The sequence below is a fragment of the Sminthopsis crassicaudata genome, chromosome 3, assembly GCF_048593235.1.
Source record: "Sminthopsis crassicaudata isolate SCR6 chromosome 3, ASM4859323v1, whole genome shotgun sequence".
In the NCBI taxonomy this organism is placed as follows: Eukaryota; Metazoa; Chordata; class Mammalia; order Dasyuromorphia; family Dasyuridae; genus Sminthopsis; species Sminthopsis crassicaudata.
This window is the reverse complement of record NC_133619.1, coordinates 588,081,464-588,369,821: the sequence shown is the minus strand read 5'-3', so window position 1 is coordinate 588,369,821 and position 288,358 is coordinate 588,081,464. Positions and strand designations below refer to the sequence as shown.

At 40.0% G+C, this 288,358-nt stretch overlaps 4 protein-coding genes across 7 annotated transcripts; 2 read left to right on the top strand and 2 right to left on the bottom strand.

The window, feature by feature from the left end:
* The first annotated feature begins 91,129 nt into the window (after positions 1-91,129).
* Positions 91,130-127,448, top strand: PSMB2 (proteasome 20S subunit beta 2). The gene is made up of 7 exons (XM_074305105.1): positions 91,130-91,670; positions 92,170-92,583; positions 97,510-97,632; positions 102,375-102,445; positions 123,246-123,408; positions 125,241-125,290; positions 127,209-127,448. The coding sequence occupies exons 2-7, from the start codon at positions 92,493-92,495 to the stop codon at positions 127,314-127,316; spliced, it is 606 nt and encodes a 201-aa protein (XP_074161206.1). The 5' UTR covers positions 91,130-91,670; positions 92,170-92,492; the 3' UTR covers positions 127,317-127,448.
* Positions 127,449-140,225: 12,777 nt separating this feature from the next.
* Positions 140,226-175,873, bottom strand: TFAP2E (transcription factor AP-2 epsilon). Its single transcript, XM_074305104.1, has 7 exons — positions 175,473-175,873; positions 174,139-174,615; positions 172,495-172,546; positions 150,423-150,654; positions 147,491-147,609; positions 145,721-145,862; positions 140,226-140,907 (listed from the first exon to the last, which is right to left on the bottom strand). Exons 1-7 carry the CDS (start codon positions 175,497-175,499, stop codon positions 140,619-140,621), a joined length of 1,338 nt encoding a protein of 445 aa, XP_074161205.1. The 5' UTR covers positions 175,500-175,873; the 3' UTR covers positions 140,226-140,618.
* Positions 175,874-181,574: 5,701 nt separating this feature from the next.
* NCDN (neurochondrin) lies at positions 181,575-191,688 on the bottom strand. 4 transcript variants are annotated; one of them, XM_074305100.1, is made up of 8 exons: positions 191,496-191,590; positions 191,132-191,201; positions 190,061-190,201; positions 187,974-188,942; positions 185,727-185,968; positions 185,234-185,458; positions 184,647-184,789; positions 181,575-183,001 (listed from the first exon to the last, which is right to left on the bottom strand). In XM_074305100.1, exons 3-8 carry the CDS (start codon positions 190,181-190,183, stop codon positions 182,565-182,567), a joined length of 2,139 nt encoding a protein of 712 aa, XP_074161201.1. In that variant the 5' UTR covers positions 190,184-190,201; positions 191,132-191,201; positions 191,496-191,590; the 3' UTR covers positions 181,575-182,564. The 4 variants fall into 4 exon arrangements, with proteins under 4 accessions (XP_074161201.1, XP_074161203.1, XP_074161204.1 ...); XM_074305102.1 differs by having other exon boundaries at positions 191,132-191,163; positions 191,496-191,555; XM_074305103.1 differs by lacking the exon at positions 191,132-191,201 and having other exon boundaries at positions 190,061-190,219; positions 191,496-191,688.
* Positions 191,689-191,956: 268 nt separating this feature from the next.
* On the top strand, positions 191,957-280,090 carry KIAA0319L (KIAA0319 like). The gene is made up of 21 exons (XM_074305097.1): positions 191,957-192,302; positions 194,766-194,935; positions 227,804-228,459; positions 232,255-232,549; positions 234,200-234,301; positions 237,139-237,236; positions 239,131-239,218; positions 241,541-241,633; positions 242,579-242,711; positions 251,804-252,032; positions 253,096-253,219; positions 260,485-260,617; positions 262,392-262,540; positions 266,043-266,194; positions 266,543-266,681; positions 269,013-269,172; positions 269,674-269,816; positions 271,073-271,195; positions 271,848-271,938; positions 272,677-272,768; positions 278,391-280,090. The coding sequence occupies exons 2-21, from the start codon at positions 194,794-194,796 to the stop codon at positions 278,576-278,578; spliced, it is 3,330 nt and encodes a 1,109-aa protein (XP_074161198.1). The 5' UTR covers positions 191,957-192,302; positions 194,766-194,793; the 3' UTR covers positions 278,579-280,090.
* Positions 280,091-288,358: the final 8,268 nt, after the last annotated feature.

Genomic DNA, 288,358 nt, shown 5'->3' with positions numbered 1-288,358 from the left:
ACAAAAGAAGAGAACAATAAAACAGATGGTTTCAGATATCTATACACAAATGGACAAAGTACAGAAAACAAAGTGAATTAGAGATTCTATTCTAAGAGGGGAAATTGGACAGCATGAGTGTCACTGATACATGGTGAATTAATTCACATAATTGGAATGTGCCCCTGGAAGAGGACACTTTATTCAAAAGGAAAAGAATAGGTTGTTTTTAAAGTTGGAATAGAGGCTGAGTAGCACCATATAAGAAGTAAATTCAGGAACCATATGAAAGAACAGTTCACACACACACACCGTTTGTCTTTATTGTTGCCCTTCCCCTAACTTTTCTTGAGCATTCTCAGTCATCATTCTTGGTGACCAAATAGTCCTGATGACTGCTTGGAAATCTGAGCAAATGTAGATATTTTTCACTAGCTATGTATGCTTCCTGGCTGAATTGAACCCTCCTATATTGGATGACTCAACTCCATGGAAATGTATATCATATACATATATTATATCTCTATCTCCCTATATATATCATGTATATGTGTGTATACATATATATATATATACACACAGTCATAAAGTCATTTATATATATATATATATACATATATATATATATACACATACATATATAGGAGAGAAAGAGAATGCACATAATTGCCAAACTAATACTTCTTGATGATACTTAACTATTTTTACTCCCCACCCCTGATAAAGATTAACCTAGTAACTTTGAGCTTCTAAATACTGTTTAAATCATTCTCTTAATGCACACACTGTTTCTATTATGTTTATCTTTAGTTTTCTGTATAGAAATAAAACGACCTGCCTATATTTAATTTATATTTAATTGGGTGCCTTTAATTTATTTTAATTTTTTTAATTAAAACTTTTTATTTTCAAAACATATGCATGGATAATTTTTCAACATTGACCCTTGCAAAATCTTCTGTTTCAAAATTTCCCCTCCTTCTCCTCAGCCCCTCTCCTAGATTGCAAGTAATCCAATATATATGTGTGTGTGTGTGTGTGTGTGTGTGTGTGTATTTATACAATTGTCTTGCTACAAAAGAAAAATCATATCAAAAGGGGGAAAATGAGAAAGAAAACAAAATTCGAGCGAACATAACAAAAAGTGTTATGTTGTGATCTATATTTAGTTTCCACAGTTGCCACACTCAGTTTCCACAGTCCTCTCTCTGGATGTAGATGGCTCTCTTCATCACAAGAGCATTGGAACTGGACTCAGTCATCTCATTGTTGGAAAGAGCCACGCCCATCAGAATTGATCATCATATAGTCTTGCTGTTATCATATATAGTGATCTCCTGATTCTGCTCATTTCACTCAGCATCAGTTCATGTAAGTCTCTCTAGGCCTCTCTGAAATCATCCTGCTGATCATTTTCTTATAGAATAATAATATTCCATAACATTCATATACCATAACTTATTCAACCATTCTCCAACTGATGGGCATTCACTCAGTTTCCAGTTTCTTGCCAGTACAAAAAGGGCTGCCACAAACATTTTTGGTGCCTTTAATTTTAAACTCTTACCCCATCTTTGGAGAAACTTTAGATGAAAACCAAAAGCAACATTATTGTAATGGATGATTTTCCTTTGGAAGCTGAGGTGGGGATGAGGAGCCAACAAATGTGGTTGAGTTACCTGGTTCTCATATTGAAAGATTGGTAAAACCAAAAGCAATGAGCCCTGGCAAACTATGAAAATGGGTAAGGGACAAGAATTGACACAAGTCTCCAGCTCCTCTGGTCTCAGCCAAGAAATTCCCAGCTGTTGACTGTGGTAATGATCAACAGAAGCAGAAGCAATATTATCATATTTTATTGGAAATTGGGCATATCTGGAAATGACCATGATATAAAAACAAATTGTCAGTAAAATTTCAAAACAAAACCTGTTTAGAGCATAAATACAAGGGAAGTTAATGTAGAACAAGTGCAAAATTATGGTAGATCTCTGTAATAATAGTGTCAGTGGTGCTAAAACTCAGAATGATCTGAAGTTAGTAAGAAATCTAAAAACAAGAAACATGATTTTTAAACTATATTCAGGGGTGAAGGAGGAGAGACAAGAAACAATGTGGCATAATAGCTAAAGAGTACACTATAGAACTAGGATGATCTGCCTCTGATACATATTATGTGTCCCTGAATCAGTCATTTGCTAGTACTCTTAGACAGTTGCTCAAAATATTTCTCTAAGAATATAAGTTAAAAAGAAGATGCCCGTATGTATTGGTATTTTTCTCCCTCCCTTTCTCCCATCTTCCTCCTCTAGACATCAAGTAATCCAATATAGGTTAAACATGTTCATTTCTATTCTATACATACTTCCACAATTATGCTGAACACACACCAAAAAAAAAAAAATCAGATCAAAAAGGAAAAAATTAGGGGAAAAGCAAGCAAACGTGAAAATACTCAGTTCCCACAGTTCTCTCTGGATGCAGATGACTCTCTTCATCACATTGGAACTGGCCTGAATCATTTCATTGTTGAAGAGAGTCATGTCCAGCAGAATTGATCATCATATAATTTTCTTGTTGCAGTGTACAATGTTCTTTTGGTTCCACTCAGTTCACTTAGCATTAGTTCATATAAGTCTCTCCAGGCCTTTCTGAAATCATCCTGCTGATTGTGAGAAAAAAAACTTTAAAGCACTTAACACAGTGCCTAGACCAGTGGTCCTCAAACTTTTTAAATAGGGGCCAGTTCACTGTCTCTCAGACTGTGGGAGGGCTGGACTATAGTCTCCGCCCCTCAGCCCATTTGCCATAACCCCGGGGGCTGCATAACCGTCCTCAGTGAGCCTCATCTTGCCTGAAGACTGAGAACCCCGGCCTAGACACATAGCAGGTGCTATATAAATGCTTTTCTTTTCTCTTTCCCCTACTACATTCCAAATAGTGGTAATCCCTAGGGGTAGAAAAACAAAATAGAACAACAAATAACAGTTTCCATCTTTAAGGAATCTATATCCTTCTGGAATGATACAATATATAAAAAAGACAGTATATATAAGAGAAGTTTAGGAGGGAAAGGGCAATACAACTAGAGGAATCAAGAAGGAATTTATTTTCTGTCTTTCTCTGTCTCTTTCTTGGTCTCTCTGTTTCTCTCTCTGTGTATCTGTTTCTCTCTTTCTCTCCAGAGCTCCTACATCATGGTTTCAATAAGGTATCCTGACATATTTTCTGCTTTCTCAGAGCTCCTGGTCTAGGAGGAAGGACATGTTCACAGATAACTACGATACTAGGAGGAACATGATAAATTTAGTGAGAGAAGTGCCAAAAAATTGCTTTTGGAATTTGGAGAATGGAGTGATTATTTCTAACTGGTGGAGATGAGAAAGTCTCACCAAAGAGAAGGCATTTGACTTGGATCTTAAAGAAACTGATAGGAATGAAGAAGGTGGACCTGGGAGTAGAGGGGAATTCCAGATGGAAAGAATAAGTTGAAAAGGCTCAGAGAGACACCAAAAAATCATCATAAAAAGCTATTATGGTGATAGGGATATCTAAGAAACAAATTCAGAAGAGAAAAATTCCAAAACAGCTATAAACAAAGCCTCAAAGGAAAACACAGCCTAAGCATAAATTCAAGTAGAATTCTTTTAAAAAGATAAAATAAGTTTTTTTTTTAATTCAAAATTTCAAAAGTTTTTATCCATGAAATGAAATCTCTAGAAAAAAAAAATTGAAAAAGAAATGAGAGTATGGAAGAAAAAAATTGGAAAGGAAATTAATAGCTTAAAACAGACCAAATATATGTCAATGACTTCATCAGACAACAATATTTAAAACAAAGTCAAGTCTGAAAAAAGAAGAAAATATAGGGTATTCATAGCTAAAAGAAGTAACTTGGAAAACCAATTGAGAAGAAACAATTTAAGAATCTTTAATTTAAAAAAAGAGCCTTTACCTAAAGTACTTTAAAAAACCCAAAAACCTTAGAATAAAACTTTCCAGATCTCTTAGAACCAGAGGCAAAGTGGAATTAGAAAGAATCCATCGATTATCTCCTGAAAGAAAGCGCAAAATGAAAACATTTTAGGCAAAAATTAGAACTTCCACATCAAAGAAGAAAATAGTGCAAGCATCCAGAAAGATTGAATTCAAGTAATCTACAGTGAAGCTTTATGTATTTGTTTGTTCATTTTTCATCTGACACATTTAACAAATATTGGTGGGGATTAGTGTATTGGATTTAAAATAAAGTTATTCTCTCTAATAACAGAAAATAAAACTGCTGACTGAAGCAGATGTTGCCAGCTGATTTTGTATATTTGTAGATTTTAAATATATGGATTTATGTTTTCTTTTTTTTAAAAAAAACCAATAATTTAGTTTAAACCTTAAAAATTTTTTGAGTTCAGAATTCTTTTCCTACTACCTGTCCCCCTCACTTAGAAGGCAAGAAATGTACTGTCTTTTATACATGTGAAATTATGCATAACATTTCCATATTTGCTTTTTTCAATAAAACAAGAAAAATAAAGTGAAAAATTATGCTTCATTTTGCATTTAGACTCCATCAGTTCTTTCTCTAGAGAATGACAGCATTTTTCATTATGGATTCTTTGAAATTATCTTGAGTCATTGCATTGATCAGAGTAGCTGTCACTTAAAATTGATTATTATATTAAATTATCATTACTATGTACACTGTTCTTACACTGTTCTCTTGATTCTGCCAACTTCACTTTGCCATGAGTTCATGTAAGTCTTCCCATGTCTTTCTAAAACTATCCTGCTCAGCATTTGTTATAGCAAAGTAGTATTGTTTAGCCAGTCTCCAATTGATGGACATCCCCTCAATTTTCAATTCTTTGTACCACAAAAAAGAGTTGCTATAGCTCTTTGTTCATATATGTTCACATATGAACATTTTTGTCCATATAGATGCCTTTTCTTTTTCTTTGCTCTCTTTGGGATACAGACCAAAAAGTGATATTGCTAGGTTAAAGGCAATGCAAGTTTCACAGCCCTTTGAGCATAGCTTCAAATTGTTCTCCGTAATGGCTGGATCAGTTTACAATTTCACCAAGAGCGCATTGAACATACATCATTTCTTACAGCATGGTAATATTCCATTAGTTCCTTTTTTTTTCATTAAAGCTTTTTATTTTCAAAACATAAGCATGAATAATTTTCAACATTCACCTTTGCAGAACCTTGTGTCCCAATGTTTTTCCTCCCTTTCCCTCATATCCTCCCCTAGATATCAAGTAATTCAATATATATTAAATGTGTAATTCTTCTATACATATTTCCACAATTATCATGCTACACAAAAAAATTAGATCAAAAAAAAAAAGGAAAAGAAAAAAATGAGAAAGAAAACAAAATGCAAGCAAACAACATCAAAAAGAGTGAAAATACTGTGTAGTGATCTACAGTCAGTTCCCACAATCCTTTCTCTGGGTACAAATGGTTCTCTTCATCACAAGACTATTGGAACTGTCCTGACTCATCTCATGGTTGTAAAGAGCCACGTCCATCAGAATTGATCATCGTATAATCTTCTTGTTGTCATGTACAATGATCTCCTGGTTCTGCTCATTTCATTTAGCATCAATTCATATAAGTCTCTCCAGGCCTCTCTGAAATCATCTTGTTGATCATTTCTTACAGAACAATAATATTCCATAACATTCATATATCATCACTTACTCAGCCATTCCCCAATTGATGGGCATCTACTCACTTTCCAATCTCTTGCCACTACAAAAAGGCTGCCACAAATCTTTTTTTGCACATGTGGGTCCCTTTCCCTCCTTTATGATCTCTTTGGGATACAAGCTTAGTAGAAATGCTGATGGATCAAAGTAGAGATGAAATAAATGGGCATAGTTCCAAATTGCTATCCAGAATAACTGGATCAATTCACAATTCCACCAACAATGTATTAGTATCCCAGTTTTCCCACATCACCTTCAACATTCGTCATTATCTTTTCCTGTCATCTAAGCCAATCTGAGAGATGTGTACCTCAGAGTTGTCTTAATTTGCATTTCTCTGAACAATAGTGATTTAAAGCATTTTTTTCATATTGATTAGAAATGGTTTCAATTTCTTCATCAACAAATTGTTTGTTCATATCCTTTGACCATTTATCAATTGGAGAATGGTTTCTATTCTTATAAATTTGAGTCAATTCTCTATATATTTTAGAAATGAGGCCTTTATCAGAACCCTTGAATGTAAAAAAAATTTTTTCCCAGTTTATTGCTTCCCTTCTAATCTTGTCTGCATTAATTTTGTTCATACAAAAATCTATTAGTTTCATATGCCACAGTTTGTTGAGCCATTCTCCACTTAATGGGCAGCTACTGTTTCCAAATCTTAGCTATTACAATAGACCTTCTACAAATATTTTTGTACACATAGGCCTTTTTCCTTTTTCTCTGATCTCTTATAGACACAGTTGTGGTATTCCTAGGTCCAAGGATATGCACCGTTTTATAGTCCTTTGAGCATAGCCCTAAAGCGTTCCCCAGAATGGTTGGACCAGTTCACAGAACACCAACCAACAGAACATCAGTGTCACAATTTTTCTACCCTCTCCCTCTCCCCCAGAACTTCTTATTTTCCTTTCCTGTAATGTTAGCCAAATTAATAGGTATGAGATGGTAGTTCAAAATTGTTTTGATTTGCATTTCTCTAATCAATAATAATTTAGAATATTTTTCTCATGTAATTATAGATAATTTTTATTTCTTCTCAAAACTGCCTATTTATGTCCTTTAACTGTCATTTGGGGAATGACTCACATTCTTAAAAAATTGACTCAATTCCCTACATATTAATTATACATAGTTTAACAGTCATCATGATAAAGTAGTGGAGAGTTTGAAATATGACATTTCAAAAAAGTGAAAGATATGGGCTTATAGCCAATAATAACTTGCCCAGTAAAACTGAAAATAATTCTACAGAGACTTTTAATGAAATAGAGGATTGCCAAGTATTCTGGATGATGAAAAACTAGAGGGTGTAAAGAAACTTTGAAGCTTAAACCCAAGAGTTAAGAGAAACACAATAAGGGACTAAAGAAGAATTAACTACTTATGTTCAAATAGAGGAGATGGTACTTGTATCTCCTCCCAACCTTATCATCATCAGAGGCCATAGAGGAAGTCTAATTTGATAGAAGATCTGAATGTTTCTCTGTTATCTTGATGATCTTAGGAGAACAATGCAAAGAGAAGCCAAGAGGTCTATACAGAATGCTGGAAGGGAAAGGCAAGGTAGGGAATATTATCTTACATAATCCGGACAAGTAAGTAGATATCTATACAAACCAGGAGGAAGGAGTAGAGCTGTCACTCAAATCTCATAATCATCAGAACTGCTCCAAGAAGTGAAGAGTACATACATATATACAGAAGTGAGCAGAACAAGAACAATGTATATAATTCCAATAATATTGTACAGACAAATAACTTTGAAAGAATTAGAATGCTGATCAATGTAACGATCAACAATGATTCTAGAGGACAAATGTTGAAACATATTACCCATTTTCTTAAAGAAAAGTGAAGGACTAAGAGTGCAGAATGAAATGTATTTTTTTGGACACAATGTTGAAATATGTTTTTCTTGTTTGTAACAGAGATTTTGTTTCATTCATTCTCAGTTGCAGGGAGGAGGGGAGGTTAGAATAGGTGAGAGAAAAGTCAGATTTAAAAGTTTATTTAAAAAAATAAAAGAAAAGGAGCAAATGTGAGGAATCACAGGGACTGTTTAGACAATACCACATTCTCCAGTTCAAATGGAACATAGAATGCATGAATGGGAGTGGGGAGGTTGTTGTTTATCTTTTGTTCTCAAAGAAGACCCATGAAATCACAAGAGGTATGTCTTGACTTGAACATGAATTGTATTTAAGTGAGGCAGAGTTGTAAAAATTCATCATTCTCTTTGTTAGAAACAAGCAAATTGGGAGGAGGTAGTTATGCTGAAAAGATAAGAGCTTCAACTTTAGACACACTGAAGTCCTGGGATTTCGAGGTAAAATATGCTTCACCCAGGAGGAAATTCAGGTCTGGAGTTTGTGAGAGAGGTCAGAACTGGAAATATAAATTTCTTTCCTTTTTTTTTTTTTTTTTAAATTTTATAATTATAACATTTTTTTGACAGTACATATGCATAGGTAATTTTTTTTTTTTTTTTACAACATTATCCCTTGTACTCCCTTCTGTTCTGAATTTTTCCCCTCCTTCCCTCCACCCCCTCCCCTAGATGGCAGGCATTCCCATACATATTAAATATCTTATAGTATATCCTAGGTACAATATATATGTGCAGAACCGAATTTTGTTGTTGTTGTTGCAAAGGAAGAATTGCTTTCAGAAGGTAAAAGTAACAGGGGAAGAAAAACAAAAATGCAAATAGTTTACACTCATTTCCCAGTGTTCTTTCTCTGGATGTAGCTGATTCTGTCCATCATTGATCAATTGGAACTGAATTAGATCTTCTCTTTGTTGAAGATATCCACTTCCATCAGAATACATCCTCATACAGTATCATTGTTGAGGTGTATAATGATCTCCTAGTTCTGCTCATTTCACTCAGCATCAGTTGATGTAAATCTCTCCAAGCCTCTCTGTATTCATCCTGCTGGTCATTTCTTACAGAACAATAATATTCTATAACATTCATATACCATAATTTACCCAACCATTCTCCAATTGATGGACATCCATTCATTTTCCAGTTTCTAGCCACTACAAAAAGGGATGCCACAAACATTTTGGCACATACAGGTCCCTTTCCCTTCTTTAGTATTTCTTTGGGATATAAGCCCAGTAGTAGCACTGCTGGGTCAAAGGGTATGCACAGTTTGATAACTTTTTGGGCATAATTCCAGATTGCTCTCCAGAATGGTTGGATTCTTTCACAACTCCACCAACAATGCATCAGTGTCCCAGTTTTCCCACAGCCCCTCCAACATTCATCATTATTTGTTCCTGTCATCTTAGCCAATCTGACAGGTGTGTAGTGGTATCTCAGAGTTGTCTTCATTTGCATTTCTCTGATCAATAGTGATTTGAACACTTTCATATGAGTGAAAATAGTTTTAATTTCATCATCTGAAAATTATCTGCTCATATCCTTTGACCATTTATCAATTGGAGAATGGCTTGATTTCCTATAAATTAAAGTCAATTCTCTATATATTTTGGAGATGAGGCCTTTATCAGAACCTTTAACTGTAAAAAATGTTTTCCCAATTTGTTACTTCCGGAAGTATAGGTTTCAAAGTCGTCTTCCCAGATCCCTGAGAGAGGGAGTATAAAGAGAAAAGGAAAGAGGATAGAATTTTGGGAGGATGTTTATATTTAGGTAATTGGAGGAAAAAAAGGAGAAGAGTGATTAGAAAGTAAAATAGGAAAGTCTTAGAATTTGAAGGAGAAGAATATCCAAAATTAAATATTAACACTATTAAATAACACAGAAAGGGCAAAAGAAGATGACAACTGGGAAGAGGAGATGGGATATAGTAACTAGAAAGTAATTGATTGGTGACCCTTGAAAGAAATATTTCAAAGATGAGACTGGAGATAATAATAATTGCTAGCATTTATAGAGTACATTGAGAGTTTGCAAAGCACTTTACAAATATTATTTTATTTTATTTTTGTAACAATCCTGGGAGTTAGATGCTAGATTATCCCCATTTTACAATTTTGGAAACTGAGGCTTATAGAGGTTAATTGATTTGCTTAGGATCCTACAGTTAATAAATGTCTGAGGTTAAATTTGAATTCAGAAGTTCTTCTTGACACCAGGGCCAGCATTCTACCTACTATGCTATCTAATTGCCAGATTTTAGAGTGGATTGTTGGGCAGTAAATTTAAGTGGTAGATTAGAGCTGGGAAGTTCCTTAGAATTAGGGGCATAGACATAAAGAATGAGGGGTGAAAGAGAGGATAGCTTCTGGATATAGCAGGATCTTCTCAGTAAAATATGAGATGGGTCACTTTTTAGGGTAAAATAGCTAGACTCTGGGAGGTTGAAGAGGAAGGTTTAAAACATCCATTATGTTGAGCAATGTCTTACCTCTTAACTTCTTTTATCCCAAATCCAAGATCTATTGCTCAACAATGAGGGGACTTATGTGCTTATGGACACATATATAAAGAGTTGGGGTTCCTAAAGAATTCCTATGAATAATAGAGAATGAATTGGAGAACATGGGATAACAACTAGAACTATTTTTAAAATTAACCTCCTTGATTCAGACCATTTCCAATGATCTTGTGATAGAGAGAGCCATCTGCACTCAAAGAGAAGACTATGGGGACTGAGTGCAGATTACAGCATAGTATTTTCACTTTTTTGTTGTTGTTTGAGATTTTGATCTGATCTTTCTTGTGCATCATGATAACTGTGGAAATATATATAGAACTGCACATATTTAACATATATTGGATTCTTGCTATCTAGGAGAGGGGATGGGGGAAAGGGAGGAAGGAAAAAAAATTGGAACACAAGGTTTTGCAAGGATGAATGTTGAAAACTATCTATGTCATAAATAGACTAGAGGAACAGAGGATAGTCTACCTCTCAGACCTGTGGAGGAGGAAGGAATTTATGACCAAAGGAGAACTAGAGATCATTATTTATCACAAAATAGAAGATTTTGATTACATCAAACTAAAAAGCTTTTGTACAAACAAAACTAATGCAAACAAGATTAGAAGGGAAGTAACAAATTGGGAAAATATTTTTACAGTTAAGGGTTCTGATAAAGGCCCTCCATTTCCAAAATATATAGAGAATTGACTCTAATTTATAAGAAATCAAACCATTCTCCAATTGATAAATGGTCAAAGGATATGAACAGACAATTTTCAGATGATGAAATTGAAACTATATCCACTCATATGAAAGTGTTCCTAATCACTATTAATCAGAGAAATGCAAATTAAGACAACTCTGAGATACCATTACACACCTGTCAGATTGGCTAAGATGACAGGAACAAATAATGATGAATGTTGGAGGGACTGTGGAAAAACTGGGGACACTGATGCATTGTTGGTGGAGTTGTGAAAGAATCAAGCCATTCTGGAGAGCAATTTGGAACCATGCCCAAGGGGTTATCAAACTGTGCATGCCTTTTGATCCAGCAGTGCTACTACTGGGCCTATATCCCAAAGAAATACTAGGGAAGGGAAAGGGACCTGTATGTGCCAAAATGTTTGTGGCAGCTCTTTTTGTAGTGGCTAGAAACTGGAAAATGAATGGATGTCCATCAATTGGAGAATGGTTGGATAAATTATGGTATATGAATGTTATAGAATATTATTGCTCTGTAAGAAATGATGAATGCAGAGAAGTTTGGAGAGACTTGAATGAACTGATGTATTCTGATGGAAGTGGATATCTTCAACAAAGAGAAGATCTAATTCAGTTCCAATTGATCAATGATGGACAGAATCAGCTACATCCAGAGAAAGAACACTGGGAAATGAGTGTAAACTGTTTGCATTTTTGTTTTTCTTCCCAGGTTACTTTTACCTTCGGAATCCAATTCTTACCGTGAAACAAGAAAATTGGATTTACACACATATATTGTATCTAGGTTATACTGTAGCACATTTAATTTGTATGGGATTGCCTGTCATCTAGGGAAGGGAATAGAGGGAAGGAGGGGAAAATTTGGAAAAATGAATACAAGGGATAATGTTGTAAAAAAAAAATTTTTACTCATGCATATATACTGTCCAAAAAAACTATAATTATAAAATTAATTAAAAACTATCTATGCATATAAAAATAAAAAGCTTTATAAAAAATAAAAACAAAAATAAAAATAACCTCTTATTTATAGATGCAAAAATTCTCCATGCCTTTTTATGTATCCAGAAAAACTCTCTTCACTTAAGCAGATTAGCAACTCCTCAGTAATTTATCACCCTCAGTAACTTGTCAACTTATCACCTTAGCGAACTGTATGAGACTCTGAGAAGTTATGTGATTTGTGTGGGGTAACACAACCAGTACATTTTCTTTTTTTTTTTTTTTATTAATTTTATAATTATAACTTTTTTTTTTTGATAGCACATATGCATGGGTAATTTTTTACAACACCATCCCTTGTACTCACTTCTCTTCCGAATTTTCCCCTCCTTCCCTCCATCCCCTCCCCTAGATGACAGGGAGTCCCATACACATTAAATATGTTATAGTATATCCTAGATACAATATATGTGTGCAGAACTGAATTTCTTGTTGCACAGGAAGAACTGGATTCAGAAGGTAAAAGTAACCTGGGAAGAAAAACAAAAATGCAAACAGTTTACACTCATTTCCCAGTGTTCCTTCTCTGGATGTAGTTGATTCTGTCCATCATTGATCAACTGGAACTGAATTAGATCTTCTTTTTGTTGAAGATAATCTACTTCCATCAGAATACATCCTCAGTATTGTTGTTGAAGTGTACAGTGATCTCTCGGTTCTGCTCATTTCACTCAGCATCATTTCATGTAAGTCTCTCCAAGCCTTCTGTATTCATCCTGCTAGTCATTTCTTACAGAACAATAATATTCCATAGCCTTCAAATACCATAATTTACCAAACCATTCTCCAATTGATGGACATCCATTCATTTTCCAGTTTCTAGTCACTACGAAAAGAGCTGCCACAAACATTTTGGCACATACAGGTCCCTTTCCCTTTCTTTAGTATTTCTTTGGCATAGAAGCCCAGTAGTAGCACTGCTGGATCAAAGGGTATGCACAGTTTGATAACTTTTTGGGAGTAATTCCAGATTGCTCTCCAGAATGACAACCAGTACATTTTAGAGGCAGGGCTTAAACCCAGGTCTTGGCTCCCTGATCAGCCTTCTTTCCATTCACTATGTTGTGGAAGATTATCACTTCTATTAGTTTTGTTGTGATAGATGAGAGGCAGTAAGGAATATAGTTTGAGCATAGGTGTGTTTTAGCAGTGGAGGGACCCTAAAGTACCATCCCCTAAAGTCCAGCCCATACTCCCAAAGTGGTTAAGGATCAGGGTACCTAACCTCAACAGAGAGGTGATTAAGGTACCATGGGGGTGACAGCTTTTGTAATGAGGGAAAAAGAGGAAGTCTAGAACCAAGGTGAGAGGTAGTATGCAGAAGAGAAAAAACTCCCATATTCTCCAATCCCTGATAATTACCAATTTATAGTCAAAGTATAGAAGCCCCATTTTCTAGACTGCAGCACCAGTCTAGCATTTCTATTCATGTGGCAATTCCCTAATTTAGGTTTCCTTCACTTTGACTATTACAGTTAGCCTCTCCTCAACTCTCTCCTCACTCCAATCCATTGCTCCATTCAGGTGATTTTTTTTGAAGTGTAGATTTGACTATGTTACCTTCCTCTTCAATAAACTCCAGAAACTCCCTAATTAATTTCAGTATCAAATATAAACTTCTCCAACTGGCATTTAAAATTCTCAATCTGGCTTTTCTCTAGTTGTCCAGTCTTATTTTTAAAAAATAGTATTTTATAGTTCTAAATACATACAAAGAGAGTTTTCAACATTCACCTCTACAAAATCTTGTGTTTCAAATTTTTCTCCCTCCTTTCCTCCCCCCTCCCCCTATTCTTCAAGACAGTTAGTAATCAGATTTGGTTAAACATGTGCTTCTAAACATATTTCCATATTCATCATACTGTGTAAGAAAATCAGATCAAAAGCAAAAAAAAAAAAAAAATGTATAAGAAGGGGGGAAAGCAAACACCAACAAAATAAAGGTGAAAATGTTATGCTTTGATCCACATTCAGTCTCCATAGTTCTCTCTCCTTTTCCAGTCTTAAATTTTACTGCCTTATGTGCATCCTATGATCAAGCCATGTTGACCTATTTACTGTTCCTTACACAGAATCCTGCCTCCCACCTTTGGACCTTTGCACTGGCTGTCCCTCATTCCTGGAATGCTTTCTAGTCTTACATTCCCCTCTTTGCTTCCCAGGCTTCTTTTAGGAATCATCTCTAATCCTACCTCCTTTCCCAGTCTCTCACTCCCACACACCCCATTTGCTAGTGCCTTGTCCTTTGAGATCTCTTTTCATTTATACTATATCTATCTTAAGTTTACTTAGTCACCATACCTGTTATCTCCCCCATTATTATATGCGCTCCCTGAGGGCAAGAACAGTATTCCTCTGTACTTTAAGTGTTCAGCACAGTGCCTTGCATGTGGTGTTTAATAGATGCTTGCTGACTGACCTTTCAGGGACCTAATTGGGCATGTCCAGTCAAGCTCTGGTGTGTCCTAGATCAGTGTTGAAATACTTGCACTTCTGAATGTTGGAGCAATCCCTTATTATTCCCCATGTCCAAGGGCTGTGTCAAAGATGATTGGTGACTGAGCCAAGAAGAGCAATAGGCTATAAAAGAAAGGGAAAGATCTTGCTGCTTATGAATGTGTTGATTGGGATTGAGACAGCCTCTTCCTTAGGTTTCCAGAAGAAGGGAAAAGGGGGTAGAAATATACTGATTCAAAGATTTAGCTTTTCCCATAACAATGTATCAAGAAGGTGACCATCAGTACAATCCAGGGAGAGATGACTTTTTCTCACTGGCTGAGTTTTGGACATGATTTAAAAATCTACTCCATGATATAATCCTTGGATGCTGGAATATGGGTAAGGTACCAACCCAGCATTGAGGCTGCAGTGAAGGGTACTAGACCTTTGTGTGCCTGCCTTGGTCAGACTATATATGAAGTACTACGCTAAATTCGGGGAGCTACATTTAAGGAAGGCCATTGATAAACTGGGAATCAGCTAGAAAAGAGAAATGATAAGTTATAAGGAAGAGTTGATGGAACTGGAGATATTTAACCTGAACAGTCAATTAATGAACATTTATTAACCACCTACTAGGTTCGGGTTGCTGTGCTAAACCATTGGAGATACAGAGAAATGCTCTCAAGGAGCTCCCACTTTAATGGGGGATAGAACATGTAAACTGTTATGTACAAACAAAATATATACAGTATAAATGGGAAACAATGAAGGGAGAAAAGACACTAGAATAAGGAGGCTAAGTAAGGATCCAGAGGAGATATTTTAGATAATGAGACTTGAAGGAAGCTAGGAAAGCCAGGAAGTAGAGATAAGGGAGAACATTTTGAGTAGTCAAAGAAAATGTCTGGAATCAGGGAGATTGCTACACTAATACATTGTTGATAGAACTGTGAAATGGTACAACAATTTTGGAAAGGAATTTGGAATTATGCAACAACAATAAACTAAGATGTCCATATCATTTGAACTTGAGACTCCATTAGTAGGTTTATATATACTAAATAAGCCACAGATTAGAGAAAGATACCACTAGAGGCAGCTAGGTGGTGCAGTGGATAGAGCACCAACCCTGAAGTCAGGAGGACCTGAGTTCACATCTGATCTCAGACACTTAACACTTCCTGGCTGTGTGACCCTGGGCAAGTCCCTTAACCCCAATTGCCTCAGCAAAAACAAAAAAGAAAGAAAAAGATATCTCTATATTCCAAAATATTTATAGCAGCACTTCATGTGATAGCTAAGAATTGGGGGTGGGGGAGTAGATGCTCACCAACTGAGGAATGCCAACAAATTGTGGCATATGAGAGTAATTGAATATTCCTGTGCTAAAAATTATCTATGTATATGACTTGAAAATAAAAAACTTTAATAAAAAATAAGATAAATAATAAATAAATAAAAAGCAAAACATATGCATAGATTTTCAACATTCATCCTTACAAAACCTTGTGTACTAAATTTTTTTTCTTCCTCCTTTCCCCCCAATCCCATTTCCAAGATGGAAAGTAATACAATATATGTTAAACATGTGCAATTATTTTATACATATTTCCACAGTTATCATGCTTCACAAAAAAAATTGGATCAAAAAGAAAAAGTGAGTAGAAAACAAAATTATACATATTTTGAAAATAAAAAAGTTTTAATTCACCTGCAGAGAAAGAACTGGTGAAATCTGAATGCAGATTGAAGCAAAAATTTTTTCACTTTCTTTTTCTTTTTGCAACATGACTAATTTGGAAATGTATTTTTCATGATTTCACATATCTAATTGATATCATATTGTTTGCTTTCTCAATCAGTAGGGAGAAAGAAGAGGGAAAGAGAGAATTTGGAACTTAACATTTTAAAAAAAGAAATGTTAAAAATGAATAAATAATAAATTGTTTAGTGCAAAAAAAAGAAATGATGCATGTGATAAATACAAAGAAGCATGGAAAAATCTATTTGAACCGATACAAAGTGAAGTAATTAGAGTTAATAAGACAATGTAAAAATAACTATAACAATATAAATAAAAAGAGCAATACTCCCTCCCAAATCAAAAGTAAGTGTGACAGAATTATAAAGATTAAGTGGAGCTCAAATGAAGAGAAAGAGAAGACACCTCTAATCTACCCCATCCTAGAAATTGGTTTTTTTTTTTAACTTTTTTTAAATGTATTGATTGTATTTTTCTTTTCCTTCTCTAAAAAAATACTATGTGTCCTAAGTGGTAGCTCTTGGACAGGGGATAGGGAAGGGAAGGTATAAAAAAAAAAAAGAAAATGTCTGGAGTCAGGAGATAGAATGTTTTGTTTGAGGAACAGCTTGGAAACTAGTGTTTGGTGTAAGGTGTAAGAAGATTGGAACAGAGAAGACTTGGGAGTACATGATAATATTTGAAGAGCTTTATGTGAAAGAGTTTAGACTTGTTCTGGTTGGCCCCAGAGGGAAGAACAAAGAACAGCAGATGGAAGTAACCAAGAAGCAGATTTCAGGTACATAGAGGATGGGGGGAGGGAAGGGAGAGCTTTTGAAAGGATGGGTGAAGTGGGGATGGGAGGAAAAGAGAAAGTAATAGATATGGGGCAAAAAGGGAAACTGAAAAAGAAAATAGTAAAAATAAGATGGAAGGAAATTCACAAATAGCAATTATAACTTTGAATGTGAATGAGATGTTTATAGCAACTCTCTTGGTGGTAGAAAAGTTTGGATCATCATTTCAAAGCTGGAATAGACTTCAGAGGTCATCAAGTACAGGGCTTCTTAAACTTTTTGTACTCATGGCCCCTTTTCACCCAAGAAATTTTTACCCTGGGTATATAAATATATAAAATAGGTATATAAATCAAACATTTAGTGATAATAAATCACAAATAAATTTATTTTAAAATAATTCTTTGATATGCGTACAAATTTACCATTTATTAAAGATGAAAGCAAATTTGCATACTAATGAGATATGTGTGCTGTTTATTTTTACACAAAGAATTAAATCTTGGGGGAATATTTGATACCTTTGCCAATTTTTTATGACCTCCCACATTCAATTACATGACTCCATAGTTGAGTTGAGACCCACAGTTTAAAAAGCTGGGGTCCAGTACAATCCTTTCATTTTATCAGTATCAGCAGTGGATAGAAAGCTGGAGGACCCAGGTTCTCACATTGGCTGTATGACTTTGGGCCAGTCACTACCTCTAAGTGGACTCTCTGAGACCAAAATAGATGGTGCTAGTCTGCATTGGTAGATGGAGGTTCTTCACCTAGGAAGAACCTTTATGAAATCAAAGGTCCAATCCCTAACTATAGACCAGAAGCATTATTATGACCTGTCCTTCCAAATACTAAGCTTATGCTTATCATCTTGGGCAGCAGCTAAGTGAGGAGAGGGTGGCTTTTTCTTTGTCCTGATTGGGTCAGAGAGGCTTGCAGAAGGACCTGATTTTGGGGAGAAGCCAGTATGCAATACCCATTAGGCAAGAAGAACTGAGGGAGACTGGAGGCATTTGTATTTTAGAGGAATTTGCCAATGAAGACTGAGTGCTCAGAATCTACACGGTGCACCCTGTCTCATGTCAACACACATGGCATCCTGGTGGGCCTGCTTCGGGTGGAGGTAGTACAGAGGCCCATCTCTCCATGTTAGAGAATTTGCTGGCATCTTTTGACTATTTCCTGTCAATTTACTGTGTGGTGATGAAATGCCTTTTAATTGGCAACTGAACTGTGCATACAAAAGGTTTGAGTGGGTGGTCTCTCTCTCCTCTGGCAGCTTTCAAGTGAGGAGGAAGAACTGTTGTGAGCCTCCTGTTGGGAGGGTGGCATTGGGCCCTGGCTCCCACCCATATGGCTGGGAACACATGGTATCTATTTCTTTGTCTCCTGTTTTGTCTTTCCTACATCTTAGGTAACTCAGTATCTGGAGATGGAACAGACCAGGTTACAGCTATGTGAGCTTTAAAGGGTTGGAAAAGCCATCAGAGGCCTAGTATCTGGACTTGGTTCCCTGGAGACAGCCATTAGCCAAGGCAGTCAAGTCCAGTAAGGAATCCCAATGAGGAAACCTCCAAAGAGCAGAATGACCTACTTGACCCAGCTAGTTTAGCAGTGGAGTAATTTGCTCACAAGCTATTCCACACTGAGAAGTGATCTTGTTGGCGTTTCCTGAAGGCACCAAGAAATCCGGGGTCCAAGATGTAGACCCCCCAGGAAGATTGTGTGTAGCAGTCACTTTTAGTGTGTCTATAATCCTAGACAGCTAAATGGGTGAGTAAAAGGAGAATGGACCTCCTGGTTTGAAGGAAATTTTGTTGATCCTTATCCTTGCTCTATACACTTTTATTTTATTTTATATTTTTTAAATGAGTTATTATTATATTCTGGCAATTTGAGGTTAAGTGACTTGTTCAGGGTCACACAACTAGGAAGTGTTAAGTGTTTGAAATCACATTTGAACTCAGATCCTCCTGAGATTGGTGCTCTATTTACTGTGCTACCTAGCTGCCCCATTTTTTCTTTTTTTAAAAATTTTTCTTGCTCTACACTCTTAATAAATGTCCTTTCATGAAAGCTAATTAATGGATAGCAGTGGATAGAGTACAGGGCCTGGAGTCAAGAAGACTCATCTTTGTGAGTTTCAAATTAGACCTCAGACACTAGCTGTGTGACTCTGAACAAGTCATTTAACCATGTCTGACTCAGTTCCTTATCTGCAAAATGGGCTGGAGAAGGAAATTGCAAACTACTCCACTATCTTTACTAAAAAAACTCCAAATGGAGTCCCGAAGAATCAAACATGACTAAAAACAACTGAACAACCACAACAATTGATGTTAATTTTTACTGGGGAGATGTCATCTGATTAAATGTTATTGGGGAACACACAAGTAGAAGCTATAACCTCAAAGTATAATTCTTAGATGTAGTAATTGCCCTCTGGGAGAGTAAACTCAGAGCTTATGCTATATATGGACAATAACTTTGTGCCAAACACAGGTTTATGTGTGTGTCTGTGTGTATGAGTATATATATGTGTGCATAACTGTGCTAGCCATGTACTAGCTCTCCTTTGCCCTGCTTTTTCTCCCCTTCACCCCATGGGTAAAAACAGAACAAGAAATTTTCTCCCAAATATATCAACTGGTTTTTGCATTCTGCTTTCCTAGAGCCCAAAGTCCCAGAGATTGCTTTCTCAGAGCCAGTCTTTGATAGTGATAGAGGCAGGGGAGAATAAGCTTCCCAGAGCTGGCAGAGGTATCCCTAAGATACGTGACCCCAGAGTCAAGCATTAAGGAGATCATGACCCTCGTACTCCCTCTCTTCCTATAAAGCAGGGATTTTTAACTGGCTGGTCCATGGAAAATTTTCAAAGGTTGATGAACTTGGATGAGGAAAAAAAAATCACATCTTTATTTTCACTAATCTTTGGTTTCTTTTTTAATCCTATGTATTTTATTTTGTGCATTTAAAAACTTTATTATAAGAAGGGATTCAAGGCATTCACCAGACTGCCAAAGGGTCTATGAGACCAAAAAAAAAAAAAAATAATTTAAGATTCCTGATATAAATGGGGAAGGGAAGGAAAAAGGAAACAAAAAACAAAAAACAAAAAAACCCAACAACACACAGGCTGTGTTCTCACCCTTGATGACCTGGATCATTGGGATTTTTTTGTGTGTGTGGGAGGTTGTAGTAGAAGTGGGGGAAGAGTTGCATAGCAGTGCTTCCCTTCTCTTTTTCTTATCCCTCCCCCAGAACTAGTAGGTTGGAGCTGTGGGGGAGACGAGCCATAGTCTTTATTAAAAGTGCTTCCTCCTGATGCTGGAAAAAGCAGAGCAGATAAACATCAGCTTTCAGTGGGATGTGGTTCTGATTAGGACAGAACAAGATATCCATGGGAAATGGTTATGAAGGGCCAGCCTGGGGCAAGCAGGCCCCACAGTCCCTGCCCGGGCGAGAGTCCTCTTGGAAAGAATGTAAGAGCTGGGGTTTCTGGGAAGGTCTGTCTATATTTGCATAGTTATTTGCATATCACTCATTCAAACCGTGTTCCTTCCCTCCTCTCTTCCAACTTCCCCCTTTAGCCTCTTCAGTGGTCCAGAAAAGGGGATTGGATTGTGTCAGGTCTCACCATGATCTTTGGGTGATCAGCAGAGGGCTGATAGGTGGTTTGGTGGGATTTATAGTAGAAATAGCCTGCACTTAGGATCAAAAGTCTGGATTTGAATCTAGTTCCTAGCTACTTAGTACATATCTGACAAACTTGGCTAAGTAACTTGACCTCTCCAAGCCAAAGCTTCCTCCTCTAGAAAATGAGGGTTTGGACTAAGGGCTTCTTTCCTGCTCTAAATCTTGTGGCTCTCAGAGGAGTTGGAGATATTCCCAAGAGAAGAGGATCTTTATTTGGATATCTAATCAACAAACAACCTAGGGCTGTCACTTACCTAAATCTCATTCATTTCCCTCCAGGCTCTCCCTCCTCCTGGTGTCTCCTGGGAGGCTTTAGGAGCCTAACTTCTCTCCTTCCCTAACCCAGAAGACTCAGACCAAGCAGAGAAAGGAGCAGGGGGGAAGAAAACTGAAAGAGACCAGAGAGGCAGCTTCTGGCCCTTTAACAGCCTCCCATCTCCTCCCCTCTTTCAGAGAGAAGGAGGAGGGAGGGTTGGTCTGAAAAATGAGTATGTCCCTTTTTCCAATTTCTCCACAGCTCCTTCCTTCCAGCCCCACTCATCTGTTCAGGTGAACCTCAGGCTTGTCATTAAGTTTCTTTCTTTGACACCTCAGCTGCTTCCATGCCTGAGGCACTGCTCCTTTTCTCTCTCTCCCTTCTCAGAGTCCCTCCTCCCTCTCTCCCTCCCTTCCTTCTTAAGCTTGCCAGAGCAACCAGCAGTAAGGAGGAGGGAGTGGGGGAGCAGCCAGCATGAAATGGCAGTGCAGAACTTTAATTTGAACTCCTTTCTGCTCCCTGACTCCTTCCATCCAGGGGAATAGAGTGAGGATTGAGATCAAATCTAACAGACTGAGACTTCCAAGAAAACTTGGGACAGGGTTCGAACTTTTTCTTTGGGAGATGCCAAGACTGTCATTCTTTACTTGGGACTTTCCGCAGGGCAGAAGAACAGGTGAGATAGTTGGGAAGAGAAGCCTGAGCTGGGGAGAAGAAAAGAATCTGTATGTAAGCTCTTGGAGAACAGGGACAGGATTTTGTTTTTTAAATTTGTTTTGTTTTGGGTTTTTATTGTTGTCGTTTTGTTTTTTGTATTTGGGAGACTTTTTTATTAATTTTTTTTTTGGCCTTTCTTTGCACCCTTAGCACAATGCTTGGCACATAGTAGGTGTTTAATTAAATCTAGTTGAATCACTTAAAGTCTATATGCCTAACACAATATTTCACAATAATACTGTTGTCCACTGATCATCTAACTGTTTTTCACATAGTAGATGTTTAATTAAATCTAGTTGAAGCACTGAAGGTCTATATGCCTAACACAATATTTCACAATAATACTGTTGTTCACTGATCAACTAACTAATTTAGATTCCTTTCTACTTAAAAAGAATAGCTCTCATTCCTAAATCACTTAAATATTTATAGGTTACTTTCCTTACAAAAATCCTGGGCAATATTATTGTATTCATTTTGCAGAGGTGGAAACTGAGGCTCAAGATGTGATGTGATTTGCCTAAAATCACACTACTAAGCATTGGTGCCAGAATCTACATATATATATATATATATATATATCTTATTTAATTCAATAAATATTATGTGCCTACTATGTATCAGGCTTAGGGTAGATACAAAGGTAATAAGAAATAAGATATTTCTAGTAGAAGAGATAAGACAGATCAGACCATGTAGGTTTAATTAGCATCTTTAGGCTGATTACTCTCAGATCTATCTCTCTATCTCTATTTCTATCCTTATCTATATCTGTAATTATATCTATCCAGCTCTAGTTTTTTTTCCCTAAGATCCAGCCACAAATCATTTTGTGACTACCTATGGGACATTTCAGACTGAATGTCTTGTTTCCAGTTCATCTTCTGTCCTCCCTAATTTCCAAACCACCCTTCTTCTGAGCTGTTGAGGATACTGCCATTTTTTTTTTTTTTTTTAGTCACCTTGGCTTGCCTCCTCAATATCATGCTTGATTCCTTTCTTCCATTCTGTTCCTTGTAGGCATATTGCCTTGTCTTGCAGTTTCTAACTCTATAGCATCTCTTATATTTATCGTCTCTTGGTTCCCACAGGCATCATCCTACATTAGGCCTCCATTGCCTCTTGTTTGATTGATAAACTGTAATAGAAAATGGAACTTTACAAGTACAGTGAAATAATGGAAAACTGGAAAGGTGGGTTTGATCCAGATCACAGAGGGGCTTGAAGGTTCTTGGACAAAGGAGTAACCAGGAGAAGCAATTAGGAATCTTTTGGGAGAGTAGTAGTAAACATAAAAAAGAAGGAATCAGAAGCCAGAGATATTGTGGAGAGAAAATGAAGAGGATTGGCTGAGTGTAGGAATAAGAGAGAAGGAAGGAGGAAGAAGGAAATGATTCTCAAATTGACAGCCTGGATGACTGAGTCCTTCCTCTCTTTTTCTCATCACCTCCTATCTCTTATTTGCATTTCTCTTCTTCTTCACCTTCTTCACTCCTCATTTTCCCTGGTTTCTTGCTGGAAGAACCAATAAGAAATAGTATTGATCATTTTGCCAGAGAAAGATAGTAAATCTGGGCAGAGTCTGACATGAACCCTAAATATTGTAGAGCAGATAGGTAGAACTACATGAAGTAAAATGTTTCTGGAGAAATTATCCCAGAGAAGATGGGAGATGCTCAAAAATGAAATTATGAAGGCAGGAATGGAACCAATTCCAATAAAGAGGAAAGTGGATTTGTCTAAAGAAACTGATGTGGATGCACAGGGAATTCTTTTTTTTTTTTCCCCTGAGGCTGGGGTTAAGTGACTTGCCCAGGGTCACACAGCTAGGAAGTGTTAAGTTTCTGAGACCAGATTTGAATTCCTGTCCTCCTGAATTCAAGGCTGGTGCTCTATCCACTGCGCCACCTAACTGCCCCTCACAGGGAGCTCACTAAACAAATTAGATTAAAAAAAAAAAAAAATGTATCAGCCATGGAAACACAGGTAATGGATGATGAATATTCAAGAGTGGAACAGCACTATAAAAACTATATCAGGAATGTTAAAGCTCAAAATGAGCTGAGGATGGTAGGGGAACTAAGGATAAAAACATACTTTTTTTTGTTTTGTTTTTAAACAAGCCATAGTATAAGAAAAAAGGATCAGAAAAAGTCTAGAGATTTCAATTAAAATTATTGGAATGATGATATATAACAACAGAAAGATGGTAGAGTTGATCAATTCTTTTCTCCCCCTGTTTTCTTTACAAAGGCCATTCATGAAAACTATGGACTATGGTCAATTGCCATTTCTGTTAACTAGAAGATGGTGAATGGCCCCTCTGGCAAGTTGTAGTGTGATAGATGGAGCACTATTCAAAGCATTATCTCTGCTTCCATTGCTACTTCTAAGGCTGTAGGCAAGGTCATAGTTGAGCTGAATGGAAAATTCACAGCCATGGCCTTCTGCATTCCTACTCCTAATCTAAACTATGGAGTATTTTATCTGCTGCCTGGGAAAACCTGCCAAATATGATGACATCAAGAAAGCGATGCAAGCATCAGGACTCTTGAAAAGCAACTTGGTCTACACAGAGGACAAAGTTGTATCTTGTGATTTCAACAGTGACATTCACTCTTTACCTTTAATGCTGGCACTAGTATTGCTCTCAATGAATATTTTGCAAGCTCATTTCTTAGTATGTCAATAATTATTGTGATAGACACTGTGTAGTAGGCTTTATGGTCTACATGGCCTCCAAGAAGTAAAATAGACAACCATGGATCTTCATTCCCAACCTCTAGGAAGCCTACATTTCTCTGATATTCCATTCATAGTCCTTGCCCCAAAGTATCCTTGTAGTAGGGAGGAAGGAGAGAAGTCTTATGTAATATACCATTAATAAAGTCACCATATTCAGTGCAAAAAGAGATTGTGTCAAAATAAATTTATCTTTTCCACTTTTTATAGTCCTAATAAATTATAGATGAAGAGAATATCAAGGATATAGTTTACTTAGATTTTTGCATATATTTTGATAAAGTTTCTTTTATTATTCCTGTGAAGGAGATATAGGGAGACTTGGATTAGGCAATGATACAATCAGAGGAATTCAGAACTGGTAGGATGGGTGAACTCAAAGAATAGTTGTTGATGGCTTAGTATCAACAAGGCAGGAGATCTCTTGTATAAAGCTCTAATGAACTGTGGCCTTGTGTTATTTAATATTGTGTGTGCTTAATCAAAATCTGATTGGTTAACTTGGACAAATGCATAGAAGCATGCTCATTAAATTTGGAAATGACATAAAGTTAGGAAGGGGTGAGGATGGTAGAGATTAACACACTGGATGCCATGGTCTGGATCCAAATTATCTTGATAGATTAGAGAATTTGAATCTATCCAGATGAAATCCAATGGAAATAAATATAATAAAGTCTTACATTTGAGTATGAAAAATCAGTATCACAAAAGTAAGATGGAAGAAACATGGATAGAGAGCTCTTGTCCTAAATAAATAAAATTGAGGATGGGGGGGGAGTGGATTTCAAATTCAATATATGTCAGAAGTCTGATGTAGTAACCAAAAAAAGCTAATGAAGTCTTGTATTATATTAAATAGGGATATGATAGTCCCACAGTGTTCTGCCCTTGTCAGACATCATCTGCGATTTATTTTCTATTTATGGGTATCACACTTTAGGAAAGACATTGGTAAGATGGAAAATGTCCAGAGGGAGGTAACCAGGATAGTGAAGGGCATGGATTCCATGCAAATGTGAGAATTGGTTGAAGGATCTGGGCATGTTTAGCTTAGAGAAAGGCAAGCACAATTAGGGTGTAATAGTTGTCTTCAGGTATTTAACAGATTGTCTTTGGAAGGAGGAATAGTTTTATTCTGCTTATTTGCCCTCTGAAGGAAATACTAGGAGCAACTAGTAGAAGTTTCCAAGAGGCAAATTAAATCTCTACATTAAGAAAAATGCCCTAATCATTAGAACTGCTCAAAAGGAGAATGGACTATCTGAGAGGTGGTGTTACCTCACATACACACACATATACATTTCAAGCAGAGCTCACTTGTTAGGAATATTCTAGTGAGATTCCTTTCACTTATGGTATCCACTAAGGTTACTTCCAACCCTTAAATTCTGTAATTTTGTGGTTCTATGATTCTGTCTGTCCTTTAACAACAACCATTAATCTAGTCAGCAATCTGGTAAGCTCTGAAGATAAAGGACAAAATTTAAAATTTTCCCTTCTCTTGAGGAGCTAACACCCAAAGAAGAGACACAATAGTTAGGTAGATGAGAATGAACATGATTACTTGAAGATAAGAAAAGATGCATCAACAACAAGGAGGATCAGGAAAGACTTCTTGTAGGAAAGAGCCATGAACCGAACCTTGAAGAATGCTAGAGATTTTAATAGGCAGATTGAGAAGGGCATGTATTCCAGATATGGGGGAAGGTTTATGCTAAGTCATGGAAGCAAGAGGTAGATTGTCACATTTTGGGAGTAGTAAATAGGCCAAAGTCACTGGAATGATGGCAGTGTATAATAAGTCCAGAAAGATAGGATGGAGCGGAGCCAAAGGCTTTAAATGTCAAGCAAGAATTTGTTGTTGTTGTGATAGGGTTGGTAGTTTTCATTTTTATTGCTGTTTGATCATTTTTATCCTACAGGGAATAAATAGCTATTGAAATTACTTAAGCAAGAGAGTGTCATGATCAGATCTGTTCTTTAGGAAGATCACTTTTGATAGCTATGATAGAATGGATCAGAAAGGAGAAAGAATGAAAGCAAGGAGTCCATTCTGAGATTATTACAAGGAATCAAGGTGAAAAGTGTTGAAGATCTAGATGAAGGCTGTGGAAATGGAGACAAGAGGATAGATATAAGCTATGGAAATTGAAGTTAAGTCATTAAGCATTTATTAAATTTCTACTATTTGCTGAGTTCTGTAGAACAAATAGTACTTGACAATTGATTGGGGATGAGCAAGAATGAAAAGTCAGAGATTCCAAGATTGTGACCCTGAGTGACTAGAAAGATTAGTGGTGCCCTCAACTGAGATAGAGAAGTTTTGAGGTAAGGTATGTTTAATGGGAAAGATAATGACTTCTCTTCTGGAAGGAAGAAAAGGAGGAAGGAAACATTTATCAAGGATCTACAAATATTTTCTAATTCAATCCTCACAATAATCCTGGGAGCAAGATACTAATATTGTCCTTATTTTACAATTGAAGAAACTGAGGCAAACAGAGGTTAAATGACTTGCCCAGGATCATATAGGTAGTATCTGAGGCTGGATTTGAACTCCATTACATCACCTAAATGCCTCCAACTAAGAAGATGTGTTGAGTAGTAAAGGCATTAAATTGCTTATATCTAATCAGTATTTGGTGATTCAGGACTACAGTTTAGGAAAGAGGCTAGATTTGGATACAGGGATATGGGAGTTATAGGCTTAGAAATAATTTCAAATTCACAAGTCCCAGGATGAATCCTTAGGATTCTCCTGTCATTAAGAAGAGGGACACATGATGCTACAGCAAAGACTGGGGAGCAGACACATAGGTAGTAGGTGAATGAAGAGAGAATGGTATTACAAAAGCAGAGTCAAAAGATCTTTGGGTAAAAATGGAGGGAAGTGGGGAAAGGCAGTTCATTTTGGGTAAAACATGAAATAGGTAAAGGGGAATTATATGAGGTAAGGTTGGTCAAATAACCTGGATCCAGACTGTGGAGGGCTTTGAATGCCAGGATTAGGATTCTGTTCTTTGCAGGAAATATAGTCTTTCCCAACAGAAATTAGGCTTTCTGACAGCTGGGACTGTTTAATTTTGTATCCCTAGTGCCTAGAACATAATAGGTACTTTGTAACTGTTTGTTAAGTGAATGATTGCTAACAAAGAGTCTGAAGAATTTTGAGTAGTGATTCAGATCAGAGTGGAACATTAGAAGAGTTCTCTCATCATATGTCATACAACTCTGCTTTAAATGAACTCTATAGAGTTACATACATGATTCTGTCTTTCCCATTTCCTGTTATTTTAGTTCTCAAGTCTCTCTAAGCAAACCAATTACCTTACACATTTAGAAGCTGTCTTGGTAGCTTTGCAATATGAGTTGTTCAAGACCAGAAGTGACTTCTTTCTCCAGTACTTCTGTCATTACCCCCGTGTTGTCAGGAATGATGGTTTATAGAGTCAGAAAATCAGGCTTACAGGTAGTGTGTTGTACTAGACAGGGGGACAGTCATGGGATCATAAAGATCTAATTCCAATCCTACCTCAGACACATAATGGCTGTGTGAACCTGGGCATAAGATTGTTACAAAGCAGATGCCCAATTGCATTGGTAGAGGGAGTTGTCTTGTAGGATATTTTTTGTATTAATGAAATCACAGAAAGAGGAGAAATAAAAGGAAGAAAAGGAGGAGAGAGAAAAGAAGATGATAATAATGATAAATCAGAGATTATTAGAGCTGGAAGGGACTTTGGATAATGTGTAGTTCAATATGTTGATTTCATAATTGAGATGGCAGAGGCCCAGAGAAGGAAAAAATAAGGCAGGGCAAAGCGAGACATCAAGCATTTATTAAGTGTTTACTATGTGCCAGGCACTGATCTAATTTGGGGGGATACAAATACAAGCAAAAAGAAACATATTCTTCTTTGGTAATCAAATTGTATTCTTTGATGAGCACTAATCTACTCCACTTTGCCCCTCCCCAGAAAGCAAGACAAATGAAACTCTAGTTACAAATATGTATAGTTAAGCAAAATAAATTCCCTCACTATCCATTTTTAAAAAGTGTCAAAATACATTTTTTAAATCCATCACTTCTGTACTAGAAATGGACAACATGTTTAATCATAAGTGTTCTGGAATTATGGGTAGTCATAGTGCTATACTATCAGAATACCCAAGTCTTTCAAAATTGTTTGTTTGTTTCCTATATGGCTGTTATATAATTCATTCTCCTGGTTCTGTTTATTCACTCTGCATCTCTTTCCAGGTTTCTCTTATTGTGCCTCAGTTAAACAAAAGAAACAAGGGCAATAATTGTCCTCTATCATTTATTAGAGCAAAATAGTATTCCTTCACACACACACACACACACACACACACACACACACACACACACACACACACACACACAAACACACATTCAGCAATTAATGCTCTTCCCTTATTTTCCAGTTTTTGCTCCAACAGAAAGAGCTATTATAAATATTTTTGTACAATAGAGTCCTTTTCTCTTTTCTTTTCTGTGGAAGCATAAACCTAGTAGTGGTGTTACTAGGCCAAAAAGTATGCACAGTTTAATAATTTTGGAGGCATAGTTCCCAATTACTTTCCAGAATTACTGGATTATATAGCTATAAATTTATAGCTCTACCAACAATGCATGAATGTACCTATTTTCCCATAGAACTTTCAGCATTTGTCATTTTCCTTTTTTGCCAGTTTTGCCAATATGATAGATCTGAGGTGTGATCAGAGTTGTTTTAATTTGCATTTCTCTAATTTATTAGTATGTGCCAATGAATAGAATGCTGGACCAGGAATCAGCAAGACTCATCTTCATGAGTTCAAACCTGGCCTCAGACACATAGTAGCTATGTGATTCTGGGAAAGTCACTTAACCCTATTTGCCTCATTCCTTATTTGTAAAATGAGATGGAAAAGGAAATGGCAAACCACTTTGCTAAGTTTTATCTTTGCCAAGAAAACCCAAAATAGGATCACGAAGAATTGGAAACTACTGAAATGACTAAACAAGAAAAACAAGTTAGAGTATTTTCTAATCTAGCTATTGATAGCTTGGATTTATTCCTTCTAAAAACTACTGATTTACATTTTTTTATTATTTATTGAGATATTACAAAGAACATACATTCCATTGATTGAAGATAACACACAAAAGGAAGATAAAAAGGGGGTGAGGGGAGGAAGATGCTAAAGTGGGGGATAAAGGGATAACATTGGAATCTGGAGAGTCATAAACAAAGCCAGAAGCAGAACCCCTTACCAACAAGGAAGCCCTAGAAGAATCTCAGCAATGGAAGAAGGGAGCCAGTATGGCAGAAGAATATTCCAGGATGAGAAGGTAATTGAGTCATGGAGACCAAGTCCAAAAAATCCAGACTAAATCAGAAGTATATCCAGGAGGGAAAAAGAATCTGCCAAAATTCCATGTTTCGAGTTAATCATCCTGGTTATTATTTTTGGGGGAATCAGATTCTCTGATCTGTGGTTAACGGGGCTAAACTGAGGGATGGGCACCTTCTCAAGATCTACACTAGTGGGGGAGGAGGAGGAGGGCAAGAAGGAAGGGAGGAAAATTTGTCCACTTCCCTAAGCAATGGAACTATGGTAGAATTCCCTTCTTGTCTTTAGTTTCAGTTGATGAAATCTTAGGATTTATAGGATTTAAGGCTGGAAGGGATCTTAGACCACACCTAGTTTAATTTCGTCTTATACATTTGAATCTTAATTAGGGTAAATAATTTGTCCAAAGTTGCAAAGGTTAGCACAGTCAAGAACCAAGTCTTTCAATTTCCAATTATTGTTTTTTCTGAAAACTGTTTGTTAGTGCAGATGACAGCAAAATCCACATCTTGTTGTCCAAACCCTAATTTGCACTCAGGAGGAAAAAGAAGTTGTAAAGGCATCATGTCCAGGATAAGGGACCTTTGCCTTGGTAAGAGCATACATGTCATATTGTGTTCTAGGTACCATGTTTTAGGGAAAATATTAATAATACAGAGGTCAAGGAGAATAATCAGGATGCAATAGAGCACTGAGATCATATTTTATAAGTATCATTTGAAGAAACTAGGGATGTTTAACTTAGAGGGAAAAAAAAAGAAAGGACTGGCATTATAGCCTCTTCAAGTATTTGAAATGTCATCATGTGGGAGGAGGATTAAATTTTCATTTTTGTTTTTCTCCTAGGTTCCAGAAGGTAGAACTAGGCTTAGTTAGTAAAAGTAGCAGGGAAACCAAATTAGGCTTGGTGTCAGAAAAACATTCCTATTAGAAATATCTCCATATGGAATGGCCTGCCTCAAGTGGTAGCAAATTTCCACGATGAAACCTCCTTATCTGAAACCTCCTGGTGATGGACCCAAAGTGCAGATTGAGATATATTTTTTTGGACATGACCAATGGGGGAAATTTATTTTGCTTGATTGGGCATATTTGTTACAATGGTTTTCTTTTCTTTTCTTTTTAATGGAGGGCAGTAAAGAGGTAGGAAAAAAGAAAGGGTATATTTTATTATTTGAAAAAAATAAAGTGAGAAATAAGAGAATTAGTGAGAAATCTTTAAAAGATTGCTAGATAACCATTTAATAGAATGTATTATTAAGGTATAGAGGGGGTTACTTAATTGAACACAAGAGATAAGATGATCTAAGAGGAAACTTTTGATGCTATGTTTAAAACAGAAGAGAAAAAAAAAAGTCTCTGTTACTCCTGATCCATTGTCCATTACTTTCATTTAGGGTAAGATAGCTTTCTTACATACAGTTTGCTTTCTAAAGCCTGTGGTTGTTGGGTAATCAGGCTCTATAGACTGATTCTAGAGAGCTACTCTATTTCCCCTTCTGCCTCCTCTCCATTCCGGTCCCTCTCCTATCTCCTGTTCCTATCATTTTCCTGGCCTGGTTATCTCCTCTGCCTAAATGAATAACCTTGAGCTGAACCATAGGTCAATAAAATGATCTGCTAAATGATGCATCCTCAGTGGCACGTGGACCATGAATCAGCTGCAAGAGCCTTAGGCACTGAGAAAGTGAATGAATAATATTGGGAGGCTTCACACGTGCCTGTACTCATACATGTGTCCATGTATACACATATCATTTCATAGGTGCAGGTGTATATTTTGAGTGTGGATGGGCCTTAATATTCATATGTGTTCATGTGTGTCTGTATATAATGGGTATGATGCACATCTGGTGCATATGAGTCCATGTAAGAACGAGAGATAGTATGATTTCCTGGATGGGGAACTATATTTGAAGTTAGGAAGACCAGGGTTTAAATTCCTCTTGGGACACTAGCTAATTGTGTCAATCTGGGCAAGTCACTTAATTCTCTGAGTCCTGGGAATTAGGTGGATATGGGGTGAGAAATGAGAAGGGAGGACAAGGGGAACACATCTTTATTGAGAGCTTACTTAGGGCCTGTCACTGTTAAATACTTTATGGATATTATCTCATTTGATCCTCACCAACAAACCTGGGGATGTAGGTACTATGATCCATATTTCACAATTGAGGAAACTAAGATAGGAAGAGGTTAAATGACATGCCTAAGATCATACAACGAGGAAATAGCTAAGGTTGAATGTGAACTCTGGCTTGCTTTTAAGGAGCTCACATTCCCTTTGTATACCCAACTGTCCATTAGCAATATTCTAACGTATGATTCCCAGTTACCGGAAATCCTTTCCATTCTTTCTAGACTCCTTTAAATTGTTATATGTAGCTCTCTACTGGTCTCCAGGAGTAGTCAGCATCCTCTCTACCATGGGTGGTCAGACCTGTTTCTGAAGCTGTTTCTTCTCTCCAGATGGCTATCTCTATGTATTCATATATCTTTGTGTATTTGTGGTTCTCAGGATCTCTCTTTTGGCTCCTGGTAAGGTTTATTGTATGCTATAGTTCCTTCTCTCTAATGACACGGACTCTCCTCTCCTCTCTTTTCCTCTCCTCTCTTTTTCTCTCTTCTCTTCTCCATTAGATTTCTTTTTCAGAATCTTGACTGAGATTGGAATCTTTAATCCTGAATGTGCTGTTAGATTGGACCCTTCTGTACTGGGAAACTGATGAAATTATTCTGCTATTTAAAGCTATCTAAAGTTGATTAGCTTACTTGGTGAACCTTGTGCTTTTCACCTTATTCGCTCAATTTAAAATGTTCACACATTAAGATGGAGACTTTCTTGTTTATATATTAGATCCACATTGATACAGTGATTCATGCAAAGATGAGCTTTCACGTAATAAAAGTATCAAGGTATAAAGTATCTTGTTAATTGAGAGGAGTGTGTGTGTGTGTGTGTGTGTGTGTGTGTGTGTGTGTGTAGAACTCTTTACATAATGATAAATACTTTGGGTGTATATATCAGTATGCACACTACATAAGAAAGGTATGATAGAAGTTTGTATATTCCATATTATTTATATGTTACCTATATACAAACATACATGTTACATGTTATATATACACACTTTAAATGTTGTAAGTATTTGAAAAGATATGTATGATTTCATATAGTGTACATTTGAATATATACACATATACATAAGTTTTTTTAAACACACTATGTATTATTATATTGTATGTTTATGCAAAGGTATAAATGTGTATATATTCTAGGGTTGTGGTAGGTATACATGCTATATTTATCCTAATAATTATTTTATCATATGATAAAAGTCTAATCTGTTAGATTATGTTAACATCCATCCATATATAGAACTGACAACTTTTCAAAAATTCTTGGACAAGCCTAACTAATGTTGAGATTACTTTGAAACATATATTTAATGATGCTGACCCTCAAACCATAGAGTCCCTGTCCCCTCCTATACACAATACAGATATATTATCTTAAAGTGCTAGCATCAGGATCAAATGAGAAATGACTAAAAGTGCTCTGAAGAAGCATGAAGTAATATAGGAATTTAAAGTTTTATCATTCTATATAAATGTCCACATTTTCAGTTATACACACACATGTATAAACATGCATACATATGTATACTCATATATCACAGGATTACAAATTTAGATCTAGAAGGGACTTAAGGGTCTGAATCCATCCCTCTCATTTTACAGATAAAAAAATTTAGACTGAAATTCAACTTCAGTTTCCTCATCTGTAGTAGTGTCTTAAAAGAAAAGCTCAATTTCACAAGAAAAGAAAAAAAGAAAGCCAGAGTTCACATTCAACCTTAGATATTTCCTATTTGCATGATCTTAGGCATGTCTTTTAACCTCTGCCTACCTTAGTTTCCTCAATTGCGAAATGAGGATCATAGATAGTTTTTCTCATTGTATACTCAGCACCTAGCACAATGCTTGGAACATTGTTTAAGTGGTTAATAAATTTTTCCCATCCATTCATCTATTCATTCACTTATCCCAGTCCTATAAGATGTAGCAACCTTGGTTATACATAGGTCTGGGTCAAGGTAATGAAACTGCCTCAATGTTCTGTCTCTGGTGAGTTCCAGTCATTTTTCAATCAGACTGGTTTAGGCCCATCAAGGTTAGGGATTTGAGAGGGAAGATTAGGAATTGAAGAAGGAGCCTTTCTGAGCAACATATATGAATAATGTGAAAAAGATGCAAAATAACATTCTGGAGATAGGACTACAAGGGGGAAGGATTTCATCCTATGGGAGCATATGTCTATAGATACTGTAACTTAGGAGGCAGAGAGTGTATCTGTACTAAAATATATATATATATATATATATATATATATATATATATATACATATATGTGTGTGTGTGTGTGTGTGTGTGTGTGTGTGTGTGGTGTGTTTTGGACAAGAAGGCACATGTATTTTCATATTAGCAGGCCCTGGGGTGGGGAGGGAACAAGATTTTAAATCTAATGATTTCATCAGTCTTTCCCAAACTCTGGGAATTAACTCTGGAATCATCACAGCTGTGGAAGGATGTTCTATGATCAATCTCCATCATTTCAAGGTTCAGGAGATCACAGTTTGAGAGTCATAAGGGATCTTAAGATTCAAATAGTCCAAATCCCTCATTTTATAGATTAAAATAACCTGAGGCCCATACATGTTAAGTGACTTATTAATGATCATCTGGGTAATGTGGAGATGTGGAGCCTCAGAATCCAAATTCAATGGTCTCTTTATTATACCTTGAAAGAACTCAGAAAATGGCCAAATGTCATGAAATTTTACTCTGGTAGATCAAGGCTCTTAGCTGTTTACTCTCAATTGGCCCTAGCCCTTGCCTTCATCCAGACCAGGCAGTGAAGCGAATTTTAATGCAAAAAGGCGCCTAATTAATGGGATTTCCAAGTTAATTAAGATGATCTTTCTCCTCTTGTTTAAATCTCTCAGCTAGGGCTGAGGGGAGATTGGCCAAGCAGGTCCTGCAGCTGGGGTTTAACCTCCAGCATGCCTTGTGTAGACAGAGAAGAGCATCTTTCCCATGGGACAGTAGCGGAGCCCAATATGGACTCAGGCAAAATGACAACAACCAAAACAAAACCCTTGCTAGTGCTGTTAGAGGCCTGGAAGGTCTAGAGAAGGAATTCTCCTTTCACACAAACTCCCATTCCTCAGCACATCAATGTTGAGAGCCATCATGCCATTAGTATCTGCATCAGGAGATATTGGGTGAATCTTAGGAATTATTTCCTTATAAAGAAAAATTGGAGACATAAATGAATCAAGTGACAGGAAAAAAGGGAGAGGTTTAGAATCAAATTGATTCATATTCATGAAGTTTTACATATTATTTGCATGTAAGAACCATCTTCTAGATTTGGCTCTTCTCCACAATGTAGTGATTCAAGGCAATCCCAATAGACTTCGGAGGGAAAGTGCCAATCCCTTCCAGCACCTACTATATGCCAGGCACTGTGTTGAGCACTGGATTTCATGACTAAGATTTGAACTGGAGTCTTCAGACTTTAAATACACTGGGTATTTGCCTGAATGCAAACTTGAAAATCCATGATTTAAGCATTAGTTTATAGGAAGACAGGTGAGTCCTCTCTGACATCCACTCAGAAGCCATCCATTTAGAACTGACACAAACTGAAATGTGCCTCTTAGGGAGGAAGTGAATTCTCTTTTACTAATGTTCTTCAAGTTCTTCAAGGCTGAATGGGACTGTTTAGTTAGGGAGATTGGAGAGGAGATTCCTGATGGAGTAAACTTGACTAGATATCAACTATGCTCCCTTCTGGCTCTGAGATTTAAGGAAAAGAAGAGAAATAGAACCCAGACAAATTGTAACTTGTTTTCATAACCCCAATATGGCTTCTTTGAAGTCTTCCTAAGATGCCTCATAGTGGCAGGGAGAGGACTCTGAGTTCTCATCTCAAAGAGTGTGTCAGTGTGAGCACAAGCTGTGGCAGGTTGTACCAAACTCTCAGCTGAGATAAAAATAGCACTTACCTCATAGGGTTGTTGTGAGGATCAAATGATTTAACATTTATAAAGTGCTTTGCAAACCTTAAGGGCCTAGGGTCTAGCTAGATGATGAACTGAATCTTTCATCTGAGGACCAGTCTACCCTAAATTCAGAGAGGCTCATCACTAAGTTGCCTGTAGGGAGGATTAAATTTTCAGGTAATGACGTCTGAAGACCACCTACCAAGACATGGAGGGACTGTGATCTGCCTTGGTGGAGGAGTACACATATCACCAAAATCATTCATTCTTGTCTCCTCCTCCAGGAGACCTTTCCAATCTCCTAGTTGTTGGCAATCGAAATTATATTGAAAGTACTTTTCATTTATTCATATTTCCTAAAACTGCTCTCTCTAAGATTGTTAAAAATCTTTTAATTGCCCAATCCAATGATCTTTTTTAAACCCCATCCTTCTTGACCTTTCTACAACATGTGACATTGTTAACCAGCTATCTAAGTGGCACAATGGATAGAGACCTGGAGTCACAAAGACCTGAGTTCAAATCCTACCTCAAACACTAATTAGCAACGTGACCCTGGGTAAGCCACTTAACCCCTTTGTTGTTGTTTAATCATTTTTCTGATTCCTTGTGAGTTTTCTAGACAAAGATACTGGAGTGGTTTGCCATTTCCTTCTCCAGTTCATTTGACAGATGACAAAACTGAAGCAAACAGGATTAAGGGACTTTCTCAGAGCCACACTGCTAGTATCTGAAACTGGATTTGAACTCAAGAAAATGAGTCTTCCTGGCTCTATCCATTGTATCACCTTTCTTTTTTTTTTTTTTTAACTTCATCTATAAAATGGGTGTAATACTAGTACTTACCTAATAGAGTTATTGTGTGCTATGTAATTTGCTAGCTATTATTATTATTAGCTATTGTGACAAACTCTCTTCCTGGATAGTCTCTCCTCCCTGGATTTTCATGGCAATTTTTTTCTTGGTTCTTCTCCTATCTTTGTAATCTCTCCTCAATCTCTTTCACTGAATCATCTTCCAAATGTTGCTCCTTAAGAGGAGATTCATCTTAAGTTTCCATGCCCTGTCCTGGGCCCCCTTTTCCTCTCTCAACACTCTTGTCAAGCTCAGCAAAAAAAAAAAAAAAAAAAAAAAAAAAAAGGTTCAAATTACAACTTCAAAACAGATGACTCCCAGATCTAAAATCCAATCCTATTCTTTCCTCTCAATCACAGTACTTCATTATCAATTATCTACTGGGAATTTCAAAATGAAAGTTCTATAGTATCTCAAACTCAAAATGTCCACAAGTGAACAATTTTCTCTTCCCTCAAATCCACTTTCTTCTGAACTTTCACTTTTCTGTTGAGGGCATCACCATCCTGGATTAAAAACTAAGAAATTATCACTTATAATCAGCACCTCTTACTTATTCTATATATCCAATAAGTTGTCGAATCCTCTTATTTTCTATCTCCACAACATTTCTTGCATAGTTCCCCTTCATTCCACTCTACACAGTTATTACTCTGGTTCAGGGTTTCATCACTTCTCATCTGGATTATTACAATTGTCCCCTAATTGATATCCCTACTTTATGTTTTTCTCCACTCCAATCCATACTTACAGAGTTGCCAAACTAATAACCCTAAAGCACAGGTCTAACTATGTCACTACCCTACTTCAAGAACTCTCTGTTGTCTCCAAGATAAAATAAAGATTCCTTTGTTTGGCGCTCAAAACCCTTCATAATTTTGTTCTAGTCTACATTTCCAGGTTAATAATAATAATAGACTAATTGGTCTCCTTACTTCATACCTCCCTGTAAAAATTTATCAGTTCTCCCAAATTCCACATTGAAAAGTCATCTGAACACATTACCCATTCTCTCTTTCTCTGCTCTACTTTTAAAGAATTAGGTACCTTTTTTGCCAACACCATTCTCTCTCCTTCTCCCCTCCCCAAGACAGCAAGCAATTTGATACAGGTTAGACATGTGCAATTCCTATAAACTATAAGCATTTCCATATTCATCATGCTGAGCAAGAAACATCATGTCAAAAGGGAAAAAAACATGAGAAAGGAAAAAAAAAGCACACAAACAACAGCAACAAAGTGAAAATTCTATGCTTTGATCTACATTTATTCTCCATAATTTTCTCTCTAGATGTGGATGACTCTTTCTATCCCAAGATTATTGGATTTGCCTTAAATCACCACATTGTTGAAAAAAGCCAAGTCTATCACATATGTTGATCATCACATAATCTTGTTTTTACTTTGTATGATATTCTTTTGGTTCTGCTCACTTTACTCAGCATCAGTTCATATAAGTCTTTCCAGGCTTTTATGAAATCAGCCTTCTCATCATTTCTTATAGAACAATAATATTCCATAACATTCATATATCATAATTTATTCAGCCATTATCCAACTGATGGGCATCCATTCAATTTCCAATTCCTTGCCACTACAAAAAAAAGGAAAGAAGGAAGAAAAGAAGAGGATAGGATAGGATGGGAGATGAATGAAGTCATGGCAATGGGAAATGTAATATTCTTTATGAGGAATAAAGAATGGGCCAGTTTGGTTAAAAATGAAGAATGTATGAAGGAAAGCAATGCACTTAGCCCAGTGCCTGGCACATAGCAAGTACTATATATTCTAAAACCACCCTATTCATAATTTCTTACAGCACAATAATGATCTATGGTGGGACCTCTCTTGATCCTCTCTATCCTTCTCTGGTTTTTAGGGTCTTCTCTCACATTACTTTTCATTTACTCTGTGTACACATACTTACTCGTCTGTGAACACATGGTTTCTCATCAGTGAAATGTTTCATTTTTATTTCCCTGGTGCCTAACTTATGCCTTGTCCATAATAAATACTTACTAGGTTCAATTGTAACTCCAGTTTTCACATCCTATTTCCCATGACTTTATATGCCTAAGTATCATTATCTATGTATAAATGCATAGATATATTTAAAATGTACTTCTCTATTTATACATTGTTTCTCCCTGGTAGAAGGTTTTATTTTTATATTTCTAATGCCTAGCATAGTATCATGTTTGTAATAAATGTTTAACAAATACCTATTGCTAATATAAATATATTTATTTTTCCTTATTATTTTTGAGCCCTTTTGAAACTTACAACAGAGAAGAGCACATTTTATGGCCAACAAATGCATTTCTTTTCTTTTCTTTTTTTTTTGCTGAAGCAATTGGGGTTAAGTGACTTGCCCAGGGTCACACAGCTAGGAAGTATTAAGTATCTGAGGTCAGATTTGAACTCAGGTCTTTCTGACTTCAGGGCTGGTACTCTAGCAACTGCATCACCTAGCTGCCCCCCCAAATGCATTTCTAATGCCAGCCAATTCATCTGTACCTTGCTCACCAGAAGAACTGGACTAAGAAATGTGGATTCCTCATTCAGTCCTTTAGAGCTAGGAAACAATTCTGTGGTCCTAGTAGCTGGTCAGGAGCAAAGCTAGCACTGGATATTTTTGTGACCTGGGCAATGTGTCTCCTGCATGTCCCCCCCCCCCTACTATTCAAGAATTCTCCGAACCTTTGATACAGTACAATTTACTCTCAACTAGATTCCTTCAGGACATGGAGAATAAGGTTTTTCTCAGTCACTAAAAATATGTAAATTTATCAAAAGTCATTAAAAACTGTTACTCTTGGAACACTCTCATCCCCTCCCCTGCCACTCCTCTTCCCCTAACCTCTTTCCCTTCCCCTCTCTATTCTCAATGCTGAATCTTAGGGAGCTGCTTGCCTTGCCTTCTAAAGCCCTGTCTGATGGCATATATAGTAGACATAACCTGGTTGCAACACATTATAAACAAGGAATTTCATTGGAAATTTAGTGTAGTATTAATAATAATAGCTGGAGTTTATGTAGCATTTTAAAGTTTTGCAAAACACTTTAAAAATGTAATCTCATTTGATCCTTACAACAATCCTGGGAGATAGGTGCTATTATTATAATCATCCTCATTTTACAAATGAGGAAACTGAGGCATACAGAAATTAAGTGATTTATTCAGGGTTACAATGATAGTGTCAAAGGCTATATTTGAACTCAGGTCTTCCTGACCCTATCTATTGCCTTACCTAGCTGCCTCTTTTAAAAGGATTTCAGATAAAATATAACTGGGGGTGGGGGAATTATGGACCAGTCACTTAAAAAGTAAGGCATTACAAGGGGAATGGAAATAGAATATATATTCATATAATTCCTATGTGTAGGCACTGTGCTAAGTGCTTTTTAAAAAAACTAATATTATTTCATTTAATCTTAACAACAACTTTGCAAGGTAAATGCTGTAATTATCCCCATTTTATTGTTGAGGAAACTGAGACAAACAAGTTAATTGATTTGCTCCAAATCATATAGCTTCTAAGTATCTGAGGCCACATTTGAATTCAAGACTTCCTAATTCCAGGCCTAATGCTCTCTCTGCTGCTCTACCAGCTGCTCTCTGGGGCTATAGACAGTCCAAATGCTCCTCTGTTACTCTCACAATATTAAGATAATGCAACGGTAAAAAAGATAGACTCTTTCTGGGGAAAATATGAGAGGGCATGGACAAGATCATCAGGCATAGAGGAATTGTGATTTCTTTCTTTAGAGAAATCTACTTTGAAGAGATCCCAGAAATGCTGGAGTATCAAAGAAGGAATCAGAGTCAGTACTGCTGTATGATGTGGAATAATGTGAAGGACACTGAATTTAAGCTTCAGAACACCTGGATTCAAGTCATTCACTAGCTGAGTGATCCTGGTGAGCTACTCATCTCTCTGGACTTCAGTTCTCTTATCTGTAAGAGGGGAAAAGTAATATTTCCACCTTTAATGGCTGGGATCTTTGAGGGAAGAGATGGGTTTTTCCATGGGTGGGAGACCAGGTCACCAGCCAGTGTCAAAGAGTCTGGTCACTGCTAATCAAAGTAGATGAAGCAAAAATGTCAGGTCACTTGGTCTCAATGTGTCCAGCATGATCCTCCCCTACTTGATACAGGTGGGATCTCCATATATCTAGATGATGTTAAACCTCAAGCAGTGAGCTTGGTCCAGAAACACTGTGCTCTAATACTCTCTCTGTCTCTCTGTCTCTGTCTCTCTCTGTGTTTCTCTGTTTCTGTCTCTCTGTCTCTCTCTCTGTGTCTCTCTGTCTCTGTGTTTCTGTGTGTTTCTCTGTCTCTTTCTCTGTTTCTGTGTGTGTGTGTGTGTGTGTGTGTGTGTGTGTGTGTGTGTGTGTTTCAATTCCCTTTGCTTAGTCTCAGTTGTGGAGTATTAGAACAGAAGATCTCTAAGATTTTTTCCAGTTTCAAATCTAGAATCCTATCAGGATCATCTAGGCTCTCTGAATAGGTCCTAACACTGAAGAGATGCAGGACTTCAGTAGGGCTTCCTATTGAGCCCCTTTTACCTTCTTTGTTTATCTGGAATCTTTTCCTACAGAAGGAAAGACTGAGGATAGATTCAAAGAAATGCTTGCTGGTACGTACAACAGGAAAACAGGAGGGCCTCCAACCAGGTGAAGTCCCACAGTCATCAGGGTGAGGTGCAACATCCTTTAGGGACAGAGAAGAGAACAAAATACCATCTGGTCTAGCCTTCACACACACACACACACACACACACACACACACACACACACACACACACACACACACACACCATGTTTAATTCTGGAGCAGGGCAGTCAGAGGAAAGGCCCCAAGACTGAAGAAACCAATTCCACCCATCCTTCTTGGTTCTTTCTATCTCTACAAAAGCCCTTCTTGGGAGGCTGTCAAGAGATTGAGATGCAGGCCTCTGTAGAAATAGTTAAAGGGGAAAAAAACCCTGATTCTCTGTCTTCCCTAGGAACAAAAAACAACACACACACACACACACACACACACACACGAATAATAATTAAAAGATGCCTGGAAACTCTCTTGGAAGAGCATCAATTCTGAAGATGAAAGTAAATGATTAAAATAATTAAATACTTCAAGTTGACAAGCTGAAGCCAAATCTTGCCAGCAGACATTCGTCAGTAATTAGTTAATTAATCCTAACACAAATTATAAGCCATAACAAACCAGTCAGGCTGAACATAGCCGGCTGTTCAGAATTAAGTTTTGTTTTTTGGTTGTTTTTTTTTTTTTTTTTAACAGGAGGAAGGTGGAGGAGGAGAAGGAAGGAAAGAAAAAAGAGGATGAAGAAAATGCAGAATTGAGAAAAGAGTTAAGAGTGAAATAAAGGGAGGAGAAAAAAGAGGGAAAGAAGAAGATAGGGGAAAGAAAAGGAAGAGGAAGAAAAGAAAAAGAGAAGGAGAGGTGAGGGATGAAGCACATGAAGAAAGCACTCACATTTGACCAGAAGAAGAGCTGTGGGTCAGTGTTGTATGAGTACAATCATTAATGAGTAAACTCTGAAAGGATCCTTGGACTGTGCCTATGTGAGGGAAGGAAGAATGGGAGTTGTCTTATGGGCCTTTCGTTGGCGTGAGGATGCAGGAGGAGCAGAGATTTCTAGAGCAGAGGTCTGGGCTAGGTCTGAACCTGTATGTGGATGGATGATGAATAAGATGTCACATGAGGTTGCCCTGGAAAGAGTTCTCTAGGCCTTCCTCATTCCAGAGGACACTTGTTCTGAGGTTAGCCTGCTTTGCCAGGGGGTAGAGAGAGGGTCAGGGAGGGAGGATTCTGTGACTGGGAACTCCCACCGCTGTGAATGTACTCAGGTGCATGTATGTGAACTTGCTGTACTTGTGTGTGCCAGAATCTGGGGAAGCGTGATGGCTTTGTGCTTTCCCATGTTGGTGCTGGGCCTCTCTAAATGGCTTTGTATGCCCTGGAGCCATGCTGTGTATCTGTGTGCATGCATGTGTGTATGTGTGTGTGCGTGTTTTGCATTATGCGAGCTCTGACCTTCAGAGCAGAACAGAAGGAATACACCCAGGCCCCCAAGGCTTGAGTTGTCATCCCCATGCATGTGCGTCTGTCCTCGCTCATCATTTCTGGCTGCTGCCACTGCCAGGCAGGCACAGGGCATTTTGCTTTGAACTAACGTCCTATAAACACTGTCAAATGAAATTTGGCTCAGGGAACATTGTTTCTGTCTACTTAGGGTCAGAATTACCAGTATCACAGGCCTAGAGACAGGGTAGTTATGGAAAAGGATTCCTAAGCACCTAGTGTAAGCCTCTCAGTCCTACCAGCAGAAAAAGGATAATGTCTTTGAGATGACACAGATTCTTCAAGTGTTCTCTATTTTTTTAGTTGCTAGTGCTCTACTCATGTAATAGAGATATCTTAGCCCTTTGTTCCTTTTAGGCCATTGCAATATTTGGATTTAACTTCCAGGCTCAGCACTGTATCTGATATATTTCCACGTAAGTTCATTGAGAGAAAACTGTATTCATATTTTTTATCCCTTGCATCTAACCCAGTGCCTTATACATAAGTACTTAATAACACTTAATAAGTCTAAAAAATTGAACTGAACTGAGATCCAGAATAAATTTGCTATGGAGTAGGAATACACAAACAGACATCACAATAGTCAAACCCTGTTCTACATTTTTGTTTCAAGTGATTAAGGAATTTTGAGCTCAAGATTTGATCCAGAAAATACAGTGTTCTTTTCACTATAATAACAAAACTGCCTCAATTCAATTAAACTTTTATTAAGTAGCTTCTACATATAGAGTTCTATGCTAGATTCTTTTCATGTATCATAGTCTTTTTCCTCCTAAATATTATAGTATAGAGGGGCAGCTAGGTGGTGCAGTGGATAGAGCACCAGCCCTGAAGTAGGACCTGAGTTCAAATCTGGCCTCAGATACTTCACACTTCCTGGCTGTGTGACCCTGGGCAAGTAACTTAACCCCAATTGCCTCAGCCAAAAAAAAAAAAAAAAAAAAAAAATTACAGTATAGAGAAGCAGGGATTTATGGTAGAGACAAAGACCAATAATTATTTAAAGGGACCTAACAACTGGTGATAGAACTCAGGAAAGATATGCAAAAATTAAAAAAAAAAATGCACTGAGGGAAGAAACAGAGAAGGAGGAACCAGGAAAAGGAAAAATAATGGCAAACTGTATCCTGTGGAGGCTTAGGGACTATAGGATTTCCTTTTCCTTTTGCTGAGGTCAGATTTTTGATATCAATGTAGCAGCACTAATGCAAGGCCAGGAGGTTCCATTGCTCCTGATGATGCTTGTCTACTGCCCAAGCTCTTCCTGACTCTGGGGAGATCTTATTCCTGCCTTGGAAACAACATTCTGAGTCAAGCAGATCCTGAAGATCCAATGTTCCTGTGATTATAGTAATATGTAAACTGTTACTGCACCTTTAAGTTGACTTTGGGGCTGTGGCCTGGGGCTACCCAAATCACAGAGGCAGGGCTCGTTAGGGCTTACAACTCTCTGGGGTTAGGAAGAAACAAGATGGTTTGTTTGATAATTTGCTTTTGACTTTGCTTGAGAGAATAATAGTTTCTTTATATCACAATGCTTTCCCCTAATCTAATTAAATGGTGTTATTTCATACATACAAAGTTAAAGTGAATATGAATTGGCTGAATCTAACTAGTAGGAGTTTTGAGTGGTTGGAGTTGAGCCATGGATATTAAAAATTTGAATTTAATACATGATTTGGGCATAAAGAATGATACCATAAACAAATTAGTAGAGAAAGGGATAATTTGCCTATCAGATCTTAGGAGAAGGGAGAAATTTATGATTAAAGAAGAACTACAGAACACTATGAAAGGCAAATTTGACAACTTGGGTTACATTAAATTAAAAAGTTTTTTTGCACAAACAAAACCAACAGAAACAAGATTAAAAGGGAAGTACAAATCTGGGGGGAATTTTTTTCAGCCAGAGATCTCATTTCTAAAATATATAAAGAACTGTGTCAAATTTATAAGAATACAAGTCATTCCCCAATTGATAAATGGTCAAAGGATATGAACAGACAATTTTCAGATGATGAAATTAAACCTATCTATAGTCATATGAAAAAATGTTCTAGATCACTATTGATTAGAAGAATGCAAATTAAAACAACTCTGAAGTATCTCTCAGATTGGCTAAGATGACAGGAAAAGATAATGACAGATGTTGGACAGTATATAGGAAAACTGTAATGCTAATATATAGTGGAGTTGTGAAATGATCCAATCATTCTGGAGAGCAATCTAGAACCATGCCCAAAGGGCTATAAAACTGTTCATGCCCTTTGACCCAGCAGTGCCACTACTGAGTCTATATCCTACACACTTTTTCCCCTGAGGCTGGGGTTAAGTGACTTGCCCAGGGTCACACAGCTAGGAAGTGTTAAGTGTCTGAGACCAGATTTGAACTCCAGTCCTCCTGAAGTCAGGACTGGTGCTCTGTCTACTGCGCCACCTAGCTGCCCCTACTGAGTCTATATCCCAAGGAAATCACAAAGGAGAGAAAAGGACCCCTATGTGCAAAAATATTTGTAGTAGCTCTTTGTGTTGTAACAAAGAATTGGAAAATGAGTAGAAGCCCATCGATTGAGGAATGGCTTAATCAGCTATAGTATATAAAGGTAATGGAATATTATTGTTTTATTTAAAAAATTATGAACAAGCTGACTTTAGAAAAGCCTGGAAAGATTTACATGAACTGATACTGAGCAAAATAAGCAGAACCAGGAACACATAACAGCAAGAACGGGCAATAATCAATTTTGCAAAACTTGATTCTTCTCAGTGGTTCAGTGATTAAATGCAATCTCAACAGACTTTGGACAGAAAATGCCATCTGCATCCAGAATAAGAACTATGGAGATTGAATGTAAATTTCCTCTTTTTTTTCCTCTCCCATAGTTTTCCCCTTTTGTTCTGATTTTTCTCTCTCAACATGATTCATAAAACAATGTATGTTAAAAAAATAAATTAATTAATTAACCAAAAAAGAAAAGAAAAAGAAAATTTGAACCTAAATTCTGAATAAACTATTAAGGAGTGTCAGGAAGGTTGTACTGAGGAGACAACACCCACCTTCACACACACAGACATACACCCTAACACTTTGAAAAGTTGGATAGTGAAAGGAAGAAGAAGAATAAATTGTCTGGGAGCTGAAGAACTGCTGAGTTAAGTAAAGAGTGGCCTTTTTTATTTCTTAATTTGTTTTTTAGGAAGGATTTGTTTAAAGACAGAAGGGACAAATCATTGTTTATCGGATCAGATCTTCATTCTCATCTTAGCTTTTAAGGTTCTCCATTGTTTTATTCCATTTTTCCTATCCAACCATATCTCCCAGTCTTGTCCAATCAGTCCCCTGCTCCAAGCAAGCCATTCTTGGAATATATCCTATTCATTTTGTTATAGAATGATAACATGCTGGAACTGAACTAAGGGAAACTTGGGTTCAAAGCCTGTTTCAGATGGTTGCTAGCTATGTGATTTCTTTAAGTCTCAAATTTCCTCATCAGCAAGATGAGTAATAACACTGAGTCCATCAATTCTAGACTAGTTAAGCAAATTGTGGTCCATGAAATTTTGTGCTATAAAAGAAGGACAAATTTGAAGAATTCAGAGAAACATAGAAAACACATGTAAAGTGATATAGAGGGAAGCAAGTATAACCAAGACAATAACTATACAAGAAAAAGAAAACAAATGCTGCATTATCCTAGTGACCAAATTTGGACTCACTGAAGTTTTTTGTTTTTTTTGTTTTTTTGTTTTTTTTTTGTTGTTGTTGTTATTGTTTTGTTTTTCCCTTAATGCACCTTCCTTACATATGCAGAGCATATGGATGTGGAATACTGTCACTGTGCTGACTGTTTTTGCTGACTTGCTTTCCTTTTCTTTCAACTTTTGCTGTAAGGGATAGCTCACAGGGTAGGGGAGCAAAAGGGGATATACATAAGAAAACAAATATGATATTTAAAGCATCAATAAACATTTTTTAAATAGGACTTATCACCTAGTATTGCTATGAAGATCAAAACTTCTGAATGTGATACTACTGCAATTAGTATTGATATTACAAAAAAGAAATCATCATTCTAATCTTATTTCCCCCCCCCCCCCCCCCAGGCTGGGGTTAAGTGACTTGCCCAGGGTCATCCAGCTAGGAAGTGTTAAGTGTCTGAGACCAGATTTGAACTCAGGTCCTCCTGAATTCAAGGCTGGTGCTCTATCCACTGCGCCACCTAGCTGCCCCCATTCCAATTTTGTTTAATGTCATTCAAATAGAAATGTTCTTAGGGCAAATGTTATCCTGCCATTATTTTTTATATAATAATACTAATGATAATAATAATATCTGGGTAGTTAGATGGCACAGCAGACAGAGCATTGGGCTTGGGATCAGAAAGATTCATCTTCCTGAGTTCAAAACTAGCCTCAGACATTTGCTAGATGTATGACCCAGTGCAAGTTATTTAATTCTCTATTCCTCACCTGTAATATAAATTATATTATATGTATGTAATTATATGTAATTATAAAGCACTTGAATATCTCTGCCCATAAACCCCAAATGGGATCACAAAAAGTCAGACACAACTGAAAGGTGAACAGCAAGAGAATAGCTAACATTTACATAGCACTTTAAAGATGGCAATGCACTTAACATTTATCTCTATTCTGATGTAGCTGCTATTATCCCAGTTTTACGGATACAGAAACTGAAGTGAAGAGAGATGAACTAGTTTCCCAGGGTCAAAAAGCTATTTAAGTATCTGAGGCAAATTTCAAGCTCAGGATTTTCTGACTCCCAACATCTAGCATTCCAGTGATGATATTACCTAACTGTATGAAATATTGCATTGGTGGACAAAATAATTACTTTTTATAGTCAAATAAAAGCAAATACACCTTTTGTAAGCTCACTGAAAGCATCCTCTGTGCAACTTCAATAGGAAACAGGATGACAAGAATGATACTGACCTGCCCTTGTTCCCAAGAGGAACAAATATGATTTCTGTTAGGTTCTGTATTTCAGCAGCTTTTCATTCCTTGCATCTTAGAGACTATGAGTACTTAAAGGTCTGACAACATTTCTTAAAACCCTGTTCTTAAGTTCTTATGTTTCAACTAGTGGTTAACAGTTCAATTTGTGATATTTTGCCTGTTCCAATATAATTTATTGATTGAGTTCTCAAATGGACATTTAGTATATAATAATGAATTAAAGACAACACATTTCTGATGTGCACAATTTTAACCTCCAGAACAGGTCTTGCTAGGTATTTAGTATGTGCTAAATGTTTGCACCATGCCGTAGTGTATTTGCAATGCTCCTATAATACACTATCCCCAACTCACACACAAGATGGTTCCCCCAAATGATGGCTACTGAAGGTTTCAGTTGCTCTGTGAATCCACTCCTAAAACTGTGTCTCATGAGTCACCATTGTTTTATTTCCTTTTACTCCACTCATCCAATTGATACAATTAGCTCAAAGCAAAGGCATTTGTTGAAATGGTTTAGCATGAACAGTCATAACAAAACATTCCCCCCATAAACTGGATGCACCTTTCCCACAAACAGCATCAGTGGAAGGAGTAAGCACACTGTAGAATATATTAGCAAAGAGTCACATAGTTGGGGTGTATTTGTGCACAAGACAACTCATGCTCCAATCCTGCAGGGTTCATGTCTTTTTTCTCGCCCATATCCTTTTAATGGCTGTAGTGCCCTAATTCCATTTCCTATTAGGCACAGCACTTCTGCTATATACATTGTTCAGCTGGATTCCATGGACCTATTCCTTGTACAGCTAAATTCCTATCTTCCAGAGCTAACTTTCTCCCAACTCTGAAATGAGATTCCCTGGGTCTGCTCTCTACTAAACACAGTGTCTCCCATTGGGCACAATGTTTCCTATTGGAAGATTTGCACCCAACTCCTTATAAATTGCAAGAGGAACCATTTTCAATGATACATCGTCAGATTTTCATCACACCCTCTGAGATTTAATCCAAGGCTCTTTTTTGCTGAAACCCACGGCTTCCAGAGTCAGGGTATCTGTTGAGACAATTATTATGTGATCCACTGACAGAGATTCAGTCAAACTGGCACTACTGTGGGCAGTTTTAGACCAGCAACCTCTAGGTAAACTAATGCCTCCAATAGCTTCTTTTCTTACTCTCCCAATCTCTCTTGTTCTGAGTCATCTTCTTTTTCTCTTGTCATTCTATATTATTTCACTTTGCGAATTCAGCTCCCATTGATTCAATTATTATCTCCATATTGATGATTTTCAAATCTACCTGCCTAACTGATCTTTCTCTCCAGTCTCACATCACCACCTGTCTATTAGACATACAACTAGATGTTCTTGTAGGCATTTTAAACTTAATATGTTTGAAACTGAACTCATTATCTTTCTCCCTAAACCATCCATCCTTCCAAACTTCCCTATTACTGTTGAGGGCATTAACATTCTCCCAGTTCCCCATGCTCATGGTTCACTCTGGGTTCATTCTTGACTCCCAACTATTTTTTCTACTTCCCTTTACTATATCAAATCTGATGCCGAGACATGATTTCTCCTTTGCAGCAGCTCTCAACTATATCATAGTCTTTCGTCTGATATTGCCATCAACATAGTGTATGCCCTTATCATCTCATGCATGGACTATTACATAGTCGGGTGGTTGGTCTGCTGGTTGGTCTTTCTGCCACAAGACTCTCTCTACTCGTTTATCCTCTAGTTGACAAAGTGATTTTACTAAAGTTTGGGTCAAACCATCCGACCCCCATGCCTAATAAAATCCAGTGGCTCCCTATCACCTTCAGGATAAAATATAAAACCACCTGTTTGGTGTTCAAAGCTTTTCATTACCTGATACCGCTCTCTCTATCTTTCCATTCTTCTTCCACCTTATACCACCTACCTGAGGTGTGTAGGAATTTAAGTAAGACTAATACTTCTGGTGTGAGGGCTGCAGAGCCCTTTACAGAGCTGCTTTCCACTTTTGATGCCTATCTGCCATCCAACTCTCACCTGTAGCTCCAAAGAGTAATGGCACAGGCAATGGCTACACCTAAGTAAACTATTTTGGCAGTCAGAGCTGGAAATACTTTTCTTGGATGGCTGCAATGATGGGAAACATCATGATTTTACAATCAAAACTAATATAGGTGAAAGCTTATATACCTCCCCAAAGGAATGAATGACAGGCACAAGACAATGCAATATCAATTGCAGAAAAGCACCATGCTATCATACGCTCCCACCATGAACCCATGTCAAAGAAAAAATTTATGGAGACCTAGAGACCCTTATTATCAGTGTGCCAAAAGAAAACAATTGAAGAAGGGTCTAACTATGTGTCACAGTGGATAGAGTACCAGCCCAGGAGTCAGGAGGACCTGAGTTCAAATTTGGCCTCAGATACTTAACACTTCCTAGCTGTATGACCTTTGCCTTAGCAAAAAAAAAAAAAAAAAATCAACTTAAGAAGAGGTTTGGATACCTGCTCTACTGTGGCAAAGCCCCTGATGCTGACTCTATTCCAGCTGAAACTTATAAGGCAGGGGGCCCACAATTCACCCAAAAATTTGCTAAAATCTTCTGGCAAGAGAAGGTACTCCTCCAGGAGTTTAAAGATGCCTACATTGTCAACCTCTATAAAGGAAAAAGGAATTGGCTATTCTGTGACAATCACAGAATTTTTTCTCTTAACCATTTATTACCAAGATTCTTCCCAGAGTCCTATTTAATAGGCTTATCCTTCAACTGGATGGTGGTCATCTACCTGAGAAGCAGTGGACTTCAGAAAGGATTGAGAATGGTCGATATATTGTTTGGTGCTCAACAACTCCTGGAGAAATGCCAAGAGAGGAACAGAGGTTTGTACACAATCTTTATTGATCTGACCAAAGCTTTTGATACCGCCAGTCATGAGGAGTTGGTTGCCCAGAGAAGTTCATCAGTATTGTACATCAGTTTCATGACGACAAATTTCCATGGGTTCTGGACAATGTATAATGTTCTCACATTTTCTCAGTTACCAGTGGAATGAAGCAGGACCATGTGCTTATTTTCATGTTTTTAATATGATGTTTTCAGCAATGTTGTTGTCAGAAACCTTCACTGAGAATAAAATGGTATCAGGATTAATTATTGCACTAATGCAAATTACTTGACTTCAAAAGGCTGCAAGACAAGACTAAAATGAAAGAAGAGTTGGTATAGGACTATTTGTTCGCAGATGACTGTGCACTCAGTGCAGCCCCTCAAGTTGAGGTGCAAGGGAATATGGACCAACTTTCTGCTACTTGTACTAATTTTGACCTGACAATTAACACCAAGAAAACAGAGGGTTTTTTTTTTGTTTTGTTTTTTACCACCCAGCATCACACCATCCATACATGAAACTATCAGATACAGTAGATGGAGAAATTTTGAATACTATGGATAAATTTACCTACATTGGCAACATACTTTCTTTTTTTTTCTTTTTTTAAATTAAAGCTTTTTATTTTCAAAATATATTCATGGATAATTTCCAACACTCATTCCTACAAAACCCTGTGTTCTGATTTTTCCCTCTCTTCTCCCCATCAGCAAGTGATCCAATATAGGTTGAACATGTGCAATTCCTCTGTACATATTTCCACAAATATCATGCTGCACAAGAAAAATCAGATCAAAATGGAAAAAATTAGAAAGAAAACCAAATGTAAGCAAACAACAAAAAGAGTGAAAATACTATATTGTAGTCTACATTCAGTTCCCACTGTCCTCTCTGGGTTCAGATGGCTTTCTTCATCACAAGACCATTGAAACTGGAATGAATCATCTCATGGGGTAATATACTTTCAAGGAATGCCCACATAGATGATGCGATTGACAAATGTATTGCCAGAACTAATTCAGCTTTGGGAGGCTCTAAAGTAAAATATGAGAGAGAAGAGGAGAGAGAGAAAGCTTCCTACCAAACTAAAGCTCTACAGAACCATCGTACTGACCTCATTGTTGCATGCCTGTGAAACCTGGATAGGGTACCGGCACCATGCCAGAAAACTGAATTACTTCCATTTAAATTGCCTTAGGAAGATTCTGGACAAGAGCAACAGAAGGTACCAGACCCTGAGGTCCTTTCTTGAACTAAACTAACAATAATTCAACATCTACTACAAAGAATGCAACTCTAATGGGTTGCCCATGTTGTTTGAATTCCAAACACATGATTGGTTAAAAGACTCTTGCAGAGAACTCACAGAAGGCAAACAAACACTTCCATGAAGGTCAGGAAAAGTAATACAAGGACACATTTAAGATTTTTCTAAAGATTTTGGAATTGATTGGGAGACATGAGAGACACTGGCATAGGATGGTCTAGTACGGCATGCTTGCATCAAAGAAAGTGCTATTCTCTATGACTAAGTCAGAATTGTAGTATCTCCAAAGAAAAATGCAGTACACAGATTTAGAGACATCTCCAACCTAAATGTTAAGTGGACCATTTATGTCCAGCCTGTGGTAGAACTTTCTAAGTTTGAATGGTCAAATTATCCACAGTCAGACCCACTGTAGCTTGACTCTGACATATTCCTCTTTGAGTATAAATAGGACAAAAATTGATCTCCCACTTTCTCTTCCAATGGTAATGGATATTCTTGTACAAAATACTCTACTAGTTAGTTCCAGGCATTTTCATTGGCCATCATCCATGGTAGGAATGCTTTTCCTCCTCATCTCCATTTCTAGGCTTCAAGTCCCAAATAAAATCCCATTTTTACAGGAAGTTTTTCTCAATCCCTCTTAATTATATCCTCTGTGAGTTACAATTTATGGTATCTATAGCTTCTTTGCTTCCTCTATTAGGTGAGCTCCTTGACGTTAGGAAATTTTACCTTTCTTGGTATCACTAGTGCTTAGTACAGTCCCTGATACATAGTAGGTGCTTAAACGATGCTTATTGAATAACTTCCCCAAAACAGTGAGACATTAATTTAGCATTTTAAGTTTGGCAAAGCCCCATGTCTTTTGATCCTCATAACAACTCTATAAGATAGGCGCTGTTATTTACATCATACCCCCCATTTTATATATTAGGAATTGAAGCTAAAAGAAATTGATTAAGTGATTTGTCCAGAATCACCCAGTTAATGTCTAAATCAGGATTTGAATTCAGATTTTCCCGACCGAACATCAGCACTTTTATGTATTACCTAGTTGCCTCTAACTTCTAGAGAGGTGATTTTCTAGTATTAGAAATATCAGAATTGGATTGTGATATTCTCACTTCTATCCAAAAGCTGTTTTCATTTCATCACTATTAAATTGTGATATAAATTACAGCTTATAGGTGAGTAAGTTTCAGTCATTGTTCTCTAATTGACAGTAGATAGGCATCCTTGATTCAGGAGGAATGCCATGTCTGAAATTTCACAATCATTTTTGAATATTTTTTTTAAATGAACAATCATTTTTGACTCTTCATCTAGGTTTGGGATTTTTTTAATTGGACATGAAGCCATCCTAATAGTTTTCTTTAATTAGGTCAATTAAATCAAGTTTTTCCTTCAGTATCCCATAGAGGCAGGGAAGCAGAGACCTGAGACCAGCATCATATAGTGAGTATCTCTAAGTTCCACAGACATATTCATGAAGAGAAACAACTTCTTTCCAATTACTCAGGCTCACAATTTCAGAGTTGTGTTTCACTCTCTCTCAGCTTACATATTCAATAAGCTGCCAAATGTTGGTGAGTCTACCCAAATAACACCTTTCTTTCTACCAAACAACATCCCTTTTTCTCCATTTGCATGGCCACCATCTCCTACTTCATACCCTCATCTCCTTTCTCCTGAACTGCTGAAACAGCCCCTTAATTGATCTTCCTGCTTCAAATTTTGTCCCATCCAATCTATCTTCTATATAGCTGTCAAAGTGATATTCCTAAAGCTCATGTCTGTTAATTACTTCTCATCTGTTGACTAAACGCCACTGTCTCCCTATTGCCTCTAAAATGAAATATAAGATTACTCTGTTTGACTCTTAAAGCTATCCAGAATTAGAATCCAACCTATCTTTCCTGAATTATGATAAATTACCTTTACACACATTATAGTACAGTGAAAAATAGTCTTTTTCCTATTCCCATAAGAAATATATAGTTTGGGGTCAGCTAGGTAGCACAATGGATAGAGCACCAGCCCTGAAATCGGGAGGAGTTCAAATGTGGCCTCAGACACTTAACACTTACTGGTTGAGTGACTCTGGGCAAGTAATTTAACCCCAATTGCCTCAGGGGAAAAAAAGAAATACATAGTTTGTATATAGCTTGTTTATAGGTATTTATTTGCATATTGTCTCCCCATTAGATTACAAGTTCTTTGAGGGCAGGGACCTTCTTTTGCTTCTTTTTGTATCTCTAGTGTTTAGCACAAGGATTGGAACATAATAGTTGCTTAGTAAATGTAAATTGAATGGCTGATTTTTATGCTTTGTGTATACATATATGTATCCCCATAGCCTAGCATGGTATCTGGCATGTAGAAAGTGCTTAATGAGTACTTGTGATTATTCCAAGTTCAGTTGTCAACATATTCTAATCTTCCCATTTTTTCCATTTTTCCAGTACATGAGACATGGTGAGACATGTCTCACTAAGGGATTCCATAACAGGGGATTCCAGACAACAAGGAATACAATATATACACCAGTGGTCTTGGAATCTGAAGGCCAGAATTTAAATTCTGTCTCCATCACTTAGTTGCTGTGTGACCTTAGGCAAGCTATCTAACTTCTTTCAGTCTCAGTTTCCTTAACTCTAAAATAGGGAAGATAGTATCCACCTCAAAGTACCAATAAGGTAATACATGGAAACATTTTTCAAACCTTAAATGCTAGAAAAGTACTAACAATTATTTTTTTATAACAGTATCACTGACTAGGACAAATCTTAAACTATGGATCACTACCTCATATGGGATCACATAACTGAATATGGGGAGCCATAAAATTATGTTTTATTATCAGTAAATGTTTGATTTGTAAATCTATTTTATATATTTATGTATCTGGGGTCATGTAAAATTTTATCAGGTGAAAAGGGATCACCTGATCACTTTAAGAAGTCCTGGACTAGGAAGAGCTCTTTCAGTATTTCCTGAGGTCCTCTGGTTCTGACAGAGTAATTTTCTGAGGCAATTGTTTCAAAATTCAAGAATCATTAAAGGTAGATCATATGCTCTACCTGCCTCCAACATCTCATTTATGCATTCAATTCAATTCACTTTAACAAACATTTATATCAATTTCAGGTATCCAAAAATTCTGGCATGGACTCCCATCCCACATTTGTCACTCTCTTGAACTTTAAAAGCTCACAAGATTATAACGTAATCCAATCCATCTCGAACATTCTTTCAGTAATGTCAGAAAAACATAGATAAAATTGGAACAGAAGCAATATCACTGATATGCATTCACAAGACATATTTCTGCCTACATCGGAAGCCTAGTCCTCTTATTTTCTGCTTTAAAGACTTTCACTAAATCTCTCATTTCTCTCTGTTATCTCTGTCTCTGTCTCTTTCTAGTCCTTTTTCCTCCTTTTCTCTCTATCTGTTTCTGTCAATTTCTGTCTCTCTGTGTGTCTCTGCCTCTCTATGTGTTTCTCTCCTTGTCTCTCTCTGGATTTTCATCTCTGTCTGTCTGTCTTGTCACATACACACACACAGAGGCTTATAGAAGTCCTTGCCTTCTAGCTCAAATGCATTCAATGAAGAGAGAGAGAGAGAGAGAGAGAGAGAGAGAGAGAGAGAGAGAGAAAGAGAGAGAGAGAGAGAGAGAGAGAGAGAGAGAGAGAGAGAGAGAGAGAGACAGAGAGACAGAGAGACAGAGAGAGACAGAGAGAGATACACAGAGACAGAGAGAGACAGAGAGAGAGAGAGAGAGAGAGAGAGAGAGAGAGAGAGAGAGAGAGAGAGAGAGAGAGAGAGAGAGAGAGAGAGAGAGAGAGAGAGACAGAGAGACAGAGAGAGACAGAGAGAGATACACAGAGACAGAGAGAGACAGAGAGAGAGAGAGAGAGAGAGAGAGAGAGAGAGAGAGAGAGAGAGAGAGAGAGAGAGAGAGAGAAGAGAGGAGAAAGAGAGAGAGAGAAGAGAGGAGAAAGAGAGAGACAGAGAGACAGAGAGACAGAAAGAGACAGAGACAGAGAGAGAGACAGAGAGAGACACACAGAGACAGAGAGAGAGAGACACAGAGAGAGAGAGAGAAGAGAGGAGAAAGAGAGAGAGAGAGAAGAGAGGAGAAAGAGAGAGAGAGAGAGAGAGAGAGAGAGAGAGAGAGAGAGAGAGAGAGAGAGAGAGAGAGAGTTTTATCTGGTTTGTGTCTTTTAAATGCACATCATTTTGTTTCAGCAGTCAGTCAGAAATTCATTTCTCCCCATGTGTTTATGTTGAAACGGTCTCTAAAGTGGAAAATCAAGGACTCCATTACACCACACCCTTCCAGAATCAGCATCAATAAGCTTCCCAACATGGTTTGATACATAGAGGATACTGCACATGCTCTAAGGACAAGGGTCACATGAAACAGACCCCTATTACATTTGTATCACTCATAGCAACTAGCACAATGTTCTGCCCACAATAGATACTTAATAAGTACAGGTTGGTTAAAAAATCTTAATACTTTTTCAAACCCATAATGCATAAAACTGCACTGAGATCTTTGGGAGACTGTATTTTGTTGAAAATACTGATGATTGAATTAATCAGTGAGGTAACATAGAATGGGAAGCATACTGAACTTTGAGTAAAGAAGATCTGGGTTCAAATTTTCCTATAACTCTGTGTGACCCTCACAAATCACTTCTTGTCTCTGAGATTCAATTTCTCCATCTATAAAATGAGGAAAATACAACACTTGCCTGACAGGTTTGCATGAGGATCAAAGGAGATAATGTATGGAAAACATCTTGAAAACCTGAAAAGAAGACATAAAAGGCATATATTTATATATGTATATATATTATTAGTCATAGATAAAGGATCTTGGATCAGATTAGTCAAGAAGATTTCTTGGAAGGATGAGTTCTAAGCATCCTATTTGAAAGAGGGACATACACAGGATAGTGCAGAGAAGGAAGGGCATTCAAGTTTTACTAACTATGCTCATTAGCTTTCATGTGACCTCATCTGTTTAATTCATAGCATCTCTAGGTTCTCACTGCCCTGGTAGCCACATATGGAAGGAGGATCATTGCGATGTCACCACCCAGACAACTGGGTACAGGCTTCATTTGTCTGGTGTGGGTGGTAACCAAATCCCCCCTAGGCAACTGGGTATGAGTGAGGCTTTATTGATGAAGTTATTCTCTTCAGCCCACCTCCCTTCCTTACTCCATCCCAGGAGGGCTGAGAGCCCTGCTGCTCCCAGAATGATTCTCACCTGCCAATCGATGGCTTGGACACTTGAACAAGTGCTAATCAGCACAGTTGACACAATAGACTGCCCCCTTACAATCCATTTTCACATGGAAACCTGGATCGATTTCTCATTCTTACACTCTCTGACACTACCACCAGCTGTGGACATGTTTTCCTGAGGCTCAGGGATTTGGAGAAGGAAATTGGTTAACTCTATGAACCCCTGGCTTTATGGGAAAGTAGTGGGTTAGGTTTTCCAAATACATTTTCTCCCAAATGTCAGGTTCTAGGACTGCCCACATCAGTCTCAGGCTGAGCTGGTATCCTAGGAACAGGCAAGGTGAACTCAAAAGTTAGCATGCAGAAGGCACCATGAGGAACATATTTTGATATTTCTTTTGGTAACTTCATCTATTTTTACATACCTATGTCTAGGAGCTATAGTTTCCTCAGATTCAAACCTTCTATAATTTAGAATATAAATCTAAGTTGCTTGCAACTCAGATTCATTTGACTTTCCCATAGTCACACAAAAATCAGATGTTCCTTATTCCAAGTCTAACACTCTGTCTCCTGGGCCATGCTCTCTCTAACAAGGAGAGATATATAGTGTGATATAGTTAAAAATATGGGGGTGCAGCTAAGTGACACAATGAATGGATCACTAGCTCTGAAATTAGAAAGACCTGAGTTCAAATCCAGCCTCAGACACTTACTAGTTATGTGACTCTGGACAAGTAACTTAACCCTGTTTGCCACCAAAAGAAAAAAAAAAAGTGTTGGATGTGGAGGCAGGAAAGCCCTGAGTTTGAATTTTAACTCTGTTCTTAACTGTATAACCATGAGAAAATGACCAGTTTCCTCACCTATAAAAAAGGGAACAATAATATCTGCACATACTTAGTACCAGAAGAAACCTATTCTCTAGTGCTCTTCAGGATTTATCTTGTTATTACATATTTAACAACAGCAAATATTTATTTATACTTAAAATACTTTTAACACATTTTCTTTTCTCAGTGAACACCTGTAGAATATCAGTGCTTCAAGGATGAGATCTGTTTCCTTTCTTTCTTTGTATTCCCAGTACCTAACCCAGAGCTGTACATATAGTAAGCACTTTATAAATGTTGAGCTGCTGAACTGAATTGAACAACCAAACAACCTTCCTACAAAGTCTAGTATTAATATTGATCATTGAATTTGACCAGTTTTGTTGACTAATCTTGGTCAACTATTTATACCCCAACAGTCAGGGACAAAACATGAGTTTTGGCAAGGTACTGATCATAGTAAACATTCTTTTTCAACAATTCAAAAGGTAACTCTACAAATATATATTAAATATTGGAATCAGATTTATTATATATTTTGCAATCAAAAATAAAATTCTATATAGTCAGTTAAAACAAGACCTGGAACTGGATGTCACTTAGATCATGAGTTTATTATTAGAAAACTCAGGCTTAAATCGAAGAAAGTAGGGAAAGCCATCAGACCACATAGTTATGACCTAAATAACATCCCTTATGAATATGAAGTAGAAGTGATGAGTAGATTTTTATATTTAGTAGATAGAGTGCCTAAATAAGTATGGGCAAAAGTTTGCAATATTATATAGAAGGCAGCAACCAAAAATATCCCAAAGAAAAAGAATAGCAGGAAAGCAAAGTGTCTATCTGATTAGCCTTACAAATAGCTAAAGAAAGAAGGAAAGCAAAGTGGAAAGAAGGAAAGAAAAATATTTAGCTAACTGATTGCAGAATTCCAGAGGATAACAAGGAGAGAGAAGGTTTTCTTAAAGGAGCAATGCAAAGAAATAGAAGAAAACAATGGAATGGGAAAGAAAAGGCATCTCTAAGAAAATTAGAGATATTAAGGGAACATTCATATTAAAACAAGCAAGATAAAGGATAAGAATGGTTAGTACTTAGCAGAAGAGAAGAGATTAAGAAGAGATGGTAAGAATACACAAAAGAAAATATATCACCACTAACCATGAGGTGTGGTTACTGATCTAGAGTCAGACATCCTGGGAAATGAAATCAAGTGGGACTTAAGAAGCCTTGCTAACTCTAAGGGTAGTGGAGGTGACAGAATTCCAACCGAACTATTTAAAATCCTAAAAGATGATTCTATTCAAGCCACCAAATAAGCCACCAAATTTGGAAAATTCAACAGTGGACACGAGATTAGAAAAGATCAGTTTGTCCCAATCCTAAAGAACAGCAATGCCCAAAGAATATTCAAATTACTAAACAATTATACTCATTTTACTTGCTAGCAAGGATACACTTAAATTCTTCAGGGTATCATATGAAAAATTTGCATTAGAGAAATGCAAATTAAAATAACTCTGAAGTACCCCGACTCTGCATGTATAAGTTTGGCTAATATGACAGGAAAAAAAATCTGAAAAATGTTGGAGATGTAGGAAAATTGAACCACTGAATTCACTGTTGGTGGAGTTGGGAACTGATCAACCATTCTCAAGAGCAATTTGGAACTATACCCAAAGGGTTATAAAACCATACCACTACCATATCCCCCAAATAAGGAGAAAGATCTATAAAAATACTTACAGCAGTTTTTTTTTTTGTAGGAATTTGAGGGGATGCCCATCAATTAGGAAATGGTTAAACAAGTTATAGTATATGATTCTAATGGAATATTATTGTGCTAAAAGAAATGATGAGCTCTCAAAAAACTTAGAAAGACATAAATTGATACAAAATGAAATGAGCAGAACTAGGAGGACAACAGTACTGTACTATGATCAGCTGTGAATGTCTTAACAATGCTCACAATACTGTGATCCAACACAATTCATAAGGGACTTCTGATGAAAAAATGCTACCCATCTCTAAAGACAGCTGATGGAATCTGAATTAAGTCAGATCAAAGCATAGTTTTTAACTTTATTTTTCTTGTGGGTTTTTTTTGTCTGTTTTCTTTCATAACATGACTAATATCAAATATATTTTGTATGACTGCAAATGTATAACATGATAAAATGCTTTTCTTCTCAATGAGAAGAGAGAGAATTTGGAACTCAAAGTTTCAAGAAATGAATGTTAAAAAGTATTTTCACATAATGGTAGGAAATAAAATGTTAAATATTTTTCATTGATTGGTCCTGGATTTGACAAGTCCTTTTTGAATAAAACTGAGTTCACTGGTTTTGGGGAAAAGATTATGTAAGTCAAGCTTTGGCTTGTGAACCAAGAATTACCAGAAGAGTAAGCTGATTTTTTAAAAGGGAGAAAAGCTAGAGCCCAAATTATCAACACTCCCTAGACTATGGGAGCTCTAAAAATATTTACTTCTGCTTCAACTACACTAAAGCCTTAGACTGTGTGGATCACAACAAAACATGGGAAATCCTCAAAGAGATGGGATTACCAGATCATCTTATTGGTTTCCTGAGGAACTTGTATGTGAGTTAAGAAGCAACAGGTAAAACAAAACATGGAACAACTGATTTGTTTAGGATTGGAAAGCTGTATATTATCGTGTTATTTATTTAACTTATACACAGAGTGTATCATGTGAAATACCAGGCTATATGAAGTGAAAATTGAAACTTAGGTTGCCAGGAGAAATATCAACAATCTCAGATATGCAGATGATATCACTCTGATGGCAGAAAGTGAACAGGAGTTAAGAAGTCTCCATGAGGATCAAAGAGGAAAGTATAAAAGCTAGCTTTGAAGCTTAATATTAAAACTACAATAATAACTAAGATCATGGCAACTGGTTCCATCACTTCTTGGCAAATAGAGGAAAAAGAAATGCAATCAGTGTCAAATTTCATATTTTCAAACATCACTGAACATGGTGACTGCAGTCATGAAATTAAAAGATGCTTGCTCTTTAAAAGGAAAGCCATGACAAATCTGGACAGCATACCAAAAAGCACAGACATCACCTGCTGACAAAAGGTCTATATATTTATTTATTGGGGGGATCACACAGCTAGGAAGTGTTAAGTGTCTGAGATCAGATTTGAACTCAGGTCCTCCTGAATTCAAGGCTTGTGCTCTATCCACTGCGCCACCTAGCTTCCCCCAAAAGGTTTTAAAGTTTTTTGTTTTTTTTTTTCTAGTAGCAATATATGGCTGTGAGAATTGGACTATAAGGAGAGCTGAGTGCCACAGAAACAATGCTTTAAATTGTGGTGCTGGAGAAAACTTTTAAAATAAATTAATAATTAAACATTTAATTCAGGCTATTCATTAGAAGATCAAATACTGAAGCTGGAGCTTAAATATGTTGGCCACAATGAAAATATAAGATTCATTGGAAGACTCTGATGCTGGGAAAGAAGGCCAAAGGAAAAGGGGATGAAAGATAATGAGATGAATAGATAGATAATGTCATAGAAGCAATGAACATGATCTTGGACAGACTTCAGGAGATAGTGGAGGTTAGAAGGATCTGTGTAACTATGGGCCATGGGGTCACCTAGAATTGGACATGACTGAACAATTAAACAACAACAAACTTCTTTTTTATTATTAATTTTATAATTATAATTTTTAACAGTACATATGCATGAGTAATTTTTTTACAACATTATCCCTTGTATTCATTTTTCCAAATTTTCCCCTCCCTCCCTCTACTCTCTCCACTAGATGACAGGCAATCCCATACTAATATGTATATGTATGTAATAATGTGTTACAGTATAACCTAAATACAATATATGTGTATAAAACCAAATTTCTTGTTGCACAGTAAGAATTGGATTCCGAAGGTATAAGTAACCTGGGTAGAAAGACAATAGTGCAAACAGTTTACATTAAATTCCCAGTGTTCCTTCTCTGGGTGTAGCTGTTTCTGTCCATCATTGATCAACTGGAAGTGAATTAGATCTTCTCTATGTTGAAGATATCCACTTCCATCAGAATACATCCTCATACAATATTGTTGTTGAAGTGTATAATGATCTCCTGGTTCTGTTCATTTCATTCAGCATCAGTTCATGTAAGTCTCTCCAAGCCTCTCTGTATTCATCCTGCTGGTCATTTCTTACAGAACAATAATATTCCATAACATTCATATACCATAATTTACCCAACCATTCTACAACTGATGGGCATCCATTCATTTTCCAATTTTTAGCCACTACCAAAAGGGCTGCCACAAACATTTTGGCACATACATGTCCCTTTCCCTTCTTTAGTATTTCTTTGGGATATAAGCCCAGTAGTAGCACTGCTGGATCAAAGGGTATGCACAGTTTGATAACTTTTGGGGCATAATTCCAGATTGCTCTCCAGAATGGCTGGATTCTTTCACAATTCCACCAACAATGCATCAATGTCCCAGTTTTCCCACATCTCCTCCAACATTCATCATTATTTGTTCCTGTCATCTTAGCCAATCTGACAGGTGTGTAGTGGTATCTCAGAGTTGTCTTAATTTGCATTTCTCTGATCAGTAGTGATTTGGAACACTTTCATATGAGTGGAAATAATTTCATAATCTGAAAATTGTCTGTTCATATCCTTTGACCATTTATCAATTGGAGAATGGTTTGATTTCTTATAAATTAGAGTCATTTATTAGCCTTTATTAGAACCTTTAACTGTAAAAATATTTTCCCAATTTGTTACTTTCCTTCTAATCTTGTTTGCATTAGTTTTGCTTGTACAAAAGCTTTTAAATTTGATGCAATCAAAATCCTCTATTTTGTGATCAATAATGATCTCTAGTTCTCTTTTGGTCATAAATTCCTTCCTCCTCCACAAGTCTGAGAGGTAAACTATTCTATGTTCTTCTAATCTATTTATGATCTCATTCCTTATGACCAAATCATGGATCCATCATGATCTTATCTTGGTATATGGTGTTAAGTGTGGGTCCATGCCTAATTTCTACCATACTAATTTCCAGTTTTCCCAACAGCTTTTTTCAAATAATGAATTCTTATCCCAAAAATTGGTATCTTTGGGTTTGTCAAACACTAGAACATCAACAAACTTCTGATTCTAGGTCTAGTATTTCTAACTAAAACTAAAAAGTTAAGCTAGAAACACTAAGTGACAACATGTTATATGATAGATGTACCAGAGAGTATAAAGTCCTTCATGGCAGTCTGAAGAGGCAGCTGATCAAAGTGTATCAAGGAAGATTTCCTAGAGAAGGTGACATTTGAGTTGGAATTGAAAAAGAAGGATTTGCTAGGCATGATGACCCATGACTGCAGTCTGCTGCTGTAAAAACTGAGGCTGATGGATCATTTGCTTTTGAGAACTCTGAATTGCAGTAGGTTTAAGGGTGATCAAGTGTCTACACTGCCTGTGGCACCAATATGGTGAACCTCATGAAGTGTGGAGTCACCAGGAACCCTTAAGAAGGTCAGAAATGTTTCTGTGGCCACCAGTTATGGGGTGATTCAGTCGCAAAAAAGGGAGAAGAATGCAATAATTTAAAAAGGAAAGAGGAGAACAAGGTATTCTGGGCAATAGGGAAGAATCTGAGCAAAGGCTGATTGGCAAGAAAGCTCAAAGCAGATTCTAATCATATGGCTCAAGGATTTAAAACTGTCTGGACAAGTAATAAGAGATTCCTGTGAAAAATTTCTGAGGATAAAGATTACTAAATTTTTGTCTTCAAATCTCCAGCACATAGCAGAGTTCCTTGCCTATAATAGGTACATAATAAATATTTAATTGAATTGATAAGGTTAGAAACATCAGACTTTGAATATCAGGCACAAGAGTTTGAGGGAGGAACCAAAGGATTTTGAGCAAGAGAATGACCTAGACAGAATCTATGATTAGCCAAGTCACTTGTATTACAATGAAGCCTAGGGCCTTAAATAGTGGACAGTTTGAGTTGCCCAAGAAAGGAAAAGTTCTTATATGTTGTCCAGGATATGCAGGTGCTTTGACCCACAGCTGCCAACTCCTTCCCCTGGGTCCCAGGTTGGGGCTGGGTGTGGGGCAGCATGACTACTGATGTAGTGCCAGTCTGAGTGGGTAACAGGTGCAGCCAGGAGGCCTCTGGGAACTCCACACAACACAATCTCCCTATTCTCCAGCAGGTTTTGTCCAGGGAAAATAGAGATCATGATGGAAACATAAACTGACACAAATTCTTTTTGTAGACAGTGTTTACCACCTATTTGTCTAAACACAATGCCTCACTAGGGGAGGAAAAAAGGGAAGCAAGGAAAAGTGCAGGAGAGAAGGAAGCTGGGTAGCATCTCTGACAGCTGATGGTTCCCCAGGTGAATTGAATAGATATTTGTCTCTCCACCCCCAGATGCAGGTCTTCACCACTCCCCTCCTTTTCTATCTCTCCCCACTCAAGAATTACCATTTTCTTCCAAGGAAGCAACCCTTCTAGTCAAGTCAAGGACCAGTGAGTATGACGATCTGCAACACTACCTGAACTTTGAAATGAGTTGTCCATGGTGCTGAAATTGCTCTACAAAATAGCCTCCACTATTTTTGCTTCCTTGCTTGAGAAGCTTCAATGGCTCCCTATTTCTTGTAGAATAAAATTCAAACTCTTTAATTTAGTATTTAAAGTCCTTCACAAATTTACTCCAACTTATCTATTTTCCAGATTGGTTTCATATGATTGCCTCTCACTCAACTAACATTCCAGTCAAACTGGAGTACTTAATGATTTTCACAATGTTATTCCATAACCTACTCTCTGGGCCTTTGCACAGCTTATCCATTATGCCTTAAATAAACTTCCTCCTCACTTCTTTCTCGAGATCATTCACTCCCTTCAAAACCCATATTCCTTGGTATTAGTTCTTCTCCCCATTTCTGCCTAATGTATTACTTTATACTCCTTAAAATATAAGATGCTTGTGGTCATCTTACACTTTTTCCTGTTTAATTTGGATTCCCTGCACATTAGTAATGGTGTTCAATACAGAGTAAACACTTAACGAATGTTAACTGTTTGATTTCTATTTTTGTATTAACTTATTTCTGTATCTAGTGTTTTCCCACACAAGTATAATGTTCTCTTCTTGAGAGCAGAGACTGTTTTGTTTTTATATATTCCCAATGTCTAATATATAGTAGGTGCTTAATAAATGTCTGTAAAATTGGAATTATTGTAGAATACATGTCAAGCTTGACCTCTGGTATAAAAACTATGAACTCCTCCTTAACATCCCTTTTGCTGAAGATTTCTCTGATTAGCCTTTCCTCAGGCTCCCAAGTACTACAGCCTTCCTTCTTCTCTACCTCCTTTGTATTGGCTTAGAATTTATTCTGTATATATTTAAACCAATACTTGCTATAAACCCTATTAGAATGTAAGTTCCTTGAGAGTAGAAATTGTCTTCTCCTTAATATTTGTATCCCTAGGGTCTAGCACAGTGCATGGTATATTGTAGGGGCTTAATAAATGTTTGCTGGTTGATTGATTCGTACTCTATCCCCAACCTGGAGAATGTAAAAGATTGTAGGAGAAATAAATCAACAAACACTATGGACTAATTTTAAATCTTCTGATCTCTACATTTTTACCAAAACCCATTTCACTATTTGCCATATTTCTAGAGGTCTTTCAAGTTTAAGAAGCACTTTTCTCACAATACTCTGAGGGAGGTTTTATTCTTATTTTATCCTGCTGCCCTCCAGGCATCAGAAGGCTTTTCCTGATCCACCCAGTGCTTTCCCCTTGAAGCTGACCTTACATCTATTTTATAAGTATCTTGTACATACTTAGGTAACTACATATTGTCTCTCCTGTTGGAATGTAAGCTCCTTGAAGGCACTTATCATTTCATTTTTGTATCACCAGAAATTAGCACAGTTCTTAGCCTATTGTAAGTACTTAAAATTGTTTATTGATTGATTAAGAGATGTGTCAGCTATTATTATTATTATCATTATTATTACCTTGACTAAAAAATGATGAAATATATTATTAAATCACTCAGTCTTTTCTGACTCTTTGTGGCCCCTGGACCATAGCACCACAAGCCTTCTATCCTCCCATATCTCCTGAAGTCTCTCCAAGATCATGTTCATTGTTTCCAAGACACTATTTCTTCATCTCATCTTCTGCCATTCCCTTTTCCTTTTGCCTTCAATCTTTCCTAAACTCAGGGTCTTTTCTATTGAGTTCTGTCTTCTCATTATGTGACCAAAGTATTTAAAATCCAGCTTCAGTATTTGACCTTCCAGTGAATAGCCTGAATTAATTTCTTCCCCCCCCATCTATCTTTAATAGTTTTTTTTGTTTTCATATTGTTATTTTTTCCAGTTACATGAAAAATAATTATTTACATTTTTTTAAACTTTGAATCCAAGATTCTATCCTTTCCTTTCCCCCCTCCACTGAGAAGGCATACATGAAATTATCATGTTGCAAAATAAAACATAGATTTACCCCTCCAAAAAAAGTATGCTTTAGTCCATATTCAGATGCAATATAACATTTTTTATCATAAGAGCTTCATAGTATTGGATCCCCCCAATGCTTTACTTTTTGTTGAATTAATTTCCTTTTTTAATTTTTAAAACTAATTTTTTTAAGTATTAGCTGATTTGGTTTCCTTGCTGTCCAAGGGACTTTTAAAAGTCTTCTCCAGCACCACAACTCAAAAGTATTGATTCTGTGGCACTCTCACAGCCATACATTGCTACTAGGAAAAAGCATAACTTTGAATATACAGACTTTTGGTCAGTGAGGTGATGTCTCTGTTTTTTTAATATGCTGACTGGATTTGTCCTGGCTTTACTTTAAAGGAACAAGCGTCTTTTAATTTCATGATTGTAGTCACCATCTCTAGTGATATTTGAGAATATAAAATTTGACATTCTTTACATTTCTTTCCCCTCTATTTTTCAGGAAGTAATGGAACCAGTTGAGATGATCTTAATTATTTTGTTGTTGTTGTAAAAGCTTCAAGCCAGCTTTTATATCTCTTCTTTGAACCTCATCAAGAGGCTTCTTAATTCCTCTTCACTTTCTGTCATCAGAGTGGTGTCATCTACATAGCTGAGATAATTGATATTTCTACTGACAATTTTAATTCCAAATTTTGATTCATCCAGTCTGTCATTTTGCTTGATATACTCTGTGTATACATAAAGTAAATAAGATAATGATTTATAGCTTTGTCATACTCCTTTTCCAATCTTAAATCAATCAGTTCTTTCATATTCAATTTTAACTATTGCTACTTGATCTACATACAGGTTCTTCAGGAGACATATAAGATGATCAGGTATTCCCATCTCTTTGAGGACTTGCCAGATCTTGTTATGATCCACACAATCAAAGGCTTTTAGTGTAGTTAATAAAGCAGAAGTAGATGTCTTTTTTTTTTTAATTCCCTTGTTTTCTCCATAAACCAATGAATATTGGCAATTTGGTCTCTAGTTCCTCTTCTTCAAAAACCAGCTTCATCTTCTGGTAATTCTCAACTCTTATACTGCTAAAGCCTAACTTGCAGAATATTTAGCATTGCCTTACTTGCATATGAAATAAGCATTAATTTGAATATTTCTGCATTGCCCTTGTTTAGAATTGAGTTGTAGTGGCTGGCACATTGAGGGTAGCACTTTAACAGCATGACTATTAGGATTTTTAATCACTTAGCTGGAATTCTATCACTTTCACTAATCTTATTTTAGCAATGCTTCATTGTAGCAATGCTTCTTAAGGCCCACTTAACTTCATTCACCAGCCTCTAGATTAATAACAATCATCATAGTTGGTGGTGATGTTAAGATTCTTTCTTGTAGAGTTTTTTGGTATATTCTTGCCACATCTTAAACTCTTCTGGTTCCTGTTATATCTCTATCATTTTATCATGCTTATTTTTGGATGAACCATTTAATTGCTATCTTTAATTTCTTGAAGAGACCTCTTGTTTTTCCTATACTATTGTTTTCTTTTATTTCTTTGCATTGCTCATTTAAGAAACCTCTCTCATTGCTGTTCTTTGAAATCCTGCATTCAGTTGGCTATAGTTTCCTTTTTCCTCTACTTCTCAGTTTGCTCCTTTCCTTGACTATCTGTAAAGCCTCAGCAGACAGGCATTTTGCTTTCTTATTCTTCTTTATCATTGAAATGTTTTTTGTTGCTGTCTCCTGTAAATTATTGCAAACTTCTCTCCATTCTTCTTTAGGCACTATCTATCAGATCTAAGTCACTAAATCTATTCATCACTTTCACTTCATATTCATAAAGGATGTTATTTAGATCAAACCTACATGGTCTGGTGAAATGTAGTTCTTTGATATATTTTATTGGATATGCAGGAAGACTTCTTCCCTGGCTGCTTCTCTCCTCCCAGTGCCTTGAGAAGTTGAATAGATTAAGATAGTTAATAATTAATAGATTAATAGTATTAATTTCTTACTATGAGTCAGCCACCATGCTAGGTCCTAGGGATACAAAGAAAAAAAAAACAGTTCCTGACATCAAGGAATTTCCATTTTATCAAGGAAAGAAACAATATGTACTTTAATAAGTATATACAGAATAAGCAAAAGGTAGCTTATTGAGGGAGTGCACCAGCAGCTTGGGAGCTTAGGAAATTCTTCACAGAGAAAGGGAATGTATCAGCAAATAAAATACATTGGAGATAAATCAGAGAAAAGACATAGGAGATGGAGTATTATGTGTAAGGAACTATAAGGCCAGATTGAATAGATTATCAGGTTTAGGAAGAGAATAATATTCAGTTTTATTAGGAAGATGATTTGGAGGCATGAATAGCTTTAAAAACCAGAGGAACCTATATTTGATCCCGAGGGAATAGGAACTATTGCTGTTTATTGAATAGAGAAGTGACATGGACAGATCTGCATTTGAGGAAAATCAGTTTACTAGCAGGTGGAAAACAGATTGATTCTGGAAAAGACTTGAGACAGGGAGACCAATTAGAAGATCATTGTAATAGTAAAGGATTAAAACTAATGTGATAACTATGTGAGTAATGAGGAAATAGATTTGGGAGATCTTATAGAGGTAGAAATATCAACATTTGGTGAATGGTTGGATATATGAGATAAGAGATACTGAAGAACTGAGGATAACACCTAGGAACTTGGAAAAATGGTAAAGACATTTTACCCAAAGACAGGGCATTTGGAATGCTCTCCTTCCTTATTTCAGTCTCTAATTCTTCCTTCAAGCCTCAGCACAGATGCTTCCTCCCTTCCAAAGTATTTCTTGATCTCCTCCTTCCTATTGAAAGTGTTCTATCCTTCCTCAGAAGAATAAAGAGATTTCAGGGGTGAATGGTAGGTAGTAGGATTAGACTCCCTTGCTGGGACCAGTACTGATTCTACTCCCGCTACTCCCCCAACTCTTGAAGTAAACAAGGAAAGATGTAATTGTAAATCCTCCTAGTGACAAAATCAGAACAACAACAAACACTAGTTACCAGTTGTCTTGGATCCTGAATTTAAAGCCTATGATAAGAGTTCTTGATCCAATGTTCTGAGATTTCACAGAACACGTACCTTTGTGGAGTCATGAGTCAAATATCAGTTGCAACTCATCCTTTGCTCACTTAAGCAAAATGAACCATGTATTTCCTGGAACTCCTGGCTTTGGACTATCCTCCTTAAAAGTATTTTTTTTTGCTAAGCATAGTAACACAAAGTAGGTGTTTAATAAATGCAAATTGACTGACAAATTGCTTTATCTCACAAACGCTTCAGCCTTTTATGTATTGTTTATTATCATTGATTCTTTGACAAATAAATTACTGTCTAGAACTAAACATATTTTGTATGTTCCTTATAAGGGAGGTAACTATTATATCAATGTGATATGCGACAATTTCACTAACCAAAGAGCTATGAAATATTGTTGTGTCCTGCTTTCTAGAGCCCCCAAGTTGGGGTAACAAAATGTACCATTGCTTTCTAGAGTACCCCATGCCAGGGTGATTAAAATATCCCTTCCTAGAGGAGAAGTAATGAGGCAGGATTCCTGAGGATGATGGAAAAATGGAGTGCATTTATTTCAAGGACTTTCCCCTTTTTATAATGTAACAAAAACAATACTGTGCACATGGTACTACATAAACAACTTGCTATTGTATGTAGTTTGCCACCTGATATCACTCTTCCACCTGCCATCACTCTGCTTCATTCACAACACAGGTTGTCACTGCCCCCTGACTTCTCAGGAAGGCCAAGAGCCTGTAGAGGAGATGGGGAGCCAAACTAGACATTGACAGCAGGTTCCCTCTGGGTTGAAGGCCCATATATCTCACCCAGAGTTTCCCCACTGACTGTGACCCTCTACAAAATATAACAAGGTCAGTAAAGAGGCAAGGTCTGCAAGAGATAGAAGAATGGAGTTCATTTTTATTTAGAAAATTCAGATGAATCCACCTCCCACTAAATAGTGGATTGGTATGGATACCCAGAGAGAAGCAGAGCTGGAGAATACTGCAAGAATTATAGAGAGGTTAGAACAAAGTAACAATCAGGATATATGGGGAGCTCTCCGATGAAAAATACTTTTTTTTTAACCAAATAAGAGCAGCTTAGTGACTAGCAATGAAATCTGTTGGCTAAATTTGCACCCACAATGTCCAGTATGGTACCTTGTACATAGTAGGTATTTTATAAGTGTTTACAATAATAAAAATCCATATTAACTTGGAAGAGTGTTTTGACAGAATGAGTCATTAGTCATTTATATTTCAACAATTTAGCTTTGGGCAAGAAATCTCCTAAAAATGACAGGTGTCTAGAAGCACCAAATTTTTACTTAAAGCCAAATCACTTATCATTATTATTCGTACAAGCTTATAGGCTCAAGGACCTATTATATATGAGCTTCTATAGAGTTTCTATACAGATATAGTACTCTCAGATTTATTTGTATTTGTATAGCCAACAGAATATTATTTCTTTGAGTTTAAGAGATTATTTTGGTTTTTGTCCTTATATCCTCAGTACTTGTTACAAGAACTGATACCTAGTAGGTGCTTCAAAATGTTTGCTGTATTAAATGGAATTAAATTAAATACAGCCCTGTTCTCTAGTCCTTTATCACTAACTATTTGCTGGATATTTCTAATTACGTGTCCAAGCTATATATTTAATCTGACATGTCCAAAATATGACTTCACACAATGCAACTTTCTCCAAAATTTACTTTTTCCTGTCAAAGGAATCTCCATTCTTCCATACATAGTATGGGGTATTCCCCCTCCCCCATTTCCAGCCTCCTGGTATTCAAACAATTGTCAACATTTTGTCTGATACTACCTTCTAATAATATCTTTTTTTTTTTTTTTTTTTTTTTTTTTTTTTTTTTTTTGCAATTGGGATTAAGTGATTTGCCCAGGATCACACAGCTACTAAGCATCTGAGGTCAGATTTGAACTCAGGAAAATGTGTCATCCAGACTCCAGGTCTAACTCTATGCATTGCACCACCTAACTGTGCTTTCAAATCTAGTGTTCTTTCTATTACTCCATGCTTCTTCTACTTAAGTAAACAAACACATTATTAATCTAGGACTCTTCATAAAAAAAAATCCCAAGTTACTTATTCCTTAGCCCCAGAAACCTGAGGAGACCTGAGAGAGCTCCAAGTCGATCAGAGTCTTCATGACTTGTATTGGTTTCCAATTGTCTGTATTTGCTGCTCATTTCTCCTGGGCTGGGAGATCTAGGGACAATCAGCACCTGCTAACTGAAATCTGATACACTTTCCCTCCCCAACCCAGCACTTCTGGTTCTCATCTCACACTGGAGAGCCCAGCTGGGGCCATAGTGAACAGAGGGCAGAGACTGCTACTGAGGAGGGAAGAAGCACATAAAAACTAAGGATTGAGAGAGAGTTTGTGTGTCAGAAGACCTGAGTTCACATCTACCTCTGACAGGTTATGTTCTGTGTGATCTTGGGCAAATTACTTAACCACCTCCAATCTCAGTTTCCTCATTTGTAAAATGAAGTTGTCAAATGAAATGGATGGCCTCTGAGGTCCCTTCCAAATCTACATATATGTTCACTCTGCCTCATCTATTTCTTATTATTTTATGCAAATCCAAATTTCCCTGTAAGGACTGTGAACCAATATTGTGAACATTAAAAGATGGAAGGAAAATAAAAGGAAGAGATCTAGGATGAAGGGGAGTTTGTTAATAATAGAGACAAATTGGGGATGAGAATTTACTGGAAGAAGGATATTGGATTGCCACTAATCTGTCTCTCCCATTCCAGAAGTTCCACATTGTGATGATCTTCAGGCTAAGATATGGAGGCAATTTTGATACATGGGAAGGCAGCTGGTCGAAGGCACAGTATCCTGGAGGAGAAGAACAAGTTGTCCCTGAGGATGTGTAAGGAAGGAGTAGGAGGCTAGTGGTTGAAATGAGGAAAGTGGAAGTAGGAGAGAAGAAACACATTGCCCCAGTCATTTATGTCAATACCTGGAGCCATCCTCGTCTTATTCCAGCTATGCTTTTGCTCCACCATTGCCATACTATCCAAACTACAAAAGTGATTTAATATATTCATTCAGAACTGATGAAATTCTCAGATGGAGCTGCCCCCCAAACTTCCTAATCTAATCCATAACTAAAATTCCTCCAGCCTAGGCTGAATCCCTTTGTAACAGAATTTCTAGCCCCATTCATGGAGCTCTAACTTCCATCCCTGAATGGAGCTCATTCACTGATTCCACAACTTTGGATTCCCTCCTAGAACACTGGAAACCTGATTGCCAAAGGAAAAAGGGAAGGGGGGAATATGGTTTGTTTGTCCACATTCCTACACAGAATCTTTCTTCTTTTGAAGGAAAGCTAAGAAAATATAAATGAAAAATAAGAAACAGGTTCAGGATCCCCTCATCTCAAAAATTAGGATAGATCAAATGAGTATGAAAGGCACTCCCAGAATTCAAAAAAATCAAAATTAAAGACAATTTTCCTTACAATGAGAGAGTTGTATGAGATTTAGAATTATGTAATCCAGGAGCTTTGATGGCAAGTGGAAGAGAATGGGGAGAGAAAGGGAAGGGATTTTTTTTAAAAACAGGAAATTCTTGAGTCTTTAGCTTCATGAATGAGGATGACCTCATGACATGTCTATGACCGTTGGCACAAGGGATTGACTTTGCTAATTTTCAGTGAGTTGGAGCTATCTTCCATTCCCAACATGGCAAATGTTACAGAAGTGTAAGCTATTATAATTATTAATTTCAAAAATAATGCTAAAACATCACTAGTCTCTACATATCATAACCAGGACTTAAATGATAGTGAGGTATCAGCATTTAAAGAAGCAGAATAGAGGAGGGAGTAATGCATCTATTGCCCCACTCAAAAATGACATAAAGCAATATTTAACAAGTATTCACAATTATGCAGCACTAAAAAGTTTACAAAGATCCTTTATTCACAACAATTCTCTGAGGTTTGTAATGAAAATATTATTATTCCCATTTTTAACATACAGGTAGGAAAATTGAGGAAGTTAGGAAAACTAGGAAATTAGTGGCAAAGCCAAGACTGAAATTGAGGTATTTTGATTCCAAAACTTTGCTTTTTTTTTTTTTTTTAATTGTCATGAAGCAAACCTTTATTTTATGAACTTTACATCACTAAAAAAAAAATCCTATTGTACTTCCTTGTTTTTAGCTTGTCATGATCCTGTTGAGCAAGAGAAAGAGAAAGTATTGTAAAGGAAGTAGAAATCCATGCTTTCCGCACTGGCGTAGGCAGCAACATAGAAACATGGTAAGCTGCAAAAAAGTAGGGTAGAAGACAGTCCCTCTTCCTAGCTGAATTTGTCTTATATGTGAAAGGGGATAAGAGTAGGGGAAAGGAAATGAGCATTTATAGAATGCCTATTATGTGCCAGGTACTGGGCTAACCACTTTAAAAATATTTTATCTTCATAATACCTGGGAAGTAGGATTATGATCCTCATTTTATAATTGAGAAAATCTAGGCAAACAGAGGTTATGTGACTTGTATCTGAAACCATATTTGAACTTAGGTCTATCCTCCAGGCTACTGACTGTGTCACCTACACTTGTATATGTCCCTGATTGCTCTCAGAGAATAAGCAGCTAATTCTTGCACTCTGATTCCTATATTCTCACTGGGTCTTAAAGATCAACACCTCCAGCCCTTGCTTTATTCCAGAGAATGCTGGGTCTCTTATCTAGATCCTGAGCAAATGGTTTTCTAGAAGCTTAATAATAGCTAGCATTAGTTAGAAGCTACCTAATAAAACCTTCAATTTTACAAATGAGGAAACTGAGACTCAATATGGTTCCCTATCCTTTACCATCTCAGGTTGTCCTTTAGTTGCCCCCCTCAGTTCAGGGGATGGTATCCAACAAGATATACAAGATTCCTGTATAGAACCCAGGACCTAGAGTCACAAAGATTTGAATGCAAATCCAGCCTTAATCACTCATTAGTTGGATGACTATGGACAAATTACAATTTCTGCTTACCTCCTTAAATGGAAAGGGGCAAAACAATAGCACCTACTTCTCAGATTGTTGTTGAGGATCAAATGAGATAATATTTGTAAAGCACTTAGCAAAATGCCTGGCACATATTAGCTGCTATATCTATGCTTTGTTATTATTGTTTTTGTTGTTTCCCAGAGGGAGGAAGGAGGGTTGGATGGTGAAGAGAAAGGATCTTAAAATAAAGGATCTTATAAATATGGAAATATGTTTAGAAGAATTGCACATGTTTAACCTATATTGAATTAGAAATTGCTGTCTAGGGCAGGGAGAAGGGGGAAAGAAAGGAAGAAAAAAATTTGGAACACAAGGTTTTGCAAGGATGAATGCTGAAAACTATCTTTAAATGTATTTGAAAAATAAAAAGCTACTATTATTTTTTTTAAAGGATCTTAGAACTGAAAGGAAGAAGGGTGATCACATAATCCACAATGGAAACACTGATGTTTTCCCCACACTTTAGGGTGGGGGTGGGAGAGAGGACTGAAGGACACACAACTCGAAGAAGCCCAATCTTGTCAGCCATCTCCAGTCACAGCCTCAACATTTTAATGACCCCTAAGGCACAATGAAAATCAACCAGAGAGAGAAACAGATAGGGGCTGATAGTTGTAAATGTTCAACTGTTACCCCTCCCCCCTTTTAAGCATTCTTTCTCATGCCACCTCTTCTAGCAGGATGGAAGGAGACGTCTTAAAGGGGAAAAATGATTTTTTTAAAAAGCAAAACTCCCCCTAGGCTTCATATTGGTTGCACACAGGAAGCACCCTCAGCTCCCATTGGCCCCCTGGGGAGAGTATGGTATTTTGTTGTCAGGTAGGTGGAAGCTTTCCCCCTGCTTTGATTTATGCACTCAGCACTTAATTTAGCCAGGGCAGCCACAGGCAATTGGGAGCCAGTCAGAATGGTGGATCTGCTGGGCTGTCCCATTTATAGCTTTCTTGTCGTAGAAATTTTTCTCTCTTTGAACCCTGTCTTTTCTTTATAATGTTTCCCAAGTGCTTAGCAAAGGCTATCCCAGAAGCAATATATTATAGAGCAGTGGTTCTCGAAGTATGATCCTGGGACCCCTGGAGGTTCCTAGGACCCTTTCAGGTCCTTGAAATTATTTTCATTATAATCCTAAAATGTTTTAATTTCCAGGTAGTGCAATGGAGAAAGTGGCAGGCCTGAAGTTGGGAAGACTCATCTTCCCAAGTTCAAATATGACCTCAGATACTTACTGTAATCCTAGGAAAGTAATTTAACCCTGTTTGCCTCAGTTTCTTCATCTGTAAAATGAGCTGAAGAAAAAAATGGCAACTCATTCCAGTATCTTTGTCAAGAAAACCTCAAATAGAGTCACAAAGAATCAGACCCAACTGAACAATAATAAATATCAATAGATACAACTTATATAAACAAAAGCTCTTTGTTGGGATTGTTGTTTTAGTCAGGGGTTCTTAAACTACGGGCTCATGGGCCAGATGCAGCCGGCTGAGGACCTTTATGCAGCCTGCCAGGTTATGACAAATGGGCTGAGAGGTGGAGACAGAATGTGAGTTTTTGTTTTTATTATAATCTGGCCCTCCAACAGGGACAGTGAACTGGCCCCCTATTTAAAAAGTTTGAGAACCACTGTTGTAGATGATAGAACACTCACATTTGAATCAGGAAGACCTGGGTTAAATCCTATTTTATGTCCTAGAAATGTGGCTCTGAGCCACATTTTTAAGATCCCAGTATCAATTTCCCCATCTGTTAACTGGGTATTTTACCCAATAATGCCCATATTGCTTTCAATATGGAATAACAAAGCATTTTGCAAACATCAATGTCAGTGATTATCAGGGATGTACTGATGTTTAACAACAGGCCACTAGTGGAGGAGGGAGAATATACTCATGACACTTTGCTGGGTTGTATTTGCATGATTAACATTCTCTCCGTCACTTTCTTAAATCTACTCAACCAACAAAACAATAAATCAAGCCCTCAATGGTAGATTTGCCAATTTCTGAGGTGTAAAATACTCAGACTGAAAGTTTAGCAATGATTTCTCACTAGTTATTACTAGATACATACCCTGTTATTATCATCTCATTTTAGGATTACAATAATTCCATATGGGCTGAGGCAGATGTTATTATTCCTAGTTTGCAGATAAGAAAAATGAAGTTAAATAATTTGCTCATCATTATGCAGCTAATAAGTTTCATGGACAGGATTTGGACCAAAGATTCAAAATTTTGTGTCAATTTGCCTTTCTAGAAATCAGTGAGGCAGAAGAATTTGTGTCTGTGCCCTGTCTCCACTGCCCAAAGAAGGGTTTTCTGTGGTTTGTCTCTACAAAAGCAGCATTCTTCTGCCTAGTCATCTGAAAACAATTATTAAAAACTATACTATAGAAACTATACTAAACTATATATAGAAACTATACTATGGTGTCAAACAATTCTTTGGTGGGAAGTGGGGATTATAGATAGGAAGTAGATGGGACCTCATTTCAGAGATGAGGAAGTTAATAATAATAGCAACAATTTATAAGAGCTTTTCAGGTTTGCAAAGTGCTTTATAAATATTATCTCATCTTTTCTTCACAATTCTGGAAGGCAGAGGGTATATTGTTATATGCCTGTGAAATCTAGATAGTATACCATGAATCCACTTCCATTTGAATTGTAAGGATTCTGAAAAATCACCTGACAGAATAAGGTTCCTGAAGTCCTTTCTCAAACTAAACTGCCAAGCATTCAAACTGTACAGCATAGAGTACAACTCCAATGTTGTTTGAATGCCAAATGTATGTTTGCCTAAAAGGCTATCTTATGGAGAACTCACACAGGGCAAATGGTCACAAGGTGGTCAGAAAAGCAATACGAGGACTTTTTCAAGGTGAATCTTAAGAACTTTGGAATTGATTGCATAACATGGGAGACACTGGCATATGACTGCCTAGAATGATATGCCCTTGTAAGAGAGGGTGCTGTGCTCTATGAACAAAACAGAATTGCAGTAGCTCACAGCAAAGAATAACATAAAATCACCAGATTTTAGAGTTGGAAAGCATCTAGGTCTAATAAGCAATTCCGTTACACCATACCTGGCAAGTGGTTCATCCAGCATCTGTTTGAAGTCCTCCAAAGAGGGGGGATTTCAATAACTCTCAATAATACTCTGAAACAACTTTAATTATCAGCAAGTCTCTTTTTTCTTCTGATCTCAAATCTAAATTTGTCTCTTTGTATCTTATTTGCTCCTGATTCTGTCCTCTTATTTCAAAAGAAAAGTTTTACATCTCTTCCATATGATATCCTTTAAACATTTGAACATAGTTATCATGTCCTTCTAATTCTTGTCTTCTTTAAACTAAGAATGGCTACTTTTTTATCCTTTCTTTGTCTGATGTGGACTCAAGAACCTTTACTATTCTGGCTCCCTTCCTGTGGATTCTCCACCTCAGTGAGTCCTCCTTAAATAATAGCACGCAAACTAAAGACAGTACTCCAGATGTAGTGTGATCAGTATAGACCAGGTGTTCTTAAACTACAGCCCGAGGGCGCAGAGCCGCATCTGGCCCTCGGGGTTATGGCAAATGGGCTGAGGGGCGAGACAGAGTGTGAGTTTTTGTTTTTACTACAGTCCAGCCCTCCAACAGTCTGAGGGACAGTGAACTGGCCCCTGTTTAAAAAGTTTGAGGACCACTGGGTAGAGTATAAAACAATTATCGCCTCCTTATTCTTAGAAATCTGGTCTCTCAATGCACCTGACACACCAATAACTTGTATTGAACTTGAAATCTGCTAAAGCCTTGAGATTTTCTGCAGATATGCCTCTTTCTAAGCATGTTTTCCCTATATCAGGCTTTTGAAGTTGACTTTTTTAACCCAAGCATAAGATTTTCATTTATCTCTATTAAATTTCATCTTACTATATTCCATATATACCCCAACTTCTCTAATTCTTTTTGGATTCTGACTCTGTCACCTAGTATGTGAGCTATGGAGTTATGGCTAATAAGTATGTCATCCTTTATCCAAATCAACAATGCAAACACCAGATTGCTTAAGACCAAGGTACAGATCTCTGGGGACCTCCACTGAAGACCTCTTACTTCAGACACTTAAAACCATTCATTGGAGTTTGACATCTCAGCTACTTCTGCCTCCATCTAACTATAGAAGGTGTCCCACAAATATTAGTGCAGTGTTAAAACCTTAATAGCTTAACACTGTGCTAAGACTTGTGGGATACCGTGTATTATGTCCTTGTCTAAATCTCTTCATCTTTTCTACATGAATAATATATTTTGTCAAACTTTTGGAAGTTCAAGTATCAATAGTGTTCCCCCTCATCTAGTTAACCAGCCTAAAAAGGAAATAAGCTTTAGACTGGTATGATCTCTGTCAAGATCTTTGTAACTACTACTTTCTTTTCTAAACACTCATTTGTCTTTTCTTTAATAATTCATTCTAGAATTTATTGGTCTATTGTTTGTGAACTCTATTTGCTCCAATCCCTCACCCCTTTAAAAATCAGTACATTTACTCTTCTCCAGGATTGTGATGCCTCTTCTATTTGTGATTCTTCCTCCTCCTATGTATCAGAACCATCGTAGTCATGAAGCTTTGTCTTCCTTGACTTAATGACATTCTTTTGCCAATTTCTTAGTCCTTTCATTCCATTGCTCTTAAATCTAGAGCAGCAGCCTACAAAGTTTTTGATCAATTGCTTCCATCGGTTAAAAAAAAGTTTGAATAATCTACTAATATTTTTATATGTGCTTATTTATAAATTATGTATATATGTATGTATGTATGTATGTATTAGAATACCAATATTTTTCCCCCCACTGAGGCTGGGGTTAAGTGACCTGCCCAGGGTCACACAGCTAGGAAGTGTTTAGTGTCTGAGACCAGATTTGAACTCGGGTCCTCCTGAATTCAAGGCTGGCGCTCTATCCACTGCGCCACCTAGCTGCCCCCAGAATACCAATAATTACATATAAAACACATGCAAATTGACATTAAACAATAAATACTATTTGATCCTAAAGTCATATAATATTACCTATCCTCTAGAATTATTCTGAGGATCAGTCATTGCAAATTATTTAGCACATGAATAAGTTGTAGTATATGAATGTTATAGAATAGTATTGTTCTATAAGAAACTATCAGCAGGATGATTCCAGAGAGGCTTAGAGAGACATGAACTGAAGATAAGGAAAGTGAACAGTAACAAGAGATCATTATACACAACAACAACAAGATTATACAATGAACAATTCTGATGGACATGGCTCTTTTCAATAATGAGATGATTCAGACTAGTTTCAATGATCTTGTAGGCTGCTGCTCTAGATTTAAGAGCAATGGAATGAAAGGATCAAAAAATTGGCAAAAGAATGTCACAAAGTCAAGGAAGACAAAGCTTCATGACTCTGATGGTTCTGATACATAGGAGGAGAAAGAATCACAAATAGAAGAGGCATCACAATCCTGGAGAAGAGTAAATTACTGATTTTCAAAGGGGTGAGGGATTGGAGCAAATAGAGTTCACAAACAATAGGCCAATAAATTCTAGAATGGATTATTAAAGATGGCTGGTGATGACAGCCATCTAAACCCAGAGAGAGGACAGTGGGAACTGAATGTGGTTCACAACATAGCATTTTCTCTTTTTTTATGGTTTGCTTGAATTTTTATTTTTTCATTTTTTCCTTTTTGTGCAGCAAAATAATTGTATAAATATGTATGCCTATATTGGATTTAATATATATTTTTATGTTTAATATATATTGGATTACTTGCTATCTAAGGAGAGGGTTTGGGGAAAAGGGGGAATTGGAATACAAGGTTTTTCAAGGATCAATGTTGAAAAATTATCCTTGCATATGTTTTGAAAATAAAAAAAAACTTCAATAAAAAAAGTGTTTAGCACAATACTTGGTACATTGTTGTTTGTTTTTTTATTTTTGAAAAGGATCAATGACATCACAAGTGATGCCTTCTCTTATGATGAATTGGATTTAAGTGAGACAGAGTTTAAGTGAGGCACAAAGTCATCAGTCTTATTCTTTCAAAGTCTAGCAGTAACACAAATTGATGGTTTGGGTTGCAGTGGATGACCCTGATGTCTTTGATGTCTGACCAAACTCTAAGCACTCCATGGCTCCTGCTTCAGTTGCCTTCATGGCTGGGGGAACAAATTATTGTCATCCACCCATTCCACTGGGTGAAGTCTTCACACTCTCGGGGTATACATTTTCCTCACTCACTGCTGGGTTTGTGGTCTGGGACATAGTATTATATCAGTGTTACCTGGTATTATTATTGTTGTTACAGAGATCCCCTGACATTTAATGAGCAGGAAAGTGAAAAAGCTCTTTCTCCTGATCTTCACATGGTTTGTCCTGGTTTTGCTTCAATGCTGAACTTACCTCTCTTCTCATTCTCTCTGTAGCCATTCAAAATCTTCTCTGATTTTTTTAAATTATAGTTTTTATTTACCAGATATATGCATGGGTAATTTTACAGCATTGACAATTGCCAAACCTTTTGTTCCAATTTTTCCCCTCCTTTTCCCTACCCTCTCCCCCAGATGGCAGGTTGACCAATACATGTTAAATATGTTAAAGTATAAATTAAATACAATATATGTATACATGTCCAAACAGTTATTTTGCTGTACAAAAAAGAATTGGACTTTGAAATAGTGTACAATTAGCCTGTGAAGGAAAACAGAAATGCGGGCGGACAAAAATAGAGGGATTAGGAATTCTATGTAGTGCTTCATAGTCATCTCCCAGAGCTGTTTCGATGGTGTAGCTAGTTCAGTTCATTACTGCTCTATTGGAACTGCTTTGGTTCATCTCATTGTTGAAGATGGCCACATCCATCAGAATTGATCATCATATAGTATTGTTGTTGAATCTTCTCTGATTTCAGCAAGTCTTCATCTCCTCTCCATGATCTCCCAAGAAAGTGAGGCAGGTGACTTTGCACAGCCCTCCTTCACTCAAATCTAAATCACTTCCATGAATGTCATGGTGTCACCTCCCTATGTCATGGTCATCTTCAAGAATGAAATAACAAGGAAAGTGACAGGGTTTTAGAAAAACTATTCTGGTAACTGTGTGGAAGCTGGATTGGAGAAGGAAGAGGCTTAAGTGGAAAGGAATCAGGAAAGGATTACCATAACCTGGAAGTGATGAAGGCCAGAAATAGGTAGTAGCAGTTTAAGAAGAGAGAAGATGATAGATATAAGAGATGTACTGAGAAGAATGGCAAAGTCTATGAACCCATTTGTTGTTGGGACAGTAAAGATTCAAGATTGACACTAAAGCTATGAGCCTGATGTTTGAAAGGATGACAGTGCCCTTGACAGTAAGAGGGAAGTTCAGCTAATAGGGGTATTGGATGGATATTAAAGACTTTTCCACCCTCTCCTCCCCCATCTCCTCGAAGAAGGTTACAATTAAATATGGATAAATGTGTATTTATATTTAGATAGAATATATCATATATATCACATATCACATATCTACATACATATATATTTATATATAAATATGCATATACACATATATCTAAAACAATATTAATGGCTGACATATAAATTTAGTTTTCTCTCTTAATGGAATCTTTTTTAAGTTTGACTTTATCTGAAATCAATAATTACCATCCCTATGTTTTTACTTCCTAATAAATTCTACCCCTGATCATTGTTACTGTGATTATGTATATAACATTTCCTTCATTTGGTATTGCTTAACCTTCCTGCCATAGCATCATGCCCTTTCCCTGGATCCTTCCCTTATCCTCTCCCCAAAACTACTATTTCCCTTCCTCTTTATTCCTTTTTCATTAATCTGTACATCTTATCCCATTCTTACACTTCATTCCTGTAGCATTACTGTTTTTACTTTTTCCTACATGGTTTTGCTTTTAAGAATCACATCATATTCAGGTCTATCCCAATCTTTTTTTTTTGACTACTCAATTACTAATGACAATTTTGAACATATGGTTTACATTTCCATGTATTGAGTCCTTCGAAATTAGTCTTTAATATTGATTCTTATATTTTAAATTTTCTATTGAATTCAGGTTTGAAACAAAATTCTGGAAATCTAAGAGTTTATTGAAAGTCCATTATTTTTCATTCAATATTATGCTTAATTCTGAGAGATATAATATTTTTGGCTGCAACCTAATTCTTTTGATTGTTGATATGTAGTATTCCAGAATTGTAGCTCCAGCATATTTGAATTGGTTTTGTTGTTGTTACTGGTAAAATTTTATCTTTCATTTGGAGATTTTGAAATTTAGCAATGATGTTCCTGTACATTTTCTTTGTAGGATTTTTTAAGGAGGTGATCAGTGGCTTTTTCTCTTTTTATTTTCCTTTCTTGTTCTATCACTTCAGAACAATTTTCTCTAATTATTTCTTATATTACTGTATCAAGGCCCTTTTTTGATGATAATTATTCTTATGTTTTCTGTTCTTGATCATTATTTTTCTTAGGAAATGTCTTACAATCTCTTCTTTTTTCATTTTTTATGTTTTGTTTTATTATTTCTTGGTCTCTTATAATTTAATTGGCTTTCCCTTGCCCAATTCTAATTTTCAAAAAGTCATTTTCTTCTTTAAGACTCTGGAACTCTTTCTAGTTGATTGACTTTCTTTTCATAATCTTCTTGTTTTTCTTGGATCGTTCTTTTTGTTGTTGCTGTTTTGTTTTTAGTTTTTCCTCAGTCTATCTCACCCAATTCTTAAAGTCTTTTTTTTTTTAGTTCTATAAATTCTTTTTGGGTAGGCAAACATATAACATTACTCTTTGGGGTAGGAGGAGCTTTTTTATTTCAATAACCTTCTCTGAAGATAAATCTATCTTCCCTATTCTCATAGTAACTCTCTATTTTTGCCTGCTTTTTTTTTTTTTAAATAAGAGCTTGTAAAGACAATTCCAACAAACTTGTCATGGAAATGCCATCCAAATCCAGACTAAATGTGGATCAAAACATAGTATTTTCATCTTTTTGTTATTGTTGTTTCTTTGTTTTTCTTTCTCATTTTTCCCCTTTTGATCTTATTTTTTTCTTGTACAGCATAATGAATATAGAAATATATTTAGAAGAATTGCATATAGTTACCCTAGATCGGATTGCTTAATATCTTGGGGAGAGTTGTACATGTGTAACCTATGTCAGATTGCTTGCTGTTTGGGGAAGGGGAAGAGAGGGGAGGGAGGGAGGGAATAAAAAAATTGGAACTCAAAATCTTATAGAAAGAAACATTGAAACTATCTTTACAGGAAAAAAAAATACTATTAAGGATTTTTTTTAAAAAGCTTGTTAGTCATAATTACCTCTATTCTTTGGGTAGGGGGATGGCATGCCTTTATCTTCACTTCAGTTGTACCCTCTGACCTGGAACCCAGAACTAAAAACTACATCTTCCTGTAAGTTCCCACAGCCAGCACTGCTTCTGCCTTGCTACATCTGTACTCACTAAGTGTATGCTGGTTCCTTCTCTCCCAGGTCCCTATTTCAGCAGCTCAATTGGGCCTGGTGTTTCTTATCAACAGGGGTTCCCTCAATCTTCCAAGACTCAATCCTGGGATCCTCCATATTGGGAAATGAAAGTCCCTGTGGTTGGGCTGAGGCTACCTCTGAACCCAGCTGAACCCCAGGATTCCCTGCTGACTGTTTCAGTGGAGCTAGCCTGGAGTTATTTATGCTCCACACTAGCCAAAACTTAGTTCTGGGGTCTTTCTTCAGATCTTCTCCATGGACCCCAGGAGGACCTCTCTTCTGTTCTAAGCTTTATTTGTTTTTCCATTAGCATACATTGTCCTGAGGCACAATTTTGTTTTGTTTGTGGGGGGGAATCTGTAAAGCCTGAAATTTTCTGACTTACTCTGCCATCTTCCCATAATCCTCCCCACTTTATTTTCTTTTAAGTCTACAGTAAGTTCATCTTCTAGTTTCCAAAACCACCCTACTTAGCTGTGGTTCTTTCTGACTTTCCTCCTGTTCCCTTCTCTGAAATTTTAAAAAGATGCCTCACTGACTGCCCTATTCCTACCTGCCCTCTTTATCCTTAACAAACCCACCTCAAATTGGAAAATTAAGAAAAAAAAAGTGGTATACCACTGTGTCAAAGAATACATCGTTTAATGACTTTGGGGGTCCTTTTTGCTTTTCAAAATGACTGGATCAATTCAGAGCTCCACCAATATTGTCTTAATATATTTTAATAAACCTGTTCTACTGCCCCACCAGTAATTGGCATTTTCCTATTTTATTATATTTATTCATTTTTTTAATGTAAAAATCACCACAATTTATTTAGCTCATCTAGGAGTTCTCCATATTAAGGAAAACACAGCTCTAGGTCCTATCCCCATTCCTAGTTAATGAATATCTCCTTTGTTTCCAATTCCTTCCTGTCCAAAAAAAAAAAAAAATGCTACAATGAATATCTTAACTCTTTATGGAATTTTTTTCTTCTGTATTGACCTCCTTGGTGTAAATGCCTAGCAATGGGATCTCTGGGTCAAACGGTATGGAAATTTTAGTTACTTTTTTTTTAAAAAAGCATAATTTTAAATTGCTTTCCAGATTATTTAGACCAACATCATAACTCCACCAATAGGATACCTCTCTTCCCAAAGGGATGTCTGTGGCTTTTTCTAAAGTACTAAAGGAGTTTCAATGCCAGAGACTTACTTGAACCTATTCAATCCAGCAGGTCATTGTAGATACATCCTGACTTTTAAAAAGAAAAATTTTCAAATATGCCCCAAATGACAATTGGGAATAAGGATTGCAACATGATTTTTATGGAAATATTTTGTATGAAATGTACCTTCTTACTGGGGATTGGAGCTGGAGATAAGGGAAGGAATCAAGAATTAGAGGTTTTAAAAACAAATATTAAAAATGTTTTAAATATAACTGGAGAAAAATAAAAATATCAAATAATTTTTTTAAAAAGAGAGAGAGAGAGTAAGTGATGGTCTAAGTGTGCCAGTCATTACAAGTTACCCAGTTGTTTGGCAACAGAACCAGTCCTGACATGGCCCAGATCAGATCTCTTGGGGCTACATTAATGCTTTCAAACTCCTCAGAGATAACATTGTGTTTTTGGCTATAAACAGATGTGACCGAGGATCTCTAGTGACCGTGGATCTCTAGGGTTTGGGGAGGAGCAATGAGGAGGTATTTCTTTTCTGAAGCCCTTCAGTTATCTGAATTTGCCATGAAATTTGGCAATAGCTCAAGTCTGAGTTGTGAAGTCCTAAATATTTCATGTATCCTCCCTGGGGAGAAATAGAGATAGTCTTTGCCTTTTTCAGGTGAACAAACTGAAGCATGGCAAGACGTGTTCACCTTCAAAGGTCAAACATTGAAATAAGTGACAAATTTGGGTCTGGAATCTCATGTCTTCTTAATGTAAGCATTCCTTTTATTTCTGATCCCAGCTCCCTTCTCATCTTATGGAAAGGGGGCACTATGACATAGTGGCTGGAGGGCTGAGCCAGGAAACTAATGATTCAAAAGCTACTTTTGACATTTCCTAATTGTGTGACCTTGAATATGTCATTTTACTTTTCTGAACCTCACGTTATTCATCTATAAAATGGAGATAATATCTGTAATTTTCAGCTCATATGGAATAGTATTCATAAAGTACTTTATATGATTCTATATAACTTATAATGCTATATAAATATTATGTATTATCACTGGATGACAGAATCAAAATTCAAAATCATCTAAATGATCAAAGACTTAATAAGCATTTATTAAGTACCATCTTTGTGAGAGGCACTATGCTAAGTGCTGGCTATGTAAAGAAAAATTTAAAACAGTTCCTGCCTTCAAGGAGTTTATTATCTCTTGGAGGAGACAACATGCACAAATATCAACATTCTAGGATTGTGCTGGTAAATATTTAACAACTGATTCCCCACAGAAAATACAGGCATATTTTAAAGTTTAATATATATTATTAACTTTTCCCTTAAGTTTCTTAATTCTAAACAAAGCAATAAATGAATTCTCCTTTTGCTATTTCAAAGAGGGAAATAGAAACACCAAAAATTTAATAATAGGCTTAGTAATTTTGAACGATTTCAGAAAACTTCTATAGAATGTGTGTATATACATATAGGCAGTGGGGATACTTGACCCAATTCCCACATGCACTGGGAAGTAAGTTCAGTTAGCATTTATTTAGTGCCTCCTAAGTACCAGACATTATCCTAAACCCTAGGGATACAAAGAAAAATAAAGGACAGTGAAAACTTTCAAGGAGCTCACAAGACTATAGGGAGGCAACATGCAAACAACTATGTTCAAACAAACTATAGACAAGATAGATTGGAAATAATCTCAGAGAGAAGACATTAAGACTAAGGAAGAATTAGGTCAGTTCAGAAGATCAGGCAGAAATATTTGTAACTTTTTTTCTTATATCTTCACAATAAATATCCCTTTGTAAAAGTTAAAATTAATACTAATTGGTTCAATTAAATTGAGGTATTAGCCACTGGTGTTTAGGTAAGGTGGGGAAAACACAAAAATAGGGGATTTAAGCCAATAGCATTTGAGAATATATAGCTCTGTCTCTTCAGGGATAGTCCCTGGAGCCTGATGGGAAGGTAGAATAGTCTTTGCTCTTAGAGAGTGAGTCTGGAATCTAGCTACACATTGATTATTCTGTTTTAATTAAATATTTTTTCCTTTTCATTTGTCATTTTTCATGATCTGTAAAGTGCTGTATTGATGAGGACTCTTGTTGGGTTTTTTTGAATGGATGATAGCCTAAACAGTACTCTGAACCTGGGTAGCCACAAAAAGAACACTATATAAAAGGGAGAAAACCTTTTTAACAATTAGAGTAGTGCACAATTAAATAGACTACTTCAGGGAGCAGTAGCTTGCTTTTCACTAGACAGATAACTAACTAGAAAGTTAGATAACCTGCTGAAGTATTCTATTCAATCCTGGAAGCCATATTTAGGAGGGACTTTGGCATACCATATGGAAACTAGATGGGTGAGAGATCTTCAAATGCATTCTATGTGCCCTTTTCCAAGTAAAAAGAAAGCAATATCCCAAACTATTGGATAGGCTCAAATTGTATGGCAACTCTTTTTTCTGTTCTTATTCTTAGATTAGTGAACTTTGTTAGGGTAAAAAGAAATCAAGAAATATTATTGATCTCATTTACTACAAATTCTTGGTACTCAGCCATTCTGCCCTACTACCATCAATGCCCTATCTTATTTCCCATAGTCACTGCTCTGAATTTTTTCTTCCTTTTTAAAACTCAGGTATATTCACATCTGTTTCCTAGCAAATGAGCATAGTGTCTACTTTGTGGACAAGATATAGGCCCATTAAGCAAAAATCTCTTAGTTCTGTTCCTCCTTTACTCACTTTTTTTCTATCACTATCATCCACTTCCTTTGGTTAAGAAGAGGAATATCATTTCTAATAATCATAAAATAATAATTTTCTTTGTAATTTTGATTCTATTCTTTCATACCCAGAAGCAGCTTGTGGTACAGTGGATAGTGTGCTGAGCCTAGAGTCAGGAAGACAGTTTAAATTCAGATTCAGATACTTAGTAGTTAACCTCTGTCACAGTTTCCTCTGATGAGGATAATAATAGTATCCACCTTAATAAATTGTGATGATTCAGTGAGATATTTATAAAAGCACTTAGCACAATGTGTGGCACATAGTATGTGTTTTATAAATGCTTATTTCCTCTCTTAAATTCCAAACTCATGTCCAGGAGCTTGCTTCACTGTCATCCCTCTACCTGATGAATCCTCACCTCTTGTTCCTTCCAAACCAACTATAAAAGGCTCAGATATAAACCATCTGTTTTTTTTAAAGTTTTCTTTGAAATTGGTAACTGAGTGGATGCCCATCAGTTGGAGAATGGCTGAGTGAGTTATGGTCTATGAATGTTATGGAATATTATTGTTGTATAAGAAACGACTAACAGGTTGATTTGATTTCAGAGAGGCCTGAAGAGAACTTACATGAACTGATACTTAGTTAACTAAGCAGAACCAGGAGATCATTGTACAATGCCACAAGAAGACTATATAATGACCAATTCTGATAGATATGGTTCTCTTCAACAATGAGATGATTTAGGCCAGTTCCAATGATCTTGTGATGAAGAGAGCCATCCAGAGAGAGGACAGTGGGAACTGAGTGTGGCTCACAACATACATTTTCACTTTTTGTTGTTTGCTTGCATTTTGTTTTCTTTCCTCTTTTTTTTCTTTTTCATCTGATTTTTCTTATACAACATGATATTTATGGAAATATGTATAGAAGAATTGCACATGTTTAACATATATTGGATTATTTGCTGTCTGGAGGAAGGGATGAGGCAAGGGAGGGAAAAAATTTGTAACACAAAGTTTTAAAAGGGTGAATACTAAAAATTATCCATGTATATATTTCTAAAGTAAAAAGTTGTAATTTTAAAAAAGTTCTCTGATCATTTTACTCCTACCATGTAGTTATTTGTCTTATCTTCCCTCCCCTATCTTGAAAAAGTTATATACATATGACACTTCCCACTTCATGATTGTACTCATTAACCCTTAGCAAGCTGGCATTTGCCCCTACCACTCTACCTAAACTTTTCTTTCCAAGGTCATGGATCTGGATCAATCAATTAATCCATAAGCATTTATCAAGCACCTGCTATATGTCAGGCACTGTTCTGGGTACTAGTGATATAAACACAAAGAATGAAACAATTCCTATTTTCAAGTTTATATCCTCATGAGGGAGACAAAAAGCACATATGTAAATATCGATAGAAACATTGTAAAAAAAAATAAAAGATAGTTTGAGAGGCGGGGCCCTAGCAGTTAGACACATTGGAAAATGTTCATATAGAAGATGGTACTTGAAGAAAGAGAGGGATTCTTTGAGTGAAGTGCCTTCTATGCAAGAGACTGCCTGTGCCTTCCTAATCATCAAATTCAATTACTTTCCTTTTTTTTTCATTCCTCATCCTTTTGGCATTGCTTTTGACATTGTTGGTCACTCCTTCTTACTGAATGTTCCTTGGCTTCAAAGAAAGCTCCTGGTACTTTTCCTGTCTCTTTTAATTTCATTTCACAAAAATTTATTAAGTGCATATTATGTGCCAAGTACTGTGCTAGGTCCTGAAGATAGAAAGACAAAAATAAAAATGGTCTTGTCTTCAAGGAGTTTAGGTTTGAGGTTTAACATGTACACAGAAAATTAGGTAAAAATAAATATAAAGTAGTTGGGGAGGGAGGCATAGAGAGGGAAGGAAAAGACAGACAAAAGCAGAGACAGAGATAGAGCTGGGAGTGGGAGAATTGTGGGGGAGAGAAAAATTGGGAAAAGGAGAGGGAGAGAGAAAGAGACAGAGAGACAAAGACAGTGAGACAGAGACAGACAGAGACAGAGGGGTGGAAAAAAGAGAGGAAAGAGGAAGGAGGAGAGAGGACAAATAAAGAGAGAGAGGGAGACAGAGGAGAGAGACAGACAGAGACAGAGAAAGAGAGAGAGAGAGAGAGAGAGAGACAGAGACAGAGACAGAGACAGAAAGAGAGATAGAGACAGAGAGACAAAGACATAGAGAGACAGAGACAGAGACAGAGAGACAGAGACAGACAGAGACAGAGGGATGGAAAAAAGAGAGGAAAGAGGAAGGAGGAGAGAGGACAAATAAAGAGAGAGAGGGAGACAGAGGAGAGAGACAGACAGAGACAGACAGAGAGAGCACACATTAACAATGGAAGGGATGGGGAGAAGTCTCATAAGGTAGTACTTGAGCTGAGAGCCAAAGAGCACCATCCTCCAGGAAGCAGAGAGATGAGGAAACAAAGCCTTTCTGGCCCGGGACACAGCCTGTGTAAATAAAGGCACTGTCTCTTCATTTTTCCCTGACGGCTTACTCTGGGGAACACCCAAGGGGACGTCTTTGGCCCTCTTCCTTTGTCTCCGCTTTTCCTTTTTGTATTCCCAGAGCTTCAACCGCCATCTCCACGCCAGTGACTCCCGCCTGCCTGATCTCAGGCAGCCCCAAAACCTACTACCGGGCAGCAGCATCTCCACTGGAGTGCCCCCTGGCACCACAAACCCTGACCGCCTCCAACCAAGCTTTCTTTCCCCACTCACGCCGCTCTCCCTCTGACTTCTCTGGAAGCGGCTTCTTGCCCCGTCCTTCCCCTGTTCACCCATGCTTAAAATGTTGTGGTCATCTTTGACCCTTCCCTTGCCTTAACCTTTCATGTCTAATCCGTGAAGTCTTGTGGGTCCCATCCCCCCTTCGTGTTTTCTTTCTATCAGGGGACTGACCATGTGATGAAATGACCAGAGGTCCTCAAACTATTTAAATAGGGGCCGGTTCACTGTCCCTCAGACTGTGGGAGGGCCGGACTGTGGTCTCCGCCCCTCGGCCCATTTGCCATAACCCAGAGGGCCGCATTAACGTCCTCAGTGGCCGCATCTGGCCCATGGCCCATAGTTTGAGAACCCTGTTAGACCGACAGGACTGCGGCCATTCTCTGGCTGTTCATTTGAGGGCCACGCACCTGGCCGAGGTGACACAGCACCTTGTGATTGGTTCTCATGTCTCCAGGGCGTTGGGTCAAAGGTAACTGGCAGCTGAGTCAGGGACACCCTGGGTTGTGTATAAGACACGTGGGAAGGACTGGCCCAATCTGCGGCCTGCCATTAGGACTCTCTCCTGGAACAGCAGCCGAGAGGAGGCTTTTCTGTCCCGTCTGCCGCAGGAAGGGCGTCTTACTTCAGAAAAGCCCGGATGATGACGATCGGTCTGTGCCGGCCCATGCGAATCTGAGACCCCACAGCCCCGTGCTCTTTTCCCTGACAAGGGTCAGCAGCCTCAGGAAGCTGGCGTTTCCATTCCCGGGAACTACTACAAGTTCCCGCGGCAAGTGCTAGCCGCTCTGGGGGCCTTCCACAGCCACAGCTTCTTAGGAACCATGACCGCCCCTCAGGCCGGACTACGGGGAGCGGTGTCCTGGCTGGAGAGCCGGCCGTTGTGAGCGCAGGCCTGCAGTGAGAAGTGAAGCAGCATTCATTCCACCATCCCCCAGCGCCGGCTCTGTCCTGGAGGGGACGTGAAGGCCACACGCTCAGCTGGGATTTGCGTCTTGAGCAGTTCCTGTGGTAAAGGCGGCACGCGAGATAAGGCGGATTACCTTTTGTGGTGACTTCTATCACCCGCAGTACCACAGGATGCTAGAGTGGAGGATACCCAAGCCTTATCTTAGAGATTTCCCTGGAATGGGGCCAGAAAGCGCAGGAGGCTCAGGAGATGCTCACACCCGCCCTGCAGCCCCTTTCTGATTACTCTGGGGTCTGTAATCCTGGGGCCTCTCCTCTGGGAGAGACAGGGGGAGCCCCACTCCCATTCCACCCACCTAAAATGGATCCCCCTGACTCTTTCTTTGGACAGTTTTCCAGCTCGATTTCCGGCTTCCGGGCTTGGCCTCCTCTAATTCAGCCTCCACAAACTTTCTTTACTGCGTCCCTAAAGTTCAAATTCCTCCACAGCACATTTTAGCTCCTTTCCTAAGTAGAACAAGGGATAGAATGGAAAAAGAAAAGAGAAAGAGGAGGGTAAGGTTGTGTGTCAATATGATTCAAGTTTCTCCATGTTTTGCAGACAGCAGGCCCTTAAAGAGGTGACTGACCTGGAGAAGGACAGATCGGGAGAGGAGGAGCGCTTAAAAGAGGCGGGACCAAGACAGTTTTAGCCCCGCCCCGTTCTTTCCGCGGGGCGGGCGCGAGCTTTTGCCTAATCTTCCTCTCCCGGGGCCAAGCCGGCGCTGGCTGCGGGCAATTCTCGCGAGGTCTCGTGACGTCATCGGAGTGCGCCGGCGGTGGGTCGACGCCTCCTCCTCTTCAGCCTGCGCGGTGCTGTCTCACCGGTGAGCCGGCGGTGAGGAGGAACTACAGGCTGAGTCCCGTCCGGTCCCGCCGTCCGCCATGGAGTACCTTATCGGCATACAGGGGCCCGACTACATCTTGGTGGCCTCGGACCGCGTGGCCGCCAGCAACATCGTCCAGATGAAGGACGGTGAGTGAGGCCGCGCGCAGGCCGGCCGAAGGGGACGGGGCAGGAGGGAGAGGGCCCGGGCGCGCCCCCGCTGCTACGCTCCCGGGGGCGCCGATCCTGCCGCCCCCTCCCCGTGGGCGCCTAGGCCAGAGAGTGGACGCTATCGGTGAGGCTGAAGCCCCGGCCACTTCCGCTCCCGTCGTTCCCCTTGTACCGTGCGAGGGCCGGTGGAAAGTCCCTCTGAGGTGGAAGTCAGAAGACGTGGATTCGAATCCTGGCCCCGACACTTTGTGTCCTTTTCCCCCTAGGTCTCCTAGTCTGTAAAATGGGCACTGAACTCCCTTCCAGACCCGAACCTACACGCTTTGCTCAAGTCCCATTTATGTTGCAAGACGCAGCTCTTTGTTACTGAGTCTTGGATGTTGGGAAGGGCGGCGAATCCAATAGAATTACTATTATTAATAAAATAAAAACCCGTTTCTGGGGCGTTTTCTTCTCTGGCCTGTGCAGTACTCCCAATTTTGTATTTGAAGTGTCAGCATCACAAAAGGGCAATGACAGCCCAAATCACCGCGATCTTGTGGGAAAGTACCGGCTTTGGAACCTAGGTTCCCTAACATCCGGCCCGAAATTCTTTACAGTCGGCCGGTACTTATTATTGCTGTTATTGCATATATTTTACATGTGTTATTTACAAGTACTGTGCTATGGGAATGCAAAAGGGACAATTCTCTCTCCCTTCCCCGCTCCTCCATCACCCTATTATCACTTTAAAAACAGCTGAGCAAGGGGATTGGGGCAGAACCTATGATTTCAGTGGTACAGGAACCCCTGGGTGAACAAACCCCTTCTTCCAATGCAGGAGGATGCCTTTTTTTTTTTTTTTTTTTTTTTGGCAACTTGCCTATAGCTCCAAGAGTCGCTCAGGCACTTTGTGTGGGAGATAGGAGTTAAACTCCAGACTCCTTGGGTCCAAGTCTCACTCTGCCCACAACAGCCTTGATAGGTTTGCTCTACTTACTTGTTTTTGCCTTCCCATAAGGCATATTAAAGTTTCTCATCATATCTGTTTCACTGTGGCCTTTAAACAATGAAGGCCGCCAAGTGAGTGGGTTATATCCAGACTTATTTTTTTAAGTGATTTATTTTAGATACATTATCATTTAAAGGATGATTTTAAATGGCAAGGGATGCTGCATTCAGAAGAATAGATTTAAGGTCTAGAAGGACTCTGAGCGGTTTTAACACATAACATAACTAAGCCCCAAGGAAGTGAAGGAGCTGCTCCAGGCCATGCTGCTGGTAAGGGCAAGGCTGAGCTTTGTTTGACCGCAGTGCCTCTAACTCCAGACCCAGCACTTTTGTGAAGAATGAGTAAATGATCTTAAGTTTCTTGAAGCCCTGTAAGACCGCTTTTCTTTTTCATCACACAGGAAGTTGGAATAAGATCTCTAGGGCTTTTTAGGAACATGTTATTTAATGAAGTAGGGCTGGTGTACTAATGGATATTTTCTTAAATATCTGTAAAATTATGAAAATGAAAATGCTTCCTACTTTGGGAAACTTTTCTCTTGGAGAATATATTCCCCTCTATCCCCCAGAGATATCACTGTCTTAAATCTTTGTACTGTAGAAACAAGTCCTTTGTGTCAAACACATGATTTGAGAATGAAATAAGATATTAGGATTATAGATTTAGAGCTAGAAGGGATTTCAGAGGCCGTCTAATCCAATTCCCTTCCATTTTATAGATGATATTGAGATCTAGAAGTGTTAAATAGCCTGCCTGAAGTACCTGTTGTTGGTTTTCTTACCTTAGAACGATAGAAGCTTTTTGAGAAAAATTATATTCTTAAACCGGACCCAAAACTTTAGGAGAGCTCATATGCACAATATCCACTAGTGTTTTGCACACAGCTAGTACTCAATATTATAATTGTGATAACTAAAAGGGAAAAGACATTAATATGTCACATTTTACTTTTTTCACTATCCTTTCACCCAAGTAAAGACAAAAAAGGAGAAAGCCCACAATAGTTCACTTGCTTCTCTCTCCCCCTACCACCTTAAGTTCCAATCTGGTCTTTACCTTTTAAGAGGGATGCTGATAAGGAGAGGGAACAGACTGGGATAGTGAGTGATGTAAAAGCTAGGTGATCTGAGGAACTGGAAAAAGAAAAGTTTAGGGATGGCATGACATGTCTTCAAAAATCAAAAGGCTTGTGTATGTTAAAAAATGAATTTTTAATACTTATTGATTTCTCCAAAATAGAGCAAGGCTGCCTCAGAAAGTAGTTACATTGGAAGTATTCAAGCAGAAACTACTTGTGGATATTTGAGATAAGATTCCTGTAGTGAGTAAGAGTTTGGATTAGAAGATTCTTAATATCCTTTGATTCTGTAACTTTTTTGTTAAAATCATAGTAAGGAATCAGGTGGAAGTCAACAGGTGTCATAATTGGAGAATGTGTGTGGAGAGAAGAATGCTTATAAAAACTTTCAAGAACTTAACCAACTAGCAACTTTCTTCCTTTAAGGAAGCAAGGCTTCAATTTCGATGAACTGATAGAGTATTTACTTGAGGGGAAAGCATTTTGGAAAAGGTAAAATGTGCTATGTTAATGTAAGATATAACATCCCCTTCTTGTTCTGTCACAATAATGGTATTGATTTAGTACCAGCTATGCTTGTTGGAGGAAAGATTTTGGGCTAGATCTTAAAGAATATGTAGGGAAAAAAAAATACTCATAGCCTTCCTCCATTTTTCCCCTACTATTTTTCCAGTCCTGAATTTGTAAGAATATGAACTTTGAGGCCTTGTATGTTTTCCCAACTAGAGTATTTTATATTGCTTTTTTTGTCATTTGAAAAATGGAGCCTAGGGTTTGCTTTTACTTGCCACCTTAGTTTGGTCCAGCTATTCCTTTAGGTGTCAGTATCATCTGCTATATTGCCAGCTTGTTTTCAATGTATAATTAACAAAAGATGACTGATTTCCTAAAGTGAAGGAAGCTTAAAGATTGCTTGTTTGAGGTCCTGTACCATGCTTTTATTACCTTAACATATTATGTATACTATAATACTATCTTTCATCTATTGACTAGTCTCTGGAAATGCTTTAAATTGCCCTGATTATTGCAGCCCTAGTTGCTTTTTTTTTTTTAATTTTCTGAATTCCTATATAACTGAGAACCTGCATATACTCTGCACTGTGTTGTAATAACATAAGTGCCTTAGATTATATATATAGCAGTTTGTAACCATTTATATATGTTGGGAAAGTCACTTGTAAATCTTTGATTCTATGATCCTTTAAGAGATAAGGTGTAATAAACAAAGAGCTGGCCTCAGATTTAGGAAGGCATAGCAGGATTCAAGCCTCTGACATATCTCTTGGTATTTCAGGCAACTCTTTAAGACAAGTATAGTTTCAGAGCGGTTCCTGATGATCTACATGACTTTGGAGAGGCAGTTGTCTCACGGATAATTCTCTGTACCAATGTCTTCCTCTTCCCTCTGTCCCTCCTTTACTAGCTCTATTTTATATATTTCAAGGTGAGGCCCCAGTGAAGTTATTTGCCCAAGGACACATAACTAGGTGAGGTAGTCTGAACTAGCATCTATTGCAGCCTATATATAGGCTATATATAGTCTATATGCAGGCTGAATATAGTCTGTTGAGATATATAAGTCATGGAAGGGTTTTTGTGTCTCCATTGTCCCATATATAGTTCTGGGCACACTGTAGGTGCCTGACAAATAACTTTTTACTTGTTTTAAGTTAGTTTCACAAATTGTTTAAGTTAGTTTCACAATGAAAAATAGCATTCATGGAACTCTTAACTTTTTTTTTAATAAATGTTATAACAAAAAATGTTAAACTTTCTTGCAAGTTGACATCTCCTTCAGCCTATGTAACAAATATAGTTGAGGTCTTCCTTTCTTTTCATTTCATACAGATAAGATCTTGAAGCCATATATTTAGTAATTTTACGTTTATGTCTTGTGTGTTTCCCTCTAGCCCTACCTAGCCATATTAAATGGCAGTTTCAACTCTCAAATTTTAAAAACTGTTCAAACACCAGCATTATGCTCTCTAAATCCTATTAAAGGATTGGAACATTTCAGAAGCTTTCAAACATGAAACATGTCTTCCAGGGAAGATTATTCAGCAGTATTTGAAAAATTGAAAGTGAAAGTGAGAGTTGGATAGGGAGATTATGTTTTACTGAAGCCCCAGCTTGAACATGAGTTATGTTCCTTAAGCACTAATGGCTGCATAAATGTTGATTTCTCTCTAATCTGAACAAGAATCTGGCATATCCAGATAAGATTCGAATATTTGAAAAAAAATTTTTTTGAAAGTAGTTATATAATTAACATTAAGTTTCTCTTTTGTCTGTGCTTTGAGGGTGATACTAGTTAACAGTTTTTATACTGATTTGTATTTTCAGTTGATTTCTCTATAAATTTCCATTATTAGTTACTTTTTTACCTTTTTAAAGGCCATTTTCTTTTGATGTATTCTTTATTTAATTGTGATAACACCATTCTCTCTGTATCTTCAGATTTTGTCCCTTTCTTATCTCCTCAAAACTAAAACTTAATTTGGTCTCTTGAAGAAATTTTCAAGGCCTTGGTTATCATGAGACAAAGGATTGTTTTCACACTTTTGGCCTGATTCCTACGCTTCCTTCAATGATTGAGTCCTGAATATATAAAAGTACTTCAGATTCAATTTGGTGCAATCTGGAATTCTGTGTAATTTCCTGTGGTAAATGATATTAATGAAGTGTGCTTATTCCTGATGGTGTGCCATGAAGGATGATGAGAGTGCTGCCTGACATTGTAGAATATTATCTATTTTTAAAAACCTGTTTTTGCTTAATTTTGCATTTATTAGACTTGTACATGATTTGTGATGATGACTATATATTTTCTGAACAGATCATGACAAGATGTTTAAGATGAGTGAGAAGATCTTACTTCTGTGTGTTGGAGAGGCTGGAGACACTGTGCAGTTTGCTGAATACATTCAGAAAAATGTACAGCTCTACAAGATGCGCAATGGTAGGTAATCCTCAGGGTCAGAAGTCTGTGCCCTAGCTTTTCCTATTCAAGAGTGAGGAAGTTGAGTCTTGGGTGGAGGTTAAAGGTGAAGGCTGGGCTGGTTCGCTTGAATTTTTTTGGGGGGGGGTACATAAAAGTTTTTTATTTATTTATTTTACATTTTTAAAAATTAATTTTATAATTATAACATTTTTTGACAGTACATATGCATGGGTAATTTTTTTTACAACATTATCCCTTGTACTCACTTCTATTCCGAATTTTCCCTCCTTCTCTCCACCCCCTCCCCTAGACGACAGGCAGTCCCATACATGTTAAATGTGTTATAGTATATCCTAGATATAATATATGTGTACAGAACTGAATTTGTTGTTGCACAGGAAGAATTGGATTCAGAAGGTAAAAATAACCTGGCAAGAAAAACAGTCTACGCTCATTTCCCAGTGTTCCTTCTCTGGGTGTCCATCAATTGGAACTGAATTAGATCTTCTCTTTGTTGAAGATATCTACTTCCATCAGAATATATCCTCATATAGTATTGTTGTTGAAGTGTATAAAGATCTCCTAGTTCTGCTCATTTCACTCAGTATCAGTTGATATAAGTCTCTCCAAGCCTCTCTTGGTCATTTCTTTTTTTTTCTTTTTTTTTGGGGGGGAGGGATAAAATTCATTATTTGGAAAAAAAAAAAACTGTTGGGAAAACTGGAAATTGGTATGGCAGAAATTAGATATGGATCCACACTTAACACCATATACCAAGATAAGATCAAAATGGGTATATGATTTAGGCATAAAGAATGAGATCATAAATAGATTAGAGGAACAGAGAATAGTCTTATCTCTCAGACCTGTGGAGGAGGAAGGAGTTTATGACTAGAGGAGAACTAGAAATCATTATCGATCACAAAATAAAAGATTTTGATTTCATCAAACTAAAAAGTTTCTGTACAAACAATACTAATGCAAACAAGATTAGAAGGGAAGTAACAAATTGGGAAAATATTTTTATAGTTAAAGGTTCTGATAAAGGTCTAATTTCCAAAATATATAGAGAACTGACCCTAATTTATAAGAAATCAAACCAATTGGAGAATTGATAAATGGTCAAAGGATATGAACAGACAATTTTCAGATTATGAAATTGAAACTATTTCCACTCATATGAAAGAGTGTTCCAAATCACTACTGATCAGAGAAATGCAGATTAAGACAACTCTGAGATACCACTACACACCTGTCAGATTGGCTAAGATGACAGGAACAAATAATGATGAATGTTGGAGGGGATGTGGGAAAACTGGGACACTGATACATTGTTGGTGGAGTTGTGAAAGAATCTGGCCATTCTGGAGAGCAATCTGGAACTATGCCCAAAAAGTTATCAAACTGTGCATACCCTTTAATCCAGCATTGCTGCTATTGGGCTTATATCCCAAAGAAATACTGAGGAGGGGAAAGGGACCTGTATGTGCCAAAATGTTTGTGGCAGCTCTTTTCATAGTGGCTAGAAACTGGAAGATGAATGGATATCCATCAATTGGAGAATGGTTGGGTAAATTATGGTATATGAAGGCTATGGAATATTATTGCTCTATAAGAAATGACCAGCAGGATGAATTCAGAAAGGTTTGGAGAGACTTACATGAACTGATGCTGAGTGAAATGAGCAGAACCAGAAGATCACTATACACTTCAACAACAATACTGTATGAGGATGTATTCTGATGGAAATAGATATCTTCAACATAAAGAAGATCCAACTCACTTCCAGTTGATCAATGATGGACAGAAACAACTACACCCAGAGAAGGAACACTGGGAAGTGAATGTAAACTATTAGCACTACTGTCTATCTACCCAGGTTACTTATACCTTCGGAATCCAATACTTAACATGCAACAAGAAAATTGGATTTACACACATATATTGTATCTAGGTTATACTGTAACACATGTAAAATGTATGGGATTGCCTGTCATCTAGGGAAGGGAGTAGAGGGAGGGAGGGGGAAATTTGGAAAAATGAATACAAGGGATAATGTTATATAAAAAAAATTACTCATGCATATATACTGTCAAAAATTTTATAATCGCTCGAATTTTTTATTAGCATCTGATATTTATAAGATTTATAAGATATTTATAAAATTGCATAAGTTTACATTATTTTATTGCTGCTTAATACTGAAGCACTTGCTTGATTAAATTGAAATAAGAATGGATTTTTAAAAATCAGCTAAAAATAGGGACTTGAGATTCTTTAAAATGTTACACTTCAGTTGAAATTACTTAATTTAACTGTTTATATTGATATATACAGTGTTATGTTTTTTATTTTAATAAAAAGAACAATGGCCATCAAGAAGTTCTGCCCCTTTAACACAGCTAGTCTGTCTCTCTTACTTAAGACTCTAGGAAACCAGGCCTCATAGTCAGGGTATGAATAATCAGTGATAAGATGAAACCCCTTTCAGGCCTAAAAAATGATGAGATTAGATCCAACAAACACAACAAGGTGATATGAGGCCAGAATCTAACAGACTCCTTGACTTGATATGTTTAGTAATTTTTAATGCTGTTTTGTGAAGTTAGTTAAATTTTATGTAAGAAAGAAAATTACAGAGTCTGCATATAACAAAATTTGCAGTTCAAAATTATGTAAGACAGATAAAATTGATAGAAAAATGACGAACTCAGAGGCACTGATGTTTTCAAGGCCAGCTTTCAAACTGGGCATTGTATGTAGTAGGGAAAACTTTTCTGGACCATGAATGATTCACAGAATAACAGCATTGTCAAGATAAGAATTGGAAAGGAATTTAATTTATATATAAAAACATCTGTTAATTCTTTATTTAAAAAAAAAGTATTTATTCAGTAAGATGCAGTAAAATAACTTTCTGAGCCATAGGGGTTAATATACATAAAGCTCATATGCTCAGGTGAATTGAAGAATGATTTTTTTGTTTATTGCAGTGCTTGGCACAAATTAGGCATTTAATAAATGCTTGTTCAATTGGTGGGGGGGAATAATTTTCTTTTTTGTATAGGTGAATAGTATTTGCTACAATATTTTTTCTTTCCTGTCCTAATTACTAGACTTTTAATCTAGTAGCCTCTATTTTTAAGTTATTAGAAAATTATTTTTAAAAATTTCTTTTGTATATTTTAGCATTCTCCAAACAATAGCTTTATATTTAAAATCTTATTTTTTCCAAAAGTAACTCATTTCTAGAGATCTCAATATCCCATTTTCCTTTGATTGATTCTTTCATACTTTTCAAATTGCCTCTTGAAATTTCTTGTTCATCTTATATTAATATGTTTTTCACTCATTTCTTAAGTGAATAAAATTGCACAGTACAGAACACTATTACACTGGTCATTTTAAACTAGTTTGTGGATTTGATGCTCTTACAAATCAATTCATACTATTTTTACTGTGGCTTCAGATTTTACTGTTCTTCTCATTCCCACAAGGGGAAGATGCAAGAAAGTCCACCTCCACCTTACTCCTAGAAAAACAATTCAGAGTCCATGGTACCCTCCCAAGCATGATCAGTAAACTCATCTTGATAAACAAAAGACAAGGCTTCTTTCGTGTTTATCTGATTGGAATGTCTTTGTAGCAATGATAGAAAAGTTCGAGCTGGATGACAGTACAGTTAAATAGATTGATAGTTAGTTGAATATACCAAGAGAGTGTTTAATTATTACTGTAAACCTAGGAGGTTTGTATTTGAGTATTATAGCACTCTGTTCTTGCCTCTTCTCCTTCTTGTTCATCATTTTTATTAGCAATTTGGAAAAAGGAATAGACTTCCTTATCAAATATGAGAGAGAACAAATTGATTAACAAAAGAAAAATCCAAAAAATTTTCAAAAGACTAGAATAATGTATTCCTGTACTTAATAAGAATATATGAAAATCTTGCATTTCAATTTTAAAAATTCAATTGTACAAGTAAAATGGGGGGAGATGCATTGGGATTTTAGTTGACTGACAGTTCACTATAACTGGTACGACTCCTCAAAAAAATGATGCAGTCTTAGACTGTTTAATAGAAATAGAAAAGTATGCAGGAAAGGAAGGTACCACAATATACTATGTTCTGTTAAGATCTTAACAAGAATATTGTATTGTTCTATGCCCTGTTAGAATTTAAGTTAACACAATCATACCTTATTTTATATCTGTCTCCTCTGATGGTTGAATAGGATAGTATTTGCCACTGTTGTAATACTCAAAACCATTTCATTTATGTATATGGAATAGCTAAAGAATGTAATGAAGAGAGCGCTTGAGATATGATAGGATTGCAAGAAAGATTACCACTTTTGTAGGACTGCTATATAGAGAAAGGATTAGATTTTGTGTAGTTTTATCGGATAGTGTACAGAAAGTAGGAAGACCAGGTTTTAGGGAGGCAAATTGTCGTTAGATGTAAGAATTGCATTTCTAATAGAATTGTCCTAACCATACTTTATGATTATGAGAGTGGGTTCCTCATCACAGTGGGTTTTTTGGGTTAATGATCATGTCAGAGATGACATAGAGAAGATTGCTGCTTGGAAGGTTAGATAAAATGACCATTAAAGTCCATTCATAACTTTTTAATATGCTATTCTGTATTTTGAATGTTAAACATGGGAAAGTGTGAAAATTGAGTGAACTTAACCATTTAACTTCAAGGCAAGTCTTATTTTTTATTTATTTATTTATTTTTTTGTCTCTTGCATCAGGTTATGAATTGTCTCCCACAGCAGCAGCTAACTTCACACGTCGAAATCTGGCTGACTACCTCCGGAGTCGGGTAAGAAATACAGAGAGGTAAAGCTGAATATTAGGGGAAGAAAGGGCATTTCTTTACATTTTGCCACTCTCTTGCTAAACATAAAGAGTCGTTTTATATTGCTTCACCTTAATGCAGCTCTTCCTCTTGGGACAAGTTTGGTCTTTCTTTGAATTTGTTCTGTAAAATACAAATTTCCTAGGTGAAATCTGGAAAATACCCCACACAATGCATCTAATTGGCAACTTTAAGCAAAATACACCTTTACTTGAACTTGATTGAGATTTTTTTTTTTTTTTTTGCTTAATTTTTGAATTTTTTTACTAATTTGCTTTGTTTCTATCATATAACTAAAGTCTCTACAGTACTCTACAGTATAGGTGAGCTATCTTTAAACACTATAAATAATCCAAGTTTTCATTCTTTCAGACTTAGAAGCAAGTAGCAATTCCTTTCACCAATGTTGAAATTCTTAGACTAATCTGAATTTTTCTGTGACCTTCACCATCTGAAACTGGCCCTGCTCCAATGAGTTTTAGTCATGTCGTTGGTTTAGTTTGTCTTCCACTTTTCAAAGTATGTGGTTAACTTTTGAACACTTGAAGATTGTGATTGTGTATGACCACCTTATAGAATATTGCTAGAAAAACATGTGATTTGCTATAATGTGTATTTTCCCTCCTTTAAGAGACCATATATAACTGAATCTTTACCATATGACCTTACTTCCCAATGCTTGTTTTTTCATCTGTAAAGTCAAGAAACCTAACTATGGAGGAGTGCTAAAAAGAGAGAGATTGTAATGTTTCCCATTCAATGGCTTTTACAAAAAAAATTTTCCTTAATTTAATGTAGGCAGCATCTAGGGCTTGTCCAAGGTTCTTGGCAAGTCTGAAACAAACTTGAGATATCCACAAGGTCCTCAGCCACAAGTATGAAGCTATAATTTCCCCAGGGGTGGGGATGGGGTGGCTTTCAGTCTGTCCTATCTTTGGCTCTTTTTCGATCTTTTTATCTTTTAATTTTAAAAACCAGGCATTTTCTCCTGTACTTCAGAAGTCTTGGTAATAATGTGTTTTCTTATGTCTAAAACAGATTGTGTGGTTTGGTTTCAATTTCAATATTATGTGCCACATGAACTCGTATTATGCAGCAATTACCTGTTGCAGTTATAAAAACAAATTGGACAGGCGCTTTGTAGGCAAGTCTGAGGAGATGATGTTGCAGCTCTTCAGAGTCATTTATTTTGTTCCTCATAACACATAACACTTCTTTCTGTAATCCTCTTGAGAAATGGAACTTCTCTTTCTCTAAGTGTTTGCTTGAATACCAGGTGAGTTCTATACGTAAATGGAAACTAAAATTTTCAATCATGGGTTACTACATTAGAAAGGGAAATAGGAAAATTAAAAGGAAATATTTTGATTTAACTGAAAAGCCAATAACATTTCCTCTTTCACTTTCATAATTGGAAAATAGTGCAAATTGCAGCCATCCAGAAGTTCTTTGTGATATTTAGCAAAATGCTTACATGTGACTTGTTTTGTAAAATATTTGACTTATCAGGCAAATTCCAAATTCTACCTTTAGGCACAATAAACATTTTATTGTAAATACCCTGGTATTAATAAGTGAATTAAGCGCCTTTTAAAATCGAGATAAGACTGGCTCTGATCATGCAAATGCACTGGATCCATTTAATCTTCTAGCAGTTGAGATGTTTGATGTACTTAGCTGAAGAAAGTCCTTTGTAGACAGTGACATGGAGCTTTAGTATAGGGGTGGGGGAGGGAGAGAAACCAGTGGTATTTATAAGGGATAAATTTTCATTTGGCAACTATCAGCAGAGAGTTTTACAGGTACCAAATCCCTATGTAAATAAATGCATTCTGAATCACTAGTTATTGTAGCTAAATTGATTATATAGTTAATTACTGGCATGAGGGATTTGATGTTTTGAGTCAACTTTTTAACATTTTTATGAAAATTTAAAAGATTTTGACCTCTGGAGGCCCTGTGATGAAGATGGGGTGGTACAGCCTAGTGAATGCTACTAAAATACCAATGTGTGCTTAACTTTAGAAGATTCTCTGAAAAAGAGGGGACTCAGGAGACTGTGAGAAGGCGTGGCCTTGAAAGAGATATTTGATCTAGAGAAAGAGGAAAGATGACATATAAATGTAAGTCAACTCAAAAAAAAAAAAAACCAACCCAACAACAAAAAAGAAAGAGCTAGGGAACCAAAAATAAGATCTTTTGGGTTTGTTTTTAGAAGACAAAATGCAAGTGCTCTTTCCTTTATTTAATAAATTTATAACTGTAATTGTGTTGTTTACATGTTATGAAATTGTTACATAATGATAAATATATGTAATTATTAAACATTTTTATGTACTTTGCTTCTGTGGCAGCAAGTTCCCTCAAAGTGGGGAAGTGAAAGAATTTCAAAGGCTTATTTTCAAATCCTTTAGACATGGATTTGTCTTGGGCTGGAAGCGGACATTGAATTGTGTGGGATAGGTATTAATTATCAATTAATTAATTAATTGAAAGTTTGGCTTGTAGAAGAGAAATTAGGCTTGTCTATAGGACCAATGTTTTGGCACTGTAGAAAGGCAGATGTACCCTCATGGTTAGAGAAAGTTCTTAACAATCAGAAGCATCCAGCAGTGTAATAGAATGGGCTGCCTTGAGAGCTGAGCTCTTCACACACACAAGCTGGTTGGCTGCTCTTTGGGTCTCTTAGAGAGGATTCTTATCCAGATATGGTTAGATTCTTTCCTCTCGGGAGATTTGCTTTTGCCTCTTTTCATTCCCCTATTGATGCTAAATTATCCATCGACAAACACCTGCTGCTCAGCTCTTTAACATGACTGATTTTTTTTTTTTTTTTATTTTATTTTTAGTAAGTAATATACAGAAAGGAAGAAAAGCTCATAAGCATGTTTTGATTTTTCCATTATTGGGGCAGTTGCATAGTATAGTGGGTAGAATGCTGGCCCCGAAGTCAGGAGGACTTGAGTTCAAATGTGACCTCAGACACTTAACGTTCATTAGCTGTGTGACCCTGGGCAAGTCACTTAACCCCAATTGCCTCAGGCCCCCCCAAAATACTTTAAGGTAAATGATTTTTCCATTTTTTTTATGATGATAGTAAATTTCCATTTCTTATTTAAAATGAATGATATGACACATTTAGGGTAGCTCATCTGAATTCCCTCAAGGTATTTCTAAAGAATCTATTTCCTTTTCACACATAAGGAAACTGAAGTATAAATCAACAAAATTCTTGAAGTAAAATAGAATTGTTGACAAAGTTTGAGAGAGTAAACGGTATTTGATGTACATATATCCTATTTAAACTGTCCTATATCCTCTGTTTCCTGTTAGAAGAAGTAATAATAGCAAGTACATCACAGTGCCTTTTTAGAAACCTCGATTGCCAGAGGTATTCTGATTTGTCAAAAAGCCATGTTGTCTGTCTCTAATGTCATAAGTGTAAATGATGACAATGGGGGAAAATTAGGGAAATCTCAACCTCATTTACAAATCTTATGCCAAACCAGTAAATAGTCCTATAATTCTTAGAAAGTTGAAAAATAGTCATGAGATATTCAGGAAAAGGCCACAAATTGTGTCTATTTCGGGGTTAGATTTGCCCTGGTGATATTTATGTGTCATGTGATATCTAGTCCTGAAAGAACCATGTGACTCTTGCCCTAGCTGTTTTTAAGATTAAGGCTCTGGATTGGCCACTGGAGCAGTTGTGCCATCCTCATTGCTTCTGTGGTTTGCACAAAAGATTCATCTGTTGGTTGCCCAAGAGATTGTTTGTTGATTCAATGAAGTCTTGTGACCTTGTGAACAGATGGCACAGGTGAAAGAAACCTTGACTTTACATGTCCTGTCCCCTCACCACCAGCCATTTGTTACATGTGATTAAAAACATCACTAACGAGAGTAATTGAAAATGCTTTTTGGCAAACACAGTTAGCAGGATGTGACATGACGCAGTACTGCCTTCTTCCTCTACGTGCCATCTCCCTTGAGGCCTGATCCTCTGTGCTCACCCCCATCTCCCCCAAGCCCAGGCTTGCCTTCCAGCTCACCTGCTCCAGATGGGCAGCACAGTAGGGAGGACACTGGCAAAGGCAGATGTGTTTATTTACCGGAGACAAAACTCTGTGCTGTTGCAGATGGCAGTGCCTGGGAGCAAATGGCAGCCTTTGACACCACTTCTCCCGCCACCTAGCCAGGGTATCTTGGCTGTCAGAATTAGCTCATTCTCAGTGGCAAAAAGAGGAAAAAACTGGATGTGTTTTCTTAAAAGCCCTGAGTGAGCATGCTTTTTTCTGACCTCCTGACCCTCTACAGCAGTTTCTCCAATTATTTCTCTCTTGGCCTAGTATTAGTTTCCTAAGTTAACATGACTTTCTTAGACCATCTATGCCTCCTATTTCTTTTTTTAATAGGAAGTATTGTGAATAGGAACATCTAGTAGAATTACAGAATCACAAGCTTACATTATAAGTACATGTTAGATAAAAGCTTATTTTGTCAATTTGAAAAGCTCTCTGAAGAACATGTGGGGATCCAGGTCCTTTCCCCATAGGAAACATCTTAGGTTTGGGAACAGCTTATGTTAACCCCACTGGAGATACCACTGATGTTTTTAGTGGCTAATTTTATTATCCAACTATATGGGGACAGATGTGTATTGAATTAGAGATGACTTAATTAATGTGACAGCATTTTGCACTTATACAGTGTTTTTTTCTCCTGGGGAAATGAGATTTTGGACAGTGACCTTTTTAAAATACATATTATTTTTTCTGTCTTTGTAACTTGACCAAGTCCTGTACAGAAGGCTGTTGTTTTGACACAGTAATACAGTGGCTTAAATGACTTATCTTTGAAAGTTGCTGGCTTATCTAGGAGTCTCCCACCCTCCTCCTCTTTCTTTAATGTGATGTTTTTCCCAACCCTTAGTGCTGATAGATAGTTAAGAGTTTGCAGGTGTAAAGTCCTCCCTCCTTCTCTTCCCCATCCCTCTCCAGGGAGTTATATGTGAGAAGGTGTTGCTTTCTCACTCTTAGAGCATGTATGTGCTACCCAGTTGAATGCCTACTGAGAGCAGAGAACCCCTGGTTCCTGATTGAGTAGAATTATCCCACTGGAAGGTTGAAATTATGTTGCCCTATAATGTCACCTTGCTAGTAAAAACCTTCCTATCTTCAAGAGAGAGAAAGAGCTTTTTCTTATTAGCTGATAGCTGACAACTTTACCTCTGCTTCCTACTGAAACCTGTGCCTTTAGAAGAAAAAAAAAGTTGATTTGAGGGTGGTTTATTTTGTTTTGTTTTTTATTTTTTAATAACATGTATGAGGATGGTATGTGTCCTGAAGCACAGAGGGTGTTGGTGTAATCTAATAAGAGAATTATATTGCTTTGCAAATGTTTGTCATTATAAATTGTAGCATGTTTCCATCTTGAGGATAATATACATTTAAATTAGGAGAATGGCAGCTAGTCCAAAAGGAAAGCAAGGAAAGAGTCTTCCTTGTCTGGTCCTTATTTTGCTTTTAGTACTGACCACAATATGACTACCACTCAATCAGCAATCTGTGACTGATTGACACTGTTAACTATATGTTAAGCTAAACATCTTGCATCAATAGACTGAGATGGCTCCAGTATTTACATGAGTATTCATGGCCAGTTAAGCTGTGAAAATGGATTATGTTTAATATATTAAACCAGATCTCTTGGGAAGGATCAGATAGCATGATGCCTATGAGTTTCATGTAGATTATTTTTTTCATTATCCAACTAGAAATTGTCCATTTCTGTCTGCCATGTTGCTTTACATTCATTTGGCACAAGCTGGTGTCATTCAGCAGGTGCACCTGATGTCCTAATCACTTTCCACAGTAATGTCAACTAGATTTTTGGCTCATGTAGATGAGTCAGCATTAAGGTAACATCCTGAGTTCATAGTTATGTATGTTCCTACTTAACATTCATTGTTTGCTAGCCCTTCCTTCTGTTGTACAGTTCTATCACAAAGCATGGGGTCTGGCTGTAAAATTGAGAATTGGCTCATAAGAAGTGTGGATGGGTACATTTTCCTCCTAAGTTAATATTTAATGGACAAAAAAAATCAAAATGGCTCTTTTACAGACATCTCATTTGTTTTTGCCATTGGATACACAGCAATTTTATTTTCATGTCATTTGCTGAGTTTAAATCAGTATTTTTGATTAGCAAGTGAAATTAATGTTGAAAACAAATACTGTGTTAACTAGTTGGTATAATAAGGCAGCTGTGCCCTGTTGTATCTCAAGTCATTAGATTTTTGAAACTCTTCTAATTACCATGTGGTTCCAATTTTAACAAGCGAGTTAAACAAACTCAAGTAATGGCCAGAATTGTAAAATTTTCCAGAAATTTTGAAACTATGGACAGTTGAAGTAACAGTGTAATAATCAGATTGTTCAAGAAATTGGAATATATACAGTCCTTCATTTTAGTGCCATTTATAGGCCTTAGAATGACAGCATTTGAAAGCAGTAGAGGACCTTAGAAATCATCACAATCCTCTCTTTCCAGATACGGAAACTGAGGTGTATAGAGGTCAAGTGACTTGCCAAGGTTCTCATACAGCTAGTACATATTAAGTGTCTGAGCCCATATTTGATTCAGATCTTCCTGACTCCAGGGCTGGTGCTCTATCTACTTAATGCACTGCACCATCTACCTTCAAAGCTCTCCATCCCCTTCTCTTCCCCCTCCTCCCTCCTTCCAGGTAAAATGACTTGCATCAGTGTCAAGGAAATACAGAAAAAACAGGATCACAACATAAAAGAGTAGGATGGGACTTTAGTGATAATCTAATTCAATTATGTTTTACAAATGAGGAACTGTAGACTTAGAAAAGAAAAGAGAATTGCCCAGTGTCACACAAGTGGTAAGACATTCTGGACAATGATGCAGACCTTCTGATTCCTAAATTCTATATCCATTTTTAGATATGAAGTGGGGAAAGGGAAAGGGAAGAAAATCCTAAAACTCATTGAATATGACTAATTGTGATGCAGAGAACTTTGTCTAATTATCTCATTTTTCTGAGTTGCCAATAAGTGCTCACTTGGTACAATGTCCTAGCCTTGCCATTAGGTATATAAAGATGCAGTAAAGCAAAATCCTTATCTCCAAGGAACTTATAATCTAATAGAAAGGGTGAGGTATACAAAACACACATACACACAAGGGGAATACAATTAAGAATATCCTTAAGTTTGTTGGATAGATCATACCACATGAGAGATTCAAAGAGGGGAGGCTAGAAAGGTCAGTGAAGTCTTTCATGTAAGAAGTACTCCTTGAGCCGAGCATTAAAATAAGATTTCTTTTTTATAAGGAAATGAAAGGAATAGAGAAATGGAAAATGTCAACATTCCACATGAGGGGGAGGGAAGGAAAGAGGGAGAGAGAGCATTTAAGACAAGATTTGGGTATATCACAGATTTCGATTTGACAGTATTAGGAGGTATTGATGCATAATGAAGTAAAAAACGAAAGTTGGAGCCAGTTCCAAGCCAGAAATATATGTATATTTTATTCATTAGAGACTGGGCTACCACTAAAGGTTCTTAAGCAAGTATGTAGTCATGTGAGAAGATCTCTGCATTAGGTAGACCATCAGTATAGGAGAGAGAACACTAGAAACCTTTTTAGAATTGTCCAGACAACAGATACAAAACTCTGAACTAGATTGTGGCAGTGGGAGTAGAAGGAAAAAAAATGGATGTGAGCAATGTCATAGAAGATAAAATTAAGAAAAGCATTGCTGACTGAAAGGAAATGGTGACACCAACAACCAAAATGCATACATTAGAGAAGCCAGTTGAGAAGAGGATGAATTTCTTTTGATCATAATGAATTTGAGGTATTGGGAAAACTTGTAGGAGGACTTCAACTAACTCAGTTGTTGATCAACAAGCTTTTATTTTCTTATACTATTATAGTCACTATGCTAAGGGCTGAGGATAGATTCTCTACTCTCAAGGAGCTTACAATCTAATTGCAGAGATAACATGAAAATAAGCTAATCTCAGGAGGACACTAAGATAAAGGAGGACAGGAGGAGGTTCTTGCAGAAGGTGAGACCTGAAGGAAGCCAGGAGTCAGAGTTGGGAGGGAATTATCCTGTGCAAGGAACAGCAAGGAGGTCTATGCCACTGGATCATAGATATGTATGGGATGAAAGAGGTTGTAAGAATGCTGGGAAAGTAAGGGGAATAAGGAGAGGGAAGGAACTTTACTGATATTTCATTTGATCCTCACAAGAGCCCTCGGAAGTAGGTACTGTTAATTCCCATTTTACAGATGAGAAAACTGTAAAGGCCCATTTGTAAAGAGCTTTGAAAGCCAAACAAGATTTTATATTTGCTCCAAGAGGTAATAGAGAGACATATGTTTATTGAATGGGGATAGAAGACCAATGTGACAGCTGACTGAAAGATGGATTAGAATAGGAAAAAACAAGTCAGGGAGCCCAACCAGGAGGCTGAGAGGTACAGTTTTTTCTCCTGCCCATAAATTAATCCCTGCTTCTGTTTGCAGATTGAGAAATGATAGTAATAACAACAATAATAGATTTTATATAGTGCTTTAAGATTTTGCAGTATGCTTTACATGTGCTTATCTCATTCGATCCATAGTATGTTAAAAAATTCATTGGCTTAAAAGACTAAAATCCCATATCTGTCTTCCAGTTGAGATCACTTTGGAGGATTTTAACAGGTCACTGAAAGTATTATATTCCATGAATCCATTTAGTTTGTTCACACGTGTATCCTTGCTAAATGCAATTGGTAAAGTTTTCCCTTCTTTTTGTTAGTAGACATTTAAGTTTTCAAGTTCAGGATATGTGAGGCACACTTATTACCCATAGGTAGTCAGTGTTGTTTGTTTTGTTCTAATATAAATATCTAAGATTAAGCCATGAATTAAAGTGTTGCTTTTTAAAGGTACAAGCATATAGACTCTTAAACCTGAAAGGTAGAAAAGAGATTGTGTAGGAGAAAACTGGGACCCAGAAAAATTAAACAATATGTTCGAGATCATTTAGCTAATTCATGGCACTACTAGGACTAGAGTCCAGGTTTCTTGACTCTTGATCTATATCTTCTTCTACTATATCTCAATGTTACCTTTCTATCCATTTCTAGAATGTGTACTTGAAGCTGATTTAAGGTATTAATTTACTTATCCTAAGGATAGCTCTCAGTTCCATGGATATATAGTTTAAGTTTTATTAAGATTTTCTGTGATCATTGGGCTTTGGTACTTTGAAGCTTATTGCTGGTATTGTTAGAAAAGGAGATTGAAAATAATTTTTCAAGTTTCCTTTTAGAAAGAAAAATTAATCCTAATACTTGAGAAATGTGTATTTTGAAAAGTAGGGGATGGTTATCACCCACTTCCCTTCCTTTCCTCATATATAAACAGAATATTGCTGTTAATGAAAAAAAGAGCTCATTGAAATAGAAGTCTAGGGCAGCTAGATGGCACAGTGAAAAGAAAACTGGCCGTGAAGTCAATACACTTGAGTTCAATTTTGGACTCGGGACATTTACACTCTGTGACTTTGGGCAAGTAGATTAACCTCAAGTGCCTTAAAAAAAACAAACAGAAAAAAATAAATAGAAGTCTAAACCAACATAACTGAGCTGTCTGATGACACAATTGATCTTGTTAATAACTGCTGAGATTTTCTTTATATGGGCACATTAGGAGTAGAGCCAGATCTGTATGTTTCTGTTTTGCAAATAAAATCACAGCTAAGACAAAACTCAGGCTTAATCAGAAACCTTCAAATGGAACTAGGATGGAAATTATTTTTTCCATATAGAAACGGATGAGATTGCAGGCAAACATGGAATACTTTTATTTTTTGTTTCTGTTACATTCAAAAATATCTGGTCTTATATTATAAATTGAGAAAGGACTTTAGAAATTATCGAGAACATCCTGTCCAATAAAGGAAGCCCTTCATGAAGCATTCATGTTTTCATAGTCAATTACCAATTAGTGGCGGGGTTCATAAAGAGTTGGGCACTACTGAAACAACTGAAAGACAAATCAATTAATGAGCATTTATAAAATGCATGTTCTAAGCAACATGCTAGCTGCATGAAATACAGAGACAAAAATTAAACAGCTCTAGCTCCAAAGGAGCTCTGTGCAGGGAAGCAATATGCATACCATCCAAGTATTTATAAAGTAAATACAGGGGAATACAGGGATGTTGAGAGTGACAGGGATAGTATTAGGAGCTGAGAGTAAGAATAGGTAATGGGAAGAGTTAGTAAGAATTGAGAGAGCAATAAAGGTATTGTGGCAGGTGATATTTGAACTGATCATTGAAAAAAGATAGACATAAGTCATCGCAGTAAACCGGGAAAAAAATAAGCAAAGTCATCTCTTCCTAAAATTTCATCCAGGGACAATCCCTGGCGCTGGCACTAAACCCAAGCACAGAAACTAAAGCTGGAGAGGTGAATTAATGAAAGAAAATACTGACCAGGACTTAAAAAAAAAAAAAAAAAAACCATAACTCCAAAGAGCCCCAAAAGAAGGAGCAAGTATCTCTGTAAGAACTGTAAGCTGAGATTCAAAGGAAACAAAAATGAATTTGCACAAGGACCACAAGAAATGAAGCAAAAGGTTGTTGTTGGTGGTAGTGATATTTTATTAATTGAAATAACTCTGTAGGAGAGAATTGAGTGAATAAATAACTTAGAAGAAAGTTGTAAATCTTACTAAGTGATGTACTTCTTGAATATGAAAAAAGACCAAACAGAAATCAAAGATTCCATGAAGCAACTAGAAGTATTATTATAACAAAAGATTGGAAATAGAAAATATAATATGTCTGATATTAAAAATGTGTCAAGGGAAGGTCATTTAAGAATCATTAAATATGTATAGAATAATTGTGCAAATTTAACATATTGGATTGCTTGCCATCTAAGGGAAGGAACACAAGGTTTTACAAGGGTAAATGTTGAAAACTATACATATACTTTGAAAATAAAAAGCTTTAAAAAAAAAAAAAAAGGAATCATTAAACTCCTTTTTAAAAAAATACAATCTTTGTAAAGCCTAAGTCTGTATTTTTAAAAATCAGATGAAAACTGCCCCATCTGTTAGAATCAAGGGGCAAAATGAAGATAGAAAGAATCCACCAATTTCTGGGAGCTCACAAAATAAAAGTCTCAGGGATGTTATTGTTGAAATCTAGAGCTTTGCTACATCATAGAAAAAGTACTGCAAAGATTAAAAAGGGGCAGGCAGTTCAAGTATCTAGTAACCACAGTTAGAATCACACAAGCATAAGGATCCAGAGAACTCTAGAAAGATGGCTTTATTTGAGCAATTAAAAGGAGCTGTATGACGTGGTAGTGTGTGCATTCTAATAAATTCTTAATAATAATATCTAATTATCTTAATAATATCTAATTTTAATAATATCTTAATACCTTATTGAGAGAGCTAAATTAAAAATATATAGAGAGAAACAGGGAGAGAGACAGAGACTGGTTTTCTTTTGAAGGTTTTAAGCGGGGAGAGTAAGGGTAGGGTAAAAGGTAAAACAAAGGGCTGGAATGTGCTGTTTCTCATAACTGAGCTGCATGATAAAAAGTGTGAAAACGTGAAAGAACAAGAGCATCAGATATCAAATAAATCTCACTTTTATCTGAAAGAGACAAAGTTGAATAATACACAGCAGTTTGGTATAGAAATAAAACTCAGCAGATAAACAAGTAGGTTCAGAGAGTGGAGTTAGTTAAGAGAGAGGATGATGCCAGAAAAGCAATAATGCAAGACAAACCAACTTCTGGATTTTTAGGGAGGAGTAGAAGAGAAAAAATCAAAAGGAGGTATCTTGTCAACTGGGGATAGGCTAAACAAATTGTGACATATGAATGTCATGGAACCAATACATCATTATACTGTAAGACATGATTGAATAGATGGTTTTAGAAACCTGAGCAGATTTGCATAAACTGATAAAATGAAACAAGCAGAACCAGAATAACAATTTACACAAAGAAAATTGTAAAGAAAACAACTTGACCCCGTCTCCAGAGGAGATTAAAGCCTGTTATTTCCTGACAAAGAGGTGGTGAACTGAAGGTCCTCAACTGTATATCAAGTCACTGCCAAATTAATATCATGTGTCTACATCCTTAATACTCATATCATCATTATTTTAGTTCAGGCCTTTATTAGCTCCAACCTAGACTATTGCAGTAGACTCCAGGTTGGGTTTCCTAGCTCCAAGCCATCCTCCACAAGGCCCTCACAGGGATTCTTCTAAAAAACAGTGGATGGTTTAATTGAGCTAGTTAGTAAGCCTCCAGTACAAATAGAAGCTTGTATCTTTGCTCTTTTGCTCTTCCCACCTTCCCAGTCTTCTTTTCCCCACACTGCTGCCTATGCACTCTAGTAATACTACCTTCCTTGGTGATGAAAACTCCCAGTGCTCCCATCTGTTTACAGCCTTTATATTGGCTGGCCTCTATCCATGAAATATATTCTTTCACCCCCTCTACCTCTTAGAGTCTCTGGTTTCCTTCAGGACCCAACTCGGGCATTATCTTCTACTTTCATTGTCCCTCTAGCTGCTGGTCTATGTTCTTATAGCCTTTAAAACTCTGTATGTATTATGTAGACACTAAATGTTTTTTTGACTGATTGAGAAAAGACTATGACTGGATCAAGTGAAGGTTTTTTGAGAATCAGTTGAGGACTACCTGCCATCCAGGGGAGGAGGGATGGGGGGAAGGAGGGGTAAATTTGGAACAGAAGGTTTTGCAAGGGTCAGTGTTGAAAAAATTTCCCATGCATATGTTTTGTAAATAAAAAGCTATGAAAATTAAAAAGAGAGAGAATCAGTTGAACTTGGTGTTTCTCACATTGGAAGAGGAGTCAATAGCGAAGAAGAGATTGAAAATTAGAAGAACAAAAGTAAAAAAAAAAAAAACACGGATATAGGAAGTATAGACTTTGGTGAGAAGAAAGATTACCTTTTCATATGAATAAAAAAGGATGGGGGGAACACTGCACTTCAGAGGGTCTTCATATATAGAGTAAGGGAGAAGAGGTAACTCATTATAAATGGATTCTTATTTTCTCAGTAAATTATTAGTGGAGTTTCTCTGTTGAGAGGATGTAGGGGAGAAATATTGTAAATGGAATGAAGGGATTAAAGAGGAGTAAAAGGATTGCCTTGGTATAGCATGGGCCCAGTTTTATGGTGCTCATACTGTTGCTTGACTTCCTCCATCACCATTTGGATACACGTGATAGGAACAGAGGAGGTGTTAAGAGGAATCCACAGTTGGCAAGACATGAATGGCAGAAAGATGATGGAGCAAAGTGTTGTAGAGGGTGGTATATGTCATTAAACCTATGGTCAAGACTAGCAGAGAGGAAATTAGCTAAAATAGAAGTGATGGCTTAGGAAAATGCTGAAAGAGAAAGACATTAAAAGTCCTACTGAAAATGAATAAATTTAAGAGGAGTGAGGCATAGAAGAGATGAAATATTAGGAAGTTATGGTCATCTAACTTTTGCAGAGGAGCTCATTACATCAACAAAACTATTCATTCTTTTTTTAAATAGCTCTTAGTGTTAGTAAATTTTTTATTATGCCAAAATCTATTTCTGTTTTTATTTCTGTCCTTTAGACCTCATCTTGCCCCTTTGATACACAGAACAGTGTGAATCTCCTTTATAGAGTATGAGACAGAAAGGATTTTATAGAGACCATCTACTCTAACCCCTTTAGGGTTTTTTAAGTAACTCAAGTATCTTCATTTTTTACATATTTCCATATGAGTCATGCTAAGAGAGAAAAATCAAAACAAAAGAGGAAAAAAGAAAAACAAAGGTGAAAGTAGTATGCATTAATCCACATTCGGTCTCCATGATTTTCTCTGGATGTGGATGATGTTTTCCCTCAAAAGTTTATTTGAATTGCTGAGAAAAAAACAAGTGTATCTTAGTTGATCATCACACAGTCTTTTCAGGTTTTTCTAAAATCAGACTGTTCATCATTTTTTATATAACAATAATATTCCATTACTTTCATATGCCATAACTTATTCAGCCATTCCCCAATTCATAGACATCCATTCATTTTCCAATTCTTTGCCACTACAAAAAAGTTGCTGCAAACATTTCTGCACATTTGGGTTCTTTTCCCTCTTTTATGGTTTCTTTGTAACCCCTTCTAAAAAAAATCCTGGGGGGCAGCTAGGTGGCACAGTGGATAGAGCACCAGCCTTGAATTCAGGAGGACTGGAGTTCAAATCTGGTCTCAGACACTTAACACTTCCTAGCTGTGTGACCCTAGGCAAGTCACTTAACCCCAGCCGGGGGGGAGGGGGGGAATCTTGCAAAAGGTAGTATGTTATACCTAAAGTGCTTCCAAACTTTTCATAAATTTTTTTTTCTGCTATAACACCCTCCAACTCTTAAAATATCTGAAGATATCTATTGGCCATTCATTCAGCAAATATTTATTAAGTCTATTTATTTAATTATTTATAAGTGCCAATCTAAACAATGGAGAAAATAGGAAGATAAATACAATGTAGTCCCTGTCATTAAGGAACTTAAAATTTAGTGGAAGAGATAAGGCATACACAAATAACTATAGTATGAAATAGATACATGTACATATGAAATATATGAGTTGGGTACATGAATATTATTTCTAGGCAGGAAGTGAGGTTGAAGGCTTATACAAGGCAAACCACCATTCAGTTACTGTCTATAATTATATGGTTTCCAAACCTTTTATCAATCTGTTTTGCTACCTGGATGCAGTCTAGTTCAAAGCTTCGTAAACTGTGGGTTGTGACCCCATATGGGGTTATGTAACTAAATGATTTATTATTAGTAAATGTTTAATTTGAATGCTTACTTACATATACACCCAGGGTCAGGTAAAAATTTCTCATGACAAAAGTTTTAGAAGCCGTCTAGTTGATAGCCTTATTAAAACATGGTTACTAGAATTGAATATGGAACTGTAGATTTAGACTGTTCCCTCTCCTCCCCAAATTGCTAATGTCCTGGGAATGGAAGCACACAGCTCATGTACTGCTTAGCATATCAGGGTGCTGCCCGTTATTTTGTAGTAAAAAATAGCACAATTTCTGAGGCCCCTCAGTTCAGAGTGGTGTCCTATTCAATTAGAGGTGCAAAGGCTGGCCTGGGTCCAAAGGAAGCCTGTCAATTCCTCTCCTTTTCCGTGTCCACGCTCTGCAGGATGCTTCCTCACGCCCACCTCACTCCCCCTTGCTGTGACTTTGGCTTCCGCCAGATGTCACACCGCTGCTTGTCACCGCCCAGACTCCTGTCGCTGATTTTGTTGTTTCAGTGTATTTATCACAACTGTTCTCTTTAGCTGTAAAATTTATGGAATTTCACGCTCTTCTAATCGCTACAGTGTGTTTCTTTTAAATCAGAGGAAAAAAATACAAGAAGTTCAGTATGCATCAAGAGTTGAGGGGTGGCAAATATTGTCTCTAACAGAATTTACTTGTCTTCCCTTTAGATGTAAAAAGTAGCTATGATTTAGCCTACATGTAAGAGAGGAGTAGGAATCAAGGGGGAATTTTTTTTTTTTTTTCTAGAATGCCTAAGGAGCACTAAGAAGCAGGTAAAGAATCATGCATATAGTATTCTGGTTAAAGGCAATCTGAGGGAGGCTCAAATGATTTTAGAAAGAGAATTGAGTCCCAGAAAGGAGGAGGGGTTTGTCTGTAGTCACATATCTAGTGAGTGGCACTGTGATCTTCCATTTCCAGTTCCTTTCCCTGTTCTTTCCAGGGGCTTACATGTTTAATGGGCATTTCCCCCCTGCCTTTACGTTCTAACTCTCAGGGAACTTTTATAATTTCAGTAGTGATGTCCAATCAAATATATAATACAAAAGAAAGATCCTAAATCTAATGCTATGAGCTCAGAAAAGTGTTACATTTAAAATAAACATTGCCTTAAGGTGGGAAAGAAGGTAATTTTAAAATTTACTCCAATATATTTTCCTAGCATTTGTTTCCTTATAAATTATGGGGAACATTTGAGAGGATTTTTTAATAATATCTTTTATTTACATTTCATGCTTGAGCAGCAGAATTTTTTATCTCATTTGATCTCAACAATCTTGAGATGGAAAGAATACTTTTGTCCTCATTTTAAGTCTGAGAAACCTGGAATTCAGATCCAGTTTTTTGACTTTAATACTATTTCAGATTCTGAAATTAACTTAGTTGGATCACTGGAACAGTCCCTCTTTCTTCATTTAGTTGCTCAAAAGGACTTGGCTTTAAAATAGACTATATTAATGTTTACAGCAAGCCTGTAACTTGATGTCTTTGACAGTGATATATCTAGAGTATTTGGGAAAATAAAATACTATTAAAAGAAATGAAAAAAAGAAAAGTAGGAAGATAGTACAGACAATAAATATAGATAGCTTTTTAAAGATTTTGACTGTGAGATTGAAGCATACTTTTTTAAAACTTAATTTTTCTTGAGTTCTTTTTGTCTGTTTTCTTTCATAACGTATGCCTAATATGGAAATAGGTTTTGCATGACTACAGATGTATAACCTATATCAAATTGCTTGTCTTCTCAATAAAGAGGGTGGGGAGGGAGAGAAGGAGAAAATTTGGAACTCAAGGTTTTAAGAACAAGTGTTAAAAATTGTGTTTGTATCTAATTGGGGAAAATAAAATACAAAATAAATTTTTACAAAGAAAAAAATGTTCACATGAAATGCTTATAGCAAGCTCTGGATCAGATGTTGGAAGTGATTTAAAAGAAGTCAAAGATACTGTCTCAATCCAGATGACCTTGTCTAAGTGGGAGGCAAGATAACCATTAGAGAATATGGCACCATAGAATTCAATATCGGTTGTGCCATCAACCTATGTATAGGGTGCCAGAGGAGTAGGGAAGACCTGAGCTAAAATGCAGCCTCAGACACTAACTATGGGACCCTGAGCAAATCACTTACCCATGATTTGCCTCAGTTTCCTCATATGTAAAATAGGAATAATAATAGCTCTTAACTCTCAGAGTCATTATGAGATATAAACATTATGACATTTGTGAAGTACTTAGGACAGGGCACAAAGTAGGCACTTAATAAATGCTTGTCTCCTTCCTTTATGAAATGCCATCGAACATCCAGTGATGTCTGTTAATTGCCCAATTTAAAAACTATTTGGTAAAGTTCTCAGTTATAATGACATAAAATGATAGTGCAAAATAAAAATCAATTGTTGCTATTGACGGGATTTGGGAGTGGGTGTCCTTAGAATGAGAGTGGGCTTTATAAATTCCCCATTGGGGCAGGAGATACGTATGGGTATATGCAAATAGTTGACAAACTAGAAATGGAGGTAAATATTTAGGATGTTACACTGTGTTTCTGCCTTCCAGGACATCTGCATACAGCCTGAGCTGATGCTCCTAAGTTTATACTTACCTAATCCACATTAGTGTCAAAAACAAGAGTGATTGATTTGCCATAAGCCTTATTATCTCCCTGAGTTTTCTGTAGAAATGTTTCTGAGAGTGAGCATGTTTATCTTATGGCCTGAGAGATTTAAATACCTTTTGAGCTATTTCTTTAGGTTCTGAATGCCTGGACCTAGCCAAAACAGGAAGTATGTGCTCAATGCAATAATCCTGGAAGAGGTGATATAAGTTCTCCTGAGGCTAAGGAAAAGAATAATAAATATAACAAGGGTCTGGGCTTGTGATATTCAAATGTCCTGGGAGCTCAAAGGAGAAATTCCCTCTCCACTTATATTGCTCTGGCCCTCTCTTTTGGGAATGCCACATGGGTCAGTGAGCTTGCTATGTGGATCACTGAGCAGTTAAGGGACTCACTTATGGTCACACAACTAACATAGGGCTTGATTTGAATCCAGGTCTTTCCAACTCTGAGGTTACTTTTCCATTATTTATATTATACTACCGCTCATAATAATTTCTTAAATGAAAATTAGACAGTTCCTCAATTGTTGATATGGTTTAATTGGTTCCATCAGTCCCTCTTTCCCTATCTTCATTAATAAAATGCTTGTTAACTTCTTGCACTATTAAACATTAACTGTTTATTGCTGAAATGTGTGACACATTCAAGTTTGATGCTAACCCAACATCATTAATACTTATGGGATCACTTGTACCTTCTTACATATGTGGAATATTTTCCAAAACACCCAAGAGTAAAATGTGGGGTCTATTTGTAGAAAATAGAGAGTGATCTTTTAGAGAGATACTGAGTCAAGAACATGAAGGCATATAGGTAGGAAAGCATAACCCTGTCGTCAGTATTTTAAATGCCACCTTTCTAGAGAAGTGAGAGCGTGACTTTATTTGAAATTTTAAAAAGACAGTGTGAGCTAGAGCTCTTCCATGAAGCACTGTCAGAAGAATGTCAGAAACTGCAAGTTGTTTCACAGATGTATCGATTTAATTAGTCTAGATAACACCATTTATTTATGCTTAAGCATCTCACACATACAAAAGTTGGTAATTCAGAGTCACACAATAATTTGTGAGTTATCTTCTGTACCACGTGTGGTGGCTTCTGAATACCAACTTTAGTGAGTGCATGTCAGATGCTTAAGCATAAATAAATTATATTATATAGACCAATTAAGCGATACATCTGTGTAACAATTTACATCTGGAATTCTTTTGACAGAGTTCCATCTAAGATCTTCTGATAGTGGCCTTTTTTAATCTCCTGTATTTGTTGTAAATACGCTTTGATCTAATAAGAAAGGATAGAACAGACAAGATCTCATCAAATGCCTAGCTTCAGCAGTCTGAGCACTTTTTATTTCCAGGTTTGGTTTTAAGTACTTTTTTGCAACTCTGCTGCCATAACATAGATTATTATCCTATAGTATTCCAGCAGTTGGGCCAGTCAACAGAAACAGATAACCTTTTAAATATTAACACATGGGATAAATAAAGGGACCAGACAGTTTTGCCTGATATTTGTCAACAAAAGAAGTAAAGTACTATTCTAATTTTAACTGTATGAGTAGCAAGCTATCTTATGTATACCCATTTTCTAGGCCTGTACTAGGTACAAAACAAAACACAAAGATTATTCAGTTCTCTCTCTTTATCCATCTAAGTCAATTAGCATTTTGTTCTTTGGGAGCACTAAGCTACCAGACTTGATCTGAATATTCTTTGAATTTGGAAAGCATGTTTGCTAACAAAGAGGTCAGAAAAAGAAAGGGTCATTAATCCCATTTTACAGATGAGGAAATCAGCATAGAAATTAAAGGAATTTCCCACCCTGACTCATTTGCTAACAAATTGATTATTGAACCAGATTGAAAACCTAAGAGTCCCTGGATTCTTCTTGTCTTTTGATATATTCTCTGAAAATGTGATAGATCAGCAGTTTCCTTCAGTGTAAGATTCAATAACTTGTCAATTTGTCTTTAATCCTCTGTCAATTTGCTCACACCCTGTGATTGAGGGCTGCTCTCTAGAGTCAATGGCAGCTATTTAATGAATCCACCTGCTTAGATTGGCTGTCTTATCTACTTCAGTTTTGAAAGGAATGCATAATATTTTCATTTGTTCTTTCAACTTGGTTTTCTCTGGCTGCCAAATATTCATATTAATAATTTGGTACTCAAAAAATGTAAAATGCCATTTTTTTATAGGCATATAATCCAATTCCATGAACTTGTATCTTTCTGTGTTCTATGATAGTATGTTAAGGTCTTTCAGAGTAATGTGCATATAATCACATATGTTTTAGAATACACATATAACCATATACATATACTGTTCCCCACTGTGGCAAATGCAAGATGAATGCATGTTGTGCAGAAAAAAATTAAACCATGTAAAATGGGAGGTCACTAGCAAGGACTTTAAAGCATTAGTCAATCTATAAACTTCGTGTGGTAAAATGGCTAGGCTCTTATAGTAGAAATGGGTGGTCTCTTTTAGATGTGAAAAAATGAGGTGAATTTCTCCAAATTTTCCCTGAGACTACAGGGAATCAAGAATGGAAAAGAATACAGATAAAATCCAAGCAGCATTCAAAGTTATTTTTGAAACCTTGGGATCTTTTAAAAAAAAAAAAAAAATAGCATTTCATTTAAGGATATAACTTCTGATTTTCTGACACTTATTTATACTTGAGAACTTCCTCCTTAACTCTTTTCTTCCCTTTCCCCCTACAGAACAAAGTGAATATTAATTGTTAATGCTTTTGGTAAACATTTTTTTCATATAATATGAATAGCTAGGCTACTATGTAATATTTTGGTCCAACTGTCAAGAGTCTTAAATGTTAATATGGAAAGGCATGGCTTAGGCCGGTACATACCCACATTTGTGATTACTACCTGTCTTAGTATTGAGACATGCAGGGCTCATAGTGGAATACAGGCTTCATCTTAGTAGCTGACCATGCCCTCTTGTTTTGTAGCCTTCTCTGAGGTGGGCCTTGAGGCAACAGCAAGATGCCCAAAAATGCACTTGTGTTAGAAGAAAGTAGCTGCTTGTCCCTATCCCCAACTTCCTCATCCTGGGTTCTCTGTTGAAATAGTCTTTGAAGGATGCTTTGTTCAGCTGCTAAGGAACATCTTGTCACTGGAAGGGTTGGGGAAACACCATCGACTTCGAAAAGCAAGTTACTGTTGGTGCTTTTTAAACCAAAACTGTGTGGTGTTATCTTCCACAGACCCCATATCATGTGAACCTCCTGTTGGCTGGCTATGATGAGCATGAAGGACCCGCACTGTACTATATGGACTACCTGGCAGCCCTGGCCAAAGCTCCATTTGCAGCCCATGGTTATGGTGCCTTTTTAACCCTCAGCATCCTAGATCGTTATTATAAACCAAGTAAGTAATAGTGTTTGTTGGATGTAACTGCAAAGCCACATCTGGATGGTTCTCAGCAGTGTCCAGTAGCACACAAAGATGGGTTACCAGGTCTGGACTGATGGTATCTGACTGGCACAGATGAAGCTCATCTGGTATTGGAAGGACTAGCTTGGGGACCAACACTTGTTCCACTGTGTGGAAGTTACTGAAAAATAGAAATGGCCTCAAGGTAAAGAAGAACTTCTGCATGCAGAAGAGTCTGCGTGATGACTTGGGCACTCCTACTCAGAGACAGGCAGGACAAGATAATAAGCCCAGAGAGGCTGTGAAATGTCAACCTTAATGATAGGTTCTCCTCCTAGAAGAGTTCAGTTAATCATATCATGGTGTTCTTCAGAAATCTAAAGGAATCTCTTCCTCTTGCCAGCAAAACTTTCCTTTTTTCACCAGAGAAAAGGATATCCAGAGCTTTTGACTAAATACAACCTTCTCATTTTGGCAAACCTGTATGCTAACAAGCCTTAACATTACTGGTCTTCAGCAGTTGGAATTTGCTTCTCAATTTGTCCCTCTGTGCATCATTGGCACCTGATGGAACTGAACAGGCAGGCAGTTGCCTGAAGAATTCAGTGACCTGGGGAGAGTGGGTGAGATAAAGAGGCATAAAAGTCCTGGTGAACACAGCTGTGGCTTAGGGTTTTTTTTAAACCAGTGTTTGAAGTTGTTTCTGAATGTCCCTTTTCCTCTAGATCAGTATTGACCAGTAGCAGTCTCTTCTTGGAGAAAATTAGTTTTCCAGTTCAGTTTGACAAGCAGTTATTAAACTATTATGAGCAGAACCCTGTGCTAGGAATAGCAGAGTTATATCCATAAGGTGCTGCTTTGTCTAAGTCCTCTAATAACTGGCAACTAAAATGTTAGACAGAGATCCTGATTTGTTTTTGACTCTGGCCTTATAATTCTTTTTTTCATCCCTGGACTATGCATCCCAGCACCTGCATTTAGCCATTTTAAGGAACAGGTGGTTCTGATAGCCTTTGCTTATGAAGACCTTGGCCATTAGCACAGATAATGTTTCTTCAAAATTTTCCTCTTTCCCTCTCCACCCAGCACAATAAAAACAAATTATTTCCATTTGTTTCTGTTTCCACATCCTTTAAGCCCAACCATACCAGTATCACAATCTCCATCTAAGATATTTCTAGCCTTTGCCTTTTGGTAATTCTTTTGTGACTTCTCAGTGATTCTTCCATTCTGCCCACCAAAAACCAACAAGAAAAAACCAAGTCCCCCAAACCCAGTTGCACAACATGTCATCCCAGTTTGCCATCCCCATCGAGAGCCCCTTTTCGTTCTAATGTGTGAGAATCACAGAGATAGCCCACACGTGCCTTCCCCATTGTTATAGTTAATACCCAGCAGGGAAAGTAGCACTGAAACCCAGGCTCTGCTTTTCCCCTTGACTTGCAGCCGGCCCTAGGCAGATGGAGCTGATTTAAATCCGTAATAAAGTCAAGGGGAGAGAGACGGCTGGACTTCTCCAAAGGCAGATCCCTGGCCATGGGAGGCAAAATTCCGTCATGCTTCCCATTCCCTGTAACAAATCGATTTGCAATGGCTTGTGGCAGTGGGAACACTTGGGTCCGGGGCACCCTGGAGTACATATGGAATGTGTTTGCTCTAAGTTGGAAGGAGAGTTTTTCTTCAACTCTTTTCTTTTGGTCGTGTGTGCACTGAGCTGAAAAAGCTGTTTAAATTTAATAAAATGTTTGGGGTAGGAGAGTTAGGCTTTAATTAAAGCAGCCTGTGTGTGCGTGTGCGTAGTAGTGTGTCTGTGTTTTCTCTTTCAGGTATCACACGTGAGGAGGCAGTAGAGCTCCTGAAGAAATGTCTGGAAGAGGTGAGTGGCTCCCATGTGATCTCGAGAAAGGAATGTTTGTCTGCTTGTGTTTGCCAATATTTTTCCTGTTCCTCAGTCGCATTTTTTTCCTGTCCTTGCCAGAAGGCGTAATAAATACCCACTAGCCAGATGTGGAGTGGCTACTGAGGGGAGGGTTTGGGGGGTAGCAACCTTGTTATCTTTGCTAGCATGGTTCACGTCCTCCCCAAAGTAAACGCTTTGACTTAATTGCTTTTCCTCACTGCTGGTTCTTCTAAACTTCACATCCTATTGGTGCAGCCAGCCACGTATGGCACTTTTTAAGCTTCATATCTACTGTGACCCTCAGATTTGACCTCTTTAAAAAACATACATCTGTCAGATGAGTATCAAGTATGTATCAAGTGCTTTACTGATTTTAAAGTGCTCTATCAGTACTAGCTATTAAGTGTGTGTGATTTCTTAAATAATTTTCCTTCAGTATAAAAGATAGATAAAATAAACTCCTTGAGTAGGGAATATGGACAAATCTACATTCAAGGGGCAGCAGAAAGGAACTTGGAGATTTGCTGCAAAGGAAACAGCCAAAGTGGAGATGAATGTTCAGGACATTTAGTCATCAAGTTGGTGAGGGAAAGATTTTTTTTATTGACTCCTGATTCCAAGGTTGCACATAACAGTAAAAATGGAAGGCTGGAAATCTCTCTTTCTGGAGAAAATGACCACTTTCTCAGAGTATATTAGCTTTTATAATTTTCTTTGCTCATGCTCCTCAGAATGAAGGACAGAGCACACTGTGGTCTGTCTCGTAGGAGAGCTGGGTAAGAGGGGGCGTGTACAGCAAATGTTAGTTTATCCTCTCCCAGAAGCCTGTTGTGTTCACTCCATTGCAGCAAGGTCCCCCTCCCCCCCTTGTTTGTAAACCTCCCTACCGGAGCCGCATCTGAGAACAAACTCTCTTTCATAGTTTCCTGATCAAGTCAGCTGAGAGGCTGGGGCAGCTGGGGGGCCCAGAGGTGGCTTTAAGGGAACACTTAGAATCTCCCATGCTACTGAGCCTCTTTGTTTGCCCATGTTCACAAAGACTGTCAATCTCAGCTCTGCACTACCCAATGTGAGGCGAGCCCTTGACCTCAAGCTTTCGGTGGAGAAGATTATAGAGTATGGTCCACAGCCTTAAAGAAGGCTTCTGGGAACAAGTCTTTCTTGGACTGTTTGTCTCATTCTACTGGAGTCGGGAGTTTCAAGTTGTGGAGGCTTGAACAGTACAGATGGCTGCATCCTAAAGAAAGCCTGGGGAAGCTTCCTTATATGAGGAGGGTTATAGAAAAGGAAGAAGTTAGGAAGGACACAGAGGAGCAGAGATTTCCTCCAGCTCTATTCCTCAGTTATCTTCAGCTGGGATAGCACCAAAATCTGCTTTAAAATATGAACACCACAGTCTCCTGTGATTTTCTCACACACAGAAATAAATGTTTGTTAGAAAGCTGAGATGATTTCTACTCACACACTGACCAGAATTGGAGAAAGCAGGGTGGGAGAAGGGTTTTGAAGGGGGAAGGAGCAACTTGTTCTCACTTTGGTTTAAATTAGCTAGTGAGACCTGGAAAGAGCACTGCATTGGCCCCGGCCTGCTTGATCTTTTATTGGGTATTAGTTTAAGACAAGTTTTCTACAAGAGAGGTCTGTGTTCTACAGACTGAGATCAAAGTCCTCATACCCCTTTGAGACCGGACCTCACGCTTTGTGTTCCCAACTGAGTCTCTCAGGCTATGGCACTCTTGAGAGCTAGCTGGAACAAGGGCAGAAGGACCGGGGCTCTGTTGCTTCTCTTGTCTGTTGGGTCAGTCTTCCAGCCACATTCCCTGGCTCCTTCCTATCAGATGGCATGCACACTGCTCAGCCTTCCTAATAGTCATCTTCTTTGTCTCCCCTGCAGCTCCAGAAGCGCTTCATCTTGAACCTGCCCTCCTTCAGTGTCCGGATCATCGACAAAGATGGCATCCATGAGCTGGACACCATCCTCCCTTCCAAGAAGAGCTCCTAACCCATGGCCCCTCCCCAACCTGATCTCACCAGCCAGCTACCTTTTTGTGACTGGCTCCTTGACTATTGTTTTCTATGCTTCTGAAATTAATTGTTCACAAAGTACTAGATAATAAAACTGGATAATGACAAATTGGGCTCTTCTCTTTCAGTTTGACTGGACCCTTCCCTCAGGGAAGATGTGTTCTGTCACTGAACTTTGTGAATGGTACTTTGCCCTTGGGTCTAATTCAGTTAAATTTCTCACTTCCATCTCCTCTTTTGAGTTGTGCTGTCTTAGTCTCTTGGCTTTTAAAAAATTTTTATTTATACCTTTTGTTTTAATATTACATTTCTCAGTATCTCTGTTTGAGTTCCAAATTATTTCCCTCCCTCCCTCCCAACCTCTCACTAGAGAAGGCCAGTATTTGACAAGGGGGGGTGTGTGTGTTTGTGTAACTATACAATACTTAGTTCCATATATCTTTTTTTTTCTCTGGGGGTGGACTTTTGTAGTTCCTTTATGATTGACTTAAAGATTCATTTATCTCACAATAGCTTATTCATTCACATTCACTCTACAACATTGCTGTTACTATATACAACACTGTCTTGGTTCTGTTTGTTTGACTTTTTGTTATTTCATGCAAATATATGCTTTTTATTAAGCAAGGACCTCACTAAGCAAAACTTAGTCTGCCCCACAGTATGTCTTCTATCCTGCCTTTCCCAGCAAAGAATCATTTTTAATGAGATACTTTTCCTGCTCACCTGTTCTCAGAATATTTTTGCTGAAGGGTCCCCAGAACTATGGCCCCCCAGTTGTACATCCTGTTGCTTGAGCATGTGATATCTTTTGATGATCATTAAATTGGCTTGGTATAATGGAGAGCGTGTCCCCATTTGGAGTAAAATGCAGTTAGGTAGATTCAGTAGGGCAGCTCGGTGGTGCAGTGGAGTGCTGGGTCAGAAAGATCATGAGTTCAAATCTGGACTGGTTGGGGCAAGTCACTCAGCCCTATTTGCCTCAGTTCCTCATCTATATGGTAATAATAATAGCACCTCCTTCCAAGGGTAGATGTAAGAGTAAAATGAGGAAATAAGTGCTTTGCAAATTCTAGCAGCTACCACCACTACCACTATGACCCTTATCCTAGTTAAGACTGCCACAATGACATAAGTCAAGTCACTTAAACTACACCTGACATTTCTTAAGTATGGTAGAAGATCCTAAGTGAAACCCAAGTCTGCCTACAAAACGTTTTCTTTTAGAAGATTTTGGATCATCTGTTCTTTGGCCAGCCATCTCAGGAGGGATACCTACAGAGGGATTCTAGGCCCAAGAGTAGGCCTGGGAAGGGGAGAGAGTGGGAGAGCCGGCCTTGCTGGAAGAGCAGCCGTCCAGGTGACCTTAAAAGCTACTACAAGAATCCTCAATGAGATCAGTAGGATCCTAAAGTGGATCTTTGTTCTATTAGAATGGTGGAAACAAAGTATTCATTTTGGATATACTTGCAACCTAAACAAAGGTGTTTGCTTAGACAAACACTGTTTAGTTTGGCAGGCTGAGCTTCTCTAACATTTTGTTCCCAATTGCTTTTGCATAATATTTATTTAAAGGAATGTAGCTCTTCTGTCTAGTAGTTTGGATTTCAACCAGACTGTTAGTACTTTATAATCTCTGTTAAAGAAGAGGAAGTTTGATTTAATGGAGGGAGATCTAGACTTAAGAAGCAAGAGATTTGGGTTCAAATTTCTATTGGGATTCTGCCACGATGTTTACTACCTATATGAAAAATCACCCGAGTTATTTTATTTCTAAAATCATTTAAAAATAGTTGGAGGGAAAGGAACTAGATGTTTTAAAGGTCACAATAACAGGATTAAAGTCCACATCTGACTTCCAAGTCTGATGGTGATGTTCTGTTTTATCTTTCCTTACTACTACACCATGCTGCCTCTTTGGGAATGGAAAGTAGACTCAACAAGTGACTCAATGGAAACTCAGAAGTTATGGGGACTCTACTGTCCCTTTAATATCCTTTGATTCCTTACCAAAAGTTCTGCTCCTGATGGGCTTCCTATTGGCTCCCATCTGCTTACAGGTGATTAATAAACAAAAAACAATTTATCCCTTCCCAGACCTCTGGGTTGGAGGTACATTGGAGTGGGGAGCATCTGTTTAGCCTCAGGGTAGAGAGAGAACACCAGGGCCAGCTGATGAAGAGATACTGGAGGTTTACCAGGAACCAACATCTTGGCACCTTCTGGGAAGAAAGAAGGAAACCCAGAATGTCTGAACTGCCAACACAAAACGGCTCTCTGAAGGACACTGAAAACCTCTCCTGTTTCAAAGGGTAGAGTAAATCTGGTCCCCTCCTTTTCTTGAGCTTGCCTGCTGGTCCTCCACAAAGTCATAACTAAGCTCTTTCATTACAAAAGCAAAATCCATGAAGGAGAATTAGGATGGTTCCCAGACGCCTTCCAAGGCTTGCTGCCTTATATTTAATAGTATGTTGCCATTGATGAGCTTCAAAAAGGCCTCCTTAAAATTTACTGGAGTTTTTTAAGGGTTACATTTTTCCTTGATCCCTTTTTCCCTTCCTGCTGCCCCCCCCAATACTTTTATCTTTATAAAAAAGGGGAGAGGATTTTATTCCAATTAAATCACCTATTTTTAGCCTTACAGAAGACATCATTCTAGTATCTTGAATGTTGAATTGGAAGTCAGAGATCATCTGCCAACCACTCATGACAAAATGGAGATCAGAGGAGAGGAAGTGGCTCTGGGTTGGTATTAGAATGGGGACTAAAACCCCAGTGTCCCAGCTTCCAGATCCAGCTCTTTCCACAGTACATACTGCTGCTTTCTAAAAGCCTGAATTCCCAGTGATTTAAAAGTCATGATGAGCAGTACTAGCTGTCTAAATGCATGAATTTTAATTTGAGGCCACCAGATGTGCAGAAAAGCCGCTAAGTAAACCAGCCATCTACACGTATAAATCACCACCTATTTTTCATTAGAGCCAAACCAAGCAAGTCAGGGGCTGAAAAATAATAAAAATTTTCCCCAGGGAAAAAAAAAAAAGAATCACCAAGAAAAAAAAGAAAATGTCATGACCCTTTTAAAGTCTTTCTGTGTTGTTCCAATATCCACAGTGAGCTGTTGCCTCCGCTCCAGCTAATAATCCTGACCATATGTCTTATTAGCAAAGCCTCAGGCCCAAGGAGTTAACAAGACCCTGTTCTCATTTTTTTGATTTCCTGGCTAAAGATGGTCCCTTCCTGAAGACTTTGGTGAGTAGGTAACCGATAGCACATCGCCAGTGTCAGAAGCTCTGTACTTTGTTTTCTCCATTCGTTTTCTTGAATGAAGGCATAGATGGCATGTTTATCAAATCTACAGGTGGCCCGAAGCCAGGCGGGACAACTAATGCACTGGAGGCGAGTCAGGATCCTGAATACATCAGGCTGGAACACTGGGCCAAATCTAATAAGATAAAATTTTAAAGGAATCAATGCAAAGTGTTACACTTGGGTTAAAAAACAACTCCTCAAGTCTGTATGGGGGAAATACAGCTAGACAAGTTTGTCGGAAAAGGACCTGGGCTTTTTAGTGTCCCACAAGGCTCAACATGAGTCAGCAGTGTGATGGGACACACAGAACTAACGTGATTGTAGACACACATCCTATCCAGGAATGAGCGTATCTGAAGTATTGTGCTCAGTTCTGGGAACCACATTTTTGAAATTTAAAATACGTTTATTTTTTGTTGGTCAGTCATGTCCAACTCTCTGTGACCCCATTTGGTGTTTTCCTAGCTAAGTTACTAGTGTGGTTCGCCATTTCCTTCTCCAGCTCATTTTATAAATGAGGAAACTGAGGGACACAGACTTGCCCGGGATCACTGCTAGTAAGTATTTGAGGCTCAAGTCTTTCTAACCCCCAGGTCATCTAGATGGAGCAGTAGATGGAGCACTGGGCCTAGAGTCAGGAAGATTCATCTTCCTGAGTTCAAATCTGACCTCAGACACTTACTACTGTGTGAAGTAGGCAAGTCCCTTAATCCTGTCTGCCTCAGTTTCCTCAGCTGTAAAATGAGCTGGAGAAGAAAATGACAACCACTCCATTTCTTTGCCAAGAAAATCCCAAATGGGCCACAGAGAATCAGATACAGAGAATGTTGATAACAACTTTTAAGTCCAGGCCTGGCACTCTATCTACCATACCACCCAACTGCCCCAAAAGGCATTTATTAAGTGCTTACTATGTACAAGGCACTGCAGAGATGCAAAGATAAGGACAGCTTCTGCCTTCAAGAAGCTCAAATATATGTGTGTGTCTATACATAATATAATTAGGAATATCTAAAATATATACAGAATATATATACATATAATTAGGAATATCTAAGATTTATACAGGGTATATATATATAATTAGGAATGTCTAAGATATATACAAAGTAAATGAAAAATAAAATTTATGGGGAAAATGTATTAATGTATTGAGAGTACCTAGAGAGTGGCCAGAAACTGGAAACTATCAATTGGAGAGTGGCTGAATAAATTGTAGTGTATAAATGTTATGGAATATTATTGTAAGAAATGACCAGCAGGATGATTTCAGAAAGGCCTGGAGAGACTTACAGGAACTGATGCTGAGTGAAATGAGCAGGACCAGGAGATCATTATATACTTCAACAACAATACTATATAATAATCAATCCTGATGGACGTGGCCCTATTCAACAATGAGATGAACCAAATCATTTCCAATAGAACAGTAATGAACTGAACCAGCTACACCCAGCAAAAGAACTCTACACTACAACCACTACATAGAATTCCCAATCCCTCTAATTTTGTCCGTCTGCATTTTTTATTTCCTTCACAGGATAATTGTACACTATTTCAAAGTCTTTTTGGACAGCAAAACAACTGTTTGGTCGTGTATACATATATTGTATTTAATTTATACTTTAACATATTGAACATGTATTGGTCAACCTGCCATCTCGGGCGAGGGGGAAGGAGGGGAAAAAATTAGAACAAAAGGTTTGGCAATTGTCAATGTTGTAAAATTACCCATGCATATATCTGGTAAATAAAAACTATTAATTAAAAAAGAAAGAAAGAAAGTACCCAGAGAGGAGCAGCCAGGATTCTGATGGGCCTCTGATTCATGCTATATGAGGATTGGTTAAAGGCACTTGAGATGTTAAAACTGGAGAAGAGACTTGGTGGGCTCTCCCTTATCAGAGGTCTTAGAGCAAAGGCTGTGTGGCCCCTTGTTAGTTATGTATAGGAAAGATCATTTGTCAGGTATGGATTGGACTATGTGGCTACTCTGGGCCTTTCCAACTCTGAAATTCTGCATGATGTTATGATGTACTGGGATGGACCTCAGATTTAGATATGGAGGACCTGAGTTTAAATCTTGGCTCTGGCACTTAATAGCTGTAAGATCTTGGTCAAGCATTTATGCATTTAAAAACATTATTCTGAGAAGGGGTTCCCAGGCATTAACAGACCACCAAAGGAATCCATGACAGAAAATTTAAACTCTGGTCTAAAGCTATTATGAGGCTTCTCACAAATTTCTTCTGGCCTAAAGCCTGTCCCCTGATTCTATCTTTGGCTTGGGTATAAATCTGGTCTCAGACACTTAACACTTCCTAGCTGTGTGACCTTGGGCAAGTCACTTAACCCCAGCCTCAAGGAAAAATAAAAGAAGGAAGGAAGGAAGGAAAAGAAGGAAAGAAGGAAGGAAGGAAAGAAGGAAGGAAGGAAGGAAGGAAGGAAGGAAGGAAGGAAGGAAGGAAGGAAGGAAGGAAGGAAGGAAGGAAGGAAGGAAGGAAGGAAGGAAGGAAGGAAGGAAGGAAGGAAGGAAGGAAGGAAGGAAAGAAGGAAGGAAGGAAGGAAGGAAGGAAGGAAGGAAGGAAGGAAGGAAGGAAGGAAAAGAAGGAAAGAAAAGAAGGAAGGAAAAGAAGGAAGGAAGGAAAGAAGGAAGGAAAAGAAGGAAGGAAGGAAGGAAGGAAGGAAAAGAAGGAAGGAAGGAAGGAAGAAGAAAGAAAGAAAGAAAGAAAGAAAGAAAGAAAGAAAGAAAGAAAGAAAGAAAGAAAGAAAGAAAGAAAGAAAGAAAGAAAAGAAAAGAAAGAAAGAAAGAAAGAAAGAAAGGAAGGAAGGAAGGAAGGAAGGAAGGAAGGAAGGAAGGAAGGAAGGAAGGAAGGAAGGAAGGAAGGAAGGAAGGAAAGAAAGAAATAGAAAGAAAGAAAGATCTTGATCAAGTCATTTTCTCTTTCTATAGGCAATGGTTTTCTCATCTGTGAAATAAGGGAGCTTGACTCAGGGGTCTCCTAAACTGCTTTCCAGCACTCTGTGATCCTAGGTGAGGGAGTGCTGTGCAACTCTCTTGGTGCTGAATCCACATCAGCTAAGTAGAGGGAATGCCAGAGACAGCTTGGCCAAATCCTGGTGACACTTCATGCTGGCTCACTTTGATTTCTTGTCACTCAACATTGTATACCCAAGCCAAAGATAGAGCCAGGGGACAGGCTTCAGGCCAGAAGAAATTTGTGAGAAGCCTCATAATAGCTTTAGACCAGAGTTTAAATTTTCTGTCATGGATTCCTTTGGTGGTCTGTTAATGCCTGGGAACCCCTTCTCAGAATAATGTTTTTAAATGCATAAAATAAAATAAATAGGATTACAAGGGAAACCAATTTAAGAATATTGAAATACAGTCCATAGCAGGAAGGTTGATCATGTGTGATCTACATCAATAATTTGAAGTAGAAATAAGTATAAACAGTATTTCAAGACATCTGCCAGCAAATAATTTGATATTCAATTCAATAAAGATTTCAAGTGAATTCTTTGTGCCAGACGGGAAGCTAAGGTGGAATAGTGGAAAGAGTGCTGGGCCTGGAGTCAGGGAGGCTCATCTTCCTGAGTTCAACTCTGGCCTCAGCCATTTCCTAGCTGTGTGACTCTGGGCAAATCACTTCACCCTGTTTGCCTCGGTTTCCTTATCTGTAAAATGAGCTGGAGAAGGAAATGAGGAGCCATTCCAGTATTTCTGTCAAGAAAACCTCAAATGGGGTCACAAAGAGCTGGATGGCACTGAAAAATGATTGGAGAACAATATGTGCCAGGCCCTATGTACACATAAATATGATTTCTCTTAGTGACAGTCATGTATACCTAATAATTCCTTTACTGAAGGTAAGCAGTGGTTAGAGCACCAGCCTGGAAGTCAGGAGGACATGGGTTCAAATCTAACCTCAGACATTTGACACTTCCTAGCTGCATGACCCTGGACAAATCACTTAACCCCATTTGTCTACAAAAAAAAAAAGAAGGTAATGCTAAATTTTAATTAGAAATTAGTCAAAAGAAATGCACATTCATAAATCCAGTGAAATCTAAGTACCCCAGTCAAAAACCCCTGTCCCAAGGGTATCATCATTACTTCTGAGCCCTCTCTAAAACAAATGGGGGTTACCCCCCACAAGAACAACGAGCTTCAGCTTCTAGAGTCCCATATGCAGGGTTTTTTTTCATCTTAGGAATCCTGCACCCATGATGGGGTTATATCAAATGATCTCTGAGGATCTTTCCAGTTTCTATAATGTTGACATAGGAAATTGGGACTCATCACTCATCAAGAATAGTCCAGGTCAAAGTGGATGAGATGCTATGGATCTTTTCACTAGAACTCCACTAGAACTCTTACTACAAAGCTGCTCTGGCCCTTATCACTGGGTACCATCTTTTCTAGACTAAACTCTCAAAGCTCATTAGCTGAGATCTGACTCTTGTCCACAGGCCCAAGTTATGCCAGTATCCATTAATATCTTCTTCTTGCTATCTTGATTCTCCCCCCGCCCCCACCCCCCCCACCATGCTGTTAAGATTTCCTTCATTTTCTAAATGAAACAAACTAAAAACCACTTTCCTCCAAATTTGGGCCCCTTTCTTGGCCTTCCTGGGGAGGAATAAGATTTTTTTTCTCCCCAGCAATACTCACAGTTCAAATCGGGAGCAGTCTTGTAAATGCAAAGTGACATTTTAAGCGGTTTGGTTCCGTGATAATGTGCCATTAGGTCGTTATCCAATAAGGTTATTCATGTTTTCTAACTCAACCCAGCTGTGGAAGGAAGAGTGCAAAATCTCTTGCTGTTGTTGGAGGCCAGGATTTGGTTGGCAGGGGGGGGGGGGAGAGACAGAGACAGAAAGAGACATAGACAGAGAGAGGAAGGGACATAGAGAAAGGAAGAGAGGGAGAGAAAGAGAGAGGAAGAAGGAAGAAGAGGGAGAGAAGAGAGAGGGAGAAAGAGACAGAGGTATAGAAAAAGAAGGACAGAGGAAACAGAGAAACAAACAGGGAGGAAGAGAGAGACAGAGAGAAAGAGGGAGGGAGGGAGGGAGGAAGAGAGGGACAGAGAGAAAGAGGGAGGGAGGGAGGAAGAGAGAGATGGAGAGAGAGACAGAGAGGAAGAAAAGGAGAGGGAATGAGGAGAGAGAGAGAGAGAGAGAGAGAGAGAGAGAGAGAGAGAGAGAGAGAGAGAGAGAGAGAGAGAGAGAGAGAGAGAGAGAGAGAGAGAGGAATAAAAGGAGAGGGAGAGAAAGAGACACACAGAAAGACAGAGAAAGAGACAGAGGGAGAGAGAGACAAGGAGGGGGGGGAGATGGAGACCAAGACAGACACATACATACAAGAGAGAGACAGAGACAGAAATGGGGGAGGGGGACAGACAGGGAGAGGGGAAAGAGAGAAGGAAGGGAGAGAACAGAAAGGGAAAGACAGAGAGAGAAAGGGGGAGAAGATGGAGGGAGGGAGGAAGAGAAGGAAAGAGTGCTAGCTAGTTGTGCTTGGTCTTGTCCTCGGGGGTCCTTTGCCTTTTCTGAGTGTTTCCTTGGCATAAAAACTGCTTGGCATTTTACTTTAAATGTACTTAAGATCTTCAGGAGACTGGCCCTGGGCACTGGGCTCAATGCTCCAGGCTAAGGACATGGAGCTAATATAGTTCCAAATTGCTTTCAAGCATGATTTGGATTTAGAGCCATTTTTTTTCTATGCTTGTTGATAAGGGCTGAAACACACAGAACAAGGTAAAAGACAAGATTGCTGTCCTCTAGCAGCTTGCAGCATGGAATAAAAATAGTTCCTAGGGCATGGTAGATAAGGAGAATTAATAAAGATGGAGCAAAAGAGAAAGGAAAGAGAACCTAAGACACTTCCACTGTGATCCATCTCTAATAGGAAAGAGTTGTGTCTCACATTCCATTCACTGCAGAATAGATCTTGGAAAATGCTCAGAAACTACCAGCCATCTTCTGCCTATTCACTCCAGGATCCCAGGGAAAACACATCTAGTATTGCCCTAAGTGAGCAAACTGAATGGATGGAGGGGTATCACTTAATACTTTTATACAATTACAGACACTCCATAGCCAAGTTCTTATCCTTGCCTGGTTTTCCCATTGGTGGTATTCCTTCAGAAGTCCCCTGCCAATTGGAGCCATTTTCTCGGGCATCTTGCCCTGGGGGTGGGCTTCATTCAGTAGCACAAAAGTCGGGATTGTCTAGAAGGGGGAAGAAGCTGCCAAAGTCAAGGTCAGCCTCTGCTTCCAGCTGGTGAAAGGTTTGAGGTTAAATTCTGCACAGGATTGGAAGAAGGAAGGAATGGATGAACCTTGACAATTCCTAAATCAGCCAGAAGTCCGGGGAAGGGTGAGAGATTCCAGTCCAACAGGCAGAACCCAGCACGAGCTGCCTGATCTCTGCTTCCCAAGCTGCTTCCCAGACTGGTGGCCCAGTCTGTAGGGGCTGTGACTAAGAGGAATCAGCCAGAGCCAAGCGAATCACCCTTCCTCTCACTGGGCTTTGGGCATATAAGCTTGCCTTCCAGAGGCAACTCAGCTTGATTTTTTTTGTACTAGGCCACCCCTTCCTAGATTTTTAACCTTGCAAGATGAGTCCATGATTTGCTAAAGCTTTCTTTGGATGGAGGTTTCTGAGTAGAAGAAAACAGACTTTCCAACCATTTCTCAATGAGACAATAATGTTTGGTTGGTTGTTATTGTTTTTTTTGGAGGGGGAAGCTTGTGAAGTGGAAAAATAATAATTTGCTACATTTGTATAATTTGTAAACTATGTATTTGTACATTTGTGTAATTTGTACATTTGTAGATAGGGGAGGCAGCAGAGCCAAAGTCAGGAAGACCTGAATTCAGTATGTAAGAGACTGTAATTGGTATGTCCCTTAACCTCTCAGAGCTCTAGGCCAGCCGCGTCACACACAGATTCCCAAACCCAAAATCCACCTGAATGTCACAGGAACTAGATTCAAATTTAATTGGGAAATATCTAACAAAATAAATAAAAATACAATTAAGAAATAAATATTACATTTTAAAACTTTGTCAATATGCACAGCCCACATAGATCCCCGTGTACATCTTAGGCCCCTATACCACTATTCGGGGCAACTCTCTAAGACTTTAAATCGCAAACCTGCAATGGCAGTAGTTCCCTTCCCTGGGAATTCCCTAGACCAATGAAATCACAGGTTGAGTCCTTACCCTCTACGTTTATATAGTTATTCAGTCATTTCAGTCTTGTCTGACTCTTTGGGACCCCGTTTGGGGTTTTGGAAAGGCAAGGTACTGGAGTGCTTGCCATTTCCTTCTCCAGCTCATTTTATTGATGAGGAAACGGAAAGAGTCGTGATCCTCCTGCTCCAGGCCAGACGCTCTAGCCACTGTGGCACCTAGCTAACATATATTTGTAGAGTATTTTATACTAATTCAGAATATGCTGACATAACCCTTTGAGGTAGGGTGACTTCCTATTTTGTGATTGAGACAGTGGAGATTTTAGTGATTTACCAGTAGTCACAAAGTCAGTAGTGGAGCTCTGGTGAATAATTCAGTCTTTGGACACTGCCTCATGCTCCATTCCTTCAGGATCACAGAAAAGCCTGCCAAGGACATAGCCAGAGACTTTCTCCTTGTACATATGCAACAGGTGCCTGTGCATTTTAGGATCCTATGACACATTAAATGGATTTCCTCAAACCGAGAGGTTGTTGGTTATCTTCTCATACCAAAAATAAAGGCAAGTTAGGGACAACTAGGTGGTACAGTGGGTGGAACACTAGGCCTGAAGTCAAGAAGACCCAAATTCAAACACTGGGCAAGCCATCTAACTCTACCTCTCTTGGTTTCCTCACTTACCTCCCAGGCTTGTTGTGAGGCTCAAAAGAGCACCCAGTAGGCTCTTTAATAAATGCTTTTGTTGCTGAGTCCAACCCTTTGTGATCCCTTGGGACTTTCTTGGCAAAAATACTGGAGAGGTTGGCCATTTCCTTCTCCAGCTTATTTTATAGATGAGGATGCTGAAACAAGCAGATTGACTTGCCCAGATCATGTAGCTTGTCAGCACTGAGGCTGTATTTGAACTTGTCTTCTTGACTCTAGACTCACCACCTAACTGTCCTATACATGCTTATTCTACTAAAATTCATGCAACTTTAATGATAACCTATGTTCATAAAATGCTTTAAAGTTTATAAAGTATCTAATAGCCACATTATCTCACAAAACAGGTCTCATTAACATGCCCATTTTATAGCTAAAAAAAAAAAAAAAACAAACAGAAAGGTTCAATGACTTGCCCAGGATTACAAAGTACTAAGTATCTGAGGGAGATCTGAACACTTTTCCTGACTCTGAGTCTGGTGCTCTATCCCAATAAATGCTTATTCTGGCCTGAAATCCATTTTCATGATCACCCATGCTCATAAAGTATTTTCAAGTTCACAAGGCACCTGACACCTACATTATCCCATTTGATTGACAAAACAGGTCTTATTAGTGTGCCCATTTTATAGATGAGGAAATAGGTTAAATGATTTACCCAAGGTCAGACAACTCATGTCAGAGGCAGGATTTGAAACCAGGACTTTCTCTATAGCCAGCTTGTTAGTCATTGCCCCACACTGCTTTTCAGCTTTCCCCCAGCGGGTTCCTCTAGCAGTGTCAGAGCTCCTTTCCAATCCCTTGGATTGATAACATAATATAGATATATTGCCTTCCCACTGACACCCAGACCATCCCCCAGCCCTTAGCCTGAAGGACAGGGAGGGCTTGCAGAGCCAATCAAAGGATTTTATTAAGCGGACACCTTGGTGGTTGGAGGAGAACACATCTATTTCAGGATCCAGAGAGACAAGAGTCAGCCGCTGAGGACTTGCCAGCGACACGATGGCGGAGGCGGCAGTACTTCAGCTGCCATCCCGCCAAGCCAGAGGTTCCCAGGGATGGAACTACCCCCCTTCGGTCCCGTGTCCATTGGCCCAGAGGTCTCTCTGCCGAATAGGAAGGAAACCAAACCAAATCAGAATTCCCAATTCAACCCAATATAAATAACTCGCAATGGAGACTTTGAAACATTCTGATTTAATTACAACATAAATAAATATATACAGATGGCGACAAGGCCATGGAATTTGGCCTGGACTCAAGTGCTGCTTCTGCTTTGTGTTTTTTCAATAGCTCCTCTCTCCCTTGGGTCCTTCTCATTTGGGGGGGTTCCATCAGGGAGGTGGAAAGAAGGGTTATTGAGGAACCTAACAGCCGATTCTTCACGTCCACTACTCTCGTGGAAGAATGGGAAGGGAATCAAAGAGCCTATCCTTGAACAACATCCAGTGGTCATCAGCCATGCTGGGCATTTCCTATGCCGGGAAGGACCTTCTCTGTATGGTAAGGGAGACTGGCTCTGGACAGACCCCCCTACACATACACACTCCCCAGTTTCAGCCAAAGGATTCCCATTCTCATCTGGAACCTCCCCCACCCCAGCCACCCCCCTCCCCCCACCCTTGCCCTATGAAGCCCCTTCCCCACCCCTTCCCCACCAAGTGAGGCTCCCTCAGAAACCTTCTCTAAGCTTCTTCCACCTAGAGGGGGATAGAGGAGCCAGAACATTGCACGTGTGATGTAAGATGACAGTCTCCGGCTTCAAAATGAATCAATCTGCAGAGGGAACGAGCTGCCTAGCCTTCCCCTGTTCCTAATTCCAGCGCACTGTTCCATGGTTTCCCTCTATTTTTCCTTTTTTTCCTCAATCACTGCCTTTGAAAGCAAACTAAGAATCTTTCCAACTTGTGCTCCAGAATGGCCAACAGTCAAACTGCCTTTTTTCCCCCTTCTTTTTCTCCCTGCTCCCAAAACTCAAGAGATCAGGCCTCCTCCCAAGCTTCAGAAGAACCTCAGGCCCAAGAGGGCAGGGGAGGCGGGAGGCGAGGGCAGATTATTTCTGGTGTTTCACATCCTTTTCTGATACTTTCGAGTCTCCAGCTGGGTGCCTGTTGCCTGAGCTGCTCAGGAACATTTTGTCGAGTCCCTTGAGTGATTCAACCAGGTAGTTCTGGAAAGCCGTGAGTGCGGCACAGATGGCCGGGCCCCCGAAGCCGTGGGTGATGAGGCTGAAATGAGTGAGGCAGCTCTGGACTCCGGGCTCCAGGATGAGAGAGGGTCGGCTATTGCCCAGTGGGGAACGGTCCTGTGCCATCAGGTCTGAAAACTCTTTGCAGATTTGCCTGACAGGAGAGGAGGCAGATATCCCAGGTTAGTTAGAAAAGGAGCAGTGCATTAGAATCCTAATGAGGGAGAAGGGAAAGGCTCTGAGAGATCAGAATGGAAACTATTGCCTAATACTTTATATATATATAGAGAGAGAGACTACACTATGTGTTTGTGTGTGTGTGTGTGTGTGTGTGTGTATAAAATCTTTTTTTATTTATTTAACATTTTAACCCAGGTATATTCAAAAAACAACAAAAAAAAGTTAACATGTTCTCTTATCTCCTACATATGAAGCTACACAAAACATTTTTATAAAAGTCAAGTTGTGAAAGAAAACACAGATCTCCTATCCTAATGAAAATAAAAAACTCACAAGAAAAAATAAGTTTAAAAAAAGAGAGAAAAAAAAAGAATGCTTCAATTAGTATTCAGATATAATTAGTTCCTTCTCTGGGTTACGGATAGGATTTTTTTACCCTTAGTCCTTCAGAGCAGTTGTGGATCATTGTGTATGTGTAATATTTACAAAATTTGCAAAGCCCTTTCTTCTAGATACCCCTGTGAGTCAGGTAAGCATGAGTATCCTCATTTTATAGATTAAGAAACATCAAATGACTTGTATATCTCTGACCTATTCACTCCCCTACTCCTCTCAGGGGCAACTTGTTACCTACGGGTTAAAGTCCAGACTTCCTACTCTGAACAAGTCCCTTAACTTTCATCTCTCTTTCATCCTTCTCAGGAGGACCCGAGTCCAAATGTGGTCTCAGATATTTAACACTTCCTAGCTGTGTGACCCTGGGCAAGTCACTTAGCCCCAGCCTCAGGGGGGGGGGGGGGGGAAAGAGTGTTAAAAAATTGTTTTTACATGTAATTAGGGGGAAATTAAGTATTAAATTTAAGTTGAAAATAAAATAAGAAAAATAATTGTAAGGATGCGGTTCCTACATAACAAGAGAAAAGAATTGTAAGGGCCCTTTAAATGGGCGGAGCCACAGCACAACAGGAGATTGAGTGATCCAGAAGTTTTCTCTGTGGATATAGGACTGCCCTGTGGGTGGGATCCTGTCCATATTGAGATAGCTTCGTAATGGGTGACGGCTCTTTCACTGGTTGGCTGTGTGAGACCTCACAGGCCCTTTATAAGCCCACTGCATGCAGCAGTCGCTCTCTTTAACCTGGCTCCCTAGCTAAGCCAAGCTGATGGATAGCCTAGAGGTAAGGAGTTTGGTAGAGAACATGTGGGTCTGAAGACCAGGTGTTCACTAGGGAGCTGACAAGTCAGGGCATTATGTGAGTAGGTATAATAAAGGCTTTTAAGATTACACGTGGCTGTTCTTGAGTGTGCTACTGGTTATTAAACTATAGATTCAAGAGATCGTGGCCAGAGACCTTTGAAGGCCTCAGAGGAGGCGAGCCGGGTAGAGTTGACACTGCAAAGGTCAGTGGTCAAAGGTACTCTGTTGGGCCTAGGACAGACTAGTAATTGTAACTGTCAGGAGGGCATGTTACAAATAATCATCAATAATGCTTTGGGAACTTAAATGTCTCAGAATCCTGAGCCCTAGCTCTTGATATAAGGATCAGAATAATGTTTTGTATTTGATTATCTCATTTAAACAAATGCATTTAGGGGCACCTAGTTGTCTAAGTGGTCAGAGTACCAGCTCTGAAGTCAGGAAAACTGGAGATGAAATTTGGTCTCAGGCACTTAACACTTCCTAGCTATGTGACCCTGAGCAAGTCACATAACCCCAATTGCCTCAGCAAGGAAAAAAAAAAAAAGCATAATCCCAAACTAAGCATTTAAATCCTTTCTCTGCCTCTTAATTATCTACTAGAATAACCCATCCTTAAGATTCAGTTCATTAGTAAACACTTAAATACTTGTTGGCTACTCTCAGAAAATCTTTTCCTGGTCTCTGAGACAGCAGTGGACTCTTCTTCTGAACTTCATAATTATCTCTCCACATTACAGTAGATAGAGCACTGGATTTAGAGTCAGAAAGATCCGAATTCAAATCTGGTCTCAGATACTTATTGGCTGGCCCTGAACAAGTGACTTAATCAGTTTCTTCAGCTGTAAAATGGGGATAACAGTGTCTACCTCCCAGGATTGATAGTAGTAGTTTTTGTAAAAAGTACTTAGCATGTAGTAGGCAATTAATAAATTTTGGTGTCTTTCCTCCCTTCATTAAGGCATTCATCATATACTACCTACATCATGTTCTAAATCTCTGAATTTCTTGAAGACAAAGAGTATAGCTTATTCTTCTTGGTAACTCTGCCTCCCCCTCTGATTTCCTAGTGCCAAGATTTGCATACACAAAGTTCTATATTAAATGTATAATGATTGACTGCTTAAAATCTAGTTCTATTCCCACTAAGGTTTCTTGTATCTCTGTTGCTCCATGATTCTATTTTTTTAATGGATAATATTGCAAAATTTCATGGAAGAAATAGGATTTGAGCTGGGCCACTATGCTCCCTCTCACTAGATGAGAGGTCAGCTTCCATAAAATCAAATTATCATGGCTATCCAGATGTTGAAAAAGACCTCAGAGCCAGGAAGACCCTTGTTCAAGGCTTATTTCTGACACAATGTGACCTAAATCATTTAACTTCTCTCAGTAGTCTGGGAAATTCTTCAAGACTCCAAGTTGCAGAGAAAGGGCTGACTTGTATTGGTATAAGGATTTCTTTCTATCAATGAAAATATAGTTCCAGTCCCTCTCCCTATACATATTATTTCCAGATCTATATATCCAGCTCTAGTGTCTCTCCTGAGCTTCAGTCCTACATTACCATTTGCCAATTAGGCATATCAATTTTCAAAAAAATAAATAAGAATAGATAAAAATAAAGAGAATAGAGAAAAAGATCAATGAGTTTGACCTGATTTTAGAACAAAAGGTGAGCAAATAACTAGAAAAGAAAGCAGCAATTCTAAAAGGTTTCATCAAGAACAGATCTTGACAGTGTGTTTTAATTTCCCTTATTGATAGAATAAATTAGTAGATGAGGAGAATGCTGTGGATATGGTTTGCCTCAATTTTAGCAAAATTATTAATAAAGTGTCTCATGCTATCCTTATGGAGATCATGAACATTCCCCCCCTCCCCCCAAGCTGGGGTTAAGTGACTTGCCCAGGGTCACACAGCCAGGAAGTATTAAGTGTCTGAGACCAGATTTGAACTCGGGTCCTCCTGAATTCAAGGCTGGTGCTGTATCCACTGAGCCACCTAGCTGCCCCTATCCTTATGGAGAAAATGCAGATAAAATTAGATGGATTCAGAGCTGGTTGGATGACCAGACTATGTCCACATGACAGGAGGTTTCTAGTGAACTTAGTTTTGGTCTGGTTAACATTGCTATCAATGGATAAAGCTCATCAAATCTGATGATGATACAAAGCCGGCTAATATACTGGATGCCAAAAGAATCTCAACAGGCTGGAGCACTAGATAGAATAAAAAAAAAATTACCTTCACAAATATACAATGAGTAAGTCATGGATAGACAACAATGGTGGTGAAAAAGATCAGATGGTTTTAGTGAATCGTAAGTTGAATGTGTTAACAATGTAATGTGGTGGCCAAAAAAATCTAATGCAACCTTGGCTGTATTAAGATGTAAGGTGATGGTCCAACTATACTGTGCTCTCATCAGACATCATCTGGATGACTGTTCTAAGTGCTACAAATGTCCTGGAGGGCAACCTCTACAGATAAATGGGTTTTAAAAAATGGTAAAAGGACTTAACCCCATGACTTGGATATGGAGATATGATAACTGTGTCACATGGAAAAGAGATTAATCTCATTCTGTTTAGTCCTAAAAAACAAACAATGGTGGATAAGGAAAAGAGGCAAATTAAGCTTGAGGGTCAGAAAAAGCATCCTGATAATGCTGGATGACTGAGGATCATGGTTCCATGAACAGAAGCAGAGATATTAAAGAAGGAAATTGGGTAGAGTTTACAGAAACAAGGTGGGTAGAGAAAGAACCATAGGATTTAACCACTTGTGGTACATGAACACAAGAGAATTATCTGTCAGAAACAATGAATATGAAGAACAGAGAAGCATGGGAAGAGTTATATGAACTGATTCAAATTGAAGTAAGCAAAACTAGGAAAATAATATGTGGAACAACAAAAAGTAAAAAGAGAAAAAAGAAATTATTATGGTTCCAAAGAAGAAATAGGAGGATGTGTTTCCCTCCCTTTTTTTCAGAGATGAAGTTGATAGGTGAAGAACACTGCCTATAAGGTGGGACTCAGTTGATATGTTGGCTATTTTTGTTCCTTTTTTACATTTTTGTTATAAAAGCTAGAAGGATCCTCAGAGACTGTCTAGAGGAGGTAGACTTCCTCATTTTACATATGAAGAATCTGAGGATGAGGGAGATTGGGTGCATCTTCCAAGGTCACAAAGAGAACTTGAACCCAGGTCCTCTGACTCCAAACCCAGTGTTCTTTTCACTGTCTCATACTTCTTCTGAAGGTCACGAAGTAGAGGCTGCATTCCTGCCCAGGTAAAAGATTGGCTGGCTCAATCATCAATCAACCAACCAATAATCACCTATCAGGCATCTACAGTGGCCCAGGTACTGAGCTAAAGCACTGAGGATACCCCCAAGAGGCAAAGAGCTTACACACCAATGGATAATCTGAGGTCCCTTCTAGCTCTGAGGCTTGATGTCGGATACTTTAGGAGGAAGGAGGGATGTTACTATGGTTGACAGGGATGTATGTCCCTGGTTAATTGGACCCTCTGTACCAGCACCCACCCCAACTTCGCCCAGCCCCCCACAGCACATACTCACTTAGTGGCTAGCAGCATGTTCTTTCGACTGTGTAGCTCTGCAGGGTCCGCATGTTGCCGGCACAGGTACTCAGCTGCTGCCTTGGCTGGGAACTCTGTCTCACACACGTAGCCAAAATCTCTAGCAAGGTGCACAGCCTCTCCTGGAGAAAGGTAGAAGACTGTCGTTACAACCTAAATATTCTCCTCCATCCTCTGACCCCTGTTTCAGAGCTGCTGGGACATTGTTTCTACTGGCTTTTCAGCTTCTTTTATGAGGGAAAGTGGATCCAAGGCACCCCTTTTTAACTTGACCAGTTAGCTTCAGATGGGGAAAGAAAGCATTTGGGAGTTTTTCACCCTGTCATTGTTTTAGTTACATGGCCTCCAAACTGCTCATATACACTTTTTACTTAGCTTACTTCAAGGTGCAATAAAAGTACCCTCATGAAGTCTTTCCCTTAGCTCTCAGGGAGTACCTGGAAGAGCAGAATATGTGGGCTTCTATCCCAAAGATATCTTAAAGAAGGAAAAGGGACCCCCATGTGCAAGAATGTTTGTGGCAGCCCTCTTTGTAGTGGCCAGAAACTGGAAACTGAGTGGATGCCCATCAATGGGAGAATGGCTGAATAAATTGTGGTAGATGAATATTATGGAATATTATGTTCTGTAAGAAACGACCAATAGGATGATTTCACGAAGGCCTGGAGAGACTTACATGAACTGATGTTGAGTGAAATGAGCAGAACCAAGAGATCATTGTATATGGAAACAAGATTACGTAATGATCAATTCTAACGGATGTGTCTTTCTCCAACAATGAGAGGAATCAGACCAGTTCCAATGGTCCTGTGATCAAAAGAGCCATCGACACCCAGAGAGAAGACTGGGGGAAGCAAGTGTGGATCACAACATGCCATTTTTACTTCTTTTGTTGTTTGTTGCATTTTTTTTTCTTTTTTCTTTCCTGTTTGATTTGATTTTTCTTGTGCAGAAGATAATTGTATAAACATGTAGCATATAGTGGATGTAATATATATCTCTACCATGTTCACATATACTGGGTTACTTGCCATCTAGAGGAGGGTGTGGGGAAAGGGGGGAATTGAAACACAAGATTTTGCAAGGGTCAATGTTGAAAAATTACCCATGCATGTTTTGAAAATAAAAAGCTTTAATTAAAAAAAAAAAAAGAAGAAGAACAGAATGAATTATTTTTTAGTTTGTTTTCATTTTCAAAATTTTGCAGTTGGTTAGGGAGAACACACATATACACACCAAACCTACAGTTGCTCTGGTATAGATACAGCAGTCAACCTGTGGAGCTTCAGGGTGTCACTCAGGGTGTGGCCAATTGTAACTCAATTGATGGTGTTGCTTCTTCCAATTCCGTCCAAGACACTTATTCATACTTTATTTAAAAAGAAAAATTCACTCCTCATTTTCTGCTCCTTATTTTCCATGACTAAATCAACTGAGTTGGGGGGAAAAATCAATTGGTCAGAGACTAGCTATCCCACCTATATATCACACTTAGAGAGGCTCAAGAAAAGTGCCATTGGGCACCTGCTATAAGGCCCAGTCCTCCTGGAGTTTCCCATGGCATTTTGCCTGCACCTTTCCCCGTGTCCTTTTCTTGCTTTCCCTTCAATCACACTATTACGCAGGTTGCCTTCTCCTCGGACTGGATTGGGAGAGAGCAGGATCTGTGCGATCTTAGCCTAAGTCTCCTGGGCCACGAGCACCCTGCCCTGATGGGCTCTTGGTGAGAGGATAGACTAGCCACACTTACCTTCCACCAGGGAGGTAAGCAGTGTCACGTTGGCTGCCTTCCGACGCCCGGCCGGCAGGTTGAGACCAATCTTCTCCAATCGCTCCCGAAGACAGCGGCCTCCATTTTTTGACTTGGCCCTATAAGAGAGGGAGGGACATAAAGGCACAGGTCAGTGGACTCCAGAAATTAGTTCAGACCCTTCTTTTCCCCCCCTACCCACCCTCCTCTGGGGGAGGAGCCTGGTTCTCATCCAAGTCCTGCTTAAGGTAGACTGAGCTCAAGAGCTCGGCATGAGGGGGGAAATGGTTGACTGTTCATTCTTACTTCCTGAGGCATTCTCAAAGACTGACAGAAAAATCTACTTTGCTTTCCATATAGAAAGATTACAATTTCAGCCTTGATATAAGGGAAAACTTTCTAACCATTAGAGACGTCCAGAAGTGCAAAGGAATGCTTTGGTATTCAATGAGTTCTCCATCATTGGAAGGGAACGGTAATTCCCACAGAGGCTGAATAACTACTTCTCAGAAAGCTAAGTGGTATAACGCAGGGACCACTGACATGTACGAAACATATGATCCTTTCTGGGCATTTTAATTTAAACTCCCTTGATTTCAATTTTATCATCTGTAAAACGGAAAGAATAACACCTACCTTCCATAATAACATTTATAAAGCACTTTGTAAACTTGAAATGCCACATAAATGATAATTTTATTATTCCTAGAGAGCCATCTCCTGCAGATGTTTTTGTCTCTCTGCTTCTGTCTCTTGTCTCTCTTCCTCCTCTTCCTCATTCCCTCTTAGATTTCAGGACTCTAAGAGAAAGTGTAGCATCATGGATATCTAGAGTGCTAGAATCTGAATCAGGAATATATCAGATACTGACTCAAATACCACCTAGCTTGGTAACTCTTAGCCCAACTTGGCTTTAAGCCCCTTATCTCTTAAAAAAAAAAAAAAAAAAAAAAAGGGGGGGGGGGTTTGAACCAGATGCTGTCCAAAGTCCCTTCCAGCTTTCAGCCTATGATTCTTTATTGGCTGGAGCAGGAGGGGGGGACAAGACTGAAGCAGGGGTAGTGTGTCTTTCAGTAGCCAGACTAGGGGGAACCTCAGAGCCTGGGACTCTCACAACAATAAAGATGACCTGAGAATGGCTCCCTGTCCTACTGGTCATTTGAGGGCCTTTGTTAGAGAAAATGGCTGACATGGCCTGGTTTTCAGGGTCTTACTATCTCCATTTGACCTGTGGTGGAGGGGCAAGCAAAGTGGCCCTACTGCCCCTTCAGAGGCTTTGCCTTAACTGCCAAGCCAAGTTCCTCCTCCCAGAGCCCTCAGCTGGGCTGGAGAACGGCTCCCCAAGGGATGCAAGCAGAGAGGGTCCGCAGTGTCTGCCCCCTGGCAGCAGCTCTGGGGGAGAACACTCTTTTCCTCCCTCTCACCTGGGCCCAGCAAACACATTCCTGCCAAGACACATTCCGACCTACACCCAGTCCCAGCATACCCTCCTCTGTCCCTGGCACACGGGCATGCCCCAGGATTACTCCAGCTGCATTGTGCTTTCTGGGTCCACATTTATATGTTTACATATAAATGTTTCTTTCCCAATAGAACAAAATGCTATTTAGCTTCCTCTGTCTCCATCTGTATCCCTCTTCTCTTTTTCCTCCTCCTCCACCCATCCCAATTAGGCCAGAGAAAATGGCTAATAGGTTGGCTTTCAGGATCTTGCTATCTCCATTTGACCTGTGGCAAATGCAGCCCACAGACAGCACACCCCATGCATGGGCACATGTACCCATATCAGGCACAGAGACATAATCCTCAAGTACCATTCTCTCCATCCCCTTGGATGGACTGTATATCATGCATGTACACACATACAGTCATGGACACATAAGACTCATCAATACCCGTCTAATATTTACAAGATACATGAGCACCTACAGTTCCCAGAATCCCTCATTCTGGACCTCAAGTCACCTTGTGCCTTCTGCACAGGTAATACCTGCCCCCAAGTGGGAGCTTCAAGGAGAAGGGGGAGTCTTGGTCTGCTCATCTAGCCGGCCCTCAGGGCTCTGCTTCCTTTCCATTAAAAGACCCTTTTCTTCCCATTTCTCTCCTGAACTCCAGAGCTTTTTTACCCAGAGACCATGAGTTAGAATTGTAAAGGATCTCAGAGATCAACTAATATACCTCTCTCATTTACTGATGAGAAACAGACCCAGAGGGAAGCTGACACCTCAAATCCCCTGTAGTGAATGGCAAAGCTGGGATTCGAATGCAGGTCTTCTGACTTCAAACGTGCAGCTCTTGGGGCTGTGCCAGGCCCTCTCCCCCCTCTCTTCTCCATTGGCTGCCTCAGCCAAGTCCTTCCCTCTTTCCGAGCTCCCCCCCAATATAATCAGCCACCAGCCTAGACTTGTGTGGGAGCTCCCGGGATAGTAGAGTCCGGGCCAGCTGGGGCCTGTCTGCAAAGCAGCTCAGCCCCCACCCACCTCCCCTAGTACAGAGGAGAGACTGGTCCAAGGAGGAGTTTCCTCCTCTCAGGGGGCTAGCTAAGGATGAGTGAAGCAACCCTACACTGGGAGATCTGGGCTGGGAGCCTTATCCTGATGTTTACTTGGCTTCGTGAACGTGGACAAGTCCCAACCGCTCCGAATCTGTTTTTCCATCTGTAAAATGGGCATCATAATTCCCCCACTACCTCCCTGGCAGTGTGGTTGTGAGGAGAATGCTCTGTGAACTTTACAGTGTTGGACTTAGGAAGGATTTAAGTCTTGGGGAGAGAAAAGGGAAGAGGAAGGGAAAGGAAAGAAGAAGCCTTTATAATCTACTCTGTACTGAGCACTTTACAAACATGATTTCACTCCATCCCAACAATAATAAGGGAGAAAGGGATCTGGCCAGCGCAGCCCATTGCTCACAAGATTGTTATTCTTTTTTTTACCTGCGCAAGACACCCCCAAGCAGGGAGGCATTGAGGCACTCTGGGGGGGACAGCCTTCTCTGCACTTCTCCCACGGTGACCTTGTACTTGGAGGTGGAGCTGAGCAGGGAAAGGCGGCCGGGTACCGAGCAGAAGACCTCGTTGGGGTTAGTGACCACGCCACTGACCAGGCTCTCCTTGTTCAAGGACAGCGCAGAGATGGCACTGCTGTTGGCTTTGGAGGGGATGGGCACTGTGGAAAACACATATTCTGAATATTTTGAAGCAATATCTCAAATCCCTGTCCCCTTCCAACTCATGCTATTTTCTATACTTTACAACATCCTCCCTCCTTCCCAGCTGAACTTCTACCCATCTTTTTTTTTCCCCCAAATCAAGAATTTATTAAGTGCTTACTATGTGTATAGCACCATGATGAGGGCTGGGGATACAAAGAAAATCAAAACAGAATACTTTTTATCCATATTATGTTATAAATTTGGAGGGGGGAGGGCGCACAACTCTTGAAGCTGGCTCACTAGTAGAATTCATCTTGGATAAGTCTTAAAGACCAGACACTGAACTGAGCCCCAAACTGAAGAGACTAGATTGCCTTGGAAAATTACGCAGTGTTTTTGTGACTCACCCACCCATCTTTGGAAGGCCAGCTTGAGCCATCTCCCCCAGTACGTCTTCCTTGATCTCCTGGTAGAGTCTACCTTTGCCTTCATGTGGCACTTTGGCCTTTTGGATTGTGTTTAATTTTTTTTACACAGGCTATTCATAGGATCATAGATTTCAGGCTGGATAAGACCCCAAAAGTCATCGAAGCCCTTTGGCTTTATTTTGTATATGAGAAAAGTGAGTTATAGAAGAGTTAAGGAATTTGTCCGAGCTTGAATGGTTAATAAATGACCGTCAGGATCTGAACTCAGATTCTTTGGCCCAGATAACAAGCTATTTGATGTCTCTGAGGGAGAGAATGAGGCTATTTTGTGCAATTCTGCTTCACTTAGATCAAGTCAAGACATCACCTGGTGATGTCACTGGGCCTCCTGGAAAACAAAGGATGAATAATGCTTTCACATACTGCCCCCTCTCTAATTTGATTACTATATATTAGTGTTTTAACCTTCACCTAGGCTATGAGCTCCATGAGGAGAGCGATGAAGGCTTAATGATCTTTTCCCTCCTCTGACACAGGACTCTACACAGTAGGCAGCCTTCCTCCATCTCCTCAGATCACAGAGAACTCCCGGACCCTTCCCTTCCCCCCTGTCCTGCCCCCAGCCCAAGACTGCCTGAATCCCTTGGGGTGGGAAGCACAAGGTTTGTCCCATGTTTGTATTTGAGTATGGATGGTGAGAGTCCATAGTAAATCCTCAGCATCCTTCCGACTGCTGGAGAGTTAGCTTAAGGTATACATCCCCTGAAGCACTTAGGTGTTACAGTGGATGCTGGGTCTGGAATCTGGAAATTTCTGAGTTCAAATTTAGCTTTAGACACTACTAGCTGTGTGACTCTGGGGAAATCATTTTAACCTCTGTTTCCCTCAGTTTCTTCAATTGTATAATGTAAATAAACCTCGAAGGTTGTGGTAGGAATCAAACGAGATATTTGTAAAATGTTACATAGATGTATAAATCCTTTCCTTCCCCTTGGCCTCCAATTCCCTTCTCCTTCCTGTCCATTTTAGCTGGTTTAGGGAGAAGCTAAGATGTAAGCTGACAACATGGCCCACTCCCTTGCAGGAATGTGAGATAAATCCCATTGGATACTCACTCCCACCCTCACCCCCTTTTCATCTGGGTGCCTCCTATTCATTACAGCCCTGGAAGAGGTGAGAAAATGGGAGAGGAATAAAGAAGGGCTGTCCACAGAGGTCTCCATTTTTTTATCTTGCCACTAGCTAGCAGAGTCACCTTCTTCTGCCAGTACCTAAGCCTTTCCAGACTGTGAGTCACATTCAAATTCTATGTCCTTTGGGCTAGAGCACCCTCTTCAAGCAAGATGGAAGGGGGCTCCCCAAATTCCAGAAACCTGTGACTCTCTACCTCACCAGTAAATTATTTTGCTAAATGGGTAAAGGCATTTGTTTTCTCTCCTCCTCTTCTTTCCCTGCAAAACCCAGCAACTTGGATCCCCTCCCAAGGTCTAGGATGGGTATGGGGGAGGAGAGTGGATGGAGGAAAGCCTGGGAAGGAGAAGGGAAAGGTGAGTGACAGAGGGTTAATGAATAGGTGCTTTGAGATCCCAGAGATGAAAGTGGCAGGAGAGGACTAAGGCCTGGTCACCTGCAGATGAAGAGTTCCTTAAATTGTCCCCTATTCAGGGGACCCCAGTTGTTCAAGAAATGCACTGGCCAAAAGGATGGAGAAAGGGGCAGTGCTTCTATGCCTTCTCACAAGTAGTGAAGACATCCCTCTCACCCAATCTTTGTGTCCTTCTGCTCTTTCCTTTAGCAATAGCTTAGGAGAAAAACTCAGGAAACCTAGTTTCCTAGGTCTCCTCTGCAGAACTCCTCACAGCCCCAGGGCAAAGAACATTAATGAGCAGTTTAGTGCTTTGAGATCCCCAAGATGAAAGGGCCAAAGAGGGCGGGTGTCTGTGTGGGGTGGCACCCTATATTTTCCATAAACTAATCTAATCTCATCTAGCTTTGGGGTGGGAGGCAAAGACTACCCAAGCTCAGGTGAATCCCCTGTTCGGTTGGGGGTGGGTGAGGGATGGAGGGAAAGGGAGGGCTGGAGCCCTCAGGCTGGGGATTTCCCCCAAAAAAGGAGCTTCCCAAGCCCAGCCAGCACAGGTCAAATCCCAACTCCCACAACCAAATTCTGGTTCTAACACTTCTCTTCTATGCCCTGACCAAACTATCCCCATGACATCATCCTCTCAGGATGAAACAATGGATTCACAGCCTTGACTGTGACTTTACCGTACCCCCCCATTCCCTCACCCCTACCTCCAACCCTCCCCCAATAAACTCAGCCTGCCTATGGACTTCTTCATTACCACCAGTTTTTTCTAGAGCTCAGACTAAGGACCTCCACTGAAAAAGCAGCTCCCTTCCTGACTCTGAAACTACAGGGACCTCAAGAGGGGGAGGAGGGGGCTGAAGAAGAAAAACTCAGCATGACACAGACCAGGTTACTTAGGTGACACAGGAACAAACACTTACATGCAACCCCCAGAACACCAACATACCAAGGGAGATAGGGTGGGGGACTTGGACTCAGGAGACACAACAGTCCAGGGGCTGTGAGAAAGAAGGTTGGAGAGGGGAAAACCAAAGCCAGAGAGGTGATGGCTTGGGACAGAGCAGGGCCTTGACCAGAATTTCCACTAATATGGCTAATTTCTCAGTCTCTGGGCAATCTTTTTTTCTCATTATCCTTTAGAAGTAGAAATCCATGCTCCAGGTCGCAGAATTCCAAAGTCCCCTGTATGGCATCATATTGGAGGTAGGGTTATGGGATAGGCCATGGCATTTGAGGAAAAGGCTTTCTTTCCAGACTTTGGGTTTCTTGACTTCCATTTCAGCCACCAAAGGAGTCAGAATTCTGTCCTGATCAGGTCAAAATCTTTAGGATCCCTAGGCCCAATTCCTGGGCCCCTTCCCCTGCTCAGGTTCTCCTTCTGACCCTTCTTTCAGAGAATTAAGGTGAGGTAGGGCTGGGGTAAAGGAGGGGAATGGGATACCATAATACACCCATCGAGGTGTCCCCCATACTCATTCTGGTCTGAGGCGCTGGAACAATTCTGTATATGTTCAAGTGCACCTGATGAATTAGAAGGTGCTATCTGGGGATAAAAGTGACGCCAGCTGTGGAAGATTTCCCCTTTGCACAGTTTTTATGTAAGAGCTGCTTTGTTTTGACTCCAAGGTAGACTGCGGTTCAAAACATTGTAAGGGACAGCCAGAAGCACTGTGGAAAGGTACATGGCCCAGGTTTGTGGAGTAAGGGTCAGACGGAAGCAGAGAGTTTCTTTGGATCAATCAGCAGTTCTTATGTCCTTCCCTGGATTATACCGAGGTTTAGGCAGATAAGTCTCTTCAGCTAAGAAGGACCAGAGTCTCAGACTGACAGGAGGGGGAAGATAGGAAAGGCATGGGGACTCTTCAACATACACGAAAGAAAAAAATTCAGACACACATACAGAGAGACCCACAACAGAAAAGATGCAGACACATAAAGTCACCTTATAAATGGACATGCTCCCAGAGACCCCGAGAGATTTAGAATATTTTAGGAGCTAGAAGCTAGAAGAGACCTCAGATTTAACAGATGAAAAAAAAGCAATAATGTGACTTAAAGGCAGGACTAGGTCTCTGGATTCCAAAGCCAGTACTCTTTCATTAGGAATCACAGATCTAAAGTCAGAAACAACATCAAAGATCTTCTCGTTTTACAGAGGGGGAAGGTTGAGGCATTAAGTGACTTGATCAGATAGCACCAGAGTGGGGATGTACCACTCTCTCCAGAGACAGAGTGTAGTACACACTTTGGGCACATGTACATACACGCTTCCTGTGAAGTCCCATTCCTCCTCATGGCAGGGAAGTGGCCAGAGTTCTCCAAGACTCTCTCAACCAGAGGGGAAAACTTGGCAAGAAGGCCACAGGCTCTGGGGGGCTCACAGAGCTAGGGAGGACAAGGACCAACTTAAGATAACTCAGGAGGATTTTTAAGATGAATTTTTGGTCACCCCCAGTTCTCTAAGACAGCCTACTCCTTTATAAAGGAATTGTGGCTTGGGCCAAGGAAGATTGTGCTCACAATGAAGAACTGACCAAAGTATTGACGTGTATATACGTCATACATCTCACATCACATACACCACACACATATCCCCTATAACTTCTGGAATCAGAAGGGACCATGGAGAAGATTCCTAAACTATAAAAAATAATTAGAAGGATTCTGGGGCAGTTCAAGTCCAGTTTTAGATATTTAAAATTTACTGGCTGTGTGACCCTGGGCAAGTCACTTAATCCCAATTGCCTCCCCTCAAAAAAGGGTTCTCAGAAACCATCTAGCCCAATTCTCATTTTACAGATAGGGAAACTGAGGCCCAAATTAGTTAAGTGACTTTTTACAATTCCCCCCCACACGATTACACATAAAAAGCTAAATGCTTTTCCTGAAGTCAAATAAATAGTAAGCCATGATCCTTGATTCCAAACTAATCATCTTTTCATAGTGCCTTAGAGGAAATAAAAACCAACAGATCAATTCTTCCTTTTCCTGTCCTTCACTACCAAATTGTATCTGAGAGGGACATAAAATATACATTCCCACATGGATGGGAAACAGGTGTTCTTGGAAGGATATACTGCAAATTATTACTTGTCTTCATTACACATAGGTAAAGTGAGACCCAGAGTGCAAGGGATTTGCTTGAGGCCATTCACTAGTCAATGGTAAAACTGCTTTTTGGCCTCCTGATTCTTTGTCCAGCATTTCATACATAGCACCAGGCTTCAGAGAGTAACACAGTTTTACACTGAGACACTTCCCGGGATGGTATTCCCAGTAGCTCTCATTCACAGCCTCTACTTTCTCTTGTGCTCCCTGAGGGAATTCTAAGGTGAATGATGCCTCCATTCCAGACATACTTCAAATACAGAAAGGAGAGGAAACTATTTTATCCCAAATGGGGCCCAACTTAGACTTAGTTTCTCAATAAATAGTTGGAGAAAGGGTTGGTAAGGGGGTAAAAAATGGAAACCTCTTCAGTCATTTTTCTCCCCTAGTTTTTTTCAACTCCACAATTTTTCTGTTGTTCAGTTATGTCTGACTCTGAGATTGGGATTGGAATTTTTTTGGCAAAGGAACTGGAATGGTTTGCCATTTCTTTCTTCAGATGATTTTACAGATGAGAAAACTGACGCAAGGAGTAAATCTAGGGTCATACAACTAATAAATGTCCAAAACACATATGAACTTGACTCTTCTTGACTCCAGAGCCAGTGCTCTGTCCACTGCACTATCTAGCTGTATTCACTGTTCCTTAACTATCCCAGACTCTCCATTTCTCCCATTGCCCATGACCATTGCCCCAAATTCCTCTATATTATCTCAAGTCCACTGCTCACCATCTTCCCCTAACACCCTCATTCACTGTCCTCTAACTCCCAACATCTCCCACTGTACAATACCCAGTGGGTGAATTCAATACCACAATGTTCCCCAAATACTCACTTATCTCTAAATCCTCCTTACTTTCCTCCAATTTCCCAATCATAACCCCCTGAACCTCCCCAATGTCACCCCCCTTTCTCCCTCCATTTCCACAATATTCCTACCATCCCCAACTCCTCCCCAGTTTCTCAGCTTCTTCCACTTGCTATTCCCCAACTTCTATCACTCAGTTTCTCTCATTATTTCCACAAGTCTCCCACTAACCCTCAACTCCCCCCACTCATTGCTCCCAGTTCCTACATATTGTCCTTAACTTTCCAGCTACTGTCACTGAGTAGTTTTGGAAGGGTTTTTAGACACCAGACTAGTTCAACCAATTCCTAAATAAGAATCCTTTCTCCCACACTCCTCAAGAATGGTGTCTAACTTCTGATGAAAGGGAACCACTGCCTTCTGAGGCATCCCTGCTCACTTTGGGACAGCTCTCATTATAAGGAAGCATTTCTTTGCTTTGAGCCAAGCTAAATATGTCTCAGGTATCCATTCACTGCTCTTGAAATACCTGAAAACTGTTATACCTTCCCCCATCCTTCCCTAGATTACTCTTCTCCAGATTAAAAATAGCCAATTTCTGATCCTTATACCCTCACTGCATGTTTTCCAACCTTGCACCATACTCTGTACCTTCTTCTAGACATGTTTTATCTTGTTGAGTACCCAGAAAGTGACCTAACTAGAGTAGAATATAGTGATAATAATAATAGCTAATAGTACTTATTATGTCCCAGGCACTATGAAAAATGCTTTACAATTATGGTCTCATTTAATCCTCAGAATCCTTGGAGTTAGGTGATATTATTATCCCCATTTTACAGATGAGAAAACCGAAGCAGAAGTTAAGTCACTTGACTATTTGAAGCCACATTTAAATTTAAATCTTCTTGATTCTAAGCCCTAACCTCTCTTCACCATACTGCCCCCATTTCCTTCCTCATTCTACATATTATTAAGCATTTCTTAATTCCATCACATACTCAAGTCAGTTCATACAAGCATTCCAAAGTTTTCCTGAAATCATTCTTTTCTTCATTTCTAATAGCACCATGCATTTCATTACCTTCATATACCATAATATGTTCAACACATTGATGGTACCTTCTTGGTTTTTAGTTCTGTTACCACCATTAAGAACTGCTCTAATATTTTTCCATCTCTTGATCCTTTAATTCTTTCCTCTTTAGGTGGCACTTCAGAACTCTACCATGCCCCCAAGTTAGGTACATTCCCTTCCACCATCAACCCCTTTCAGCCTCCTTTTATGTGTTGTCTAACCCCTAGAGAATATAAGCTCTTTGAGATCAGGGACTGTGTTTCTTTTTATTTCTATTTGTACTCCCAGCATTGCATATGAAGCCTGGTCCACAGTGAGCACTTAATACTTGTCAATCATTGGATTTTTTGGCTGCCATTTGACACAATTGATTTCATATCTTTTCCACAAAAATGGTCATCAACCAGTCTTCTTTCCCCTAATATTTATTATTTTCAGTTCTGAATCCCTTTGCTTCCCTAGCCCTCACCCATTGAGAAGGCAAGAAAAACAAAACCACACATCATAAGTATATATAGTCATGTAAAATAAATTCCTGCATTAGCTGTGGAAAAAAAGAAAAAGAAAGAAAAGAAGAAGGAAAGAGAAAGAAGAGAGGAAGGAAAGAGAAAGAAAGAGAGGGGGGAGGGGAAGGAAGGAAGAAAGAGAGGGAGGGAGGGAAGGAGGGAGGAAGGAAGAAAGGTAGAAAAGGAAAGGAGGGAAGGAAAAAGGGAAGATAGGAAGAAAGAAAGGAGAGGGAAGGAGGAAGGAGGAGAGAAAAATATGGCTCAAGCTGCACTCTGAATCCATCGGCCCTCTAATGGAACAGAGAATATAGTAGAAAAAAAAGAATCGATTTTGGTGTATAAGAAATAGAATAGTGGAAAGAGAACTTAATTAACCTTTCTGTGCCTCAGTGTCCCTCTCAGTAAAGAGGAGACAATCATACATGTACATTCAGCACAAGGGGTTGTGAAGGAAGCCTTTAGATAATTATAATTTTAGTCCCAACTTTGCCATGTGATCATGGGCAGATTTTTAACTTTCCTTTTCAATTTTCTTCCTCTTCAGTAAAATGGGGGGTAGAGAAGGGAGGATTATTCCAGCTCTTTTAACTAAAGTAATCTAGGATCATCAGTACCACTGATGGCAGGAACACCTGGGCAGCTCTCCCTTACACCCTGCTATGGGTACTTGTCACCAGTGGGAGTTCTAGTGAGATCCAACTACAAGCAAAGTAAGCTATCTTCACTGGTCTGTATCTTCACAGGGGACAGAAATGTCTGGAGCTTGAGGCAGAGAAGTAGGGAAAAGAGGAAATAAAACAGGAATCTGGGATCCACAGAAAGAGCCAGCAAATAGCATCCAACATCCTCGAAGAGACACAACAGACACACAAGCTTGGGAATCCAGTTACATACTGCTCTCCAGTTTTATTCTCCAAAGGTAGTACCATATAGAGGAAAGAGCACAGAATTTGGAGTGTTCAAGAGAGGGCAATAAGGTTGGATGACAAATAGCCAACATCATCTGGAGATTCCATGAAGGAACTGGGAAATCTCAAGAGGAACAGGATAGCTGGACCGGAGTGGCTGTTAGGAATTGGGGATTGTTAGCAGGGAGAAGTCAAGTCAATGGGTATTTATTTACTAAGTGACTGCTGTCTTCCAGGTGCTAACGTAAGAGCTCCAGACATAACATAAAGAGGTCAAAAAATCCAATCCGTGGTCATAATCTAACATGAAAAACAACATGCAAACAAGATGCAGATAGGATGAAATGGGAGCCCTCTGCTTGGTCACAGGATCTTACTCTTAGAGCACAGGTTCTTAATCTGGTCCACAGAACCTCAAAGAATCCATAGAGAGATGTCAGGATGTCCATATGCTTTATTTCAATATATCTGCTTTCTTTTGTATTGTTATTTATGTGATTTTATGTATTTAAAAGCATTCTGATAACTTAATTATTCTCAGCAATACAATGATCCAAAACAACTCTGAAGGATTTATCATGAAAAATGCTATCCATCCTCCAAAGAAAGAATTGATAGAGTCTGAACGCAGATTGAAGCATACTTTTACTTTATTTTTCTTTTCACTTTTGAGTCTTTGTTCTCTTTTGCAACATGGATAACACTTGTTTTGCATGACTGCACATGTATAATTTATATCAAAGTACTTGCCTTCTCAAGAATGGGGAGGGAAGGGAAAGAGGAAACTTGAAACTCAGAAATTATAAAAAATGAATGTTAAAATTGTATTTTATATGCAATCAAGAAAAAATAAAAATTAAAACATTAAAACAACAATAATCTGAAGAGTTTCACCATAAGTTCCAGATTGCTCAAAGGACCATTAAAAAAAAAAAAAAAAAGAAAGATTAAAAACCCCTGACTTAGAATTTAAAGGGAATTTTGATTCTTCATGTTCATCTCTCATAACTTATTTTATAGTTGAGACAATTGAGGCCTCATATAATTAACTCACTCAAGTTTGAATCACCTAGTTAATGGCAAAGCCAGGGCCTCTTGCTCAGGTGCAAGATGGACTAGCACAGTGCCTGGCACATCACAGCAATGTAATAAATGCTTATTGATTGGACTAGATCAGTAGTTTTTAACCCTTTTTTGTGTCATAGAATCATTTCCAGCCTCATGAAGCCCATAGACTCCTCAGAGTCATGTCTTTTTTTTTTTTTTAATGCATAATGAAAGGAAATGCTGTTTTAGTTATTCTTTAGTGAAAATAAAGATGTTATTTTTTTTTCTCTAAAAGGTTGAGATCCCCTGGACTAGATTATTAATCGGTACCAACCTGGGTTCAGACATTGACACTAGCTGCATAATCACAAGTTACAGGACCTCAGTCTATTCTCTAGGATTTATCTGTTAAGTAGATAGAATCAAAGATCTTCTTCTAGTGGTATATGAATGAGAGACCCCTGTGGTATAATCGGATAGTGCTGGACTTGAGAAAGGACTTGATTTGAATTTCAGTTTTTTCTCCTCTCTGAACCTGCTTCCTCATTTATAGAATCAATCACAGGACTCAAAAATGAAAGTTACCTTAGACCTTATCTAACAGATTCATTTCACATTTCACAGATGAGGAAAGAGGGACCCAGATTGTGGCCTTGTGCTAAAGTCACACGGGTCAGACCACTTAGCTTTAGTTAAGATTTCCAGTGGGGACAAGGAACCCATCTGCTCCTAATTGATTAAGTTTGAAATCAGGATATTTGATCACCTAGCCCACCCCTCTCCACCCTTTTCACAAAAGTAGCAAGAGGAACTTTTTCAAATGTTTTGTTGAACTCTGGATAAAATGTACACACTGTTCCATTTGCTAATCCATTAATCCTAACTAGAAAGAAAATAAGGCTAATCTGGCAGGACTTGTCTTTGATGAAGCTATGCTGACTCCATTATCATCACTGACTTTTAAAGACTGTGTCTGTCACAATAAGTTTTAGAGTTGAAGAGAGGCTCCCTCACTTGTATATAATTAGGTGATATATAATTAATATAAATTAAATATTTCAATCTCTACCTTTGCTTGAAAATCAGAAGAAGAAAAAAAATAATAAAAGGAATATATGCCCTATTTGGTTCCTGGATTATTTTTCTCATTCTCCCTAATCTGCTAATTCTGCTAATTTTTAAAATTATTTTTTAGGGGGTGGGGCAATTGGGGTTAAGTGATATGCCCATGGTCACACAGGTGTCTGAGCCATCTTCTAGCTGCTCCCAATTCTGTCAATTTCAATGGAACAATTTTTGGTTTAGAATCCTCAATGCCTAGACTTTTAACAGATTCTTCTCAAATTAAATTGAAAATCTCAAAATGTAATTAGGCTGGGCTTAGTGACCATTAACAATAACAACAAGCTAGCATTTACATAGCATTTCAAAATTTGCAAAGTTAATTCTTATAAAAGATAGGTGCTATTATTAGCCCCATTTTACAGATAAGGAAACTGAGCCAGAAGTAGTGACTTGCCCATTTTACAGATAAAGAAATTGAGAAAGAGGTCAAATGTCTTTAGTCATACAACTAGTAAATGAGGTGGAATTTGAACTCACATCTTTCTAACTCTAGTCCCCATGTTGTATAGGCTACATAGCTGTCTTTCAAAACCAAAGCAAGATGCTCTATTACTAGATCTCAATTTATATACCAATTGTTTTTGTTCTGTTCTTTCTATTCTAAAGGTTATTATTAGACAGCTAGATGGTGCAGAAGACCTGAGCTCAAATCCTAACCTGATTATATATCGTGATACTGAATTATATATAGCTGTGTGATGCTGGTCAAGTCATGTACAAACTTTAAAACTGAGGGTGTGGGGGTGGGATTGCTCTCCATGGTACAGAAAAAAAATAATAAATTGAAAATTGTCTTCCTTCTGTTGTTTGTTTTTAATTGTCTAATCAATACTAAGCATTAGATCCTATTCTCCACTATAGCAAAAAATTCATGTCTCACAACTAGGAGATAAAATAAGAGATTAGTCCAGACTTCCACATGGAGTTAGGATCAGAGCTAGAGTTCAGAATGAGATTTCCTGGCTCCTAAGGCACCACACTGCCTCAAGCGGCCAATAATTCTCCCTCACTAGGCAAAGGAGTTCCTTTAGGTTGCTGTTTTTTTATGTCACCCTCTGATCACCATGGTCCCTGAAAAATTAAGTCACGTAAGTCAATGGAGAGCTTTTCAACTTTTTCTCTTCTTGAAAAGCACTTCAATTTAGTGGAAGGAAAGCCACACTTGAAATTAGGAGCCCCGAATTCAAATCTTGCCTCACATATTTACCAACTGTATGATCATGAACACATGACACAACTCCTTAAAATTTCAGTTTCCCCATCTGTAAAACTACCATAACACTTGTATTAGTAAGCACAGAACCCTAGAAGATAATAACACAACTAGCATTCCGGTTGGCAAATTTGCATCTCTACCCCCCTGTAATTCCTAGTGATTCAGAGTCATTGCCTCCTGAGTAGACAACTCCTTCCCCTTTTTTCTTTTTCTACATTTTTGTGCTTCATACAACTCTTCAGTTCCTTTTCCCATTGTGCCCTATGGAATCCCAACTCAATTCCATCTTAAATCTCTTATTTCATGGATACTTTGTTTTATACAAAATGTCCTGTATCTCTGGGCCATCTCTCCATTGCTAGTTGCTCATTCTCTCATGTCCCATGACACACTGAGGATGGAGGATGAACTGGTTTACACCCTGCTCCCCCTGCCATAATAACTAAGCAATCTCTCTTCCCCTGAGTCATTCTGTCCATGTCATCTTGTTCAGATCTTTGTTACTGTAAGCAAACCACAAAGTCATTCTTTTTATGAATGTTTACCTTTAAACCATTATCCCTTCCCAATGATTCTACTCCTTTGCAACAAAGAAATACAACGAAACAAATCAAATCAACATATTGGTGGTATCTGAAGATGTACTCCTCATTCCTCAGCTATAGTCCACCACCTTAATGTTTGGAAAGGCAGCAGACTTCACCCTTAGTCCTTTCTCACAAGTTTTTCTCTTTGTTTCTATATCTGTATACTCCCAAATACATCTGTTGATATCTACTCAAGTATCCTGGTCTCTCAATTCACTGGCACTCTTACCTCCCATTACCTTTATTACTCCACTCTATTTCATCACTCATTTGGATGATCAATAATTTAGCTCGACGTCATCCATAAAGCTCATCTCACTGATTTTGAACTCTGAAATTCCACTTATTATAATTTCCTGTTCTGTCATCTCATCTTCTGCTTCAATAATCCCAAAACTATTCCTTATTCTTACTACAATCTTAAGAACTTTCATTCATCTCTCTGTTCTCTATTCTCCCAGTTGAGCATACCTGCCCTTTTGCATTTTGTATGTTCTAAGATTTATATACTGTCCGCCATCTCTTGACTCCTATGTCCTTCCAGTCTTTAGCTATGAATCTCACTCTCCCACATCCATACCACTACCACCTGCTTTCTCTACTTGAATTGCAGAGCTACAATCCAATGTGAAGAAGTGACATTATTATATTAAATTCATCCATTACAAATTCTTGTTCCTAATCTCAACTAAACCTTTCACTGTTACAAGACAAAACTTATTTTAATCAACCATCCATCTCATTGCTCTCCATAGCTATTCTAAATCTTTTCTCAAGTCCCCAGTGACTACTCATTAACTCTCTCTCAGCTGACATTCTATTTCACTGAGAAAATAAAGGTCATTGGTTAGATCTCTTTCTAACTATGATTCAACATCTTAGTTTATTCTCTCCTGAGGTCTAGTACTCATCCACAGCTCTATTTACCTAACTTTTTTTTACTATTTACCTATTTTACCTAACTGCCTTTCTCTCTAAGGAAGAACTGGCCCTTCTACTTCCCAAGGCCAACCTTCTCTCCAATCCACGTTTTCCATGTCATCCTCTCTGATCTCCTCCATAAGCTTACTCCATTCATTATTCATTCCCTCATCTTCATTCTGTCCTTATCTATCCTCTCCTTACCTGATGCCTCCAAATATGGTCAGGTTTCCCCTCCCATCCTTAAAAACCTTTCTCATCCTACCATCTTTTCAAGCTGCCATCCCTCGAGCTAGCTCCTCCTTTTCACTTTCAAAGTCTTAGAATTATCCACATGCTCTGCTTCCATTTCCCTGACAATCTCAAGTGCTTAATCCAACAACTTTTCCTCAGTCCCTATTTTTCTCTCCCTCAGAAGCCTTTGATACTATGTACCACATATCTCTCCTAGAACTTCTTAAGACACTGTTTGCGTCTGCATCTCATCCTGATTGATTGCTTCCCCCTTTTCTGTCTACTATACAGGATCTTTTCTATTTCCTCCTCCCTTACTCTGGGTCTTCTCTAGAGCTCTGTCCCTGGCCCTCTTTTCTTCATTCTCTTAAGCATGAGGAGCCACATGTGATCATTTCCTCCTTTTCTACCAGACTGCATGCATTATGGACTTTCTTCTTCACAAGTCTCCCCAAAATCTTTTTAGAAATCTTATCACCTTTAAGATCCAATCAGCCTACGTACTCACACCTTATCAATACCCTCCACCCCTTTGATTGAAGGGTGGTTCCAGGCTGGACTGATATCTTCTCATTTCCCACCTAGATACACTAATTTTGAACTTCTTTTACTTCTTCATCATGTCCCACCCCACACTTTCAGCTTTATTTTGGATACTTCTTTGTCACTGTAAACCCTTTGAGAGTAGAAACTCTCTTTTTGCCTTTCTGTGTATACTCAGTGCCTGACACATAGAAGACACTTAATAAATGTTTATTGATCTTATTCTTTGCAAACCTCATCACTCCCCTCCTCAACAAACTCAAGTGGTTTCCAGGTACCCATTAACATTACCAATTACTGAGAAAATTGAACCACTCCAATCTGAATTGTCTTAGGATTCTGAAGATTATCTGGCAAAATACGCTACCAGACACTAAGGTCCTTTCTAGAGCTAATCAAGCATTTAAACTCCACCACAAAGAGCAAAATGGGCTGGCAAAATGGTTCAAATGACAAATGTACATTTGTCTAAAAGAGTGTACTCACGTAAAGCAAGCATTCATACAGAAGTCAAAAGAATAAAGGCAAGGACATTCCCAAGGTCTCTTCGAGACTTTGGAATCCATTGTGAAGTAAGGAAGACACTGGCATCCTGACATGCTTGCATCAAAAAAGACACTCTGCTCAAGAAGCAAATCAGAATTTCAGTAGTTCAAAAGAAATATGTAAATTTAGACATTTGCAACCAAATAGTGCCAAATGAACTACTTGTGTCCAAGCTGTGGTAGAGCTAAGATTGCATTAGTTTGATCAGTCAAAGTTGGATATATTCTTCATTCTACATTTACCTCCCTAGCTTGATGTCATTTGGGTTCTCTTTGGGTACAAATGACAAGGAAAGAAGGACTACTATCATGAAATATAAACTCTGCTCCATCTTATCTTCAGGTCTCTTCATTGGTTGTCTCCCATGGCTGAAATGTTCTATCTCTTCACCTCTGATTCTGACTTTGCTTCAAGTCTCCAGCTTTGACTCCTGCTTTGTTTTCAAGGCTCATCTCCTAAGTAGGGCAGTGACAAGGTACCTCAAAAAGATTGTTTTGAAAGCTGTGTGGAATTTCTACATGAAGCCTTTCAGGATATCCTCAGCTACCAGTGCCTTTCTCTTTTATGCCTATTTTAAGTCTACCTATATCTCTGTGTTGCAATCCTTAAAATGCTATACAAGTACTAGTTGCTGTTATTACATGGATGACTCCAGAATCTAGACATTCAGCCTCTATCTCTCCTTTGCACTCTAATCATAGATATCAATTGCTCACTAGACATTTCCTGTAGATTCTGTAGGGATTTCCAATTCAACTTACCAAAATAAAATTCATTGCCATCAAAAATTCTTCCCAACTTCCCATTACCGTGAAGTCTACAATTATCCTTCAGGTGATTCTGATCCATGACCTCAGAATTAACCTTGAACTCTTCCTCTTCCTCACCCCCTGATACCAAATGATTTGCCACATTTTAGTGATTCTGTCTGCACACTCTTGCATAGGATTTAATATGCTAATCTAGGGCCTCATCATGTCTCTTAGGCTACTAAAATAATGTACTTATTTTCTTGTTTCTAGTTTGTCCTTTCTTAAAAATTAGAATTTTTAAAATGCCTTACATTTTTTTAAATGTTTTTTTTTAATTTTTAAAAAATGCCTTACATACAGGATATCATTTAAGCCTCACAATCAACCTGTGAAAGACAGGTATTATTCACATTTTCACATGAGAAAACCCAGATCCTCTTGCCTCCAAGTAGAACATTGTACAACACTTTTGTGTCTCCTTTCAAATCATATCCTTTCACACACCTGTCGAAACAATCTTCCTGAAGCCATCAAGCACTTTGCTAAAAATCTGATAGGACATAGGACAAGATACAGGCATCTTAGGCTGGTAGTTCAAAGTTTTCCACGGACCTTTCCAGCGCTTCTCAAACCCAGAGCTAAGCGTCTCTCCACCCCTCATCCTGAAATTTCCTCCAGCATAGTCCCTGATGAGCTGAAGCACAGAGAAAAATGGAGGCAAGAGATCATCTCAATGCAGCCCCATAAAGAGATGAAGGTCGGGGCAGGGAACACACCCAGAAACTGATTTTTAGGGGCTACTCACACGTGTTCAATCACACTCACACCTAATGAGTCCCACACACATACACACGCAATCAATCACACTTTCACACATTAACATATATATAACATATAACATGTATATCCACATAGACTCATAGAAGGATTTAGACATAACACACATTTACACTCAGCCTGTTACTAACCCACCCCGCGGCGCTCGACCCATCCCCCGTCCCCTGCTCTTTTATAGGAGGGGGCAGAGTCCCTCGAGAAAAGGGCCAGAGCCTGTTCCACCTGGCCTAGAAAGGGCTCAAGCCCAACAACTCCCCCTCATGCCATTTCTCATCCTAAGAGGCAGGGAAAGAGAAATTCCCCAGTTCCTCAGCCAGAACCGCTTCCTCCCACCCCGCCTCCACCCCAACCCTCAGGGCTTTCTGCCTGCACGGGACCCCGGTTTAAGTCACTCACCTCTTACCCCCCCCCCCCCCATACCTCCCCGCTCCCGCCCCCCGCGCGACCCGCTCAGCCGAAAAGCTACTCTCAAGGTGACAGGACTGACCCAGCGCCACAAGACTCGGATTACGCGCTAGCTGGTGGCGCGGGGGTGGGGCGACGCTGAGGTCACGGGGCTGCACCCCTCCTGGAAGATGACTCCCCTTCCCTCTCCACCCCCACATACCGCATATGCCTCTGATCCTATAGTCTGGGCACTTTTCGTGGAGGCAGCGTGGAGTCATCAGGAACAAAGCACCAGACCGAGCACCGGGCGGCCGGAGTGCGAATTCTACCCCCTCCACAGACTAGCAGTACGGTCTGTGGGGTAGCAGAAAGCTGGGTTCGGAGTCCGAAGACCTAGCCGTCTGAGTTCCGTCACTTATCCGTCTTTGAGCTAGTCAGGTCCTCGCAAAGCGGTGGTTCTGGGCTCCTCGAAGCCCAACGTCCCTTCCAGCCCTAATCTGTAACTTCATTCGATTGGGAGCAAGTCACTAAATCTCTCTAAATTATTTCCTCATCTGTAAAATGGGGACAATACACGCTTTGTAAACTTGAAAGCACTAACGGAAATGTAACGTAATGCTTTTATGGAGGGGTGGCAAGCATGTGTGTGAATATCTATGGGCGGAGATGGATTGGGTAGGTCCCTCTGAATCGGGCTATTTCCACTCTCTCCCAGCCGTCCCTCTTCCCTCCCATTCCCCTACTCCAAACCAAAAAGGAAAAAAGAGGGGGAGAGGGGGAAAGCACCCAGGAGATCTTACAAGACTCTTGGAGGAAGGAGCCTGGGCAAGATGCTCAGGAGCCCACCCGAGTTGAAGCTGAGTGCAGCTGATAAATTAGTGGAAGCCTGAAAACCTGGCAGTCAAAGAGAAAGAGGGAACTTTGGGAGCTGGGCGATGGGTAATGAAGGGAGAGGGTAGGGTTATGAGAAAAGGGTGCCGGTTAAGTCTTAGTCCACTGTGACTAGGGTGTAAAGAATAGTCTCCACCTCTCTCCCTCTCCCCTACCCCTACTAGCTTCACTAGTGTTTCTTTCCAGGTGAGAGGCTGGGAAGAGGGAAAGCTCTGAGTGATCTTTTGCCAAACCCCCAAGGGAGTAGGGGGTGTCTCTGCTCTGGACCAGTTGAGCTTGCGGGGTGGAGGTGGTACAGAGTGGAAGAGGAGCCAGAAATGGAAGGCAATGAAAGGCGGGCTCCGGAATCTGGAGAAAGGGCAGAAAACAGCCCGTAGCCCGAGTGGAGAGCAGGAGCTGAGGCTGCAAGGATAGGCACCCACAGAAAAGCTAGGAGCTGGGACCCGGGGAAGGAAACCAAGGAAGGCAATGGGGAAAAGGGCAGGGATGAGTTCGGAGCTGGAGCCCCCTGGGGGAAAAGGAACAGGAAGTGGTGCCCAAAACCTGTAAAGGAGAGAAGGCAGGAATGGGAACTAGATGCAGGAACTAGGATCAGGGAGTCTGAGGGAGCAGAAATAGGAGAGGCTGAGAAAGGCCCAAGAACAAGGATGAAAATAGGGAGCAGGAGCCTCAGTCGAAAAGAGAGCAGGGATGAAAGTTGGATGCTGAGAGAGGGAACAGTATTAGGGCAATAGAGAGAGGGAGGTAGGAAAGGCACCAAGTGCTGGCATTGAGTGGGGAGAATGGGCTTAGAAGCCAGAGTCCAGGAAGAGGCACCAGAAACAGAGGCTGGGAAGAACAGAAAGGCTCTCTTGGCTTCCAGGGAGGGTTTCATTCATTTCTGGGGCAATTTAGGATGATGTGAAGGACTCAGCACTTACTTTAGCTTCTCTGTCCCCCATGCCCGCCTGTGTATCAGTGCTCCAAGCTAGAACTATCCATGAAAGGCTACAACTGGAGGCTTAGCATGGTGCCTGACACATAGTAGGCACTTTGTAAATGTTTATCGACTGATCAATGAGTAAAGAAAAAAGGCCTAGGTCTGGGTCCCTGCCTGTCTTCATGGGGAGTTCTATTCCCTTATCTCCCCTCATTGCTCCCTAACTCCCAACGCACCCAAGCCTCTCACCCTGGCCCTTTGCCCATACTTTCAGAGACGCCCCCTTCCTTACGGACCCTCAGCGGAAGCCTCTGAAACAGCAGGAGTCTGAGCCCCGAGGCTAGAACTGAAAGTGGGCAGGTGTGTGAGAGTACTAATGTAGTAGAGTTTGTGTGCTTGTGGATTGGGGCGGATATGTGTCTCTGTAGGTGCTATTTGTGAAGAGGAGGGGAAAGCTTATTTCATGCTTTAAAGTGCAAAGACTCCATAGGGTCCTTTAGAGAGAGACTCGGCAGACTTTAGAATTTAGAGCTCACATAATCCTGGCCCTGTTGTCCAACCTTATAAGCCACATAAAGACATATGAAGAGCTGTCTCTATCACTATTTTTCTACACACAAACAGACCCTAAGGCAACCTGACAGCCATACCCCAAAATACCACCCAATCAGTGGTCAGTCACTCACTGACATTTGTGTCTTTCCCAGAAAACAGGCCCAGGAAATTCTCTGGAGATAAGCACCTAATTAATACAGAAACATTCTAGAGGCGGGCACCCAATATGGAAACATACAACAGGGACCCAGTTCCAAATCTCCCAAATAGCCTGCTCTATTTGGTGCCAGCCAATGTTACTAGTTCATGGGAAGAATTAAGAGGTCTTTTTTCCTTGTTTCCTGTCTTCTCTGCCACTTTTCTTTACCTTCCCCTTCTGCCTAAGGTGCCGTGCAGATAGTGGGCTAGAAATAAAAGATTATACTGAAGCTTCTCTCCAAGGCTGGGGGTGGGACTCTTCCCAGAGATTCCAGGCCAGGAATCAGTCTTCAAATGCTAAGTCTGATAAAAATCTTTTCCCCTCTCACAAAGAGAGACATCCCCCCACCCTAATCACCAAAGACCCTACCAAAAAGAATCAGCAAATCCTTAGGGGACCCAGAACCTGGCGCCTTTGGTAGAATAGGAAATTGGTTCTCAAGGGCTCCCTGTCATTTTGTTCAGCTTTCCTGATTCATGTGCATGGGAGTATGGGATATGTGTGTTTGTTTTGGGGGGGAGGGAAATAATCCTTTTATTAGGCCTGTAGACCCCATCATCTATTCTCTTCCAATCTTAAGGAGGACAGACCATTCCCTCCCAGATAGCCTTGAAGAGGGGCTCTGGCCAGGATATTTGAGATCCTCCTATACTTTCCCCAAATTCCCTGGATTCTAAAGGGAGAGCAGGGAATTCAAGACTTTTCTCAAGTCAAACCCTTGAGCTGATGATTCCCAGCTCTTGGCAAGTGATGAACCAGGAGCCACAATAAGATGTTAACATGAGAATTCTCCCTTCAGAAACAAAACAAAACAAAACAAAAAACAAAAACAAACAAACAAGCAAAAACCATATAATACTGTCTATCACATTAACAATTCACCAAAGTATTTTTACATTGGAAATGATTGTTCCTATTAACAACAGAACAGAAACCTTCCCCAATTCCTTCTGTCCCAGGCCAGGTCCTGTGCCCCTAGGACACTCATATTGTTGCTGAAGAAATCTTTCAGGGATCTGGTTTCTTTCCTGTCTTTCCAGTCAGTCAATGAACCCAAAGCTCCCTATCCCCAACTTCCCTTCCCAACCCCCTCTCATCTCCTCAGGGCCTGACTCTACTTAGTTTCATCCAAGCCCAGAATTTCCCACCTTCAGAGGGAGCCTGAAAGAGGGGGTTGGTCCCATTTGTCATCTGGAACAGATTCAGGTGTAACCCACTCTCTCTTCTATGCCAGAGAGAACAAGTGAAGGGCAAATCCAACTGGGAATTCTGGATTTGAAAAACAAATAGAGTCCAATCCTCTGGGAGAAAGGGAGGGAGGGTAGGAAGAAGGGAGGAGCAATGGCTTCCCCCTAAACTATATACTGTCTGCTGGGACAGGGAAAGGAAAATGTAAGCCCCAATCTCCCTCATCTCCTTTCCTATTCATTCCTCCAAAGGCAAAAGTGGAAAACACTCTTTTTCTTAAATTGTATTTTTCTTTCTAGTTTAGTATTTCCTCTTCCCCAGTGTCCTGATACTTTTCTTCTCTCCCTTCTCCCAAGCATCTCCTACGTCTTTCTTCTTGCAGAATCCCTGTAGACTCCTCTCTACACCCCCCTTCTCTACCCACTCTCACTCCCTTTTCCTCTCTTCTCCTATGCCTCCATTAACTGCCACATTAATGTGACAACTTTCCTGCTTTTCTCTTCTCCCCAAATCATTCTGTTCCATCACTCTAACCCTCTCTTCTGTGGTCCCTCCCTCCATGCTGGCTTGGGGCACCCACACCCCCTTTACGTCCTTGATCTGTAACTGCTGTCATAGTCTTACTCTAGACTCTCCCAGACAAAAACATAGGAGGTTATTCTACAAACCCCACTGGCTCACAATACACATACACACACACACACCGTCTCAAATTTAGCCCAAATTGAAAAGCTATTGGTCACTGGGGGGTGGAGAATGGCTTTCTCTGTCTTGTGGGGGAGCCCCTGTGACCCTCCTTTACAACTCTGAAATCTCTGAAATCTGCTGGGAATCCCACCCCCATCCCCTGAGGAAACTGGGAAGTGACTTAACTAGTTCTGCAAATTAATTCCAGAGACAGAAAATCAATGCAGCCCCACCCAGCAACCCCAGGGAGAGTGGAGCAGCCCCCTAGGGCCCAGCCTTCAGTTTCAGCCAGACTTAGGCCGGCACCCTATTTCCAGCACCCAGTACACGCTGCCCCCCCCCCAACCTTTTACAGAGAACCTGACTGTAATATTTCTTGCAGAGTTCCTTCTGGCAGACCCCTCCTTATAAGGTACTTTACCTGTAGTACCCCTTGGACCAAGTCTCTAAACTACAGCCCCCTTTGTATTTCTTCCCTCCAACCTAATAGGGACCCCTAGGATATTTAAGTGCCTTGGTACAGAGTCAAGTAGAGGGAGGGGCGCATGGAGGATCAGGGCCTGGATGTAAGCAGTTTACTTGAGTTGGGGAGGTAACCCGGTTGCTACGAACAGAAGCTTCCATCCATGACTGCAGTTCTGAGAGAGGACCCAGCACTGGCCAGCTCTAGGTTATTTCTTCCGAAGGCTGCTCCCGAGTCCCAGCTGGTATTGGGGCTTCCTGCCTATAAACTAGGTGCCCCAGGCACCAGCCTCCCCTGTTTAACCCCCGTTTCTAAGCTGATTCCCTACCTTTCTTGATCACGGACTGATCCAGGAGGTTCATCCCAGTGTCGTCCACGGCCTGGTGCGGGAGGAAAGAAGCCGGGTGGGGAAGGGGCCAGGCCTGGCTGGTATCACCCAGTCCCTCCAAAACCCACCATCAACCCCAACGGGTGCTTAGGCGGAAGAAAACAAACAAGGTCAGGAGAGAGAGCCCAGATTGGCCAGGGGGGAGGGAAAACATATTAAAGGGGAGAGAAACGCTGGGTTGCCATATTCTCCAGCCCAATGAGGCCAGAGAGATGAAGGGCAGTGGATTAATCAGACCCAAAGGGTGCCCCTCAAAGGAAACCGGGAAAGGCAGTAGCTGCTGAGGCTGTGGAACAGAGGAAAGGAGAAAAGGTGTGAGTTAAGCACTGAAGAACAAGTGGGAGAATGGAACTCGGAGCAGGAAGAGTAGATTTGAAAAGCAGACCAGGCTGAGGAACCAAGTAGAAAGGTGTCGGAGCGGAGTGGCGGAGAGGATGCTGAGCCGGGGAGAGGGTACAAAATGAGGGAGCACTGAGAGCTGACTAGGCAGCCCGCAGTCCGGAGCTGCAGCTGGCTGGGGAGCTGGAAGGGTGAGCCGGCTCGGTTGTTTGGAGAGGCAGGAGGAGGACTAGATTTCTAAGCAAAGGAAGATCGGGTTGAGCCGGAAAAGGTGCCAGATGGGGGATACTGGAAAGGCTAGAGGTGGAGGAAAAGTCGGCCAACTTGGGTAACCTTGGCCTGAAGGACGGAGAAAGCAAATAAAAAGAGAAATATTTAAAACCACGAATGTGGGCGACCAAGACTGCGAGTTCAGATAATTTGCCTGCCCCGTTCTAGGGGGATTCTGATACTTGACCAAGTGTGGGTGTCCCTGAGGAGCTGAGCAATCGGACTAAGGCTGGCTCCCCGGCTCTGGCCCCCAGCTGCGTGGTCCGCACGCGATATTCCCCCCGGGGCTGAGACTTTTCCTGCTGCTCCCGTTCCGGCTGGGCAGCCGCGGGAAGATCATTAACTCAGAACGGTCGGGGAGCGAGGCTCGAGGGAGAGGGAGAGGACTGGAGGTCCTCAAACCCGGGACCCACAAAAAGTTCCCTGGAGAAACTTCTCAATCTTGGTCTGGGGCTCTCATGAGAGGCCTCGGCTGGACCCTGACGGTTCTTATTTTGCTCCCAGTCCCTGTCCTACCTTGCCGGCGCTTGTCCGGCTCGCGTTCTAGTAGTACTCAAAGCTATAACTTCACGTCCAGCTTTCCTACGGGCCTTGCCCCAGATCGGCCTCGCGGGGCCTTTTCTGTTCCTCTCCCGTTCCCTGCCCGTCCTCCTTCCACAGTGAGCTTTCTCCAGTTCTCCCAGAACCTGCCGAGCATCTTTCCCGGGCCTGTCCTAGCCAGGACGTTTCCTCCCCGGTACTGAGTCCCTTAGAGATGATTCCCACTTTCTCCCTGTCCTCTGAGGGTCTTTCCCAGGTTCCATTCTTATTTGTTTCTCTCCTCCGTCCGGGGGCTTGCTGGGTCTTTCTCTGTCCCCTCACATTCCCTCTGGGCCTTTCTCTCGGTATCACCCAGTTTTCATCCTAGCCTTTCCCCCACCCGGAGGGGGTCCCCCAGGTTCCTTCCCGACCCACTGGGTCCCTCGGGGCCCTCACCTGGAGATCCTCCAAGCCGTGATGTGCGGCCAGGCCGTGTAGGCCAAGCGGCCCGTCCGCCAGGCCGTGGGCTCCGTCCGCCAGGCCGTGCAGGAGGCGGGGAACGCCCGGGTAATCCCGGCGAGGGTCCAGGCCCAGAGCTCGGTGAGTCTGAGCCAAGAGGCCCTGCTCGTCCTGACGGCCGCCGCGGGGAGAAGGCCACGCGGGCTGCTGGTGCTGGTGCGGGTGCGGGTGTTGGTGGAGCGTCCCAAGGCCGCTGTAGGGTTCGCCTAGGTGGGGGAAAGCCGTCTCCTGGGTTTGACCGTAGGGTAGAGGCGGCTGCGGGTAGGGTGGCGGAAAGTAGGGCGGCTGGAAGTCCGACGCAGGCGTGTGGCAAAGAGGAGGCGCCGCCGCCGCCGAGAAGGCCGCCTGGCTGAGGGAGGAGAGCTGCGACAGGCGCCCTCCGCCAGCCGCGCCGTTCAGCCCATCCGGACGGTCCTGCGTAAGAAGAGAGAGAAAGACGGAGAGTTGGACCGACCGAGGGGACGTACGAGCTAGTCTCAAACCAGTAGGGGTTCCAGCCCAGGTCTACCTCTGCTCCCAGACTCGGGCCCGATATAAATCTGGAACTAATCATAGAACCCAGAAACAAGCAGTCAAAAAAGACCCCGGGAGGGAAGGTAGAAATTAACCGGAGCGAAGGTCTAGAATTTACCCAAATCGAATAATCGAGTATCAGTTTAGTTAAACATCAAAGACAAAAAGGATTAAACAAATCAAAACAACAATACTCAAGTCCTGCCCCCCCCCCCACCCTCAACAAATACAAACTCTTCTTTCCCCGTCGCTGCCCTAGGGGCCCTCCGGGGTACTGTGCCTCCAGGGTCCCAGGATCCTGTAGGGTGCGTGAAAAAGTGGAATAACGGAGGTGGGATGCCCCAACCCCAACTTGTAACTCTTCACTCTTCCTTTCTTTCCTTCCCCCACTTTTTTCTCCCCGGGGACCCAGCGCTAGTCTTTTTTCCAAACCCAGGGGCCGATCTCCAAGCGTTTGTCTCTAAGACCCGATCCCGAATCTCCTGAGAGTTTCCCAGTCCCTCCTAGCCTGCAGTCGGAGAGGGCAATCAGCCTATACCCCACCTTTGGGGACTGCAGAAGCCCCGCACTTCCCCCGCTGAGATTTCGTTTTTGTCGGGGGAAGAAGGCAGGGAGTAAGAGTTGTATCGGAGTGTCGGGACTGTCCCGGGCTGAGCTGTGGCCCTGGGCTATCCCCGCCCTAGACCCTCAGGTCCAGTTCACAGGTCCCGGTGTTTTCACTGCCTCCCACCCCCACCCCAACCCCCTGCAGCACTCACCATCGCGGAATAAGTATGAACCAGCATGGGTGCGGGAGGGCTGGAGGCGGCGGCTCGAGGGACCGCGGGGCCTCGCGGAAGAGACTGACAGACAGACTGCTTGACAGACAAACTGAGGACGCTTCAATGCCGAGTCCCGGAGCTCCGGAGTCTGCGCAGCCGGCCAGGGGTGGGCGCGGGGGGCAGCCCCTAGGAGCGGGATCCTCAATGTCCGGAGCCCCCGCTAAGAGCCATGGGGCGCGGGGGGAGGGGGAGGCAGCAGGCGGGGGAGTGAGAGTAGGGACTTGGGCAGGGGGGCCACAAGGGGGCTGAGTAGGGGATGGCCTGAACGGGGAGGGGGGGGGAGGAGGAAGAAGAGGAGGAGGTTTCCAGTTGGAAAAGTGTTTTAGCTCGTTCCTATCTCCCAGCCCTTCTCCCTCTGAGCCCAGACCAGCTCCATGCGCTTCAGTTATATGGGCGGGAGCGCGCAGGGGGGCGCCGGGGGCGCGCATTAAAGAGACAGTCCGGGGGCTTTAGCTTAGGCCTTCTCGGTGTCCCCAAGGAGGTGGGGGTGGGGAGGAGAGGAGGGAAAGTGTAGAGGGGTCTTTGTCAGGGGAGAGGAAATTCTACCTGCTTTCTCAAGGGTGGCACCGGAGATGTGCCAACTCAGGAGAGTCTACACCAAACAGATCTTCAGGACCTCTCCGTAATATCGACGCCTGGGTCCGCGCTCCGCAGCTTCCTCCTGGGTCTGGCACCTTTCCCTCCTCTCCTGGATTCCTCGGCTCCCCGCTTCCTCTGCCTCGCACCCAACGAACGGCTGCCCTGAGAACAGGGCGACTGCACTGGCTCTCCCAGCCATCCTGGAGCTTACCCCGCCACATCTCCGAGGTCTGAAAAGGCCCAGGAAAAGGCCAGGAGAAAGACTATGTAAGGCAGGGCCGCGGGCTTATATGGCAAACTAAAATTGGGGAAGGAGGACCAGTAAAGAGTAAAGAATTCGGGAAAAAGTGCTCGGAGCGGTGCTGCTGCTCTGGGAAGGGGAGAGGTGTCTGTTTTCTGGCTCCGCCGTTAAAGGCTTCTACCTGGCCCCCACCTGGCCCAATTCCCCGTTAAACCTGGGCCGACCTGAACAGAGCTTTCCACCTTCCCACCTCAGGGAGGCCTGTGGCGCCCTGAACATTGTCCGGGGGAGCCTGAGCGGGAGAGCACCGGCGGAGGTGAGAAAGTTTATGTGCTAGTGGGCTTGGGTGTCCCATTGGATGTGATGGTAACACCGGAGGGTTTGGGGTCTGGGAGCCTTGTGTTCTCGATTGTAAGTCTGACCTACAAGAGTATGTATGTCTATAAGTATGACTGTATGGTATATATATATATATACACACACACCTTTCTGTGTGTCTGTATATGGTTGTACACAGGGGCAGTATTGTGATTGTGTGTGATTGTATTTATGGCTCTGACACAAAGGTCGTATGTAGTATCGTGCATCTTTGTGACAGTTGCATCTTCCCCACTGCACTTTTCCCTCTCCCTGACAGCTTCTGGCATCCAGTCTAATCCCTTATTCCTCATATGCACACCTCTTCCCTCAATGGGCTGACGGGAGCCCCTGAAAATCTAGGGGTCAGGAGAAAAAGAGAAATCAAGAAAGAGGAAGTGAGAGAAAATGGAAAGCTATAATGAAGAAAACAAAGAGGAGGAAGAATGAGAGGGAAGGGAGTAGAAGAGGAAAAAAGGACAAGGAAGAAGAGAGAGGGAAGGGAGGAGGGGCGATAGAGGAGGAACTAAAAGAAAGGAGAGGAGAGAAGCAAGATGACCAGGAAGAAAGGTAAAAAAAAAAAAAAAAGAAAAGAAAAGAGGGGAGAGGAGACAGGGAAGCAATTAAAGAAGAAAGGAGGGAAACAGAGAAGAGAAAAAGGGGTTAGAGAGAGGCAGAAAGAGAAGAGAAAAGAAAGACCAGAAAGAGGATAAAAAAAGAGAAGTAAAGGGGTGAGAACCAATGTAACCCAGCCATCATTTATTAAATACCCTTTATGGAGACTGTGTCTGTCCCAACTGTAAGAGTTGTGCTGTACTCTCTCAAAGCCTACATCTAACAAGTTTCTCTTTGCTTGTCAGGAAGGAGGCCCCTTTCATATTTCCCCTGGGACTTAGGGCAGGGTGGGGCTGGCAGCAGCAAGCAAGGAGGGAAAGACACTAGCATTTATTAATTGCTTACTATTAAGTGCCAGACACTGCTAAAGGAGTGAGCCATAAGTGAGTTGGGCTCTCCCAATGCAAACCCATGGTAGCCCAAAGCCTGGTCTTATTAGTTGTGAGAATTTATAGTATCAGATAGTGGGCTGAGATGAGGGGGTTGGAAGGGGGGGGGAAAGCTCTCTTCTCTTTGCAATTCTCCCCACACTTCCCGCCCCTCCCCCCCAATCTATAGATCAGAAGTGCCGTTCCTGAGTAATCATGTGCGTCTGTGTGTGAGAAATGATGTGGGAGTGGGAGCATATGTGTTTGTGTGAAGTTGTGTTTATGTTCATCTCTCTGTGTTAGATGTGTAATAGCCATGCCCTGGGCTTCGGTGACATACTCGCTGGGGAGTTTTGTTTTGTTTTTAATTCAAACGGCTTTTTGTTTGTTTATTTTAAAAGGGAAAGAGGAAGGGCCAACTCACCACGGACCCCCTTTATTATGTGATCAGCACAAAGCAGGACTCCAGCCTGAGTCTATAAATGGATCCACCACAATCCCAGGAGATGTCTTTAATCCTCTTAGTCTGCTCCATCATGTCCCACACTTTCAGAAAGGGAGAGTCCGTTGTCTCCACGTGAAGTTTACTTACTTCACGTGGAGGCAGAGATAGTTCCTCAAGTTGCCCTGCATATAGTGATGAGTGTGTAGGTGTATATTATGGCGTGCTGGTATCTTTGCTCATATTCAGTCATATCTGATTCTTCATGACCCCCTATGGAGTTTTCCTGGCAAAGATACTGGTTTGTCTTTTCCCTCTCCACTGGATTAAAGCAGAGATTATGACTTGTCCAGGATACCTCAGCTAGTAAGTATCTCACATCTTCCCGTCTCCAGATCCAGCACATTATACTTGGAGCCATCTAATTGCCTCCAAAATGGGCTTACATCTATATTCATTCTTTGTTGGATTCCCTACTCACTCTTCCTTCATTTTTCACAGCCTCAAAATCCCAGGGTTCTCGCTTCTGTTCATCAAAAGATGCCCAGACCAGGGCCAGTGGAACTTGTAGCTTGGGCAAAAGGATGGTTGGGTAGTAAAGAGAGGGACAAAAGGGAAATTTTCATATGGTGATGAGATCATGGATTTTGAGCTGAGGTCATTGATTCCAACTCCTGCATTTCTCAGACCAACAAATTAAAGCACCCTGTGATTAACCAGAGCCTGGATTCGAATCTAGAGCTTCCTTCGGCTCTTGGCCACACTTTTTCCTTTGCTGCCTGTTCTTGAAAGAAAATAGCAGGAGGTCAGGACAGGAAGAGCGTTCCCTTCCATGGGCCACGGATCCCCAGGTTGGTCCATGAAGAAAGTGCTTTCCCCTTTTCTTTCCTAAACCCATTTCCCAAGTCCAGAGGGTCCCTGCTAACCAGACTGTCTGTGGAGAGAGAAGGGCTTTGCAGTGTGTGTGTGTGTGTGTGTGTGTGTGTGTGTGTGTGATATGCGGGGGCAGATCCTTCCTAAATATTTGGCCACTCAGTGACTTGTCCTTTTTGTCTATTTCTCTGTGTCTCCTCGGTACTGGGCACACGATACTAAGTGCTTGTTGATTAGAAAAATGTCACAGAAGGGATTGCTGCTCCGCTATGGCTGGTCTGGAGGCTGCTGATTCTGGCTCCTGGGAGCCGGGCTCCAGCTTGGCCCAGAGAAAGGGAAGGAGCCTGGTGGCCCAGTGGCCCAGTGTGACTCAGAAAGCCCCCTGGCGGAGAGCCCAGACAAGTGCCTCTCAGGGTCTTGTGAGCCGGTTCATTCACGACCGACTCTTGGAGATCCATTTGGAGTTTTCTCAGCAGTGGTTTGCCATTCCCTTCTTCAATTCGTTTGACAGATGAGGAAACTGAGGCAAGTAGGGCTAAGTAACCTGTCCAAGGTCACACAGCTAGCTAATAAGTGGCTAAGACCAGATTTTACTTCAGGTCTTCCTGATTCTAGGCCTTCCATTCCTATCATCTCTAGGATTATAGGATTCACTCAGAGACCAAATAATCCTTTTTACAGATAAGGAAACTGAGGATTTGAGAAGTTTAGGGATTTACTCAAAGTGATATAAATAGTAAGAGACAAAGACTGCCTTTGACTTCAGATCTAGCTGTGTTTCCATGGTAGGGTACTGTCTTTACAAGCTGAGGGGTGGTCCACATGGCCAAGTCTGTATCCTGGTAAACTCTCAGCCAATTGCCTAGGAAAGCTTCCCTCTGGAGGTGATAGGACACGTGCCCTGGGTGCTCTTCTGGAGCAACTGAGGCAGACTTCAGAAGTAGGACCAGGGTCTAACTACTGGGGAGAGCATTCCACTCCGGCTCCCACAGGGTTCCTCCAACACACATACCCCCTGGAGAAAGATCAACATTCACCCTCCCGCAGAGCCCTTAGGAGGAGCTAAGTTGGGATAGAGGGAGACTTTCCTTGTTTCTGTAAAACTGTGGATCCTCTATTCAGGGACAGATAGGGAAGAGATGAAAGAGGGAATTTACTGTTGCTTGTTAAAGTTTAAATTCAGACTGGCATTCTGCAATCTAACCCCAACCTCCCCTCCCCTTGACTTCCCTCCTCCCATGAGCTTTTCCCCTCACAACTCCAGGCTACAGCAACATCCCCTCTCTGTATGTCTGTACTGTGCCGTTTAGCACTAGGCTCACCACAGGGACAAGCTTGGGACAGTCCTTAGAGATGAAAGGTCTTCTGGTCTCTCTTTTTTACACATGAAGAACCTGATGTCCAGAGAGGCGTAAAATGTCAGGTACTAAGTAGCCACCCAGGATTTGGGACTGGGTCCTCCAACTGGAAATCTAGCATTTTCTCCCCACTATTATTACCCTGTTGAGAGCCCAATCTTCTTTCCTAGAGAAAACAGGCCCAGAAGTCATAGGTAACTCAGCCCACATCCCAGGATTCGAATTCAGCACTTCTTCCACCACGTGACAGAGACTTTCATGTGTGTGTCTTGTTTCTCCAGTTCCAGGCAGTGAGAAGATCTTTGCTCTTCTTTAGGGGTAGCCACAAAGTGGGCAGTCAACACAAATTCTTGAATGAATGAATGACTGATACAGAAACTTCAAGGTTTGAAGTAGGCGCCATTATGATCCCTCTTTTGCAGAAGAGAATGACAGCCCTTCCTGAGCTGGGGAACTTCACTTGCCAGGGCCTGGGAGGAAGGGGGCAGAGACCAGGGCCAGGACCCAGTGACCACCAGGCCCCACAGGCTTGGGGACAGCCCTTCAGTGCCTTCTCATTGCCAAAGCCCCACACTACTTTGGAAGGTGGGCTTCTAGTCCCTGCGTCTCCAGAACATTTGCCCCTCCTGTGTCCAAGTGAATGCTCCCATCAAGTCGGAGCCGGAATTAGATGGGCGAGTGGGGGGATGGGGAGGCTGGAGATGGAAGACTAGATCTTGCAGTGACATCTGGTGGACACATCTCACCACAGCAGCCCAGCTTGGTCTGGTCCTAGCTACATCAGCCTAGGCTGGAGCTGGAGGGCTGTAGGGAAGTTGGAATATGACTTCCTATAGAGTAGTTACACGTGCCTTTTGGCTTTCTCCCCTGCTCCCCTCAGGACGGCTAGGGTCTATCTTCCACGACAGTAGATGGCAGTCTCCACAAGTCAAGGTTGCAGGGGTCAAGGGAAGCTTCTCTGGTTGTGGTCACCCACCGGGAACCCTGGGTACCTCAGGCCGGCTTCCTCTGCTCCATCACAGCCCACAAAGCCCTCGGGGCTGAGTGAAGGGCCTGGGCAGCCTTGGCTGGGGGTGGAGCTCCAAAGGCTGCCGGCTCTAGAGCCAAACCCCCCGAAGGCAGCTGGGAACCCCAGCCCTGTGCCCCATGGGGGAGGCCCAGACCTCTCAGAGGCAGGCATTAATCAGCAGACGCCCAGCACAGCAATGATCACCAATAACTATTTATTGAATGTCCACAGGTGTACAGTGTGAGCTTGGCACATTGACAGAACAGGAGGAGGGGGGCCCGGGGACGCCCCCTCCCCACGCCCGGGGTGGGCAGCGCCTGCCGGGCTGACGGCTGCTCAAGTTTCCATGCAGAGAAGTCAGGGACAGGGAGCTGAAGCCAGGCACCAACACAACAACAGGAAGTCAGTCACCAGGGGAAAAGGATGGGAGACATGCAGATGTAGGGATGTCCCCTCGCTCCCAGCTTCAGCAGGGCAGGGCCAGGGGGCAGGAGGGGGGAAGGCAGGCAGGGCTAGAAGGGTTGATACCCACGCTTGGTGCAGAAAGAAAAAAAGAAGTCATCATCTTCCCCCAGCATTGCCCACCATCAGTATGAGAGCCTGCAGATCCCTGGGTCCCCAAGGGGGCTCGGTCAGAGAGAAGGTTGTTCTCTTCTTAGCAAGGTCAGGGAGGATTGATCCCATCTCTACCCCGGGAGGTCCTGGGGGGTCAGCAAGGGAAGCCCATGCCCTGGCCGGCAGGGCCCACCGGCAGAGACTGAAGCCCATACAACCCCTGCCTGCCTGCCTGCCTGTCCCTTCTCACCTCTGCTGTCCTACCTCCTGGGGGAAAAGCATCCCTCCCGTGGGCCTGGGGGAACTCCACCTGCACCATCCTTCTCAGGGACACAAACACTGATTTCAAAGCTGTGGCTGATGGGAAGAAGGTTCTTGAGTCCTCCAAAAATCACGACACTGCTGTCTGCTGCCCTTTCCCACCCCAGGGGAGTAGGTTGTAGCTCTTTCGCCAGGGGTCCGGCTCCATGCTCCGGCCCTAGGCCTGGCTGGGTACAGAAAAGCCAGAAAGCTGGGGGCTTGGGGCTGTGGGGAAGGTACCTCCTCTCTCCCTCCCTCCCTCCCTCTCTCTTCCCCTCCCTCCCGGGTGGCCAGGGCAGGGGCCAGGAGGGGATGGTGGGGGAGCGCTCCCCTCAGGGCTCGGAGAGGCACTGTTCCAGGGCTGCCATGCGGTAGTGGCTGGCAGTCTCCTCTCCAGCCTGCAGGCGCATGGCTTCCCGGCAGAGGCGGTTGGCTCGGGCCAGCTCCACCAAGACCCCCTGGTAGGCAGCCACCATCTCGGGTTTGACCGAGGTTGGGGAGACACTGCCCAGGAGCTGCAGGAGCTCCTGGGGCCAGCGAGAGCGCAGGGCCGCTGGGGCCAGCCAGGGCAGCAAAGGCACGCAGCCTGTGAAGGCCTGCATGCCCAGGAACCACAGCTCCTGTAGGTCGGCCCATACACCCTCATAGTCGGGGGCCAGGGTCAGGGCGGCCTGCTCGGCGCCGGGGCTGGCTCTGGCCACGTGGGACTGAGACAAGAAAAGGATGGCAGCTGCGAAGAAGCCACGGGAGGCAGGGGTCCCCTGGAGAGCTGCAACACAAGCACAGGGGAGGGGGAGAATTTCAGGCAGGCAGGGGCCACCTTCCCCATCGGAGGGGCAGAAGGAATGAGGGAGGCTGCTCACCTTCTGATGTGGAAGCCTGACTTGGCACTGAGACAAGCAGGGTAGCAAGAGGCCCAGTTCACAAACAAAAACCCTCAGGCTGGGCAAGGGGAGACACTCAACCCAGAGCACAAGTAACCCACACTAATTAGGCACCTGCTCTTGGCCAGGCCCAAAGGCCAAGTTCAGGCTTGCTCTCTGGCATCATGGCCTGTCGGAGGGGTTTGTGCACACAAAGCACGCAGAGGGGCTTTACGTTTGGCCCCCTGGAAAGAGTCCTGCAGCCGGAGCAAGAGGTCTGCCTTAACAATCACTAGTTCTCATCTGTGTGATCTCAGATAAGCGTTTCATTGCTTTGAGCCCAAGTGCCTCATCTCCAAGATAGGTTAAACTAGCTACCTGGAAAAGCTGCCAGAAAGACAGTAAAAATGTAGGCAAAAGACTCGGATGAAGGCGAGTTGTTATGAATGGAAGCCAGCGTTGTGAAAGGAGTGGAGGGATCTGGGAAAAAGGGGGAATGTCCCATGGATCCCTTAGGATCAGCCTGGCTCAGGGAAACAACAGGGGTAGGGGCCTGGCATTCCCCTCATCAGCAACCGCCTCACCCCCCAACACTGTATCAAGGAGCCTGGATTAGGGAGGATCCAGCCCACAGGAAGGAGGAGGGAGGAACAGGAGCAACCCCAATCTGTTGGTACACTCATTGTTCATGCAGAATATTCCTGGTCTGGAAGAGGCGTTAGCATGTTCCATTATCCAGGGACTGTGAAAGCCTCTTGTGTCTTGGAGCAGCCTCTCCCAGAGGAAGGGGATGCAGTTATTCCCCCAGGAGCTACCTTGTGCCTCCTGCTGGGTTTAGGTCATGCTGTGATCCCAAAGAACTGGTAATAGGAGCTCCTGGTTTTGTTTTGTTTTTTCCCAGCAGGATTAAAACTCCTTTCTTTGAAGGGCTCCCCTTTAACCACCAAATTTCGGGCTCAGTATTTAAAGTCAGAGAACAAAGAACATTACGCCCTGTTCCTGGATGGATGTTTGCTGATCTCATCCAACCCAACAGATGGGACACAGGGAACAGTCAGGGACAAAGGGGACCCAGCAGACACCCACAGTCAGAGTGGAAGCTTCAGCCTGGCTGGGGTGGCCCAAGGCCTGAGAACCCAGCCAGGGGAAGGGCTTCTCACCTCTTCGAAGAGCCAAGCCTCTAGTTAGGGGGCTGAGAAATAGCTGGCTGGCAAAGTTTTGCTAAGAAGGAAGCTCAGAGGCAATACCAGCTTCCAGGGTCGGAGGCCGTGATTTCTGATTTGAAGGAGGCTCTGCTGCAGAAACCTCCGGATTGACTCACAGACCCCCAAGGTTATAGACAACTTTTATCTTGTCCCTATTCTTGTTTCCAAGCAGGATCACCCGGGACACCTCCAAAGAGTTTTGAAAAAACTGTCATCTTCCCAGAGAATCTTGGTGCCCAGCCTCCGCCCACTTTCTCCTTTCTCAGAACAATGACTCGTTCTACCAGGGAAGGCAGCTAGCTCCAGGCTCGGTGTCCCTGGCCTGGCTCTCCCCAGAGCTGCTTACCTGGAGAAGTGCTGAGGAGCCGAGCCATGAGCAAGCCCAGAGTAGCCACGTTGGCAGCCAGGAGAAGCCTTCCCTTCTGCTGAACCAGCGAAGGCAGGGAAGTCATTAGAGTATTCATGAGAGATGTGAAGCAAGCATCCCGCCTGCGGGGAGGGAAAGGGGCCAGAAGGCAGAATCAGTAGGCTTTGAAGTAGCCTCACTTAGGACCCGAGTTCCAGGTCAGTTCTGAGGAACTCACACACACAAGACGCCAGGGGACAGAAATAAGTCAGGCAGTGGGCCTAAAAGGACACACTCTGAGAACTTGCTCCTTTTTCTCTTGGGGTAAGCAGGGGGCAGAGGTCCAGTGGGCATAGCTATGCAAAGGCTTTGGCAGATGTAAATTTTAGGAATTACACAGTCTCACGGGGAAGAGGGTCTGACTAGTGCCTGGAGCCCAAAGCAGACCAATTTAGGTTGAGTTCTAAGTCCGTCTCTGGCTCCTTCTCTGCCCGTAAGTACAAGTCGGTTAGGTGGCAGCAAGACTCTAGTTTGTCTCTCCCCCCCCCCCCAACCTCTGCCTGGCCCATCCCTCCCCAACCCCTCACTTGATCAGTCCGGGCGCAGTGACCACCAGGTTGAGGAAAATGTGGCAGCAGGTTTGCAGACCGATCTCTACACTGTCAGGAAGCACTGAAGTGTCATGGCCAGGAGAGGTGAGCTCCCACTGCTGCAGGAAGTACTGGCAGAGCAGCGAGGGGGCCCCTTCCTTAATGAGGATCTCCCGGGGACCATCCTCTGCAGTCAGGTGGCACCAGCCTGGCAGGAGGAGCCTGAGGAAAGACATGAGCTAGGAATGGTGGCTTGCCAGGCTGAGTTTCTCTCCCCGTGGACAAAGCCAACCCTTGTGCCATCCTTGACTGGGGAGCTTGTGGACAAAAGCCCAGGAAAAAGATGGGGAAGCATAAATAGGGTTAAGGTGAAACTACCTGGAAGTGACCAGCTCCAAATGAGGAGGGAAGCAGTTCGGTCCCTTTGGGTAGAAAGGCCAGGTCTGGAGACTGGGGATTTTCTAGCTACATTTTTCATTCAGTGACTCACCGGAGGGCATCCCCAGGCCAGGAGGGCCCTGGAGGAGTAGGAGAAATGGCTAGATTTGCCACTTGTTGTGAGAGATCGCCAGCCTCCTCAGCCTCCTCATAGAGGCTCTTGGCGTATCGGACCAGGAAGGGCAGCAGCTGGCAGATCTCCTTTCGAAGGGATGAAGTCTCTTCTGCCAGCCAGGCACCCAAGATTCTCACCGAGGCAAACACAAATGGCTCCTTCTGCTTCTCTGGCCCCACCTGCTCCCCAAGATACAAAGTGAGACTGAGGACCTTCCTTCCTCCTCCCACAACTCCCCAGCAGTTCACCCCTGACCATCCCTGGGGGTGCCATAACAAGCCATGTCCCCCCCCACTGGATGTTCTGAGAACAGCTGTAAGCTAGCCTGACTCACGGAAATTTCACCAAATCGGGATTTCAGAAACTTCAGGTTTCTAGACTAACCTCCAAGTCAGTGTAAAAACCCCCCTCTTGAGCCTCCCTGAGGGCAGCAGTTAAAGAGAACTTGGCTTGTGGCTGGTTAGGACCTAGCATTCCGGACTGAATTCTGGCTCCCACCTTCACTTTCCAACTTAATTCACTGCACTCCCTGTTTCAGTCAAACCGCCCTCGGCTCCCTTCCCTGACCTCTTTCCATCCTCCCTTGGATAACCTTTTGAGCAGCACAGTGCCTCCTCCCCATATCAGCCAGCTCTGGCACCTGCTACAAGCCTTCCCTCATAAAAACCTTTCCAGCACACAATTCTTCCCCTCTGAATGCCCTTTGTTTACTCTGTCTAGCTCTCACTCTGTGCTCCCATCACATCACATCCTCCCTATTTGATTGTAAACTGCCCAAGGGCAGTGACTTTTTCACTTTCCCATCCCTGGGAACACCTGCATTTTAAAAGTATTGGTGGAAGACGTGAGTATTCTGCAAGAAAGCCAGTTATACCTTTCAGCCCACAATTCTCTTGCAGGATCTCTATCCCAAAAACATTACATTTTGTTTAAAAGGACCTTTTTGTACAAGACATTACGGCTGCTCTGTTTGTGTAGTAAAGAAACCACCTGTGTATCCACTTATTGTAGACTGGCTGATTAAATTAAAGCAGGTTAAGGAAATGGACCACAGTGGAATGGGGAACTGGTCTGAGAGCCAGGAAAATCTGGCTCCATAGCCTACCTGACAACACAGAGGCTGGATGGCCCCGGGCAACCAATTCCTCAACCTCAGTATCCCCAAGAAACTCTCAGGAGTTACAAAGTGCACACTCTGTGGTGTAGCTACAGTGGTATTGGGAGTACTCAATGGGGGCTTTTATGATAATAAAATCGTCGGTCCAAGGAGAGAGAAAGAGAATGAAAGATGGGAGGGGAAGAGGGACACGGAGGGAGGGAAGGAGGAAAACAGAGAGAAAGAGTGGCAGACAAAGAGATCTAGAGTTTGGGAATCATACGCTTCGTGCCCCACAAGGGCTATAAAAGAGGAACAGAACCACAGGGTGGGGAACTGCAGGCAGGCTCCGAGGGGGCAAGGAGCAAAAGCATCCTCTTTGGTTGGTTCTGCCCAGCAAAGGCCGAGGATTTGAGGGGCATTCTTTGTTCTGTATGTTTCCTGGATGGTGGTCTGTACTTCCCCCCCCACCAGGAACCCTAGCACGTGACTGTTGTGAGCACTGCAGCCGGGCTGTGGGAGCCGAAGCTGCCTCATGAGAGGTGAGGAAGAGGAGGAGGGAAGGCGGGATGGCCGACGCAGTCTCTTTGCTACCCCTGCTGAAAGCCAGGTTGGGGGAGGGCCAACTTCTGGAGAGAAGCACTAGACCACCCCTCCCCAGACTGCTTGGCTCCTGGCTGGCCCAAGAGAAGGGGACATTTTCCAGTGACAGCTTTGCCCTGGCTTTGAGGGGCCTTTTTGGGAGGTGGGGTGCAGTGGGAAGGGTCTTGCCTCACTTATATACAGGAGTTGAAGATGGAGCTTTGATATGGCATTGGAAGACCCCTTTACTATCCCAGGCAATTCTCTTCACTTTGATGTACCTCAGTCTCCTCATCTGTCAACTGGGTAAATAATAAGACTCATACTACCCATTCCACAAAGGGACATTATGTCCATTAAGAGGAAATAATGAGCATAAAGTAATGTGGAAGTGTAATCCATCTACGCACATTTCTACAAGCCTGGGGACTTCCCAGGGGAGGGGCTGCCTCCCTCTCTGCTCCTCTCTTTTTCCCCAATGGCAAGGGGCTGGGCAACCTCTTTACCTGCTGCAGGTAGTGAATGACAGCTCCAATGGCCTCCTTCATGATGCTCACAAGCTGTACTTTCTGGGGCTCCTTCAGCAATGGCTGTTCAACCCGGGTACATTCCTGGATGCCCAGCTCCATCAGGGCATAGCAGGCAGTCACCACATCCTCCTTCACTTCCGCCCCAGGCTCCTCAAGGGCAAGCCTCACCTCCACACAGGCCAGGTTCACCAACAGGGCCAGGAACTTGCCCCCAGACCCACCAGCCGGGATCCACTCAGAGCCACAGGCATGTGCCAAGCGAGCTGCCAGCTTCAGGGCCGGGTTGCGCTGCCAGGAACTCAGCTTGCTGCCCAGGATCCGTGCCAGCCCAGCCTGGAGATCTCGGAGGCACTCGGTGGGGACAGTTGTCGGGGGCAGAAACAGGGGCAGCAGCTGGCAGAGCTCAAACTTGCTGGCATCCTCAGCCTTCTGGAAATCCTCGCTCAAGCCCCGAAGCACGGCCAGCAGCTCGGGCTCCGCCTCCTTCCAGCACTGGGTCTCTGCAGCTGCCAGCAGTCCCACGAGGAGGGCCAGGGCCTGATCGAAGCCGTAGCCGTGCCCCAGGTAGGCCTGGCACAGGGCAGACACGGTACCCCCAGCAATGAGGTGTCGGGGTCCGCGGGGCGTGCCAGCCACGGCAGTGAGGCATTGGTAGGTGTCATCGATCATGGAGCGGCGGGCTGCGTCGTCGGGGTCGCCCCGGGTGGTGAGGATGGCGCACAGGATGGGGATCTTGTTGAGAACCTGGGGGTGGGCAGCCAGCTCGGGGTCGCTGCAGAAGCAGGCCAGCAGGGCCACCCCTAGAGCTCGAAGGACATGGTCAGGGCAGCCGTCGGGGGCTTCCTTGGAGGTGAGGAGCCGATTGGGGAAAGTGAAGCCCACGGCATCAAAGATCCTCCGCCGGGTTTTCGCATCGATGTCACCCGCTTTGACTGCCTTGGTTACCTGTGGCGGAGGGTCAGGTAGGAGGAAAACAGGCATTGGGGATGGCCTTGCTTTCCCCTCCTCCCTCCAGGGTCCTCGGTGGTCCCAGGCACACCGTCCGAGTCAGGCTGGCGGTCCCTAGAGGGCCCCCGATACTTCTGCAGGCTTGAGCCCAGGCAGGGGTTGGGCCCTTTCTCGCCCTAAGACTCTTATGCAATGGAAGAGAAGCTGCTGCAAAGGGGGAGGAGAGGCTGTGTCCAGCCTCCATCCCTCCCTGCTTCTAGCACCTCCCCACCCCCCTTACTAGAGAGGGCTTTCTCTTGTCTAATTCTGGTGCCAAAGACCGAGCTGGAAAGGGTCTGGCACCTACCACTTAAAGGGCCCTGCCTCCATGCTTAAGGAGCGAGGGTCCTTCCCCAGAGAATTCCTTCCGAAAATTGTCTCCTCTCTCCCCACCACCTTGGGGGGGTGGGGAGGGGGAAACGGCTCCTGTGTCTCCATGATCTGCCTGTCAAAACATTTCCCCTCACACTTCACCTAAACACCTCCTCTGCTGCAGTGTGAGCCCTTGACTCCCATCCTTCTCTCAGTTGCCATGGCAAACAAGCATCGGCTGCTCTCCCCCCTCCCTCCCTCACCCCACACACCAACCACCCTTCCCAGCGCTGCAGGCTGCTGCTCTCCTGTCCCCACGCCACCCTCCCCTCGCCGAGCCCCCACTTTCCAGCCTGCGGGGGGTGCGTGTGAAGGGCCCTTCCCCAGGCTCCCTGAGGAGCCTCCGTCTGAGCCCCCCGCCAGCGCGTGCCCCACAAGTGGAGGGGAGGCTCCCCAAGCCCGTGAGTAGAGCACACCAGTCACTCGCGCCGATAACACCCTGTGAGTCAGCCCCCATCTGCCAGGGACGCCCAGAGTGAGTGCCTCCGTACCCTCATGTGGCCACCAGCTCTCAAGAGAGAAGCTGCTCCCCTACTCCCGCGTCCCGGCCCACTTCTCCACCCGCCGAGTGCATCGCCCTCAGGGTATCGAGGGTCTCCTTCCCGGCCCCCGTTCTTAGCCCAGCACCAGGAAGGAGCCATCCTCAATTGGTGTGCCCCCCGCCCGGCAGGCCCCGAAGCCCCTTCCCCTCCTCAGGTCCTTACTAGTAGCAGGGCAGCAAACTGCTCGCTGTCGTTTTTAGCATCTCGAAGAGCCCCCAGGTATCGCTCCAGGGTGGGGTTGCGGCTCTCAGCCTGGCTCAGAGCCGGCTCACAATCGGACGCCATGGTGCCCGCCTTGCCCAACTGCGAACACAAGAGGGACTGAGCGACGCTCCACGGGGGAAGGGGGAGGGAGGGGGGCGAGAGGGAGGGGTTAGCACAAAGAGCACTGGATGGGGTGGAGGATTGGAAGGAGAGGAGGGGAGGTCTCCCAGGGCTGCACTTCCCCTCCAAGTGGAGGGTGACAGAAAAGGGAGGACACAGGGATGGGGAGGTGAAGTCCCCGGCCCAAGGTCACCTACAAAAAGGGGGTAAGGGAGGGAGGCTGGGAAGCAGAGTCAAGCCTCCTGCCCCAAACCTGGCAACCCTTCCCCCACCTCTCTCCCTCCTATTTCCTCGTGGTTTTGTTAAGGAGCCTCAGGCCTAGAGAGCTTCAAGACCACCCCCCTCCACTCTAGACCCACATGGAAGAGGAGGGGTTGGAGGGGGAGGTGGGGGAGCATGGGGAGGACAAAACAGTGGAGGATGAAAACATAGCGGATGATCAGTGAGACATGCACAGGGAGCACGGAGCAGCCACCCAGGAGCATCCCACAAGGGAGCACCTCCAGCCCCTTCCCCTTTCCTCTGCAGCCTCCTCGCTCGGGCTCTGGAGCAGGGGAAAGCCTCCCAGTCTCCCTGCCCTGGGCTCCCTTTCCCCCCCTCGCCCCCCACCCCCTCCTGCGAGCAAGTGAGCAACAGCAGGATTAACCACTAAGGTTCACCCCCTCTGCCTTCCCACGCCAGTCAGCTTGCGGATGCAGGTGTCACCGAGCATCAAGCGGGAGCTGGCGGAGGGGGAGAGGGAGGGGAAGCAGGAGAGGACCGAAAACTGTCCAGTCCGCCGCCCCCCCCCCCCCATAAATAAATGAGAGCTGATCCGCGCGTGGCCAATCGAACATGGTCTGCTGGGTGGGGGTAAGGAGAGAAAGGGGGCGGGGGCCGTCGGGGATGGGGAGTCCCGGCGGTCGCCACCTGTCTCGCCGCAGCCAGGTCACAACACGACACTGATGAAGTCACGACAGGGCAGCATGATGAAGCCACACTTCAGGATGACCCGAGGTGATGTCACGAAGGAAGGCACGACGAGGTCACAGCAAGATCACGACATGGGACAATCCCCAAAGATGACATGACAAAAAAAATAATAAGGTGGAAAAAAAGGAGGACGGGAATGCGACGAGATGCTATCACGACTGGGGCACGGCGATGTCACGACATGAAGCGGTGATGTCGCGATATGACCCCCAGATGTCGCGATACGAGCCAGCGACCGGTCTAAAGATCCCTTCCAAGGATGGAGGCGGGGGCCCAAGGTGTTGGGGGGGACTGTGCTCACCCGGGTGGGGCCGCGAACCGAGAAGTCGTTCCTAAGCGAGATGCAGTCAGAGCCTCCACTGGTGCTCACACCGTGTTGCACACTCCGGGTTCCTGCTGCGGCAGCTCCACCCCCACCCCCGCATGCCACCTGGCCAATCAGCGGCAGGTTCACTCCTGGCGCCGACCAATGGCTCTTCAGGGCGTTGAACAGTAGGGGACGCCCCCGCTCCCGCCATTTTGCTTGTGGGCACTACTCCTCTTTGCTCTCGACGGTTGTTAAAAAGAGAAGCTATGGGGGCCAGATTTTTCAGAAACGCTTCAGAAAAGCAATAGAAACCTCCGTTTTCCTCTCCCTGGCACAGTTTTTTGATCCCTTCTGGGGTCTCTCTCTTTTCTCCCCTCCCCCCATCCTAGCCCCTCCTTCATCATGGCTCTGGCACCCAAGTTGCCCTTCCGGGCAGGGGGCAGAGAGAGCGGAGGCAGGAGGATTACTTCCGGGTGGAGGCCCAGGCCGTATCCGGCGGCTCCCGACCGTCCTAGGAGGCTTTAGTAGAAGGCATCTGCCCCTGGGAACCGAGCCTAGCGCCGACCGCCTAGGGCAGGGGAACCGAGGGCCGGAGCGAGCAGAGAGCGAGGAACGAAGCCGGTCTCTGCCGCTCCCTGGAGGCCGCCTGTCCATCGTGTGGCCTCGGCTGAACCCTGCTCGGCCCGGCCCGGCCCATCCCAGGCTGGTCCCGAGGCCCGGCTCCTGCCTCCCCCATGGAGCCAGAGGAGGAGGAGGCCGAGACTCGCCGAGGAGCCGCCGCCGCCCGGCTCTGAGCCCCGGGTAGGTGGGAGGGGGAGGAGGGATGGATTCCCCCGCAACTGCGGGCTCAGGCCTAGGTTCGGAGCCCGCTGGTCTGGCTGGCTCATCCCATCGCCCGCAAAGGGGTCTGGCGTGTCCGTTAGAATGTAAACTCGGTGCCGGAGCAGTCCCGGCGCTCGTGGGTGACCTGTGGCGGGGAGAGTGCCGAGGAAGATTCCGAGGTCTGGGTACCGAACTGGGCAGGGGCGGGACCGAAGGGGCCACCGGGCGGCGCAGCTCCCTTTCCCCCTCCCCCCCCCCCCCCCCCCCCCCCCCCCGCACAGCCTTGTTCGCTTCCAGGCTTAACGAGGATTAAGGGAGAGGGGGAAGGCGCGGCTCAGACTTTGTTAGAAAAGGGGGCGGGCGTCCAAAACCCGCGCGGTGGGGGGTCTTGGAGAGACCAACCGTCCGGGGCTGCGGCTGGGACGGTAAAATCAGAGGCAAAGAGAGCGCCTTTGAGACGGGATCGGAGAGAAGGAGGTCTTCGGACTTTGTAGACAACTAGGAGGCCGCACAATCTGACTAAAATTTGTGAAAAGCGCTAGCTGACTTTGTCTCCCATTCCTTCTTAGCAACTATGGAGCAAATTGGAACACGACCTCCCGGAACAATCTGTTCGTTTTTCCAGCTATTTGGAAAACAATGTGTTCAAATAGAAGCAAAACTATTCATGACAGTCTGTTCTGTGACTTTCCCAAATCTCTTTCGAGCTGCGCAGTGGCGGTGGGGTTTGTGGCTGTTCTGGCGGCTTTATTGTTGATCACTAATACCAGCCGAATAGGCTGTTTCCGGCATTCATTGCCCTTCAAACATATCTTATCGCTGAGTACATAAATGAAGTTCCACGTATGTAACTGACAGACTGAACTGTGATTCACCCCATCCACCCAGAGTATTAAGTAAACATTATCCTCGGAGCAGCTGCTGCCGCAGAGGGCCTTTATTTTGGGGATTCTTGCAATGCCCCAAATGCTTGAAGCATTGTGCGCCTCTGTGGGCTCCACTGTGCAGGGGTGGGCCCTTCTCCCTAGGTTTTTATTCTCTGAATTCTTCTAATAAGCATTCAGTGACCTGCTTTATGGTGTCTGCTGTGGTCAGAAAGTTCTTGCCCAGGTCTTGGTAACAACTTCTACTTTTGGCTCAAGTGTAGATTTTATAGGAAGGTCTTATTTGATATTTAAGTGTAATTGCTCTGTGCCTCTTCCCTTCATTGTATAGAACGTGGCGCCTCTAACCACCTCTTTCAGCCTGGTAGTGTTAATCACTCCTGTTTTTTGCTTTGAAGACTATTCATTTTCACAATGCCCACATTCGCCTACCTCTCGAGGTATTGTAGACAGGTGTTGAGTCACCCACAGCACTAAGGGAAGATAATTTTTTTTGATGAGCCTGTGTAGGCAATTTAATTCAACAAATAATAAGCATTTATTAGCTACTTTGTGGCAGGTTTTGCTGTGCTCAGGGGACCCAAGAACACAAAGTAAACAATCCTTTCTCTTAAGGAACACATGTCCTATTTGGGGAAAACAGCGTCTGCAAATTATCTACAAAGTAATTTATGGTGGGAAGAGCTCAAGAAACTGCAGAGAACCTGGATAGGCTTTTTTAAGGAGATGAGTGATCAGTTACATACCCACCACTTAACATTCTTTGTTGGTAGTTCTATCATGGTGTTGTCTATGGCTCTCCATTGTGTCGGATAGATCAGATGAGTTATTAGTATGGTTTCTGAATTATCCAGTATCATTTCCCTGCTTTTTCCCTCACCATCCTTAGCCAAGACTGGAAACTCATATAGTTTCTGAAGCGGCCTGGTGCTTAGTGAAAAATCGGCCTTGGGTTGGCTGTAACTTAGCTCTGTTAGCACCCTGAATCTTTCTTCAGTGGTACTAGCCAGCAGATAGCAGAGTGATGACAGTCTCCCTGTGTGCTTAGCACATTTGCTAAGCTTAGTGATGTTTGGGTTTGCCAACCTGTGCTGCTTGCCAGGCTGGGTTGACAGCTGCACATTTGAAATAGATTTTGAATGCTTCTTCAGAATTCATTAAAGCCTTATAATATTACTAGGATGTTTTTCTTTTTTTTTAAGTAATGAATACAAAGATGTACGGAAGATGTGTGGGTGGAGGGTGTCTCATAAAAGAAAAAGGACAAAGGTGCTGATTTACTATTAGGCAGTGACTATATAGTAACTAGGTATGAAAAGCCTACCCATTATAATTGCTCTACTTCATACCCCTTGCTGTGTTGTTATCCTGGTAATTATTAGATATGTTATAAGGCTCACAAAACTATAAAATTTTAAATTTTATTGGCAAAGATGAGGAAAGGAAAACCTGGAATTTCTCTTCTCCAGAACTGTCCCATTCTTTTTCTAATTGACTTTTCTAAGAAACAAATTGTTAATTACTGGGCAGGTAATTTATCTTCCTTGTGTCTTTCCAGAGTTGTGGTTCTCCCTGTCATAAAGACCATGGAGAAGAAGTTGAAAGTTCAATTATACATTGGCTCCTGGATTTTATCAAGAAGTTATTGTCAAAGACCTGCAAAGTGGCTGAAAATCCTGAATCTATTTTATGCATGCTTTTGTCTCAGTGCTTTGTGTTCATCAACAGGTATGAATTAATAATTCTAGTGGCTTCATGGCCATAAAGTGAGTAATCTTCACTTATTAGTTCTTAGATCCATTTTATTTTATTAGAGGCAGATGGGTTAAGTGACTTGCCCAGGATCACATAGCTACTAAGTGTCACAGTTTGAATTTAATCTCAGACCCTCCTGACTCCAGGGTCAGTGCTCTCTATCCACTGTGCAACCTAGTTGCCCCTTAGATTGATTTTAAAGGGTGACTCAAAGAGTAAAAATAGAAACAATTTGCTATTTAATAGGAAAAGTAACCTGAGCCCAAGGGGTGTTATTTAGCTTTTTGCTTGCCTAAGAAACAAATTTTATTCTTTTTTTTTTTTTTTTTTTTTTAACTGAGGCAATTAGTGTTAAGTAACTTGCCCAGGGTCACACAGCTAAGAAGTGTTAAGTGAGGTCAAATTTGAACTTAGATCCTCCTGGCTTCAGGGCTGGTGCTGTATCCATTGGGCCACCTAGCTGCCCCAGGGCTGATTCTCTATCCTCTTCACTACCTACTGCCCCAACAAATTTTATTCTTGCTCAGGCAAGTTGGCTTTATTATTTTAATATAGTTATCAAACATAGTTCTTCCTTCAGTTAAACAACATTTATTGAGAACCTATTATGTGCTAAGTACATGAGGAACAAAGAAAGACCAAAAAGATAAATAATCCCTACATATAAGGAATCTAATGAGAAAGACACATGCAAAAATTATGTACCAACAAGATATCTATAGGCTAAGTAGGAGATGGTGTCAGGGGAATGCACTGAGATTAAAGAGGAGTAGAAGCGGCTTCTTGCAGAAGGTAAGACTTTAGCTGAGACTTGAAGGATACCAGGGAGCTAGATGGTGGAGAGGGAGAATTTCCAGGAGGAAGATGGGGTGAAAAGATGTCGGTGAAAATACCTAGAGTTTGTAGATGGAGTGCCTTGTGCGTATGTGGAGGAGAGTTAAGACTGAAGACTGGAAAGACAGAAAGTTTTGAAGCAATGCGAAATCGAAAGCAATTTGAAAGTCTATCACTAGTCAATGATGGACAGAATCAGCTACACCCAGAGAAGGAACACTGGGAAATGAATGTGGACTACTTGCATCTTAGTTTTTCTTCCCAGGTTATTTTTACCTTCTGAATATGATTTTTCTTATGTAACAAAAGAACTATATGGATCTGCACACATATATTGTAACTAGGATATACTTGAACATGCTTAACATGTATAAGACTGCCTCCCATCTAGGGGAGAGGGAAGGAAGGGAAAAGTTGGAACAGAAGTGAGTGCAAGGGACAATATTGTAAAAATTACCCATGCACATGTTCTGTCAATAAAAAGCTATAATTTAAAAAAAGAAAAGAAAGAAAGTCTATCACTAGAATAATAACATCTTTTGGCTTTTGCATGGAAAAGTTGTCTTACTAAAGGTTTCATAAGATGTACTTACTTCCTGAATATCATTTTACCAGTTGAGAACTTCCTCCTGGCAAACAATACAGAGGCTTAGTTTCAGAGGAAAATACGATTCTTTCTTTCTGTGTTTATTGATAGTGTTCTATTGGGATGAAATGTAGAAGTTGAGAAAGAAACTTCAGCTTAGGAAAACTGCTATATCTACTAACCCAAATTTGGCCTTTTGAAGTTGGATACCAGTGCTGGGATTTTAATACAAGAACCTACAACAACTGACATCTATTTTTAATATTATAATTCTCAATAATTCTGTTGCATTTTAAAGAAAATGATAGTGGTAATGGTGATGTTAGAAAATAATTACCATATTTATCAATTTTTGTAATATCTGTCTTCTGTTTGTTATTCTATTTGTTGATGCTTACATAATTATAGTGGAGGAAAATTGCAATGACATAAACCAGACCTACACAAATTTTTCCTTAAGTTGATGCTTTGCTGGGATAGTTGACTATTTCCAGGCAAGCATCTTCAGTGAAAATATTTAAACTAAATTAGTAATCATTTAGCACAAAAGAAAATCTTATTTCCTCAAACTATGCTGGACAGTAAATTATCAAAGAAGTTTGGAAATAAAGCACTAGGAAGTAAAAAGTGACTCGTCTCAATACCTCTCTATACCTTGAGTTTAGTGCTTGATGACATATGGCATTGTACTTAAAGGAGCTAACAGGTTGCTAAATATTAAAGGGCTTTATAAATTTATGAGATCTTGAGGTCTCAAATGTGTGCTGGGCTTGAACTCAGGAAGATTTGAGTTTGAATTCTGCCTTAAACACTTAATAGAATTGTGACCCTGAGAAAGTCACTTAACCTGTGCTGCCTCAATTTCCTCATCTGTAAAATGAGGTTAATAACAGTTCCTCTTTCCCAAGGTTGTTGTGAATATCAAATAAGATTATATTTATAAAGTGCTTAGTACAGTGCCTTTGGGATATAAGATCTAGTAGTGCAGGGTGGTGCATTTTTAAGAATGTTATAATACACCTCTTTTTTTTGGACATTACTATTGATCACTCCTCCCACTGATGTCCTCTCCCCATTAAAAACTGAAAGGGTTGGGGGAATCCTGATTAACAAATAAACATAGCTTTACAAAAATGAATTTACGTAGTGGCAGTGCCCCCCAAAATGTTTTTGCAACATGTGTCCATCAACCTTCTTTAGAAAGTTTTTAAGTTACAGGTTTCATTATAGATCCTTGGAAATATGGGTTGGTCTGCATTGATTAGAGTTTTTAAGTCTTTCAAAGTTATTTTTCTTTACACTGTTCTTGTCCTTGGGTATATTGCTTTCCTTCAGGAATTTCTGAAATCATTTTTTCCATCATTTTCTTTCTAAGTTTTGCTAGATTCCTTTATATTTCAGAATCCCTACTCAGCTCTATTTTGTTTTGTTTTTCATAAGAAGTGCTTGAAAATCTTCTATCCCATTAAGGGTCCATTTTTTCCCATGTGGGTTTATATTCAACTTTGCAGAATAAATTATTCTTTATTATTAACCTTCTCTCCCCTCCCCCCCAAAAAACTCTTTCTTGGAATACTCTGTATTCTAAGATCTCCTAATTAGAGTAGAAGCTGCCAGGTCTTGTGTGATCCTAAAGGTAGTTTTTTGGTACTTGAATTTCTTCTCTGTATGTTTGCAATAATTTTTCTTTGCTATATCAGCTCTGGATTCTAGTTGCTACATTCTTGGGACTTTTCCTTTGTTAGTTTTTTACCCTAGAGATGATTCCATCTTTACTTTGCCCTTTGGGTCTGATGAATTTGTTCAACTTTTACATACAATTTCTTGAAATATAGTGTTGAGGCTTTTTTTTTTTTTTTTAATCAAAATTTCCCAAGTTGGTTATTTTTGTTATTAAATATATTACCTTTTTTTTTTTTTTTTTTTTTTTCAATTTTTGTTCCAATATTTCTTGCTGTTTTATGGTGTAATTGTTGACTTCAGTTTTCTACTCTAATATTTCTTGAGTAATATTTGCTACTTGTCTCTTTTAAAGTTATATAATCTTTTGATTCTTTTTTTCCAGGACTTTTATTTCATTTTTTTCCTCTTGCTTTATTTCTTCTGGGGACTTATATAAACTTCTTTCTTCTTTGGGGGGATTTCAAAGTTTGCAATAATTTTTGACACTAGTTGGTGTTTTTTATTCCCTTCTCCATATTTGTTTTGACTCAGAGTTTTGTTCCAGGGCTATTTGATGCTTGTTACTGAGCTTTTGGGTGGGGTGGTTGATCAAGCTGGATCTTCCTCACTGACCTTCACATCCCAGAACTGGGCTCCCCTTGAATCTCTGAGATTTAGTTTTAGATGTTCACAGTGTCCTCTGATGTCTGAGGAAAGAATATGAGGGACATCAGAACTCCTGGGCCTGTATTATCCTGTAATCAGTGCTATAGGTGTCTACTGCTTTTGTACTCCTTTACTTCCAAGCTCTTCATCCTAAAACCCTAAATCCTGAGTACCCTGGGATTTTCTCAAGGAAACCTACTCTTGTTTGCTCTGAACATGGCAACTTACAGGTTACACAGGAGCCATCTGATTGCACTGGGAAGATCCTACCTAGCCATGACTTTTCTTATTGGCTCCCTTTCTTATTGTATGAACTTTGGCCAACTCTTTTTTTCCCCCTTGTTCTGGGATGGAAGAAATCAACTGACTTTTTATTGAATTTTATTATGAAGGGAGCTTCAGGATTGTTCAAGAATAGATATTTGGGAGTCATGTACTCTGATTCCTACTTAGGCAGCCATTTTGGCTAGATATTCTGGTTACTAACTTTTAATGGGTAGAAGAAATTATTCTTCTAGTCTGAATTGGATTAGATAACTTCTTACAGTTCTGAAATTCCAAGATCTCCCACAGTCTGTTAGAATGAGAACCCAAGTCTAAAAATCAATTTTTTTTTTTTTTTCCCCTAAAGACTACTAGAAGGGAACCCAACTGGCATTTACCTTATTTTCCTTCAGAGAGGTGACTGCCTCTCCCAGAACACTTGTTCAGGACTATAGCTGACAGTACATTATATAGTATTTAAAAGTTTTACAAAGTGCTTTTAAGGCAGTATTTCATATTAGAGATGCTCAGCTAAAGTAGTACTGAAGCAAGGTATGGAGACCAGTTCTCTGGGTAGATTTTGGGTCAACCTTTTAAATTCATTTGGTCCAGTTGAAAGCTGTCCTGTGACATTTTCACCTTATTAAAAGTTCTATTCTGAATGTTTGTAGTTATGATTCAAAATATGTGCTGTTTTTGAAGGCTATCAAAGAGGTGGCATTGCTAGTCTCTCTAGTACTTTTTCTTAGCTACTAGTGTTAAAAAAATGGATTTCTTTTCACTGGTTTAAAGGAATTAGATTTACATTTAGTCTGATAGAATTTCCATTTGAATTTGGTTCACTAATTCCCCTCTTACATAACTCCATAGGTTGAAACCTACAATTTAAGAAGCTTTGACTTAGAATACTCATAAGTTGTGACTTGATAAAGAGCACAAAGCCTGTTTGTGTCAGAGCAGAGCAGGTTTTGAACACAAGTTTTCCCAGCTACAAGTCTAGGCCATTAACCACTCGTCATAGACCTAGGTAGTTTGGTGCTTCATACATAATCTCTTTTCAAGTTTCTAAATTTTTACTTCTTACTAGGAATTGTTTCTAAGCTGATGTGTTTGCAGAGCCTATACTCTAACCCAGGTTCACTGTTTACAAATCCAGACCACTTAATCCCTGCCCTCACAAAGCTTGCTGCTCATAACAGAGCAGTACAAAACAGACTACAAATGAATGTGTTGGGAGTGCAGAAGAGGAGAAGTCAAGGAGAGCCTCGAGGATTGAGAGCAAATCCAGTTTTTGGATGGATTAGAGTGAAATGATTGAGTAATGACCAATTCAATATAAATTCCTTGAGAAAAGCCTGAAGATGGTAGAATAACTAATAGATGTTCAGCCTGGAATCAAGAAGACTCCTCTTCCTGAGTTCAAATGTAGCTTCAGAAACTTAATGGTTATGTGACGGAGGATAAATCTCCCACTTGGCCCCAGTTTCTTCATCTGTAAAATGAGCTAGAGAAGAAAATGATCAGCCATTTCAGTAACATTGTCAAGAAAACCCTCATTGGGGTTATGAATCAGAAACTGTAGAGTGACTGAACAACAGCAAGGTGTTTATATAGTGCCTACTCTTTGATACAAATATCATCTCATTTGAATGTCACAACCTTAGAAAGTACATGCTATTGTTATTTCTATTTTACAGTTGAGGAAACTCACAGTGGTTAAGTGTCTTGCCAAAAGTCACATAGCTAATGAGTGTCTGAGACTGGATTTGAATCTAGATCTTACTAACTCCAGGCCTAGCACACTATCCACTGAGTTACTTGCTTGCACATGTAACACCATATCGGAATGTCTGAACCTATGTCTATAGCCTGCCTACCAGCATACAATCTATCACTATAAGATTTCTATTCATAAAAGCATTCGTGTTTCAAGAAAAATTCTTTTTTCTCTTAGTTGAAGTTGCCATTCTCTTGTTCTTTTACTTTCTATCCCAGACCATTAAGATTTTGATAATAACCATTGGAAAAAAGGAACCTGTATTTCGGAATCCTTTAATCAGGGAGAGATAATATGCTTTTAAGGTCTGCAGCCCATTCTGGCTCTCATTTAATAATTATTTATTGAGTTCCTGCTACTTACATGATTGTGAAGAATATAAAGATTAACAGTATATTGTCTATACCTTCAAAGAATAGACATTAGATCTGTACAAATTAAGTACCATACATAATCGAATGTGATAAAGGCAGTGAGAGGTACAAGTACAATATTATAGGAATACAAAGGAAGAAGAGATCATTTGTAGCTGACAGAGAGAGAAAGAAGCGGGTGGGCATGGAAGATGGAGTATTTGAGCTGGATTTTGAGATATAGTAGTTGAACAGCTAGATTTGGAGTGGGGAGTAGGGGTTGGGGGAGGTAATGACATTCCAGGTGGAAGGAATGAAGAACCCAGGCATGCATGGATAGTTAATATTGAGAAGTCCAGTTTCACTGGTATATATGTGTGAGAAGGCTATCATTTCCAGGAGATAAATCTAGGGGGTAGGGGGAATTGAGGCCAGCCTAATTTCAGGAGCCCAGGATGGTCTTTTTTTCCTACTGAAAAGGTACTGTGTTTCAGAAGTGCATCTGTTTTATTCCATTTCAGTAAAGAGAGCATCTCCAGGTGACATTCTATCTGTGCTGTTCCCCTCTTTCATGTGTCCAGGAGATACTTGATTAAGAGTGCAATAGATAGATGACTAACGGGATGTATTTTAACTGAGCCTTGAGCAGCAGCTTTCTCCTGCCAAAGTGGCCTATTTTCTTGACTACATTGCAGTTGGAGAAGGTAATAAATTATTAATTCTAAATCTCTCTCTCTAGATTGTTCGAATAATGATTTGAGTGCATGGTAGCTGGGGGAAAAATACTGGGTAAAGTTCTCTGACTTAACAAAAACCATCACTGTATTACTGTATAACTTTTTGGATTCTGAAATCCAAGTACCTTTCAACAAGGCTGTGGGATTATGTTATCCCACAATTTCAATGAGCTGTGTAAATTTCAATGTTTGGGTAAGGAGTGGGGAGGATAGGGAGAGGTTGGGGATGTTAGGGAGAGGGGGTGGGACTGCTGAGGAACATGGAATCTACTTGAAGGGGCAAATTATTGAGATTCCTTAAAGCAAACCAGAAGCCCTGGCAATTTGCCTTCTTCACTAAAACCAAATCATTGTCTCTTGTTGAAGCACTCTTCAAAAAAGCTGAGCTTGTTATCCTGTTAAGTTCTTTACTGTAGTTACCGTGGAAAATTATAATTTGGTTTTGGTTTTATTTTTTGGCTTTATAGATACTGTTCTGGCATATATGCCTGTTTCTTTGGGCCATAGTGAAAATGGGTGAAATAAATAGTATAATTGGGTAGCAAATCCATTTCAATTTTGACATCACCTCAAATTGATGATCCCAAATAATTCCTCAGAAGAGAATGTAATGAGTTAGCATTGGAGTTTTTTGTTTTTTGTTTTTTTTTATCATTCTGCAATCTAGGGACTCAAACCGAGGTTTTGGCTTACCTTACAACATCTCCTAAATAGAACCAGGCAACACAGTGACTAAAACACTGGGCCTATAGTTAGGAAAATCTGTGTTCAAAACCAGCCTCAGACACTTGCTAGCTATGTGATCCTGGACAAGTCACTTGATTCTATTTGCTTCAGTTTCCTTATCTATAAAATGAGCTGGAGAAGGAATGGTAAACCACTCCCATATCTTTGCCAAGAAAATACCCAAAAAAGGGTTTTCAAGAGCCATATAAAACTGAAAAATAACTGAACAACAATAGAATCACTCTTCATGCCAATGTACTCGTTAGGGCTGCCTGAAAGTTATTCTCACTAATAAACACCAGGAGCTATAGGACTGGATCTGCACCTGGATTTGAAAATGACCAATTAGAGAGTTGGGAATGAAGTAGTGAATAGCTTTGGGATTTGAATAGGCTCTGGATTTGAATTATTTTTAATCCTTCAATTAAAAATTTTATGGAAAAGTAACTCCTGTTAAGATGTGCTGGGTTATCAGGGGAAAAAAAAATTAAGAATTGATGTGGAGTTCACTGAGTAAACGGAAAATTCCCTGTTTTGGTTAACTTCTTGCTCTTTCCCAAGAAAATTCTGGGTTTAGCAGATTCATAGACCCTGCTAATCTCTCATTCTGATCTGTCAATTGTAATCACAGTCCCCCACACTCTAAAGTGTAATCAGGTCAAATGTGCCCTTGAGGCAGGCAGCCTGCCTATTTGCCAGGTTTGGGCAAGTAGGCTTTTATTAATACAGCCTGACAGGGATGAAGCTAGTTAAAGCCCATGACTTTGTCTTTCTTCAGTGTTTCAGCTTTTTCTGTAAATAGAAGATGTCAGTAGGGAGAATAATTGCTCTCTGGTGATTTTTCTCTCCTTCTCCCAAAGGATCTGTGTCCAGAGTGCCTCCTGTGTGACCATCAACCAGCTCTCAGGCTGATTGCAATACTTTTCTCAGAGCAGATCTGCTCCTCATTTATGTCCCATGGGCATTTTGTCTATGTGGAACAGAGCTCATCTTTGGGAGTAGATGTAATCACAAATTATATAAAATGACTGAGCTGGTAGGGGGCTATGTATGAGATATATGGAATGTACCAGAAGGAACAAACTACAAAGATTAATTCATTCAAACATGATAGGACAGTAGCTCTGGAGCTGGAAGGGGGACTTGTAGGGACCTTGGCATCTAATTCATTTTATGAAGAAGAAACTGAGACCAGAACAGTTCATGACTTGTCCAAAGAAGTAGAACTTGAAGCATTAGCTGCATTTTTTGAAATGCTATCATAAATCCAAATTGAATTTACCTTTGGTTAATTCTTTTTGGTTTTAAATTAATAATAAATGATCACTTTTATTTTCAGGTAATGAGATTAGTGATTATTATTAACCAAGCTACAGAATAGCAAGTTTCTCTTGCTTTGGTTTAACTACTCTTGGATTAAAATAACAAATCCAATTTTAAATGTCAGATTCAGACTAAAAATTTTTTAAAATGTCTTCACTGGAAATGGCTCTTCCTTGTGATTCATGAGGTTCAAATGTGTTCATCTGAGGGTGACCTGAGTCAGCTGGAGGCTTTTAGGAGTGGGCAGGAGGTAATGAGTGAGTCTTAATCAGAAGAAATGAAATGAAACAACTTCACAGAAAAGGGCTAAGAAACCTGGCTCCTTTTGGAAAGTCTGAATAATTTACATCCTGCTGGGTCTGTCTGTGGCACTTGGCCCTTGGCAGGATAGCCCCATGTACTGAAGCTGAGTGCCAAGAGTTCCCTTTGCCCCTTCTGTGTCCCATTTCATTTGGCTCTAAGTGCTTGGATTTTTAGAATTGTTCCCAGCCTTGCTCCCCAAAGTGCTTATGGAAACTGCATCCTGGCATTCCTTTCTAGGAAGAGTTCAAATAATGCAGAGTGGATTTCAGTTTCTCTCCCCCCTTTTAACTGTTAAAGGTGAGGATTCTGTCTCTGAGGTTTAATTCTGAGGAGAATTAGAGCTCTTTTGAAGCAGTAATGAAAATCTCTAGTCTCTTAATTATTTAAGATTCACTTTTCTCTTCAACAAACCTACCTCCCTCCCCAAATTGTCCTGATGTAGTTGTTTTGCTTCCGATCTGTGTATTTCATGTGGGGGCTGCAACTCTGGCAATATGGAAACTCCCTTTTTCTGGTATGGAAAGAATCAAGGATGGAGAATCCAGTCCTTTGGAGCATGTGTTTCCAGGGTTTTCCTATAGCGGTGTGTGTGTGTGATATAGAGATATAGAGATGTTACACTATTTAGGGATTAATGCTACTTTTCTGAAGCAGCAGAGATGGGCCTTATTCCTACTCTTTAGGTTGGGGAGAACAGGACCTGTGGTTGCAGAGAAAACCCATCATATCCTGGTCAGATTTTCTTTTCTTTCTTTACAATTCTCTTTCTTTTCTCTATAATTTTGGTTGTTTGTTTTTTTTTCCTCTGAGGCAATTGGGGTTAAATGACTTGCCCAGGGTCACACAGCTAAGAAGTCTGAGGCCAGATTTGAACTCAGGTCCTCCTGACTCCAGGGCTGGTGCTCTATCTACTACACCATCTAGCTGCCCCCTTCTCTATAATTTTGGAAGACCAATTAGAAAGTAATTTTCATTGTCTATTTCTGGAGTTAAAATATTAAAATTAAAAGCAGCTTAAATGTGCAAAACATGAAAAAAAAGGCACATATAACTTATGTTATCATTAGTTATTTGATGACCTAATAACAACAATAGAGATATCTTTTGCCTTCCTAGTTAATGCATCCAAAGCATAATCAATAAACAAGAAGCTCATGCTCTAATGGGGGAGAAAACAAGCAAACCAATATGTATGAACAAGCTATATATAGGAGAAATAGGAAATAATTGACAGGGGGAAGGCACTAGAATTAAGAAGAGTTGATAGAAGCTTTTTGTAAAAGTTGAGATTTTAATTGGGACTTGAAGGCAACCAGAAGGGAGAGAGGAGGGCATTTGGGATGGAGGAAGAACATTCCAAGGATGGGAGACAATCAGAGAAAAGGCCCAGAGCTACGCAATAGTGTGTCTTGTTCATGAAATATTAGGGCGGCCTGTATTCTTGGATTGAAGAATAGTAAGATTCTTTTAGTAAGATAAACAGTTCTAGTCCCTTCTTCATATGGCTGTCTTTGAAATACTTAGAGACTGCTCTCATATCTCCCCCAGGACCCTGTGGTGTACTTTTGGGTAGATATAGTTAAGAACATCCCTTGGAACTCAAAAGAGTCAAAAGAATCCCAGATTCATCTGAATGAAGGTAGTTTAACACATGATCCCTGCCCTCTCATACAGGGTTCAAGTCCTGGATTTACTAGCTATGTGGTCTTGACCTCACTGAACCTTCTTTTCTCATTTAATGATAATAAAGATTATTCTTTCAACTGGCTGTATCATAAAGATAATTTTGAAGCTAAAGTGAAGTGATAATTCCAAAGCACTTTGTAATTTTAAAGTGGCATGTAGGTGTCTGTTACTATTGTTATTATTTAGCCTTTTAGCAGAATATTCTTCCTGGCCTTAACAAACACCTTTGAGCATACATCTCTCTATTTGGTTCCTTACTTAATGTCAGTACTCAAAACAAACAAACAAAAAATCTCTGTGGCATTCATTTTATTTATTTATTGGCGATGGGTGGTTGTAACTTGCCCAGCATCACATAACTAGTCAAGTGTCTGAGGCCACATTTGAACTCAGCTTCTCCTGACTCCCAGACCAGTGCTCTAGCTATTGCATTACCTAGCTGCCCCTTCTCTTTATATTTATTTATATTAATAAAATTTTGTTATGTGTGGATGAGAGCCTTTGATTTAATTTTGCTCTATGACATATGCTCAATATTTTGGAGGGTTGTCATATAAAGTCAAAGTAGAAGTGAAAGATGGATTCCTTACAAATAGCAAGGTTCCCTGGGTTTTCCTGCTTATGAATAACATCATGCTTATTTCATTGAGTCCTAGAACACTGTTCTCTGTGAAATCCAATCACTCCAAAGATTGTCTAGTAGTTCACAGGGAGAAGAACCAAATGGATTAAGAAATACACATTTCCTATGCGCATGCATTGGATGAGCAGACCATTGAGTTAACTCTTCAACCTATATAACTTGGACCTGTACTGGAAATTGATAAAAATTCAATAGGTAAAAGAGATTTGGTGATAAAACTCTTAGAAATTAGGCAGTGCCTAATAAACATTTGTACAATTGAATAGAAGTTTCATAGACATGCCTTCCAAAACCAAAAACACTAAAAACTTCTAAAACTGTATAGCATCTTGTATCTATTTTCTGCACTTTTATTATCTATGGATTATTTTTATTTGTACACTCATTCTTAGTATTGGCCGTTAAATTTCTTTATTACAAAAACTAGGATTCATCTTTTTATCCACTGAGCTTCTAGCATAAAGTCTCCCAAAGAATAGAAGCCCCAAATAAACTGAAAAAAAACTAAACATGGGACAGTGTTCTGATCCAAAATTTGGACAGTAGGTTTCCAAAGCCTTCCATTATATTACTATTATTGATGAATGTGAATGATTTTCTATTACTGCATTCTGAGGGAGCAGTTGGTTTATCTCTTACCAGTGAAACCCAGAAGTCCTGTGTTAGGGCAGTTGCCACATCTCTGGTGGCTGCTGTCTTGAGTGCTTCCCTCTCCCCCTCATAAGATTGTTTCTTTAAAAGCATCCTGCTGTTATAGGCTTCTCTGTTGCCACTTGATAGCTTTGCTTTCTAAAGTACAGAAAGAGTACTTGCATTGAAAGAGTGTAGGCATATTCATTCTCTGTTTTTGGAGGAGTCTCTGCTGATAGCATTCTCTAGAACCTTTCAGTCATAAGGTAGTGGGAGAGACAACTAAACAAGGAGATTCTAAGTACATCAGATGCAGCAATGCAATCTCTTATTCATAATTTTTTTAAGCACATAGTTTAGTCAGTTGCTTCAAATTAGCCTTTAAATGTTGTACTGGCTTTTTTGGGGGGGAGGTAATACCAAAAAGGTTGTTTTTTTCCCCCTCATTAGATTTTATTTTTCCAAATACATATAAAGATAATTTTCAACATTCTTTGCAAAACCTTGTGTTCTAAATTTTTCTCCCTCTCCTTCCCTTTTCCACTCTCCCCCAAAAAGCAAGCAATCCAATATAGGTTAAACATGTACAATTCTAAACACATTTTCATATTTGTCATGCTGCACACATGCACACACACAAATTGAATCAAAAGGGTAAATAAAAAAACACAAGAAAGGGGGGGAAAAAACAAACCAACCACAGCAAAAAGGTGAAAATACTTTGCTTTGATCCAAAATCAATCTCTATAGTTCTCTCTCTAAATGTGCTTAGCACTTTCCTTCACAAGTCTATTAGAATTGCCTTGAATCATTTCATTGTTGAAAAGAGCCAAGTCCATCATAATTGATCATCATATAATCTTGTTTCTGTGTACAGTGATCTCCTGGTTCTGCTCATTTCACTTAGCATCAGATCATGTAAGTCTCTCCAGGACTTTCTGAAATCATCTTGCTGGTCATTTCTTACAGAACAATAATATCCAATAACATTCATATGCCGTAATTTATTCAGCCATTCCCTAACCAAGGGGTATCCAACTCACTATTAAAAAGAAGGCTGATATATTTTTGCAAATGTGGATCCTTTTCCCTTTTTTTTTTATCCTCTTTGGGATACAGATCCAATAGAGACACTGCTAAGATCAATGGGTATGCACAGTTAAAAGAAAGAAAAATAAGTGAATAGTTTCATCATGTCATAGCCAAATGGAAGGAAATTGCAAGTTTGAAAAGAAGTTTGATTTCAAAATTTAATCAATCACAAGCATTTATTAAGTGAATGCTATGAGCCAAGCATTGTGTAAAGATAATGCAGCTTTAGTTAGGAATAAGTCAGTGTATAATATACTAGATAGGAGTCAGAAGACTAGGTTCTAGTTCTCCCACCTCTAATTAATTAGCCAATTCTAATCTGTATGACTGTGGGTAAATGTCTTAATCTTTCTGAGCCTTAATCACCTCATGTATAAGGTGGTAAAATAAAATTCTCTCTTATTCTAGCTTTTAATCTTACCATTCAACTGAAACTGTTATCTCCACAGTTATTAGTGTTCTTTTAACTAACAAATCTAATGGTTTCTTCTTAGCCCTCATTCTTTGTGACTCTCTGTAGCATTTGATACTGTTGGTCATTTCCTGAATAGCTTCAGTTTTCTGAGTTTTTATAATACTTTTCTCTTGCTTCTTTTTTTACTTGTCTGACAGTTCCTTCTTAGTTTCTTGCAGGATCTTTATCCATATCATGCCCAATAATTGTAGGTGTGCCCCAAGGCTCTGCCCTAGGTTTTCTTTTCTCCCTTCCCACATCAACTCCCATGAGTTAGTTCTCTCTAATCAAATAATTGCCATATTTCTGTTTGTACCCCTAAGATTTTCTACCAATTGAGCTCTAATTTCATGTTACTACCTGGCTATTGGGCATTTTAAACTGGATATTCCATGAGCATCTCAAATTCAACATGTCAAAAATAGAATTTATGTTGTCTGCCAAATCTGTCTGTCTTACATCGCTTACTTTTGAGGGCACTTGTCATCTTTCTGGCAACTAGAAAGTGCAGTCAGTGGATAGAACGTCTGGCCTGAAGTTAAGAAGAGTCATCTTCCTGAGTTTAAATTTAGCCTCAGACACTTACTAGCAGTGTGACCCTGGGCAAGTCCCTTAACTCTGTTTGCCTCATTTTTCCTCACCTATAAAATGAGTCGGAGGAGGAAATGGCAAATTTCTCCAGTATCTCTGCCAAGAAAACTCCAAATGGGGTCACAAAGGGTCAGGCACAACTGAAACAGTTTATACAACTGTCTTTCTAGTTTCCCAGGTTTGCATCTTCAGTGCCATTCTTAACTCTTCACTCCCATCAGTTATCAAATCTTGTTTCTTTCTCTTTCTTGCTTTTCTACTCATTCAACTACCACCATCCTGCAGTCCTTCCCACCTGGACTTTTGCAGTAGCCTCCTATTTGGTATTCCTAGAGTCCGTCCCCTCTCTAGTCCATCTGCCACAAGTCCCCTAAAGCAGGATCCTTGCCTTTTTTTGCATCATAAACCCATTTGGCAGTCTGTTGAAGCCTATGAACTCCCTTCTCAAAATAATGTTTCATGTAATCATTCATAATGGAAAGAAATGCTAAAGTTCATTATAAATAGTAAAAGTTAAGATGTATCTTTTTTACCATGCAATTTTATTTACCCCCTAAATTAAGTGAAGGGACTTCTTGACAGGAGAAGGATCTATGGATCTTAGGTTAAGAACTCCTGTCCCCAAACATGTCTTACCATGTCACTTCTGAATCCCAGTAAATTCCTTTTATCAATACCAATATCAATGTCTTTGTTTGGCATATAAAACTTCATAAACTGGTCCTTTTATCTTCCTACACCTTACTCCCCTTTATGCCCTCTGTAATCTTACCATACTGAGTCATTTTCTGTGCCTTATATATTCTCTCTTCCTTCTCTGTGCCTTTGTACTGGTCTTCCTCCATACCTCATATGCTCTCTCCCCTTCCCTCTGTCCCTTACAGTCCCTTACTTCTTTGAGATTCAGCTGCAGTGCCATTTTCAACAAGAGACTTTCTTAGCTCTCTCAGCAGCTAGTGCCTTGGCTTCTAAGGTTTGTTTCTGTCTACTCTGCATGTTTTATGTAGATTTATGCCTAATGGAAATTCCTTGTAAGGGAACTCCTTCCCATTTTTCTTGGTATCTGTTGTACTTAATACTTAATACAGTACCTGGCAAAAAGTAAGTGCTGAATGAAAAGTACCTTCTGTGTGACAAGCATTGTGCTGGGATTGGAAATGCAGAGGAAAAACTGAAATCTCACCTACCTTCAGGAAGCTTACATTTTATTGAGGGAAAATGTGTTATATAAAAGTATGTACAAAATAAATAGTGTAATGATAACAGCTCTGCATACCTCAGAGTGTTTTTGTGAAGATCAGATAAAATAAACTTGTGATAATTGGGTGTAGTAGATAGAGGAACAGACTTAAATTTAGGTTATAATACTATGACTCCAACCAAGTCACTCACTGCTCTGGGCTTTAGATCCCACATTTTTAAAATATGTGTAATACCTACTTCATAGGATTGTGTGGATCAAACAGGCAATAAAATGTGCTATAAAACTTAAATTACTCTATAAATATTAATTATTATAATTACTATTTAATATACAGCATATCCCAAAAGTCTTAATGTAATTTTCATGTTAAAACTTTTAAAATTACACTGAGATTTTTAGGACACAGTTACTTACTAAGTCTTAAGTAAATAAATTTTTTGATTATTGGATTTAGATATTTCCATGTCACTACTGTGTTCTTCCACTCATTGTTAAATATTTTTGTCTTTTTGTTTTCCTAACAGGAGTGCTTTTTCCCCCTCTATCTTCCTTTTTTCAGTCCAAAGAAATGAAATACTATATTTAAGTTTACCTTGATGAGACTGAAAACCAAATCATGAACCTTACCAAAAGACTGAAAGCTGAGAAATTTCAAGTTGAACTTTTTTAAATCATTATTTCATTATTGATTGTAATAGTCTTATATTTGCTGATATCAGTTTAGAACTTCTACTAGAATCCTTCGAAAAAAACAGATTTAGTGTTCATATTTTGAAGATCTTGTGGAATTTTTTTTTTTTTTCCTGAGGCTGGAGTTAAGTGACTTGCCCAGGGTCACATAGCTAGGAAGTGTTAAGTGTCTGAGACAGATTTGAACTCAGGTCCTCCTGAATTCAAGGCTGGTGCTCTATCCACTGTGCCACCTAGCTGCCCCCAGGAATTCTTTTTTTTTTTTTTCTTTCTGGGAGACTAATGACCTTTAGTCAAATGGAAATAAAAGTGGAAGAATCAGGGAGGTTTTTTTGTTTTTTTTTGGTTTTTTTTTTTTTGTATATTATATTTTCATATTAGTTGATTTTAAAAATATATATATATTTATATATTTATGTTATAATATATATTCATAGAAAATGTAGACATATTAAAAATGTTTTAGCTTTTCTTCTCTTATAAATCTGGGGATATGGTACAATTGCTGATTTTTGTCCAAGTTATCAAAAGTTTATAATAGACTCTCATAGTGAAGAGACTCACTGTTTTCAGGTGTCAGGGAAGTTCCTGCCAGATTGACTTTTTTCTTTTTAAGTTTATTTATTTCAATCTTGTATATTTTTTAAATTACATAAATTTTTTTTAATAACATTCATTATCCTATGTTTTTTTTCAATGTCATAAAAATTGAACAAACTTAGATAACCAGAGCCATGATCGCATACATCTCCTAAGGGAAAAAAAAAATTATGAAATAGAATCTATAGGTAAACCAAGTCAGGTTACAAACATAGAGTTTTCAAAATTCTCCACTTTTAAAGAATAAGGCTATATTTTTAAATTTTATTTCTTTTTAATACACATTGTTTTATGAATCATGTTGGGTAAGAAAAATCAAAACAAAAGGGGAAAACCATGGGAGAGGAAAAAACCAGAAAAACTAAGTGAACATAGCACGTGTTGATTTACATTTAATTTTCACAAATATTCTAGATATTCTGGCATTTTCTGCCCAAAGTCTATTGGGTGGCACTGAATTACTGAGAACCAAATCTTTCATGGTTGATCATTGTACATTCTTGCTGGTATTGTGTACAATGTATTTCTAATTCTGCTCATTTTGTTTGGCATCAGTTCATATAAATCTTTCCAGGGCTTTCTAAAATCAGCTTGTTCGTTGTTTTTTATACAGCAATAGTATTCCATTATCTTCATATATTACAACTTATTTGGCCATTCCCCAATTGATGAGCATCTATTCATTTTCCAATTCTTTGGGACAGCTAGATGGTGTAGTAGATAGAGTTCCAACCCTGGAGTCATATCAGTATTTTTTTTTTTTTTTTTTTTTTTTTTTTTTGGCTGAGGCAATTGGGGTTAAATGACGTGTCTAAGGTCACACAGCCAGGAAGAGTTAAGTGTCTGAGGTCAGATTTGAACTCAGGTCCTCCTGACTACAGGGCTGGTGCTCTATTCATTGCACCATCTAGCTGTCCCATATATCAATAACTCTTAATTGAACTGTTATAGCAGTACATTTTCCGATTCTGTTGAGTCATGTGTCTAGAAATATTTTATGTTGAGTTGTGTGTCTTTTCTATTAATATGACTCCAAAATTCACTGGGATTACATGGAGTAGTAGAACTATAATAATTGCTTGCATCTATTTGGAAGCTTTATGGTTATAACATGCTTTCATTTATATTATATTATTTCAGACAGCCAGTAAACATTTAAGCCTTTAATATTTATCAGGCACTCTGCTATGCAAAGAAAAAGATAGATCCTTATTCTCTTTTTTAAAATTAATTTTATAATTATACATTTTTTGACAGTATATATGCATGAGTAACTTTTTAATAACATTATCCCTTGTATTCATTTTTCCAAATTTTCCCCTCCCTCCCTCTACTCCTTCCCCTAGATGACAGGCAATTTCATACATTTTACATGTGTTACAGTATAACCTAGATATAATATATGTGTGTAAATCCAATTTTCTTGTTGCACATTAAGTATTAGCTTCCGAAGGTATAAGTAACCTGGGTAGATAGACAGTAGTGCTAACAATTTACATTCACTTCCCAGTGTTCCTTCTCTGGGTATAGTTATTTCTATCCATCATTGATCAGCTGGAAGTGAGTTGTATCTTCTTTATGTTGAAGATATCCACTTCCATCAGAATACATCCTCATACAGTATTGTTGTTGAAGTGTATAGTGATCTTCTGGTTCTGCTCATTTCACTCAGCATCAGTTCATGTAAGTCTCTCCAAGCCTCTCTGTATTCCTCCTGCTGGTCATTTCTTACAGAGCAATAATATTCCATAACATTCATATACCATAATTTACCCAACCATTCTCCAATTGATGGGCATCCATTCATCTTCCAGTTTCTAGCCACTACGAAAAGAGCTGCCACAAACATTTTGGCACATACAGGTCCCTTTCCTATCTTTAGTATTTCTTTGGGATATAAGCCCAGTAGTAGTACTGCTGGGTCAAAGGGTATGCACAGTTTGATAACTTTTTGGGCATAATTCCAGATTGCTCTCCAGAATGGCCGGATTCTTTCACAACTCCACCAACAATGTATTAGTGTCCCAGTTTTCCCACATCCCCTCCAACATTCATCATTATTTGTTCCTGTCATCTTAGTCAATCTGACAGGTGTGTAGTGGTATCTCAGAGTTGTCTTAATTTGCATTTCTCTGTAGATCCTTATTCTCAAGAAGCTCAGTGAGTGATGATATAACAAGCAATTATGTACAAACAAGCATCAGGATTAATTGAAGATAGTCAGTAGAGAAAGACATTCGAATAGGGGAGATTGGGAAGGGCCAGCCTCCTATAAAGAATCCTTATATTCTTATGTCCTATAAACAAGTTGGTAGTAAAAAGTGTCCTCTCTTTACTGATGAGGGGATATATATTTCATATATACACACACACACAGCCATGAGCTCTCTCCAGAGCCTTAGTCCTATATCATCAGATACCCCCTTTCTTCCAAGCTTTCCCATTTCTATCAGTGGTACCAATATCCTTGTAGCCTCCCAAGTTTGTAATCAGCACTGTCTTAGAATACTCATTCTTTCTCATACGCATTCTACTGCCAGATGTTGCCTTTCTGCCTCCATATTTCTTGTATCTTACCCCCTTTCTTCTCTCACACAGCTTTTGCCTTAGTTCAGACTCTAGTTGTAGTTATTGTAGCAGCCTCCTAATTGGTCTTCCTTTTACAAGCGTCTATCCCTCCATTCTAACATATACATCATAATTTTCCATAAGATTCTGGGTCATCTTCAATAGTCTTGACTTTTGTCCTGTCATTGGATTCTGATGACTATGGAGGAGAAAGTGAGACTGAGCATTTTGCACAATTCTGCTTCCCTGAAATCCAATTCATTCACAAGTTTAGGAACCACGCTCATGATGTTAGTGGTCCTTTTCAAAACAAAGGACAAATAATAATTTTCCTTAAGTACAGTTATGACAATGTGATTGTCACATTATTTAATCAGATCAACTACTGTGGCTTCCAACTTAATCTATGAAAAAGTATAAGCTCCTCTGTTTAGCTTTCAAAGCCCTACACAGCCTGGCCCCCACCTTGGCTTTCCTCCTCGCTAGAACTCTGATCAAGCCAAAGTCTGATCCTCATATAGCCTCAACTCGTCAGTGTCTAGGCCTTTGCCCTTGCATTCCTACAAGCCTGGAATGGGTTCCATCCTTCCTTCTCCCCTTAGAGAGTAGAGCTCTTTCTTTTAAGATGAAACTTAAGTGAAACTTTTTTTCACTCTTCATCCCCTCCATTAGGACTGCTCTTCTTTCCATAATTGCCTTATATCAAGCTACTTTTTATTGATTTGTTTTTATGCACTTTATTTTTAGGTTGTATTTATTTTAATGGAATTGCTTTATTCTTTCTATCTCCAGCACTGTGCCTAATATACACTATAGGTGCTTAATAAATGCATATTAGTTGGTTGATTGAAGAGTCTGAGGCTTTGAGAAGTGAGTGACTTACCCAGGGTCACATAGGAAAGAAGCTATAAAATTGCGGGATTTGTACCTAGGGAATTAAAAAATAATTGTAAAGAGTGGCATTGTGGGCAAAAAGTTAGGTAGTTCCAACTAACTTTTAAACTAACAAGCTAACTAAAACACTCAACAACAAATGATGTACTTAACCCATGAAGTATTGAACAAAGCCAGGCACCCAGAGAGCAAAGGCAATGAATAGAAATTGTTTTCTTTTCAAAAAACTTCTTTATGTGAAAACTGCCACCTTTTATTTCCAATCTGTGCCTGTAGGGGGAAATTTGTTGGGTCTTTTGAAAAGGAGGAGGGCATTGATAAACCCTGACTATTCTCAAGCTGCACAGTACATGACTGTTTCTTAATAGACTTTGTCTCCTCCGCCTACCTTGCTTTTTGAAATTCCCCACGGGTAAAGAATAACAATGGGGAGAGACGGAGAGAGGAAGGTGGCACCATCTTAGTATTTGTGGTTGTGTGAGTGACCAGTTTGTTTACAGTGAAGTGGAGGGGGTAGCTTAGGAGTTATTTGTTTGGGGACTTGTTCCTATGAGTTTTTGCTTATGGAATCAATGTTATATTACCTATTTTATTTTAATGTGAAATGATTCCATCTCTAACTCACTAGCAGATTACCCACATTTTATGATGACTACAGGGGGGAAAGATAGCTTTAATCAGATACCTAGTGGCATCAACGAGGGAATTTGTTTATTTAGGTTTTACTTTTTGATGTCAAACCAAGAGAACATAACTCATCATAGTGTCTAAATAGACATGAGAAAGTTAGAGGACCTCTGACATTTTTGAGAATTACTTAGAAGATAGAACTGATCAAATTATGAGATTTTAAAGGAAAAGCTAGTTTCTGTATGTGAAAATAAGATGCTAGTGCTACTTGTGAAGTCCTGTAAAAAATCACTGCACTGTTTTCTAACAGAGATTTGTTTATGTAGAGAGGAGCTCTCAGCTGCTCTTCCAAAGGTGAAACAGATAGGGATAATCACTGTCCTTTCATCACTACTTCAGTTCTTTCACTGCTGGGCAGTATAATGTTCTCTGAATTTTTGCCAATATTGCTCTGAGAGGACAGCCCTCCTTTCCTCCTGCTTCATTTGCCAATCAGCTCTATTTCCAAGTTTGCCTGAAAATCAGACTTGTTATCCAAAATGTAAAAGTGCCGAAGACAATAGCACTGTCATGGAATATTTTCCAAGTTAAGCAGGCTTTCCAAAAGGATTTGATGCATTCTCTTCTCAAAATTAATCTAGTCTTCTATAAGCTTTTGGATGACTCTGATACCCCAGTACATTGAGATATAAAACCTGATCTAGATTCTGTTTTATACTTATAGATTTGCCATGGATTTCTTAAGAAAAATACTGAAAATAGATGTTAGGACCTTGTGCCTCGTGACTTCAATGTCATGAGCCTTCATTTAAAAAAAAAAAAAAAAAAGTGAGGCCATAAATAAAAGGACTGAATCTATCTTCTCTTTGTTTTCTAAACTCCTCATCCTTTCCCCAGCAACAAAAGTACCTGGTTTTCCAAAAATATTGCTCAGTTTGAGATTCTGCCAGATTGAAACCCTGCTTTGTAGATAATTGTCCTTTTGCTTTTGAGATTTAATGTCATTTTGGTTGAGACCATGGGAATCTGCCACATTGATGAGAAACTGGCCTAAAAGAGTTTTAACCGAAGCTATATTTTTCTGCATTTATATGCATCATCCCACCTACCCACCAAGTAGCTGCTAGAGCCTTGTATTGATGGTGCCCTTGCATGAATGCTTCTTTTTCTCATCAGTTCTAGAATTATTGAAACTTCTCACATTTATGTGATACTGAGTGGTCATAAAGCACAGTTGATGCTCAAAACAGCTCAGTGGTGATTGCATGCAGGCAGATATTATCGCGCCCCCCCCCCCCCTTTTATAGATGAGAAGTGACTTGCCTAAGGTGACACAGTAGTAAATGGCAGAGATGAATCTCAAGTTTTCTGACTCCAATAGGAGTGTTCTTTTTACTACACCAAAAAAGAACACTAAGTAGGAAAAGGATGGCTCATCATAGAGGGCTCTCATGTAGAAAAGGAGGGTATTTGTTTACTGTTTCAGAAAGCAGAATTAGGATCACCGAGTCAGAATTGCACAAATGCAGATTTTGGCTAAATGTAAAGAATTTTGTAACAATTAGAACTGTCCAGCAATGGGACATCCTGCTTGTCACTGGACATATTCAAGCAGAGGCTGGATGATAATTTGTAAGGGGAGAGGGAATATCTGCGTAGAAGAGAAGGTTGAATTTGATTATTACTTAAAGACCCTTTTAATTCTAGCATTCTACAAAATAGACAAAAATATGCTGCCAAACTTGGTATATTTAAGTGGCATTTTGTTGGTAGTGATGGTTTTCTCATTTTGTTTTTACTTCTCCAATGTTGGGCTATATTACCAAACTGTTCCTTTTTCCTTCTTTCCTATAAGTTATATCATAAAAGCTCTGGTAGCAAATTTCAACGAAGGTGCCTGTAATATACTTTCATGGATTTGGGGTATTAGACCATTTCAAAGGTCTATATGAAGCCTCTGAATAACCTCTGTTCATCATCATAGTCAGAAAACTTTTTGTGTTTAGGACTTTTAAAACAATTGAAGAAGGAATGACAGCATAAAGATATGTCATTTCCAGCTATGACGAGTATTTATTTCATAATGCCATCCATACTGTAGTACCCTGGGTAATAAAACATAGGGAAGAGTAACTTGCCTGTGGAATATTCATTCATTAAGGCAGGGGTCCAGCCCAGGGACCTGCATTTGTATGACACCAAGATTTGCTTTTACATGTTTAAACACAATAAAACTTTATAACTGTAAAACTAAAGTAAAATTATGCCTTACCCCTCCAACTCCTTTATCTGAGTTTTCTAATAGAAACTTCTGGCCAAGAGGAGTATTAGAATGGAAGAAGTTTCCTCAGCCACATTCCTGCTTCAACAAAACCCAAAAGTTGACACTATACTGAAAAATGATCAAGAGATCTAATGAAAAACTATATAGTAAGCTACTTAATCTGCCTCAAAACTTTATACAAAGCTAGAAGAAACCTAAGGGCTGTAGGAAAGGGAGTCCACAAGCAGAGCCAAAAATCTGGATGGAGAGCCAGTGATTCCTGTATCCCAAAAAGCTCTGGCAGCCAGAGTAGAGAAAGGTCCACAGTGGGGACCTTGGGAATACAGGAAAGCAGTGGTGGCTAACAGGTCCAAGGGCTCTGAGGTTCCTAACATCCTGTCCTGAGGTGCCAGAGAGGACTCTCAATATCCCATGCTCTGAAACTCAAAGGGCCCAACTTTATTTCATGGAGTCTAATTCAAGAACCCAAAGAAATCAGGGCAAAATCAAGCATAGCTAACTACCCCACCCCAAACTTGGAAGGTACTAGAGCTTGGCTCTGGCACAAAGCTTCAATTTAGGAACCAAAGCTGGCTTGATGAGTAAATCTAAGAATATACTAGCCAATATCAAAAATTACTGCAAATTTCTAGATTTCCAAAAAAGAGATAGCAACTCCATTAAAACTTGAGCAACTATTCAAAAGAAAATGTGGATTTTTCACAGGGACTTCATAAGTAAACAGGAGAAATGAAGTAATCAAGTGAAAAGTTTAATAAAAACTATGGAAGAATTAGCTTATAAGAGAAATTTTGTCCAAGAAATGGGATCCCTGTGATATGAGTTAGGAGAGCAATTTCTAGTTCCAAATGATATATTTGAGATTAAGCACCAAGTGTTGAGATTAATGTAAGCACCAAATGTTGGAGTTTGGTCATGTAAAGAATTCACCAAAAAAAAATTTTTCATGATGGTTATTCTTTTTGGCAAAAGATAGGCTTATTTAGAAAAAGTTCAAGCAAAATGAAGACACCAGGAATGGTAAATATGAAATAGACTTGGAGAGCTACAGTTGCAAGGAAAGGGGTTTTAACAATTAACAGTAGGAAGGACAAGTTCTCTTTTGGAACTCACAATTAACCAAGAGAAAAGGAATGCTACATGAGGTGGGACTATGCCCTTAAAGGTTAAATCCTAAAAGAGATTTAGCCTCCTACAAGAGTTAGCTATAAGAAGGAGAAAGTTACCAGGAGACATAGTGGGGGAATGAGAGGAGTGTCTCTCTTTATAGCTAACTTTTTTAGGTGCTAATCCCTTTTAGGATTTAACTTGCCAGTTTTCAGAAGGGAGGATCCCACCAGACTGAGACATTTATCCCTTCCTTATCAGGTTTTAGTTTATTCTGTGGCTGTGGAGCTTGATTTGAATATTACCTGTCAAGAAGCAGGACATTGAGACAGAGATCAGCTCAAACCTCTCCCTTGTGGCAAATGTGTAAAATCTCTGCCAATCTTTTCCTAGACAAGTATTCTTCTTTTGAAGAAGGGGGATTAATGGCATTTTCAGGATTCCGATGTTGGACATGTCTGATAATCCTGCCTAATAGTTTCTCCTAGTTTGTAACTAGTGAGATTAGATTTCACAGGAGACTGAAGGGCATGCTTTGTAGTTTGGTGAAGACCTAAGAGAAGTTTCCACTGGCTTGTCTCCGGGATTAGAAGCTGGCTTGAGAATGTTTAAAACTATCCAGAGTGGGGAAGAGTATATCCCCTCTTTGCCAAGGTCTATTGTAGAATGGACTGGGAGAGGTCAATATGGATTGGCCAGCCCCTTTTTTATGGCTACATTGCTTTGGTCTATCAAATAAGTTGTTTATAAAAAGACACAGTATATGTTGTTACGTTTCTGCCACATTGGCTTAAGATTGACTTCCACGTTGATGTAGCAAAAAACTCTATTTTAAGTTATATCTCCTAAGGAGAGTTTTTAGTTTGCACTCAAATTCTCTACTCTTAAGTCATACTGCATGAGAGCAGCAGCTGAATCTCACAAACGGTTGCATTGATCACTGAATGTTCTTACATTTTGAGAGATGTAAAGATCTTGGTAAACATATTTCTCGTAAAATATATCTCTAGTAACAGGCAGATGATTAGGCCAAATGTTTACCTATCTCAAAATGGAAAATAGTCATTCACCTAATGACTATATGTTTTCAGATAAGAAAACAGCAAGATCTTACATACTTGCATTTTACTCATGGCTTTTAAACAATTGCTCTGAATTTAGAAATTAGCTGTGAGAGACAAAAATTAAGGACTTGATTACAACAGGTCAGAGCATCCTTTGTTCTGTTTGACTGAAGGTATGAATCACAAATGAGCGCATGTCATAAACCCACCACATTGGCAAACTTGGGAGTAGGGGGGAATCATTCCTATAGAAAGGAACACATCTGGAAAAAAAAGATGGAAGGGTCTGACCTCGAGTGGAGCTCAAAAGGCCATCCTTCAAACTCCTTTTTGTACCCAGATGCAAACAAACAAATCTCTATTTTCTGAAAATCTGTGGCATTTCTCTGACATGGTGGGTTTTCCGGGGCAGCTAGGTGGCGCAGTGGAAAGAGCAGCAGCCCTGAATTCAGGAGGACCCGAGTTCAAATCTGGTCTCAGACACTTAACACTTCCTGGCTGTGTGACCCTGGGCAAGTCACTTAACCCCAGCCTTAGGGGAAAAACAAACAAACAGACATGGTGGGTTTTCTGACTTATTGGTCCATCATCCATACCTGGATTCAAACTTTAAAAAATAATATTATTATAATTTCCAACAAATTTTCTCAGATTGCCAAGTCCTACATGAGAGGCCTCAGATCTAGAAAGAAGTCTTACAGATCATTATAATTAAGGCTAATATGGTTGTAGGCATTTTCATGCCATGCCTTCTTTTCACATGCAGATGAAGAGAGAGAATTTCATTTCCCCAGTGCTGTGCACCCTTTGCATGCACAGCCAAAACTAGTTGCAGGGCACAGCCACAACTGTCAGGTAAAAATATTTCTTTAGGCATTTTAAGAAAGCTACAGATCGTACAGGTCATGAGACTATGATGCACTAAATAAATGTTTAATAATTTGCTGAAGACAGATGGAAACCATGGTAGAAGTAATGGATTTTGAAATACCGTTTTCAGAGAGCATGGAGTTAATGAAATAAAAATATCTAACAAACTTTTCTTAAAAGTTTCTTTGTTATTACTAAGCAGTAGAACTCTTGATATGGAATCTTATCTAAGTAGATGTTCAGCACAATTTTACTCTTAAGAAAATAACTAGACTTGAGATGAGAGCTATTCCTTTAAATAATGGAAGCAATCAATGAAGACATTTCACTTAACCAGCATGGGAGGGGGGGAGAAAGGTGGAGAAGGGAAAGAGGCACTGAACACTAGTGAGTGGGATTGTTTCCACTTCCCCCAACCATTGTGGTGGGGCAAGGACTCAGGCCATGGCTAAGGATCAGTCATTTCCCTGTCCACTCAGTGAGGGGGAGAATGGTAGATTTATGTCCTCATATTGCAAGACTAACTGATTGAAAATAAAACCATGAAATTATGCAAATATTTAGTGTACAATTTTCAATCTTCAATTCCAGATTAACTCCCAAAAATCCTAATCAAGAATTTTCAGAAATTGAAAGGTAAAGAGATATCAAGACTTTTTCACCTGTATTAGGGAATTTTATACTTTTCCCTTCTGTCTCTTTGATCTCTGTCTTTGTTCAAGAGTGAAAACAAGATTATTTAAACATTATTTTAAAAGATGATCTTAAAATTTAGAAGATAGGCTATAGCTAAATAGTTTTTTGGGTGAGATTTCACAAAACTCATACTACATGTTCAGCTGGGTTCCCAGAATTTTTAAATATACAATTTTCAGAAATTGCACTATATACAATTTAGACAGCAATATAACATCTTAACTATATTTCATCTAATTAGAGGAGATACAAACACGTGACCTCTTTGAGTAAGTTATGAAGGACTTTGTTTAATACCAGTTTTTAGCTTAAAATTAAATCAAATGCAGATTTAAATTTCCAGTAGTAATACTTCAATAGTAAGGACTAATGCACACATATTTATAAGATCTTATACCCAGATAAGTTCACAATTTTAGCATACACCAGTTAATAATGATTTTTCATACAATTTAGAATCAGATTCCCAATTTAAACTCACACAAATTTAAAACTATGTTTTTGGGAGAAACCTTTTAAATGCCAATTTATTTTTTTATTTTTTTTTTTCAAAAGTGTAGGCCTCTACAAAGGGCTATCAAACTGCACATGCCCTTTGGCTCAGCAGTGTTTCTACTGGGCTTATATCTCAAAGAGATTTTAAAGGAGGGAAAGGGATCTGTATGTGTAAAAATGTTTGTAGCAGCCCTTTTTGTAGTGGCAAGAAACTGGAAACTGAGTGAATACCCATCAGTTGGAGAATGGCTAACTAAATTATGGTGTATGTATGTTATAGAATATTACTGTTCTGTAAGAAATGACCAGCAGGATGATTTCAGAGACGTCTGGAGAGACTCACATGAACTGATGCCAAGTGAAATGAGCAGAACCAGGAAATCATTATATACAGCAGCAGCAAGATTATATGATGATCAATTCTGATGGACGTTGTTCTTTTCAACAATGAGATGATTCAGGTCAATTCCAAAAGACTTGTGATGGAGAGAACCATCCAGAAAGAGGTCTATGGGAACTGAATATGGATCAAAGCATAGCATTTTCACCTTTTTTGGTTATTGTTTGCTTGTTTTTTCTTTCTCTCTTTTTTTTCTTTTTGATCTGATTTTTTCTTGTGCAGCATGATAAATGTGGAAATATGTTTAGAACAATTGCACATATTTAACCTATATTGGATTACTTGCTTTCTAGGGGAGAGGGGTTGAGGAGAAGGGAGAAAATTTTGAAACACAAGGTTTTGCAAGGATAAATGTTGAAAACTGTCTTTGTATTTTGGAAATAAAAAGTTATGGGGAAAAAAGAAACTTTCCAATATTCAAATTTGTTTTCTTGGAGCCCTCAAATTTTTTAATTGACAGTAAACTGTTTGAGACTTGAGATGGAGACACAGGTCCTCCATTTTTCCAGATGGTGCCTGGGACAAAATGGCAGTTGCTCTGATCTCCCCTCAGATCTTGTGGATAGCTTATATTTTCTTCCCAAACCATGTGGATGGTTTTGAAATTTGAAGCTGTTCCTTAAATCTGTATATATCCTTTGACTTGGTAATACTCCCAAGAAGAACAGAGGAAAAGGAAGAGCATCTATAAGTACAAAAATACTTAAAGCAGTTCTTTTTGTGATGGCAAAAAATAGGAAATTAAGGGATTACTCATAAAGTGGGGAGTGGCAGAACAAGTTATTGCATTTGAACTTAAATGGAATATATTTTGTTGTAAGAAATAATAAAGAGATAGTTTCAGAAAAACTTAGGAAGACTTGCATGAAGTGATGCAAAGAACAGTTTACATAGTAATGGCAATTTTGTAAAGATTATCATTTATAAAAGACTGAGTAACTTTGATCAATACAATGATCACAAAGGATTCATGATATAAAATGCTATTCCAATCCAGATAGAGAGCTGATAGTGTCAAAGTATAGGTATAGTGGATGTTGTATTCCTTACCTTCTCTATAGGTGAGGGAAGTAATTGGGGGGGGAGAGAAACAGAACTGAAAAAAATAAAAATTTAAAAACATGATAAAAACATAAAATTGATTTTTTAAAAAATGGGATAAAAAACAAGTCAAGTATTTAAATGGTTTAAAAATCATTCGACTCTCTGAAAACCATGATTTTTCCCCAAATTTTTATTTCAGTAAATCATAACTACTTAGATCTTTTAGAACCAGAGGGCAATTGTAAAGATATAGACTCTACTGAGTATTGCCTCAAATCCCAAAAAGAAAAGTCAACCAAAATCCAAAGCTTTGATGTCAGAAAAAATATAATAAAAAATAAAATACTGCAACTATCTTAAGAAGCACTAAAAGTATTAAGAAACCATTGTCAAATCTCACATAACCTGTAACTTCTGTTATAAATAAGGGAAAATCTTGAAATATGACATTCTAAAAAGGCAAAAGAGATAAGCTTACTATCAGAAGTAACAGACCTTGCAAAATCTTACAGGAGCAAAAATATTCCTTTAATAGATTGGTGTATTTTCAACTGTGATTTAAAAAAAAAAAAAAAAAAAAAAAAGCTGAATAGGAACTTATGAAATTCAAACATTAAAAACCAGAGAAAGGGTTTTTAAGAATTTATTTGATTAAGACAACTCTGAGATACCACTACACACCTGTCAGATTGTCTAAGATGACAGGAACAAATAATAATGAATGTTGGAGGGGCTGTGGGAAAACTGGGACACTGATGCATTGTTGGTGGAGTTGTGAAATAATCCAACCATTCTGGAGAGCAATCTGGAACTATGCCCAAAAAATTATCAAAATGTGCATACCCTTTGACCCAGCCATACTACTACTGGGCTTATATCCCAAGGAACTACTAAAGAAGGGAAAGGGACCTGTATGTGCCAAAATGTTTGTGGCAGCTCTTTTCATAGTGGCTAGAAGCTGGAAGATGAATGGATGTCCATCAATTGGAGAATGGTTGGGTAAATTATGGTATATGAATGTTATGGAATATTATTGTTCTATAAGAAATGACCAACAGGAGAAATACAGAGAGGCTTGGAGAGACTTACATCAACTGATGCTGAGTGAAACGAGCAGAACCAGAAGACCATTTTACACTTCAACAATGATACTGTACGAGGATGTATTCTGATGGAAGTGGATATCTTCAATATAGAGAAGAGCTAATCCAATTCCAATTGATTAATGATGGACAGAATCAGCTACATCCAGAAAAGGAACACTGGGAAATGAGTGTAAACTGTTATTTTTACCTTCTGAATCCAATTCTTCCTGTGCAACAAGAAATTTGGTTCTACACACATATATTGTATCTAGAATATACTGTAATATATTTAACATGTATAAGACTGCCTGCTATCTGGGAGAGGGGGTTGGGGGAGGAAGGGAAAAAATCTGAACAGAAGTAAGTGCAAGGGATAATGTTATAAAAAATTACCCATGCATATGTACTGTCAAAAAAAAAATTATAAAATAAAATAAAAATTAAATTAAAAAAAAAGAATTTATTTGAAAAATTGGAAAGAGTTGTATAATAATAGAGTGCTCATACTTTAAATATATTAAACAAGGATTCTTAGCCTAGGTCTATGAACTTTTTAAAATTTAGATAATTGCATTTCAATGTAGTTAGGTTTCCTTTATAATCCCATATGTTTTATTTTTGCATTTAAAGGTTCAAATAAATTAAAATTTCACTGTATTGTCAAAGAGGTCTATAAAATTTAAAAAGGTTAATAATTTCTCAAATAGAGAGAGAAGAAACCAGTATACCTTCTAGACCTTAATGTCCTCAAAGGGTATTGAAGAAGTTAAAAAAGAAAAACAGGGATCCTACAGGTAGATTGGTTCTGCTCTGAGGGTTCTTATAGGGAAAAGGAGTATACTAGCTTAGAAAAGAGGAAGAGTATGTAATTTGGTGTTCTTGTTATTGGATGCAGAGGTAAAAATGAACTTCATTTTTACCTAAAAAAGACAGAAATGTTGAAAGCATATAAACATAAACGCACATATGAATTATTTGGTATAGAATTATATCCAGCTCAGCAGGGTAAGGGTAGAGTTTATAAGGAAGGATAATACCAGAATGGGAATGGTTACAAGCTTTAGATTGCCTCTGAGACAGTTGGGAAATGGCTGAATGGATTGTGGTGTATAGATTTGACAGGATAATATTAGTGCCCTAAGAATTTGATTATAGAGTCAAGTTTCAGAGAATACTGGGAAGATAGATGCAGAGCAGAGTGAGAAGAACCAGTACAATTTATATAAGAACACCAACATTATAAAGGCTTGAGAACTCTACATTGCAGTATCTCCTGAGAACCTATATTGAAGTGTATTACCTATCTCATAAGAGAAGTGATGGACACAAAATGCAAAGATATATATATTTGAGTATGAGCACTAGATGGATTAGTGTTTTTGGTTTTGTTTGTTTTTTTGAATGCTTGTTATTACATTGCTGGGATTTTTTCTTTCAGTTTTTAATTGGGAGAGAGGTTTGATAATAGTGATTCTTCCCTTCTCTCCTCCTCCACCCCCCTCAAAAAAGAGTGTTACATTTAAAAATGCATAAAAGAGAATGAAGGAAGTTCAGAAGAAAGTACAGACAAGATAGTTTTGAAAGTAACATGGAATTTGTTATATAGTATTGATATTTGTTATATACTTTAAAAAACATGTGTAGATTCACAGATCATAGAGAATCCTCTGTGTTCTTTGGCATGTATAGAAATTCTCTTTTTTGGGAGGTATTTAAGTTCAGAACAAGAAAAATTTCCTTTTAATAATTATTCAGTAGAAATTGAGAAATTGCAAATTTTTGATGTTTGTGGAGCCCTTGCTTTCCTAAGTGAAGCTGGTCCCAACTGTAGTTTATCTTTACCAAAAAATGTGAATTGAATATGCATTCCCTACAGTAGAAAGAATCAGGCACCTCTTTAGAGAATTGGTACTTGCCAATTCAGCAGTCTAAGAATAAGCTAGAGCTGGAGACCCAAATATATGAGTTAACTGTAAAACATTAGGATAGTTTGGTTTGGTTTTGACGGGCTTTGTAACTTACCTCTTTGTAGAAATCTTCTTGGGAGAAACTTCCTCTTCCTTTGAGACCTTATTGTCTTAAGAGAACTATGTAGGGTCACAACAGGCTTTAAGTTGCAAGGGTCACATTGCTGGTATATGAAGACTGCTCTATCCATTATGCCAGATTGCCTTTCCAGTGCTTAACTCCATGCCTTAGTTTCTGATCGGGAAAGTCATTTTGGCAGAATCCTTCTCCTGACATGTCAGAGACACATGGTTGGATTCTTTGAAGAACTTGTTCACAGTGATGATTTTACAAAACAAAAGAATATTTCCTTTTACTAATTTATTTATTTTTGGTGCTCATCCTTTCAAAGTTTTGAATTCCAAATTCTCTCCCTCCTTCCAGTCTCTCCTACACTCATTGAGATAGCAAGGAATATGATCACTACAGCAATTCAAGTGACAGGTTAGAAAAACTGTGGAAAAGTTGAGGGGACAAAGAGCCAGAACTACTACTTAAAATAATGTTTTATGCTGTCATTATCAAAAGACTATGTTCACTTAGCTCACTGATCTTTTAGCAGCTTATATGACTACTGTCAAATGTAGGTCCTTATTATACCTCGTTAAGATTTTTTCATGATTCATCAAAAATATATAGACTGGCCTAATGAGGAAGAGGGGAACCCTCAGTGAATGGGTAGAAAGACTTCAAATAATTTCTTCAGAACTAAAACATCCCTTTTCCCATTCTACTTTATGCCCTAGACAGCTCGTTTACCCTCTTAAAAAATTAGTCTTCAAAATAGACTTAAAGGTTGTTGATGCTCACAGCTCTCACTGAGCAGTAGTTTCTGTTTTTATATTATTTCAAAATGTGTTTGTTCTTTGTTCTCAGATGCCAGTGGGAGTAGGTGCCATCTGGGGAACACTCAACTTGGGGTCAGCTTGCGGTCTTGGGGAGAAAATCACCTCAAACTTCTGGAAGGAGCGCATTCTCTACAGTCATGTTGGGCTGCCTGCTGCCAGGATCATAATTGCCATGTCTTTTGGTGGTTGGAAAATCTGTGCATGAAGGTGAACTGCAGTGATCCCCAAAGCTGCCAGGTCTCCAGGACAGATACTTCTCACTCCATGTTGGTGTATTTACGTAAAGTGCAAACTGCAGAAAATTTGAATTTCCTACCTGAAACAGATGCAGTGCGTCTTCTAGGCCTAGGGTGGAGCAGAACACTACAGAGGACCCAGAGATCATCCAGTTATGAGCCGCTCTTAGAGAAATCATCCTCTCCTAAGGGCCAGCTGAGTTCCAAAAAGAAATCTCAGCAAAGAGACCTTTCCAATGATTCTAGCAATGGGTCATTTATAGAAGCAGTAACTGAATTCACTAGTGAGAGGGGGTCAAATCAAACCAACCAGAAAATTCCAGAGACTCTTAAGACTGAATCACACATCCTCCCAGTCCAAGATAACATCTCCTCAGCAGACAGTACGATGCATTCTGAAGTAAATAACTCCAGGGATCCAGGGAGTCCAAATCCCAGCTCTGCAGAGGTAAGAATAGCGAGAGAGAAAGATTAATACCTTTTGAGGAAGAAACTGAGAATATCCATGAAATTGGTCTGACCCCTGACATGCATATATACATGTCTGTGGCTGGTAGTAGAGAACAGTATTCTTATACCAAGGAGTTGTATAGTGTCTAAAGCTAACCAGTTTTTCATGACTATTGCTTCCCAAAAGGGTTATTTTAACTAAGAGAACCACTTTTTTAATCAAATAAATTTTATTGATTTATTTTGTTTTTATATCTATATTCTCCTCTTTCCCTTTCCAAGAGATTTAATCTCTTATATAATTTTGATTTCTAAGACCCATTTCTAAGAGGAAAGACAGTTCTTATCATCCCAAAGCTATTGTATGTGGGGGAAAAAAAAAAAAAAAACAATCCCCTCCCTCCCAAAAAAATCCCTGCTAATTATTCAGCCCTAGTTGTTTTTTGGCCACAGGTAGGTGCTAGGATGTGGGTGGTAGTCTCCATCTATGCTTCTGCAATGTTTTCTGCCAGATTGAAAACACTTGCTGTTGCTGCAGTTTCTTTCTCTCCCTAAGCAACCCCCTCCTCCCTATCTCTTATGTATTTACATTCTCGATGAGGTAACTTCTATTCCAATCTGAATAAGCCACGCCTGATACTGCAGATTGAGACATGCTCTGCAGGGCTGGGGAACAGGATATGGACCCTAGCCAAACGTTTTCTGCCTTGAATACCCACTGAGGGCTGTATGCAAAGGAAAATGCTACCAGTAGAGATTAATCTGCTTCTCAATATTTGTTCTTTCCAGTTATATGCTTTAAAAGAGTGACTCATTCCCCTTTGATTACTTTGTCTTGTTTTTTGCTGTGGTTTGTCTTGGTTTATTCCTCTTCTTCCTCTACTCAGCTTTCATTTAGCATTTTGTAGAGTCTAGGAAAAGAGCAAATCTCTTACCCCCAAAGCAAATATTAAGAAAATGCTTAGAGCTATTATTGCAAGTTTGCAGAAGAAGCATTAGGTTTAATATATCAGGTCACAGGTTGCTTGCAGAATGGCTAACACTTGAGAATGTCATCTCAAGAATAACTTCTTTTGAGAGAGGGTATTCGAGGTCAAATCCACACTTAATATGAAAAGGAAAGGAAAGGAAAAGACTTTATGCAGTGCTAATTAGTGATAGCCAGCTAGTAAATGGAGCCAATTTCTACAGTTCTCTGTATCTAGTGCAGAAAAAACTTGACATAAATCTCCATTATTTATCTGTGCAATATCTGCAGAATAACAAAGATGCTGCATAGTCAGAATTTGTTTTTCATTCCTTTGAATGAAAATATCTCTTTTAAAATTTGTAACTTTCATTTATATATATATATTATATAACCTCAAAAACAGTTGAGTTTTGTTATCTCTCCTATGCCAAAAAACAGATTTAGTGAGCATTCTGTAATTCTAGAAATGGGAAGGAATATCTGTAGAGCTATTATATTTTTCTCTTCTCCCTTTGTAGCTTTGGCTGTTATTTTAAAGCCATCCTTAACATTCCTTAAGTTTTGAGTCTTCCCTCACTTCCTCTTCCAGAATTTTGGCAGGTGGACAATAAAGTAGTACAGATTAGGAACTATTATCTTGTGTACAAGTAACTTAGCCCTTGGGTGATTGCTGCAAAATTAATCACCTTTTATGCAAAGGATGAATAACTGTTTTTGAGCTCAGGAAATGAAGGTCCAAAGTAAAAGTTTTCCTCATCTGTAGTTTGGCTTTCAAGAAATCTGTTGCTTTTCTCTCATCTACCTTGATCACTGCTGCCTCTTCATTTTAAAGGCACATCATTTCCATTCTCTATGAAGCCAGTGGCTGCTTGTAAGACAAATAAGTGAAAAAATAACTGAACTAGGGCAATCAAATATCTCTCTGCTATCCTTTCCATTAAAGAATGAATTTCCAGTCCTTGACTCCTCACAAAAACTAGGCCAGCTGCACGCACTCATACACATTCTCCCTCTCACTTTCTTTCTGTCTCCCTCTTTCTTTCTTTTTCTCTGTTTCTGTCTGTCTGTCTTTCTTTTTTTCTTTTTCTCAGCTTTCTCTGAAATTGGGAGCTGAAAAAATTAATGACACTCTACCAAGCTCATGTTATTACTAAGTATAGACTGATCAAGGACCAACCTTCAAAAATATTCTATCATATTATATTTTTAAAATTCTCTTAAATCTTGACAAAAAGGGTGTGTTGAATGGGAAGAATAGCAAACTCTTGAAGATCTCAGGCAAAAAAATAGTTTGTTTTCATTCTTTTTTCTTTCTATTCTTTCCATATAAATTTTTAATCTCTTTATATCAGTTTTGTTTGGTTTTTCGCCTTTATTAATTAGCTTTGGATCACTTTTCCCCCATATTCATACTTTAAGTATATAGGAGTGCTGATTTTATCACCAAAAACTCTGAACAATCTAGCTATTTCCTCAACTTCCTTTTTTATTCTTCCTTAAACCCAGTACTTCTTTCCTTCTCTTCATTCTTGGGTAATCTAAGAAGTTTGTTCTTAAATCTGTTTACCTGGGTTGGCATACTTCTTGAAATGAGTCAGAATGTTTATCTGTTGAGTTGTATGGAAGATAGGCCTTAGAACAGCAGGATAGGCCTATACTGGTTTGTATTCATTTAGATGTGGCCTCTTCACACATTGGGTAGCAGAGAAAGATGGAGTGGTATCCGCAAAAAAGACCTTAACATTGACCAGCCATTAATTAATAAGAGTAAGCATGAAAGCCATGTTACGACTTCCCTACCCTTCCATCAAGTGCATCTCTTCAGGGAGACATTGAGCAGAGAGAGCGCCTCATCCACCAACGTTAAGCTGTGCCCTGCTGTGTTTCTCAGTTGCTGATTCTCATGGAGAACTGGGTCATCTCAGGTTTTTGTCCAAACCCTGCTGCCTTTGCCACTGCGTGGGCTCAGTGTCAGTAACATGCCTTAGGCTGGAGGCAGGGTGTAGGAAGACAGTTGTTGTCTTTTCTACTGTTTTGATTTTGATTAGAAAGCGGTAAGTTTTTGTTTTATTTTAATACAATTGGATCTGCAAAGTCAAAGTGAATTGGATGTTGAATTCTTTTGTAAATCATTTTAAATATAAAACAGATGTTTCCAGAGTAGCATGTGTTTCACCAAATATGTCCCCCACATGGACAGCACAGATAAAACTAGCCGAAATATCCTGTGTGTTTCTTTCAGACTCTCACTAGAAATGGAAATAGGTAGTAGTGGAGGAATTTTTGCAATGAAAAGAAGGAAATTATTTTTGTCATCTTGGATTATGGCAGTTATTGTTAGAGCTGGCTTTGCTTCTCAATTGGGGGAGGGGTTGTTGAGAATATAGCCCACACCCCTAATTTCCAAATTCTGTTAGACTGTACTGGATAGAATTAATATCAAGAAAACTTACCCATGATAGCTTCTGAACTTTTTTTTTTTTTATTACATTGGTTTGTTTTTATGGATTTTCTCTGTAATTCCAAGAAAATTCTGCATAAGCAAACACCTTCTCCCCACCCCCAATTCCTCAGACCATCCTATCTCACCTTGATCCACCATATCTTACCTTGTAGTCCTTTCCCCATGACCCCTAAACATCAAAACAGAAGATCTTCCTTTTTAGCTTTGGAATTGGAAATACGTATTCCTGATGTAAAGCATACTTCTTACAAACGAGCTTTTATAGTACTATGGTTACCAAAATCTGAACTGTTGCTTTAAGAATCAAAAACTACATCGCTTTTACTTTTTTATGTGGTAAATCTTTGTGTTTCTTTTAGGTTCACAAGAAATTTTCCAACCTGCTGGTAACCCCTGATCTGGTTACCTCTTCCACTCCCTTAACCCTGAGCCTGACAGCTACAGGGAAAACAGAGAATCTCAGTTTGCTGACCAATACATCTGTACAGCCTGAAATCTCAGAGGACTCGATTCCTACTCCTAGTTCTTTGCCAGGAAGAAATGGAATTAATCACACCAATACCTCTTTACCACCAATTCTGTCCCATCGTGATAACATCCCTACTCATCAGACTACCCCTACTTCTTTCCCAACCACTGTGGCATCAACCCCAGGTGAGACAGGCCAGGGCTTCTTTGCCCCCTGGAAAGAGAAAACTGAGAAATCTGAGCATTGTTCTTTTTAGAGGCTTGAAAAAGGTGAAGAGAATAAGGCTTGATTTCTGAATACTGCAGACTGGAGAAACATCAGCTCTGTCAGCATCTCTCCAGCAAATATAACCTGCGCCTCCTGCTCCTTTTGCTCAGCAAGCTTGCAGCACGTGGAAATTTATGAGATTCACTCTCTATGAGCCAGATTCCACTGTGCATCTTATCCTGCTACTTAAGAGCACCAGGTTCTTGTAAAATTCAGTAATGTTCAGAGGAACCAAGCAGACGGAGCCTGGTGGGAAGAGAGTGTTGGATACATGCACCCACTTGCCATCTAAAAGGCTGGTAGTAGGTCAGATGTTTGTCTCTATGGTTTTGACAGCATTTTTATTTTTAAAGCAACCATCAGGAAGAGAGATTTATACATAGATCGTTGCCTTAACAACATTGGGTTTATTCTTCAGGGGTGTTGGTCTTAAGTGTTAAGAGGAAATGGTTAATAGAGAAAATTGAGCTGATCTTTTCCCTGGATAAGCGTAAAGGGGAGAAAAGCAGAGCCAATGAAATGGAAGTGTGTATATGTGTGTGTTTCTTCCCTTTTTTTTCCCCTTCTCCCTTTTCCTCCTCCTTTTCTTCCTCTTCTCTCTTTCCTTCTCCTTCCTTCCTTCTTTTCTCTGTCCTTTCTTTCCTCTCCCCTTCTTTCTCTTTCTCTTTCTCTCTTACCCTTTCTCTCTCCCTTTTGGTAGTGATGTAACCTGAAGTTGTTTTCAGGGTTTTTGCAGAATCAGTTAATACTGAAATGATACTTGTGTTCAAGAAAAGTACCTGAAATTCTTAATGTAAACCTCAAAAGGCAGTGAGTCCAACCCATACCCCAGAAGAAGTCCTTAGTGAAGGTCTAAGGTTGCATGATCCTAAGTAAAGTTTTTTTGTCCTCGTAAGTGAAGAAGATGGATTCTCTCAGAAACCACTTTGGTGACCTTTTCTTCTCTCCTGAAACTCAGGAGACTTAAAATTTCTGTATAGCATAGTATGTTTTATTTTCCCCAAAGCAAATAAGAGGTAAGATGAGATGCTTTGTATTTACCATAAAAACAAAATGTCATCACTCCTCAAAGCTTGTTTGGTGTTAGGTCTCAGCCAAGTAAAGAAGCATAAAACTGCTCCCATGTACCTAAGAGCTATTTGGGAAGGGGTGGGAAGAAGACTTCAAGGTGCTTATGATATTGGGGAGATAAGAAAACTAGAGAAATATAAAACCATAAAGACCTATGACTTATTTCTATAAGAGTTCAGAGGAAAGTTCAAAGGAAAGTATAGACTGGAATAGTCTTTCCTTTGAAGAGGAGTTAAAATTATGGCTGTGCCTTCAAGAATAAGTGAAGGTTTAATTGGCTGAGTGGAAGAGGAAGGACATCATGACAATTAGAAAATTCTGATAATGAAGATAGAAACCTGGATGCAGGCTGTTAGAAAGAGACTAGATAGTGGTAAGAAAGGTGTCACATAGCCTTCTCCTTTACAGACTCTGGACTTTGGCCACAGAATAAAGAAAAATACTATTTATCTGTATTAGCTTCATTGCTAATTCTATTGTATTTGCTTTCTTCTCAGGTATAAAGGAGTTGATAGTTTCTGCAGGTGAGAGTGTGGAGATGACCTTGCCTGAGAATGAAGTTCAATTAAATGCATATGTCATCCCAGCACCACAAGAAGGTAAAAACTCCAAGGGTGGGGTTCAGTATTTTCATGGAAAAGCTTAATTTCCTGAAACTCTAATTTAAAAAATAAATAAATAAATAAACTAAAATTTTGCTTATAAAACATAATTCAGAGAATGGTTTTTAGTATTACTAAAAATGTCTTTAAGTAGTATTCTTTATCATATGAGTAACACTTAAGAAACCAGGTATGTTTTAGCTTGTGTGAGAAGAACATAATAGTTACCACCAAGTATCTATCTTTAGGGCTGGAAGAGAGACGAGGCTTTTCCTGTGTAGTTCCAGAGGACAGAGCAAGGGCATAGGGCTAGAAATTACAGGGAGGCCAATTAGGCTCATTGTAACATAAAAGTTTCCAAAAGAACAACCTGCCCGGTTATGTGTAATGAACTGTACCTACAAAAACTTAAAACAGTCTGGATAGCTCTAGATAGCAAGATATTAGACTAGATGGCCCTTTTAGATGCTAAGCTTTCTTAATTTTTAAATATTTATACACCCATAATTTTTCAAGAACAGAGCTATTGAATGAAATATGCTTGGCTCTGGGGTCAGGAGACCTGAGTTCAAATTCTGACTCTCTTGCTTTTTTACACTGGGAAAGTGACTTCCCCTCTCTGATTCTCCATTTTTTCATCTATAAAAAGGGGGATTTGCATGATGTCATTTTAAAGAACCCTTTCAGTTGAAGTCATAATTTTCATAAAATAGCTGATAACTGTAGTTCCCCTCCTGCATTTAAGTTTCCATTTTAGATATATATATTTCAGTTACTCATAATTTGACTACTAGTTCTATGCCCTACTTTACATATATATATATATATATATATATAATATTTTATGCCCTACTTTAAAGATCATATTTATACAGAAAGTAGTTTTTTAAAATGTAGTGCTATATATTTTTTCTCTCATAGCTTTAAGGTTTCTTATCAATTCATTCTACCTTCCTTAAGAAGTTGAGTTTTTTCCCTTCCTTCTGGTGGTGGTTTTGAATTATAGGTGGAAAGGAATCCATTGGTGTTTGAAGATTTGAAGCACTGATAAGGGTAGGATTTCAGCTACTTTATCCCAGCTCTATGTGAGAATCTCTTGGTCTTAATCTAGACTCTTTCTTTGCTAAATTGGATCTAAATTTTTGAATTAATAGATTTGGACCAAAACTGACTAGTGCTCAAACTGTTTCATTCTATCCTTCCCCTCCCCCCCTTCCAGTTCATTAAACTGATCAAATCAGTATTCTGCCCAGCAGACTCCTAATTGATTGTTACTGGTCTCGGATTCTGCACTATCTGTACCTGTTTTCTATGTCAGAGAAGAGAGGGACACAAGAGAAGAGAATCATCTCTTAACTATATCTGGAAAAGATGCTCTATTGGTACTGCATTAGATGATAATTCTCTGTGCACATTTCCTATCTCCTCACCCTAATCCATGACTAGAAAAAGCAAGACCCCAAGGAGGGGCCATGCTTTGTTTAAGATCTGACCTTGAGAGTCCCTCCTAGCTGTTAAGGTACCATGATCCTATATAGTGCACAAACCTAGTCATCCTGCACCTACTTTTGTCAAAGAAAACAAAGAATTTTGTGGACGAAGGCTTTGTTTGTAAGAAGAGAACAGGCCTTTAGAAATAGGATATTTTGTAATTGAATTCTTACTCATTCAAACAAGAGAGCAGTAACCTTCAAAATGTTCATTGTATTCATGAAAAAGGAAGGGGACTAGTCCTCACTTAGAGTTTTTTCCCTTTTTGATATATTTTTGCCATAGGTGATATTTTCTCTTTTTTAAAACTAGAATGGTCATTAAACTGAGTCTTTTCATAAGAAACTCACTTAGCTTGAGTTGTAGGATCACAAAATTTGAGCTACAAAGGGTTTCAGAAGTCATCCAGTCTAACCTTATCATTTAACAGATGAGGGAACCAAGGCCCAAAGAGAGAAGTGACTTGCCTAAAGTCATGTAGTTCAAAAGCAGCAGAGCTAGGATTTGAGCCCAGATCATCTAATTCCCGAGCCAGAACTCTTTGCATGGTGTTCTGCTTGCTTGTCAAGGTGTTTGTTCCCAAGCATTGTGAGGAGCGTTTTCCCCATTGGGACAACAAAATACACTCCCTGATTTATTCTGAACTAGAAACCATGGCATCAGAGAGGTAGGACTTTTGTGATATGTGCTCTGATTTTAATGAATTTAAATAGTGCCTGTTTTAAATGGGCCATCTCCTGCAGTCCTTGCTTGCTGCAGGATGTTATTTGGCTCAGCAGGATTTGAGCAACTCTTTAACTCACCAGGGTGTGATGACCTCAGTGAGATGAGCATTGTTAGCACTCTATGCAAAGCTATTTCCGAACCGTGTTATTTAGAAATCATTGCTGTTCTTTGTTGCAAAAGAAGTTTTCAAGAAAACGGTCTTTGTTTTCAGTGAGTTCATTTCTGCTAGTTGGGAGGAGGAGATTCTAGAGCAGATATTGTTAGTGAAAATCATCAGTCACCACTAACACACACACACACACACTCACCCATGGGCATGTGCACATTTATCCACAGATTTATAATTTTTATTTGGAAGAAGAGAGTATTAGGCTTGAAATGTGAGGGATGTAGAAAACAGCAGGCAATAACAAGAGCAGGGTCAGTTGAATCCTTCCTTATCTGAATTCCATGTTGTCTAGAAGCTTTCAGATAAGAATTATAAAAGTTAAGGCTGTGTCTGAAATTCAGATCCATTTTGTATAAAAATAAGTATTATTGGTAGTCATTGTGGATGCCCTCACTCTAGGGGGTGTAGGTGTATGTTTTCATGATTTCTGTAACTGGCCCTTCTTTAGGCAAAATCTACTCCTACGAATGGAAGCTGATTACTCATCCTACAAACTACAGTGGGGAAATGGAAGGACAGCATTCACAGGTCCTCAAGCTCTCCAAGGTGAATTTCCTTCCTACATATGGTATGAGTAAAGGTTGCCTATCTGTTTCCTAAAGTGTATTATACCAGTAAGGTTTTTCTTTTCTGTACACAGAAGGGTCAGTAAAGACTTCCTGCACTCAGATCCTAAGCATCCCTTCAGAAATGAATCCTTCAGAGGCCTGATTGGCAGGTTTCCAGTATTTGTTAGTTTATGACATTTTTGGTGAGAAAAACTTCTCTGGCAGAATGGTATTGGCTATAAATATAGTTGCTAAACAGCTTGTAGCAGTAGTATAAAGATTTTAGACCTCACGAGACAGTTGACCTTAGGATCCACATATCTATGAGGACTTCCTTATTGTAATGGAATTTAGGGGTTATTGCACATTTGCCTAAGGAAGGAAGGGAAAGGAATGGAACAAGCATTTCTCTAGTGCCTATGATGTGCTGGGTACTGTGTTAAGTGATTTTATAAATATCATGTCATTTGATGCTTGCAACAACTCTGCAAAGTAGGTGTTATTCACCCCCATTTTACAGATAAGGAAACTGAGGCAGATGGGTTAAGTAACTTGTCCAGGATCACAGAGCTAATAAATGTCTGAGACCAAAGTAAAATTCAGATCTTTCTGACTCTAAGCCCAGCATTCTACTTAATGCCTCTCAGTGCCTTTTCTAGTATTTTATTTTTGAAAAAAATCATTATTTAAACTCACCAACAAGTTCTGTTAGCTTGAAGAATATAGAAGACTTTACTTATTACCTTGATAGGAACATTGACATCCAGAAAAATTGAAACCTGTCATATTGTCCCAGAGGCATTTCATTTACTATTAGAATTATCATTAAAACAAAATTTCAAAGTCATTTTTCACTCTTCCCTCCCTTTCTTTTTTCATCCAGTCAATCTTTTAGCCTTTTTGATTCTATCTCTTCAATATCTTATTTCATTCCCCACCCCTCTTCATTTTACCCCTATTAAACCTATTCTGGTTTATATCGTTGCTGTCTTTTGCCTAGACTCATGCAATAATTTCCTAACTGATTTCTCTGCTTCTGTTCTCTCGCATTTCAATATTATTTCCCTGCTCAAAATGTTCCAGGAGTTTCCTCACTGCCTATGGAATGAAAAAACACCTTCATGGTCTAGCGCCAAATTCACCGGCCTTTTAAAAAACTTGCTTCCCTTTCCTTTACTAGACTGTTTCCTGTTCCAAGATCTAATTCTGCCTTTTCCTGCCTGTCATCCCCTCCCTTTGCGGTCTCTCTTTAAATTTTGATCTTTTGAAATCCCTTCTTTGCTTCAAAACCCAGTTTAGGTCCAACTTTCTGTTCTTTTTCTTTCTTCAGCTATATAAATAAATAATTTTTTTCTTACCTCTAATGCATGTATGTCTTTTTTCCTTTTTTCACAAAGATAAAGTGAAAGACCATCTCCTATGTGCTTATGTTATTGTCTTTGTCTTCTCCCTCCTACTAAGATAAGTTCACAGAAGGCAAGGTCAGTCCTATTTTATCTCTGTTATCTCCAGTTCTTGCACAGAGTCCTATATGTACCCTTAATAATTGTTTACTGAATTGGATTTCCAGTTCAATGCTTGGCCATTCCTTTTTTTTGTCACTCTGTGACTAATGCCATCAAGGTTTGCTGATAATTGCTGTAAGACATGGCCAAGGCAAGAATGTGTTTTGCTTGACTGTGCATATTTGTTGTTTTTCTTTTTCTTTTTTAGTGGTTAACGGGGAGGTTAGAAAGAAAGAAATAGGTTTTTGTTCATTTGAAAAAAGAAAATTTTTACAAAATTAATATATGCTAAAACCCAGGGCTCAAAGGCTTTGTGTTTGGGGATCGCTGTACCTCAGGTTGTTTGTGCTTCATGATTGTCTAATAAGTTCCTTCCTTTCTTTACAGCTCACACCAGGTCTCTATGAATTCAAAGTAGTTGTACGTGGCCAGAATTCTCACGGGGAGGGATACGTAAATGTGACAGTAAATCCAGGTATGTAAATCCTAATCTTGGATTGTAAGATTTTAAGGAGAAAGCAAATTTAGGTTTTAGAATATTTTGCAAGTTTTCTTGTGAGTGATTTTATATTTCTGGAAAAGTCTTTGCATTGATTTTAGCTAAAACAATCTGCAAGAGAGGGTGGCATTGGTAATATGACCATTGTGCAGAAAGAACCTAGACCAGCAATTTTACCAAAGAACTGTTTGGGAGGACTTCTCTAAGCATGCTGTTCTGAAAAAGCACCATATGCTTCAGGAAAATGGCCTGAGAGCCAAGAGCCAGAGTCTAAAGAAAAGAACCAATCATTTGGCACTTGGGGGATGATCATTTATTTTCCTCCTAGAGATGCAGGACTGTACAGAGAGTTCCTCAGGCATCCACCACTGTTCCTCCTATTAAACAGATTCTTCCCGCAGCTGGTTTGTTAGCGGATGGGAAAACTCTTGATGTTCTTGACTCTTCCTTGGTATTCCTAGAAAAATGGAGATAGAGTAGAGTGAGGAGGATACCACAGAAGCCATGACCTGTGTTTCCATATCTCTCTCAGGATCACCTTCAGCATCCAAATCTTGAAGTTCTTGTAAGCCTTTCCAGCTGTTGGTGGGTGTTTAATTTTGTTCTGGGGAATCAATTTTCTTCTCTTAAGCTTTGTAATCAAAGGTCTCTTGGCTTTGATGCTCCTTTTACTAAGGAAGATCACAACTATTCCTATGCCACACTGCGTTTAGAGTCAGAAAAGCCAAGTTCATACTCAAACCCAAGCCTCAAACACGTACTATCTGTGTAACTTTGGGGTCAAGTCACTTAATGTTTGTTTGCTTCTTTTTCTTCAGCTGTAAAATAGGAATAATAATAGCTTCTGTCTTCCAGAATTGTCATAAGGTTCAAGTGAGATAGTATTTATAAAATGCTTTGCACAGGGCCTGGCACATCGAAGGCGTTATAGCTGCTTATTCCTTATCTGATGGTCATCTTCAACTTATCTTTTCTATACACTATCCAGCCAATGCATATGAGACTTTTCTCTGCTTATTCTATATTAGTCAGTCAGTTCTATCAGTGCTAAAGAAATGGGCTTTTGTGGCAGCAGGCAGTCTGGGTTCATTGAAAGCATCACATAATGGGGGCAGCTAGGTGGTGCAATGGATAGAGCACGAGCCTTGAATTCAGGCGGACCCAAGTTCAAATCTGGTCTCAGACACTTAACACTTCCTAGCTGTGTGACCCTGGGCAAGTCACTTAACCCCAGCCTCAGGGGGGAAAAAAAAAGAAAGCATCACATAAGATCTCAAATATAATCCAGCCTAATCTCTTCTCCTCTTGAATTATGGACCTATAACCCTGTTGATCTACAGTACCTGTTCAGAAGAGAAATAACTGCTGAAGAAACAGTCCCTGAGGAGGCAGAATGGGGCCAGAGAAACCAGAGGACTATTTATGTTTTGTGCTTAGTATTGAGCCTCTGTGTGCTTAGTTAAGTTGATCCTCAGATATCAGACACAGCGTTTTATGTTTTATAACCAAAGATTTTCCAGCTTACAAGGTTTGTCAGAACTTGTGCTCTGCCAGTAAAGCCATTGAAAACTTAGGGTCACCTCCATTCCCATTGAGACTTTGGTTCAGGGATTGTCATCTTTCTCTCCTTCAGCTTTGTATCTTTCCAGACCTCAATTCAAAAGTTTTAAGCTCTTCCTTCTATATTCTGAGCAGTCTGTCTTTTGCTTAACCAAAAATAGAGCCTGACTGATCATTTACAAAAGAAAAGAGAACATATCTGGACTTTGCAGCCATAAAGGTTGCTATACAAGATTAATAGTTATCTGTAGAGATAAGATCATTCCATTTCATAAGCTGTGATCATAAGTGATTCTTGGGAAAGTAATCATTATCTTCCTCATGTAGCCTAAAGAGCATTGGTATAGGAGACTCAACACAGCCCATTCTTAGGTGGTCTCTCTTCTGCTGCTGGAATGTCAACCATTTTTTCAGCAACCCACAGCAACATAATAAGAGACCTTGGCTCAGACTGAAGGGTGCTAAGTTAGATTTGGATATAAAAGGGTTTTTACACGTTGGAGCTTACAGTTTCCTGACCTTTCCTGAGAGTAACAAGAATCAGGTCTCTTAAATTGATTACCTGGATGTGGCCTACAGGAACCTTATGTTCTTTTCTTCCTACTTTCCCCCCAACAATTCCCAGTGACTAGTTTAGAAGTTTATCAAACTCCTTATCACTGGAGCCCAACAGGTTCTTCTTTATCTTACACAAAGGTTGTATGTTCTCCTTACATGATTGGGTCATTTTTCTTGCAGAACCTCATGTGAATCAGCCTCCTGTTGCTGTTGTATCTCCACAATTCCAGGAGATCTCTCTGCCAACCACTTCCACAGTTATTGATGGCAACCGTAAGTACTTTCCCTAATGTATGCTTCTGCAATCTGTCAGAATGAGTGCCTGTAGGAGCAAAGGTGTGCAGCCCAGAGACATCACTTTGGGCTGCTCCTTTGTAGCCTAAGGTAGTTAAAAAGCCCTTAACCATAGAATTAGAGTGGATTTAAAACATCTTTTATAGGGGTGGAAAGGTAGCACAATTAACTTAAAATTCTTTTAGTTGGCGTTTGATGATTTTAAACATTTACCTAGTTTTTTTCCTATCACTTAAATTGAGAACGTGCTGATGTCACAAGTATTATTCCCATAGGAACAGAGTAAATAGTAGACAAAATATGCAGAAACCCTATCTACAAAGCTTTCTCTACCACTCACTGAACTTCCTATTTATCTTCTCCTAGATTAACTAGTGTTTTCTTGCTCCTGGAAATAGATTCTGTTGAATGATGAAGGACAGAGAACTTTGAATCCTTCACCATTATTCAGACTGTTATAGGTCTTTAAGCTATTCATAATATAAGCTTGATTGAGTTCTGTGAAGATATTGCCCAGCCTTCCTTTCTGAGTACATGTAGATTATTTTTCATGGATGTTTCTAGTCCTTAATGCCATGAACCAGGCTAAAACTTCATCTAGGAGTAATGCTGGCAGCAGAGGTAGAAGATGGAGGGTAGGGGAAGGAGATAGGATAGAAGGAAGGGAAGGAAGAGAGAGAAAAGAGATGTCATATGGAGAAGTAAGTGGGTAGAAGGCTACTAGTCATTCCTTTTGGAAGAAGCAGCCTGAGACTACAGGTTGTTTTTATACCTGTGCTGCAATGGCAGGTACTTTAGACTATCTAAATAATCTAGCATTGCTAGGAGAAAAATACTTTCAAGTGAGACTGTAGTTCCTAGTGTGTATGAGAATGATGTGCAAAGAGAGCACCACGTGTACATGTGAGGTTTCTTTGTGATCAGAAAGCACTGATGATGATAAAATTGTTCGATACCACTGGGAAGAACTGAAGGGACCCCTGAGAGAAGAAAAGGTATCTGAAGACACAGCCATATTAAAACTGACCAACCTGGTCCCGGGAAACTATACCTTCAGGTAAGACACAATCCAGTCGGCTACCTCAGGAAAAGTTCAACGGACTTTAAACTGAAATGAAATCCACTATAGACTTTGCTTGAAAATACCATCTTAAATCTATCAGTTTTCTTTGATTCCTGGTAAATCACATTATTGAAAGCAAAGATCTCCAACCATTAAATTTGTGTTTACCAGTAGATTTATCTTTAACCTTGATGAGACTGTTTGCCATTATCTTGCCACTCTTCTCACCTCTATCCCCACCCATCAGCCCTATTTTCCAGGATTCCTACCAAGAAAAGTAACAGTATTTTCTTCTGCTCCATTCAAGGACTTCATTGGGACTCTCAGCATTAGCAGCATATTTCTTTATCTTTTTCTCTCAAGACCTTCTCACTCTCATGGCTTTGGAGAAATGAAACATGATAAATCCCAGTCTTCACCAGGTCAACTAGTATTTAAGGTGGTGGCTTAAGAGACTTTTCATCTCCCATTTAGGACTGAGGGATTTTTATAGTTCAATTTGGCTATGTTTACTTTTTTTTCTTTTAATATTAGTAGGACCAAAGTTGTTTCTTCACATATATCACAAGTAATTTGTGACAAGGAGCAGGTCTCCTTTCTGTTCCTCAGTTTCCCTAGCTGCAGAATAGGATTGTTAGATATTCTCCAGAATTTCTTTTAGCTCTAAAATTATGTGATTCATTCACTCTTCCCTGCCTCCACTTTGATTTGCGTAAGAGTAGCATCATTTCTAAAGTCTGTAATCAGCTGCTTCTTGGTCATAGTAACTCTGTAGGCAAGCCAGAAACTGTTTGGTTATAATGGCAGAGAGGGTGGTTAGCTGCTATTTTGCCATCTGTAACTTGCTTTTTCTTTAGTGCAACAGATTAGTGGGATCTGGGGGAAAACCTGTGAAAACAACATGGAATGAGAGAATTGGCCGAAGCTACTCTGGATGTTTCTTCTAAAATTTATTTTAGAAGTATTAGCCAATTTACGAGTATGTATTTGCCATTCCTACATTTTAGAAAATGTTCCCTTTCAGAAACATTATCTCTTACAACTATAGGTGGAAGGGCGCGTGCTAGATGATCTGTCACCAACCATCCATTCTTCCTTCTGTGCCATGAAAAGAACCAGGCTTTGCAGCCAAATGTCCACCTTTCTCAGGTGGTGTAAGATTATGAGATTCCCTTTCTGGCAAGGGCACGAGCCTCCTGGTAGTCACCCTCATTCATAACTCAAGTGTCATCCTAACTTCTTGCTCTCACTCTCACAAGCATCCTCCCCTGCACATAACATTTGTTAAGTTTTGGCTTGTCAGCCTCCCCATCACTCCTGTCTGGTGCCTTCTCTCTGGTCACACAACTTCAGGCCCTCCTCACTTCTCCTACAATTGTAATAGCCTCCTCCTGAGCCTGCCTGCTACAAGTCTCTTCTCCACTCCAGCTCATCTTCAAACATAGACCTGACTCTGTCATGCCCCTGCACAGGAAACCCTAATGGCTCACTTTTGCTCCTTGAATTGTGTAAGCTCTTATATTTGGCATTTAAAGCCATTCACAACCTGGATCTGATCTTCTTTTCTAGCCTTAATAAACCCTTTTACTCAACACTGCAGTTCTGCCAGACTGACCTTCTCCTATGGATTTTCTCCTGTCTTCATGCCATTAATCTGGCTGATTCCTCTGCCATGTCTGAAATGTGGTTGCTTTTCTCTGTGCTTCTAATGACCCCTAAAAAGCGAGGTCTAACTTGAGCACTTTTTGCATGGAACTTTTCTTGTTGGAACCCTCACTGTTTGTACCTTTCCCTCAAAATTAACTTGTTTTTGCTTTATGTATGTCTACATACAAATATACACATGTAAATTGTGGGTCTATAAAGAACGAACGTGTGTGGGGGAAGACCATGGGGTGAGGGGAGATATGTGGGTGTGGGTTTTTGGGTTTGATTTGGGTAGGTGTGAAGAGAAGGAGAAAGCATAAAATGTATGTGTGGATATGAATGGGGAGACCATGTATATGGATGGATATGTGTATATGCCCCCAACCCACTCCATCTTTCTCCCCCTACACACACATGTCTCCCTTGCTAAGCTTTAAAGCTCCTCAAGAGCAAGAACTTTTTTCCTGCCTTTTTTTCATGACTGTTCAGCTGAAAGGTATAAAGTAAGCAAGAGACCTTATCCCCCCATTGTCTACCTTTGTCTGGCTTGATCTCTGTTAGTTGTTTTTCAGTTTTGTTTTTAATTATGAACTGAATAATCACCAAACATTCCAACATACAAGTAACAGTGTCAAATAAATTAAGAATAAGAATCATTCCCCAATTGATAAGTGGTCAAAGTATATGAATGGGCAGTTTTCCAATGAAGAAATCAAAGCAATTTATAATCATGTGAAAAAATGCTTTAAAGACTTATTGATTAGAGAAATGCAAATAAAAACTTTAAGATATCGTTTTATACCTATCAAGTTGTTTAAAATGGTTGAAGGGGAAAGTAACCTGTTGGAGGAGATTGGAAAAACCGGAACACTAATTTGCTGTTTGTGGAATTGTCTACTGAACTAACCATTTTGGGAAGCAATTTGGAATTATGTCCAAAGAGTTATAGAATTGTATTCCCTTTGACTTGGCAATACCACTACTAGGTCTGTTTTCTAAAATGATCAAGGAGAAAGGAAAAGAACCCATATGTTCTAAAATATTTATAGCAACTCTCTTTGTGGTGGCAAAGAACTGGAAATTGCTGAGATGCCTGTCAATTGGGGAATGATTAAATGGCTGTGGTATAGGATTGTGTTGGAGTACTGAGAAATGGTAAGCTCAGACATCATGGTGGCAGGAGGTGAGAGCAAGTGGCTTCTTTCAGAACTCTAAGCCCCAGGGGGATTCATCAACATCTCATTCAAACAAGAGAAGCACCAGGACTTGCTACCGCCATCCTCCCAGAGGGATGAAATTGGCTTTTCTCAGGTGGCACTGAGACCTGCTTTCAAATTAGACATTCTGTGGTATCATAGCATAGTGAAAGATTGGTTTTGAAGGATCACAGAAAAAGTGTAGGTCTAGGAAGCCTGGGACATCTCGGCCATTGAACGAGAGAACCATTGAACTCGGCCATTGAACAAGGCACCAGTGTGTGGAGTTCTACAGAAGGAAGAGGAGACTAGACTCTAGCTGGGACCTGTTCTGTACTTATTGGATTCACTTGGTGTAAGTACTAAGGCTAATGAAAAGTGAATTTCCTAGTGTGGTATGGGAAGAGGCAGAGAGTCCCAAGATTCAGGAGATCTGCCATCAAAAAAAAAAAAAAAAAAAAAATCAGAAACTCAATGATAGGGAGATAAAAGAAAAAAGTCTGAAGTTAAAAAAGATTGTAGAAAAAAGGTCTGTTTATAAAACTGAGTGCAATATTAATCTTCTCTAGGGGAGGGGAGTGAGGAGAAGGGAGGGAGAAAAATTTGTAACACAAAATTATGTAAAGGTGAATGTTAAAAAACTATCTTTGCATGTACTTTGAAAGTAAAAAGCTATTTTAAAAAGTTGAGTACCAAACAAAATCAATTTAACCAAGATTAGAAAGGAAGCAGAAAGCTAGGAAACAGTTTTTACAGCCAATATTTCTTATAAAGGTCTCATTTCTAAAATATATATAGAATTGAGCCAAATTTATAAGAATATAAGTTATTCCCCATTGATAGTCAAAGATATGAACAGACAGTTCTCAGATGAAGAAATTAAAGCCGCCTCTAGTAATATGAAAAAAATCCTTCAAGTCACTATTATTTAGAGAAATGCAAATTAAAGCAACTCTGAGATACCACTTCACACCTGTCAAGTTGACTAAAATGATAGGAAATCATGCTAAGTATTGGAAGAAATGAAGGAAAATTGAAACACTGTTGCATTGTTGGTGGAGTTGTGTGAAATTATCCAACTGTTTTGGAGAGCAATTTGGAGTTATATATGCTGTGCATATTCTTTACCCTTTGATCCAGTTACTGGATCTGTATCCCCAAAAAGTCATAAAAGTAGGGAAAGGACCCACATGTGCAAAAATTCTTGGCAGCACTCTTTTTTTGGTGGCAAAGAATTGGAATATAAGTGGATGCACATCAGTTGGGGAAACACTGATTAAGTTATAATATGTGAAAGTAATGGAATATTATTGTTCTATTAGAAAAAAATGAACAGACTAATTTTAGAAAAGTCGGAAAAGTTTACGTGAACTGATGCTGACCATAACAAGCAGAACCAGGAAAACATTGTACATATTAACAGCAAGATTGTATGATGTTCAACTATGTTAGACTTGGCTCTTCTCAGCAATTCTGTGATCCAAGGCAATTCCAATAAACTTTGGATGAAAAATGCCATCCCTATCCAGAGAGAGAACTATGGAGACTGAACACAAATCTACATATATACTATTTTTCACCTTTTTTTCTTTCTTCTGGTTTTTTTTTTTTCTCATGATTTTTCTCTTTTGCTCTGATTTTCTTTTCCCAATATGACTTATATAGAAATATGTAAAAAAGAATGTACATGTCTAACCTAAAAAAAATAAAATTTAGGGGGAAAAAAAAGTGCATGAAGATAAATCAACAGGTTAGCTATTGATAAGAGAAGATGGCGTCTAAACAAATCCAGAAATCTCTTGAGTAAATATTATAAGACAAAGAAAGGATTCCCAAGAGAGTATGGAATCACCACAGCAGGATATTTCCAAATCATACAAGAGAGAAATGAGACTCTTCAAAGCAAAAGGTATGCAGCAGGAGGAATACAGAGAAGCTTAGAGACACTTACATCAACTGATGCTGAGTGAAATGAACAGAACCAGAAGATCGCTATACACTTCAATACTGTATGAGGATGTATTCTGATGGAAGTGGATATCTTCAACATAAAGAAGACCCAACTCACTTCCAGTTGATCAATGATGAACAGAGGTAGCTACACCCAGAGAAGGAACACCGGGAAGTGAATGTAAATTGTTAGCACTACTCTCTATCTACCCAGGTTACTTATACCTTCGGAAGCTAATACTTAATGTGCAACAAGAAAATGGTATTTACACACATATATTGTATCTAGGTTATATTGTAACACATGTAAAATGTATGGGATTACCTGTCATCGGGGGGAGGGAGTGGAGGGAGGGAGGGGATAATTTGGAAAAATGAATACAAGGGATAATATTATTTAAAAAAAATATATTAAAAAAAAAAAAGCAAAAGGTATGACATAGAGGGGAGAAATGACAAAATTGAAAAACTGGAATTTGCCTTCCCATATCTCTCCAAAGAAGCAAAAGAGAAAAATCTTAATTCCATGAGAACACAGAGTAAAAAAGAAATAAAGTTGTATAAGTGCCATGAATGAAAGAATAAGAGTTTAGAATAGATATAAAAGAGAATTAATGAAAATAACACAGTAAAGAAATCATTCATTCTAAGAAAAAGACAGAATATTTTAAAACTAACAATAAGCTAAAAGAGATAATAGGAAGAGAGGATTTTAATCAACTAATGGAGGAAAAAAAGAAAGGGAAAATTAAAATATGAAAAAGGAATTTATAAATAAATTCCAAAAGCTAGCAAAAAGGATGACAAAACAAAGGGGTAGGGAAAATGGAAGAGTATTTATAGAACTTTATTTAAATTTTGAGTTCCAGATTCTCTCCCCCTCTCCTACCCATTAAGAAGGCAAGCAATATACCCATTGCACCTGTGAAGTCACTGGAGGCATTTATGTATTAGCTGTATTGATGGGAAAAGAGAGGAGGAAAGCAAACAGTGATGAAAGTGAAAAACAGTATTCTTCTATCTATATTCAGTTCTCTCTCCAGAGGTAAATGGTGTTTTTCATCATTAGTCCTTTAGAGTTGCCTTGGGTAGTTTGTGTCTTCATAGTTGACTATAATTAGTTGACTATAATTACAGTATTACTGTTTCTTTATATAATACTCTGCTAATTCTACTCACTTCATTTTTTTAACCAATTTGAATATGTTTTCTCAGGTTTTTTTGAAAACATCTTGCTGATCTTATTTTTTATGGAGAGTAGTATTCTGTTGCAATCATATGCCAGAACTTATTCAGCCATTCCACATTTGATGGGCATCTCCCAAATTTTCAATCTTTGCCAACATAAAAAGAGCTGCCATGGATATTCGGATAAATGTGGGTCTTTTTCCCTTTTTTTTTTTTTTTTTTTGGATCTCTTCAGTATGCAGACATAGTGGTGGTATTGCAGAATTAAAGAATTTTTTCTTTGGGCATGGTTCTAAATTGTTCTCCAGAATGGTTGGACCATTCAGAATTTTACCACCAGTGCTTTGGTGGCCTAGTTTATTTCCACATCTCCTCTAGCATTTGTCATTTTCTTTTCCTCTCTCACATTGGCCAATCTGATGAATATGAGGTGGGTGGTACCTTATAATTATTTTGATTTGCATTTTTCTAATCCATAATGATTTACAGCTTTTTTTTTTTTTTTTTTTTTTTTTTTTTTTTTTTTTTTTTGATTTCTTTGATTTCTTCTGAAAACTGCCTATTCATGTCCTTTGATCATTTATCAATTGCGGAATGGAGTGAGAAATTTAAGGGTAGAGAAAAGAGAACCTATGAAAATAGGGTTTTCTTAAAAATCAGCCGAGCAAATATCTTTAAAGAGGATGGATTTATAAAAATCCCAATTCAGAAAAAGAAAGTTATATTAAAGACAAGGATAAAAATATAAATCTAACTCTTATAACTTTACATGTGAATCCAATAAAACAAAAGTTAGAAACTGAATAAGAAAACAAAACCCCCAAATTGTTGATCAGTTTAGTTTTTTTTTTTCCTCTTTGTTCTTTTATTTTTTCTTTTAAAAAATAGTATTTTCTTGGGATGGAAAATGCCATCCATATCCAGAGAAAGAAGTATAAAGACTGAATGTGGATCAAAGCATTGTATTTTTACCTTTTGTTTGTTTGGTTTTTTGGGTTTTTTTCATGATTTTTTTTTTTTCCCCTTTTAGACTGATTTTTTTTGCACAACTTAACATGGAAATATGTTTAGAAGAATTGCACATATTTAATCTTTATCAAATTGCTTGCTGTTTTGGGGAAGGGGAAAGTAGAGAGAGAGAACTGGAACACTTAAGTCTTAACAAAAATAAATGTTGAAAATTATCTTTGCATTATTTGAAAAAATAAAATATTGAAATTTTTTAAAAAGTATATGGAGTGGGTCTTGTAAAAGGAGAGGAGTACTAGAAGAAATTAGTCAATGTAACAACAATATCAATAAAAATTTTAAAAGAAAAAGGCAATGAGCTCAAGTTTGAAAAACATTGATAGTCATTAATGAAGTAATGAGGAACAAAATAAGTAGAGTGAGAGCACATTATATATAGTAGCAATAGCATTGTCTTAAGAACAACTTTAAGTGAACATTTTGTTTATTATACCCAAATTAACTTCAAAGGACATATGAAGGAAGACACATTCTATATCCAGAGAAAGAATTGATAATTAGAAGTATAGATGGAATAGCTTTACATAAACACACACACACACACACACACACACACACACACACACACACACACACACACACACACACATATACACATTTGTGCCTAATAGTAGCCATCTTTATGGCAAAGAGGGGGAAAAGGAAAAAAGAGAAAAAATTATGCAATAATTTTATTACATATTTAAAAGGAATAGCAATTTGTATATAATAGATTTGTGGTTTGATGTACAGTCATTTTTTTCTATTCTGTCTTATGGAAATGCTTGTTTTATTTCTAAAGTTTAGAATAAAATAAATAAAAAATTTAAAAAACATAACAATAAAAAGAATTGTATATGAAGCCATAAACTTCTGTTATTTACAGATTGGGTTTTATTTTTAAGTACATAATTAAATTTAATAACATGAATTAATAGCAGTAACATTAATTTTTTTTTTTAAAATTGTCTCATTTATGTCCCCTTCTTCATTTCCTTTTGTTTAAATTCAATTCTTAACTTGAGATCCATGAACTTTTTAATAATTATTTTGCAATATGATGTTCTCCTGTGTTTTATGTTTTATAACTAGATTGTAATGATTCTTTTCTTTTGTAATTCTATGCATTTTATTTTATGCATTTAAAAATATTCTGAGAATTAAATATAGGTGTTACCAGACTTTCAAAGGGGTTCAAGATGTCGCATGTTTAAGAACCTCTGGTTTAACTGATGTCTTCTCTGTCTTTTTTTCTGTCTTGTTTCTCCATCACTCTTTACTGACTAAGCACATGGAAACCCTCTCTAACATTCAGGAAAAACCAGTGAGCACATTAGCTGCTGGCCTTCAAAAGGCATCTTGTGATCCTGCCCCTTCGGCCACAACCCCTTCTTTTCCAGGCACCTTCCTAAAGTCTTTCAGAGAGGCTTTTCTTTAATGTTATTGTGGTCATCCTCTAAACTGTTCTCCTTTTATTAAAGGTCTTTTGCTTGGCTGTTTTTCTTTGCTATAAGAGGTTATATTTGCGAAGTTCTGAAGTGCAAGAGCATTGCTTATGTAAAAATGACCATAATGCAAAAACAAAAGTCAATATAATTTTGTCTAAAAACTTAATTCCTGGGAAATATATTTAAAGTTAGCAAAGTAATCATTGTTGAGTTATGGATGAGAGAATTCCTTTTTTGCCAAGCACCTGCTTCTACTGAGGAGGCATCCATCAGCAAGCCTTTATTAAACTCCTACTGGAGCTCTGGATGAAGTGCTGGTCTCTTACCTTCTGATCTGTTTCTGTCTGAAGACTTCTATAAAACGTGTATATAGTTTTAAGGAAAAAACGTGGAGTCTTGCTGTGTCATGTTCTTTCCTTTGTTTCTTTTGTTTTTTTTTTTTATAAGAGAACATAAGGATAAGAATGGGCCTTTCCCTCTGCACCTGAGCATCGTCTCTTTGTCTCCCAAGTGTCTCAGACCATAAGAGTCTTTACTGATACAGTCATAAACGTTTTGGCATTGAATTTTAAGTCCTAAAGTGGTTCTCTTCTCACACAAAGCCAATTTTTGATTCCTGTGCCCTTTTCTCCTTCCTCTTGGTTGCCAGGCTGACAGTGGTGGATTCATTTGGAGCCAGCAATTCAACCACCGCCAGCCTGACTGTAAACAAGGCAGTGGATTACCCTCCTGTAGCCAATGCAGGCCCCAACCAAGTGATTACCCTTCCTCAGAATTCCATCACCTTGTACGGGAATCAGAGCACCGATGACCATGGCATTGCCAGCTATGAGTGGTCTCTCAGTCCAAACAGCAAAGGGAAAGTTGTGGACATGCAGGTAAGAGTGACCACAACCTGCCTAGGGAGAATTGTTCAGTTATATTTGCTAGGATCCATTTAAAAGTCAGAAATGTTGTCCCTGTCTCTCCCCTCCCCCCCTTTAAAAACAACCTCCTAAGAGCTTGTGGTGTCTTTTAATTACATGTAAACATAAATTTATGATCAGAATATACTTAGGTTTGAAAGAGAAAAGTAAGAGAGGAATACTCACCAAGCTGAAAATACCTACCTCATCAAATTTTCTTCAACCACTTGGATGTTCTCCTTTGCCCTTTTCCATATGTCATGTATTTTACTTATGTCAATGTGTCGTGCCCTATCTCCTTCCCCCAGCCTGCCCCAACTGTAAGTTTCTTGAGGACAGAACCTGAGTTATTTTCATCTTGTTTCCTTGGTGTCAAACAAAGGACCTAACACATTGAAAATAAGTCTGCTCTCTCTTCTGAGTGAATGGTAACTTCTTAAAGAGTTAGCACCTAGAATGGTGAGAGTAGACATATTTTCTTTGTTTCCAGAGGTTAGCACGAGAGAAAGAGAGTAGATAAAAGTTACAAGGAAGCATGTTTTGGCTCAGCATGAGAAAAAAGCATTCCAACATAGACATGTCAAACAAGGGAGCAGGCTTCTTACTGACATAGCAGTGAACTTCTTGTCACTAAAGGCTACCATCATGCATGGTGTAGATGACATACGTTATAGAAAGTAGAAAGTCAGACTGAGTAGCCCATCAAGTCCTTTTTTGAAGTCCTAGTTTGAATATTTGCCCTTTGCACATTTCCCTTGTGTAGCAGAGTCTTCCTTTGCATTAGGAAAGCTAAGACTTTATTCAAAGCTATGTTGGTATTGAAGAAGTCAGAAACTCTATTTGTAGGAAGTTTTTGACCAGATGTTCCCCAAATGTTTCACTCTACATTTACTGTTTATAATTTAATTAGTAGTCCCAGCCTTGATAATAGATAAGGTTTAGGAAATTGAATAAATGATTTCCATCAGGGTAGGAACTGTTGTCTTATGTTATAGTTGGAGGTTCCACTTTTCCATGTGTCTATATTTTTATAAAGGGTGTGAGAACCCCAGCCCTGCAACTTTCTGCAATGCAAGAAGGAGATTACACCTATCAACTCACTGTGACTGATACAGCAGGACACCAAGCCACCACAGAGGTCATTGTTATTGTCCAGCCAGGTAAGTGATGATTTCGTATCCAAGCTTTTCCTCTTTCCTGTTGCTTTTGGAATAAGGAGAGAAGCTAAGGATCATTTAGAATTGACCCTATTTATTAGGTAAAACAACCAATTCATTTAGTCCCAGACTGCCCCTACTGATTTGCATCTTCTCTAGAGGCACTAACTTTGCTGAGAAAAATTTTCTCTTAAGACACAACTGCACTTTAAGAAAGTGACTAGTTGGTTGATCAATTCTGTGAGGCACGTGGTATGAGCTTTACCACATTTTAGAGAGAAAGAAAGGATTTTGCCCGAGATTATTCAACTTATGCCTGGCAAAGGTAGGACCAAAACCAGGTCTTCTGATTCAGAGGGACGAAGTGTGGTACAGTGGAAAGAGCATTGACTATGAATTCAAATCTTGCCTCTCATGCTTATGACCTCTGGGTCTTGAAAAAAATCATTTAAGCTCCCTAGACTAGTTTCCTCAAGGGAATTAAACTACAGTAGTATCCCAAGTCACTGGGAAGAAGTAAGAAGTTTGGCTTATACAACAAAACTTACATTTATCTTTTTCTTTTAGAGAAAAAAAAAAAAGCTTTTTATCATGCAACATATCTTCTTGCAGTAGTCAGTTCTTTTACATACTTTGGCACTTAGCTTACACATTCTTCAATTCTTCATGAGTTCACATTTATTATATGGGATATTAATAAGTGAGTAAAACATTTGTTAAGTGTTTATACTATGTACTAACCAATGGCGATAAAGATAGTAAAGTCAGATCTCATTTGGAAAGTTCCAATGGCGAGTCAAGTGGAAAGGTCCCATGGTCCTTAGGATGCAGCGGCAAAGCAGATGGTCATGGCTTCTTTCATGTCATTTCTACCTCCCAGTATGATGGCTGAGGGGACTGTTTCAGAACCTCTGTCCTTCCCAGAGCTCTTAGGCAGTCTCCACTAGTTGGTGATTGGAAATGGTGCTAGTGGCCTGATCTGCCTAGCCCTGCTGTCCCTGTGGGTAGCAACCTGTTGGCAAGGGATAGAGAAGATCTTTTTAATCCCAAGAGTTACCTCCCCTGGTAATTACTTGAGAACTCTTCTAAAGACCAGTGGTTTGGAGATGCTGCTGCCTGTGCGCCAAGGCTCCTGTGATCGCTTGTCTGTTGGTGACAGCTAGCAGTGGCTGTAGGTGGTGATGAGGAAGGTGATCCCCCCTCTCCACCATAATTTCTCTTTATAATTATTATTGTGTGTCCTTAACAATTTTTCTAATCTGCCCTTGTTTGTAGTGCATGGGTTTTTTTATGCAATGATTACAGTGCAATGGGGTTTTTATCAGGTGAGTTCCAAGCCACTGAAATATGTTTATCACTGTCTCTTGGATACATTTCTTAATCTTTCTTGATGTGTAGAATAGTACAAGATTGTCTTATAGTATTCGATCTCATTTGGGAATTTTTGTAATTTTGCAACAACTTTGCTTCTCAGTATATGATTGTTTTTATCTGAATTCATTAATCCCTCAATGGGGACAGTTTTCTTTGCCAAGGCAAACTTTATTCTTTCACTGATCTTCAGTCTCTCCCTATCTACTGGCTATTTCCCTCTTGCCCACAAACATGTGCATCTCTTTCCTTGTGTGATCCTTCCATGTTAATTATCATCCCTTATCTCTCCCCTGTTTTTGTGGCTGAACTCCTTAAGAAGGCTGTCCACAATCACTGCTTTTACTTTCTTTTTTCACACCTTCTTCTTGATTTTCTAAAGCCTGGCTTCCAGCCTTGTTATTCGATCAAAACTGCACTCTCTAAAGTCACCAATGATTTTTTAATTGTTAATCTAATAGCTTTTTTCTCAGTCCTCATTTTTCTTGACCTCTGAAGTTTTTGACACTGTCAGTCATGTTCTTTTCGATATTCTTCTTCCTCTAGGTTTTTGTGACCCTATTCCCCCCATTAGACTGTTTTGTTGGATTTTCATTCAGGTCGTGTTAACTGTGTGAGACCCCTGAGCTCTATCTTCTCTTGAACCTCTTTACTGTTTCCCTTGGTGATCTCCACAGCCTCCCCTAGATTGTTATCATCTCTATACTGATGACTCTCAAAATCTGTTTCTCCATCCTGAACCTCTATTCTAACCTTCAGACTCAATGTCCAACTGCAGATTGGACATTTCAAACTGGATGTCCCGTAGACATTTTACATTACTCTGTCCTGAAACTGATTTTCCCCCCAAATCCTCCCCATACGCCTAACTTTCCTGATAGGTTATCACCACTCCCCAGTCACTCAGGCTTGAAACCTGCCTGTCATCCTGACCCTCACTCTGGAATCTCCAGTTCTTTTATCTTTATTTCCCCCCCCGGAGGCACTTGGATTAAGTGACTTACCCTGGGTTACACAGCCAGGCAATGTTAAGTGTCTGAGACCAGATTTGAACTCAGGTCCTCCTGAATTCAGGGCTGGTGCCCTATCCACTGCACCACCTGGCTGCCCCTTGTTCTTTATATCTTAAATTCAGCATATCTAATCCTGAATTCCCTTTCCCCTGGGCCTTCCCTCCTCCATAACTTTCCTCTTAGGGTCTAGGGCACCACCATCCTCCTGGTCACCAAGACTCAGAGCCTCAGGGTCACCCTTGGCTTCTCATCTTCTCCCTCTCTGCTCCCCATCTAGTCTCTTGGTCAGGCTGGTTGGTTCTACCTCATCCTTTATATACACCCACTGTTCTCTGACATTACTGCTAACCTGCTGCCAGCCTTCATTACCTTAAGCCTAGACGATTGCAAATAGCTGCCTTAAATCTCTCTCTATTCTCAGCTGTCAGGTTTGCTCTAAATCCCTGCTGTAACCAAGTTCTCCTGCATCCCTCCCCACCCACACCCCCATGCTCCACTTGATACTCCAGGATCAAATAGAAAACTTTGTGGCTGGTGTGTAAGGTTCCTCCTTCCTTTCTAATCTTATACCTTGCTCCTGCCCAGCTGCTCTGATCCAATGGTATTGGCCTCCTAACTATTTCACAGACTTGGTTCTGGGCATTTTTTTCTGGTTGTCCTCCATGCTTGGACCATACTCCAGCTTCCCCATTCTCACCTATTGACCTTCCTGGCTTCCTTTAAAACCCAACTAAAATCTCACTTTGAATAGCAACCTTTTCCAGATCCATCTTAATTCTGGTGCTTTCCCTTTGTGAATATCTCCACTGTATCCTGTCTATCTTGTTTGTATATGATTTGCATGTAGTCTTCATTAGACTGAGCTTCTTGATGGTAAGGACTATTCTTTCTGTATCACTAGTGCCTAGCAATTTCTTAATAAATATACTTCGACTTAGTACTGCAAATAAAATGTCCCCCAAACATTCTTTTTGGGTGAATGTCTTACATTTTGGTGAAGATGCCAAGATCTTATAGGTTCACCTTGACTTCTTTTAAAATTTTATTTTTATTTTTATTCCAAACTTGAGTATCAATACATAGAATAGAAAAATAATTGGAGATCTCTGTTATAAACAGCTTGCTTTTATTTAAGTGTAGAATAAAATCAAGAAGCCCATATTTTTCAAAATTGTCCTGCTTTTCTACTTTTTTCTTACCTTCTTTTTCTGGTCTTCTTTTTCTTCTCTTCTCTGCATTTTTTAAAGACACTTGTTTTTTGTTTTTTGGCTTTTTTTGGAGTGGCACTACTCTTCCTCATCCTCCTAATTTACCCATTGGGGGAAAAAAAAGGAAATACAAAGACTTTGTTTAAAAAAAAAAAATGAGAGAATGACAGAGAGAGAGAGAGTGTGTGTGTGTGTGTGTGTGTGTGTGTGTGTGTGTGTGTGTGCGCGCACGCATGCACGCACGCGTACACACTAACGCACCAACAAAACTCAATTTTCACATTGGTTATGTCCTACCAAATATGTTTGTCTTGTTCTGCATCTGAGAGAACAGCTTGCTTCATCATTTGTCTGGTAAGGATTTAAAAGTAACTGAATGGTGCTTTTGGACCTGAACTTCAAATTTGGATATGAGTTCAAATTCAGACTTATATGCTTACTAATTCAATGACCCTAGGCAAGGCATTTAACCTCTATCATTCTTATTTTCCTTAACTATAAAAAAAGAGATGATAGTAGCACCTGCTTCCCAGGGTTGTTTTGAAGATCAAATAAGATAATATTTTAAAGTTCTTAGTCCAGAGCCTGTATGCAGAAGGTGCTTAATTAAAGCTTATTTTCTTCTTTACTTTGGAATCATGGTTGGTCACCAATTGTTTTTATTTGCTTATTTTTAAAATACTGTTATGATTGTATAAATTATCCTCATTGTACTCACTTCACTCTGTATCAATTCATATAGGTCTTCCCAAGTTCATTATTTCTTCTAGCACAATATTATTCCACTGCATTCATATACCATTAACTGGTTTAGCCATTATCCATAGACAGGTACTCCCTGGGTTTCTAGTTCTTTGCTTCTACAAAAGAAGGTGCTACAAATGATTTTTCTCTTTCTTTGATCTCTTTTGGGGCTTAATAATATAGCTGAATCAAAGCATAGTGCTCCATTTCAGTCATTTTTTCCAATTGTGTCTGACTCTTCATGACCACATTTGGATTTTTCTTGCTAAAAATACTGGAATGGTTTCTTATTTCCTTCTCCAGCTCATTTTACAGATGAGGAAACTGAGACAAAAAGGATGAAGTGATTAGCCCAGGGTCACATAGCAAGTAAGTGTCTGAGGCCACATTTGAACTCAGGAAGATTACTCTTTCTGACTCTACACCTGGAGCTCTGTCCTATTAATTTTATAATTATAAAAATTTTTTTGACAGTATATATGCATGAGTAATTTTTTTTATAACATTATCCCTTGTATTCATTTTTCCAAATTTTCCCCTCCCCTAGATGACAGGTAATCCCATACATTTTACATGTGTTACAATATAACCTAGATACAATATATGTGTGTAGATACCATTTTCTTGTTGCACGTTAAGTATTAGATTCCGAAGGTATAAGTAACCTGGGTAGATAGACAGTAGTGCTAACAATTTACATTCGCTTCCCAGTGTTCCTTCTCTGAGTGTAGCTGTTTCTGTCCATCATTGATCAACTGGAAGTGAGTTGGCTCTTCCCTATGTTGAAGAGATCCACTTCCATCAGAATATATCTTCATACAGTATTGTTGTTGAAGTGTATAGTAATTTTAAGCAAACTTTGTAAGTAAAAATTGCCTTTTTTTCCCCAATCCTAAATATTCGGATTTTCTTACTATTTTTTCTATGATATTTTTCTCTTCAGAGAAATGGTTAGCAGCTCTTTGTAGTGCCCATATCACACTGTAAACATCAGTAGCAACTCCTTAAATTACCAGTTTCCTCTGGAAGCCTGTGTTCTGAAAATAAAACTTTTGCAATGATATTTTCAGTTTTTGTCATTGGTTTTCATATTTTCATTTGCAGCTACATTTTTTTATACTTTTAGGGAGCTAATGCAGTTTTAGTATAGGCTTAAATGAGCCTTGTCAAGGTACTTGACTTCTCCAGAGCAGCAGCCAATAATAATATAATATCACCAATTGTCATTTAAGTATGTTCTTTAAGAGCTATTAATTTTGTAGGTTTCTTTGGAATGATATCCATTATTAAAAGCTCAATAACAGATAGCAATGAATGCATGGAACTATATCTAGCACTCAGTAGTTGGAGGAATCATCTTAAGTCCAGTTGGTCTATTTGGTCAGTATGAGGTATGCTAAGTGAATTTTGTGTTAGCATACAGGAATGACCATTGTTGTCACAAGAGGAAACTATGTCAAAATTATTGCTAATAATAATTGTGGAAATATGTGTAGAAGAATTGCACATGTTTAACATACATTGGATTACTTGCTGTCTAAGGAAAGGAGTGGGGGGAAGGGAGGGAAAAATTTTGAATTCAAGGTTTTGCAAGGGTGAATGTTGAAAATTATGTAGGCATATGTTTTGAAAATAAAAAGCTTTAGTAAAAAAATTATTGATGTCATTCATGTACAGCTGTAGAAAACTGAGCCTTCCCTCTAGATTTATGATTTTAGAAAAGCCATTTTTTCTACAGTACAGCACATCTGCCTCCTGGCCCCTAGACCTTCATAACTTCACTCCTAAAATACTACAGTAGACACTTAGGTGACTTACCTTTCTTTGAGTTTCTCCTAGTCCAATGTATTGTGCTTAATATTACTAGATTGATCCTTTTTGAATATGTTATTTTACTATAGGTCAGGATCTTCATGCTGAAAGTTTATTTAGAAATCCTCTGCTATATAGTTCCCTGATTTTATAAATCCCAGAGAGATAAAATAATTTGGTCAGTATTGTGCAGGGTGGTTAATGAGTCAATTGAAGCTAGAAACCAGGTCCCCTAACTCCCATGTTCTGTCACTTCTCAACTCAAAATCTTTGAACACCTCCTTATTGTTTCAAAAATAAATTCCTGCTCAGCTTTTTAAGGCATTTCAGTGTCTGTCCTGATCCCATCTTTTCTGGATTGAGCCTAACTTGGGCCAGTCTCTTGGAAGTTAAGTTAAATATTGGAATAAAGTAAGCTATTTGTAGGTCATTCAACAGTTAACAAAAGGAAATTTTCTTAGCCATAACAGAAAGGAAACTCAGTAAGAGTGGGCATCAAGGACATCTTGAATTAATGAACAATCCACTAGCCAAACATCTGAGAGCCACTCCTTCCAGCCTTTAGTCTTCTGAGCCTCCCAAGTCCTGAGGAAAAACTACTGTTAACTCGCATGGAGGAAGCAGCTAGGATATCACTCCTGTCATAACTTCCATCTTCTTATTTTCCGTTTCTTCTTATTCTACATCCTTTGCTCAGTTTGGTCTCATTGTCCCTTAAACATGTCAAGTTCATTCCTTCCTCTTTGCCTTCACTCTTGTGAAGTATCTAACCTTAAACCTGAAATATCCTTCAAGGCAAATCCTAACCTTCCTCCTGCTATTCCATAAAGTCTGCCCTGAGTTCTCAGGGACCTTTCTTTCTGATTTCTTAGCTGTGGGCACTCAATTGTGTACAGTCCTATTCTTTGTTATTGTGTGTCCTGATCTAGACCATAAGATCTTTGAGGGTGGGAACTATGTTTTCTCTATCCTCCCAGCACTTAATGCTTAATAAACACTTGACAGACACTATAAAATTAGAGAATCAAGAGGCGAGGAAAGAGTCAACAAAGTGTGAGTCCCAGTTACATCCCATGAGATCTAAGCTGGCCTGCTGTTGACATTATAGCCTCTCTTCCAGAAAACAACAAGCCACCCCAGGCAGATGCTGGCCCTGATAAAGAACTGACCCTTCCTGTTGACAGCACAACTCTGGACGGTAGCAAAAGCCTGGATGACCAGAAGATCATCTCATACCTCTGGGAAAAAACACAGTAGGTATTGGCCCCTACTCCTTTAGCAGAGAACCTTGGGTCTCTTCAGAGTTTCACTTGCTGATAAGTGACTTTGAAAGATGATGTAATCCTAGGCTCCAGTTTTAAGAAATTGGTGCTCTGGCTTCTGCAGGGAAAGAAAAAAACACTTCTTGCCAGCCTTTGTTCCCTAAGTGGTACTGACTGGTCCTGGGCATCATGGCAGATACGGTCCCATCTGCTGTAGAGTGGAACTGAATTACTCTTGAGAGGCAATTGGAAAGGAGTAATGGAACTGAAAAGTCCTGTTTCCTAGAGTCACCAGAGGGAGGCTGGGGAGGGGGGGCGCAGGAGCAGGAGCAGCAGTTTGACACCTGCTATTAAGGAGAATTGATGCAACATCTGCAAAATGAAAGCCTTGTTCTCAGTTATTGTTGTTTTCAAGACACCATTTACCACTTATGTTAGCCAGAGGCAAAGGGCACTGATCAAAAAAAGGCTAATTAAACTGGAATTGTTTAATCAAAACCATTTTTGGCCTTTACCATTCCTTTTAACTTTTAAACCACAACAAATAGAACAAAGATTATGTGCAGGATGTGTGTGTGTGTGTGTGTGTGTGTGTGTGTGTGTGTGTGTGTGTGTGTTTTAAAAACCCCACCAAAAGCAAAGAAATTTCTGGAAAGAGACAGCTGTACCTTTTAACTCTTGATAGTTTTTTAAGAGTCATAGCAAGAGTCATAAGATTTTTTTGGAAGAGGGTGGGAAAAACAGCTTAAATTTTAAATTAGGAATTTCTTCTTTTCCTTCATCATTAAATCTTTCCCTCTTTCTCTCCCTCCCCTTTTTTCTCCTCTTCCCTTCTCCCTTTTTTACCTTTTCCCTTTCTCCTCCCTTTGCTTCCCGTCCCTCCTCTTCCATTCTCTTCTTTCCTTCGTGTTTGGCCTCTTTGTTTGACCTACTGTTCCTTCATTGTATTTTAAACTTGTTGAAGATATTTTAGAAATCATTGTTTTTGGCCTTTATTGATATTCTCCAAGGAGGTGATAGTATCAGAGAAAAGAATCTGACTTGGAAGGGAGCCATCTTGGTCAGAATTACACCCTTTAAAAATGTCACAGTAGGTGATGCTCTACCCATCTTTATCTCCTTATACCTTAACTCCTTAGTGAAGATCTTATTATCAGCACCACAAGATAGCCACCAAACATTGGCTAAAGAAAGTTCTGGGTTGCGATGTGATATTGCCCTGGTTCCCTTCCTTTCTCTCCTCTTCCCCTCTCCACCATAGTATATATACCTTCCTCCCTTACCATGGGCTAATTTCTGGGACACAGGAAAAGTGAAATAGATGCTTTATGGGGAACAAGAAATAACAAAAAGTAACCCAGGAACTGAATAAGGAATCCATCATGGAATGTGGCCTTGTGCTTAGGATAGGAGTGAGGAACCAAATTTGCAAAGAATGACAGCAAAGAATGATTGAGGGGAACTCATATTGACTTGACCTTGGACTTTTAAGTTCTTGAATATTAAGAGGAAGTTTAGAAGTGTTTCAGCTCTGGTGCCCAATAATTTTGTATTTGGAAGCCAAATGTAATTTTATTGAAATGGAATATTTTAAATGTTTCTTTTGGGGATTTGAAAACAAGTTCCCTTTTTGACTGAGGAATAAATTTGTAGAAGTCAACCCTTACCTGTAATGGTTATGGGTCTGAAAAGCCTTCTAAATCATTTCCCTAAGTATCAGAAGCCAGGTAGAGACCAGTCCTTTTTGCTTTATTGCTTTCACTAGGGGCCCTGATGGTGTGCGACTCGAGAATGCCAACAATTCCATAGCAACTGTAACTGGCCTCCAGGTGGGAACCTATATATTCACCCTGACTGTCAAAGATGAAAGGAACCTGCAGAGTCAAAGCTCCGTCAGTGTCATTGTCAAAGAAGGTATCTTATCTTGGGTAGGACTGAGTGAAGTGTGACTGACCCACTTTGTAATTTTATTGCATTCACTTGGGGAGAAATCTGTCTATTTATTGGACTGGATTTTATTTGCATTTCACAGTGGTCAGAAGCAACAGAGGAACTGTTAATTACTATCTAAATTGCCGTGTGTGTGTGTGTGTGTGTGTGTGTGTGTGTGTGTGTGTGTGTGTCTGTCTATCTGTCTTTCTGGGGGGGAGGGGAGAGGGAGAAGCAAGCAGAGAGGGGGAAGGGAAGAAAGAGTCAAGAAACAGAAAGAGAGAGAAATGGTGGTGGGGGCAAAGAAGGGAGAGAGAGGGAGAGAATAAAATAGAGGCAAAGAATATTTTTCTTTTTTCTGAACACATATATGGAGTTGAGTGGGGGTGGGGGCAGAATTCACTGCAGTGCAGTCTTTGCTTCGGCGCCTTGCAAACTTGGGGGTGATCTGACTCTTATTGACTACAGTGACATCTGCTGTCAGACTTCAGAGTGGTTGCTTCAAACTAGGGGCCTACAGCTGGTGGGGCTTTTTTTAGTGGCTAGCAAGAGTTATGTCAAGAGAAGAACACAGTATTTACAATTTTTTCATCCATCTCTAATCTCCTAATCAGAAAAAGGCATCAGACTTGTATGTAATGATAGTCAGATGTGGTCACTTGAACACTCAGAAAAACTGAAGCAGTCAAAGGGACAAAGGATAAAAATATCTCCCTCCATCTTTTTCTTTCCCTTTTTCTCCTTCTTTACCCTTTAATTCTTTTGTCTCCTTTTTCTTCTCCTTCCTTTTCTTCCTTTTTTCTCTTCCTTTTTCACTCTTCCCTCCCTTCTTTTTCTTTCATCCCCCTCCTTCCTTTTTCTCTGTTCCTCTCCCTCTTTTTTCTCTTTCCTATCCTTTCCCTCTTCATCCCCTCTTTTTTATATTTCCCTCCCTCCTTCTTCAATCCTTCCTTCTATCTCTCCTTCCAGTTGCTCCCCATATAGGTTATCTTCCTACTTCTCAAACAAGTTGACAGGCTTTCTTAGGTTTATATTTCTCTCTGGCTCACTCTTTCCCTCTCTCCTCTCTTTTCTTTCCCTCCCCCTCACTACTTACTTTTACTCACTCTCCTCTTATTTAAAAAAACAAAAAAAAAAACAACTTTATTCATATCTTTGTTTTTTTTTTTTTAATATCACTTATATTTTCTTACTTATCCCTTTCTCCTTCACCTGCCAGAAAGACCTTTATCACAAAGAATAAAAAAGAGGGGGAAATTTTCAGTAAAACTAACCAACATATTATCCAAGTCTAATTTCATATATGTTAGTTATTTTCCACATTTTCAAAGAAAGTCTTCCCTTCCTTCCCCCAACTTTTTTTGCTCTTCAAATATAAATAATGCAGGACTGGCTGGATTTGGAGTCAGAGAATCTGTGTTTTAATCCCACCTCTGCCCTTTGCTATTTTGGAACTTTAAGCAGGTCCCTTTCTGAGACTCAGTTTCTTCTTCTGTAAAATAAGGAGGACTTCTAAAGTCCTTCCAACTCTTAAATCTATATTTTTAATCTATTTTTTTTATATCACATTATATAGTAATTCTCCCTTCTTTGAATCATTTAACTAGTCTGAGCTTTGCCAAACAAGTCTTTGTAATACTAATTTTTCTATGGAGAAACTACAATAGTGTATTACAGATATCATAAAATGAAATCCAGATTCTCTTATTTTCTGAGATTTAGGCTTCTATTTGCATATGCAAAAAAAAAAAAAAAACAGAAAAGATGATTGTATATGTAACTGTGAACTTTTATTATTATTTTTCAAAACATTAAAACTTTCCTGCTTGTCCCCTTCTGAACTTCCTTCTGCTTTCATTTGTCTAAACTTTTAATGTTATGTTGCATTTCTTTTCTTTTTTTGCATCTTTATCTGTACCAACCTATCTTCCTCCTTCTTAAGCCTTTCCTTGTAATGTATATAATCAAACAAATATAGCAAAATAAATCTATACACTAGCCATGCCTAAAAACATGTCTTATTTAACACTGTAATTTGGTCTGTCATTTCTCTACCAAGATCTGGCAAGATGACTTATCATCAGTTATCTCAAGTCATGATTGGTTTCCAACTTGACCAGAGTTCTGCAGTCTTTTGAATTTATTGATTCTTTTTTATATTATTGTGATCCTATACAAATTGTTCTCCTGATTTTGCCTACTTCAAAAAACAAAAGTGAAACAAATCCTGCCCTCAGAGAGCTTACATCTTAATAGGAGTTCAGTGTACAATCTACAAAAAATTATTATTATTATTTTTGTGGAGGCAATTGAGGTTAAGTGACTTGTCCAGAGTCACACAGCTAGGAAGTGTGTTAAGTGGATAAGACCAGATTTATTTCAGGGTTGGTGCTCTTGCTGCCCCCACAAGAAATATAATTTTAGAGGGTCAGGCCCTAGTTGCTGGGGTGAGGGGGAAGGAGGGCTAGGGATGGGCAAAGCCTGTTGGAGAAGGTGGTACTTCAGCTGAGTCTTGGAGGACATCATGTATTCTGAGAGGCACTGTTGAAGAGGGGAAGCATTGAAGACATATACTTAAATGGAAGATGGGATGTTGTATGTGAAGAACTCTCACAGACTGTAGAGATCCTAGCAGAGAGGGATATGTGATATCAGGAAGTAGCTGGGAAGGCCTTTAAATGCCGTACATTTAGCATTTAATTTGATTCCATTTCATTTTAACATGCAATTATAGAGATAATAGGGAGCCACTGTATTTTTTTTTATTATTATTATTTTTTTAAGTAGAAGAATGATATGATCAAATCTGTACTTTAGGAAAGTCACTGTGCTAGCTATGTGGAGGATGAGTTAAAGTATGGGAGAGACTCAAAGCAAATAAATCAGATTATTGAAATGACAGATAACAAGGGCCTAAAGTAGAGTGATAGTTCTGTGAGTGGGGAGAAGGGAACATATTCAAGAGCTATTGTAAAGGTACAAATTATTAAGGCTTAGTAACTCATTGTATATGTTGAATGAATGAGTGAGGTATTTTCCTCTGTTTCTGTCCCCCTTGGGGTGTATGCCTTGTTGTATGACTGAGTCAGAAGATAGACACAATTTAGTGACTTCTTTTGTGATAGTTCCAGATTATTCCCGAATGATTTCCTTTTACTTTCATCATATACTATTAAAGCAGAAAAATAGGGTCTCTCTTAAAAGAATGCAAAGGTAACAAAGATCATTATCAACAATGATTTTTATCCATGATTTAAAGTGATCCCAGAACTCATCTCTATATAAGATAGGAAGATCACATCCTGTTGGAAGTGCAGACCTCAAATAACTAGTACATAGAGTTGGTTGTTGGAATAGTTGAGTCTTCATAAAAATTGCCCCAAATGTTGATGTTTTGCTCTCCCTATAAATATCTTGGAAATCATGGGAAACCAATCTTTCTTTTCTGGCATTTTAGATTTTCCTAAATGCTTTTCTCTTTGTATAGAAATGAACAAACCACCTGTGGCCAAAATAGTTGGGAATGTGGTAATAACTCTGCCCGCCAATACAGCTGAGCTAGATGGATCCAAGTCCTCTGATGATAAGGGCATAGTCACTTACCTCTGGACTAGGGATGAAGGAAGCCCAGCAGCAGGGGTAAGTATTCTGGTAATTGCAGCCTTTGATGTAAGGTAATAAAGGAGCAAGTCCAAAATTTAAGCTCAGTCAACAAGCATTTATTAAGTCCCTATTATGTGCCATGTACTTTGCCAAATGTTCCCTCTTACTAAATTTAAAGTGTAATTATATGGTCACAATTTTTCATAATTTCTTTATTTTTCCTGATAATCCATTGAGAATTCAAATCAGAAATTGATCTGAATTGAAGTAGAGGGGGGTATAATACAATACATAGAAGTCAGATAGTATAGGAATCCTAAAAAGGAAATGGTATTATTAGTTTTTTCCTCCCAAAAATGTCACCTATATATATTTAATCCATAGGAAATATTGAATCATTCTGACCATCACCCCATTCTATTCCTCTCCAACCTGGTGGAAGGAACTTACACATTTCACTTGAGAGTGACTGATGCAAAGGGTGAGAGTGACACAGATCGGGCCACTGTGGATGTGAAGCCTGGTGAGTACTTTTAGGGCCAGCACCTGAAAGAGCAATAAATCTCTACCTTGGGGATGGTTCTTTTTGGCCTAGTGATAGTCAGGCCTGGATGTGGGATGTTTTTGAATACAGGGATATGGGTAGCTTGAGTCATGTTGTTTCATCAGAGTCCAGATGCAGAAAACAATTTATTTTTATAAGTTGAGCCTGAGGCTTTATGTGACAGCTCACTGAAGGTAAAATAACTGGCATCCTTTAAGTTAGCAGATTTGCAGAAATGAGATGTCCTTCTTAAATAGAGCTTTGTGTCTTTTGTTTTGCTTCAAGGCTAATTTGTACTGTAGCTCTGGGGAAAGGGGAAGAATTTATCAAGCCTTTTACATTCCAGAGCATCTGGTAAGGAAGGAATGGTGACAGCCCACTCTGGAGTATTCTGGCTAACAATAGAAAACTCAGGTATAGAAAGACTCCTCAGGATGAGATGGAACTCAAGAAGTCATCTCATCCTCTTCTAGGCAGGGTACTTAGCTTCTTCCAAACACTGGAAAAACTCACTATTTAGATGTAAACTACAACTAATCTACTAATTATGCAAATTGTACATCAGGCCATGCAAACTATGCATCCAAATATATAAATGAGGTAGGTACTCTTGGCAATGCAAGTTTTTACTTTTAAATGTAAAAACCCACAGTCTTTAATCATTTATTCAAAAGTAAGCGGATAAAGAGCATAAAGACAATATAACTGTCCTCATTAAAGATGCTCCCACCCTTTTGGCTTACCAGAGTTTCTTTGGAGTCCTCAGGCCTCCTTCTTCTACCAGTGTGTTTGGGACAAGAAGACCTACCCAAATTGACTACTCAGAGATCACTCATAGAAAGCAGAATTATTTATTAGAATCTCGAGAAGTGGCCCCCATCCTGGTCTGCAAGTCAATTTCACAGCAGGATAGGGCCAGAGCCTTGAAAATGCTTACAGCTTTTATACATTTCAGACAAAGAACCTTCAAAATCCCGCCCTCTATATGTTGTGATTGGTCACGTAAGTCTACTGTTCCCCTAGTTGGTCAGTGGAATGTAACAGACAAGGTGATATACAGCTTCTTCAGCCACAGTTAACAATGGGATGTAGTCCAGGCCTTATCTGAAATCACATGACTGGGGAGAAGCTGAAACTGAGGCCTACAGGCTTGATTTACTTTAAGACCTGTAAGTTCTTCACCCTTTTCCCACACAAGTGCTACTCATAGCTCCTTCCTTCTCATGTGCTTTGGACTTGGAAAGGACCTAAAAGGTCACCCAGGTGATTTTGCAATTGAAGAAACTGAGACCTTGATAAGGGAAATGATCCTCAAGGGCACACAGATAGATAGGAAGGACCAGAGTCAGATTCCTTAATTCTGATTCAATGGGCGTTTTTTCCTTATTATAACAGGTCCAGACATAGTACTCCAAGGCCAAACAGATTTCATCTTAAATGGCATTTGTTCATGTCTTAAATTAATTTTCGAATCAATTAATTTAATTAATCATTTAATCCTCGGGACATCCACCTAATAAACTGGAAGCCTTCCTTTAGATTTTTTGATTAAATGTTATATGTAATAATGCAATAAACAAATGTCATCCATTAGTCTGGCTACCCTTTTATTAAAGACTGGAACAAAAATGTAGCTAAATTAATTCATTATTTAGTAAGTACATCATTAAGAAAGGAGTTTATTAACTTTCCACATTACCTATTTCATTAATACACATTTGTTAGGAAATACTTTGGCCTTAAAATCTGCTTCCCTTTAACTTTTGTCTGTTGGCACTAGTTTTTCCCATTTGGACCAAATTGAAGAAGTCTGCTCTCTCTTCCCCCTGTAGCTCTTCAAATTGATAAAGGCCATCACTCCATATGTTGAGGAGTGAGCCTAAGCTGCCTACTTCCTGCAACAGACAAGACATCAGACTACAAAGAAAACCATGCATGATGGCTTAAAGTTAGCCACGCTCGTTCACCTCTTCAGATAGGCAGGCTCTGGCCATGGTCTTGAAGCATTAGGTAGAGAGGCCTTGAAGGCCAGCTGCAAACTAAGGAACCTTTCTGTCACCTCCTTTCTTGTGGGCCAAAGTAAACGAGTAAAGGCCTTGTAAGGGCCGCTAGGGGGCGCAGTGGATAGCGCACCAGCCCTGAAGTCAGGAAGACCCGAGTTAAAATGTGGCTTCAAACACTTAACACTTCCTAGCTGTGGGACCCTGGGCAAGTCACTTAACCCCAGTTGCCTCCATAGAAAACCAGAAAAGGCATTGTGTCTCTCAGGAAGTGTGCTATTGTGCTCTGCCTGCTCTCTGTCCTTTACAGACCCCAGGAAGAATAACCTGGTGGAGATGATCCTGGACGTCAATGTCAGCCAGCTGACCGAGAGGCAGAAGGGGATGTTCATTCGGCAGATTGGTGTCCTCCTAGGGGTGCTGGATTCCGACATCACCGTGCAGAAGATCCAGCCCTACACCGAGCAGAGGTGGGGGGAGGGAGGGGGAGACAGGAGACAGTCAAGGGGCCAGGCTTCCACTGTGCAAGAGTGGGGTAGGGGAGGCTAATTTTCTTCATTTATCTCACAACAGAGGGAGAAAGTCCCCAAGTCGTCTTGGGTAAAAATCTTTCTCTTAGCTATGAAATGTCTCTCTGTGTTTCTAGTCTCACCAAACACAAAAGAATTCATTGAATCTAACCTAACCTAACAGGGCAGTTAGGTCTTACAGTGGTTAGAGTGCTAGATTTGGAGTCAGGAAGACCTGTGTTCCAATCCTGCATCAGACACTTCCTAGCTGTGTGATTGTAAGCAAGTCACTGGCCCTCTATGGACCTCAGTTTCCTCATTTGTAAAAAGAAGGGACCCCTGTAGTCCCTTCTGACTCTAAAACTGTGGTCTTCAGGTGGCAAGATCTTACTTAACCTACGTTGACCTTTAGTGTTAATGTCAGATTCCATTGACTTTTTCTTGGGTTACACTTTCTTGCAGCACAAAGATGGTGTTTTTTGTGCAGAACGAGCCTCCACACCAGATCTTTAAAGGCCATGATGTTGCAGCGATGCTCAAGAGTGAGCTGAGGAAGCAGCAGACAGACTTCCTGATCTTTCGAGCCCTGGAAATCAATACAGTCAGTGAGTAGTTCTAGACCATGAGAACAGAAATCCCTGACTCCACAACGCAGGGATCTGTCAGGAAAAGTTTTGTCATTCTTTCCTTATTTTAGAGGATGGAACCCAAAGGGTCATTCTCATTGGCTTCCATTCTTGATGTTGATAAAATTGGTATTCACATTGATGTCCAGGGAGGTGTCATGCTATGATAGAGAACCATCCTGGGGTCAGAAGAATCTGAGTTCAAGTGCCCCTCTGTGCTTAACTTCTAAGAAGTCTCTCCCAATTCCCTTATTAGTGCCTTTCCTCTGGAATGACCTCCAAGTTATGTCTTGTTTGTATCTGGTCTGCATGTTGCCTCCCCCATTAGACTGTAAACTCCCAGAAAAAGAGACAGTCTATTCCCTTCCTTTGTATCCCCAGCTTTTCTCGAAGCACCTGGCACTTAGTAGGTGCTCCACAAATATTCATAACTTGACTTAACCTTTATATGTTCCAGGCAACCCCTTTAGACCCTTTAACCGTAGAAAAGGTACCAGTCTGCTTTGATAGAGAGAATCTCCTCACTGGTAATTACCAATATCAATGAAATCATAGGTCCACGTTAGGAATAATAATAAAATTATTCCCTTTATGAAATTGCTCATCAGTCTGAATTTCTTTACTTTGTGAGTCAAATTATGTTCCCTCACTGCCTTCACATAGCCTATAATACAAGCATTGAATGTGCTCAAATACCCTTGGGATGACAAGAGTTTTGCCATATGATTATATTGATTAAGTCCTCACTAGTTACATGGGAAGCATCTTGCTGTGGATTTCTACAGGTGAATAATATCCTATCAAGGGATTTGAACACTTTAAAGGCTATTTAAAGATCAGTCATTATTGTGCTCGTCGTGGGCCTTGATCTAGTTATGTGTATTAGAGCAGGCAGCCAGGCCAGCCTGGAGAAGGGCAGTGGTCCTCAAACTTTTAAAATAGGGGGTCAGTTCACTGTCCCTCAGACTGTGGGAGGGCCGGACTAGAGTAAAAACAAAAGCTCACACTCTGTGTCTGCCCATTTGCCATAATCCAGCGGGCCTCATAAACATCCTCAGCAGCCGCATCTGGCCCAGGCTGTAGTTTGAGAACCCCTGATATGGGGGAGCTGCTGCAGATCAAGAAGCATTGAACATTTTGAGCATTCTGCATTTTGCAGAGAACTCTTGAGAATCAGAAGTCTCCCTTCTTGCTAACTTGGCTTTTTTAATGACTTCCTTTCCTTCCCTCATCAGCATGTCAGCTGAACTGCTCTGATCATGGCCGCTGTGACTCTTTCACCAAGCGCTGCATCTGTGACCCTTTTTGGATGGAGAACTTCATTAAAGTGCAACTGAAAGATGGAGAGAGCAACTGTGGTATGTAGCCCTTAGAGCTCAGCTGGCTCAATTTAGCATTGATCCTTTTTCCTAAGTGAGCTGGCATATTGGGCTGGCAAAGGAGATTAGCCATGGGTATTTTCTCTGCCTGAAGGACTTCTCTCCTTTTGTATATACTTGTTCCTTAAGATCTAAGCAAGCTCAAAGAATAAGAATAAAATGAATTGTGTTTAAGATGAGCCAAATAAGTCCAACTGATCAAGGGGTCTTTCTGAAATTCATCAATGTGATTTATCTTCTATGTTTCCCCTATCACAGAAGTAGATACATTCAAATGTATTTCTCTTCATCAGCCGGCCATATTTCTCCAGTGTCCTTATGTGTTTTGGAGGCCACAATAATACTAGTCAGGGAACTTTTAGGACTTCCCTTTACTGTGCCTATAGGGTCCTTTGACCTTGTGCACAAAGGGCTGAGCTCTGATCTTCCCTGGAGAGTCCTGAGACTGACCAGGAATTGGATGGATCTCTTCCTTTCCATTGGGTCCTGATCATTCCAGACTCATGTTCCCTTCTGGTCCTTACTTGTATCTACAAGCCTCCACCTGCTCATTGGCTCCAGAAGCACAGCAGCAACCGCCCTGGCCCCATCTCTACCTTCCCAACCCTTACTTTTTAGTTTTCCTCTACAGAATGGAGCGTCCTCTATGTCATCATTGCCTCGTTTGTCATTATTGTTGCATTGGGGATCCTGTCCTGGACTGTGGTCTGCTGCTGTAAGAGGTAAGACAGGGAAGGACCCAGAATGCTGCTGACTGCTCCCCACAACTTAAGACTGTCACTTAGCTTTCGTCTTCCTTTGTGCATTCTTATTGTCACAGCCGTGATATCAGTGACTTTGGCATTCCGGAGATGTAGCCATTGCCCTGTCCCCTATTCCACAATATGAGAGGATTAGGGCAACAGAATTTGCCATGAGTGGCTGATATTTAAAGAGAAAACATGACTTCCTGACTCTTTCCTTGACCTGTCAGCCTGCAAGGTCCGGTATATGGCTCTTCAAACACTGTGCTACCTGTCCAGGCCTGGAGCCTCCATTAGCCCCAACCCGAGTTGTTGTCATCCCTTCCTCCCCTTCTTGCACTCTGTGGTGAAGCCAACCTAACATTCTAGCTGTCCCTCACACAGTGTTCCATTTCCCATCTCTGTCCTTTTACCGTCCCCTGTGGCCAGAACATGCTTCTACCTTATTTCCACCTCTCGGGAGGGGAGGGGGGCGCTTTTTCCTTCTAGTCTGTGCTAGTGACACCTTTCCCTGCTCTCCTCTTGCTCCTAATGTTTTTCCCACTTCATCTTTAATCGATTTTGTATATGCTTACTCATGTGTTTGTTGTCTCCCCTGAAACAACACGAGCATCTTAAGTCAGGGCCTTTTTCTGTTTGATCTCTGTACTACCAGCACTCCATTTCCAGAGAGATTTCATTACAGTAAACAATAAGTGTTTGTTGACTGTTTTCCAGGAGAAAAGGGAAACCCAAGAGGAAAAGCAAGTACAAGATCTTGGATGCCACCGATCAGGAAAGTCTGGAGCTAAAACCAAATCCCAGAGCAGGTAATCCTTCTCAGAAGCCTAGTCATTCGAAGCTAGGAAAAAGAAAATTTTTATCCTATCTGATGGAAATAAAAGTATCTGGAATCTGGGCTAAGTCAGCAGAATACTATTCCACCTGATCTGAATTTTTTGAAGTGCATCTGATGTTCTGGAGGGAGGACAGACTTCCTTATGAGAACTCCAGGAGGACTTCTAGTTGGCTTTCTCTGTTACATAGTGCTGAAGTGAGCCAGCTCATACGGCGAAGAAGAGCCAAGATTTCACCAAATCTAGAGGAATGACATCAGAGGCAGATGACTGGTCAGCTTTGAAAGATTGTGGAGAGTTAAAGAGTTTTGCTGCAAGATAGGAAATGAACTAATGATATCCCAGTTTTCCTATTTTTTGAGTAGAGGATGGAGGGGGTGAAGTCTTAAAATTTTAGATTGGTAAGCTTGACCTTGAACTTGGTTATGGCGAAATTCTAGAATGTTGAATGGTTGCTTTGGGAGTATTTGAATGGGGAGCAGTGACCACTAAAAAGTAGCATGGCATTGTCAAAAAGTATTTTGTCAGACTATTCTTAGGGAAATTAAGCTGGTAAGTATCATGAGAAGTGTTATTTAAATGAGTTTTCCTGGATTTCAGCAGAGCAGTGGATAATTTCTTATTACTATTGCTTGTAAACAAGGTAGAGAGAGATTGGGTTTTGGATTTAGAACTGGTGGAATGCTTTTTTTCAGGATGCCCGAAGCATGGGTTTTGGTGGGTCAGTATCATATTGGCAGGAGGTCTCTAGTGGAAAGCCTCAAGGATCTACTCTTTGGTCTTGTGTAGCTCAACGTTTTTATTCGTGATTTGGGTGCTTGCTTGGAACGCAGGCAGACAGCATAAATGTAGAAGAGAGAGCAGATCAGATAACAAGCAAGATCCAAAAGGCTCCCACTAGAGGGATGCACCAGGGAGGGAGGGCTGGATTGGAGTCAGAGCCCTGTCACCTCTGGAAACTTAGGCACAAGACCTCTGGGCTCTACTTGAACCTTCTGTAAAGTGAGACGAAGTTGGGTTAGAATGGGGTCCCTTTCAGCTCTAAATCTACGATCCAATGAAATATTAAATACTTAACTGAAAGGAAAGATAAGGACAGCGGCTGTGGCCACACAACTACTCCTATGAACAAAATCTAGAAATTTTGGAGGATTGTAAGCTCAGTGTCTATCACAAGTGGGATGTGACTGATAGAAAAGTTCATGTAGTCTTAAGCTATTTTAAGAGAAGTAGCATAGTATCCAGAAATAGGGAAGTGATGAGTCCATTATAATTTGCCCTACTCAATTTACATCTAGAGAAATGTGCTTTCTTTTGGGCAGCACATTTTAGAAAGGAATAAATTAGAATGTGTCTGGAGAAGGGCAGCCAGGATGGCTCTGCCACAGCTGGTCCCAGGCCTAAGGCACAATCAGAAAGGTCTCTAAGGCTTGAGGCTGTGAGGAAAACCAGGGAGGGAGACTAAAGCAAGGGACCTGCCCTACCCACAGGAGACCTCCCCTTCCTGTTCTGGGACCCATCCTGGGCACTCCTCCCTGGGCACTGTGGCCCAGGCCCAGGAGTACTGCTGGTGAGAGGGCACATAGATGGAGCCTTATCCTGGCAGCCCCCCGTGCCCTGGCTTTCTGGCCACGTCTCCCGCCGCCTGTCTTTGCCTGGCTGTCCCCCGTGTCCGGAGGACCCTCTCTCTGTACCCTGACCTCCCAGCTTCCTTCAAGCCTCAGCTCCTGTTCCACCTTCCCAACCCCTGACCCCAACCCACACCTGGTCCTTCCCTTTCTGTCACACTGGAGGTGGCTCATATGCTCCCTCTCTTTCCCGTATTAGAACAGGAGCTCTTCAAGGACAAGGAGCCTTGTTTGGGTGTTTTCTTTTCTTTCTTCATGACAGGGAGCCATCGGTCCAAGGTTGGCACATGGTGAGCACTTAACCAGTGCTTGTGCCTGGCTGACCTGACCTCTCATCAGCCTCCTCCAGCCTCCCTCTTTCTGCACCCGCATTTGCAGTGCGGCAGCTGCAGACACGGCATGGCTCCTGCCCTCACAAGCCCTCAGTTTACAGAGAAAGAAACAAAGATCCCAGGAGGAGTGTGTCTGACCAGGGTCAAATGGGGGCACGGTCTCTAGCCCGTTTCCCTTCCCACTCGACCCTGCTGCCTCTGTTTCGGTTAAAGGCGGTAATTTAGCACTGCCTGCATTTGACTCTGTGTTTGACTTGTGTTTGACTCTGTTGAAAGGGATAAACTTCCTGTCCTTAGGGAGCAGCTCATTTACTTGGGGAAGGAAGACACAAACTTATCAAAAATACTTTAATAGTCCAGGGCGGTCCATGCTCCGGCCAAAAGAGAACTCCAGACCAGTGTTTGCTCCATGAGAAGAGGGGGTTCGTACCCTGTGGTGGGCAGTGGTCATAAAAGCTTCAGAGCAAAACTGGGACTTGCACAGGACCTTGAAGCATAGAAGGAAGAAGAGAATGCAGCCCTTCAAGCAAAGAAACGTCATAAACCAGAACACAGAGAGAAAGAATCGGGCCTTGTGGAGAAAGAGGGAAGGAGGGTTAGAGGGATGGCTCAGGCAGTGGAAGGATCGCCCAAGGCAGGCTGAGAAAGACTGAATTTTCTCCAAATGGGAGTCCTCGGAAGTTTCTGAGCAGGGGAGTAGCAATTGGAAAGAAGAGTGATTGGAAGCAACATAGTACATTAAGTATTGATGCAGAAAGCATCATTATCATAAGGAGGAGTTGTAGGAATAGGAAAAAAGGAAGAAATATGGGGGCGAGAGAGATGGGGCTTGGAACCTAGATGACTGGACTTTAACAGAGAGAAGTCATTGTGGAGTAAGTCACAATTACACATTTGGTTTTCTTCCTACTGAGTTTTCCCACAGCAGGATGTACTGATGGGAGAGTCAGCCCGGTGCAGGGGAGAGACCTCTGCCTTTGACGCTAGAGGACCAGGGCCCAAAACCCCATGTTGCTGCTCCTCAACTTTTCCAGTTACAGCCTGCAGCCACATGCAGGTTCTGGGCCCATGTGACAGCAGCTCAGGACAGAGCTCAATGCTGGAGATGCCCTTTCCAGCTCAGCTTGTTTTGAAAACACCCACTGTGTGTAAGGCACCGCAGCAGAAATGGGGGTGCAAAGAAAAAAGCTACACAGTCTGTTTCATGCCGTTTACATTCTCTTGGCGAACCAAGCAGTAATTTCAGGAGAAAGAGAGGAGCAACTATTTGTGGAATCGGGGAAGGTCAGAACCTGAGCTGAGCATTGAATGAAGGAAGTTCAGGCAGAGATGAAATAGCAATACATGTGAGACCTGAAATTCGACTTGTAAAAATATCCAGAAGGGGGAGATGGAATGTTGAATTAGGATAAGGAAGTAGTCCTGTTAGTTAGAACATGGAGTATTTATAAGGAAGTAATATGAAAAAAGACTGGAGAAAGGAGGTTGGAACCACATACAGAGCCTTGAATGCCTTGCTGAGGAGTTAATATTTTTCATGGAAGCAGTAGGGAGCCAGTGGGGGTTTTTTGTGCAAGTAAATGATATAGCTAGACAGTGCCTTAGGAAAACTATTTTGGCAGTTGGGTGTAAAATAACTCTCAAAGGGAGAGATGACAAGCAGAAAGGACAGTTAGGAAGCAAATTACAGAAGTTCAGGTAATTGGAAAGGGTCCAAACTAAATTGGTGACTGTATGGGGAGAAGACTGACTCCAAGATGTCAAATGTGAGTAATCAAGAGAAGTCAGAGAAAGAGAAGAAAAAAAGGGCACCAGCCCTAAAGTCAGGAGGACCTGAGTTCAAATATGACCTCAGACACTTAATACTTCCTGGCTGTGTGACCCTGGGCAATTCACTTAACCCAATTGCCTCGGCAAAAAAAAAAAGGTATAGAGAGTGTTAAAGTATAGAATAGAAGAGATGAGGGAGTTCCCATTAAATGGACTCTCACTTCTCATTTACAGAATAGGTAAGGTCTTCCATCTTCTAAGAAGAAAAATCAGTATAGAAATAGCATAAAGGTAATTAATTAGGAAAAAAAAAAGACTGCCATTACTACATTGAACACCTCATTGAGATTGTATAAATTTGTAGTCAACCTCTTTGGCACATTTGTGCAATTTCCTCCAATGGCATTAGGCTGAAAAGAAGTAGGCAGAGAGGAGAGAATTAATGAAGATGACTAGGTTTGTCATTGCCAGGGAGTGGATGGGGAAAAGAAAAGCCAGCAAAACATTGAAAGGTGGGTGACATACAGATCCCTGGGGTCACTCTGAAGCCAGAACAGGGAGAGAGAGACTAGGGGGAATGGAGGGGCCAGAGGTCTTAGTAAGGACAGAAGCAGAAGGCAAGAAGTGATTGTGATCAGAGAAGGCAGCTTCACAGTTCAAGATCATGAAATTGGAACAGGAGTGGCTGAGATTTCTAAGGCCCTGGAGTGAACTTCAGGTAATCCACTTATTTCCTCCAATGGGAGGAAATGATTGAAGGAAACAAACACAGGCTTGTTGGAGAAGTAAGGAGAAAGAAGTCCTCATGGCATAGAACCTTGGAAAGGAGAAGATTTTAAATAGGGATTAAACAGTGCCATTGTTTCATCCACACTGGAGAGCATTAAGAAGTGAGGAAGGCCCAGTTGGGATGTTTCAGGAAAATAATGGAAACAGAACCCAGAGTACATGTCATTTAAGAGTGAAAGATGAGAAATTGAAGCACAGTTTGTGAAAGGGAAAAAAGAGATGACTAGTCCAGGGAACAGGGACTGGCTCGAAGCTATGTTTCCTTTTTCTTTCTTTTTTTTTTTTTTTTTTTTTAAGATAGAGGGGGCACTTGAGTATTTTGTTGGTGGGGGTAATAGTAAAATAAACAGAAAATGTATGCAATATGGCACGATAAGGGAACCCAGCCCTGAAGAAGGCAAGAAGACATAGGATTAGGCATAGTTGGTGATAATTTCTTAATGAGACAGGAAGGGTCATCTCCTTTGAAATAAGCTGGGGGAATAAAATGAAAAACAAATAGTTAAGATATGAAGAAAGGAAGAACTCAGTCCTGAGTAAAGTAGGAAAAACAAAGCCTCTGGAGGTTGGGGGGCTGATCAGTTAGAGTGGAGAAGCTTTGGAACAGTTGCTGTGCATTTGGTTGGACGTTGAACAAAAGATGAATAAGATTGCTACCAAATGAGGCTAGGGGCTGAGGAGAAGGAAGAAGCCATCTGTACCAGGTGTCTACCAGCCATGCATTAAGGCAGCACTGTTCCTTGCCACCTTCCCCAAGTGGGCAGGGTGACTCCAAATTCAAATAAAGTTCCCTGAAATTAGAAGCATCTCCTGCCTGCTGACTTGGGAACGTTCCCCCTGAGAAGCTGGGGCTGTAGACCCCAGGGCTTCTTTGATCACTCTGTTCTTGCAGTGGCTGGACCAGACCCGTGCCTTGTTTAGCCCCAGTGTTTCCCTTCAGTGTGTTTGGGAGGACTTCCTAGTCATGATAGTGCTGTAGGTTCTCTCAATGGTAGGCAGAGTATTGGGACAAGTATTGCCCCAAATTTCCCTCTGTTTCTCCCAGCTTTCTTGCTTCTTACACTTAACTCCCGCAGGCAACAAGCAGAAGGTACCCATCCTGAACAGTAGCCTGATGCACTCTGAGTCTGAACTGGACAGTGATGAAGCCATCTTCACCTGGCCAGACCGAGAGAAGGGCCGGTTACTTCGTGGCCAGAATGGCTCTCTGCGCAATGGACAGGCTCCACTCAAGCCCAAGACCCCCAGAGAGGAGATCTTGTAGCCACCCCGGGCCCCTGAGAGGGACAGGAAGCAGGGGAGGCAGGGGGAAGGCAGGAAATGTCTCTGCTTTAGGGAGGAGAGGATGAGAGGAGAAATCGCTTCAGAGACTGTGTGTGAGTGTGTGAGCGAGAGAACGCACATGCTTGTTCCTTCTTTCTCCTGCATTCCCTCCTTCCCCTCCTCCCTCCCCCAATTCTGAACAGAACTGGTTGTACTTGAATCTGGACATCTCTAAGGAACTCCTGAGGAAACTGTGAATGAAGAGGCTCCCTCTTTGCCAGGACTTAGCACCCAACCCACAGGGCCTCTCAGAACCGCTCAGCTCAGGGCCCCTTCTGGGGTGAGGCCTGGGGGGCAGGAAGGATGCTATAGCACTTCCCGAGATGATGTTTCAGAGGAGCTCCCAACCTGCCCTGTCTCCCGGCCTTCCCCCCAACACCACCCTTCTCCTGCCCGGGATCTTTCCTAGAGCCTGGGCGGGCAGGCCGCCAGGAAAAGTAGCACAGCAGCGCCCTTCCTCTGCCCCTGCCCCTCCACAGGGAACTGCGGCTTCCTGATGCCCTGGGACAGCTTGGAAAATGACTCTTTTGGTGTTTAAATTATTTGTCTTTTCACTGAAATGAAAAGAAGTGAGCCTCCTCCTCAGGCACTGATGAAGCAAGGCTGTGGGCGGAGGGAGCTCTGGTCTTGGATGGGCTGGGGAGCCCACGGGGGTGGGGGGGGGAAAGAGGCTCACGCCCCTGGCTTTCCCTCTGCCCCTGGCAGCCCATTGTGTCAGATGGGAGCACTCACTGTCCACCAGCACCCGTTATAGGAGCACAGAGAGCTTTGTGTCCCCCGCTTCCACCCACTTCATTCGGTCTTTGTACGCCAGGAAAGAGGAGGAGGAGGCCGCCCAAAGTGAGCTCACGCATTTCAGGGCAACGGCCTCCCTGGCGCTCCTTTAGTTCTGTACCTGGGCTGCTCTCAGAGCAAGTGTCCGGTGGGCGCTCACGTGGTGGTGGATTCCCCTGAGCCCCGGGCATCTGTCCCCATGTGCTCCTCTGGTTCTAGCTTAGGGCCAGCTCACTCAGGCCCCCGAAGCCAGGGCTCCCTCCCTGTCCTGCAGTCCTGGCATCAGAATGAATAAGCCCCCAAACTTGGCAGAAATGTAGCAGTGCTGGGGGTCTGCGGGTGCACGCGCCTGTGTGCACATCACGCCCGTGAGGAGGAAGACTTCCTTCAGCACTCTTCTCACTGTGGATCACTGTGTTTATTCTCCATTAAAATCGCTCCTCATCTGTTGGACCTGTTTGCACACTTCAGGGCCCAATTCTTTGCCTGGAAAACTCTCCTCGGACAAGGAGCCTGTTGTGCGACCCTGCCTTGCTGATGACAGCTTTGCCCTCTTTCTGGGTGCTGGAGGTTTTGGGGAAAACTTTTTTTTTTAAGATAAAAGAATTTATACTACTGCACTACAAACTTGTGAAATGATTAAACATGCTATTTAATTTTTCTTGTAGCCCACTGAATGTAGTCATGCCTCTTTGCTAACTTTATTGGATTTTCAGCAAAACCAGCTGCTTTGCTTTTGTCTTTCTCAGGTTCAGCCAAGGAGTCAAGACTAGGTTTGCTTACTGTCAGGTGGGGGCGGGGCCTGGAGTCAGGAGGCCTTGCGTGTAAATGCGGTCTCAGACACTGCTAGCCATGGTCCCTGGGCAAATCACTTAATCCTGTTTGCTTCCATTTCCTCATCTGTTAAAAAAAATAAATAGAAAAGGAAATGGCAAACCACTGCTGATCTTAGCCAAGAAAACCCCAAATAGGGTCACAGACAGACCCACACGACTGAAAAACAACCACAGTTGTCAGATGCCTATGGTTTCCTGAGAACCCCCAGCCCACCTCCCCTGCCTGTCGTTTCAGTCTGAGGGCAATGGGGATGCTTTCTTCCATCTTCTCCACACCTTTGTGCCTTGACATGAATCCAGGGCTGCTTTGAACTGCCGGAATAAAGACGAGAGCAAAGTCTCTGGATGCTCTTCACATAGCTCCCAGCCTTCTTTATTTCTCTTAGAAGGAACAAGAGCTTTTAGTCTAAATAAAGGAAGGTGCAGGAGGATGTTACACCTCTCCACAGCCATCTCAAGGACTATTGGGTGAAGAAGAAATTTTGATTTTCCTGGTTGACTCCAAAAGGCAGAACTTAAAAGCAATGAGTAGAAGTTGCAAAGACAAATTTTGGCTCAATATCATGAACATTTTAACGGGAGGTGGCCCAAAGCTGGGTGGTCTTCAAGGAGATGCCACGTGGCCACTGTTCCAGTGGGGGGGGGAGGGACTTGCCCAGAGGGGGAACAAGAGGACCACGAAAGTCTCTTCCAGCTCTTGAGATCCTGTGACTTTTGTGTTTGTGGGTGGGAGCGAGAGGAACCGGACAGAGCTGTTGCCAAAGCACCTGGGGGTGAACTGAGCTCGGCCTGTGGACATCTCATTTGATCCCGAGAACAAGCCTGAGCCGCTTTGCTCGGGAGGGAATTACCTGCACTTCTGCAGGGTTACTCAGCCATTTGCAATTAGGATAAATGCATATCCTCCATCTGCAAACAGGGTATTCAGATCACTTGTCCAAACAACCACAGTGTGAATCTGGTAAATAAGAGAGGAATAAGATGGTGAGATCAGAATGAAAAGATGACAGCTAAATGGATGATCGGGGAGTTCTGAAGGGCTGGGCTTTTAACTAGGCCTCGGCAGGTGGATTTTAAGCAGGGAAGGGGAGGATGGCAAGGTGTGTTTATGGTATTCCTTGCTCCCCATTGCCACTTCCAGGTTTTTCCCCTAACTCCATCATCTCCCTCCCTTTGAGGTTCATGCTATTCAAATCTACCACCCAATCACAGTCCTTGTAGCTGTTGTATGGATTCCCCCCTCCCCCCAGGTCACCTCCCTTCTGTCTTCAATGATAGAATTTTTCTTTCCTCCCCAATTCCTGCCCTCATAACAGGAGACTTCGACATAAATATTGATTCTCCCTCAAATACACCATTCAGTTCCTCAACCTACTCTTCCATGAGCTATTGCCCTACCCAACCTCCTCCCACAAAGAGATGGTCAGAGCCTTTATCTTGCCATCACCCACAAATGCACCAGCTCCATGTTGAAGAACTAAAATTGCCTTATCTGGCCATCTGTTGGCTTTTCACCTCTGCCTTCGCCTTTCATAACTATCTGCTGTGTCCCCTGCAATCCCCCAGGATTTTGTCTTCTCCAGGCCACATAGATCATTTGGCGATCTCATCAGCTCCCATGGATTTAATTATCGGTCCCTTGCTAATGATTCTCATCCAGCCCCATTCTCTGCTGACCTCCAGTATCAATCACACTTCTGCCCCTCAGAACATCCGGTAGACACCTTTAACTCACTTTGTCCAACAGAATCCACTGTCTTCCCCCCATTTTCCTTTTACTGCAGGAGCCAACCCCAGCCTCCCGGCCCCTCAGACTCACTACCTAGACATCATCCTGGACTCTCTACTCCCTCTCAGCCCCATATTCCAGCTATTGCCCAGATCTACCAGGTTCATCTTCGCGACATCCCTCTAATACACCCCTTTCTGTCCTTGTTAGTCACCACTCCGGTGCAGGCCCTCATTGATGTCTGTGCAAAAGCTTTTTCGTTTCATGTAATCAAAAGTTATCTTTTGTAATTGCTCCTATCTCTTTTTTGGTTAAAAATATATTTCCTTCCCAAAGCTATGAGAGGGTATGATTTTTTTTTTCTTCTAATACATAATAGTACAGTAGTACAATATATGCATAATAGTACAATTAAAACTAAAATAGTGCAAAAGGTCATTTGTTTATTTACAATATATTGTGGAACGTGGTATAAGGTGTTGGTCAAAACCTAATTTTGGCCGTATTGCTCTCCAGGTTTTCCAGCTTTTAGTTCTTTTTAGTTCTTTCCTAAATAATATGTGATTTTCACTTTGTCAAACATTGGGTTAGTCACATTATTTCTGATTCAGTCTGTTCTTTCGTGGCACGATACAGACTTAGATATGTTATCCATCACTTTTGCCCATAGTCTGCCTTTCCAGTCACAAAATACGGTAGTATAAAGGGGATGTAATTTGTTTTAAAGCCATGAACACAAGCTAAAGGAAAATAAGGGAACAGAGCAATTCCAGATGTTCAGTCCTCAGGGCTGGTTTCAGTTCCACCTTTTTCCTTTCCCACAATCTCATCCACCAGTCAAATCAGTAACATTTATTAAATGACTATTACCAGGGCAGCTGATAGAGCCCTGCGCCTGGAGTTAGGAAGTTTCATCTATCTTCCTGAGTTCATAAGACTTCCAACCCTACCGGTGTGGCTCGGGGCAACTCATTCACCCTCTTTGCCTCAATTTTCTAACCTGTAAAGTGAGCTGGAGAAGGAAATGTCAGATCACTCCAGTATCTGCCAAGAATTCCCCAAATGGGGTCATGAGGAGCCAGACATGAGTGAAAACAACCGAACCTGCCATTGTTCCAGGCATCATACTGAGTTGAAAATAAGGCAAAAGTCTGCCCCCAAGGAGCTCACAGTCAAATAGAGCAACACAACATGCAAAAAACTATGCAGACATGCAGAACAAGGGAGAGACAGAGAGGTGGAAGATAACAAAAAAGACAGAGAGATGGAAGATAGAAGAAGGGACAGAAATATAGAGACATGGAAGATAACAGAAGTGATAGAGAGATAGAAGACAACTGAAGGGATAGATAGAGAGATGGAAGATAACATCAGGGATAGACAGAAGGTAACAAGAGATAGAAAGATAGAATATAACAGAAAGATAGAGAGATGGAAGATAACAGCAGGGACAGAGAGATAGAGAGATGGAAGATAACAGAAGGGACAGAGAGATAGAGAGATGGAAGATAACATCAGGGATAGACAGAAGGTAACAAGAGATAGAAAGATAGAATATAACAGAAAGATAGAGAGATGGAAGATAACAGCAGGGACAGAGAGATAGAGAGATGGAAGATAACATCAGGGATAGACAGAAGGTAACAAGAGATAGAAAGATAGAATATAACAGAGAGATAGAGAGATGGAAGATAACAGCAGGGACAGAGAGATAGAGATGGAAGATAACAGAAGGGACAGAGAGATAGAGAGATGGAAGATAACAGAAGGGACAGAGAGATAGAGAGATGGAAGATAACAGCAGGGATATACAGATAGAGAGATGGAAGATAACAGAAGGGACAGAGATATAGAGAGATGGAAGATAACAGCAGGGATATACAGATAGAGAGATGGAAGATAACAGAAGGGACAGAGAGATAGAGAGATGGAAGATAACAGCAGGGATATACAGATAGAGAGATGGAAGATAACAGCAGGGACAGAGAGATAGAGAGATGGAAGATAACAGCAGAGACAGAGAGATAGAGAGATGGAAGATAACAGCAGGGATATACAGATAGAGAGATGGAAGATAACAGAAGGGACAGAGAGATAGAGAGATGGAAGATAACAGAAGGGAAAGAGAGATAGAGAGATGGAAGATAACAGCAGGGATATACAGATAGAGAGATGGAAGATAACAGAAGGGACAGAGAGATAGAGAGATGGAAGATAACAGCAGGGATATACAGATAGAGAGATGGAAGATAACAGAAGGGACAGAGAGATAGAGATGGAAGATAACAGAAGGGACAGAGAGACAGAGAGATGGAAGATAACAGAAGGGACAGAGAGATTGAAGATAACAGCAGGGACAGAGAGATAGAGAGATGGAAGATAACAAAAGGGACAGAGAGACAGAGAGATGGAAGATAACAGAAGGAACAGAGACAGAGATGGGAGATAATGGAAGGGATAGAGAAATAGAGAGACAGAAGATAACAGCAGGGACAGAGAGATAGAGATGGAAGATAACAGCAGGGATATACAGATAGAGAGATGGGAGATAACAGAAGGGACAGAGAGATAGAGAGATGGAAGATAACAGAAGGGACAGAGAGATAGAGAGATGGAAGATAAAAGCAGGGATATACAGATAGAGAGATGGAAGATAACAGCAGGGATATACAGATAGAGAGATGGAAGATAACAGAAGGGATATACAGATAGAGAGATGGAAGATAACAGAAGGGATATACAGATAGAGAGAGGGAAGATAACAGCAGGGACAGAGAGATAGAGAGATGGAAGATAACAGCAGGGATATACAGATAGAGAGATGGAAGATAACAGAAGGGATATACAGATAGATGGAAGATAACAGCGGGGACAGAGAGATAGAGATGGAAGATAACAGAAGGGACAGAGAGACAGAGAGATGGAAGATAACAGCAGGGATATACAGATAGAGAGATGGGAGAAAACAGCAGGGATATACAGATAGAGAGATGGAAGATAACAGAAAGGACAGAGAGATAGAGAGATGGAAGATAACAGCAGGGATATACAGATAGAGAGATGGAAGATAACAGAAAGGACAGAGAGATAGAGAGATGGAAGATAACAGCAGGGATATACAGATAGAGAGATGGAAGATAACAGAAGGGACAGAGAGACAGAGAGATGGAAGATAACAGCAGGGACAGAGAGATAGAGAGATGGAAGATAACAGCAGGGACAGAGAGATAGAGAGATGGAAGATAACAGCAGGGACAGAGAGATAGAGAGATGGAAGATAACAGCAGGGATATACAGATAGAGAGATGGAAGATAACAGAAAGGACAGAGAGACAGAGAGATGGAAGATAACAGAAGGGACAGACAGATAGAGAGATGGAAGATAACAGCAGGCACAGAGAGATAGAGAGATGGAAGATAACAGCAGGGACAGACAGATAGAGAGATGGAAGATAACAGAAGGGACAGAGACAGAGATGGGAGATAATGGAAGGGATATACAGATAGAGAGATGGAAGATAACAGAAGGGACAGAGAGATAGAGAGACGGAAGATAACAGCAGGGACAGAGAGATAGAGAGATGGAAGATAACAGCAGGGATATACAGATAGAGAGATGGAAGATAACAGAAAGGACAGAGAGATAGAGAGATGGAAGATAACAGCAGGGATATACAGATAGAGAGATGGAAGATAACAGAAGGGACAGAGAGACAGAGAGATGGAAGATAACAGCAGGGACAGAGAGATAGAGAGATGGAAGATAACAGAAGGGACAGAGAGATAGAGAGATGGAAGATAACAGAAGGGACAGAGAGACAGAGAGATGGAAGATAACAGCAGGGACAGAGAGATAGAGAGATGGAAGATAACAGAAGGGACAGAGAGATAGAGAGATGGAAGATAACAGCAGGGACAGAGAGACAGAGAGATGGAAGATAACAGCAGGGATATACAGATAGAGAGATGGAAGATAACAGAAAGGACAGAGAGATAGAGAGATGGAAGATAACAGCAGGGATATACAGATAGAGAGATGGAAGATAACAGAAGGGATATACAGATAGAGAGAGGGAAGATAACAGCAGGGACAGAGAGATAGAGATGGAAGATAACAGAGGGGACAGAGAGACAGAGAGATGGAAGATAACAGAAGGGACAGAGAGATAGAGAGATGGAAGATAACAGAAAGGACAGAGAGATAGAGAGATGGAAGATAACAGAAGGGACAGAGAGATAGAGAGATGGAAGATAACAGCAGGGATATACAGATAGAGAGATGGAAGATAACAGAAGGGATATACAGATAGAGAGATGGAAGATAACAGCGGGGACAGAGAGATAGAGATGGAAGATAACAGAAGGGACAGAGAGACAGAGAGATGGAAGATAACAGAAAGGACAGAGAGATAGAGAGATGGAAGATAACAGAAGGGACAGAGAGATAGAGAGATGGAAGATAACAGAAAGGACAGAGAGATAGAGAGATGGAAGATAACAGAAGGGATATACAGATAGAGAGATGGAAGATAACAGCAGGGACAGAGAGATAGAGATGGAAGATAACAGAAGGGATATACAGATAGAGAGATGGAAGATAACAGCAGGGACAGAGAGATAGAGATGGAAGATAACAGCAGGGACAGAGAGATAGAGAGATGGAAGATAACAAAAGGGACAGAGAGACAGAGAGATGGAAGATAACAGAAGGGACAGAGAGACAGAGAAATGGAAGATAACAGAAGGGACAGAGACAGAGATGGGAGATAATGGAAGGGATAGAGAAATAGAGAGACAGAAGATAACAGCAGGGACAGAGAGATAGAGATGGAAGATAACAGCAGGGATATGCAGAAAGAGAGATGGAAGATAACAGAAGGGACAGAGAGATAGAGAGATGGAAGATAACAGCAGAGATATACAGATAGAGAGATGGGAGATAACAGAAGGGACAGAGAGATAGAGAGATGGAAGATAACAGAAGGGACAGAGAGATAGAGAGATGGAAGATAAAAGCAGGGATATACAGATAGAGAGATGGAAGATAACAGCAGGGATATACAGATAGAGAGATGGAAGATAACAGAAGGGATATACAGATAGAGAGAGGGAAGATAACAGCAGGGACAGAGAGATAGAGATGGAAGATAACAGAAGGGACAGAGAGACAGAGAGATGGAAGATAACAGAAGGGACAGAGAGATAGAGAGATGGAAGATAACAGAAAGGACAGAGAGATAGAGAGATGGAAGATAACAGAAGGGACAGAGAGATAGAGAGATGGAAGATAACAGCAGGGATATACAGATAGAGAGATGGAAGATAACAGAAGGGATATACAGATAGATGGAAGATAATAGCGGGGACAGAGAGACAGAGAGATGGAAGATAACAGAAAGGACAGAGAGATAGAGAGATGGAAGATAACAGAAGGGATATACAGATAGAGAGATGGAAGATAACAGCAGGGACAGAGAGATAGAGATGGAAGATAACAGAAGGGACAGAGAGACAGAGAGATGGAAGATAACAGAAGGGACAGAGAGATAGAGAGATGGAAGATAACAGAAGGGACAGAGAGATAGAGAGATGAAAGATAACAGAAGGGACAGAGAGATAGAGAGATGGAAGATAACAGCAGGGATATACAGATAGAGAGATGGAAGATAACAGAAGGGACAGAGAGATAGAGAGAGGGAAGATAACAGCAGGGATATACAGATAGAGAGATGGGAGATAACAGCAGGGATATACAGATAGAGAGATGGAAGATAACAGAAGGGACAGAGAGATAGAGAGATGAAAGATAACAGAAGGGACAGAGAGATAGAGAGATGGAAGATAACAGCAGGGATATACAGATAGAGAGATGGGAGATAACAGCAGGGATATACAGATAGAGAGATGGAAGATAACAGAAGGGACAGAGAGATAGAGAGATGAAAGATAACAGAAGGGACAGAGAGATAGAGAGATGGAAGATAACAGCAGGGATATACAGATAGAGAGATGGAAGATAACAGCAGGGACAGAGAGATAGAGAGAGGGAAGATAACAGAAAGGACAGACAGATAGAGAGATGGAAGATAAAAGCAGGGATATACAGATAGAGAGATGGAAGATAACAGAAGGGACAGAGAGATAGAGAGATGGAAGATAACAGCAGGGACAGAGAGATAGAGAGATGGAAGATAACAGCAGGGACAGAGAGATAGAGAGATGGAAGATAACAGAAGGGACAGAGAGATAGAGAGATGGAAGATAACAGAAGGGACAGACAGATAGAGAGATGGAAGATAACAGCAGGGATATACAGATAGAGAGATGGAAGATAACAGCAGGGACAGACAGATAGAGAGATGGAAGATAACAGCAGGGACAG

Excerpts from the sequence above, each read along its gene's own strand:
- PSMB2 (XM_074305105.1), top strand. The coding sequence starts at position 92,493 with ATGGAGTACCTTATCGGCATACAGGGGCCCGACTACATCTTGGTGGCC. Across the intron at positions 92,584-97,509 it reads CATCGTCCAGATGAAGGACG|ATCATGACAAGATGTTTAAG; the intron begins GTGAGTGAGGCC and ends TTTTCTGAACAG. Across the intron at positions 102,446-123,245 it reads CTGACTACCTCCGGAGTCGG|ACCCCATATCATGTGAACCT; the intron begins GTAAGAAATACA and ends TATCTTCCACAG.
- TFAP2E (XM_074305104.1), bottom strand. The coding sequence starts at position 175,499 with ATGCTGGTTCATACTTATTCCGCGATG. Across the intron at positions 174,616-175,472 it reads TTCATACTTATTCCGCGATG|GACCGTCCGGATGGGCTGAA; the intron begins GTGAGTGCTGCA and ends CTTCTTACGCAG. Across the intron at positions 172,547-174,138 it reads ACGGCTTGGAGGATCTCCAG|GCCGTGGACGACACTGGGAT; the intron begins GTGAGGGCCCCG and ends CTCCCGCACCAG.
- NCDN (XM_074305103.1), bottom strand. The coding sequence starts at position 190,183 with ATGGCGTCCGATTGTGAGCCGGCTCTGAGCCAGGCTGAGAGCCGCAAC. Across the intron at positions 188,943-190,060 it reads AGTTTGCTGCCCTGCTACTA|GTAACCAAGGCAGTCAAAGC; the intron begins GTAAGGACCTGA and ends CCTCCGCCACAG. Across the intron at positions 185,969-187,973 it reads TCATTCACTACCTGCAGCAG|GTGGGGCCAGAGAAGCAGAA; the intron begins GTAAAGAGGTTG and ends CTTGGGGAGCAG.
- KIAA0319L (XM_074305097.1), top strand. The coding sequence starts at position 194,794 with ATGGAGAAGAAGTTGAAAGTTCAATTATACATTGGCTCCTGGATTTTA. Across the intron at positions 232,550-234,199 it reads CACTGTGGCATCAACCCCAG|GTATAAAGGAGTTGATAGTT; the intron begins GTGAGACAGGCC and ends CTTTCTTCTCAG. Across the intron at positions 241,634-242,578 it reads CACAGTTATTGATGGCAACC|AAAGCACTGATGATGATAAA; the intron begins GTAAGTACTTTC and ends CTTTGTGATCAG.